Below are 288,358 nucleotides of genomic sequence, written 5' to 3'. Positions count from 1 at the left end.
GCGGGAAACCGGGTGGGGTTTCTCCCTCAATATCCCCCTTTACCTCAGATACATGATGGAAACAATATTGACATAATAGCATTACCCACTTCCCTATCCCCCTGAACCTTTTTTTTCTTTTTTTTCTTCTTTTTCCTTTAACTGTAATCAACTATGTAGATTGTCAACAATACAATAATAAATAAATTAATTAATTAATTAAAAAATTATTAGCATCTCTAGATTTTAGTAAATGACTATATAATCCCATTCACAATCTTAGCAATAGTCATATAGCCTGTCATTCATTTGTAACTACTAGGAGAATGACTCATTAAGCATTTTCCCTATATTTTCTAAACATTAAAGCATCATTTCAGGTGCATTCAAGTAAACATGATTTTGCACTTGGCTGGAATGTCTCAAGTCTCATGAAATTCAGGCTTTTTGTTTTTTCCCACACAACGAGGCTAACATTCTATCTGATGTGGCTTGCTTCACTTGTTAAAGGGAAGCAGAGATCCCACACTGTACCTATGTGATTGAGCTGTAATTCAGAAGAGCTTGTCTGAAAACATTGTGGAGATTCTGTGAATCCATGAAAAATCCAAAACCACTCACAGAGTATCTCTCAGATTCTACATCCAGTTGTGTTAGCAAGACTTTCACAGAGAAATAATCGAAAGAGTTAGGGAAGTATATTATCACTCAACATGTCTTTTTATTGTGCTTAAAATAAATAAAAGGCTGGGCCTGGCATGACAGACTGGTGGCTAAATCCTTGCCTCACAACCACCAGGATCCCATATGGGCACCAGTTCATATCCTGGTTGCTCCAATACCCATCCAGCACCCTGCTTGTGCCTGGGAAAGCAGCCAAGGATAACCCAAAGCCTTGGAACCCTGCACCCACGTGGGAGACCTGAAAGAAGCCCCTAGCTCCTGGCTTGGTATTGGCTCAGCTGCAGCTGTTGCAGCCTCTTGGAGAGTGAACCAGTGGCCAAGAGATCTTTCTTTCTGTTTATCCTTCTCTCCGTAAATCTGACTTTCCAATAAAAATGAAATAAATCTTTAAAAGTTCAAGAAGAGGCGTAGAGCTCAGGGTCTGTGACTTCCTTGTCCCTCTGAAGGTAAAGGAGCATGAGAGAACCACTCCTGCAACATGGACCTACACATCCATTGACCACAGAAGAGGATGGAAATCCTTTTGCCTGGAACTTCCATTTGTTGTGCTCCAGCACAAGTCCCTGGCTTCTGATTTTGTCTTTCCGCATGGGTTCTGTTGTAGTTTGGTGCTGCTTTCAGGGAGAGTTCGTGCACTTCTTGGGACATCTAGGTCGCTGCAGGGCAGAGGGAGCCTGAATAAGACCAGTTTTTTTTTTTTTTTCTAGTTATTTAAACCCTTCTAGTTTGTGCAGCATGGTGGCTGTAAGAGTTCTAAAGCTGATACATAGTTTTAAAATTTTTCCCTTTTTTCTTCATGATTACAGTCATCTCAGTTTGCACTGGTGGTTGGGAGTGTTTTATTTTAGCTTGGTTTTAGAATCAGCACTTGGCTTGGTCCTTCTGGTTGCTGATTTCTTTACACCTTGGAGGTCCTATTTCCCTGTGACCATTTTAGTCCTTTTGGGTTTTCTGCCAGAATCTACTTTCATGGGGTTGAATATTGCTTAGACAGAACAACAGTGGACTCCCACAGAGATTTTTGTCTAGGTAATCACTGCACCTTCTGGTCTATCTGTTTTGCTTTATGATTCATGTTAGGAAATGTGTTTTCTCTAACAGTGTTGATGGGGCACACACATAGATATTCACAAGTTGAGTAATCCCAATCTGAAAACTCAAAAACCTAAAATGCTCTGAAAGTGAAAAATCGGTAGTGACATGCTGCTACAAGTGGAAAATTCTACAGCTGACCTTGCGTGTCGGTCAGTATCAAAATTCACACTGTGAAACTTGTAAAGGCACACAATAAGCCTTAGTGCATAGGTGTATATGAGACAAACAAATATTAGAATCTTATTTCAAGATATATCATTATACACATGCAGATATTCCAAAATTCAACCATAACTTAAATCCAAAATTTCTTGTCCAAGTATTTCAGATAAGGGATATTCAATTTGTATGTATGAACAGATATGTGTGTGTTTGTGGAGTTAGAAAAAGAGAGACTAACTGATAAATATACCTCTCGTGTGCTTAATATAAAAAGGGAACAGAGATGGAAATTTATACCTTGCAAGTGGATCTGGGTTTAAATTTTGACATTTTGTTTTGTGTAATTGACTGGGATGCATTAAACTGCATTGCTTTAATTCATCAACTCCACAAATTGATGACAGTTTGCACGAGAACCTCAAGAACTGTAATAATCATGTGCACTTGGCCCATGGTAGAAGTTCAGTAAGTGTAGACCCCCTGCTATCCCATCTTGCTCTGGCTACTGCGTAGTCAGAATCAGGAACTTTTGTAACCAAGGCCTGCAGTTCATTATGTAACATTTCAAAGTAGGTATGCCATGGTAACTACTTAGGTAAGTATTGCTTAAATCCTTTAAAGAATTGCGTAGTTTAATTATTAGTGAAAACAAAATCCTTGCATTTTCATTATCCCTTGGAAGTAAGCTTCTCTCATATCTAAGTAAAGGGAATAAAATAATAAAACAACTAATATATATAAAGTACTCTTTGTTCCAGGCACTATTTTTAACCTTTACATCTATTAATTTGTTTAATTCTCACCAGAATTCCCATTATGGATATGAAATCTAGAAACACAGAGAAAAAATGAGCTTCCTAAGGTTACAGTGATAGGAGCTGGTGGCACTATGATTCCAGCTGATATTTAATACCAAGGGTCTTTGTCTTTAACAGTTACTTTTCTTAAAGATTTATTTATTTTTATTTGAAAGGTAGAGTTAGAGATGGAAGGAGAAGCAGAGACAGAGAGAGAGAGAGAGAGAGAGAGAGAGAGAGTCTTCCATCATTCCCCAGAGGGCTGATACTACCAGAGCTGGGGCAGTCCAAAGCCAGGAGCCAGGAGTTTCTTCTGGGTTGCACCTGGGTGCAGGCACTCAAGGACTTAGGCCATCTTCTGTTGCTTTCCTAAGCCATTGGCAGGGAGCTGGATCAGAAATGGAGCATCCTGGATTTGAACTGATACCCATTTGGGATGCTGGCTCCACAGACAAAACCTTTACTTTGTACCATAACATTTAATATTTAACATGTCTTCAACATTTAAAAAAAAAAAAGAAAGATCTTTTGTGAATGGAGTAACTTTAATCTTATGAATCACATTTCTAAGTTGTTTCATTTCAGAAATACAAAAACATCTTTATTGATGTCTTTACTGATGTTAGTTCCATGAATAATTCAGTCAGAGTCTGGCAAAAGCTTTTAAAATACATGTTTACATTACATACTTTTTAAATATCTTCCTATACAGATGCCTCAAAAAGTTTGTGGAGAAAAGAATTAAACAATGTTTTATTTCAGTGTTTAAAAAAATTTATTTATTTTGGTGGAATTTTTTGAAATCCACGCATGTAAAAACTCATTAAAAATAAAATAGTTATATGAGCAAATCATTCATAGATTTCAATATTTTGTCCCAAGAAAGTTTATCTGTCACTCCCATTTTTACATGAACTTTTTGAAATACATTTTTTATATTAAATAAAAACATCAAAAAATAAAAGGTCCATCTTTTGAGCAATACCATACAGCTAATGGCTGCTCAGGTGGAAATTGAACCCACACAAACTGTTGTGATTATTAATAAAAGGAAAAAAAAGACATGGTGTCTTCCTCGGATGGACGAAGAACTCAGGAGATATGCCATTCTTTTCATTTATTCCCCCTGCTCGACATGGCTGAGACTTTAGAAAATCAAAATTTGGTGAAGTCATGAATGTGTTGAATCATTTACAAGTTCGAAAGTGTAGCTAATGCGCAGGTGCATACTCCTGATGCAGCAGTAAAGCAATATTCTCAGGAAGGCACATCCTAAGAGCCTACTGAGGTCGCTGTTGGCAAATCTTCTCTGGACCTCGGCAGTACGGATCAAGGTATTCAGTGCCTATGATTTGCAATTTTTTGTGGCGTGGGTTGATGGGATTCGTTTTTGCTCTGAGGGTACCAAGTTAGCTCAGTGGGCTTACGGATGTGAAAACGCTTTATTTAGAACCATTTCTTGTGCTAAGCACACTTAGGAAATTGGCTGGTTTCACTATGCAGCTTGAGTGAAACATAATTGGAAAGCCAAAAAATCACATAGATATTTATGACAGCTTCAGCTTCTGTTATTGTTCAATCGCATCCTGAGGACTCCCGTCCCAGGGATCTCAGTCGTATGCTGCAGTGGCTGCTGCAGAATAAGCTGTTCTGGGTAATACTTTATATCTACTGGCCCATGAGGCAAGTTTAATTCTTTCTGAGCAACCCAAAAATATTTCCCCTAGAGGCTTGTAGCCTGGGCTCTAGTCTGGACAGAACCCGGATATTATATGTCAAAGGAAAGTAAAATATTGGAACCTTACTGAATGAAATCTGAGCTGCTCAATTTGACTTGTTACAAGACATCAGAGAAAGCTGCGTTTGAGCAAGTGCTGAAGGGCAGTCATTAACAGCCAGTGTTCTGGGTGGCATTGTCTGAGCTGAAAACTACCACCATCCTTGACTGATGGAGCACTTGTTCCGTGCTGGGTCATTTACTAAAATTCAGTTTCCTCCTTTGTGAACTATATAATGATGGTATCCACCTTAGAAGACTGTGATAATGTCAGCTGAGACATTATGAGGAATACTTAGTGTGCTGAAATTCTCTATAAAGATTTGCTCTCCAAATTGTATTGTAAGCAAAGTAAAATGAAAATGTGTGGAAGGGAGCAGGTGTCTGGTATTGCAGTTAAGACTCCGGCTGGGACACCCACAATGCATATCAAAGTGATTGAGTTAATGCACATCTCTTGCTCTTGATTCCAACTTTCTGCTACTGATGTCCACACTGACTGGGAAATGGGGAGTCTGGAAATGCTAGGCCAATGTTTTGGCTAAGTGTTCAGGAAGTAACAAAAGCCCCTAGTTCCTTCCTACTACCTTGTATCGATGAGAACTATTGACTAGTCAGTTAACTGTTTTTACAAGTGTATTAAGAAGAAAAGAGATGGGCCTTGTGGTGCCCCAACTCAGGGTTCTGTACCCCTTATTGGTGTCCCTAGGATCATATCTCAGTCCAGATTCCTGTTGCTCTGCACCCTGGAATACAGCAGGTGGTAAGTAGCTCAAGTATTGGGGCCTCTGCCACCCACAAGGCAGACCTGGATAGAGTTCTATCCTCCTGACTTTGGCCTGCCCCTGCCCTGGAGACATGGTGACAATGGGCTTCTAGGGGAATGAGTCATTGGATAGATTCTCTTTCTCTTACAAATACATTTTAAAAGATGAGCATTTTAAAAAAGAAGAAAAAATCCTGAAAATCCATACTTCTCTTAAATGTTTATAGTAATTTAAGTGTGTGAATTGACTTGCCAATATTTTGGTGTAGATCCAAGGCTTCTCTTAAGTATTGGTCTGACTGAGAGTCTTACAACAACAAAAGATATCCTCCTGCATTGATCCATACACTTAATCTATAGTTTCCAGCCTGTGTTTCTTTAAATAGGACAAGAACTAAAAATCTTTGCAAAGCAGGCTGTGGGGAACATTTGACAGATGTTAACAGCACCCTCTTCTCCCAAATAGTTAGATACTGGGCTCTGTGAGAATACAGATCACGTTGTAATGTTATATTTCTCTTCCCTCTCCTCTTCATCACAGACTTTTTTCTGTTTCTTTTTACCCTCTCTCTCACCCTTCCCTTTCCTCTGTTTTTCTGTTTTCCCCTTTGTTCTTCTCTCCGTCTTGTTCTCCCCCGGCCCTCCAGTTTACCATGCCTACTGTAATCTTCAGATATGATGTCCTCATGAAATAAAATAAGAGTGAGTGAAAACTTCCTACTCTAATACATGCTACAGTTAATATTCAATAAAATGTCATATTGTTATTTTATTTATATACTCTTAGTGTTCTGTTTCTACAGGTACAAAGTTCATTAGCATCTGTAAGCCAATATTTAGGCAAGATATTTAGCAAACTGCCATGAATTGAACAACTCTAATGAGCTGATCCAACCCAGCATTTTTCCAACCCTAATACTGATAAGAGTCATCACAAGCTGCGTTAAGTTTTCAGGCCCTTTCTGTTGTGATGATTGTATTTTTATGGTGAAATCGTTATGATTACAGGAAAGAATGGGGTCAGATATTTTAGTTCAAAATTGTTCAGGATTAGAGTTAGAACTAGAGAATGACTTTCTTATGTGCTTTATTTTGCTTTACTTTTACAAATGGGTACCAAGGGAATGAAAGATAAAGGGCAAGAATGGGTGATGTTCTTTTTGCAAACAAGCTGTTCTTGCCAGTGTGCTGTGTGCCTATATTCAGTGTGGCCCCATGTTCTTTGTTTTCACTATTGAGTTGGGGATCTCATCAAGCAATAAGGTAGCATTAGCTCCCATGGATGGGTAATCCTATTATATCTAGCTATAAGAATGCATCTTAGCAAGTACAGACACCGAGATTCCAGCAGAAGGATTGATGAAGCAGCCCATTCCCTGAGGGGTAATGGGTAATGTAATCATTCTCTCCAACCAAGCAAATAAATTAGAAATCTTTATTGCATCACCATGGAGGTGGTTCACATTTTCATTTCTCCCAAAAGTGATACCAACACATTCCAAACTATGGTATCTTAAATTGTATGAATACATTAACTCCTAGTTGTTGAGAAATATTTTCAAGTGAACCAACAGACAAGTATAAAGAAAGTTAATTGATGCTTTAGTGAGATATTTACTCATACGTTTTTTCTTTTACTGCCATGGTCAGATTTCAGAAGCAGATGTCTGGCAGTTTTTTGTTAAAGCCCGTGATTCTTGTCAGAATCCCGGAGTTCAACATTCACCTATGAGTCTTACTGTCCAGCTGCCTGCCAGTGTAGACTGAGAGGCAGCTATGGTGACTCAAGCGGTTTGGCGCCTGCCCTCCATGAAGGAGTAGTAGGCATTTGTGGTGTGAACCTGCAGTTGGAAGTGCATTCTGTCTTCCTCTTTGCCTCTTGTTTGGAAATGTTAAAACTGGGTTTTAGAAGGAAGCTAGTCATCCGTAACTGTTGGTGGCAGGGAAGAGGCAATGTATATTGGTGAATATGATTGTTTTCTCTCTCGCTTTGATAGTTCACTACCATTTTGTGCAACATTTTCTATGTCAATGAAACAGTAGAAGTCTTGAGTATATTCCAGCTACATTTCCTGAGTAATTGATGAAGATGAATACAATTATCTTACTGAAAATGATAGATAAAGTTGGGAGAGGATGCAGGAGCTGCTGTTACTGAGAGGCATGATCAAAATTGCTTGACAAGAAGGGGCCATGAGAAAAAGTGTGTGGAAAAAAATGGAGCAGGATGCTCCAGAAAAATTTGACTCAATTGACATGTGTAGGAAGCAGCAAGGAAGTGTAATTTGAGCATATTCTGAATGATGTTTAATGCTTTGATAAGGGATTAAACTGCAGAAATAGTGTAGGATTTTCAAGGAGCCACTTGATGACATCAATAGATGTGGGTGAATGCCTATGAAAAGGATAAGACAGGACTTCTAATAAAGTGGGAGGCCTCACTTTTGAATAGTGAAAGTGGTAGAAACACGAACAATGAATGAGAAGGCTATACAGACGAGCAGATAGAGCCCCACCCTCAAGCGTACAGCTTAACCAAACTGTCATCTAGCAAGAGCCCAACTGTTTTCCCTGTTTATCATCTCAGCTGCACAGCGGCTCATGCAATTTTAAAGCAAGATGAAATAATAAAATAATGATGAAGCAGATGCACTGTATAAGTGCTCCCTGGGATGAATAAATTATAGGAAGAGCACTGGAGTAGGAAAGAAGGAAAGGGATTCTTGAAAGAGGAGGCTACTGGGATTTTCTCACTGGGTTCAAACAGTCTGCTGAATCAAAGCGAGTAGAGACTTGTGGTCTGGTGACCTGAAGAGCACATTAGGAAACTTATCATATAAAGATGCTGCAAGGAATAGAAAAAGAAATAGCTTTGCTGGTTACACACTGTGTTCCACACAGTGCAGACTTTCTAATCCAACTTGAGCTCCCTAGCCCTTCTCCCAAAGAACAGTTCTGTCATCCCTCTTCGTTATAAACCTTTGATGAATTTCCTCGGTGTCCTCTGGCTGAATGCTGCCTCAGCTGTGTGGCATGCAGACCCAGCCTCTGTTCATCTCTCCAGCCTGATAGCTAATCTCAGCTCAGCGGAGAGGTTTGAGAATTCTGAGGAGCCATACACATGCAACTTCTAATCATCACCCTTCTCCTTTTCATCATCATGTCCCTTTTGGTTAGGCATATGCTACCCATGCTTTCCATGTAGATCTCCGCTGAGACTTTGTTTTCTCATGCAAGTTACACCACTCCAGTTCACATGTATAATGATATTGCCACCAAGCAGGTACTGTACACAGCATTCATCAGATATCGATTTTTACTTCTATCTTGTGATGACATCTCCTTTGCAATGCTATTGTTATTTTGCATTCAGTGTGTTTCTATTCCTGCTCAAATGTGCTTGCCCATGTCTCTATGCTGGTCACAATTGTTCTAAACTATGGAAGTCCTTGAATATAAGTATCTCTACTGCTAGGTCTGCAAAAGAAATCGTAAGCACAATAACTTATGCCTGCTGACACTATCTTCCTGTAGCTGTGATGCTGTTTTGTGCCTAACCTTCATTATAATTCAGACAGGCACCCCTACTATCTCTAACTTCATGTGATATGGGGTAATTAGAGTGACTCTCAAATAGAATCATTTCAGAATTAAATATTCAGAATTTAACTCTGGAGTATACAAGATACTTACCTCCACCACATGAGAAGTTTCCAAAATATTATTTATTACTTAGAGTAGGAATGTTGATACTTAACTTGTTGCAGCCATTTCATAAACAAAAATGCAACTTTCAATCCTAATGGTCCTCTACTTCATGTGTCTTCTTTGTAATAATGATTTGCCTTGAAATAAGATGACCTTTCAACCTAATTTGAAAAAATAATTGAACTCTAGTCAATGCATAGTTGTCTACTGTCTATAAAAGAAGCTCGTGTTTTGACCATAAAGACAACAATAAATAAACTAAGCTGGATGTAAAAGTTAATGATGTGACATGAAACATATTCTGAAATCTTCCTCAGAACCAAGCATCTGGGTCCAGGGCACTTCACCTTAGAGAAACAGGTAGAATCAATTTAGCATTTCCTGCTGAAAAGCTTCTGACTTCAGTGAGTAGCCATCATGCTCTCTGGAGCAGCCATCCTGGGTCAATCGAGACATTTGGCCTCATTAACCACTTAGGACTCATCTTAGGGCATTCTTATTGATAGTCTTCCCCAAGGCTTAATGGGCTTCAAAATGTACTTCGCCCCAATTCCCATTGAGTCTTACCAAGCACTGTGCTTTTACTCAGCAGGTAGCCATTTTGACTGTCAGCTTTGATATTTTTCTCTGCCAGGCAAGTTCATATGGCTGCTCCTCAGTGTCCAGTTAACATTTGCCTGTCACTGTGGGCCAGCTTGTGATTGCTCCTTAGGCCATCTTTGTTTCATCATCCATCAGACACACACAGATCAAATAGTGCTAGTCATTCTGGTTTATCTCTGTCTGACTTCAAGATGACCACGTGTATATTATTTTTAACACAGATGTGCTATTTCAGTGAATGCTGTGATGCTGTTGGTTTGCTTGTGGTCATGCTCTGAAGACATATAACCTTCTGTAGCAGCGAGAGTTTGAGAGCCAAGACAAGATGGCAGGTACCAAGTTGGAAGTTGGTGCTGGTGTGTGGATGTGTGTGGTGTTGAGAGATACTCAGATGAGCTAGAGAAGCAACATGGGGAAGAAAGAAATAAAACGAACATTAAGGTAAGAATAGGTCTATGAAGCATGTCCATGTCTGTAACCCATTCTGCCAACCATCCAACGAACAGTTATTTTTCCAACTCTCATCTTTGTGTTCCCCTACTCTGAATTTTCTAAAAGTCTCCTGTGCCTTCAGCCAAATTTGTAATGATTTCTGTTGACATTCTGAACTGCTCTGCAAAGCCCAGAGCTTTTCGAAAATGATCTATAGTTCTTATTCTTCTACCCTGCACCTTCTGGTTCAAACACATTCAACAATATAGAATCCGTGAGCCCACCACTGACACTCGTGCCTTGCTTTAGCACCCACCTGCTGCCCTCCTTGGCTTTTCCACTTTGCATGCACTCATAAATGCCTAAACAGCATTCAGGATGCAGAACAAGTTCGTCATAATGCTTTGAATGTAGAGCCACTTCAATTCTCTGTTCCAAGACATCCTGAGAATGGATGGCATAATCAGACTGGATATTGTTTACTTAGTGTTTTCAGCTGAAGATTGGTCTTTAATCATTCTTCAAGATTTTGTTGGTTAACAAATATTTTTGAAGATCTTAAAGGCCAAGATTATTTATAGAAAATCACCTCTGTGGATGCTGGTCATTCACTTAGAGGGGATTTACTGAACACTTCCAATTAGCGAGCTAATTCCAGGTCCCTGAATCTTAATAATATGTATTTCCCAAGAAGTAAACAAATCTCTGCATACAAATTAGAATTTTATGAAATATGTGGTTTTATAAATCAAATGGCTTTAGAAAGAATGGCATTCACTTACAACTAATCCATAAGTCTTTTTTTAAGCAGTAAATGAAAACATAGCCTCAATAATTTTAGATGTAATTTCCATACACTTTCTGTTATAGGATATTAAAGATTGATTTCTGCTCCTGATAGCCTCAGAAGTTGTTTCAGAAAGTAAGAGGACAGGGACAAGGAACCTCAGACACAGAATTAATTACATTTACTCTCAGGTTTTCCAGCAGAAACAATATCTATGATTATTAACAAGAAATTGAAATGTCCTCTAAAAGGTGAAATGTTTAATTTTTTTAAAGGAAACATAAAGTGGTACTTTATTTTGAAGATGTTGATCAATAAATGGTCAAGTGTTGGAAATTTACAGTGGCTCACCCCAATACTTACTGCTGAACTTTTTTGCAGAAAAAAAAGGTTGAAGGAAATAGAAATTATATCTTATAATTTGGCCAAATGATATTTAATAAGAAACATGTGGTGAATTTTACAGTGCTGCTTATGAAATGTATGTTCGTAAGAGTGACTATAGTGTCATGGTGTAGCAAATTGGGCTACTGCTTGAGGTCTCCATATAGCAAAACACCTGGCTTCAGTTTGGGTTACTCTGCACTTCTAACGCAGCCTCCTGCTGGTACACCTGTGAGGTCGTAGCTGCTCGTCTAGATAATTTGTTGTCTGCCATATACATGAAATACCTGAATGAAATTCCAGACTCTTTGTTTCAACTAGTTCCAGTCCCATCTATTGCATGCATGTGTGTGTGTGTGCCAGAGAGAGAGAGAGAGAGAGAGAGAGAGAGAGACTGTGTCTTTCAAGGAAATGAAACTTTAAGCAAAATGACTGTAGTTTGATCCAGAGCTTGACTTTGGATTCTCTGCATGCTGGTGGACTCAATTTAGAACAACTCATAGTAGCCACTTCTTGCATTTAACTGTGTTCCCATTTAGAGTATTTAGGATACCCAAAAATGTTTAGCATCATTACTGCTAGTGATGGTCTTCACAGACTGCAAGTCCTTGAGCGTGACAGCTACAGTGTTAGACCTGCACCTGTGTTGATCAGGAGAGGTTACGTTTCAGGGACAAGTAAGTATTCACACAATGCATGCTTGTCATTTTAGGTGGGCTAAGTGAGTCTCCAGGGTGGATTTTGGAAGAGGAGAATATTGAAGTGTCTTATACAGACTTTTCTTTGGCTACAACAACAACAACAACAAAAACACTACTGTCACATTAGAACTCTGGGCTCACTTAACTAGAAGGGAAAAGGGAGATGCAGTAAATGAAGGAAGGAGAGGAAAAGAAAATGTGGATGAGCACTAAATGGATCTACCACAGGCTGTAAGATAAAATAGAATTTGTGTGTTTTACATATTTCTTCATCCGGTTGGCCAACATTTTGCCAAACTAGCGCCAATGAAGGTGGAAATCAGAGACTCACAGGTTGTCCTTCTGAAATTATTTCATAAAGACAATTTCCTTGTTAATTATTTTAGCAACTAGGCTTTATTGCCTATAATAGGAGTCTGCTTGTCTTCTGTGTCGACACAACTCCATTCCAGGCATATAAGCAGAAGGGACAACAGTGGCCTAGAGCAACCCTCAAACCTTGTCGCATCAAATGGCTGACACTTAGAGAAAATATCAAAATCAATGAAGCATGTTCTTAAACATGGCATTGGCCATACATTTTTTGTTTGTTTGTTTGCTTTTCCTCTTTTCACTTTACGTGATCTTAGGGAAATGTAATTCCAGAACCAGTTGGGACCATTCCTGGGGTTGTAAGGATTGCCCTCTTATAGCTCCCAAAACCAATTTAAGCCTTAACAAACAAGATGGTCTCATAGGCACACAAGAGAGGTATCTAGTGATTCCTTTTTGAATGTTATCTCTACCCAAAATAATTCACACACACACACACGTGTTTCTATTAAAGCATATGAGATAAAACATCATCTGTACGTTACAAAGCACAGATCACAGTCCTATTTCTAGTGTAACAGAAGAAACTTCATTGAGACGTTAGAAACCCAAAGAAGGAATCTCTGCGAAAGTGAAGCTGATAACCTTCAGTGCACCGTTGTTCCAAGGCTGACCTTTAGTCTCCAGACTCCTAGAACCATTTGGAGGCCTCATTGTGAATCTGCCACAAAAATTACTCACCTTAGTTATTTTACTAGTGCCCATATTTAATTGTGTTTATTTATTCAGTTATTTGAGAACTTATGTTAAAATGGAACTCATGGCTTGCTTTCCCTTGGCGATCTCTTGGTGTCGTGGTCTCTTTAAAGGCCTGTGTCTACACTCTTCCTATAACTATCGATTTCTTTCCTGTCTCCTCCCTTACTTAGCCCTTTTCCTCCCGTCACCTGGATTATTATTATGTGAGTTATGATTATTTGTTAATATTTTTATCACCTATCCCCCAACCCACACATACTTGTGATAAACTATAAGTTATGGTTTGTCTAGACTTATCAGGTTGAATCTTATAATTTGAGACACAAGGATTTTTCAGCAAGTTCATGGGAAATTTTGTGAATTAAGTCTTACTTTGGCACAAAAGATTTTAAAGCTGTGTAGATTTTCTTCATGATATACATTTTTATGAACCTTTTTGGAATCCCACATATGCATGAATTTCAGCATTTTTTTCACACGCAACTAAACATGTCTTTTATTATACATAGTTTCTGGAGTGCTTTCTTAAGAGCGGGCCAGAAGCGTAAATGGGCACAGCCCATGAGATCAGTAGGCCCTTTCTGACTGTGTGAAGGCTCTTGATCTCTCCATATTGTTATACTACTGTAATAACAATTTCTAACTATAAGAAGGGAAGATGGGTTTACGACGTACCTACAGTGAAGTGTTGAACACTTACATGCAGTTTCTATTTGATTGCTACCCAAACTGATGCAATTGCTGTTGAGGTTCTGCTTACTGATGAGGAAGCCACAGGTCACTTACAAAGACCCTGAGCCATGTGCAAGAGCAATGATTTCTATCTCAAGTGTAGTAGCATGTCCTTTCTCTTTCCCATGTGCAATGATTCCATGCCTAACATCATCTCTAATTGGCACTTCACACGTCTTGAATCTTTCCCTGAAATCATTTCTATAGGGAACTGTATTCATTCCATGCTTTTCTCCCAGGAAAGAATATCTGGTCATGATTATGTGCACACTTTGGATATATAGGAGCACACTGTCCTTGATTGTGTTTAAGCAGTAGGAATATAAATGACTTTCTATTTGTAACTTCTTAAAACTTCATTTATTTCTTTTATTAAAGAGATTTATGTCTATTTCAAAGGTAGTTACAGAGAGAGGGAGACACAGAGAGGTGAACGTTTTCCATGTGATGGTTCACTCCCCAGAAGGCCACAACAGCCATAGCTGAGCCAATCCATAACCAGTAGTGAGGAACTTCTGTGCAGCTGCAGGAGCCAAAGGACCTGATCCATCCTCCTCTGCTTTCACAGGGCGTAAGCAGGGAGCTGGATTGGAAATGAGGCAGCTGAGACACAAACCTTTGCTACTGGCGACACAAGCAGAGGCTTTATCCTACTATGCCACAGCACTGACCCCATAAAATCATTTCTTATGCTTTGTCTGCTTTCTAAATTTTCTGCTATAAGTCTGTATTATCTTATAATCAAAATACATATGAGCATATTTAAATGTATAATCTATTGTATAGATTGCTCCATGTGTAAAAGTAGTTTTCAGAAAATTTCCAGGAAATGCATATACAGCAAAAGCCGTACGTGGGGATTTCTGAGCCAAAATAAGTTTCTTTGAATTGCATTTTCATTCATGTTTTAAAGTATTTCATACATATTTTCTGTGGTTCTGTCTTCTAACCTAGTTATTCATGACTGTTTAGCATCCCATTTAAGTCATGACTGGTCAATAATTTTGTTTCTGATACCCTGATTTAAAATTATGATGAAAAGGGGTAATTGACATTAAAGCATAAATTATAAAATGACATAGAAATAAATCAAAATGCCAACAATATACATGGAAAGGTTATATGTAGTAAGATAAGGATTTCGAACACACGTTATAATGTTTGAAAGCTGAACATAGATACATTGTGTGTCCATACTGTTAACAGCTAAGATGTACTGTAAAAATTGAAAGAAGAAAGACTAGGAAGAAAATCTGTAGACCCTTTAATAACAGTTATTCCTGGGAATACATGTTCTTGTTTTACCTTTGTTAATTTTCCCCATTTTCTCCTACATGCTGCTTAGCTTTGTACTGGGGGACATAAGGACACTTTGTTGAGTAACCATCAATTTTTCATCAGTATTTTATCCTCTTTTTTCCATTTATAAGTCCCCTAAAAGTGGATTGTTTCTGACCCTGTCAGGTCAGGTGTCTGCCATTTTTCTTTCATCCTGAAAGTGACAACTCCACTGGTGTCATTTGGAAAGTACTGCGTTATGTAAGACTTGTGGGAGGGAACCTGGTGAGGCTCTCTCGAAGCCTTTTCTTGCAAGAGGCTTTCCTCTCTAGCTGTCTCAAGTCAGCACCTGCCCCTGCATCCCAAGAAGAGAGACGGCTGCTAAATCACCCTGACAGCTGTCTGTTTGCATTGTGTCATCAGTTCCTGCCTTCGTGGCTGACACAACATTCTTCAATCTTTTATTTGCCTCTCCCAAGTGCAACCATTCTCAGGCAGAATGGAGAATGAGTTTTCTTGGCTCAAAAGAGATTCCTTTGACCTTGAAAATAGCTTCCTAGAATTTCCAAGCAAGATCACTATTATCTTTTTTTTTTTTTAAAGATTTATTCATTTTATTACAGCCAGATATATACAGAGGAGGAGAGACAGAGAGGAAGATCTTCCGTCCGATGATTCACTCCCCAAGTGAGCCACAATGGGCCGGTTCGCGCCGATCTGATGCCGGGAACCAGGAACCTCTTCCAGGTCTCCCACGCGGGTGCAGGGTCCCAATGCATTGGGCCGTCCTCGACTGTTTTCCCAGGCCACAAGCAGGGAGCTGGATGGGAAGTGGAGCTGCCGGGATTAGAACCGGCGCCCATATGGGATCCCGGGGCTTTCAAGGCGAGGACTCTAGCCGCTAGGCCACGCCGCAGGGCCCAATCACTATTATCTTTTAATCGAGGATGGAGCTTCCCAGAAGAAAGGCCAGGTCATGCTTTACTTTGCTTAGTCTGCCTGCTGGAATCCAAATGTCGTCTCTAGCATCTGTCAGGGAAGTAAAATGTGCCTGTTCAGCAGTGAGGAATGATGGGCAAATGTATACTCAGATGTATGCCATAGCTTCAAAATTAATATTTCAGGTGATTATTCAGACCTTGTTCATGCGTAAACATTCAGAATGGAGGAGGCTGAAAGGAATTTATTTTAGATCAGTTAGGAAACAATTCCAGACAAGATGATAAGAATGGGGAAAGGTTGTTAGAAAATAAATAAATAAATAAATAAATGACTTCCTCTTTTCCTGGTTTGTATATTACCTGGAATTAACCAAGCATAAGCTTCCCTCCCCCCACTAAGATTTGATTATTATCTTCTGGGGCTCTTTCTGTTAGAGAGTGCCAGCCCTGAGAGGGCCAGGCACACACCTGCTTCCAGAACTCTAGTCAAATGGAGAAAGCAAGTCCATGAGCCAAGCAAAAAGCCCAGATAATTTGAGAGCGTGTTCCAAGGAGTTTGCACATATTGGCCAGAGCAAGGATAGCCTGCAACTGGCAGATTTAGCTTTGTCGGTGAATTTTACTATTTTAAGTAGAAACCATTAGGACATTCTTTGATCCAGTTTGAATCGTGACACATTGCAAATGAAATGGAGTCCTTAATGGTCGTCCATGACCGTGAGTGGTGAACTTCCGTCCACTATATTCCTCCCTAGCTTAGTTGCTCCCATCAGAGCATTTTAGCTGCTAGCTTACTTACAGACTGAAATGTTCAAAGTTGATTGTGTAACTGCGAGTCCTGATGTAGAATCAAGTCACAAAATCTGGAGCATGTGAGAAAAAAAAGAACGTCCTATATTTTCAATGTCCTATGAATCCCAAGTTAGGAAATATCCAGGAAACAAAGATGTTTAGAATGAATCACTTTATTCTTGCTTAACCTTCAATTGCTATATAATGATATCATGAACACAATTTTACTATGATTGAAATATTTTGTTGAGAATATAGATATGTAAACCAAAGCTGGCTTAAAAAAAAATTGGAATGGCAGAGACTATAAAGTTGAATGAAAGTTTATTTTAAAAGCAAAACAAAACCTCTGAAGAAATCCATGTTTCCAAGGTGATCTAGGTCTTTTCCAGAAAAGCCAAACAACTCACCATCTTCTTTTGCCTACCAAGCAGTTTATCCATGAGTCACAACAAGTTGGTGAATTGTTTGCCTGCTAATTCCCTGTGCCAAAGATGAAAGCTATAAACTAACATTATACCCATTTCTGCTTTGCTAGGTTGTACAAAACAGTCAAACACTGAATGGATAGAATGTTCTAATACCAACCAACTGCAGAGCTTCTGGGGCTTTGACGGCAGGTACCAGGATACTGCCATTTCAAGTCTTACATTAGTTTAGCAGCGTCAATGTATAGGAAGAGGTAGACGACAGAACAAAGCAGACCCTTGGTGGTAGTAAGGTAAGAGTCAAAGAGGGAGCAGGTGCTTGGAAAGCTGATTCAGACAGTCCTTACTATAGCATTGCATTGAGTCTGGCCTGAATGCCAGTGACAAGCTGGGTCTGAATGGGTAATAGCTGCTTTATGTCTTCCCTGCTTTATGAATGGCAAGAGCTTGGCCAAAAAAAAAAAAAAAAATCCACTTGAGCAGCCTGATGGATCAAGAACAACCAATTTTTTTAGCTACACTGGACTGAATTCCTCTCATTTTAGAAAAATCCTTTCTGGTGACGTCTTTTATTTGTCCTACTTCGTTCCTGGAGCAGCACACGCTAAGGAAAATCCAACAGCGTTTTGACTTGGAGTGTGTTTGTGTTTGTTGTCACTGTTGCTGTTGTTTGTTTACTTTGGAAACTTTCCCTTCTGAACTGTTTGCAAAATGCAAGGATAAAGCCAGCTTCACAGATGTGAATTGCTGCTTGGATACTACAAAAATTTATTTTAAAAAGTAGCATAATGTGTGTGTAAGACTGTTTAATATGAGAAAGGATACTGAAGGAAGCAAGAAGTTTTACAAGATGATATGAATCTCACATCTGGAAATGTAACTGAGGACAAAAATCTGTAATTGACATACGCTAAAATAATCCAGGAAACTTAAATAATGCCATGAGAGAACTCTTAGCTTACAAATACAAAAAAATATGTTTTTTTAAATCACCACAATGTGGGGACAACAAACGTTTTTGTTTGCATGAATTCTATTACATAAATTATTTTGTGAAGATACAGCTTCATGCTTTAGAAAACTCATTTTGGGATTCAGACACAGTCAAATCACAACTTAAATTTGAGTGTGTGATTCTATCTCATTCTTGTGCTAAATCTCAATATCATTACGCAATCTCATTGGAGTCCCAATATCCTCTTCTGTAACAATGGGTAAAACACAACTCTAACACATAGGGCAGGTGTGAGGCACAATGAGAACACATACGAATTATCTGGTCCATAAACAGCATCCAGTGTGTTGGCTCATTATGCTGTGTATATTTGGGAACTCGATGTACATTTCCAACACATTTAATCCAGATCCTCATTGTGCTACTGTTGTGTTTCATGATATTTACAAAGAATAAACATTTGTCTCCTAGGCATTTTGTGGCTTATTTGCCATAAGAATATTGACTGTACAACCTTGTGGTATCCTGTCTTCCTAAGAGAAAGTAGATTTGCCTGAGACAATTACAATTCCCTGAAATGTGACTGCACTATGGGGACCCAGAACACACGAGTATTAAAGTATCACTCCAAGACACTGGAAATAGCCGTATGAGAAACTTGTGTTGAATTTGAAAAGATTGTCTAGCCCAGGCCAGTTGCAATGATGTACTCATTATTACTGGTAGAAATAAGGCAGGCACAAAAAGGGAGAAACGGGAGGAGGGAGAGAAAGCAAGAAAGGAGAGAGAGTAGATTGTTTTAGAATCAGATTAAAGAGAGAGGGGCAGAGATACTGAGAGGAGAGAGAGAGAGAGAGAGAGAGAGAGAGAGAGAGAGAGAGCGCTCTTATCTATTGGTTTGTTCCACAAATGGTTACAATAGGCAAGGATCCAGGAATTTAATCTAAGACTCTTACATCGATGTCAGGACCCAAATCCTTGAATCATCACCCTCATTCCCCAGGATGCACAGTAGTGGGAAGCCAGAATCTAGAGTGGAGCAAGAACTGAAACCCAGATACTGTGGTATGGCATACAGGCTCCTCAAGGTCCACCCTTTTCCTCCACTTTACACAAACTTGTATCTGCGTTCCACCTTTCTAAGACATTATGCCTCCGTTATAATCTTTTGACCAATTCACTATTTACTTGAAAATTTGTTCTTGTATGATACTTAGCCTTGAAAATCATGTCCATTTCCACTAGCCCTGAAATAGAAGGGCTTTCTCTGTTCTCTCATTTACCCTTTTGTTTTTTAGGACTCAGATGTGTTTCCTTCCAACCCTTGTCATAGATTATCTCAATGAGGAAACAATATTCACTGGGGCCGGTGTAGCTTTCTAACATTCCATGTGCAACATCAGCATGCCATAATGGAACTGGTTCAAGTCTTAGTTGCTTCATTTCTCATCAACCTCCCTGCTTATGGCCTGAGAAAGCAGTGGAAGATGGATCAGGCTCTTGGGTCCCTGTACCCATGTGCGAGATCTGGAAGAAATTCCTGGTTCCTGCTTTGGATCAGCTCAGCTCCAGCCATTGTGACCATTTAGGAAGTTATTCAGCAGATGGAAGATTCTCTCTCTCTCTCTCTCTCTCTCTCTCTCTCTCTCTCTCCCTCTCCCTACTCCCTCTCTCCCTCTCTCCCTCTCTCCCTCCTCCTTCTCTGTAAATCTGCCTTTCAATTAAAAACATTATCTTATTTTTATTGGAAAGTCAAATAATACAGAGAGGAGGAGAGACAGAGAGGAAGATCTTCCATCTGCTGGTTTACTCCCCAAGTGGCCACAGTGGCAAAAAACTGAACTGATCTGAAGCCAGGATCCAGGAGCTTCTTCTGGGTTTCTCATGTGGAGCCATGCAGGGTCCCAAGCTTTGGGCCATCCTCAACTGCTCTGCCAGGCCACAATCAGGAAGCTGGATGGGAAGCAGGGCTGCCGGGATTAGAACTGGCGCCCAATGGGATCCTGGCACGTGCAATGCAAGTAGTTTAGCCACTAGACTACTGTGCTGGGCCCAAGAGAAGTCTTTAAAAATGAAAAAAGGAAGTAATATTCATGGGTTATTCTTCCCTCATGACAATACATAATATATTTGTTGACTTTTTGAATAGTTTAGTTTGAAAGCATTACAGAGAGAATTACAGAGTTATAGAGAAAGAAGAGAGAGAGAGAGAAAATCTTCTATCTGCTGATTCTCTCCCCAAATGTATGTGATGCTTGGGGATGGACCAGACTGATGCCAGGAGCCAGGCACTTCACCTGGATCTCCAATGCTGGTGACAAGGACTCAAGCACTTTAGCCATTTTCCTCTTCTTTCCTGGGCACATTAAAGGTATCTAGCTCATAAGTGCAGCAGCAAGGACTCCAACATGCACCCTTATTATGGCATGAAGATATTGCAACTGGCCAGTTAGTCCAGTGAGCCACAAAAAGGGCACCTACTTGCTGACTTTCTAAACATGTGCAGATACGTATGTAGGGTGTGTGTGTGTGTGTGTGTGTGTGTGTGTGTGTGAAGCACAGAGCAACCTTTCTAACAAACACGCTAAAAGTGCACAGTTTGATCCATGCATTGGCTTGAATATAAACTTAACATGAGAAAATGAAGTATATAAGGTCCATCATAATGATGCTATCATGGTTTGTCCAGCATCAGAAAGAAATTAAGGATACTTATAATAAGCTGTATTTTCCCTGTAGGGGCACAGCTGGTTAAAGTTGATCAGTTTCAAAACTGATGTACAATGAGACTCATCCATGTTACATTATAGACAGAGAAATACATTGGAAATTTCTGCCTGTGAAAATCAGCTGGAGAAACATACAAGATTTGTGACTCTGGGAGGCTTAGTGTATGGACAGAGTTTGATATGGATGTTTGCACTAGACCAAAGTGTTGCAGAGATTTTTAAAAATTATCTTCTTTGTATCTTTGTATCTTACTATTATTTACATAGTTGAGAATAATGCATGCCTATGTGCACCTCTGATTAGCTTGGGAAGGTCAAGGCATAAAGGAGAGTGGGTGAGACAAATATTTCAGTTATTTTTTTTCTTCTTTTTCCTCCTGTGACTTCTTCCGCCTGCAAGGTGGGGCCCGCCTCTGTGCTTGGAGGCAGTCATTTGATGTCACCTTAGAGATCCCAGTATGGGAAAGAGTGTTCCGAGGATGCTGCTTGAATGGTCCTGATAGCTCTTAGATATTGTTGGCTTCCACTCCATCAGAATTGAGAAGATCTTTCTAAAGTCTGTTGACTAACCAGATCTACTTCAGCATATCCACAGACTTACATACCTGCTGCTTCAATGCCTGACCAGACTTGTTTAACGTGTTCAGCTTTCCATCTTTTGATGAGGCACTCAAAATCCTCTATAGGCCTAGATAAAGCTGGCTGTCACGGCCCTCATGTGCACCTGGCTATATTCTCTATTGCATGGGCATCAGCAACTGAGGAAGCCCAGGCCTAATAATTGTACACTAAGTTCAGAACACATATTTTGTTAATTTCTCTGAGACTGGGGTTGGAGCCCAGCAGTCTAACTGGGGAGTCCCCCAGGAAACCTCACCTGGGAAATCCTCCGATTTGACTCTTGTCAAGGCTAGTGCAGGGTGAGGTTGGTCCCATCACATGTACCAACCAGTCCACATATCACTGGTGCCAAGAAGTGCTATAGCCTAGTCCAGCTCGGCCTGCCCCCAGCCCTGGCTCTCATGTGAATTTATGGGTGTTATAACCTAGCCTGACCCAGATCGCATCACATTCCAGCTCTCACACATGTCCCCAGATAAAGACATCGGTAAAGATCAGAAGAATAGCGAAGATTTATTAACATACAAAGTGAAAGTACATAGGAAGGAGTGCCTGATGGTATCCCCAGCCCCATCTCTTGTGCTCACCAGCAGGAGCTGTAGCCTAGTAGGGAAGTCTTCAAAATTCCTCTACCAGACCTGTTTCCAGCCCTGGATCTTATACATGCTGGTGGGAACTTCAATTCATCTTGGCATGGCCTGCCATCAGTCTCAGCATTTGCCAACAGATGCTGCAGCCTGGCCTTGTCTGACCTGTTAAATGTTCCAGTTCTCTCCAGCATTTCCCAGCTTGGCCCGGCCCCACACCTAGCCCAAATGAATGCCAACGGGTGCCTCAGCCCTCCCTGGCCTGGGCCCACCCACAGCCCCGGCCCTTGCATTCACCAGTGAGATTTGTAGCTTAGCAAAAGGGTCCCCAAGGTTCCCCCACCAGACCTGCTCACAGCCTCAGATCTTGCACATGTGAGCAAGTGATATGGCACAGCCTGCATGGTACACACTTATGTGGGAGACCTAGAAGAAGCTCCTGGACCTTGGTCTGCGACAGGCCCAGTTCCAACCACTGTAACAACCCAGCAAGGGAGCTGGCAAATGAAAGCGCTCTCGCTCTCTCTCTCTCTCTCTCTCTCTCTCTCTCTCTCTTTCTTCCCTCCTCTCTCTCTCTGCAAAATCCACTTCAATCTTTTTGCACCACTAGGAAAGTCTCATCACCATGGAGAAAAGCAGTGTCATATATTGTGTACAGCTCTGAGTGCAGAATTTATGGAGTTTTAGCATAAGGTAACGAGCTGAACCAGTTGGATCCCTGCCCATGACTGTTTGTCCTGCTGTTTCTTACGATCAAACAGCTTCCTCTTGGTGGTTGCAGTAGTCCACAGGGCTTGGACTGGGCAAGACGGGATTGTCTGGTGGCTCCTACATCAGCTCTGACACTGGGTATATTCTTTGTGGAGGGAGTGTGAGTGGGGGCACTAGAAGGTCGGCTCCTGCATTTTTAAAACCAACATTTAGACACACTGGGAGGAAGATATTTTCTTTCCGGGTCTTTTAAGGGTTTGGTGGGAGATGCAGCTGACACTGAAAGAGGGAGGCAAAAATGGCTGGAATGCTGGTGGGTTATAAAGGGGCATGGAAGAAGTCCCCGAACTTGACATGGGCATCTGTAGGCAATGGCTTGTTGCCAACAAAGGTGCACTGTGTACTGCCTTCATAAGGCTCCAGTGTGAGTAGTTCTGGTGACACTTTGCAGGACTGAGTGCATCGAACTTTCCAAACCGGCTTAGTGTTCCACAGCCATGTCCTCAGAGTGTGGTGGCCTAGGTTCTGGCTTAGGCCTCTCCCTGGGACAAGTGGAAGACAATATGGCTTTTCTAAGTATCCATTTCTCAGACATAATGAAAGGTGTGCTGAGGAAGGGTGTCAAAAGATTTCAAATGAGAAGCAAGTCTTTCCAAAGACCTGGAGGAACAGTAGCAGGCATCGGAGCCGAACAGCCAGCACACTGCCCATCAACGCATTTTATAGGAAAAAGAAGATGAAATCAGGTTTAATGCTGGACTATTCAGCACTGACGTGGTCCATGATTACTAGAACAGAAGCAGTACCAGACTGTGTAGAAAGGAATTCGTTCAAATTGTGGAAAACTCTTGGGCAGGTTTCTAATAGGAAGTGTTATGTGTTTTGTAAAAATGGATGAAATTTGTAAATGGTACACAAAAATACATGGACAAATACTTAATAAAATTTTTGAATGTCCCAAAACTGGTGGGAGGAATTTCTATAGAACCCCTAAATAGTGTACTTATAGAACACGCAACAAGCAAATATAATGGGGAGAGGGGCTGAACAACAGTAGAAATTGATGGGGGACCGGCACTGCGGTGCAGCTTAACCAGCTGCCTCATTTCCCATGTATATGGTAAGGCAGAAAAGATGAGCCAGCTCCATGGTCTCCCTGTTATCCATGAGGGAGACCCTGGTGAAGCTCCCTGCTCCTGCATCAGACTTGCCCAGCCCAGTCCTTTGTCACCACTGGAGGAGTGAATTAGCAGACAAAAGGTCTCTGTTTCTTCCCCTGCCCCTGTAACTCTGCCTTCTGAACAAATATCTATTTTTAAAGATTTTTTTTTATTTGAAAGGCAGATTCATAAAGAGAGTAGGAGAGACAGAAACCCTTCATCTGCTGTCTCACTCCCCTAATGGCCACTGCAGCAGGGGCTGAGCCAGTCTGAATCCAGGTGCCTGAAGCTTCCCCTGAATCTCCCAGGTGGTCTCAAGGGCCCAAGGGCCCAAGCCGAACTCTGCTGTTCCCCCTTCCAACAGCACACCAGCAGGGAGCTGGATCAGAAGTGGAACATCTAGGACAGGAACTGGCCCACATGCATGAATGTCAGCTCTGCAGAAGGAAGTCTGGCTCATTATGCCACAGCTCCAGCCCCTCAAGTAACTATTTTAAAAAGAAAAAAATTATATACAACATGCAGAGCAAGGAGTCAACAGTTATGACTCAATTCCTAGGATCTGCAAGGGAAGAGAGGTAGTAGATTTTTTAAATGATATATTTATTTTAATCTGAAACACAAAGTTATAACAGAGAGGGGAGGAGAGGCAGAGTTGATATTCCATCTAATGGTTAATTCCCCAAGTGAATGCAAGAGCTGAAGCTAAGCCAAATGGAAGCCAAAAGCCAGGGGTCTCCCCAGGGTTTCCCACATGGATGCAGGAGCCAAAGGACCAGATCCTCCACTTCCCTCCTAGGCTACAAGCAGGGAGCAAGATCAGAAGTGGAGCAGCCAGGACACAAACTGTCACTCACATAGGATGCCAGCACTGTATGTGAGACTTAGCCTACTACACCAGAGCATCCCCCTCCTGACTCTTAATCTAAGAGTTGCTGAAGGGTGCAGATTCATCACATCTAATGTAGTTACTCTCTCTTGATTATGGCAAGAGGGCTTGCCTATCCTACACTGAGGACTCTGTACATTTTCTTGTTCTCTCTCATAAGCTGGAGAACTTCCACTCAGTGCCAATGGCGATGGCCCCCACATCTTCATCATGACTCTCAAATATCTTTGCCTTTGTATAGGTGTCAGCAACCTAGGTGGTCTAATAATGTAACATATACACTGAGACCAGACCACACATCCATGGGTTCTGGTCCCCAAGTACGGAGATCCTAATGTATCTGAGGCCACCATGAGATGAAAGGACATGCTGACTGATGACACCAACAGCATCCTACAATAGTGGGTGCAGTGGCCTGGCCCAAGAAGGCCCTCCAGGATCTCTGCCTAGAGCATATGCAGCTCCAATTCTCATACACAACAGCGGTTGCTCAGCCTGGCCCAGGAAGGCCACAGTGCTGGCTCTCTCAGTCCCTCTGCATTGCCGCCATCCCCAACCCTGACTCTCTTGTGTACCTATAGGTGTAGCAGAGACCTAGGGCTGTAGCTCTGCCTGCATGTAAAGCCCTCAGTGGTTCCCACCTCAGACCAAGGACTCAGGCAAGTAAGTGGCAATAGTCCGCTCCCTGCCCCCTCCCACTTACAGACTCAACATTAAAGAATAGACAGTTCCTTTGGTACATTGGTATAGTTAACACAAGTTGGTATGAACCAGTCCCAGAATGCCTACCAGCTGTTGCCTGCTTTCCATCCCAGCAGTGGAACACTTGCCCAGGTACAAGTCTACCGAGGCAGCTGGGTACAGCTGAGGATGTGAAGCTTTTACTGTATCACTTTGATGAGCCAAGAATTTCCATTTTTCTCCATAGAGGAGGCTGTCTCCAACAGTATGAAGTGCAGAGAGAGCACCAGTATTATTTTTAAAGATAAAGAATTGCAACATGAAGAATCTCAGTTTTGACAGACCCTGTTGGGAAGTGAGGCAAGCATGATACTTTATAAATGTGGGTATCACAATTAGATTGCATTGGGTGGGTGCCTCTTGATCATCTAATTAGTATGATGCCAGGTGGGCCTGAAAATCATTTCTTGCTTGTAAACCATCTGCTTTGTCATAAAAGTTTCTTTATAAACCATATGCAGACAGATAATTTGTCCTCTTATTCAAAGTCATTTTCTGTGTTCCATTTTTCTTCGTTGTGGACCTGAGTGGTAGTTTAAAAATGTCCACATAATGTGAAATGTCCATCAGAAGAGATGAATAAATGATTGACAAGTAAGAAAAAAAGATCACTGATCAATGTTTATTTTGATTTTCTACACCAGAAAAAAAATTCTGCAACAGAAATCGTAAGAAATTCAGTTTCAAAATGATGAGGCCTTAAGTCACATTGCTTTCTAAACCTTAATTTTTCTATTTAAGAAAAAAAAAAGACTCTCACATTCCATTTCAGAGTGTCTGGGTTCAAATCCCTGTTTTAGTTCTGATTCTAGTTTTCCAATAATGCACAGCCTAAAAGACAGCAGACTGACTGAAATACTTGGATTCCTGCCACCTATGTGGGAGACCCAGGTTGGGTGTCCTTGGTGCTGAGATTTGGCCCAATCAAATCTCCCCTTCTCTTTCAAAATGAATAAATATTTTTAAATGATAGTAATAAAAATGCGTCATTTTGTAAAAAGAAGTGATACGCTCATAAAGGACAATGCAGGACAAACTCAATATTTTAATAAATGCTATGTTATGCATGAGAGTGCTTTTGTAAGCTGTTGGATGTGAAACAAGTAGTATACATTTGGATCCTTGTAGAGGATGCATTTGATCCGTTAGAAAGAGGATTAGATGAGGCAATAAGTAAAACAACAAACAACAAGAAAAAAAAAAACTCGACCATTAGTTACACCTGAAATGCTTATTGTCTAGGTTATTCTTCATATGTTTTGCTGAATACAAGCATAGATGCATGCATGTCTCTTGCAAGTAACTCAGGTAATGACTATAATGATCAAGCATATTTTTCCTTCACCTTCTACTTCATCCCAGAGTGTCAGCACGTATCTGTCACTGAGTTAATCTTACCTTTTACTCGGTCAGAAGTACAGGGTTGTATTTCATCCCCTTGAGATCCCTAAACTCTGGTAAGATATTCATAGTTCAGAAGCAATCAAAAGATCAAGAACATTGCCATCATTTCAAGAATGTGTGTTTAGGGCCCTGTGATCAAGCAAGAGCTTTTGGTTACATGCGCAATTGAATGCTGTTGAAATGGTTCAATACATTCTGATGGGGCATGACATTTTCAACAGCGAGCCACACTCAAAGACAGTGGTATTACCAATCCATTGGTAATAATAGTAGCAGTGTCAACATTAATTGTCATATTTGGAGCACTTCATACATTCCTGAGGGCTTTAAATCATATTATCCAACAGTGGTGCTTATTCCATTTAATCCATCCCAATTGGCAGATATCTAAGTTGAGGATCTATGGTAGAAAACAGCTTGGCATCCATGTTAGCCTGTGACTTTTGAGTGTCTATTGAATTCACATTTTTTTCCTTCTTGTGATGTAACACTTCAGCGTACAGGTATATATGGTTGTCTTCATGCCTAAACATATTAACAGCTGTGGCCCATCAAGTGAGCTACTCTCTCCATAAGATGAGTGTGGAGTCAGAATTTGAATTCAATTCTTCTGGTCATTTGACCATCTGGTTCCTGGCCATGCTGTTTCCTTGGGCCTGATTCTGGGTGTGTATGAAGCAGGAGGTTAAAGAGAATTTCATTAAGCACCTTGCATCTAAGATTCTACCATATATATTCAGTTAGTGGTGTGAGGCTCCAAGATATTCAAAATAATGATTGTGTTTGCATTGAACGTATCTAGATGTTTTGCTTGCCATGGTTCTTTCAAAAATACAGAGAAACAGTGATTCACATAGCACTGGCACTACATTAGGCATTATAAACAAATGGGATGATTTCAGGTACATGGGTGGATGTGTATAGGTTATATGCAGATGCTGTATCACTTTACAGAAACATTTTGAGCATCAGTGCATTCTAATAACTGCAAGTCCTGCAGCAAAATCCCTCATGGACCTCCAGAGACAATAGTACCAGGTGGAAAGAAAGCAGTGCTGTGTTGATGAGAGGACTGCATCACGATTGCTGGCCCATGATGTACTTCATCTTGTAACAGCTAATGAATACTTAATAGATCATCCTGTGGTCTCCAGGGAGGCTCCCTCTTCTCATGCTGACTACAACCTCTGCATTCACTTCATGGAAAGCAGGTCACATGGAAACCATCAGTTGAAGTGTTGGAAGGAAAGGTTTTGAAAACAGTGTCTACAAAGTGTGATATATCTCACCTTTGTAGTTTCCAAGACGTGAGCAGCTCATTTGGAGACTGGAGATAGAAATAATGTCCAAAAATTTTTCCACAGTGGTAAAATGGTCTTTGTGCCCAAATAGTGATACTTCGTGCTTGCAAAAATTTATTTTAGGAATACTAAGCAGATACACACACGTGCAATGATCCATGCTGATATTCTGAATAAGGTGAGGCAGAAGCCCGCCCCTAAGACTTGAAGCATTTCTGAGCAGAATGAGATATAAAAGAATATAGGGAAACTGTGCATTTCAGCCAACACAAGTGTTTCTTTTTCTGATCTCTGCTGTGGAAACTGACAGAACACATGAGTTCTTTGATGATCCAGTAAGTGATGCAGACACACAAGCTGGTATCCTGTGTAAGTGTCAGGAGTTTGCACTGGGGTGGAGGGGGGAAGAGTTTGTATCAGCTGCAGGTTTATCACAAGCAGTTTTAAAAATAACTTCTTAAATCATGGTCAATGGCACACAAGTAAAAAAAAAAATAGAGATAGGTGTTTGGCCTGGGTGTCACTTGGGATGACTGAATCTCATAATACAAAGTCTGGGTCCTGGCTCTGCTGCTAATTCCAACTTCCTAGTGAGGATCACCACAGGACCAGGAGATGCTGGGTCAAGGTGGTTGGATCCCTACTGCCCAAATGGAGACCCAGATTGAGTTCCTAACTCCGATGTTATCTGGCCTAACAGTGATGTAACCGGTATTGGAAGTGTGAACCAGAAGGGCAGTTTCTCGGTCTTTGTAACTTTCAAATGAATGAAATACATCATTTTTTAGTAAAGAAGGAAAAGTACTATAAATGTGAGTAATATATTGTTCAGATTCTACTCTATTTCTGCCACTAAAATCCAGTGAATCCCCCCCATGTCAGTATTTTGACCATTGTTCCTCATATTCATTTATATATTTATTTATGGAAGTAAAAATGAGTACAAAGACAATTGCACATCTGTAAATTTACCATTGAAGGGAACCCAGAAATTTTCTAATTAAGTGTTTCCTCGTGTGCATTTTTAAAATAAATTAGTTCCAAAAGAAATTTTCAGGAGGATTTCCTGATCACATAAGCTGGAGAAATATTTCCTCTTAGATGTTCAACATGCACATTAGCAGATCAAGTACTCCCAGATGCTGTGCAGTTTAAAAGGCTGTTTTAATTGTATTTGGCATGATTGTTTCTATGCTCAGGGACCTTTACTTGGGTAATGACAGTAGAATTCAAGGAGCCAGTGTTCCTACATCACTCTTGGAAGGAGAAAAGAGGGTTTTCATAGTTCATGGTAAGAATACCAGCCAGGCATTAACCAAAGATATTTGTGAGCATGTGTTTTCAGTCTCGTCAGGACCTATGCAGAGCAAACAAGGAAGCTTCATCTAATGAGTACACTCTTGTAGAGTCCCGGTGGACAGTTTTAATGGAGTTTTTAGGAGATTTGATTGTTCATTTTGTGTCTAGATACTTGCTACAACACCAACTACCTTCAAAAAGTCCATGGAAATATGACATTTTAATCTTGGTGTAAAAAGTTTTAAGATCCAAGGATGAATGAATGTTCATTATAAAAAATGTACATTCAATTCAAAAATTCTTACATTCCAAAAAGCTTGTTATTTGAAGATTCATTCATGTATTTGAAAGTCAGATTTACAAAGAGAGAGGGAGAGACAGAGAGACTTTCCTTCTATTGGTTCACTCCCTAAATGGCTGCAGTGGCCAGAGCTGGAGCAGAAGCTTCTTCCAGAGCTCCTGCATGGGTGACACAGGCCCAGGGACTTAGGCCATCTTCTGCTGCTCTCCTGGGTTCATTAACAGAAAGCTAGATTGGAAATGGAGTAACCAGGATGTGAAACAGCAATCATATGGGATGCCAGCAACAAGGTGAAGGCCTAATTCCCTGGGCCACAACACAATTTGCAATATCTATATCTATCTATCTATCTATCTATCTATCTATCTATCCATATATATGCATATATATATATAGATAGATAGATGTATTTGGTTGAAAGAACAGAGAATGTTGCTATCCTATAGTTTACTTCCCAAATATTCATAATGGTGCACAGCCAGGCATGAGCTGGGAGCTGGAAGCTCAATCCAGGTCTCCTAAGTGGGTGGCTGAAGCCTACTCAGTCTCTCCTACTGCCACGTTTGTTTCCCAGGAAGCAAAGAATCAGAAACTGGAGCTGAGAATCAAAGCAAGTACTCCAATGGCCATCTGAATGGCTAGACCAAACTCCTGCCCCTAAACCTATGATTCAATTACATCCCCTCACAATTTTGAAGTATTTCTATGCTATCATAATAGGGACATATTTCTTCGAATATAAACTAGGCTCCTATTTTAAAATTGCTTTAAAAGTGCCATTACTTAACTGTAAGAAATTGTATGAATAAGCTTTCTACCACAAACTAATTCTCTATCCCTCCCTTTACATACTTGAGGGGTTCCCCTGCCTCGCTTTATTTAGTATTGGAAAAAGCCCAATGAAATTTTGACTTCTAACTTTTAAACCTTGCTTTCAAACTCGGTGCTTTTGTGAACATGTTTGGACCTTGACCAGGGGATTATCGATTCTGTGAACTCTTCCTCTCACCCACAGCCCAACACATACACACAGAACTCCTCTGAGTTTCTCTCCTTACCACTGCTGTAGGTGCGGGGAAAGGTAGCACCAAGAGAAAAAGCTAGAATGTGCTGCACAGACTTCTGCATCACTTGGTATGAGTCAGCGCTTCTAAGGAGCAGTTGATGGTTACTCTCACTATGAATCTCCCAGACTGCTTCACATTCCCCCGCCTTCCCACAAGGACAGGAGAGCATTGTTTGCTCTGCAAACATCAAGATTCTGTGCCATTCTTATCTGCTAGTCTAATGATGCTACTGAAGGAGAAATCTGTATTCATTTTGCTCATTTTATTCCATCCAGTGATGGAGATCTGTCATGTCTTTACAGTTTTATATCACAATGATCCTGATATTATTTATGTAAGTTCATTTTTCTTCTATTGACCGCCTACTCTATATTGGCATCTCCGTCATCTTCTAAAGTGCAGCAATTGTTCTTTTTGTTTACTTCCGGAGGTGTTTGTAACTTGTTCCATTGTAAAGAGTTGCACATTCAAAATATTTTAAAATATTCATAATTAGTGGCAGATGCAATTCATAATCCAGTTTTCAAATTATTTCAAATATTCTGTATAAACGAATAAACTCAAACTATCCTACCAACAGGGCAGGTTATATACATACATCTATCACGTGCCTTTCCGTGCAATTCATAGGATGAGAAAAGTAACGCAGGGGGTAGGAAGAAGTTGATAGTAGCGCTCACAAAAAGCCAGAGGACGGACATCACTGGACAGAAAATCCTCATGATACATTTCATAGAGAATCAGATTGGAGGAGAAACAAGTGTAGAAGAAAACAAGCTTCATGCATAACAGAAAACCATAGAAAATTCAAACACTGAGACCATCGTTGAGGTGCAGCTGAGCCCCAGTCCATGATGTGGGCATTCCACATGGCACCCACTTCTCCTCTAGCACCCTGATCCCCACCTAGGAAAGCAGCTGAAGACGGCCCGAGTCCTGTGGCCCTGCCTGCTCCTGTGATTGGTCAGAATGGAGTTCTGGCCTCATGGTTCCAGTATGATCCAACCCCAGCCATTGTGTCCATTTAGGGACTGATTGAACCAATGGAAAGATTTCTTTTTTTTTCTCTAGTCCCTCTATAACTTTACCTTTCAAATAAATAAATAATTCTCAAGACATGCACAGCAAAAGCAGATTCAGTGGCATATCCATTTCATGATCAACAGATACAAGACAACCCAGTGGAGCTAGTGTTTCTCCGGCTTTACAATATAAACATCACTGATTGCTTTTGAATAGCAAGGATCTTGATCAGTCCAGCAATCTGTACTTGAGCAACCCTGCAGTGCTGGTCACTGGTGAGTATGTTTATCCCCGTGCAGCTGACACACTTCAGTATCATTTCTATCTCCTCTATTCCAAGCTGCAGACCCAACATGCATTTTCTCCTTAGCTTACAACCCCACATAATTCTGCTTTCCAAAGGGATTAATCAGTGCTCCTGGGGAGAGCTTACATGGCTGATTTGCTATCTGAAGTAGAACAAAACCAATTTGGAGATAAGCTTTATCCTTACCATCTCCATGAAAGGCAGACAAAAAGAAGACACCTCTATCCAGGGAGAAAATCTAGCCAAATGTTCCACTGCAGGCCAAAGCATTTTTGTTTTGGCGTTTGTATCTCGGAATATCAAGTGTGCCTGCCAATTTCCCACCTCTCGTTCATAGAATTAGAGTGCCTGTTGACAGCAGTTTCGCCAGTATACACAGCCTGAGTCTGGTTTTGCTTCTAGTGTTTTTACCATCCAGCCCAGGGGCAATCATAGAAGCCAATGTAACATATCCTGACATGCTTCAATGTATTAATGAGGCTAAAACAATGTTTAAGATAGATTTATCCTTCCATCTCAGCCTGCTAGTTTGGGGGTCAGCTCTTGGGATCTCTGAATCCAATATCAGGTGCTGACATGAATCCTGGCTACTCCACCTTACATTCAGCTTCCTACTACCCAGGAGGAAACAGAGGGAGGCCTCACGTGATTTTGGCTTCCTGTTAATGTGTACCGTGGAAATCAACTATGATGATTCGAGCATTTTGCATCTTTGATAGGTAAGAAATTTAGATTGAATTTCTGGAAGCTAATATTAGCCTGCGCTGCTGCTGTCATTTGGTGAGTGACCTAGTGGATGGATATGTTTCTCTCTCTGTGTCTCTCTTTCTTTATCCCTGTGTCTTCTAAAACTCAAATACACATAGGATTTTAAAAAAAACATTTCCAGGCCTGGCGTGATAGTGTAGCGGCTAATATGGGCACCGGTTCCAATCCTGGCAGCTCCACTTCCATCCAGCTCCCTGCTTGTGGCCTGGGAAAGCAATCGAGGACATCCTAAAGCTTTGGGACCCTGCACCTGTGTGGGAGACCCAGAAGAAGTTCCTGGCTCCTGGCTTCGGATCAGCACAGCATTGGCCTTTGCGGTCACTTGTGAGTGAATCATCATTCAAAAGATACTGCTCTCTGTCTCTCCTCTCTGTATATCTGACTTTGCAATAAAAATAAATAAATCTTTAGAAAAAAATTTTCCATAGAAACATGAATTTTGAAAGAATATCAAAGACAAATTTGTAACTATTATATCGAGTCATTATTTCCTTGCCAAATTGGAATAATTTCTTTGATAAACATCAACATCAATTTCATCAATCTTACTATGCTTTAAATAAAAGGTTATTGGACAAACTGAAGACTCTTGACTATTTTTTCTCCTTCATGTGTAAGCTTTTTTTTTTTTTTTAAAGATTTTATTGCTATTGGAAAGCCGGATATACAGAGAGGAGGAGAGACAGAGAGGAGGAGAGACAGAGAGGAGGAGAGACAGAGAGGAAGATCTTCCATCCGATGAGTCACTCCCCAAGTGAGCCGCAACAGGCCGGTGCGCGCCGATCTGATGCGCGCCGATCCGATGCCAGGAACCAGGAACCTCTTCTGGGTCTCCCATGCGGGTGCAGGGTCCCAATGCATTGGGCCGTCCTCGACTGCTTTCCCAGGCCACAAGCAGGGAGCTGGATGGGAAGTGGAGCTGCCGGGATTAGAACCGGCGCCCATATGGGATCCCGGGGCGTTCAAGGCGAGGACTTCAGCCGCTAGGCCACGCCGCCGGGCCCCATGTGTAAGCTTTCATGTGACTGTGCATCCTTGGCAAATATTTATATTTTTGTTCACATTAGGGCTGATGCTCAGCAGCCACACATTGTGTTTCTTTATTCAACACAATGTGCCCCTGATCTGTTTAAGGACCTGTAAGTGAGAAGTCATGGTAGAAATGCGATGGTTGAGGAAGAATCCTGAGACAGGTTGGCACAGGGGAAGGGGCCGATACCCAGGGAAACTCCATGAGCGATCCTGATGTGTTCTCCATGCTTCAGTTTCAGTGATCCGAGGGATGGTTCTGAGAAATGAGCCAGTTTGATGTCCTCAAAGGACCATCTCACCTTGGTATTAGAGGAAACACCAAGGAGCCATCAAGGAGACTGCTAATGTGGAACGCAGACAGAATTCCTAATAATGATGATGCATGGAAGTGACCAGCTGTATAGGGAGCTGCAGGGAATACCTGGAGCTTAAATTTCCCACTGTTAGAAAGGGGGCAAAACAAAGTTTTTAGCCCAAGCAACTGTTAAAGCTACTCATAGTGGGAACATTTTTTAAGTGGTTTGTTGTATTTATTTCAAAAGCAGAGTTACGCAGGAATAGGGGGAGACATGGAGTGAGAGGTCTTCCGTCTGATGCTTCATTCCCTAAATGACTGCAATGGCCAAGAAGAGACCAGGCTAAAGCCAACAAACAAGGACTCCTTCTGGGTCTCCAACCTGGATGCAGAGGCTTAAGGTCTTAAGGCAGTCTCTGGTACTTTTTCAGGTGCAATGGCCAGGAGCATATGAGATGCTGGTACTGCACACAGCAATTTGACCAGATACACCACCACATACCTCCTGCTCCCCATCCCCTGCCAAGGACTTCTATTGAAGGAAGAAACCTATGTAAAGAAACAAAACTCTTCCTGCTTCACTGGGCATGATAAATGCTGGAGTTATTCAAAATGATACTGATATAGGGAAGTAATCAACTTCATACTTGCATACTTTTTTATTTAAAAAATCATTTATTTTTACTTGAAGAAAAGCAGATTTACAGAGAGAGAAATGGAGAGTGACAGACAGAGAACTTCTGTCTACTACTAGTTCATGCCCCAAATGGGAGCTGAGCCAATCCAAAGCCAGGAACTTCTTCCCAGTCTCCCATATGGGTGCAAGGGTCCACAGACTTGAACCATCCTCTTCTGCTTTCCCAGGTCAGAAGCAGGCAGCTGGATCAGAAGTAGAGCAGCCGGGATTAGAACTGGTGACTCTACAGGTTGCTAGTACCATAGGCAGAGGATTATCTATCCTGTGATATCACAGCACCAGTTCCGGTTTTTGTTCATTTGTATTGTTATTGTTTAAAGGAAGGATTATTAAAACATTAGGAAACACTATGATTTCGCTATAGGGAAATATCACATTTTGAGAGAGTGAATGTTAAACCTGCACTGTCAAATCTCTTTCAGTTATTGACACCTCTATGGCAACACTGATTACTGCTGTGGAAGAGTTCGACCCTCTTGTCTCTCGATTCTCCCCTGAGAAAGGGAGTCTTATTAATTCTCATCATTTCTCCATAGAATTGCAAAGGGATGATCCCTTGACAAGATGGACTTTCTTTGCCATGCTAAGATGCCTGTGGAGAGAGGCAGCAAGGCAGCTGTGTTCCATGCAGGAAACAGAGAGTATGCATTTGTCCCTCTCTCTTGCATCTCAGTAATATTCCTTTGCTTTAATTGTTGCTATTCCTAATATGTCAAGGGCAATATTTCTGCCTCTGATTTCTAAATACTTATCTCACAGAAAGGTGTGTCTGTGCAGGAGCATTATGAATACCTTTGCATATGAATTTCCTTGCATATGAAATTGGCTAAGGCCATAAGAGGATTATTAAGTTTTTACTTAAAAAATGGTGGATCATCAGTAGATCTTCCATCTGCTGGTTCACTCCCCAAATGGCTGCAATGCCATAAACAGAGTCCATCCAAAGTCAAGATCCAGGAGCTTCCTCTGGATATCCAGTGATGGTGCAGGTGCCCAAGACTTTAAGCCAACTTCTATTGCTTCCGAGGCCATAAGCAGGGAGCTCAATGGCAAGTGAAATAGTTGGGACATGAACCAGTGTCCATAAGGGATGCCAGTACTTGTAAGGCTAGCATTTAGCATCTGCACCATCATGCTCAGGCCTTCTGTGTAGTTTAAATAGTCTAACAGAAAGAAAATTGCGGTATATCAAAAAAAGGTTCTTTTTAAAAAGATTTTCTTACAATTAGAAATTCATACAATTCTTACTTTTTATTTAAAAATATATTCATTTGAAAGATATACAAAGATCAGGACAGACAGAGAAAGATCTACCATCTTATGGTTTATTCTCCAAATGGTGGCAAAGACCAGGGCTGGGCCAGGTTGCAACAGGGAGTCAGGAGCTTTATCAAGGTCTCCCACATGGGTGATATGGGCACAAATCCTTGAGCTGTTTCCCAAGCATTATTACTATGCATCTTGAATCAGAGGTAGAGGAGTCAGGATTTGAACCAGTGTCCATGTGGAATACCTATAGTGCAGGTCAGCTTCATCTGCTGCACTTCATGCTATCACCCTCGTATTTCATTATTAACCCAAGTGTGTCTGCATGATTTCTTTCCCCACCAGCCAGATCAGTAGTGCAATGGCATGGCACAGAGAAAAGTACACCTTTCTTAGTAATTAAGAGCACATTACCTCCGGCAGCTCCACTTCCCATCCAGCTCCCTGCTTGTGGCCTGGGAAAGCAGTCGAGGACGGCCCAATGCATTGGGACCCTGCACCCGCATGGGAGACCCAGAAGAGGTTCCTGGTTCCCGGCATCGGATCGGCGCGCACCGGCCCGTTGCGGCTCACTTGGGGAGTGAATCATCGGATGGAAGATCTTCCTCTCTGTCTCTCCTCCTCTTTGTATATCTGACTTTCCAATAAGAAAATAAAGTGTTTAAAAAAGAATACACAGTCATAAATGTATGAAATAGGTAATACGCTCTTTTTTTTTAAAGATTTATTTTTTTTATTACAAAGTCAGATATACAGAGGAGGAGAGACAGAGAGGAAGATCTTCCATCCAATAATCCACTCCCCAAGTGACTGCAACGGCTAGAGCTGTGTTGATCCAAAGCCAGGAGCTAGGAGACTCTTCCAGGTCTCCCATGTGGGTGCTGGGTCCTAAAGCCTTGGGCCCACCCTCCACTGCTTTCCCAGACCACAAGCAGGGAGCTGGATGGGAAGCAGGGCCACTGGGATTAGAACCGGTGTCCATATGGGATCCTGGTGCGTGCAAGTCAAGAACTTTAGTCGCTAGGCTACTATGCTGGGTCCAATTGTGTATTCTTAAATATCAAAATTGACTATAAAATGCAATCTTTAACTGCAAATGCTTAACCTTGATTATCTTTGAAATTTAAAAAATTTTTTTTTATTTGAAAGAGTTACCGAGAGAAAAGGAGAAATTAAGAGAAACAGAGATCTTGTATCCATTGGTTCATTCTCTAAATGGCCCCAGCGCACACCACTAGTCTGGACCAAAGCTTCTTCAGGTCTCTCACGTGGGTTCAGGGACCTAAGCACTTCGGATATCTTCCTGCTTTCTCAGGCCTTAAAGAGAGCAGGATTGGAAGTGGAGCAGCCAGGACTCGGACCATTGCCAATAGGAAACACTGTCATAGCAGGTGGAGACTTCGCTGGCTATGCCATGGCGCCAGCTTCAACCCTTGATTTTCTGAATAGTAGGCTATGGAAGTTCAGTATCAATTTGCACCTCTCATCATCATCACCATCATTTCATTTTTGAATAGAAAAGCTCTATTTTTGTAGTCAGGTTCAGGGGAAAGGATGAAGGAATATGAATGTTCTGAGTGTGATCTCGGCTTTTGAGTGCAATCTCGGCCACCGTCAACCCTGCTCTGTGAGCAAAAGAGTGTCAGAAAATGCATTTCCTTCCACAGGGATGCATTTTAATCTGGGATTTCTAGCTGTGATTGCTGCAAACTTATTTAATTTTTTTTTCAGCTTCAGTTTTTTTCATTTGGCAGGTAGGAATGGAAATAGAAGTACCGTAGGGCCTAGGCTTAATGTAGCTGTGTTACTAGTACCACTGATTGCAAATGTTTGGGAGATATTAGACATTCTTATTACTTGAAAAGAATTGCATCACATCTTTGTCTTGAAGGATGCACGGTGTCGCCAGAAGATTCAGATGTAATTACACTGAGTTCAGGCTGCTACAACAAAGGATAGTGTGACTAATAAACAGCAGGGTTTGTCTCTCCCAGCTCTAGAAACTAAGAATTTAGACATAGGGTATAGGAAAGGTTTAGTTTCAGTAAGGGTACTTTCTTTTCATTGTTGTGATAATAATTATTCTATTATAATTATATTATTTATACATTATTATTCATATATTATATAAATATGTATTATATATATGTTATTACACATTATTTCTATATTGTTTATATAATTATAATAATAATAATTACTATTATTAGAGAGGCAGAGTTATAGAAAGAAGAGACAGAGATCATCTGTCCACTGGTTCACTCCCCAAATGGCCTCCACACTGGAGCTGAGCTGATCTGAAGCAAGGAGCCAGGATCTTTCTTCGCATCTCCCACGTGTGTACAGGAGCCCAAGAGACTCAGTCATCCTCTTCTGCTTTCCCAGTCCATGAGGATGGAGCTGAATAGGAAATGGAGCAGCCAGGAATAAAACCAGCACCCTTATGGGATGCTTGCACTGCAAATTGCCACAGCACCAGCGCCAAGGGTACTTTTCTAAGTTACAAAGTGCTGCATTCCTTTAGTATCTTCACCTGGCAGAAAGAAAGCAAGCCGATCACTAGCCTCTTGTAAGGACATTCATCTGATGTACGAGGGTCTTACCCTCATGGCTTAACTGCCTTTCAAAGGCTGTCCACTTCCTAACACCATCACAATGATTCAATTCAGCATGTGACTTTATGGGGAGAGCTATTCAGTCTATCCCACTGCCCTCCCTGCTCTTATCCCATCTTCAGAAACCATTCTTATGATTTAGTAGACACTTGTTTCTATAATACAAGCTCATGATTTAGTATCAAGCCCCAAAAGGGATAGAGCGTTTTAAATGTAAAATTTACTTAATTTCACTCTATTCCTATATTTTCCACATAATTATACTTTTATTTTGATTTTTACAACATTGACATTTGATTCTTTGTGGATAGTCTTAGAGATTTGGGCCTTGCCTTCTTAGGTTTATTTACTTGTTTGAAAGAGTGATAAACAAGAAAAAACCAAGACCATTCATCCACTGGTTTAATCCCTCAAATGACCACAGCATCCAGGTTGAGGCCAGGATAGGAGCCAATAAGTATTTCTGGGTCTCCCAAGAGGGTTGCAGGAACCAAAGTCCTTTGGTCATCAGTGGTACTCTCCTCAGTGCATTGGCACAAAGCTAATCAGATGTAAGTGGGCACAGCATAGTAGCCTAGTAGCTAAATCCTCCCCTTGCATGTGCCAGGGTCCCATATGGGTGCTGGTTCATGTCCTGACTGCTCTATCTCCCATCCAGCTCCCTGCTTGTGGCCTGGGAAAGCAGTGGAGGGCGGCCCAAAGCCTTGGGACTCTGCACCCACATGGGAGACCTGGAAGAGTCTCCTGGCTGCTGGCTTTGGATCAACGCAGCTCCGGCCATTGCAGTCACTTGGGGAGTAAACCATTGGATGAAAGATCTTTCTCTCTGTCTCTCCTCCTCTCTGTATATCCGACTTTCCAATAAAAATAAATATTTTTTTAAAAAACAGAAGGAAGAAACTATGACTGGAGCCTGATCATTTGTGGTATTAGGGCATCCAAAACAGGGCTTAACCTGTCGTGCCACAGTGCTTACTTCTGTAAGCATTTTTTTTCAAACAAACATGAACCAATTAAAAATTAGTAAAATACTATAATTAGTTCTAGCTTTAGAAGCATGTGATTTCATATTAGTCAGTTTCTTTTCACTAATTAAATTTCAATAATTCCCTTAAGCAAAATAATTTCAAATTTTGTTTTAATATGATTTAATTTTAAGCATCTATACTCTAGCGATCAAAGCAGTGGGATTTCGCGTAACAGGATAATTTATTTCAGAGGCTGGTTCACCAGTTATTCTTAATAGTCATTTAAATCATATGTAAACACCTTTACCCTCAATAGCAACCATTTTCCTCCATTTTCTTCACCTAATGTTATCAGATTTAGAACAGGTAAGAGCTTTGAGTTTCTATGGCCTCTGGTCCCTTCCTAATGCCTTCCATGGTTGTATGTTCCTATAGTTAAGTGCATCTGGACTTCATTTGGTTTGAACAAAGAAAAGTTGATTTTGTTCAGGTGTCACAGCAGCCAACATCAGCTTTAGTTCTTGTCAGAAGAGTATTGTACGTCCGTTCTAAACCTGTTTTATAGAACTCTACAGGGCAGTCAGCCAGAAATGTTCCTAGCAAGTGTTTGTGCTAACCATAAATGTTCTGGTGTGACTTGACAGAGTGTAACAAAAGAAAAATATATATAAAACCATATTCACAAGCTCAAGCCTTACAAGGTTGGGATTTGATCAAATTACCTAGCATTCACATTTTTCCTCCCCCCCCTCCTTAAAAAACCAGAGATAGGGCCTGGCACGGTGACGAGTGGCTAAAGTCCTCGCCTTGAACGTGCTGGGATCCTATATGGGAGCCAATTCTAATCCCGGCAGCTCCACTTCCCATCAGCTCCCTGATTGTGGCCTGGGAAAGCAGTCAAGGATGGCCCAAAGCCTTTATGACCCTGCACCCTCGTGGGTGACCCAAAATAGCTCCTGGCTTTGGCTTTGGATCAGTGCAGTTCCAGTAGCTGTGGTCACTTGGGGAGTGAACCAGCAGATTGAAGATCTTCCTCTTTTGTCTCTCCTCCTCTCACTACGTATCTAACTTTCCAATAAAAATAAATTAAGTGTTAAAAAAATCACAAATAAACAAAGACTGATCCAACAGTTGTTGGATGTGTCTTTAGGTAATTATATATAATGTCTGGTACAGGATCTGGACACTCGTAGGCACTCGATAAATACGAGTATTCCCTTTTCCTACATTAAATAATGTAGATTATTTTCACGAGCCCTTGCCCTTTCTTATTTACTTCTGATGATTTTTTTTAAAAGTCTAATTACAGAATGGACTAATTATGTTGTAGCCTAAGGAAGTTCTAGAATAGGTCATTAAAGTTGTAGTTGTGGTGTGATTTTTTTTTTGTAAGATGGAAGTCTGGTAATAAATCTCCCAGAAACCTTTTTTTTATGATGTAACATTTTTATTTGAAGCCACGGAACAGAGTGAGAAAGCTAGAGCTTTTCATCTTCAAAAGATTTTATACACTTTAAGTAATTAGGCATCACTCTCCTGTGAACCAGGCCAGGGCAATTAGCCCTGTAGGTAAGGGAGCCAATGGATACTGAGAGGACAAAATCCCTTCCGCTAAGGTCCTGTGCACAGGGTGTGGATGGCAGTGTGTGCCTGTGCCAATGCAGTCAGACGAGCGTGAGCAGGTGGTGCAGGTGGCTTTGAAGAAGTAGTGACTGTTATCAGTAACTCTGAAGCAAAGACTTGCTATTGTATTTTGGTTTTAGTTTACTGGATGAGTGTCAGATCTCTTTTACCTAGAATGGTTGAGGAAAAGGTTTTGTTGCTAATGCTGTGAAAACATGCATGTGTTTGTTGTGTAGATATAGAGATATGTCTTTTTGTGTGCTAGATAGAGTATCATCAGGATACTTCAAAATGTTTGTGGGAAGCAGGAATCAAGTGCATTTTATTGCAAAAACATTTGAGATGCATGCATAGTTTTTTTTTTCAGCATAGGCATTTTTCCTGGGCTTTTTGGAGTGCTCTCATGTAGAGTACATGATCGATTTTGACTCTGTTCCCTATCTCTGAAAGCCACATTGCCTAGGCGCCCTTGACCATTCCCCGGGGAGTGGAGCTGTCCCTGAGAAAGTGCTGGCTGGGAAAGCTTTGCCTTCTGCGTTCTTTGTGCTTCAGTGGACTGCCAGAAGCGGATAGGTTCCTGTTGCATTCCAGTCCAACTGTCAAGAGTTCCTAGCTTGACCCTGTCTTCGTGCATGCATGTTTGTGCCTCGGACTAAGAGTCAAAGTGGTTTTTTGCTGCTGTTAATCTGTTTGTTACCCCTTCATTCCCTGTGTAGCTTCTCGATCGTTCTTCACCTGTGCGATTGTCTTTCTTAAATGTTCTCATTTCAACCGCTTAAGGAAGTTTCTATCTTTAGGTGTATTCAGCCTGGATTTCTAAGTTTATGTAATATTGAATGAGCATATAAACTGAAAGATTAGAATGCCATAAAAATATTATTAAGCCTACAGCCTCCTTAAATAGCATTGTGGTCTCCTTGTAAGCATTTTCTCTTTGATTCAATGATGTCATTAACTCTGAGCAAACCATTATCATTAAGCTCAGTGTCAGTTTTTTCTTTAATTTATCTGTAAAACAAGTGTAAAATGACAGGAACTGCTTTCCTCAAAGGTTGGTTAATAATGCAAAGAGCACTTGAAAAAATACATCACACTGTGAACAGTCAAGAACCATAAAAGATGGAGAAGTAAACAGTCGTTAGTGTTGGTTTAGCTTTGAAGTCAAATCCAAGTTCTGACACATGCTTTTCACATACTGTGGGACACTGAAATTAATTTCTCTCGACTTCAGTCTTATCTATGAAATGGTGAGGTGTCAAGAGGATTATTTTTGTGTAACCTTTGCAAAACTGTCAGTACTTGTATTTTGCATGGAATAGTTTGTCCAAAGAGGTTGGTCTCTTCATTTATTGTTCTACATGATGTAGAAGTCTTTGTAATCATACCTTCTATTCCTTGATTAAACACTTGCAGGACTATCTCTCTCTCTCTCTCTCTCTCTCTCTCTCTCTCTCTCACACACACACACACACACACACACACGAGCAACTAAACCTCTTTCTCTCCCTCTCGTCTCTGTTTCTCTCTCGCTCCCCAACAATATTGCTCTTATTGTGAATCATCATTTCTTTATTGGTTTGAATTGGTTTCCCCACCTGTTGAATTTCCATTTCAGCTTGTCAAACACTCCCTTTAAGCAACAATCCTCTTTATAGTATTTCGAATTTATGATCTATGGATGTGTACGTAATTTTTGTCAATTTTCTTGCGTCAGGTCACCTTTTGCTCTCATTAAAGGACAACAGCACATCCATATCATTGTCTGAAGCAGTATTTCCTAATAAGCCTTCTCTAGTTTGCCCATCTTTATCCATGTTTTTGTGTGTCTTCTAGTATCTGTAGAACATTCAGGCTTGGAGTAAGGTATGTTTTGCTACCAAATCTTGTTCATGCTTTGATAGTACCATGTTGCCAGAAAACAAACAAACAAACAAACAAACAAACAAAAACAATGAAAAACCACAGGGAGTGGGCTATAGAAACAGCAGAACTCAGGCCAGCTAACCTATGTCGACGTTGACCTCTCCTCAAAAGAGCATGTACTTTCTTTAGAAACAGAACAATTTGGCATTAGGGATGGTACGTGGACTTAGGAATAAGTGTTTGCTTTTTGAAGAACCATTGTGAAATGGCAGAAAAAAACGCAGGGTATAGAATCAGACCCTTCGTATCTTGGCCCTTGCTCTGCCTCTTGAGTTCTTTGAGGTCATAAGCAGATCAACGCTCTTCATTTCGTAATTTTCGCTTCCACAAAATGAGATGACCTGGAGGAATACCCTTGATGATTTCTTGTATTCCCACTATTGTATCGGTTTACACAATGTTTGTATTTGGGTCAAATTCTATATGTAAATTTGGATGCCTGTTTTTTGTGTGTCCAAGCTATAATACTATAAGTTTGGTTGGTTTTTTTTATTGAAAACTCTTATGAATTAAAAATACAGAAGTATAAGTGTTCTCACAATGAACTCTAATTGTCTCACCCTGATTCCTCCACACACATCCATCCCCCTGCATATGGCAGCAAGGTTACTAACACATTTGCATTTGGGAAATCCCTGGTTGAATTCACATGCTGTCAATAACATATTAAGCTTCTATTTCTTGGTTTGCCCTCCTTCCTTACCAATGGAACACTGGCTTTTTGCTAATAAATGGGTGTTTAAGTCACTTAACCCAGTTCTCTGCCTCCTCACCTGGCTTCGTCATCACTTAGTTTCCAAAGTTGGACTTAGTGACATATTTAACTATATAGACTAGTATGTTTAAGAAATGGAACTTTCTGTATAAAACGGAGGTTGCTGTAGGCACGTAATTCCCTAGTTTCCCCCTAACAGATTTTCAAACTTACAGTAACTATTATATTTGATTCAGCATCATTTAAACCTACAAGCCTGGGCTTTTTTTTTTTTTTTTTTTTTTTTTAAGGGCAGACCTCACTTTCATCTCAGTATGAGTTGCATGTGGCTTTTAATATGAAATCACTTTCCATTCAGTGCGAAGCTTCCTTCTTGCTGATGAATGTCATACATAATGAAAGATTATATCCATTTATCCCCAGCAGTAAATCATTTATCACACAAGGGAGATATATTATTGTGAATTCTGATCAAAGCTGCCCACTTCCTTTAGCCGGCTGAAATGCTGCACCCTATTACTTGATCATACAATATCTTGGGGGAAAAGCAGGGAAGACTGTGCTATTGAGTGAGGGTTTGCAACTCTAGGGATTTATAAAGTGGCTTCCAAAAAATCATGTATCATGTAGAAGCTTCTATGATCCAGGCATGTGCACTGCAAAAGTCTTTTTTCCCCTTCCTCACTTAATGAAATGAGGAAGCGGTGGGACTTTTTGCAGCTGGCTCTGTGATGTCTGCTGGCAGATTTGTGAATGACACTGTGTGGATGTCCTCCCCGTTTCCCAGAGAGACAAGAAGTATTACCACTTCTTTTTGAAGCCTGCTGCGAGCGGTTTCATCAGTTCCTTTGCTAATGAGCTTCCCTTCTCTTTTATAATGCCAGTCATGAAGACACCTTTTAAATAAGAATTATCCACAGGATTTATTTGCTTTTTCCTCTTGCCAACCTGGGTACTGTTTTGCTTTGGGATTCACCCACACAACCCACGCAGGAAAGCAGGCCGACCTGATGGGTCTCAGGTGTGCTGTGTCTTCTTGGAACAGTGAATTTGAGAAAGGATGTCACGTGCCACCAGAGGATGCTCTGTGTCTGTTGGAGCTTTGATTTTGGATAATCACGGCCATGTGCTGCATAACTATGTTCACTGCTTTTCAAGTTCAATGGCATGCAAGGACCTCAGCCCTGAACTGATCCGGAGCAAAGCGAAAGGCAGGAAGAAGCAGGAAGAAAGGATCCTGTTTTCCTCCTGTCTCACTTGGCCTGCTGCTCAACATATGTTTATGCTGTATTCAGACATTCCACAAACTGGTAGCTTTAGATCTACACTCGACTCTGACCAATGACATTATTCTACATTATTTCATTTGCTTACCGTTAGATTCTGAAAGTTGCCTTTCAGGACCTGGGCCATGTAAGAATTGGACACTGAAACTTATTTACTACCTTTGGGCTCATTATATACCCCAAGTACGAGGTACCTAAGCTTCTTATTTTAAAACAAGACGTTGTAAAATCCATCAGATATATAGTTGCAACAACAACAATAACAAAATATTGGACTTTAAACTGGGTGATGTGTTGTTCATTTTTACTCCCCTGGATTTTCTTCAGCTTTTCCTCCCAAAATGTAAGATACAGGATGTCCAATTGTATGTACCAATTAGCACATATGAAACAGATAAAAAAAAATGTGGTTTTTTTTTAATTTAAAATTTAACTGGACTTTCTTTATTTTATCTGGCACTTCCAATACAAAAGAATTCAGGTTCTGGTCTTTGCTGGCCAGAAGGTATCAGTTTCCCAATCAAATAGTCGCTCTGAGTTGCCCTTTCCTTCTAATGCACCTGAAAGGGAGCAGATCCTAATGCAAGTCCTTGGGTCCCTGCCACGGGATGACTACCCCTGGGTTTTCACTTGGTCCAGTCCCAGCTGTTTGGAGCACTTGGATAAACGAACTGGTGTGTGGCAATTCTCTTTCTCCCTCCCTCTTTCTCTCTTTATCTCTCCCTTTCTATCACTGTGCCTTCCAAATAAATACAATTTTAGCTTTTAAAAAGTGAAAAGAAGGAAGAGAGTGGTCTACATCCTGTGTGTCCAGACACAACAATGCTGACATCTTGATCTCTTACTTGATCTGGAACTGAAAAGATGAGTGTCTTCTGTGTCTAACGTGTTTTATTCTCTCAGCCCAACTTGAGCAGCACAGTAACTTCTGCTCCAACTGGGACATTTAAGCCAATTGATGCTTTAATTCTGAGCAAATCGAGACAAGTGAATCAATCTGCTGATAGTTGGGCCTTCGCTGTCAGAGAAAATCCATGATTGCCTGATTGCTCAATGTCAGTAGCACCGTAAATTGGAACAGTGAGGAAGAATCATGGAGCATAGATGGGACAATGGATCCTACTCTACTATTGCCTGAGAAATATCAAAGTAAATAAGAGGAACTTTCAGTTAACTAGAAAAGTAGAGAAAGAACCCAACCCTTCTCGGACTTTTCTATGAAACTTCCATGATCTACCTAAATTGTCTGATTATTCAATGTATGTGTAAGAAATTAGGGCAGGGCCCTGTGCCATAGTGTAGTGGCTGAAGTCCTTGCATTTGCTGGGATCCCATATCCTGGCAGACCCACTTCCCAACCAGCTCCCTGCATGTGGCCTGGGAAAGCAGTCAAGGATGGCCCATAGCCTTGGAACCCTGCACCTGTGAGAGAAACCCCGAAGTAGCTCCTGGCTCCTGGCTCCTGGCTCCTGGCTCCTAGCTTTGGATCAGCTCAGTTCTGGCTGTTGTGACCACTTGGGGAGTGGATTATTGGATGGAAGATCTTCCACTCTGTCTCTCCTCCTCTCTGTATATCTGACATTCCAATAAAAATAAATTAAATCTTAAAGAAAAAGAAAGAAGGGCAATGCGTATGTATCTGTGTGTGATAAGAAAGAAGGGAGAGAAAGAGAGAGGAAGGAAGGGAGGGAGGGAGGAAGGGGAGAAGGGAGAGAAAGAGACACACACAGTCACACATACATTCATATACATGCGCAGAACTGAAGCTAAATCAAGACTCAGTAACTTCACGTGGAGTTGAGCACCTGATACCTCTGAGAAGTTCATGACAGCCCTCCATCACTCCTCCAAGCAGCAGAGCCAGAGAGCACTGCCAACCACAGGACACGCATCTCCCCCTTGAACACTGGCATCTCACATTTGTCATAATAGATCTTGTATGCACTGAAAATTGGCTGTAGGACATTTAATCAAATTGACATGAAGCAAAATTTCATCCATCTATCCCCCATCTGTCATAATTACCTCTAAGGCCTTCTGTTCTGTATTAGTACCGTTGTTATTTCATAATTTCTTACATGACATTAAAATCATAAAGACCTCCCTGCAAGGGCCACCATATTATTATTTTTTCATTACAGTAAAAGTAGACTTTTTAAAAATTTTCAGATATAATAAAAATGAAAGCCAAATTAACATGGGTTCTTCAGGCCACCGAGCTCTGCGTCCTACATTGAATAACAACTTCCTGCTATGTAATACTTTTAGCTACTGAGGATGAAATAGAGTTCATGAGTAAGTAGGGCAGAAATCTCTATACGGAGGCAAGCTTTCATTCAGGTTGATGTGGGAATGCCTCAATCAGATTCTCCTAGGATGAATTCCTCATAATTGTGAGCTAAATGGCTTGGTGGGAATGGGCTGCTAGCTCCCTTGTGCTGAAGCTGACCGAGGGAATGTTTATTGGCCAGAAGTTCTCAGCACTTTACATGGTTGCAAGCACCTTGTTGGTTAGTAAACACATGTCATGTTTTTTTTTTCTTTTTATCATCTTTTTTCTCTTAACACCCCCCACTAGGAATCATTCACAAAGTAGTCACTGAATAAGTCACACCTCCTTGGGTGGTCCAGTTAATTTCAAGTCCGCACCTGAAATCATGGCATGTGAACAATGAGCAGATGGAGAACAGGCCTCTTTGTATTCTATAATTCAGACTTTGCTACAGAGAACATTTTCACACAAGTCCCTAAAGCTTTCTAGTTGAAACGCCGGGTGAAATGCTGACAACTCTGCCCAAGAAAGAAATGTCATTGGAAGGGACTGACACAATGGTGTGGCAGACAAGTCTTCTGGCAACACTGCCTGCATCCTGTATGGGCTCCAGTTCTGATCCCAGCTGCTTCACTTTCAGTCCAGCTTCCTGCTAAGACCCAGGAAAGCAGCAGAGGATGGCTCAAGGCCTTGGGTCCCTGGGATCACCTGGGAGAAGCAGAGGAAGCTCCTGGTTCCTGCCTCAGGCCAGCCCAGCTCAGGATGTTGTTACCATTTGGGAAGTGAATCCGCAGATGTGGGATCTCTCTGTGTGTCTTTTCTGTTCCCTCTGCGTAATTCTTTTAAGTAAAATAAATAAATCTTAAAAAGAAAAAGGAACATCATTGCAACATCAAGTGACGGTTGCATCAATCATGGAATTTGTAATATATTTGAAACTATTGATGATACTTTGGAAAACTTTTGCGATTTGGTTATTTATACATTGTTTGATCATTAATTTACAATAATCCAGTTCCAAATTCCCCTTTATAGTTGACAGTTCTTTAGGAAGGGTATATTACAGACAGTGTGTAATTTTAATACCAATCAGTTAACTTAAAGATCTTGCTGTCTTAATTAGTGCTCCGTTTAAATAAGACTACTTAATTAAATTCTCAGTTCAGCTAAGAAACCTTACACATTAATCAGTGTCACAATTTTCTTCACAGTCAACCTAGATGTCACTTGCAGTGTTGAGCGGCTGGAGAGAATTCATTCTAACACCATTAATAACTCTTGAGTCAATGAATCCAGGGTGCAGCTCCTTAGCTAGAAAGTTTCGGATCCACTGGGCGCACAGTTGCTATACCGAAAGAGTTCTGCTTTGGAATTCTGGCTGCAACACTTGCCATCTGATTGACACGGAAAGTTATTCTGCCTTGCTGAAATTCATCCTCTGTTTTTGTTTATTTGCCAATGACTTTTTTTTTTCCTCTGGTTTTGAGGATAGGCAGCAATTAAGAACATTCATTATCTTCTGCCCCACATCTCCTCAGTCTCTCCCCAACCCCTCCTTTCCTGTTAGTCATCATCATTTCACTCTCTGTTTCTATAAACTGAACACTTTCAGTTTTAGATTCAACAGAATTGGGGATCGTGCAGTATTTGTACCTAGACCTCTCTCTCGTTTTTTAAATGCATTCATCTGTGTATATTCACTGAGCTTGATTTCAATTGTGGCAATTATGAACAGTGCTGCAATGATCATGGATGTGCATATATATGAAAAAAAATGGATTTCATTTTCTTAGGGAAAAAAGCCCCAAACTAGATTTTGGATCAAATGGTCCTGTTTTTAATTTTCTGTGCAACCTCCATATTGCTTTCCCTGGTGTGTTAGCTCCCTATGAGTGATGTACAGCAGAAATACACAAGTGATTCCAGTTATTGATAATGCCGTGTATGCTGAAGGTTTGCTTCAAGAGTACATATTGTGCTTTTAGCATAAATAAGTTCACGATGTAATGCAAATGTAAATTTGCTTGGCTGAGCCGTTTCATGGTGTCCAGGTATTTCAGAACATCCTGTGGCACACCAAATATGTTTATATTTTGTGGTTATCAATAAAGCGTCACTCAACAACAGATCCAGGAGTGGAAGCTAATCAGTGCTGCAAACAACCTGCTTCTAAAATAGGAAGTTAAAATGCCTGATGACCTTTGCATTTTCCCCAGCAAAGGCCTGACACAGAGGCCAAGGGGCATTGGCAGAACACAGAAAATACTTGGAGACATTGTTTCTTTTTCCAATCAGCATGTGGCAGGCCCTTTAAAATTGGCAGACTTACCTGTTACTGACCGAAATCTGCTTTCTTGTAACACCAACAATGTAATGTCCATTTTCTAGTAAAAAAAAAAAAAAAAAAGGATTTTTTTTTTACATAGTGAGCAAACAAACAACACAGTTTACCTGCCTCCATTTCCCCAGGAAGCTAATTGATTTCTGCAAGTTAGAATTCTATGACTAGAATTGAGGTCTTAAGAATACAGTATCTTCTACATAACATAGGCACAGCCTAGGCATTTTCCAGGCATGAAAGCAAAGAATCACCCTGGCAGGATCCTTCTTATATACTTATTTCTCTTTATAAATTATGTCACCTCTTTGTAAATACAAAGTCAAACATCTCTAGACATGAAAATGACGCAAACAGAGCTCTGTAGCATCTATTAGGTATGTCCATTATTTTTCCTCCTTCTTGGTATCATTACCGTTTTATTTGGGTTGCTACCGAGTAACAAAATTATTGACTAATTTGCTTGAAGTATATTCACAAAAAAGCCAAGGGCAAAAGCCAGAACACACACCCATTGAGAAGGTACATTCTTCATCTAGATGTGCTGGCTGAACTATTGATGTGACAAACACGTCCTTGAGAAAACAGAGCAGGAACCCAGAAGGCAGAAGCTAGTAACAAGACCAAGGTCCTGTAGTGAGTCATGGAGCATGGAGTTGATTGAGAAAGAAGAGAAGGGTATTTATTGTTCTATCAGTAGGACACTTTTGTGGTGTTTGTTTCTGTTTTGTCCTGTTTTGTTTTCCTAAGGGAAGAAGAGGGAGAAATTGAACCATGATGTCATCTGGAGGTTGATTACGATTAAGAGTTCGTCAATGTTCAATCATAGTCACTCATTATTAGCACTAACGTAGCAAAGGAACAGACTCAAAAGAGTAAGCTGGCACATGAAAATTGCAAAAGATGAAAATGACCTGCAGTCATGGGAGGGTTGATGGCTAAGGCCCATGGATTTTGCTGATTTCCTCAGCAAAATCAGCCAATGGCCTGACCACTTGCTTGTTTCTTTTTGAAAATTTGCTGTTTATTTGAGAGAGAGAAGAGACACAGAGAACCCTGTGCACAAGGTTAACATCAAATGCTTGCATCAGTTATCAGCCAGACGGGGCCAGGCCAGAGTCAAGGGCAAGGAAGTCCAGCCAGGAACCCAACTACCTGAGCTATCACTGTGGCCTCCCAGGGAACACATTAACAGGATTCAGGGGCAGGAATTAGGAATAAAGCCTTGGCACCCACTTTTGGGATCTTATGCTCAATGCCCTGAGTGTTTTTGGAAGGTTCTTCCTGATCTGTGGATGGTTTTTGCTCACCGCATCAGGCAAGGCAACACATGTTATATTTTCTTGCGCTCAGTATTAGTCTCTTCTCTAGTGTAAGATTACATTTTTAAAAAGTTTTCCCCCCAAATGAGAGAAGGGATTGCTTGTTATCTCTAGTTAAGGCTGCACATGAGAATGAGGTGAAGACAAAGATCTGAGGCTCAGAAACAAGAATAGCTGCCTTTGAAACGAGGCAGCTGCCCCCCCACCCCCCACCAGGAAGGAAGGGACCAGGCGCCTCTGGAGAAAAGCATGCACTGACTACTGACTTGGGGAACTGGGTTCAGAGAATCTCCTCCATGACCAGGGGCCAATCTCACTTAATCCACACTGTCTCACTGTGTTCACCTCTTCACCCGCTCACCTCCGTTTTGATATTATCGCCTCAGTTATGCATTTCCCAAGAGCCTTTAAAATTTACAAATGAAAAGCAGACATATCAAGAACTCACTGGTTTTTAAATCGGCAAGTCCTTCACCTTCACGAGACAAACACGTAGACTGTTTTAAAGGTTTATTTATTGGACAGGGAGAATAACAGGGAGGGAGAGAAGAGATATCTCTCTCTTTTTTTTCTTTTGAACATATTTTTGCTTGGCTTCATGATATAGTTCCACAGGCTCTGGGGTTGCCTGTGCCCTTCCCCAGGGTCCCTTCCCTCCCCCTCCCCAATTGATTTCCCCTCTAGATTTATAACGGATGTCCTTCAGGAGAGGAGATATATATATATATGTCTTCTATCTACTTGTTCACTATTAAAACACAACAGCCAGGGCTGGACCAAGGCTAAGCCAGGAAATACCTGATTACTATCTTCCCAGATGAATTAGCAACAAACTGGGACAGAAATAGGGTAGCCAGGATTTGAACTCCTACTGATGTGGGTTGTGGGCACCCGTAAGAGGCAATTTGACTTGCTGCACCACCACACCCTCCCCAAAACACCTAGAATATGGACCTTTTTTTTTTTTTTCAAGCAAAATGTCTAGTTGTTGCAAGTTTAGTTTATTTGATGGCTATTTTGCCTTATAAAAGAATTCATTCTCTGTTCCCAATGAGTTATCAACTCAGGCCAAATTTCCTGTCTTCAGCAGACTTCCTGCTCTCTTCTTGTAGAGGCAAAAGTTACCTGGAAAACACCTGAGTAAATATACCAAGTCTTTTTAAAAATTTACTTTATTTTTATTGGAAAGGCAGATTTTTAGAGAGAAGGAGAGACACAGAGAAAGATCTTCTCTCTACTGGCTTACTCCCCAAGTGACCACAACGGCCAAAGCTGAGCTGATCCAAAGCCAGGAGCCAGCAGCTTCTTCGGGGTCAGCCACAGGAGTGCAGGGTCCCAAGGCTTTGAGCCATCCTCAACTGCTTTCTCAGGTCACAAGCATGGAGCTGGATGGGAAGTGGAACAGATATGGCAGGTAGAGCAGAAACTGGCACCTATATTGGATTCCAGCAAATGCAAGGTGAGGATTTAGCTACAGAGCCATTGCTGCAGGGCCCATGTCAACGTTTAAACGACTCCGTGAAGCGAGGGTTTTGAAAGATAAAAAAATTCTGAGACTGGAAAGTGAACAGATTGAACAGAGCTTGTAAAGCGATGCAAAATAGGAAAATTTATAACCAACCTAAGGCAAGATTTGCAGTATAAAAATACATTGATCATTAAAGATGAGATATACACAGTTTAATATTGTTAATTCTGAACAAATGGAAACACCTTATGGTATGTGAATTGTTCCTGTTTCTGTACTTTCACATAAAAAATGATTTTAACAAGCATACAAAAATATTCTCCACAGCCCACAGACAAAAACTAATCGAAAAAGCAATGCAATATTATTTCTAGAAAGATGTGATTGTTTCTAAGAAGGCCCATCAAACTCATTCCATGCCGTAGAAGTGTATTTTACAACCTTCTTCCTTTTTGCTTCTTGTTTTTAATATTCTGGTAAATTCAGTGTGTTTGCGCGGCATTACCTGCTCACAACATTCCTTTTTCACGTTTAGATGAGTCTGAACTTACCAAAGTGATGTACGTGTGCTTTCTAAATGGGAATGTTAGTGTGCAATTCTGAAAACCTGGCACCAATTGGCAAGGAATCCTGTCTTCTTTGCCAAGACAGCAGGGTATGTGCCACACCTGGCCACACACCCTCTGAGGGTTTTCCTAGTGAGAATTGTCCTGCTCTGCCACCATCACACTTTATTATCTTCAGTGCACAGATAGGAAGATGAAAGGCAGGTGCCTGCTATGCAATTTTCCTGATACCCCATGAGGTCTTCACACTTCAGGGTGGGCTCCTGCTCAGGCCAAGTCAGGTTTACATTCAAAAAACTTCAAATCTCTTTTCTTATTGTCTTTTCAACACAAAAATGGGATAATGCATTTGCAGTATGGAAGAACACTTAGAAAGCAAAGCAAAACAAAACAGAAGCCCTTTTCCTTAAAAGCTCCTATCTTCCCAGGATACTATTTTCACATTAAATAAAGATACTAAGAGTGAAGTGCGCTTGAAATCTCCCACATACGCTGGAAATAAAATCTCCAGAAATGCATGCACACGATAAATAGCACAAACAAAGGCTGTAACTCATCATTATGGGAAGGTGGAAATTAAAGCACTGAGTACAGGTAATCCTGAGTCAGGGCAAGTGCACATCAGGGCAGCATTGAGAAAACAGGAGTTTATTTTTCGCAAATGTGTTTTTCTCTTGTCTTTTTTTATTTTTTCCTTTTTTTTCCCCCCATGATAAAACCAGTAAGTTGCCTACTTTATTTCAACTGCAATACATGCCTTGTTTAAACATGATGAAATTGGGTTTCTGCTTCCACAAATTCTTTCAAGTCTTTTGGGAATCTGATGTAGCTATGTAACAGGGTTTTGTCCTCAGGTTACCGGTACAGTTGCCAAATACATTTCCAAGTGCCAGGCTTTACAAGGTGCTTAAGATAGCCTGCCTGATTACCTGAGTTCCAATTTGGCTCGCAATAAAAGCTAGAAAAATCACTGAGGAACTTTTCAGTGTTGCAGTTCGGGCTGTTACAGACCTTATCTAATAGTTGATTAGAGTCAGGAAACAAAGCACACTCTAAGCCGAGATTCCACACCATCCCCAACCTTGTCTCTAGCAGAACGGCTACTTTGAATGCTTTTGCCAATTTCATACGTTTCTAACAGCCAGAGGATTGTTTCTTAAATCTGATTTTTATGCCAGCAGCACAATTTCCTCCTCTGTTAAGTAGGACGGATTCATCCTAGAAGCAACAATGGCTGTTTCCTTGCCTAACTCGAGCATGACAGATTAAGCTTCATGCAGACCAGTAAATGCCATCTCCCTACTCTAACACTGTTCCGAGGTACATGAAGCCAGCCAATGGGCCACTGCCTTCAGGGGCAGCCCAACAGGCCTGATGGAGGGAGCTGCATGCAGGCCAGAGTGGGTACTAGCAGGAATCAGGTGACATGCCTCATTGAGGGTGCTTCCAGGCAAATTCCTCGCCTCCAAATGGGGCCGCTTCAGAATAGCTGTCTTGTCCAATGTTTGGCAGAAAGCAGGCACTTTCCACGTTTGCCGAATAGCAAAGAGAAACATGTGAGCCTAGTAACGGGTGCTTTTCAGATCTTGCCAGATAAAATGCTGTTATTCCTGGCAAAGTGGTGTGGTGACACGGACTTAAAGAGTAGCTAAGGAAAAAAAAAATGGAATTGACAATTAACAGAAGGGTGAATGAACTAAGCAGTAGCCAAAATCAGCAATTGGTCCACTATATGAGAAAATGATTTTTTGACTGGCAAAACGACATTCACAATATGTATTAGACTTCTAGACACTTTTTAGAGGCCTGCGCGTGGCATGAAGAGAAAGAAACTTGCTCCCAGAATTGGGAGGAAAACCATTATTCGGGTAGCTGTGAGGGACAGCTTAAAATGCTATTAAGTTTTTGCTCCTCAGATATCAGATACAGAACTCTGCAGGCATAACTGGGCTCTGTTCATTCTCTTGCCACAGAAATAGAATCTGCCTATTGATGTCAGAAACAGACTGAGCCCAACAGCACAAAGGCATGACTTGTACTGTCCTCACATCTGTGTAATTGGAGGCTATTATACTTGACTCTTTGGCAACTCCATGAGTGTATTTGTCATTTATTCCCTTTCTGCAGGTGCAAAGAAGGCTACCAGGGAGTCCGTTGTGATCAATTTCTGCCGAAAACTGACTCCATCTTATCGGATCCAAGTAGGTCAAGCTTTTTTTTTTTTCCTCCTTCTCTCTCCTGCTGGACGTAGGCAGCCCTTCCCTCTGGCAATGGTTATTAACTCAGCTGAGGCTGTATTTTGCCCCTGTGGCTTTGGGTCTCTGAAAGCTGCTGAAGTCAGAGGCTGATGACAGATGTCCATGTTCAAAGTGTGCTCAATGCTAATACACCCCACTCCTCTGCAGCCATGGGCTGCCTTCCAGTTCCCACATTTACTCTCTGCTATGACCCCCCAGGGGGTCGTCTCCCACCCTGCCAGCTCCAGGACACAAGGAAAACTAGAAAGAAATAACCAACCCTATTATTTATCTAAAAAAGTGTTGTGAAAACTACAGTATCATGTTGGGGTTTGTACTTTGGCTGGTAATTTGTGACAGTGCTAAGCCTTTGAATGTTTGCTTACTGAAGCATGGAAATACATAATCTCACACAAGAACTTTTCAAAAATCTTTGGAAGTCTCAATTTGAGCCAACACAATTTGCATATCAGCATTTTCTGTCCTAAGGACAAATTATTTTTTTCTCCATCATGAAAGAAGTTAATTTGCCACTGAAAAAAAAATATTCCCAGTCATTACTTTAGATTATATATGGAGTCAAAGTAACTTTCCATACTAAATATCCCAAAGCTGGTCAAATGCGAAATTTTTACGCGATCTGTAAATAGTCAGCTCTTCTGACAGCTGCTACAATTGAATCGCTACTAAAGTGAGGGGGGATTTTATTGAATCGGCAGTTTAGTTCAGTGAGGATAATGACAAGCAATTCTAAATCCTAAAGGCAATGCTACGGCTTTCTGAATATGGAAGCGCACGACACAGACTTAAGCAAAATATTCTGCATTGACTAAAACAAAAGTTGCCCTGCCTTTTAGCGTGCGGTGACCATGCGTTGAACAAACCCTGCTACCTTTTCAGAATATCTTTTTTCATTCTGTTCCATCTGCCTTTTCCATGTAAATGGGAAGTGCTTTAAAAAGCCAAAGTTTCTCTGATGTACTCATTTGGTATTGGCTGGGTAAAGTCCTCTGTTCTAGGCAGAAGTGTAACTCCTCTGGAGGAAAGCTCCATGCATGTCCAAAAGCTAGCAGCCAACCCAAGATCTGTGCTTTAGAATGTGGGCAACTCCAATGCTGGTGGCAGGAACCTTTTGTATGTTGTTTTGGTTCAATGTTATCCGCTTCCTAAGCTACTATTGGAAGCGTATCGTTGGAACATCAGGAACTTTGCAAATTGAGACCTTTTCTCTTCTTCCCATCCTTTCTTCCTTCCATTTTTTTTCTCTTCATGTTTATTGTTGCTTTGGCTTCTCTTTTTCTTTTTATTCCTTCCTTGTGTCTTTTCTTTCCCCCTTCCCTCCTTTCCCTCCCTGTCGGTTGTTTGCTCTCTGCCTTTTAGGCTTCCTTCCTCCCCGACTCTATTCTCCTTTTTCCTTCCTTCTTTCATTTTTCTTCAGAGTGTCTATGGAGTGCAGGATACTAGTTAAGGCTTTGCATATGGTACACCATGGCTATAATAATCTCTTTAAACAAACTAATTAAACATTGCTATCCTGTTGAATATCAAGTCTGACACTGCAACAGTTGGCAGTGAGGCTGCCCTACATATTAGGCACTTTCCCATGGGGAAAAGTAAACCCATATTCATAGTGGCCATCCCTGAAAACTTAGGCCTTTGATGCATAAAAATAGTTTATACAGTTTTATTTGTTGTGGTAGCAGCATTTCAATCCTCCATAAATAACCAACAATGGGGTTATGTTTAACAAAATATCATATGGCACGTCTACCATTCTCAGTTAAATATCCATTAAAATGACAGCTGTATGAGATTGTGTTTATTACATAAAATCACAAAATACATTATTTGTATACAAGATTTCAAAAAGGATAGCCCTTTGTCCCAAAGTGTGGTGAAGAAACACAATAAAAATGCTCAAAATGGATTTTCAGTATTCAGGTTGTGGAAATTATATGAAATCCTTTCCTTCCTGCCCTTGTTTTCTGTAAATAGCATATCACAATGTGACAATGAATTATGCCAAATACATTGAAGTGGAAAAATAGGAACTCATGGATTTGTCCCTGATAGAGAGCTTAAATGGGGTGGGGGGCAGGTGTCTCCCACTTTTCTATGCATGTACAAATACACAGCTTGTTGTAGCAGTGCTCTCTGAGCATCTGTGAGTGGCTGGCTGTTGGGTCAACTTGTGTTAATGCAAAGGTGCACACAAAGGTTGCAGAGTCTGAGCACCCCACACAGCATGAGGGAGACACGCATGTAGAAGCATGAACATGGATGGATGTGCTGTTCCGTCTAGCCCTGTGTGACCCTGGCAGCTTGATTTGGCTCCTAAGCATCAAGCTTTCTTTCTGAGCAACTGCAGTAATCCCCCTAGGCATCTATCGTATCAACCCTGGCAAAGAATCAGTATCTGGTAAATGTCAGCTCACCTACCTCGCTCATGATTGTAACTGTGACGCATAGGTATTTAAAGGTTGTATGTACCGTGCTCTGTGCCCTCGAGCGCCCCCTCAATCATGTCACCAATCCCTCACAATCACCGTCTTGCCAGAAGTGGACGGGAAATGGGCCAGATTTCATGGATGAGGACATGAGACTGCAGGGATGCTAAGTAAACTTGCTGAGATCACGAGGCTGTTTAACGCTGGATCCTGACTTGCAAGTGGAGTAAATCTAGACCTCGAGAGCCCCCTGATGCGGGCTCTTTCTTCCCTCCCCTAGAACCTTTCCTCCTCTGGTTATTTTCCACAGGACATTTATCACTCTAAATTTCACTGAATGAAACTCAATGACCTGCGGCAGACATTATTCTAAGGAACAATATTTGCACAATTTTCATATCTTAATGCAGCAACTTGAGCTTCCATGGAGATTTAAATCCCTAATGAAATTTCCTTGTCAAAATTCTTGCTGAAGGATTGTTTAATTTGCTACCCATGATATCTTTGGAATGACTCTGTGCTCAGGAAATAAGCTTCCCTTCAACACCCTCTCTCCATTTTTCATCTTGTGCCCTCCCCCCACTTGCTTCTCTTCTCTTCTCTTCTCCCTCCCTCCCTGTTTTCCTAATGCATGCATGCTGCTTAGGGAATTTCAAATTAACAGGGAGCTAGAAGCCTCTGCTGTTTGCTTCTCTCTCAAGCAGTGGAGAATTTCCAGAAATGTGCATTTTTGTGAAAAAAAAAAACATGAAATCAAACCTCAGATCACATTCATGTACTTGGAGAAATGATGTGTGAATGCCCTTTGGGTAATGTTATCATAAACGTAGGCTGAGTCCCCAGACTCAAAACCTGCGTGTGATACATGTAGCTTTTGATTTGTCCCACAAGTCACATTCAGAAGAATAAGCAGAAACTAGAAGGCCATGAAATGAATCCATTTTGGTGAGGGTCAAGAGGACATGGTGTTATGTGGAGGGGCCAACATCAACATCCGTATCTGCATGATGCCGGCTGCTGTGGGCAGCCCTGTCCATCAATAGCATTTGGCAGCTTCCAGGAAGCCCCGTTCTCTTCTTGAGTGTTTCTAACTCATCGTTTCTGAACAATCTTGCTCTTTTAATGCTATGGTTCGTTGTCCTGTGTTCAGTTCACAATTATGGTAAGGGTTTAGGGTTCTTATCACACCAAACCAAGATTGTTTGGCTCAACTTTCCTGGGGTAATCAAGAGTTCAAAGGATAAATCCAGCATAGCATGTGATTCTAGCTCAAGAGAGAGTATCAGGAAGAAAGATGAACCAGTTCCTGTGGCCCCACATCTGAGTAGTCTGAAAGTCAGCCAACTCATCCAGTGGGGCAGCGTCCCTTCTTTGTATACCAAAAAGCCCTGGGAACACTCCTCCCTTTGGTGTCTGAGGCATCAGGCCTTCTGATCCTAAAGCTTCCATGGCACACTTGAGAATAGCCAGGAAAGTCCACGGTGGAGGCAGGTGCTTAGGCAGGAGTTTGCTATGCAAACACAAGAGGTTTGCTAAAAGAGAATTATAAGGAAGCTAACTTTCAGGAGACCAATGCTCTATACTCTTGCCTATCTTGAATTGTGTAATACATAGAAGCATGTGTGTTCCACATGTCAAAAATTAGATGGGAAGGTATAATGAAAGTACAAGAGTCAAAGAATCTGGTTCTCATTTCACTGCTCTTAGCAGTGAGGCCTTATGCAAATCACAATGTCATGGAGCCTTCATTTCGGTATCAGTGGAAGGATTAGCTGGCCATCCTGGTTACAAGTAGACGCCAACCCTCAGTGAAAAGAGACCTGGCCCTGTACGTTGGAAGTGGGGATCCTGGGCACAGCCAAAATAATGTATTTGTTTATTCTAATGCATTTATTCCTTCTCCCCAAGTAGTAAAGAATATATAGTAATTACGATGTTGTACAACCAAGCAATAATAATAATATTCCAGAGTCTTACTTGGCTCCAGCACTTATAGCAAAACACTGTTAGAGATAAGTGGCTCAGTGGTTTGAGTTGCTGCCTGCAACGGCAACATTCCACATCAGAACACGTGTTTGATTTCTGCCTACTCTGCTTCTGATCAGCTCTCTGGTAATGTGTCAAGGAAGGCAGCCAAAGATGGCCCAGGTGCTTGGAATCTTGAAACCCAGATGGGGGACCCAGATACAGCTTGTAGAATCCTGGCTTACAGCCATTTGGAGTTTCAACCAGTAAATGCAAGATCTCTCTCTCTCTCATTCTTTTTCTCTATATTCCAAATATAAGTAAACCTTTAAACTCAGAACATCAAATACCAGGCAAATTGGAAGTTTCTCTCTCATTATTTCCAATCCTGGGTTCTGTGTTAGGTGAGGGCTCTTGTTTTATGGATAGCTTTTCCCTAGTTTCCTGAAATGATGAAGGAGCCATACATTTCTCTGAAGCCTCTTTTGCAAGGGCATGCATCTCATTCATGAGCACCTCATGACCTAATCACCCCAAAGGCCCCATTACATGAAATTACCACCGTTTTAGGGAGAGGAAAACATTCAGATCACAGCACCCTCCGTCAATAAACTCATAGTTGTAAATTACATTTATTTGACTAGTAGGATTCAAAGGATTTAAGGTCTAGAATAGATTGAAAAGATTTCTTTTTTTTCAAGATCTAACAGATTGGCACTACACACATTGCTTCATCTTAATGAACTCTGGTTTTCTCCTTTCTAAATTACTGTATTAAAAGACTCTAACAGACCCAGCTATTGCTGGGATGAAATAAAATGTTGAGAGCAACATAAATGTTATCTATTATTAACCTGATCCATTTTGCTGTTTTTTTCTACCACCTACACAGAGTATAAGGAACTGAGACAGGTGTTGCCAGAGATTCAAAATGGATGGGACCCATTACCTGACCTCAAATATTTCCAGTTGTATAGGGAAAATAAAAAAAGTACAAACAAGTGCAAAGAAAGACACAAATAAGAGACAGATTAAGCAAATGTTATACAAATGAAAGAGCAGTGATATTTCACATGAGGTAGAATGGGGGATCTAGGTTGTTGAGGAAAGGTTTTCCCCAGAAGGGAGCAATGCATTGAGCATTGAATGTGATGGTTCCAAACTGTTATACAGGCTGCCCCTTCTCAATTTATGGGTCAGTTCTGGGCAGAGAGAGAAGGGCCCTCAATGGAGATGTACAACACAGTTCTGGGAAGGAAACCTTTATTAATCAGATAGAAAAAAGGGCAAGGCTTCAAGAGAAGGCATGCCCTGGTGTGTCGCTGTCCTGCAGCAATGGACTTGGTGCACGGAGCCAATAATAACACACATGGACTCTGGCTAATGGTCGAAAGCATCCGACTTTATACACTGAGGGTCATATGTGATAAGGGAGCAGGTATTGAGCTTATCAACAAAACCCATCAACTCTTTCTATACTTTTGTTTGAAACTCTTTTATGTGTTCCACCAAGGGTTCTCATTCACATGCCGTCCACTCAGATGTTCTCCTACAAATGATATCCGTTTAGCTATCCAAATGGTACCCACTCAGCTGTTTTCATACAAATATTATTCTTTTTTTAAATATTTATTTTTATTGGAAAATCAGATATACAGAGAGGAGAAGAAACAGTGAGAAAGATCTTCTGTCAGATGATTCACTCCCCAAGTGAGCGCAAAGGCTGATGCTATGCCAATGCAAAGCCAGGATTCAGGAACCTCTTCCAGGTTTCCCACACGGATGCACGGTCCCCAGGCTTTGGGCTGTCCTCAACTGTTTTCCCAGGCCACAAGCAGGGAGCTGGATGGGAAGTGGAGCTACCGGGATTAGAACCAGCGCCCATATGGGATCCCAGTGCGTTCAAGGCGAGGACTTTAGCCACTAGGCCACTCCGCCGGGCCCACAAATATTATTCTATCAATGGTAATCCTGTGCTTGATGACCTTCTAAGGTCACAACGTCCATTTACATTACCCCATACTCCTGGAGTGATTCGTCATTTCCAGGCTGGCATCTTTGGGACCACTTCATCATTACTCTGCCCTCCAATAGCCACATAAGCCTAGTTTGCAGAATGGATTTATATATGAGTTTATCACTCCCAATGTTTTATTTATATATATAGCAGTACCTATTTAGGAGATACATTCTTTTTTAAAATTTATTCATTAATTACATTGTATGATGTGACACAATTTCATAGGTACTGGGATTCTCCCCACCCCTCCCCACACCCTCCCCCCATGGTGGATTCCTCCACCTTGTTGCATAACCACAGTTCAAGTTCAGTTGAGATTCCCTCTTTGCAAGCATATACCAAACATAGAGTCCAGCATCTTATAGTCCAGTCAAGTTCAACGGCTTCTTAGGGAGATCCTCTCTGGTCTGAAGGCAGAGCCAGCAGAGTATCATCCTAGTCCATTAAAAGCTCCAACATACCATCAGCAACAATTAACACCGTTATGGAATATTATATATATTTTTAATCTTGAATGAGAAAGAGTAACAGAGAACTACCTGATTTTCACCATAGCCCCATGAATCTCACCTGGTCTGTCAGGTCTCTCTGACTCATGACGTTGCCATACATCTGATTGCTTTTGTCTGTAACTCTACCCATTTCTGTTGTGTTAAAGTTCTATGCCTGCCAGCGTAGTTGCAGAAGCCCACCAATTTTAGAAAGTTCAGAAAAAAATTTTTTGTTTGCAAGAAAGAAAGAGTATTCAATAAACACCAGATGCAGAGATAACCAGTGAGTGCATATAATTTCAAGCTTTTTAATATACTTTTATAAATTCTTTTGCATTTGCTTTTAACAAACATGTTGAAAACATAGCTCATAGATGAGAGGAAGTATGGCAGTCCTTGCCGCCTACAGCTCCTTCCTGGCCTCTGCCTCTCTAGCTCAGTGACAGCCACTTTGTAAGGATTGGATAATCCTGATCAGCGTCTGTTGGGCAGGCCTTATGTTAACTCCTGTCCAGTTCTGAGCACCTCTATATGGGCCCCCAGACCATGTACAGAATGGCTAACACCACTGAATCACGCTGCTCTGGGTGAGCAGGCCAGCCAGATGTCTCACCAGGCTCTCGGAATTAGACTAAATTAGTTATTTAATTTTGCTACATGTGTGCGCTGCTATTTATCAAATGTATTCATGTGTACTTATACAAAGTTATAATCGATCTAAAATTTGTGATCATGGCATAGTTTGAGATCAGAAACCGTGTTTTTAAAACAGAGTTAAAACAATGCCCCAACACAGTTTATTAAATAATCCATGGTGCCCTCACCAATTTTGGTAACCTCATTATATGCTCTGTAATTATGTATGATTGGTATTGTTTGCAAACGTACTGTATATATATATATATATATATATATATATATATATATATATATATATATATATATATATATATATTTGGAGAGAGAGAGAGAGAGAGAGAGAGAGAGAGAGAGAGAGAGAGATAACATGTGAGAGTATTTCCAGAAATTTACAGTTTACATCAGAAGCTTGGTTACATATAATATTTTAGAGTAGCATACTATTTTAACAAGTTACCATTGTATGATTAAAATAAAATTTAGGATTCAAACAGTAGGAGATCTTTACAAAAGCCATATTTCAATTTACTCAATAATCACTAATATTCAAGAAATGAATGCAGAAAGCCCAGAGTTCCACAGATGTATAAACAAGAGATAAAAACAATAATTGTATAAGATTTCTATCTCATACATTTGTTTTACCTCTGAAGCACATGATATATGTTCCTTTGAATTAATAAAAATTTAAAAAACTATGAAAGTATTGCAAATGTTTGCGGCAAGTGAAATTACATCTTTTGATTTCATTTTTATGACTTTTTTAAAGTAACTCACATATGGTATGAATAAGGTGATTTAAAACTTATCATCTAACCCAGCATATTTATAAAATGAAAGGTACATGTTTGAAGGATAAAAATAAATATAAAATTGCACTGATAAAAATATAAAAGCAAATAATATGATCATCCAAATTTATACAGTGTACTTGTGTACGCTTACCTAGAGGCTTAAGACATAACTTAATGGTGATATAATGCAACCTTCTGTTAGATCATACCATTTTGTCTTTGTATTGAATATATTTATAAAAGCGAAAATTTCATTAAATGTTTAAATTTTGTCAACAGGTACAGTTTTGATGATTACATGTAATTGTTAGGCAGTCTTGTGCAGTAGACTAATTTCTTCCATTGAAGTGAGGGAGAAACTGAAAAGAAGATACAGGAATTGATTTGCCTGAACACACACATTTTCTAAGTGCATAACTGACCATTCACTTGCATAAGCTGTGGAAGACTAAAGGTGAAGAAACAATCTTTCCCAGAATTCCATTACGGTTCCTCCCATGGTCCTCTCCTTTTGAGCATGATTACTTTTTTTAAAAGATTCATTTATAATTATTGCAAAGTCAGATATATAGACAGGAGGAGAGACAGAGAGGAAGATCTTTGATCTGATGATTCACTCCCCAGACAGCCCAATGGCTGGAACTGTGCCAATCCGAACTTAGGAGCCCAGAGCCTCTTCCGGGTCTCCCATGTGGGTGCACGGTCCCAAAGCTTTAGGATGTCCTCGACTGCTTTCCCAGGCCACAAACAGGGATCTGGATGGGAAATGGGGCCACTGGGGTTAGAACTGGTGTCCATATGGGATCCCGGAGCATTCAAGGTGAGGACTTCAGCCGCTAGACTACCATGCTGGGTCCCATGATTACTTTTTTATTTTTAAAGGTTTATTTACTTTATTGCAAAGTCAGATATACAGAGAGGAGGAGAGACAGAGAGGAAGATCCTCCATCTGATGATTCACTCCCCAAGTGACCACAACGGCCAGAGTTGAGCCGAACCAGAACCAGGAGCCAGGAACTTCCTCCAGGTCTCCTACGCAGGTGCAGGGTCCCAAGGCTTTGGGCCATCCTCGACTGCTTTCTCAGGCCACAAGAAGGAACTGGATGGGAAGTGGAGCTGCCGGAATTAGAACCAGAGCCCTGGGATCTTGGGCATGTTCAAGGCAAGGACGTTAGCCGCTAGGCCACGCCGCTCGGCCCTCCTTCACTTTATTATTACTTTCGATGTTACTTTTCTGGCTCTTGGGCCACCTGAGAACTGAGATGTCCCCGATGTGTCCCTGTACCGTGGACCAGAGGAAGAAGGGAAAGCAGATTTGGTGTCCTTGAGTTATCCCTTGAAAGTAGCAGCTACAGCCATGGGTGTAGCAGAATACAAAGAGCGGCAGGTTATGGTCCTCAATATGGGCTAAGGGAAGGCCATGTGTGCTCACTTGGTGATCAGATGTCGGTGGTTTGAAAGCCTGCATCTCGTGATTCCCTGAAGGAGAAATCCAGCTGTGCTTTCTTCCCAGTCTTCAGGGTACCTGCTGTTGTGGTTCGTGCTTCCATTGTGAGTTGCTTTGTGCCTGGGCTACCTGCTCAGGGAGCCCTGGAACCCAGGATGGGGATTCAGGTTCCATTCCCCTAGCAATGCCCCAGCCCCAAATTTCTCCATTCTCAGGGATCATAGAAAGCTTCTTGCTATTCAAATTAGGTCAATCATCAATTCAGTTTATTTTTATGTGCTATTTTGCATTGTTTATATTTTGCTTAATATTTGACATATTACATATGAATGAAGATGGAGCCCCCTTCTCAGAGTATATATTAGTGTATTTTCCTTCCAACTTTATAACAATAATTTGCGAAGCCCCCCCAATGGAAAACAATCAAAGGAGACAACTCTTCTATGAATATTTCAATGGCTTTTTCACATTGAAATTTCCCAGTGGAACCCTTTTGAGTAGTATAAGGAAGCATTAAAAGAACAGTGACGGAAAATGTGGCCCACAATACCTAAAGATCAAAGTCAAAGAAACAGTTACCACAAAACCAGTGGGTCCTCTCACCCCGAGAGAGTCTGGGTCATCCAATATACTGTGCTACTTATTCTCATTGCTTTCTTAGCCTCATCTTTATAGTCTGCTTTGGATAAATCCAATACATCCAGTCATATACAACGCATGGCTACACAGTTAGAAACACTCTCTACAAAATGTAGACAAAACAGTAATGATATTCACCTGCATTAATTAGACACCTTGCATTCCATGCCCTGCAGCTTTTACACTTTGGAAGTAAATAGCAGGATTACCTGATTTCTGATTTTTGTTGTTGTTTTTTAATTATGTCAGTACTGGGGTCAACACAGCACTACACACAGAGCTATTTTAATAGAGGACAACAGAGCTGTAATAATGGAAGATGATAGAGCAAGTTCACTCCTGTGTGATTGGCAGGACATGCAAGAGTTTGAGCTCTTACCATCTTGATTTCTAGCTTGAAACTGCACTCTTTGTTTCACGCAGTTTTTGAAAACTGGACACACATATTGGAAATAATCTCTCTTAATGTGGATTATAAAGTGTGAAGGGAGAAGTATAAATGTCATCTGCATTGTTGGCCATAATCAGAGACATGGAGGTACGGATTTTCTCTTAGTACGAAGGCTGTGTTTCTAATTCTAACAGAGGAACTTTCACGGAATGTGGACTTACTACATACCAATGTTGTGCATGGCCCTTGGCTGTACTTCCCATTTATTACTCACTGTAATTATAGTAATTTTGCAGTGGATGAAAGAGAGAGAATTTGATTAGTCCATCACAATAATCAGTCACTGATCCTTTAAATTCTGATCTTTGTATTCTTCAGTTACCCTTTAAAGTGCTATGATATAATTTTGCCAAAAATGAATGTGTTGCATAAGGGGATTTTTTAATTAATTTTTTATGCTTCATAAGAAGTCAGAAGCAAGATATTTTCCATTATTTCCTGGAGTAAGTATCTTCCTTAGGTATCATCGTCAATAGTATGATTAAAAATGCAAGTTTAACTGGTGGAATGTATAGTCACTATGGCTTAGAATTAGACTATTCCATTAAGCAAGACAACCCCAAGTTCATGACCTACCTCTTGACATACAGTAAGCACAGGAGAACTTGTTGCCAGTTCAAACACATTTTTCCATTTTTCACTTAATATGAAGATTAAGTTTTGAGGCATCAGGTTAAGCCACCTATGACAGCCTCCCTGATGGCAGTACTGGTTCAAATCCTGGCTGTTTTGCTCCCAATCTAGTCTCCTGTTAATTCACATGGGAAAACAGTAGAAGATGGCCCAAGTATCACCACTGATGTTGGGCACTAAGATGGAGTTCTTGGCTCCTGACTTCAGCTTGACTCAGCCCTAGCCATTTCAATAGCCATTTGAGAAGTGAGCAGCAAATGAATTCTCTCTCTCTCTCTGATGGTGGCTTTATGTAAATAAAACTTAATTTTAAAAATTTAATTTTTTTTGAGAACTAACGTACTTCCTTCTGAATTTCTGATTTCCTTTATTTTTGATTCTCTACAAGTAAGTCTTGGTTGTTCAGTTTTTCACCTTTTTTTTTTTTTTTAATCTTGAAAACCTCATCCATTAAGTCCATTAAGAGCCATTTCGGAGAAGAATCAACAGAATCTATCTGGCAGATAAACACTTGATATTCACTAGACCTTGTGTCATGATCTTTTCAAATTCCAGTTTTACTTGTTGTTATTATTATTATTTAAGATTTATTTATTTTTATTGGAAAGTTAGAGTTCTAGAGAGAAGGAGAGACAGAAAGATCTTCCACCTGCTGGTTCACTCCCCAAGTGGACACGACTACCAGACCTGAACCAATCCGAAGCCAGGAGCTTGTTCAAGGTCTCCCATGCAGGTGCAGGGTCCCAAGGCTTTGGGCTGTCCTTGACTGCTTTCACAGGCCATAGGCAGGGAACTGGATGGGACGCGGACATGAACCAGTGGTGCCCATATGGGATCCTTGTGCATGTAAGGCAAGGAGTTTAGCTGCTAAGCTACCACACTGTGCCCTTTTCTTGTTGTTTTGTCATCATAGTAAGAGTATGATTACACTTTAAAGAAATTTCCAAATCTCGAGCATAATCCATTCAGTGCTCCAAGAATACATTCCATACTCAAAATTTTGTGTATAATCTGTAAGTGCTGACCCTCAACTGACAGTGAGCAATAAAGAACTTAACGTCCAAACGAATATCTGTGTAGAGTGAAATGACTCAAATACAAGTAATGAATGCTAAGGGCCTATTGTACACCAGGACAGACACATTGCCAGGTCCATTCATATCTTCATAAGTTGCATATATTCTGTGATAATCCTCGTACAAGTACACATGAAAATATTGACTGCTATTCACATTCATTTTGAATTGTAATACTCTAAGTTCTAGATTTGGAAACTGAAGATTTAGTAAAGTATGTAAGATATAGATTGAACAACACAACATACTCTAACAGAGAATGCATTTTTTTTTACCATGGATTACATTGTCCCTTACATATTAATCAGTATAGTTTCAGATGAAATCCTCAGACCATTCCTTAGTTTTTTTGGTATTTGTGTATGTATGTATGTTCCATTATGGAACTTAGTAAGTATGTCGTTGAAAAACAATGTGAGATATTTACAAGGATGGGGACTGAGCTGGATTTGGTTAAAGCTGCACTCCATCGTGCTTCCCTCACGTCACACTTTCAAGTAATTTTCACTAAACCATTGAATGAGGCATTTGTCAAAGTAACTTGTTCCACTAGTTATTGTCTTTATATGTATTTTTAGCTCACATACTTCAAAATTCTCTTCACATTCATGAAATGATGTGACTTTGCTAATTGTTGTGAATAATTAATATTGCAACAATTATGAAAATAATACTTTTTAAATGCATGTCATTTGAAAGATAAGTAATAGATTTATATGGTTTAGTGACAAACACTATAAAGAGTTTTAGAGCAAAATGTCTTCTATTCCTGTCCTCATTGCAATTAGTTCCTCTCAAAGGTAATTAATGCTGTCAGTTTCCTTTCAGCCTTAATAGAGTTACTTTATAAATATACAAATACAGTGAGCAAAAATCCCTTTTCCCTTATTATGTAAGTAAATTACATAATGCATGCTGCTCCATAGCTTAGTTTTCTGTAAATATTTAGCATGACTCTTGATGATCATTTTTATTTTAATGCATAGAATATTCTCATTCTTTTTACAATTACATGCAATTTTATTCATTGCCTATAATTTAACACAATTGCCATCATTGAGCGTATTCCCATAAAACTTCTGTGTTGAAATCTATACCAATGAGATGTGACAGTGTCCTTGCAAAGTGGATCAGTGCCCTTCACTGTCAGAGAGGCCCCAGAGAGCGTCCATGCTTCTTGTACCATGCGAGCTAGAGATTAATCTTGTCAGATACAGTGTTATCTGCTTCATCATTTCTACATTTTAGGGCATTTCACTTTCTAGAGCAAATAAATGTGTGTGTGTGACCAGAAATTAGTGATGATTGTATGGTAATACGTAAGGAATGTGTACAGAAACAAGGCACAGACATAGTCACAAACTGCTGTACTATTAAATATTTGTGGATTCCATAGTTCAAGTTCCAGGTTGATTCAAACAATATTGAAAAATAACACTGTGAGGAGTGATTCGAATATCACCCAGGAGATTGATGAGACCCTGCAGTTTTGAAAACTCGCTTCCTTTGGGTCTCATCCTCCTTGCCCATGGCTCACACTTGCAAATGTTGTGCTGCTCTGGGTAGCCACCAATCTGCTGTAACCACGCAAATTCATCCCCACCAATCCAATGTAACCTCTTGACAAGTGCCTGGCAGTCCGATCCACTAATCCCTCATGGCCCCTTTCCCTAATCCCTGCCCATCGCTGCACCTACCAATCCCCTGTGGTTCTGACAATCATAGCCACCAATCCCTTCGGGCCTGCCCTATCGGCCAATCTTGCACGGTCCTCCTGCACTAACCAAGACCCACACTGAGGGTATATAATGTGCCCTCATGCGTGCCTCCCTCTTACTGCCTCTGTTTCCAGCCTGTGGCCTCTACCCTGGGGAAAGCCTTCTATGGCTCACTGTGTCTGGTATGTTTTGAGCTTGTGGTGGTAAACTTAAACTGAAAAGGACCACTCCGGAAAGAACTAACAAATATCATTACTAGTAAAGCGACATGAAGGAGACCATCTTGATTCTTGTCTACTGTGAAAGAGGGATTTCTACCCAGACAAAGCAGTGAGCAGAACAAGTTTTATTTCAATCAGGAGCCTCCTTCCACAGCAGTTATTGGCAGGAGAGGGAATCTAAGAGAGAAAAACAAACAAACAAAAAACACAGAAGTGTGGATGATGGAGTCCTTGGGTTAGAACAGCAGCTAACAGTCACTAACAAAACTCCACGAGGGCAGGAATTGTGATCCTGTTTACCTTGCTCATGATAAAACAACAAGCTACCAGGAGAGAAAGAGTAACTTTTCTAGTCTCATGACAATCTAAAAACTTGGTAGGGCAGCATCATTATTGCTTTTCTAGTCTTGTGATAAAAATAGAAACCCTGAGAAGTGGGACCCACGCTTTGATCTTGCTAAAGGCAGCTTTGGGGGAGAAGCGTGTATTTTTCACCTCTTAAAGAGACTTCCCCTTTCCATAAACCACTGGGAACTCAACCTACCTGCTAGTGGTCAATACATTTCATAAGCATCTCAGGTAATTCAGTTCTTCCTGTGCTATATATGGTAGGCATAACTCAGAACAATCACTGAGCTATGATCAGACTGGAAAAATAGGAATATGTGTTCTTGCTTAATGTACCCCAGTCCGCATGGTCCACAGGAATCATTCTCCTTTTCCCAAACTCCCACACATTATATTGACATTGTGGTCATTCCTCCTCCATGGATTTTCTGGCTCCACCCACTAATTCTATTGCAGTTTGTAAATTCTCAGAGGATCACCCTGGAAAACACTTGCCAATTACTGGATACCTTGCACTACTTTAGAGTGTTCTGTCTCATTTTGTCTTAGTAACTCTGTACCAGAAACCAATGGGATTGATGACACTGCTTCAGCTTTGCAGGTGAGGTGCTAAATCTCATTGATGGGCAAGTTGGGAAGGCCCTGACTTCATTCCTGGCTCTGTCAGGTAATGGAGAGAAAGAATCTGATGGTCCTGCCTTCCATTGAAAATGGGGAAGAGGAGAGTTCTTTTGACTTAAGGATATTTGTTATAGATTGAAAAGCATATTTATTACGATGAAGAAAACAGTTAATTAGTCGGTTTATTAATCTGAATGTGGACTTTCTTCCACAGAACTTAATCTGATACACCACTCATTTTTTTTCCTTAAGGCCCCAATAAAGGACATAGGTATATTCTCTGTTCCATGTTTTTCTAGTCTTCCAATTTAGTGTTGCACTGAAACAAGAAAACGAGATGAACTATACATGTTCTGTGTAAATCCACATTGCTCCTCTGTGATGCCAGCAGCTTCGGCTTGCTCTTATTGACCAAGATTTCATAAGCATGTTCTTGGACCTTGTGATGGGCACTTAACAGATTTCCTTTTTCTAAAATGGGAACAATATTGTTTGTGTTTAGTCTTCCTGTGAATCCTCTAAGACAGCAGATGGTGGATCAGCTCCCAGGACAAGGTTCTCTGATGATGCAGGATCTAATCCAATCAGCTGGGACCCCAGAACTCATTAGTGCTTACATGCTCTTGTATCCATCATTCTGACCTTCTGCAGCTGCTCTCTGGCATCTGTTGTCTTTTCTACCAAACTCTCCTCTCCTTGACAGAAAATATGGCTACAGCAACCCTCCTGATGAATTCTGTTTTGTGTCAATCATGAATAACTATATTCCAACAGCTTCAGTTCAGGCAGCTCCTTTCCTGTCTTTTTTCTTGACCTTGAATGCCACACATTTTATGATACCGTTGAACTACCATGCCTCTTTACCTGCATGTCCATATCCAACCTCTTCCTGCTATTGGACTTCGCATGATTTTTGTGAATGTGAATAATTCTGAACCTGGTTTGCAAGTCTGTGCTGACCTTTTGTTCATGCAAATAGCACAGTTCTCGTGAACTTGAGAAGAAAATACCCAGTTCTGAATGGAAAATGGATAACTGGACGTGTGTATGCTATTAGTCATCATCTAACCCTAAGGCTCTCCTGCTGTGTGTTAGAAGCCATGGAGGACAGCAAGCCTTGGTATGGTACGAGTTATTTTCACAATATTAGGACATAAGCATGAAGGCCAGTCTAGGCAAGCTAGGCTTAATGGTTACTTTAGTCTAGTTGTTCTTAACCTGGAAAGATTCCGTCTCCCAAGGACACATTTTGGGTTGTCATTTCTTGGCAGGGGGCATGATGCTACTGACATTAAGCGACAGAAAACTAGGGTTAAGCGTCTTGTAACTCAGTGAAGATTCTGAAGATTTCTCTGGGCCACTCTCACAGGGCTGACATTAGGAACACCCTAGTTGGGAAGGAAAGCAATAATACCCAGTAGGTACACATCAGGCGAAGATTTGCAAGCCACTCTGAGCAATTCATATTTCATTTGAATTGTCATGTAAAGGCATCAGAGACAGTTCAGGAAAAGAATGGCATGTGCCATTTTCAGTTTTTTTGGTTTCATTTTCAGTTTTAAAAGATCATCTTAAGTAGGATAAATGTAGAGGGAAGGATGAAGGAAGGTGGGGGATATCTGTCAGCAAAGAATTGTATTGCCTTCAACTAGGCCTTACTGCTAGCTGTGAAAAGAATCATTTTGGTAAGTAAAGTCAGCAGGACTGGACATTGGAATGGATGTGATGAGCAAGAGGGAAACAGAAACAGGACATGATTTCTGGAGCCAGTGTTTGACATACTGGTTAATATGCAAATTTCAATGCCCCATCACAAACCCTAGCTCCATTTCCAATTCCAGTTTCCTGTGAATGTGCATTGTAGGTGGTAGCCGGTTATGGATGCAGCAATTGGGTCCATGCTAGCCATGTGAGAGACCAAGATTGGGTGCCTGGGTGCCTTGCTCCTGACTTGTTTGGTCTAGCCTGGGTTATTGAGGGCCTTGTGGAAATGAACCAGCCAATGAGACTGATTCTCTCTCTCTCTGTGCCTCTTACATACTAAATATATATATATTTCAAAAAGAGATAATTATAAACTAACCGTGAACAAGTGAATGAAAGTTTCAACTTTAGGCTTGAGCAAGATTTGCTCAGGAGTGAGTTCTGTCAAGAGCTCGACTTTAGCAAAGTAAGACGGAGATGAGGACTAGGAGGTTGGACTGCTGGAATGAGGTCAAGGCAGTGCATGCAGACTTGTGAGTCATCAGCACACAAACAGCAGTTACAGCTATGGGAAGGATAGGCTCCTTTACAGAGTATGAAGATGAAAACGAAAGGGGGAAGAGGAGTCCCAGGGCTTCGTGACGTGAAAAAATAGAAGCAAGTCTGAAATAAAGCAGACACGTCAAAAGCAGAGACTGAGATGGAGCAGCGGAAGGGAGATGAGAGAGAGAACAGGACAGTGTGGGCTCATCAAAGGCAGGAACAAGAGGAAGTGATCAGCGCCCTGAACAAAAAGTTGGTGGGAAAGTGGAGTGAAAATGTAAACTGATTTGTGTGCAAAATGTTTTCATAATTCATGCATAGTTGGAAGAATTCCATCATATCAAGGCCAGATGTTTGCTGTTGCTAAAATGTATTTATTTTATCTAAAAAGCCTGAAACCAAGAGCCTGGAACTCCAAATGGGTTCCCCACATGAGTATTAGGGGCCCAAGTATTTGGAACATCTTCTGCTGCGTCTCTCAGGCACATTAGCAGGGAGCTGGGTCAGAAGTGAAGCAGCTGGGACCTGCACTGGCTTTGATACGGGATGCTGTGTGGATAACAAGTGCCTTAACCAGGGAGAGAGCTGGCAAGGGACTCTCTGTTACTTTTCTCCACAAATGCTTGCAAGGCCATGGGCTTGGCTGAGGCTGAAATGAGGATCCAATAACTCAATCCAGTTCTCCCACTTAAGTGGCAGGGACTCAAGTACCTGAGCCGTCACCCTGCACCCAAGTTCTCAATCAGTAGGAAATTGGAGCTGGAGGCAAGACTGCGTACCAAGCACGCTAATATTGGAGAAAGTGTCTTACCCAGCATCGCAGTGAGTGCAACAAACACCGCCGCATTGTTTTTCTTAATGCTTATTTTCTGTTAAATTTTTGATGCCACCTCTATGTGTAGATTTGAAAATTTTTTGCCCCAAGTAAATTTATCTTTTCATTCCATTTTCCATGAAATTTTAAAATACTCCTGTACTGTTGACAAGCAGAGGTTGATTAATGCACCAAGAAAGAAAGTAGATGCATTCAGGAAGCCCCTGTGAAGCATGTGGGATGGAAAATTGGTCTGGAAGTGGGAGAACTGTACCCTGACAGCCAGCCTGCAACCTCAGAGGCACAGTCAGGAATGCAGAATGCCATCAAGCATGTGTAGGGCTGGAAGAAAAGGTCAAAGAGAGGGGTCCCGGGTTCACTAGCAAGGTGCGGTGGGAAGTGGGCATGAAGAAAGTCATATCCCAGGTCCTCATACAGCTCATGCTTGGACGCATTTGAACAATCAAGAGGCAAATTCCAGCAGAAAGAAAGGCTTAGTAAACAGCGCTGGAGGAAGGCATCATTGTTGTCATTCTAGCGGAATGCGAGTGTCTTTTGACTCCTTAACGAGTGAATTCCAATGGAGTTTAGTTCTTGCTGGAATTAGATTTTTGTGCTTTTTTTAAAATGTGTTTTTAGTTGTAGTTTCTGGCTTAACCGATACTGTCTGGTGTCTTTTTTTTTTTTTCCTATAGCTGTCAACCTCTTTCCCCAAAATTTGTTCTTAGTCTTTCTGTATGATAATGGCAGAAACGAAGGCAATGTAGACCCAATGTCCCATGTGAACTGCAATCATTTCACCTCAAATGGTTTGTCATAGACGAGTTGAAACAATGCCACTTGGATTTACTCCAGTAGAGGTGGAAGAGAGATTGCTGAAGGTTTCAAGCCTGACTGTGCTTTTCTGGTTTCATTTGAGGTTGACCCTTTTGCTCCAGAATCCTTCTGAATCCGTGCCTTTCCAAGTGTCTGTAATGCTTAGTGTTGGGCATATAGCCCTGGGTGACACTTTCTTATGAGGAAGTTTGCCAAACTTGTGGCTGGTTGGAAAGCAAGTGTTAAAGAGCATTTAGAACTTCAGTTTCCTGTATTATATATAACCAGGTTAGCGTAGAAAGATAATTCAAAAAGTTTCTGTAAGAATAATAGGAAGAAATAGTTTTATTTTGGTACCATGAATTTTTCATCCATTCACTGTTTTTCTTCATAGTGCTTGTTTTCTGTGACTTTTTGGACGATTCCTTACATACATGGATTCCAAGTCCTTTTTACCAAAATCTATCTTTTAATTTCATGTTCCATGAACGTTTTAAAAAAGATTTATGTATTTTTTACTGGAAAGTCAAATATACAGTGAGGAGGAGAGACAGAGAGGAAGATCTTTTGTCCTATGGTTCACTCCCCAAGTGGCCAAAATGGTCAGAGCTAAGTGGATTGGAATCCAGGAGCCTCTTCCTGGTCTCCCACGTGGGTGCAGGGTCCCAGGCCACAGGCAGGAGCTGGATGGAAAGGGGGCTACTGGGATTAGAACCAGTGCCCCTATGGGATCCCAGTGCTTGCAAGGTGAGAACTTTTAGCTACTAAGCTACCATGTCAGGCCCTCCATGAATTTTTTGAAGCACCCTTCCGTGATGGAGATTTTTATGTAACAAAGTTACTAGAAAGCCAGAAAGATTTCCAATGTGAGGGTTGTTTCGGGGGAAAGAAGACAAATATTTCACTACTTCTGAGCTTTCTCCAAGAAGATATAAACTACGTGAATAAATGTATCACAGTTCATTTCAAGATCTGTAAGACTCAGTTTCTTCTGCATCTTCATTAAAATCTGGAGTGAAAACACCAAATGTCAGAGGACTCAGAGTCTTGGCAGAAAGGAAAATGATCGTTTCTGTTCCCTTCCTGTACCACCCCCCAGTGCAGGTCCACGTCAGGGGTCTGTGGCTTTCCTCTTCCCTTCCAAACTCGTCCTATAGAGGCCAAAGGAATGAAGCAGGGGAGGGCCTTCTAGGTGAGCATGAAACACTAGTGGGACACTGTCTTAAATATTAGGTTTGTATAAAGCACTGGGCAAGTAAGACTGATTCTAGGGAAACAGCTGTCTTACTCTACTGAGGGTTTATAAAAAAAGAAAGTTGAAAAGCAAGATTTTCTGGATGATAGATAATAATCAGAGGCCACCATCACCTCAATCAAACCACAGTATTGTATATTTTTAATTATTTATTTGTTTTCAGATTATTTGAAGGGAAGAGAGATGGGGGGAGAGAGAGAGAGATGGAGGGAGAGAGAGAGAGAGAGAGAGAGAGAGAGATGCCATCCACTGGCTGATTCCCTATATGCCCGTAATAGGTGAGACTGGTCCAAGCTACAAACAGGAGCCAGAACTCCATTTCGCACATCAGTGGCAGGGGCCCAAGTAGTGGATCCATCACCTGCTATTATGAGATGCAGTCAACTCACACGGCATATTCAGTTGTGTTATAATTCCTGCTGTCCCTCCTAATTCCCATGAACATATGTATCCAATAGCAGGAATGGATGAAAACCGAAGATACTGGGTTGCCAAAATAAAGCATGTCAGTCACTCCACAACTTCCGAAAAACACATCGCGATAGGCAAAATAGGAATCCTTCCCTAGAGAGGCAGACAGTCAAGTCCCTGAAGAAAATATTGATGATGCCAGAGGTCGTAGACGAAAAACAAGAAAAATCAGGGGGAAAAAGTAAAAGAAATATTCAAGGAGAGACTTAGCCAAATTAAAAATTAACCTAGGACAGATATTTGGCCTAGAGGCCCAAGTAAGTGGAGAAGCTTGAGCCCCATGTCAGAGTGCCTGGTTTCATACCTGGCTTTGCGTATTAACCCCAGCTAGTTGGTGATGCACACGCTGGGAGACAGTGATGGCTCAGGTAAGTGAACTGAGTTCTGGTTTCCCATGTTGGGTACGTTCCTGTCCTGGGTATTCTAGCCATCAGAAAAGGACCCAGCAGATAGAAGCACTGTTTTCGTTCTCTCTCCTCCAGCCTCTAATTTTCTCTATTTGATCATCAATCAATCAACCATTGTTTGGAGTATGATATTGATAAACATGAGTGGTAGATTCCATACCATGTCATTTTTTACTGAAACTATTTAAAAATTCATCAGAATAAACACAGAGGAAGAGCCAAAAATAATTGATAGTAAGAAAATAACAATTGACACTCCCCGTCTTTCTAGAAGTGCAGATACAATTAGGAAGTAAAGATGGCATTTTCATTTAGTAATAAAATACTACATTATTTAATGTGGAGCTCATTGTCTAGCCATGCGTAAATAAAACAATTAAATCAGTTTTCTCACTTAGGAGAAAATAAATTTTGAAGGATTATAGCTTTGTGTAAGATACAGTGCAAAATTAATATAAGTAGCTTAAATAAGTGAAAACTAATAAGCACTTGCAAACATCCATAGAAAGATGCATTAAATGTATAGTTTATTTTGTTGCCAAGATGTTTGTTTCAGAATAAATGGAAAACATGCATTATTCAAAAACTATGTTGAACTTCAAGATTTATTTTGCACCAAAGCAAGCTCATACTTTTAATTCTGTTTTGCAGTGTATTTTTGAAGAATCCTCTTATATTTGGTGGAAGGGGTGTAGGTACACATGATGCCAATATTGGGACAACAGGGGAGGAAATTGTAAGGCAGGACGTCAAGAATGGAATGGCATGTGTGGTAATCAACATAACATGTAGTGGGGAAATCCTATATTATTATTACCACTATTGTTATTATTTTAAATTTTTATTGAAAAGTCAGATATACAGACGAGAGACGGAGAGGACGATCTCCCATCTGCTGGTTCACTCCCCAAGTGACCACAATGGCCGGAGCTGAGCCGATTTGAAGCCAGGACCCCGGAGCCCCTTCTGGGTATTGCATGCGGATGCAGGGTCTCAATGTTTTGAGCCGTCCTCTACTACTTTCCCAGGCCACAAGCAGGGAGCTGGATGGGGAGTAAGGCATCCAGAATTTGAACCAGTATCTAGAACGGATCCTGGCACGTTTAAGGCGAGCACATTAGTGGCTAGGCTCCTGCACCGGGCCCTAGCAGGGAAATTCTAAACAACAGGATGTGAGTCACTATAAAATTGAAAGTTGTCATCATTCATTGAATGGACACTCTCTCCTGCATGAAGGGATTCTCTTCCAGTACAGGAATTTGGAAAGTTTGTTACAGTTGCCAGGTTCCTTTAATGAAACCTACTGAAAAAAAAAATGGAATCTCTTAGACTGAGATGATTACAATGTAACACGTACAGAAACATTTACTTTCACATAATGTGGAGCAAGATTTGTGTACCCTGAGTGTTTTCCTGGTGGCATGAGTAAATATCATCTATCTGAACATGATTTTTGAATTATTTTGAAATGTCAGCTCTTAACCGACAGAGCAAGTCCTCTCTGAGTAATAAAACTTAATATCAAATTTGATGTCTGCTCAGATTCTGTGTGTACAAAGTTTTCATTTCGGAGTGGATGATGCTGCTTTGCAGAAGTTAGGCACACTTCCTTCCTATCCAATTGCTTTGCTGTGCTTATTTTTTGAATACAAATCTCTTTTTAAATATCCTCTTGATGTATGAGCTTATCGTTGCCATGAAATTACTTCTGAATGCAAAATACTGAAGAAGGCTTTCTAGTTTGCTAAAGATGATTATTTTCATACATTTGTTGATACTTTCTTGATGGGCAATGAACCAGCATTTCCTTTAAAAATGTGACGTCTGAGCATACTAAAAAGTAGGTGACAACATTGGTGACACATTCCAAAGCAAGACAAATATTGTGTGATTCATTTTCCTGTGTTCCTACGTGAGCCTTCTCATTTTTCTTGAAATGCTAACTTGTATCGCACTGAAGCTGAGAAAGGTCAGGGTGAACATTAGCAAAGACAACCACAAAAATTCAGATTGAAAATAAACAAAAACTCCTCTAGCATGTGTTCTTCCATGCAGATCTGCTTCTGTATGACTGACATGCAGTGAACCTTGAACATAGCCCACAGCTGGGCATTTGAGTGGTTAACATGCTGCCTGGGGTTCCCACCTCCTGCTGGAGTGCCTGGGCTCCTGGCCATGTCCTCTGCTTATGGTCCCAGCTTCCTGCAAATGTGAACCCTGCAAGGTAGCTGGGCATTCTAACCATCAAAATGGACAGCAATGCTTATCATCATCTTTGTCAGTTTCTGAGGATTGATGATAAAATATTCTAGATTATTTGTGTCATTTAAAATACAGAGAGTAGAAACAGATCATGTATAAAAATGTGGTTATCATTATCAACCACTCTATTTTTCCCTTTGGATCAATTCTAATTGTTAGTGCCACGAAACAGACTTTATATAATGCTCACATGAACTTTTTTATGTTTTTATTCTTTTTTTCTTTTAATTTCGTTTTATGACACAGTTTCATATGCTCTGGGATTCCCCCAACCCCTCCCGATGCCCTCCCCCCAAGTTGCATTCCTCCGCATGGTTGCAGTGGTACAGTTCAAATCCAGTCATGATTCCTCCGCATGGTTGCAGTGGTACAGTTCAAATCCAGTCATGATTCCTTCATTTCGAGCATGTGCTGTCACACTACAGTATCCTGAATACCTGTGCACAAGTTGAGTTTGCTTATACATTCTAAGTTCTCATTATGTTATATTGCTTGGTACTTTGAGAAATTTCAAAAGAATTTGTTCATCTAGCTTAAATTTCAGGTATGCCCTCTGATGGATTCTGGACTAAATTATGATTATCCTTTTTAAAATAACCATGTAGGGACCAGTGTTGTCCAGCAGGTGCAGCTGTCCTTTGTTCTGCAGGCATCCATCCCATCTGGGAATAGCAATTCGAGTCCTGGATGCTTTGCTTCCAAACCTGCTTTATGCTGATGCACTTGGTAGGGCAGCAGAAATGACCCAATTGTGAGGGATTCTGGAATACACATGGAAAACCTGGATGGAGTTTCAGGCTTCTGTCTTCATTTGGCCCATGCCAACTGCTATATGCATTTGGGGAATGAATCAGCAGATGGAAGATTTTCTTGCTGTTTCACCCTCTCTCTCTGTAATTACCTTTTAAATAAATAAATGATTATTTAGAAATAAAATAGTTACGTGATTTTCTAAATTTATGGTAAAGTGCAAGAGTAATTCCAACTTTGGTGTTATTTGAAAATTAACACTTAAGTTCTAAGTTCTAAGTTTTTCAGAACTTCCAGGTGTGACAGAGAACGCACAGTATGTGTCTTTTTATGCCTGCTTCATTTCATTTAACACTGAGATCTTCCTCCAGAGCATTTTGAGCAAATGTCTGGATTTTATTTTTTAAAATAGCTGAATAATGTTTCACTACATGTGTATATTACATTAAAAAATCCAATTCTTCCACACATAGATGGATTGCACATCTTGACTCTGATCAACAGTATTGGAATAATGTGAGAATACAGTTATCTCTAGCATCTAGGAGAGATGGGAAGAGGAGGGTGTGCAGACGATTGGATACCTACACACAATCAGGTTGAAGTTACAGATTCTGGTCCTGCATAGCATCATAGGGTAACTAGTTAAAGATAATGATTTTCATACTGCAGAAAGAACTGAGGCTACTGGTTGACTCCCCAAATAATTGCAACGACTGGGTCAGACCAAAGGCGGAAAGCCTGAAACCACATCCACATCTCTCACATGGGTGGCAGGTACCCAAGCACCTGGGCCATCCTCTGTTGCCTTCCCAGGCACAGTAGCAGATTATTGAGTCAGGAATAGAGCACCTGGGATTCAAGCCTTCATCTACTTGGGACACTGGTATTGCAGGTGGTGACTTAATTTGCTGCACCTAGACCTCCAAGACCTCAAATATATTCTATCATTATGTAAGATTTACCAAAATTGCTTCTATTTTAGCACTAGTGGTCAGCTGTTATTTTCTGTTGCTTTGTGGAGTGTTTTTTTTTTATTCAGTGGAAATTCTCTATAATTAATTGCAAGTATTTTCATGGTCTACCACTCTTTTAGAATTTGATTATATTAATGGAAAAAAATATCTTTTGTCTTCTTAAGTATAATGCAAGTCAGACACTTCCTAGCACTGTGATATTTGTTTATGATATGCCTGAGTTGCTTTGCTGATTTCAACAAATATTTATGCTTCATAGTGGGATAAGAAGCAGCTGTCTAAGATTTGAAGGCTAAATTTAAAAATCTAAGAAAGTCAGAAGTCTAAACATTACCAGCACAAGTCATGAAGCCTTAGTCTTACTCCTCTCACTTTGTTAAGTATAGAATCATACAGCATTTCCCCCATGCCTGTTTTCTCTCTAAATTGTGTAAGGGCAACCCAATGCAACATTTTCTTTGTGTGTGTGTGTGGACACACTCAGACACATGTGCATGCTGCAGGGTATCGCAAGATTCTGCTGCTGAATTAGTTCTTGTTTACTAGAAGATACAGATTTTGCATTTGTTTCTAGAAGGAAGTGGAACTATTCTGCATCTATAATAAAATATACACATACGTAAAGCATTTATAAACTGTGCTCCTTTAAATAGAGTGAAAGTGAGTCATTATGTTAGTCTTACTTGTTGTATTTACAGTTTTGTATGTACTCGTCCTTTCTGTTCTGTTTTTAATATGAAAATCAAATAGCATGAATGTGCATAGTTTTTAAATGACATTAAATTCTAGACATAAAAGGTTTAAACTTTAATGACTGTCTAACTTAGAAAAGCTTTTCAAACCTCTGTTTTGTTGTTGTTTCTGTTCAAGTACTTTGCAAAAGTAAGAGAGTGTATCAAGCATCGGAGCATAGCATCCAAAACACTATCACTGGTGATGACCCCTCTTCCTGTATTCCTATGAACACGTATTTTGGTAAATGAACACGTATTTTGGTAAATGCCTCAAATGATGGTGATCTTTTAAATGGCCAAGATGAATGGAAACTCGGGTTTGTGTCAATATGACTCTGTCAGGAAATGGTTTAGGTTTATGTGATATGCTCACTGGTTCTAGGAACAGAATATGACAAGGGAAAACTGAATAGCCCTTTGATCAGTGAGGAAAAGAACAAGGAATGTGACTTGGAGCTTGAACATATTATAGGCCAAGCACTATTAGAATAGACTATAGGTCTAGACCAAGACTGTCTACTAACACAGGTTCTAAGTACAGAAGGTAGATATGATATATGGTATGATATGATATGATATGATATGATATGATATGATATGATATGATATGATATGATGCAGAAGGTAGGTAGATATGGTAGAAATACAAGCTGAGTTTAACACTGCCATAGGGATAAGAAGTGACAGGAAGCTTCTCTTCATGGGATTGTCTGGGACAGGAAAGTAGGACTCTACCTTGGGTCCTCTGGGGAAGGAAGGGAAATACCTCCTCTAGAGGGCTCCTTGGTGGAGCCTTTGCTAGACAGAGAACTAGGTGGCTGTTTCCTATACACACCCGATGAGTCCTCTGTCATTATGATGAGAACTCTGCTGAACCTTGAAATCTTGCTTCAGCACAAACACTGAACACCTGCAGATGTGTTGATCCTTGAGTTGATGATCCAGGGCTTTATCTCTGGGATAATGCAAGGCTCTCAGTACATTTAGGAGGGCGTGTTTTAGTATAGCATTTAAGATGTCGATAGATTAACATTTAAGAATCTAGTATATTTGTGTCGTAATTTTGTTAGTGTTCTGATCAAAAAGTGCTAATCTTAGAAAAATAAGAGGGGGATAAAATGATATGCTTTGAATAAACGGACCAACCTCAGTGATATAATTGTATCCTGTGTAAATTGTTCTTTCAAAAGTTTAAAACATTTAATATTGCCAACTATTAAATAGTTTAAGGTTATACATAAAGTAAGGTTGGCCTCCTGATTTATGACTTTCGGAGCCTGAACTTGCACTGTAGACACTGCAGTTACTGAGCCAGATGTCCATCCTGTGATGTGGGAAGGAATTCTACAGCTGTTGGTCAGACCCATTGACAGTGGATCCTTGACACTCCACCAAGTTGACTGACCTTTAAATATATGGCAACTTTTCTTTGCCAAGGTCTGTGTGTCTAAGCGGGTCAATTCTGTGGGGCAGAGACTGTTAGAGTTGAGTGTAGAACAAACAAATGGACTTACTTGTTCGTTCATTCAAAATTAAGACTACTGATTAAATACTAAGTTTGATAAGAAGGTATTCCTGGTTTGATGACTGGCACATCAAATTATCCATCACAATAGCACTTCAGTGAAAACTGAGCTCACGTGATGTTTTTTAAAACTTTTCTTTTTCTCCATATATTCCCCCTCAAATTCCATCTAGTTATTTCCTTGTGCACTGCTCCTGTCTCTGTTCAGAACACTACCCTCTATTATGGGGTTGTTACTATAGTCTCCCATCAAACCTAGTCTTACTAATCATGCTAATCTATAATCCATAGGCAAAAGTACCTGTTTTCAAGTTTACTGATTTCTTTAGATGACATATTCATTCTGCTCCTGAACTTTCACAGTCAATTTTTAAAACTATGGTTATTGTATTTTTCAGATCTATGTTAATTTATATTTTTTATTTCTTCAGGAGATTTTTCACATTTTAATTGGTTTCCGGGATATCTATAGTTGCTGGTTGAAGCACTTTTATGATGACTGTTTCAAAATCTTTGCCACGTAATTCTAACATTTTGTCACTTCAGCACTGCCTTTTTTATTTCCTAAGTTGTGATTTCTTGCCTTTTGGCATGACAAGTGCTTTTTGATTCTATCTGGAAATTTGCCTGTTACGCTGATAAACTAGATTCTAGCTAAATCTCCTTGTTGGTAGGTAATCACGGTGTTTAGATCTCCCAGGTAGATACTAACCTAATTTTGTAGGCTAGTGACAACTTGATTTCGGAGTTTCAGGGCTGCTGTTTTCATCGGCTTTGTTTACCTGACGCTATGCGATCTTTGGCTTATTCACATGATGTCTGCTTTGAAGACCAACAGCTTTCCTGAGCTGCTTCTTGTCTTGCTCCTTTTGGCTTCTTTTGGGAAAGCTGGGGAGCAGCTCTAAGTTCCAGAGGCACAGAGCATTTCTCTTGATCTCTCTTTTTTTTCTGGGGGGGGGCACGGCCGGGGAGGGGGTGGAACTTTCACTTCAACAATGGGACAAAGGGACCGCAGGCTGCTTTTCCCATGGGGGTTATGAACCACCAGAGCTGAATCTGCTGTTGCTCTGGGGGAGGAGCAAGTCCTAAAAGATCCAGAATACAATCCTGGGGTCCTAGGCCAGCCTGGCTTCCTCTCTCCTCTATCTCATGGTCCTGCAGTTGCCTGTCGTATTATTTTGGAAACTGACAGTTGTTTTAGAGAAGGGCGTAATAAGGGATAAGTCTGTCCTGTGTTGTCCAAACGAGAGGTTAAAGGAATCATTCTATGGGACATGTCGCAGGGCATTATTTGCAGTTCTCCAACTGATGTCCATGACTTCTGAAATTAGTTTTTTCAATTAGAATTATTTGCTGCATGTAGTATGGAACACAATTCAAGCGATAATTCATAAAGCTTGTACTTTAGCTTATATCACAGTGAAGTTCAGAGTTTTCAGGGGAGATGACATTCAAGGATCCAATCACGAAATGGGCTTTCAAAGGTTCACGAGATTCTTATTGTGATAAAATTATGCATCAATGGAAAATATTTTGCACTAAAGGAAAAAAAATCTGCTTCTGCAAATGCATAAGAAAGGAGCTGGATCAAAAACAGAGTAACCAGGGCTAGAATTGGTGCTTAATCCACTGCACCACAGCACTAAATAGCTTTTAATTTCATTTTCCATAAAGTTTCTGAATCCTCTTGCGGGAGCAGAATACATCACTAGGCTTGGCTTCTTTGGTTTGCTTTGTCATACTAATGCCTCTCCTTTTTTCCTGGAATGAGCTCCAAATCCAATCCCAAAGTGAAGAACAATCTTTCTACACCTTCACACAGCAAGTAGGAAGTCTACAAGTCCTGGGCTTCCTTTAACAGCTGGAGCTGAGCTGATCTGAATCCAGGAGCTTCCTCTGGGTCTCCCACGTGGGTGCAGGATCCCAAGATTTTGGACCATCCTTAATTGCTTTCCCAGGCCACAAGCAGGGAGTTGAATGGCAAGCGGAGCAACTGGGACATGAACTTGTATCCATATGGAATCCTGGCACATGCAAAGTGAGTACTTTAGCCATTAGACTGCAGCACCAGGCCCTACACACATATTTCTTACGTTCACTTCTTACTTTTTGTATTTCAGGACTCAGTCTCTGTACCAGTCCCTCACACTCCAGGACTCCGAAATGTAATTTTCAGCCCCCTCTTTTTTTTCTACTTCTTCTGGCATTTCACTTCCGATAACCTACACTGCGGTGATGTGTTATTGTAGTTCTATCTTCACTAACTTTTAAGGGAAGAACTGTGTGTCATTCCCAACTTACTCTTCATTTCTCCGTGAGGTGCTTTGGGACTGATCCATTTTAAAGGCCTGTAGATGGCGTTACAATGCTATGAGCATGTCAAGAAAACGGTTAGAGGTTAGAATGCTTTAGTTAAATAGGCAGGAGAGATCTTAGCAGCTGTATCAAATAGGAATTTTCCAAGACTTAAAAGTTGGAGAAGGTCATGTCAGGTAAGAGGTGATTTCACGAGGACAGACAGGAATAAGAGATGTAGCACTTGGGTTGATTTTTTTTCCCTCTGACAATGAAACTGAACAGGTTCCTGTGTCCCTGTGGACATTTTCCATCTGTGCTTTCAGATTCATGCTGAGGTTGCTTCTGCAGTCCTAAGAAATCAGTGCTTTGCAGCTCCCTGGAGTCTACATGGCATTGCCTGGCCTTGTTTGTTACCGCTAGCTTTGTAGCGTGTAGGAATGAAGAATGAGTGTCAATAAATCTGAATGTCAAAACACAAATACAAATGTCAAGACCATTCCACATCACTGGTTGCTTCGAATTCTGAGCCCGACTTGGGCAGCCTTCAATGCCAGGATGGACCTCTTGGGTATGCCCTCATTTGCTTGTGAGAGAACACTTTAGGCATAACAACCCTAGGCATGAGGAAATGACCTTCCTGCTGCCTCATACAGTGGTGAATTAATTCATCTACTTAAAGAAATAGTGTTTTAAATTCCTGTGTGAATACTACGAATATTTTCTCTGAAAATAATATAGAAAGTGGCGCAACCCAAAACTATTTGTTATATGCATTTTACATTTGGTTGTATTGTTTTCATTTTATTTGAAATTAGGGGAGGTAGCATTGCTTGTTGTTGTATGGTTGCTGAGAACAAGAAAAACCCAAATTGTTCCAAAGGAGTAGATGCTTTCAGCTGATTCTATCTTGTGTTATAACTCATGATCTGGCATTAGAAACTGAAATTACATAAAGGTAAGGAATTGTCAATGGTTTCTTAACACTGTGGTACCCAAAGAGAATAATTCTTCCTCGGGATGGAAGAGAACAAAACATGCGTTTTGATCTTATTTAAATCACTGAGTTTGAGAAGGTAGACATATAATTTCTTTTAGTTCTCACTCGTGTATGTATGAACACCCAATAGAAATTAGTGAGATATTAATATTTCAACATATATACTTTGAAATGATGGCAAAGGAATCAACAATTGCAGTTATATGTAAAGCACCTTGCTAATAGTTTACAATAGTCTCCCATCACCCTTTTTCAAGGATCAAAGTGCTGTCTGTCATGATTTCCTTTCTCATTCAGGGTTTAGATGATTGACCACCATAAGTTTTTACACTTATTTACCGCCTTCGTTATCCATCTTTGTTCAGAATGGGGGTATGCACCTGTCTGTTGTTTTCCTTTGCTGTGTGCTGATAATCACTGAGCATCCTTTGCATGTGATGGCCGTTTTTCTCGATATTTTCACCAATTTTATTTTGTATTTTCCTTTGGATGATTTAGTTTTTGTTTACTTATGTTTGTGTCACTTGAAAAGCAGAGAGAGAGAGATCCTCCAACTGCTGGGTCACATCTCAAATGCCCACACTGTTGAAGCTGGTCCAGTCCAAAGCCAGAGAAATGTGGAGCTCCATCCACTTCTTGCTCATGAGTAGCAAAGATACAATCTGTTGATTCCCAAGGTGTGAATTAGCAGGAAGCTGAAACAGAAGCGGAGAAGCCTGGACTTGAACTTGAAAGCTCCATATGTGTTGCTGGTCTCCCCAGTGGCAATCTAGTTGCTGTTTAATTTGGATGTGTTTTCTGTTAATGTCTCTTTGTACTTACCGATTTAGAGTTGGGAAAGGTCATAAGGATAAGCGTTAACAAAAACGAGTTTCCTGGATAAGCCTTTTGTTTTTTCACACCACGTTCAGGGGATTTTCAAAGTACAATTTCTTCCAATATTATTTTTGCCTCGTTTTATCTTCTATTTGCGAGTCCCCCGTTTTGCGTATGTCAGTGTAACTGCTGATATTCGACAGTTTTCTACAGCTCTGTTCCATCTTATTCTTTTTCCTGGTCTTTCATGCTTATAATATGTGTATTTCAGTCATTACACAAGCTAATGACACATTTTCTATCAGTTTCTTGGCAATTTCTGTGTGAATCTTGTTGTTTTAAGACATTGTGCCTATAACCTCATTGAATCATTCAGTCATGGCTTACTGTAGCTCTTTGAACCTACTTATGGTGGCTGACTTCAACTCTTTTTCTGTTTCATCAGATATCTGTGCTCCCTTGGGCTGCTTTGAATTTAGTGCCATGTTCCTCCCTTCCAGCCCTGCCACCCTTTTGAGCCTAATTTCCATTTTTGTATGCATTCCATACAGTATTTTTTTTTTTTTTGGAAAGGTCATCATTTTTGAAACTATTGTGTGGCAACTATGCAAATCCAATTCAGTATTGCCAACAATATATTTTCCTCTTTTTGTTCCTGATAGTCCCTGCTGTTTCCAATAAGGAGTTTATAATGACTTTCCTGGAGTAATAACTAAAACTTTTTGTTTTGTTTTGTTTTGTTTTTTGTGCAGACAATGAAGTCTCCATTATCTTAGTGGTCAGCTAATTTTCAGAGTTCTTCCTTCCTTATCGAAATCTAATCTGTGTGTGTGTGTGTGTGTGTGTGAGAGAGAGGGGGGGGGGGGGAGGGAGAGGGAGAGGGAGAGAGAGAGAGGGAGAGAGAGAGAGAGAGAGAGAGAGAGAGGGAGATGCGCCCCGGAGGGAAGACAAGCCCTGGCACTCCAGCAACCTGCAACTGTGTGACTTCTCACACCTCTTGCTTTTATAGGGCCCAATGCTAGTGAGAGATAAAAGATCTTCTCAGATCTTTCTTTTATTTGTACACACCCATGCATATATCCACAGCATCTCACCCCCTCCCAACATGTTAGACATTTTCACAACCTCATATAGACATTTTATTCCTCATAGTTTCGTTGACAAGCTTCTTGTTTTCCCAACTGATGCTGCTGCCTTGGGCAACAGCAGTGTTTAACAATTACTATTTATTGCTTCAACAAAACAGGAGATAAGGCTTTGTTGAAAAGCTCTAACTTGGGTCAAATAAAACCTAATCCCAAAAGATGGGACTAGTCAAATAGTGGATGATTTTCCAATTTGGAACTTTTGAGGTTTTCCATACTCTTTCTCTCCCTCCCCAGAGCTACTGTGGTGGCTAGAGGTATGTGTTTAAAAGTTTCTAACAAAGTAGGGTAAAGGTGGGGAGGATGGAGAGAAGGGTGAAGTGTTGAAAATGCTAAAAAGTTGGTTGTTCTTACCCAGAGTCTGTCTGTCTTGTTGCTGAGTAAATGACCCTTCCATTTTTTAAAGCCTTTGGCTAATTTCCAGTATTTTGGAAAAGTTTTTTTTATTATTTTTACAAATATCCTCGTTGATTTTTTTTAATGGAGAAATGATTTTTGGAGCCCCTCCCTTTATTTTTTGAAACGTGTCTGTGACAGTGTTAAAATCTTCGTGGAGTTTTAGCGAATTTATCTTTACTGTTCCTACTGGAAATGCAAAGGGCATTCTGGATTTTGTTGTTTTTCCTCCTGGAAGTTTGTCTGCAGCTGTATCCTCAGTGATGACTTGCAGCTTTCTAGGTCTGCATGATTGCAGGTCTGCAACTTTCATCTCCATTTCTATCAGGAACTTTTTCAATGCTTTGTCTTGTTTTACGATTGCATACCACATGAAAAAATTTTAAAGATTTATTTATGATTTTTATTGGAAAGGCAGATATACAAAGAGAAGGAGATACAGAAAGAAAGATCTTTCATCCAGCTTACTTGTCAGGCAGCTGCGACACCCATACTTCTCAAGCAGCTAAAAGAACTGAGCCAATGTGAAGCCAGGCGTCAGGAACTTCTGGGTCTCCCACATGGGTGCAGGGTCCCAAGGCTTTTGACCATCTTTGACTGCTTTCCCAGGCCATAGGCAAGGAACTGGATGGGAAGTGGAGCAGCCAGCGTCCATATGGGATCCTGGCACATGTAAGGTGAGGATGTTAGCTACCGCACTGGGCTCAGCAAGTGAAATTTTAAATATTACCTTCAAACCCACTAACTTCTCTTGTTTTGTAACTAGATTTGTCATGATGATTTTAAAGGCTGTACTTAATTCATCCTTCTAAAATTATAAAATGTTTCATTTTTTTATCATTTGTTTTTGAAAGGGAATTTATTTTGTTCTCTCCTCAAACATTCTGTTGTAGCTGTCTAAACTCCGTTTCCATTTGAAGTGTTTTGGATGGAAGTTCTGATGGTTATGATTTTAGTGTATGATTTTGTCATTTGTTGTGGTATGTGAATTTTCTGGCCCATATTGGATACTGGGATTCATTTGATATTTGGTGTCATTTCCATTTTCCTCTTTGGTTAAGCTCTGTTGCCTGGACTTGTATGACTCACAGTCTATCAGGTATGGTTGCAGTGCAGTTGGCCATGTTTGTGCAAAGGCAATATCAGGACACCAAAGATCTGATCACCTAGTTAGGACACCTCGTGGCTCAGTGCCTCTTTGTTAGTCTCAGCTTTATTAAACGCCCGTGGCTCCCTAGGACCTGAACCTCTGGACAGCACTCCTTAAAAAAAAATGCAAATGTGGAGTCTTTAAGGTACAGCTTTTAGTCCAAATAACATAGGCTCTACTGCAATGAAAACAACCCCAATATCCTAAACTTAAGTTCATTCTCCACTCCTTCTTGATGTTAGAATTCCTGAGTCTTAGTGCTCCTACTTGTTCATTGGTCTTAATTCTGAGATCCAGAAAGATGGAGCTTCCTCTTTGTGTCTCAAGAGCACATAGGGAAACTGGTTACTGATCCATATGCTTCTCCTACAAGGAGTCATACCCTTTTAGCTTAAGTAAGTCATGGGGTCCCACTGAGCAGTAATATCACCATAAGATACCTTTTGCTTCCTGGAGGGTTGATGAATATTTTTACATCATGATGTAATGTACCTAAACCCTATTGTCTCTTATTTATGTTCCCTCCCACGGATCAACCCTCACCTGCCACTTTCTGCTTTGGTTTTACCACGCTTCATGGATGGTGCTTCAGCCGTGAATGCTATACTATGCTTCCCTTCTGTGTACTTTTCTTTTTGAATTTTGCCCAGTGATCTTTTGGGTTTTCTGTTATTTCCTTTGCTCATGATTGTGTGTTTGGAGCAGAGGGCAGTATCTCAAATAATGAATTCAATCAAACTCCACAGCCCTGTGGTTAAATTCCCTCTCTCCCACTGATCACTCTTGAGGAGGGGTGTTTGTTTTAGAACGCAGAGCTAACATCCCCTGAGTCTGATGTGAGGCAGAATCCCTATATTTTCTGAGGCATTGATGTTAATGGACCAGGTAGAATTTCCATATAATCAAAATGCATTCCTTAGCCCGAAATGTTCTCTCATTAGTAAATATAAACTGGTGCTTATTCAGCTAAGCAATGCAATTTTTTTTTGTTTAATAAAAGCCCAATCTGTTCATTTGTTTACTCCCTAAAGGTTAAGGCTTTTGTGACTTAATACAATGCTTAATGAACAGAAGAAAGAATATTAACTGTAGGCTCTGCCCTGTTGACGTGGTCCTAAGAGCTGGACTTGGCTGCAACCCAAATGTGCCCAGCAGAGCCGACCAATTTGCCCTGGAGCTCAAACTTCCCACTCACAAGCTAGATCCTGGACTCAGATAAACAACATTTTGCTGTAGTATCTTGTTTTAGCAGAGGGATCGGCAGAGCTCAGCTGGCATCCCTCAATACCATTCTCTGCCTCGACCACCCTTATCATCACGTGTAGTTTCTTCCTGTAGTGCAGTTGCCTGACATGTGTAATCGTGCCCCTCACCCAGCTGTGTCCTTGCTGCTGGACCAACGGGAAGTGACCGCCAACCTCTCTCTGCTCAAGGTTCACATTGCTGTAGGCAAGCCATCTTGCAGCCCTAGATTGCTTTCTTTTCTATGATTGAGGCTGAGAAAAGGGGAAATAATACTCATACATAAAAATTCAGGAGATGAAAGTCTTCCCATTGGCAAAATAAAGATTTTTCTGCAAGTCAATCTTGTCTGTACTAATTGGCTGTCCATTACTGAAGCTCTTCAAACAAACGCTTGATGATAATTTGGTATAACAAAAGAGGACACATTCTTGGTTTTTGTTTTCATTTTCAGCTGTATTGAGGTATAATAGTTATGTAAATGATTGCACACAATTAAAATATATATATTCTAATAAGTTCAGATGTATGCACATGATTACAATAGTCTCATTACAAACCAAGTGCTACACATATCCATCCAGATCAGGTATTCTTTGTGTGCATCTGAATGTGTTTCTGAGCTAATCGCTTAAAAAAAAAACCTTGTTCTTCTGGATGTTTTCCTTTTAAATTCCATTCTTCACTCAGTAGTTGCTCTTCTGCATATCATCTGTTCTAATCTTCATATTATAAAAAAAATGTATGTTAAGATCCACCTCATTCTCAAGCAAAGTCCTCCTTCCCTTTAATCCTATTTGTCTCTACAATCTGATGTCTCTCCTTTGGTTTACCAATAGATTTCTGTTTACTTGTGTGTTTTCTGTTTTAAACATTTGCCCACTTATTTGAGAAGTAGAAAGAGAGACACAGTCAGAGTTGATTGACTTCAAAAACGCCTGCAGAATCAAGGGCTCATCTAGAGCAGGAGCCAGCAGTGAGCAGGCGTTCAAGGCAGGTCTCCCGAGTGGGGTAGCAGGGACCCGAGAACTTGAGGTGTCATCAGTAATATCTCCCAGAGTCTGCGTTAGCAGAACCTCAGAAGCAGGAGTCATTAGAAGGCATCCTCTTCACAACGGAGCCAAACTCTGATCCTGTATATGTATATTGTTAAAGACATGATAAACAATATGCCCATGAAAGTCTGGCTATTACACCCATAGCTGTAATGAAACTTCTAAGACAGACCTCTGGGTTTGGCAAACTAGGCTCTATCTGTGCTTTTAGGATTGTGTGAGGTTTTGGAACATTCTATATTCATTATAGTTTATCCAATACCAAGACACTGAGAATTCAATTTAAAAATAATAAAGAAAATAGGTTCAGGATGATGCTGCAAAGTGTTTAGGTACCTAACATCATTGTAAGAGCTTTAAAGCAAGGTAGTACCTTGAGATTGCCAGTGAGCTCTTTTTGGAGGCTGGTCAGCCCACCCTTCAACAGTAAACTGAACCATTTCATGGAAGGCGGCCAGGGCTCTCCAGTGAGAACTGAAAGTGTTGGAGCAGTCTGGACCTCGTGGACTCCCAGCGCAGATCAGATGAAACTGCCAGGCAGCGCAAGGACATGCATCAGTGGGAGACCATTGGTGACAACCCAGACTTCTCCAATAGCTCTCACAGAAGAAAGAAAAAGCAATGGGAAAGATACGAATGTGTGTTGGTGGTGGATGGGTGGGTACAGAAGCAGCCTTAGCACAATGCATGTCAATGCATGTGCATTATAAAATTATGTTTCATTGATTGTTTCGCAAGAATGACAGGAGAGGGAGCTCTAGAGCTATAATGCTAGAAAAACTGCCTGGCCTTAACTCTTCCCTCAAAGTACAGAGAAAGTCCCCAAAAGAAAAAAGCAGAGAGAAGCAGAGGAGGAACAGCTTACCAAATATTATTACAAAATGGTATAAGGAAGAGAAACCAGGGCAAGAGTGATGGAGGTGATGAAACGGGTGCCATACAGCTGATTCCTAAGCAAATGAAACCTATGACACATTTAAAAAAAAAAGCGAAATAAAGTAAGACACCAAGAAGCACATATATACATATATGCTAGATTTACCAAAGCTCTGAAAAGAGGCAATTAGAAAAATTAACATTCAAAAACAAGACAAAGTAAAATTAGAAGAAAAGAAGCTTTTCCTTTATTTTTCTCCTCTTTTTAGTAAGCCTTCATTTTTATCCCATTTTGTTGGGCGCTGGTCAGCTAGTGTAGCTCTCCCTCTCTGACTTCCAGGAGACCACCACCCAGGGTCCCCCGAGCTGCTGCTTTGATCGAATCCGAAAGCCTGTCTTCCTGGCTGACAGAAAGGCAGGACGGTTCCCTTGGTTCTCTCTGGCCGCTGCTCTCACCTGATCCTCCCCCACAGCTGCAGCAACTTCAAAGCCTTAGCACATGGGACTGTACCGCCTTCCAAAGGCACCGCTCTGCTCCTGACCTGCCTGTCCCTCTGTGCCCCTCCAGCTGCTCTGGGCTGCATCCCTAGCATCCTTTGTGGAAATGAACTTGTCTAAAGTTGCCGGAACAGTGCCTAAAGCTAGAACCCCCATTTAAAATTTCATGCTTTAGAAAATGGTTTTGCCTTGTCCTTTCTTCCTTTTCCATCCACTCTCTTCCCCTCCCTTCCCTTCCCTCCCTTCCCTCCCCTTCCCCTCCCTTCCCTTCCCTCCCCTTCCCTTCCCTCCCCTTCCCTCCCCTTCCCTCCCCTTCCCTTCCCTTCCCTTCCCTCCCCTTCCCCTCCCTTCCCTTCCCTCCCCTTCCCTTCCCTCCCCTTCCCTCCCCTTCCCTTCCCTTCCCTTCCCTTCCCTTCCCTTCCCTCCCCTTCCCTTCCCTTCCCTCCCCTTCCCTCCCCTTCCCTTCCCTTCCCTTCCCTCCCTTCCCTTCCCTTCCCTTCCTTTCCCTTCCCTGTTGATTTCATTGTTCTGAGGTTGAAAAAATCTTTTCGAGGTAAATTGGCTGACATAGCCAATCTCAATTTGTTCAGATACACATGGGAGCTGGGTCTGGGGTGGACCAGGCATGCCTGGCTATGGCATCCACCAGTAAGAGCTGGAATGGATGTGAGCCAGTTGGGCAAGTCGGCTGTTCCTGCAGAACAGGAGCTGGGCCAAGTCAGACTGTACCAAGGACCCACTGGCATACATGAGATCTGGGAGATGAGCTGATAGAGGAGCTTGTGGAACACCTCGATCAGGATGCGTTCCCTGCAGGTGAGCCCAAGAACCAAGACTGGGAGCAGCCCAGACCAAACCAGGTAACAGTAACAGGTAGCATATGTATGGGTCAGGTCTGGGGGCAGGCCAGGCTAGGCCAGTTCATAGCACCCACTGCCAGATGTGTCCAGAGTACGAGATAAGTCAGATTGTGCCACAACACAAGCTGGGTCACACTAAGGCCAGAACTGGGAGCAGTTCAGTCTAGGCTAGGCTGTAGTACCTGCCAGCCTGAGGTGGAACTGGAGGCAGGCTGGGCAAAGCCAGACTACAACACCCACTGGTGAATGCTGAGATGAGATGAGCCATGCCAAACTGGGCCACAGCCCAAATCAGTGCAATAAGGCTTGGGATGGGGGTGAGCCTAGCAGGGGAGCTGTGGGAGCTCTGACTGTACTGTGGTTCCCGCTGCTGTGCCTGAGGGCAGAGTGTGTGGTAGGCAGGGTTAGGCTGTGCTGCACCATCTGTTGGTATGTGTATGAGATGGGGCTGGAGACAGAACTGACAAGGTGACTGCAGTCACCAGTGTGTAGGCTGATGGGGTGATGGACTGAGCTGCTTCCCACACTGGCTAGCACACATAGGAGTCAAGTTAGGATCCCCTCTGCCAAAATTTCTTTGTAGGCCCTCTGCAACCAGATCTTTGGACTCAGAACTCCAACCACAGTGAAATCGCAAGATCTGTGACAATAATGGTACTGGTGTCTGTGGGAGCTGTGTAAGCATTTCTATCCTGGATCTTCCATCTTTGAAGGCAATCGATTCTTAACCTGCTTTTGTCCTTAGCACCATGGAAGGGAGTAAAATGCTAAGCTACGCCACCAGTAGAAATTGCAGTGGCATCCTTAGTAACATAATCAGGGTTATCTTATTATCTGATTATATAATGATGCAGTGGCATCGTTAGTAAGATAATGCATTCCATTATCTGAAAACATCCCTAAAAGTGTTCAAAGTGTCACTCTTTAGAAGCATGTGGCTGCTTGTTATTCTTTTACGTGTGAGAAAGTCTTCGAGAAATCGTTAGAAATGACTTGTGTCACTTTTTCTCTTGCTCCTAGTACATTGTTCCCTGATAATTTGCACCATCACATAACACACTCAGTTCAATGCTAACCACATGTACAGAACAGTGCAAACTGGGGTAAGGAAGGCAGGGAGGGAGAGAATGGTGGGGAGAGGGATGGGAAGATTGACAGATGTTTTAAGAAGCATTACAAAATTGATGTGCATATAGGTGATGTAAAAAAGACTAAACTGTGGACAGAATTTCACAGAATTATAGTAGTCAAGGAATAATGAAACCTTATCTGCTTACTGGATAAGTGCATGTCGCTCTTACTGCCTGCTGTAACTTGTGCGATACCACTGAGCTAATTTGTAGGATTACCATCCGGATTTTCAGGAGCTCGGCAAGCTGGCCCTCTCAAATACAGAGACCCATTATCATCTTCTGGGGCCTAGTATGTTTCCAATAGTAGATCCTAAATGAGAGGATACTGAGATCGCCACTTTCTAGTTCAAAAGAAATGCCATCATTGAATATTATTTTTAAAATTAATTTATTAGAGAGAGGCAAAAGAGAGAGCTCTTATTTTCTGGTCCACTCCCTCAAAAGGCCATAAAGGCTGGGGCCAGGCCAAAGCCAAAGGCAGACACCAGAAACTCAGTTCTAATCACTTAAATTGATAACAGGGACCCCACCACTTGGGCCATTGCCCACTACCTCCCAGATGCTCATGATTAGGAGAGAAGTCAGGCGGAGAATCAGGGAATGAAGCCCAGGAACTCCAAGGTGGCACCTTGTGCTGAAGTATCTTACATGCTAGGCTGTATGTCCCCCCAACTCCTTGTTGGCTTTTATTATATCAGTTAGTACCTTTAATAGAATGATGCAGTATAACCCAGATTCCTTAGGAACTGGAAACACAGTTATGAAGACTTCTTACAACGTCTATAATTCACCATGTGTCAACTAGGATTTGCTGGCCCATAGAAAAAGAGCCTGCTTTTAATCACAAAATTCAAGTTCTTTCATAATTTGGCACCAACTTTGTGTTTGGTCACAGTCCCCATTCCTGCTTGCTTACTTAATACCCCAATAATGAGAGCTGGTGGGCCTGAACCCAAAGTGCAGGTAGTGGTGATTCACATAGGGGTATGCAGGCAACCTGGAGACACCTAAGTCCCTGGGAGAAATTTGATGCCAGTTGTTATTCATATAAAAATGTATCTTTGAAAGATAGAATGACAGAGGGGAGTTTGAGCAACGGAGAGCAAAGGAGAAGGAGAGACAATCTTCCATTTGCTGGTTAATTTTCCAAGTGGTTGCAACACACAGGGTTGGGTCAAGCTAAAGTCAAGAGCTCAGAACTTCAACAAGCTCTCCATGAATGTTAAGGACCTGAACACTTGGACCAGTTTATGCTGTTTTCCAGGTACATTAGCAAGGTGCTGGATGAAAATTGGAGCAGGTGGGAATCAAACTGACTCTCCAAGATGGATTATATGCATTAACCTATTGTGCTGCAGTGCCAACTCCTCAGTTGCTATGCAGTGAAATTAAACAGGGTTGAAGTGAATTCTGAAGATAAAATCTAGTCAGAGAATCTCCCAATAGTTTTTCAAGCACATGCTGCATGGCAGGGGACAGATAAGTAAAAAGATAAGTAAAGCAAGCAAAACAAGAAGAACAACAACAGAAAAAAAAATAGCCAGTTAATCAAAATTAGAGGTTTCATAAAGGATTATTACACTTAACTGATAGATTTGAATTTCTTGAGATCTCTGATGTCTATAAAATGAATGTGTGATGAGATTTGGGTCTGATATAAAGATATGTTTCTAAAAATTTGAGCTGCATATGGGTGATAGTCTTTTGGAAAATTCCAGCCGTAGGAGAATATATTGTAAAAGAAAGTGGATATACAAGAGGACTTGAAAATATTTCATACTTCATAAATCAGCTTGGAGCTACTCTGCATGATCTAACTACCGTGAAAACAAATATGCTGTGCAAGGTGATGAAATTGGTAAACCCAGACTTAATGAGCTAAAACTAAAAAACCGGTAACTACAGCAGCATCTGCTTGAAATTTTGCCTATTAGCAGGAAGACAAATCTTGATAGTCTGTGATATTTACTGAAATATATTAAGACCAGAGTAGAAACCTATATCCTGCAGATCCTGACTAATGGGGAAGAAAAGGATAAGCCTGGGGCTGCACTGCCCACTAGATGTTTACTTTGTGATTAGATGGGATTGTCACAGTGATGCCCTGATCTCCCACAGATCCTTACATGAATGTGCATTAGAAAATGTTTCAAAAGTACAAAGCAATGAACGGAGACCATAGACATCTTCAATGGGCTCATCCAGTGCTCTCTCTCAGTCTCCCTCTCTCTCAGTCTCTCTCTCCTGTGTGTGTGTGTGTGTGTGTGTGTGTGTGTGTGCCTCTAAAATACATGAAAAATAATTTCAAAACCTTTTTTTAAAATAGGAGGCAAATCAGTAGGAAAGCCAGCAAATGAGAGATTTCAAAATGTGACAAGAGTCACCTGTTTTGAGTTTTGCTTCAGTTAAAGCCAAGCAAAAGCACCAAATCCTGATACTTAGATTTAAACTGAAGTATATGCAACATGGGGGCACACCTTGCTGTGTTAAGATTGGGCTTAACTAAGTAAGAGAGGTTTGAAGAAGCTGGCAAGATGGGAAACATTTACTCCTTTTAAAAGGTCAAAAGCAACAATGTGAAGGTAAACAAGCATATTTTTTCCAATGGGAGAAATCATGTAGCATGTTAAAATGAATGCAACAATGGAATAGAACGGCTGTTTTGGAATATTTCTACTATGCAGAGACTGGTATACTCTGAAAGAGAGAATTGTTCTTCCAATACATGGAAACTTCTGGAGGTATAGATGTTAAATCATTTCAATCTGTAAGTCCAACCAGCACATTTAATCTAAGGAGTTTGCAGAAATTCATCCATGTGTTCGGATTCATATTTATTAACCATTAGAGCATATGCTTGATATAAAATCGAATGTATGTAGGTAGGTGTGTATAGGTATGTATGTTCAAACTTGTAGCTGAAGAAGTTAAACTATCAGCTTCCTCTCATACTGTCAATATAACATTAGAAAACTGTGTTTGTTTTCTGCCTTCAAAACTGAGCTGACACATTCCAGATGGCAGGAAGGCCGTTAACAGATTGCCAAGCCAATGAATTACAGGTGTCAGGCTGCAACATTATGGAAGTGAGGGTTAATCATCATGTCACTGGCATCCATGGAGTTCATAATTTTAGACTTTGTGCAAATAGAAAATTGTAATCTTCAACTGCATTTTGCCAGGTTACTGAGTGGCAGCACAGAGGCACATAAGACAGATCCATGACTGACGGAAAACCTGTTTACCTCAGGAAAACCTGTAGATAGAGTGAACAGAAATTCTTGATAAAGCAATGTTCTGGAGGATAGATTTCCTCAAATGTCCCAGCAGCATCTGTTTTCATTCTGTAATGTTGGTGTGTTGTGACGGAAAGTTCAGATTATCTGTTCCAATAGACACATCCAATTTAACACTCAGCATGATTCATCACCATCCCAAGTGGGATGGTGCTTTGCTTTCACAAGGCTCTTATATACTATAGGGACCAAGGAGTTCTCATTTTCAGAAAATGAGGGAAGAATTGCTTACCCCTCCCCCCCAAAAAAGGAAATTCTACTATTAGATATAGATGTTTGAAAATATATTTTCCAAGCAAGGAAGTAAAGAGGCAGAGACACACATGGCTCACTGACTAGATACTGCAATGGATGGACTGGGCCAAGCCTGAGCTAAGAGCTGGGAGCTTAACCCAGGTCTCCCAAAGGGCTGGCAGAGACTAAATCCAATAGAGGCACTTACTCTAAACTTTTAAAACAAATGTCTTTTACTGTAACACCTTGTTGAAATAAGATGCGTTTAAAGAACTTTGATTTGGTGTTAGGAAAGTGAAAGAGAATAAAGGTCCTTTAAAGCACAAAGATGGAAGAGGCCTTGGTGAGTTGCACATGTCAATAGAATGTTAGATAAATGTAAGTCTCTGAAAGTCAGGCATTGATGCGCAATAACAGCAAGTGGATATGCAAGAGGGTTTGAAAACATTGCTTACTTTACAAATTAGCTTTGAGTTCCTCTGCATGATCTGGTTGCTATGAAAGCAAATATACCATTCAAGGTGATCAAATTAGCAAACCTAGGTTTAATGGACTAAAGCTAAAATATTAGCAATCACAGCAATGACTCAATATCTTGTGTATCATCAAGAAAATAAATCTTGCTAATTTATGGTGTTTACTCAGGTATATTGATGTCAAAACAGAAACCTATGTCCTGCTGCTCTTAGCTACATGAACTGAAGAATTAATGTGGGTAAACAGACATTTATGGAGTATAACACAATCTGTTCACCTCTTTGCTTTGTGATTGGTTTGAAGTTTTGCAATGATATGCCGAGGTACAACAAATATCTGTGTGGCTGTGGTGCAGGAACCATGGTTTAAACAGTATTCAAGAAACCTTCTGAAGCCATGTGACACCTGGAGGATTTGGGACTCAAAGCCCTGTGCATCTTTTAAACCATTCTATCTTCCAGTAATGGCAGGGTGTCAGGTGACTATAAAATAACCAATAGATTTTGATGTTGTACCTGGGAAAATGGGAGAACTTGATATGTGGCTGTGGAGGTCTGTTTAGAAGATTATTTTGGAAATGTATAGTCAATATCTTTGTAAATTGCATATAAACATGTCTATTTATTTGTTTGGAACTCTAAATGACAAAATAGAGAAATCCAATTACGAATCCACCCCCTGGTGAATCAAGGAAGACAACTGTGTCAACAAAACTACTTATTTCATCTTTGCTGAAGAGTCCATTTTTAAAATCAGACATTCCTTCAATAATCTCATTTGTATGTCTTAGACATCTTGTTATACATAATTATTCACCTTAAAGTGTTTCTCTTTTTTTCATTTATGTTTTCTTAAAATTTATGGGTAACTGAATCTCATCAATGTTACAGAAGAGGGTCCAGTGTGGTAGCCTAACCTTGGGACCCTGCACCCACATGGGAGACATGGAAGAGACTCAGGGCTCCTGGCTGCAGATCAGCTCAGCTATGGCCGTTGCGGCCACTTGGGAGTGAATCATTGGACAGAAGATCTTCCTGTCTGTCTCTCCTCCTCTCTGTATATCTGACTTTGCAACAAAAATAAATAAATATTACAAGTCCCCAAATTACAAAAGGTTGCGGTTGAACAAAGGTATGTGACACTTTGCTGCTGTGTTGGTATTGAGGGACTGTCATGGGCTTTTCAAGCCAGACATACCCTTATTCAAGCACAAATGCTAACTGTCAGACCAAATGCTGTATCCCATTTTATTTTCTTCCATTTTGGAAGCCACATTGCCTTTTCACAAAATTGTAGTAAAGACTGAGAAAATGAGTCGAAACATTTTAGCTCAGTAGTTTGAATGTATGAAGTATCCCATATGCTTGGGACCATCACACATGAGACAACTATTTGTCCTCTTCAAAGTCTCAGGTTATAATCTTTTAAAGTGAGGTTTTCCTGAAGAAAATATCCATGAAGTAGCCATAACAGTACAGCCTTCATCCGGGTGACTCTTTTTTTTTTTTAAAAGATTTTATTATTATTGGAAAGCTGCATATACAGAGAGGAGAAGAGACAGAGAGGAAGATCTTCCATCCGATGTTTCACTCCCCAAGTGAGCCGCAACGGCCGGTGCGCGCCGATCCGAAGCCGGGAACCAGGAACCTCTTCCAGGTCTCCCACGTGGGTGCAGGGTTCCAAGGCTTTGGGCCATCCTCGACTGCTTTCCCAGGCCACAAGCAGGGAGCTGGATGTGAAGTGGAGCTGCCGGGATTAGAACCGGCGCCCATATGGGATCCCGGCGTGTTCAAGGCGAGGACTTTAGCTGCTAGGCCACGCTGCCAGGCCCATCCGGGTGACTCTTTTCCAGTCATTCTCATCCTCACTTCCCTCCATGGCTGACTCACTGCCTTTTGGTAGGCTTGGGTTATTAGTTCTAGAGCCCCTGCACTTCTGAATTTCTGCATCATTTGTCAGTTTCTGGGAAGATGCACATTACCAAATGCGCCTTCGTTCCAAAGGGGAGACCACGAGTCTAGGAACATCGAAACATACTGAAGTGGAAACCGGCTCAAATGTCCCAAAGTATCACGTAGCTTCCTGCCATGCAAAATGTGCTGCTTAGTGTTGGATTAATTCACGACGATTGAAGTCGATCAGCTTTCATCAGCTTAGTTTGAACTCACTGTTTTGATTCTGTTAGTGCAGTTCAAAATGAAACGTGCACACAGATCTCTTGGTGATCTTATGAAAATGAAACTGTCAGGAGAACCGTGCTGAGGTTGGAGTTTCCGAACCAGCACGCTGTGCAGTGATGTCAGTAGTCTGTGCTCCGAGTGGCTGTGGTCCCCATGGCCTCGCTGCCTCCATGCGATTAGGTAAGGAGCTGGTGCCTGTTGAGACTGTAGCCTTGACTGGCAGATACCATCAGTTGGTCCTTCTAAATAAGTCCTGTGTTTCCTTTAAAAAAAAAAAAAAAAACCCTGCAGTGATATGTGACTGTGCAAGGAGCAGAGACACTTCCTGTCCAGTGTGAGCATTTAAAACGGTCTCCTCACTTTCGTTCATTTGCTTGAGGTGTTACTTTTCTTTAGTAACCTGTCCATTGCATGGCTTTTCAAAGTCCGGTTCAACCAATCAGAGCCACCGTCAGTCCCTCTTCCTCCACTAAATTTCCGTGATTCCTACTGGACTTAGCACAATCTTGTCTTCCTCTGCTCACATGGCAAATTGCACACACACTCTCAGACACACATCCATGTTTAACAGTTAAACTTGCTTTTGTTCTGGCTTTCTCTTTGTGTTCTTTTTATTCACATGCTAATGTAATATTACTGTAACGTGAGCGGATTCTGTGTAAGTCACAGGCACAAGTCTAAGAAAATAATAAGTTTTTTCCTTCCTCCCGTCCTGTTTTTTCCCCTTCCCTTTTCCCTGCCCCTATATATCACTAAGTTTCTTTCCTTTTTAAATTTTTTAAGATAACCTATTTAGTGGACCATTAAGCCCTTTGATATAATGCATTTGCATTCTTTAATTTGCTTTTTAATTTCATTTGAGGTACGGAGAGAGAGAGAGCGTGAGAAACAAATAGTGTCTATGCACTGATTCACTTCTCCAAATACTGCCAACAGTTGAAGCTTGGCCAGGACAGGAAGTAACAGCCATGAACTTGATCTCTGTTTTCCATGTGGGTTGCATTGCTCAATGGCTCGGGCCATCAGTGCTGCCCTCCAACATCTGCATTGGCAGGAGAACAGAGTCAGGAGCCAGAGCTAGGAGTGGAGCTTAGACACTCTGATATGGGCTGCTAGGCATCCTCACCAGTGTCCTAAGCGTTCACTCCCATTTTACATGCATGATGGCAACAGAGCACAACACAGATATTTCTCATTGAATCCCCAGTGTCTGATGCTGTTTGGGGAGACATTTTATTCTCAATAACTTTCATATATTTGTAGAACAGGGTGGTCAGAAGGAGTCTGGCAGGTCTGGATTTTAGTTTTTGCCTACCCTCCCACCACGAACAATTCAAAGTTAAATAGGTACCCTAGACTTGCTTAACCTCAATATATCTGTAAGTATTAGAAGTCTCCTCTGGGAATTAAATAAGATACATATGTGTCATTTAACCTCAGTGCCTGTGAATACAAATGTGGTGGTTTATTATCAAAGCTAGTATTATGGATTGCCACGTGTCAGATAAAACAAGTACAATGCTTTTGCTTCCATTTCAGCACAAACATATTTTATAGTCCATTAATTATAGGATCACAGCATACCTTTGTTTTTGTTTTTTACAAAGAGCCTTACATTTTCACGAAACAAGTGCTATCTAAACAAGCGAAAAAGAAATACACAAATGCCTCGGTGTTTGGCCCATGAAAGTTGTTCTTGAACTAAGTTTTGAGAAGCTGCCTTTGCGGCTTGTGACATCTGAGCGCATTCAGCATGCTCAAGATCAACCATTTATTATCATAGACACACTTTGCTGTGTCTGGTGTTTGCCTCTGTCACTTTGATTATGCCCAGATGTCCTCAGATCCATTGAGTGGAGGAATTCCCTGAGATGTTTTCCCCCTTTGCAGCAGAGAGAAATGAATTACAAATTGAGGCACATCAAGTGGAGAAGACAGTCACTTTTCATAAAGTTGCCCGCATGGATTACAATTTAAATGCATGATGACTTCTTTCCCAAGAGGATGAAACAGAAATCCTTTATAAAATATCCAGGAAATGTCTCAAGGAATCTAATTAATGGTATTATTAGCTTAAACACAGCAAAAATTATTGAAAAGTTTCGTGTTACTCAGAATATTCTGGAAAATAAATAATGAATATGTTGTATACTATGTTTAATGTATAATGTTTAATGTTTAGCTTTCCAGGGTTTACAGAGAAGATTCAGTTGTTATTTTCAACTATTTATACAGTATTTGGATGAGAGAACTGTGTCACACTATCAGAAGAATCATTTTCCATTGTTGCATGTCAATCCTTAAGCAAGAATCAAGAATTTGAGGGCCTGGTGCTATGGCACACTGGCTAAATCCTTGCCTTGCAAGTGTCAGGACCCCAAATGGTGCCAGTTCGAGTCCTGGCTGTTCCACTTCCCATCCAGCTCCTGAGAAAGCAGCAGTAGAGGATGACCCAAAGCCTTGGGAGCATGCACTGCCTGGGAGACTCAGAAGAGGCTTCCGGCTCGTGGCTTCAGGTCAGCTCAGCTGCAGCCATCGTGGCCACTTTGAGAGTGAACCAGTGAATGGAAAATCTCTCTCTCTCTCTCTCTCTCTCTCTCTCTCTCTCTCTCTCTCTCTCTCTCATTCTCTCTATGTATCTGCCTTTCCAATTAACTAAATAATTCTTTAAAGAAGAAAGGAAAAATTTGAAGTTAAATGCCACAATCTCCTCTTCTCTATTTCTTTCTCCCACTCATTTCCTTCCTTCCTTCCTCCATCTCTTCCTCTCTTTCTTCTTTGCTTTCTTCCTTCCCAAATTCTCTCATTTCACCCCAAACTCTCTCCTTCACTTTTCCCTCTCTATTTTATTCTTTAAAGATTTATTCATATTTATTAAAAGGCAGATTTATAGGCAGGAGGAATAGAAAAATCTCGTATGTGCTAGTTCACTCCCTAAATGTCTGCAATGGACAGAGCTGTGCCAGACCAAAGTTAGGAGCCAGGAGCTAGGTGCAGGGTCCCATGGACTTGAGCCATTCTTCACTGCTTTCCCAGGCAAGAAGCAGGGGCTAGATGGGAAGTAGATCAGCTGGGACATGAACAAGCACCATATAGGATGCCATGCTTGGAGGTGGAACACCATTTTGAGCCATTGCACTGGTCCCTCCCTCTCTATTTCTGTTCTTTCTCCTTCTCCTCATCTTTCTCCTTCAGTTTAAACTAAAGTGAAAATCCTTCTGATGAATTACTTGATTAAATGTTTCCAAGGTCTGTAGCTTTCAAGGAATGCAGCTTAACTTTGGAATAGGCCCTCACTATGTAAGAAACAGCATTGCCTGCCTTGTGACTTAGAACAAACACTTTTCCTCCTGGCTGCATTTTATTGTTTATGGATGAAGAATTGTGATTTTTGCATCATTCAGGATTGAATGCACTCTCAAAAGCGCTGTTGCAAAAAGCATTTATATGATCTTCAGGGACCTAAGGAGATCTTTCTCTGTGTTACTATCTATCTGGAGAAAGGTGCATAATAACAAATGGGTACCCAAGTAAATGCACAGCAGAACTCACCGTCTGGGAAATAAACATGAAAATCACCTTAAGCTACCATCCTCACTACCTGTTAGAATCACTTTTGTAAACATATTGAAACGCAACATATGTATTGAGAAGAGAATTATACTGTTTGTTGGGATTGCAAGTTAAATTATTGCATGGAATTTCCTCAAATAACTAGAATTAGAAATGTCCTATGGTACTGTAATCCCATGTCTGGATTTATAGCTAAACATTAAAACTGATACGTTGAAAGAATATATAAGCCTCAGTGTTTATTCACAATATCCAACATTGGGAACCAATCTCAGTGTCTAGCAACAGACGAGTGGACAAAGAAAATATGTATGCATTCATAATGAAATATTATTAATCCCACAAAGCAAGGACATGTTGCCCTCTGTCACAGCATTGGTGAACTGAGGAATGTTACGGTTGTGAAATGAGACAAGCAAAGGAAGACAAATGCCAAATGGCTTTATTTTTATCTGAAATCAAAAAGAGTAGAGCTCATGGAAGTAGATTTTAGAATCTGATGTGAAGGAATGGATAATTATTTGCCCAATGGGCAGAAGCTTTTTGATAAAAAAGTATCCATTTCACAATGTGCTGCACAGCAGATAGAAAATAATATACTGTGCATTTTAAAATAACTTGGGTGGAATTTTAGCTGTTCCGCCATTAAGAGCAATGGGTAAATGAGATGAGGTGTTAGACATCTTAGTGATATTTATTTCATCATTGTATGTGTGCATTATTGTATCACATAATACCGTGTTAATATACACAATTATAATTTATCAGTAAGTTAGATTGACACATTTTAGAGTATATGAAACTTTTAATGAATATTTTTTAAATACCCTGGTTGAAAACATTGATAATACCATAAAGTACCACCTTAAACCATCACACCTAGGCATCTTCCACTGTCACATTCCTTAGCTATGTCTCCTAATGCCATCCTACCTGTCTTACTCCTCACTCACTTGCCTATTTTCTAGCTATTTATCTTTGTATCTGTTGCCATTTATACATTTCTCACAAATTCTAATAAAGTTTCTAGGTTGTTTTTTTTTTTAAATAAGTACTTGTCTCCAACTTTATGTAAGTGAAATCATACCCATTTAGGCTTATTTTTTTTCAAGATTTATTTATGTATGTATTTAAAAGAGTCAGAGAGAGAGAAAAAGAGAGAGAGAGATTGGCTGAGAGAGCTAGTATCCGTGGGTCACATCTCAGATGGCCACAGGGCCAGGGCCTCACCGGGCTGGAGCCAGAAGCTTCTTTCAAGTCTCTCCTTTGAGTGGCAGTGGCCTGAGCACTTGGACTATCTTCTATCGCTTTTTCCACACCATGAGCAGGAAACCAGATCAGAAATGGAGCAGAGGGGCCGGCAGGTAGCAACTTTACCCATTTTGTCACAACACCAGCCTGTGTTTCGTAGTCAACATTGCTTCACGTGTCCCCAATTATCCAGACTTGACATAGTTCCATTATAAAAGTATTGATTTGGTTACACACCCTTGAGCTTTGAGACTGAGATGCTCCGACTATGATGAACTTGATTTACTATGCTATTGTGAAGAATGTTACATGTGTGTCCGTGGGTGACTGAGTTTCTCTGGAGTACATAACTGGAAATGGTTGGCTAATTTGAGGAATATGTGTTTCAGTAAGCAAACCACGTGGCAGTGCTGACCAATATGGTCATAGCAGTTGAGATTTCAGTAGCTTCGGATGCTCAACAACAGATGGTCTTCTGAACATCTCAACTTTACCACTTGGCTGCTTTGAATGTGATCTGCATTTTCCTCTCTATATTTTCTTTTGTGTTACAGATATTTGGACTTCCTGTTTCTTTTTGGAGTGTCTTTTCAAGTCCATTGACATTTAACTCTTTTGTTACCAGCCTTATCTCTAATGGTTATCTGCTGTATATGCTTACATCTTAATATGTGTTTGGAGAATTTCTTTCAAGCCTATGATTTTGTGCTTTCAATGATTTATGTTGCTTTTCGATGAGCAGAAGCTAGTGCTAGACTGCAATATAAATTTTACCTACTTCTGGGCTCAGTGCAGTAGCCTAGCCACTAAAGTCCTTGCTTTGCGGGTGCCAGAATCCCATATGGGCACCAGTTCATAGCCCGGCAGCCCTACTTCCCATGCAGCTCCCTGCTTGTGGCCTGGGAAAGTAGTCAAGGACGGCCCAAAACCTTGGGACTCTGCACCTGTGTGGGAGACCCAGAAGAAGCTCCTGGCTCCTGGCCACTTCGGGAATGAATCAACAGATGGAAGATCTTCCTCTCTGTCTCTCCTCTTTGTATATCTGACCGTTCAATAAAAATAAAATACATCTTAATTTTTTAACCTACTTCATTTTTACTATTTGCTTTTTGTTGTCCTTCAGAGTAACTGTGTGTTTTAAGCAGACTCCTTTAAGAAATTCTGCCCTACTACAAATTTCTGAATGTGTGTATTACCTTCAAGCAGTTTTCTGGAATTGCCTTCTTCATTTAAACCTTTAATCTACCTTAAATTAAATTTTCTTGTAGAACGAGTTGTATCAGTCATGTCTAATTAGGAAATAGATATCCCATCAGTATTTCTGAAATAATTTAATATGAAGAATTGTTAACCACATGTAAAATTAACAGGTAATTGGAAAGGCAAAACAAGCAAGGTTTTGAGTTATCACAATGATAGCAAGCATAGTAGGCATCTGTCCCACAAATGTCTTGCTCTGTTCCTGGGGGAACAGAGAGTTTGATCTTAGCAGTATTTATTAGTTTACAGGAAGGGGTTCCCACTCTGAAACTCGGGCATCTGGGGAGAAAGGAGCTGTCTCACTGATTCTGAAAATCTCTGGTTTGGCTAAGTGTCTGAGGGTGATGCAATAAGATTCTCAGATTGTTAGGAAAACCAAAATTAAGACTGGACGGAATGTTGACTATTGGGAAGGAACTGGTCTATATGACGGCCACACCCTGCAATGTTCAAAGGAAAAGACAGCAGGCCATAGGCCAATAAGAACCCACAATTTTGAGCTGGTTCAACTTGCTGAACTTCTCCCTTATCTTGATGAGATCATTGTGTTGCTGTTTGTAGTATCCCAGCCAAGACCCCTATACATTTGGCATTTTATTAGAAAGGCTGATATAAAGAGAGAAGGAGAGACAGAGAAAGATATTCTATTCACAGGTTCACTCAGTAAGTGGCTTCAATGGCCAAAGCTGAGCTGATCGGAAGCTGGGAACCAGGAACCTCTTCAGGACCTCCCATGCGAGTGCAGGGTCCTAAGGCCATCCTGTATTGCTTTTCCAGGCCACAAGCAAGGAAATAGATAGGAAGTGGCACAGCTGGGATTCAAACCGGTGCCCATATAGTATCCAAGGCAAGGATTTATCCAGTGGGCTATCGAGCAAACCGGTGCCCATATAGTATCCAAGGCAAGGATTTATCCACTGGGCTATCGAGTGTGCCCACATTTTGCATTTGAAGAGTGAAGCCAGTCCGAAGGCTCACGTCACTTGCTCCACCATTGTTTCTGAGCAGACTTCTGCAATGTCTGTATTCATCTGTGTTGGAGTGTGATTGTTTCTGTAGTCCTGTGAACACGGAAGGTTTGATGAGAACCTGATAAAAGAACACAAGTGAAAACCAAAGTTGCTTGACTGTATCTTTGATTCTATTCAATTTTTATTTTTTTAAGGCAGCTGATATATTTGTGTTAATATCTTACTCTTTTAATAGATGCAGTTTCCTCCCTCATGTTTGCTGTATGATTTCATTTTAATGGAAGTGAAATGTTTCGAAGATGTTTTAGTGAGGTTTTGCTCAAGGTAAATTCCATACTTGAATTGTTTGTCCTGATATGGTTTTATTTGCTTAGTTCTTCAAAGATATTTTCATTAGATAGAGGATTCCAGCCAGTGAAAAAAGTCAAGGGCTTAACTTGATCCTTTCTCCAACACAGTATATCGTTTCCCATTCACTTCTGCTCTCCATTATTGCTGTTAGTCGACTAACCGCTCTATGTAATCTTGCTGTGAACTAGTTTTGGTATTTTCTTTATTATTTTTTTTCACTAGCAATGGATTTCATTAACTGCGTGCTTGGAAATTTTTGATGTCTGAATCTGTCATTATTTCATCATTTCTGAAATTTCTCACTCATGTCTTCAAATATGGTTCCCATTTTTTTTGTTTCAGTTTCTTTTGGAAACTGAATGCATGTTCTATCAACTTTATCATCCATGATCTTTATATGTGATTTTTTTCATTTCCTATGTGTTACTTTTACTTCTGCTATATAATAAATCCTGTTGTACTATAACTCTCTTAAGCTAACTGATCTGGTATCAATTCTATCATTTTTTACTCTTGATATTTTTGCAGATTTATTTTTTTATTACAAAGTCAGGTTTACAGAGAGGAGCAGAGACAGAGAGGAAGATCTTCTGTCTATTGATTCACTCCCCAAGTGGCCACAACAGTTGGAGCTGTGCCAATCCAAAGCCAGGACCCTGAAGCCTCTTCTGGGTCTCCCACGTGGGTGCAGGGTCCTAAGGCTTTGGGCTGTCCTTGACTGCTTTCTCAGGCCACAAGCAGGGAGCTGGATGGGAAGTGGGGCTGCCAGGCTATGAACCGGTGCCCATATGGGATCCTGGAGCATGCAAGGCGAGAACCTTAGCTACTAGGCTACCTCACTGGGCTCATGCTTGAATTTTTTATTAAAGCAATTATCATTTTTTTTCTCAGTTTTTCACCAATGCATGTTACATGCAAATGTCTTTTGGATTGCCTCATCACCCTATTAAAAACAGTAATCTTCATTAAAAACTATGCCCAACACAAGAAAGGATATCATTTTGGCCATTTCTGATTCACAACAGTTGATTTTCTTATCTACTTTTGTTTCAATTGCTGCTGCTAATATTCCTTGAAAATTAAATGTGCAAAACTTTTGAGGTTTGTTCTTCTGACAATATTATTATGTATCATAATTAAAATGCGTATTATAATAGAATGTATTAGTGTTTGGAATGCTAACTTTCTAGAAGTCTAATATTTTGTGTATTATGATTCCTTAGACTACTGAAATGAATTTGAGCTACCTAAAGCATTTAAGGTTATGACCTTCCAAGGATTTTTCTTTTGTGTTGCACTAATCAAAACCGTTACAGATTTTTCTTACCATTTCTTGAACATGGGGAATGATAATTACTATTTGGTTTTGTTTTGGGGGTTAGCCTGTTGAGCATATTTACAACTTTTTAAAGGATAGTATTTTTTTAAGATATCCTTTTAAATTTTCTGAGTTTGTCTTCCTTTTGTCTGGAAGACAGCGAGCTCTTCGGTCATTTGCCTTCCCAAATGCTGACGACAGCAGAGGTGGGATGCATGAAGCGAGGAGCCCATAACCCCATCAGGGCTTCCCTTATGAATGACAGGACCCAAGCACCAAGCCATTACTTGCTCCCTGCTGATGGATGCATTAGCAGGGAGCTGAACTCAGAAGCAGAGCTAAGACTGGAGCACCATTTTGATACAGCAGGTATCTTCAGCACTTTACCAATTGCCTGTCCCCAAAGTCTGGGATTTTTGTAAAGAGACCGCAGCTTGGCTGTACCTAGAGCTTCAGAGCCAAAGTGGGAGAGAGGGGCGAAGAAGGGCAGAAGTGGCTTCTGTGATGTGTTCACTACTTTGTTAAAGTGTACCAAGATACTGGGTTCATAAATCTTTCTCACCATCTCTGCTCCTCTGTGTTTCAAAGAAAAATTTTAAAATGCATTTCACTTAATTTGTTACTAATAATGTGTCCTAATATTTGCACTGAAAACATTGGTTTTAATTGCAAACCTCACAATATTTTCATATGTTATGGCTCCTCCTTTGTTCAAGATCTTTACTGTTGTATTTTTGACAAGTGAATTATTTTTAGCTGGCAAGTCTTTTTAACAAACAGCCTTTATAGTGAGAGGAAAAACATTCTTGCACAGAAAAGTATTTTGTGAAACTGTATTTTTGCAGGATGTTTAGATAAATACCCTCCTTCCAAACAGGAAATGGATATGGGAAGGATTTTGTTTCTTTGTTTGATTGCCTTCTGCGGTTTTCTTCCTTGGACTTTGGCTTTGGAGGACCATTCCTTAGTTACGTGGAAATTCAACATATATTTAAAATCCCTTACTTTGGTAAAGATGATGGCATTCTAAGTGCAACTAGTGAAGGTATAACAAATTTAAACTACTCAGAAAGCCCTAATGTCATTGTCTTTGAGAACAAGATTATGCAGTACTGTGCAGAAACAAGTTAAGACCTCATTGACGTTAGTTCTTTGTAAAGCTTGATGTGGATTTTCACAATTTTCAGTCTGTGTGATAGCTTGCACTGACCAGCAAGGTAGTCCACTTTCAATGGACTGGACTTCCTTGAGTTTCAAGCCCTAGTGGTCCACTGTTACGTTCTGGGGGTGTGAACAACATCCTATTCAAACCAACATTTGGCTCGTTTGGTAGACAAGAGATATGCTCTTTGTTAGCGATGTCATTGATGTTGAATATAACATTAAACTATGCCTGAATGGTAAATGCTCAAGATGCTCATGACCTACACCAAGTAACTTCAGTTGCATTCCTCGCTATAACTCAGGACAGCCCTGGGTTGCTTTCTTAGCTCCAGACTCTGACCTCAGTTCAGCCCCCACTGTTGTGGGCATTTGGGGAATGGAATTATGGGTAGAAGCTGTTAACTCTCTGGGATTTCTCTGCCTCATTTTTTCCCCCTCCCTAACACCTCTCTATTAAAAACAACAAAATCGCTTTCAAATTTTAAAACTAAAGCTGTACTCTGGTTCTGTTCTATTGCTGGAGAAGGGCTGATTTGTTTCCATAGAGATTGAGTAGATCCTACCCTAATATATGTTAACGGGCCTCCCAGGAAAGTACTGACTGTGCCTTACAAGCAGACATGGGTGCTACAGAGGTTTGAGTCCCTCTGAGAGCTCACTGCCACCTATTCTTGTAGACCTGACCCATGAAGACAAGTATGTCCATGTGTCATGATAATGACTGAGGTCTAAAATTGTATCAGGTGGTCTGCATACTTTTGGAGAAGACAACAATGAATATCTTTTACTTATTTCCGTTACAGTCATTTATATGCTTTTTAAAAACATTTTACCAGTTTTATAACAATACATACTAAAAATAGAAATCCTGATGTCATTCTCACATCACAAATTAGTAGAGAATACACGGGACAATAGAGAAGGACCTAGACTTCTCAGCAACCTATTACTGTTGCAAGAAATGAGTCAAGGGATGTCTCCACTGCACCCAATTGTGTTGTTTACCATTTCTGAGATGCCTTTTGGAGTTGCTGTGTGTCACTAGTACATAAATCCAGAGTGGCTAAGCAGGAGGAGCAGTGAAACTGACAGCCAGGCACCTAGAGACAGGTAATGTGAATGCAATCTGGGAAGCACTCAGAGCCAGTCCGTGGCTCCTCTTCAGTTGGGTTCGTGTTTCTGAAAGAGCTTGTTGTCCTCAGGTTCAGTACATCAGGGTAGAGATTCTCCAAGAGAAATGCCTCGTGTAGACATTATCATGCCTGCTTGGCATGTACATAGGCTAATCATGTCATTTTCACAGTATGTCTGCTTGCTTTCTACTTGAACTTGAGAGAATCCCAAGCCATGTTAACCTAAACACCTCCCCCCCTTTCCTCAAATTTGAATACATTATGACTCTGCAACATTACTTGCTGCCAAAGCTCTAACTGATTGTTGGACAAAAATGTTGTAGCAGAGAGTCCCTTTCCAATATGAGTTTTAGCCTCTTACCTTCCCAGATATGTTTGCAGCATTTCTCCACGTATTTCTCTCCCTTGGATCATGTGTTGTTTCTAAATGAGACATCTGTCAAAGTACATCAAAGGAAAAATGTCATAATGATGAAATGACATCCAATTTTTGGACTTAATTTAGGTGACATCTTGACCTACTTATTTTCATGACACTTGTGATAGAATAATTGCATCTTTTATCACATCGATTGGAACAAATAAAGCTTCAAGGACTAAGTAAAGGGATTTGACAGTCATAGGATGCCTATCTGCCTTAATGTAGCAACATTTATCTCATGAATGTTATTATCCATGAACCCCAACACAAGGCTGAGCGGGCTCCAGGAGTCCAACTTACATATCTGTGTAGAAGAGGGTTAGCATTTGGACATGATTCTGTAGGACTGTAATGTTTTCTCTTTTCATGGAGCTTAAAGTGTGATCCAAGGCCTGGAACACCACATCACCTGGGAGCTTGTTAGATTCAGAGGCTAGAATGCCACCCAAACTAAACTGTACCTTTATTTTAATAAGAACCCCTTTGAGGAATACTGATTTATACAACAACCTCTCAAAAACACAGATTTCTTGCTCCCCATCTTTTTTTTAACCTCATTCCTTATAAAGGAGTACAAAAAAACAATAATGTGGCCCACTTTAAAATAGATTTATTTCTTGCTTCTTCCCAAAAATCCCTCCAATTTTTGATACAATCATCCAGGGTCTCATAGGAATATTCATTCTACTTGATTTCTTTTTTCTGTTTTACTTCAATACTTCCCTTTCGCAGAAAATTCCTCTCCATCATCTGACTACACGTGTAATGCTTTTTTCTCCGGCAGGTTGACTGCCTGAGTTAGAGGGAGGTGCCTGAGTTGCTGTGTTTATATTATGGCAGAGAAGTATTTATGGCTACTTCACAGATTCTGCAAATAATTCTGCTTCATCTTTCATGTCTGTTGAGTAAGGCTCTTCACATATGCCTTGAGCATATACTTGTGCATAAGTGCTTGTTTTGTTTTTTAAATTTATTCATTAATTGCATTGTATTATGTGATACAGTTTCATAGATACTTGGGTTCTCCCCACCCCTCCCCACACCCTCCCCCCATGGTGGGTTCCTCCACCTTGTTGCATAACCACAGTTCAAGTTTAGTTGAGATTCCCTCTTTGCAAGCATATACTAAACATCGAGTCCAGCATCTTATTGTCCAGTCGAGTTCATCGGCTTTTTAGGGACACCCTGTCTGGTCTGAAGGCAGAACCAGCAGAGTATCATCCCGATCAATTAAAAGCTCCAACATACCATCAGCGACAATTAACTTCGTTGTGGAATTAATTGACATAGTATTGAGTAATCATTATGTTAAAAACAAATGCGAGTTCTTAACCACATTCTGTAGTCACCTCATTGACATTTCAATTGTTAAAAAGCATGGTATTCAGGGAGGTCCTTTAACGAAGCAGCTAAGGTACTACATGGGATGCCTTTAACCCCATGCCAGGTAGACTGAAATTTGAGTCCAGGCTTCCAGTTTCCAGTTCCAGTAAACATAGACCCTAGGAGGCAGGCAGTGATGGCTCAAATACTTGGGTCCTTGATACCCTGTTTGAGACCTGACTGAGTTTCTGACTCCCAACCTCAGCCATGCCTAACCCTAACTTTCGAGAAGATTTAGGAAATGAAGCAACAGATTTGTTACAGAGTTATTTTATTTATTTTTATTGCAAAATCAGATATACAGAGAGGAGGAGGGACAGAGAGGAAGGTCTGCCATCTGCTGATTCACTCCCCAAGCGACCACAATGACCGGAGCTGTGCGGATCTGAAGCCAGGAGCCCGGAGCCTCTTCCAGGTCTCCCAGGCAGGTGCAGGCTTTGGGCTGCCCTCAATTACTTTTCCAGGTCACAAACAGGGAGCTGGAGGGGAAGCAGGGTCACCAGGATTAGAACCAGCGCCCATATGGGATCCCAGTGCGTTTCAGGTGAGGACTTCAGCCACTAGGCTACCGCGATGGGCTCTCTTTTGTTTCTTCCCATCTGTATTTCCTCATTTCTCTCTGTTCCTTGGTTTTTCTATGTGTTTATCCCTCTTCCTACCAAATAAAAACAAGTAAATAAGTAAATAATAGTTAAATGAATATGTAAATGTATAAGTAAAAGCACACAATTCAAGTGGTCATTTTAAATAAGAATTGGAAATTATCTTTGCATTATTATTCTGTTTTCCAAAAAGATGGACTTATTTTTTTGTTTATTGCAGAGAGAAAGAGAGAAATATTGCTCTCCCATTTACTGGCTCATTTTCCAGAGGGTGGCAGTCCTCAGGAGGTCTAGGGCAGCTAAAGCCAAGAGCTAAGAATTGTACTCTAGTCTCTCACATGAGTGGTTGGAGCCAACCAAGTTGGGCTATCTGCTGCTACCTTTTCAGGTGCATTAGTAGGATTTACAAAGAGCTCCAGAAACTCAATGACAAAAAATAAACAACCCTGTGAAGATACAGATGAAGGAAACAGACATTTTCCAAAAGAACAATAGATGGCTAATAGACATACAAAAAACACTCAGGCTCCCTAGCTATTAGGAAAATACAGATAAAAGCTACATTGAAATTCCATTTCACTCCAGTGAGATTGGCCTGCATTCAGAAATCTAACATCTGCTGGCATGGATGTGGGGAGAAATGAACTCTACTCCACTACTGGTGGGAATGTAGGCTAGTGCAACTACTATGGGAATCAGTATAGAGAGTGCTAAAACAACTGGAAATTTATCTACTACATACCCGAGCTATCTCACTCCTGGAAATATATCTTAAGGAAATGGAATCTGCCAATAAGAAAGTGACCTATAACCCTATGTTTATAGTAGCACAATGCACAATAACAAAGACATGGAAACAGCTCAGATGCCCACCAAACGAAGAATGGATAAAGAAACTGAGGTGCATCGACTTCATGGCATACTACTCTGCCATTAAAAAGAATGAAATTCTACTATTTGCAACAAAATGGTCCCAACTGGAGACCATTATCCTCAGTGAAATAAGCCAATCCCAGAAGGACACATATCATATATTGCCTCAGATATAAGGCAACCTTTATGCAAAATACAAGATCAATAGCCCTTCCAATACTCAATATGAGGAAAATGATGGAGGAATAGGGAATGGAAGGGGGAATCCCTGTGTCTATGAAACCATATCATGAAAATAATCATAAAAATACAACAGATAAAAATGAAAACAAAGCAAAATACAAAAGAAATGCACAAGAAGCCATTTAAACATCTCTTTTCCCCATGCGTAATATTCCAAGTATATTTCATAGTTGTCATGTGCAATCATTGTGCTAACAATTGTTGCCTGCAATACTCAATTTTGCTTGTACATAAGAAGGAGAACTAAAAATGATGAATCTCATTTTACCTTACTTGGTGAAGTGAAGAGTGTTTTCAATACATATCCACCTTCTTTCTTTATGATTCACTTACATTGGAAAGGTAAAGTGAGAGAGAGAAAGCAAGCAAGAGAATCTTCTTTTCTCTGGGTTACTGCTCAGATGGTTACATCAGCCAGAAATGGAGCAGGCCAAAGGCAGGAGAAGTCCAGCTCTCCATCTGGGTCTCCCCTAGGAGAGGAAAGAATGCAAGTGCTTGCACCATCACCCACCGCCTCCATGGTGCATTACCAGGTAGCTGAATTGGATGTGTGTATGGGGTAGGCAGAACTCAAACTAGATGATGATTTTACCCATTGTGCTGCATGCAGTGCTCACTTTCAGTAAATAAATATTTTATTTGGACAAAGAACATAGACTTCATCTACTCAGGTGAAGTGTATCACCTCTGGGCTCTGGGACTGAACACTCTCCAGCGACAGACAGCATTCACGAGCTTCTGCACACGTCTCCTTGTAGGTTTTGTATTATACTGTAAAATCTTACCTAGAATATTGAATGTATATCTTGGTAATTTGAAAATACTCAGTTTCCCATTTATGGGGTATCCATGATAATTAACATGGATATACAAATTTAACTTTCGTGGCTTTTTTTTTCTGTTTTAGCCTCATGATGGCTACTTATTATTTCTAATTTTTGACTTTTTATTGTCAGTGCTGCGAGAACATTTTTATGAAAGACAATTTCATGTTTTTTTTTAAAAGATTTATTGTTATTGGAAAGCCGGATATACAGAGAGGAGGAGAGACAGAGAGGAAGATCTTCCATCCGATGTTTCACTCCCCAAGTGAGCCTCAACGGGCCGGTGCGTGCCGATCCGATGCCGGGAACCAGGAACCTCTTCCAGGTCTCCCATGTGGGTGCAGTGTCCCAAAGCTTTGGGCCGTCCTCGAGTGCTTTCCCAGGCCACAAGCAGGGAGCTGTATGGGAAGTAGGGCTGCCGGGATTAGAACTGGCGCCCATATGGGATCCCGGGGCTTTCAAGGTGAGGACTTTTACCCGCTAGGCCACGCCGCCGGGCCCAATTTCATGTTTTTTTAAAGATTTATTTTTATTGCAAAGTCAGATAAACAGAGAGGAGGAGATACAGAGAGGAAGATCTTTGGTCCAATGGTTCACTCCCCAAGTGACCACAATGGCTGGTGCTGAGCCGATCTGAAGGCAGGAGCCAGGAACTTCCTCCAGGTCTCCCACGCTGGTGCAGGGGTGCAGGGTCCCAAAGCTTTGGGCCATGCTTTACTGCTTTCCCAGGCCACAAGCAGGGAGCTGGATGGGAAGCGGGGCTGCTTGGATTAGAACTGATGCCCACATGGGATTTCGGTGCTTTCAAGGTGATGACTTAAACCTCTAGGCCACCGTGCTGGGTCAATTTCATGTTTGATTTAATTGTGTAAGATCATAGTCAATGTTTTCCCAAGTGTCTATCTTTTTTTTTTTTTTTTTACTTATTTACGGCTGAATCAATACAATCAGTTTCTCTTGACTTTTATCAATAAATACTCTTGAAAAATTGGGAGTGGCTAATGTAGTGGGTTTTAAATAGAATTTCAATAATCCAATTATTTCACTGGGTTTTCCTCTTTTACTTTATTGATTTTAATATTTCTTTTTCTGTGAAATGTTCAGTCAAGATTTTGGAGTGTATCACTACACTTTCTGTGTTCTGGATGCTATTCCCTTTGTCAGTTATGTGCATTGAAAATTAGCTTGGTAGTTTATGGTTCAGCTTATTGATTTTGATAAGCTAAGTTCTTAATTTACCTGTGGTTCCAGATATCAGCCTGTCCTTATTGTTTGTGTACTAAGAGATGTAATTGCAGCTTGAGATCATACATGTATCCTTTTCTGTTTTCTTTGAGAAGTCCTGTGTAACTGCTGTTTAGATTACTCTTCAAATCCATTTTAAAATGCCTTTTGTAAGTGGGCGGTAGACATCCAGTACTATTTCTTCTGCTGATGTTTTTGAAGATATTTTTGCCAAGATTTTGTACAAGGTCCATTTTTGCTTTAGGGTGCACTTAATTAATCAGCAGTAGTAACGAAGTTATTGTAATGATTCATGTAAATGATACTGGGGTCTTAATTAGAATAAAAAGAGTAAAAAGGATGAGAAACTACAATTTTTAGGGTCATCTACAAACAAGACTTGGAATCTACCTTTAATTCATATGTAGTAGCATTTTGGTCATTCATATTTCATGAATTTTCAGAATAGAGCAGATTGATGCCCTACTGTGGAGTGTTGTCCTTGAGTGGGCTTAACTTGCAGTGGTGCTCTTTCTCGAGTCATTTCTCACTTCTTTCAATCTCTGCTGAAATTCAGTTGTGTATTGAGGACTCCTTTGAGTAACCTTGTAAAACAGCTTCATCTTTCTTCTGAACTTGCGCATCAGACAGCCACACACACACACACACACACACCCATCCTCTGTAAGCGAAGGTATAGTCTCTTGCTATGATCTACAGTGCTGTACATAGTATAGCATTGTGTTTTCAGGGTTTTATTTAATGAGGCTGTCTCTATAAACACAGTGGGGGGAGGAGCTTCATCTCTCTTCACTAACATAAAATCAGAGCCATGTCAGTATCTTATCACACATTCATTGAGTACATCAATGAACAAAGCATACTTGTAGGTCAATGAGACGCCTTCTTTTTTTCTAGATTTATTTATTTTTGTTGCAAAGTCAGATACACAGAGAGGAGGAGAGACAAAGAGTAAGATCTTTTGTCCAATGGCTCACTCCCCAAGCTGCCGCAATGGCTGGAGCTGAGCAGATTCGAAGCCAGGAGCCAGGAGCTTCTTCCAGGTCTCCCACGCAGATGCAGGGTTCCAAAGCTTTGGGCCGTCCTCAATTGCTTTTCCAGGTCACAAGCAGGAAGCTGGATGGGAAGTGAGGAGATGCCATCTCTGTTTAAGATGGGGGGTATGTTCACTTTCTAAGGCATTTCAAATTTCAGCCAGTTTGCTTTGCTTACAGTGGTGAAATTCTAAGAAGGTAGAAATAAACTTTGGGATTTAGAGCCATTTTTTTTTTCCTACCCTACAGTACCATACTATGGATAGAACGATTGAAAAGCACTATGATAGACCAATTGTAAATCATTAAATTGGACTTGTATATTCCTGGATGAGTCCATCCATCATTTTTATTCCATATTGAACATAAAAGCAAAGGAGTCCAAATTAATTAAACCAGTAGAGATAAAACAAAACTGTTAACATTCTTTGACCTGCGTCTCTACATCTGCTGAGGCAAGATTTTCCTGTGCTAGCCACTTTTTTCTTGGCCATTTATCTCCCCTCATCAGCACTCCTCAACTGCACTCACTTGGAAGGTCTGTTATATTGCTTTATTTATCTCCATGCACACTTTAGGGAAGACTCTATATTAGTAACTTAAACAACCACCTAGAACACTTTATGAACTGGATCCCACAGGCTTTGGTGAGCCCAGAGCTGGACCAGTGCATTTTCCCTAATGCACACCTTAAAAACGGAAACATAAAGAGATGTCACCTAGCCTGTGTTGGCATCTGCTCTGCTAATTCAACTGACAGATAATCTCCAACAAAAAAAATGATATTGCATAGCTTTTTTATACCAGCAGTTTGCAAATGTTCACGTGTAGGTGCGTTATCTGGGGATTTTGATTCTGATTCACTAGCTCTGGTTTGAGGTCTAACGATGTTCTTTTTTCACAAGCTCCCCAATTGATGCTGATACTTCCAGGACCCGAACCATCCTTGGAGAAACAAGGCAGCCAGAATTCCTTGTTTTGCTCTTTTCTTTAATACAAAATTGCTAGAATAAACTGAATAACTCAGAAGCCTGTGTTTGGAAAAATCATCTGCTTTGAAACGCAGTCATGTACTACATATTAATGTTTTAGTTGATGATGGGATGCATGTGTAGAATGATGGTCGTATAACACTGTATTTCCTAATAAGGTTGCACCTGTCTTCATTTGCTTAAATACAAGCTAGGGTGCTGGCATCGAGAACATCACTTACAAATACGTTTCTCAGCACATGCATCTGTCAGTAAGCAATGTGTTCCATATATTAGGTGGATTAAGAACATTTCTAAATTAGGATATTTTCCATTTGTGGTGGCCCTGCAGAAATCAAATTCCATTGTACCACAAAAGTTCAATCAGGAGGATGGGAACAGACCACAGCTGACAACTAATTATGTAATGGAAGAAAATCCTCCAGAACTATCTAGATCCTGCAGTGCTTGAAGGTTCATCATTTGCAGCTAAAATTGTGCACCAGAATCCAATGTGTAGTCACCCCCGGTCAACTTTCCAAGCCTCAAAACAAAAATAAGGATTTTCATGCTGCAAGGTTAAAGTAAATCAAAAACAGAAACAAAACAAAACAAAAAACTATTTCCTTTCAGAGAAGCCAAACCAGACTAGAGACATGTTAATCCTGAGGGCTAAGACATTTATTTAAATTTTTTGTCCCTTTATTTGCATTATCCCGGTTTACGTTTTAAAAAGTATTTATTCACTAAGCTGATTGTTTTTATTTACCCTCATTCACTTCCTTTCCGTTGCCTCCCAGTTACAATTATATTGCAAACTTCTGTGAAGGGGCCCATAAAGATCACTTACACATCCAGTTTACACAATTCATATTGTGGTGATGATTTCCAAACTGAACTGTAACTTTATAAAGATTTATTTCATTTTTTTATTGGAAAGACAAATACATAGAGATAAGGAGATACTGACAGAAAGATTTTTTATTCGCTGGTTCACTCCCCAAATACCGCAACAACCACAGCTGAGCTGATCTGGAGTCAGGAGACTCTTCTGGGTATCACACATGGGTGTAGTCTCTCAAGGCTTTGGGGCAGTCCTCGACTGCTCTTCCAGGCCACAAGCAGGGAGCTGGATGGGAAGTGGAGCAGTCTCGATATGAACCAGCACCCACATGGGATCCTGGCAGGTGCAAGACAAGGACCTAGCCACTATGCTATTGCACCAGGCCCTGGGCTGTAATTTTTAAAGCAGTTTTGTAGGTAGGAACCCAAAGAAGAGCACGAAATGGGATGTACACACATATAAATCATGATGAAAGATCAGAGCTTGCGAGGGAAGTGAGTGTGACAGCTGGCCTGGTAGATGACCCGAAGCCAAGCACAGAAGATGACAGGAGGGCTTTGAAGAAATAATTCACGCACTGTAAGGATGGCGTGGTTTCATTGTTGGAAATGTTCTTCCTTTCCCTGCCAGATCACCCCGTCTTCCGTACAGGTTCATCAGCATCTCTGATGTAACTGAATGGTATCAAATCAAAGAAATTGCTGCCACTGAAACAATCAAATGGTTTTCAATCATATTGATACATAGCTTTACAAACAAGACTTTTTAATTGACCACTATTTGTTCACAACATTGATTTAACTTGGATAAGCACTAGCTGCTGTGGATTCTAAATACAGTAAAAATCTAGGATAGTAAATGAAATGATCATTCATTTATATTATACAACTGAAAAGTGTTTAAAGATTTGTTTGATATTAATTTTATAAACAGTATAAGTTACTATAATTACTAAAATGTAGCAATGCATATTCTCAAACTCAGAGGCTACAAGGGACTTAAGAAGGTATGAGGCAAGATGCAGGCTTATGAAATGGGAGATTCTTTGATCCTTGTGTTAAATATTTTAGCCCTCCTAGAGTACCCTGGACATAGCAAGCATTGGTCTCCTGCTTATACATAAGGAAACACTTCATACTATAAATCCAAAGAGAGAATCGTCAGACTTTTTGCATCGAAAAGCAATCTTGTATTTTGATTTTCTTTCTTTTTTTTAAAAGATTTATTCATTTTATTACAGCCAGATATACACAGAGGAGGAGAGACAGAGAGGAAGATCTTCCATCCAATGTTTCACTCCCCAAGTGAGCCTCAACGGGCCGATGCACGCCGATCCGAAGCCGGGAACCAGGAACCTCTTCCAGGTCTCCCATGTGGGTGCAGTGTCCCAATGCATTGGGCCGTCCTCAACTGCTTTCCCAGGCCACAAGCAGGGAGCTGGATGGGAAGTGGAGCTGCCGGGATTAGAACTGGCGCCCATATGGAATCCCAGGGCTTTCAAGGTGAGGACTTTAGCAGCTAGGCCACACCGCCGGGCCCTTGATTTTCAATTTACATTTCTTGATAACTGAAGTTAGTACACATATATATATATTATATTTTCTTTCTCTCAAAAAAGGTTTCTTTGTTTAGCTGTGTATTTATTTGGAAATGAGAGAGAGAGAAAGAGAGAGAAAGGTAGCAGTGTGTGGGGGGTAGGGGGGCAGAGCTGTTCTGCACCTCTGCATCTGCTGGTTCACTCCCTAAATGTTCACAGTAGCCAGAGCTGGGCCAGGCTGAATACAGGAAGCAGGAATTTCATCTAGATCTCTTGTGTGAGTTGCAGGACCACCATCCATGGATTTCTCAGGCTCATTTAGCAGACAGATGGATGGGCAGTGGAGCAGCGGGATTCGCACTGATGTCTTACATAGGATGCTGGTGTCATGTGAGGCAGCTTTGCCTGCTCTACTGCAGCACTAGCTCTTGTAGATGATTTTTAAGGAGCTACAATGGTTCCTAAAGGAAGCCGACCATGCCTTTCCCAGAGTTCCTCTTGCATTCTCCACCTGTTTGTTTCTTCCCCTGTGTCCTCAGCTGGTGTTGTGAGCTTCTGGGCTCCAACTCAATTGTCTTAGGAATCTCAACTTTCCTCTTACTATGACCTGTGAATGCATGCGATACCTTGTTTCAGTCTGTGCTCTCCCACATCAGCTCTGAGAGTGTTTCATTATACATGTCCAACTATCTATTTTTGTAGATGATAATTCTCCTCCTAAAAAGTCACAAAGTGCTTTGCTGAATAAAAAATGTATGTTTCTATGCAGTGAAAGAAATTACCTTGCCTTTTGTCTTCAAAGGTTCTCGCCCTTTTGATACTGATGAAAAAATCAACCCATATCTGAGTCTTGCATTGTCTTTTTCTAGGTCTGTCTTTATTTCAGCATCTCTACCAATGACTCACCAAAAAATAACTTCCTAGATGACAGAGGTTATGAGAATTGTATGCTTCCTGGGTCTACCTTTAACCTCTTTTCTACTCCAGCTTTATTCTACACTAGAGGCTCCAAAACTAAAATTACCCTTAATCACTGAGAAAGCTGAACCTCCCAAACATTAAAAGTTAGTGGGTCCCTGAGCCAGATAAAATCTCACCAAGGTCAGGAATTTAAGCAAAGGCTTAAATCCCTGGTAAGATAGACTTTTTCTGTATTATAAACTTGAAAAATAAATGATCACTTCATCTAATACATCTTACCTTTCTCAGATTTGTGTTGCTAGTTTCATGACATTTATCTAATTGGTTCTTTTTATTTTTCATGTAGATGTCCAGATACACCTGGACTTTAAACTTGTCCTTAGTAATAAGAAGTATTAACCAGTTGGAAAGAGTCAGTCTTAGTAAGGATAGGACACAAGGAGTTTAATGGACAAGCCACTGAGATAACTGTTCTACAGGGAACTGCAAACCTGGAGATTCCTTCCCCTGAACAGAGGTTGGAACCCCTCCTCTCTTCCCTCTGTATAGCAGTACTAATCACACACTGCTCTGTGCACATGCAGCCTGCTGGTATTAGCAAGATAAAACTGGGTTAGCAGGCAAAACATGATTAGTGAGACACCTGTGGAAGAGGGCGGTTCACCTCCCAGGAGAGGTCTGAGCCTGAAGCTCTATGGAAAGGAAATGAGAAGGAATGAGGAGCTCCAGTGTTTTTTCCTTGAGAGATATCAATCTAAACTTCTCACAGAATCCTTCGCAGGAAAGATCTGGATGTTGAGGCCAGAAATCAAGGCACAACTCTTGACTTAAAACCCTCTTTCAGACTTAAACTGTGTGTATATGCTATATTTTATAGGGAATCATTCTTTTCATATAAAGCTCTGAATTAAAGGTGTCTCCCAGCCATTTCTCTTTCTCTATCCTTCGAATACATAGTTACATAAATAACAGTGCTTCCAAATCCCTCAACGGTTGCTTTATATAAATTCTTAGGTTAGCTAGATCACTCTTGGAATTGTCATCAACATTCTGATTCCATTAAACGGGGGCTACAGAGCAGCTTCAACTCTCTCCCAGCCTGTTTCTCACCCTGCTCTGCCCTGAGCCACCTGCCATTTAGAAAATCAGATTGCTCTTATGCCTGCTTAGTGCTGTAAATGTTATTTGATGGTTCATACAGATTTATTTGAAATTCAAATTTTGCTTTGGAAAGAGACAATTATTGACCTGTTCTAACCACATGCCATTTACTTTGAGAAAAGTAGATATATTTCAATGATTTGTTGAATTCTAAGTAATCATGATAAAGCAGTTATAAAAGTTTTAAAAGAAATAATTGAGAAATGCTTTATAATTGAGTTGATTGAAATTACCAAGTTTTTAAGCCTAGCTTTGTCCTAAGCCAACAGTAATATGTTTTCATTATTAATGAAACATTTAGTCCCATTAAAATTAACTGGCTATTACTCTTTCTCTGACCCAGCAAATGGGTTTCATATTCACTGAAACTTATTGTAAGATTTTTTCAAAGCCAAAGCTATAATTAAATAAGTAAATAAGAGAAAAAGAAAAAGCCAGAACTATGTAAACCATGCCAGGATAAGGCCTTCTGAGAAACACATAAAAACCTCAATCACCCTGGGTGATATGGTGTAAAGTCTGTGGCTAGCATGCCTCATATGAATATCACCTATTTATTTACTTGTTTATCAAGTATGTATCAAGTATTGACCTTAAGAAAGTCATGAAAGTTAAGCACAATTTTCCAACATTGTAACTTTGTGCCAAGGATTCTATTTCCTTTGATTCATTGTTACCATTAAGGACAACATGAGAGAAATAATATCTATTACAATATATAATAGTGTAATATTTACTGTAAACTATAATGATACACATTTAAAGTTCTTAAGAGTATTCATTAGGGTGATATAATAAGAGTGGTCTGACAACAACACAGGAAATATTTTAAACCCTGAAAACAACTATAATGTGTGTGTGTGTGTGTGCGCACACGCACACCGGTTATGCGACACATTTTATTCAGAGTCCAATGATGAGTTTCATGGAAAGAAAATGGTTGTGTAAGACCCTGTTAGGAGCTTTCTGTGCATAGCTGCTAGTGCAGTGGCACAGGGCACAGGGCAGACAATACTTCACAGCATTGAAAGGGGACTCTAACCGGTGGGGTCCCATACTATGATAGGCATAGGAGGAATTTTTTTTTTGTCTCTCTTTTTTTTTTATTAATTTCATTTTTGTATTCATTGATTACATTGTATTATGTGATACAGTTTCAGAATTTGTAAATGGAATCACCCAGGGATGGAGAAGGGGTGGACTCAGGGTAGGTGGCTGTGTTTTGGCAGGACTTTGTAGAGAGCTATGAGTGGGACTGAGCTTTGAAAGGTAGACAATCTTGGCGACTAAACATGGGCCAGTTCCAGGAAAGTACCCAGTACATCAGTGTAATTAGAACATGGTTTTGAGACTAATTAAGTGGTGGTATAAAGGTAACAAGCAACTAAAATTGAGGTGTGTTTCAATAGTGGAAAGAAGAACAGAATGTTACTTCTTTAAATAGTTGACACCATAGCATGCCTGACTCTGCATTGTTATGAGATTTAGATGAAATAAATATATGAAAAATTTGAGCATGTTTTTAATCCTACTTTTTTAGCTTTTCATTTCCGTGCAATTCTAAATTTACTGGAGTTAGGCAAAGAGTTCCCATATACTCCCATACTCAGATTCCTCTATTATTGAAATTTTATATCACAGTTAAACCACACCCAAGTTTCCTTATAGTTTTTGATCCAAAATCCATCTCTCCCTCTCAACCTCTAGTAATAAATATTATGTGTTTGTATTTTGAGCCCCCATGTGAAGTACGCGTCACAATTGTCTTTCTGAGTCCAAATATTTCATTTAACATGTTGTCTTTCAGTTTCTTAACACAGTTTATCTATTCTCTTTCATTCTCTGTGTATTTGAAAGAGAATTCTAGACTTTAACATGGAAATGTCCTGTGCCTATTTCTTTGCACAGTTGTCAAGTTTAGATTTTCTTATAGTTGTGTTATTTATCAGTCTGAACACTGAAATTATTGTTCACAGAACTTTTCTAAAAGGACATTTTACATATATATAAAATATATATTATATTTAAATTATAATGTATATATTTAAATATATTATATTTAAATATATTATATATTATATTTAAATGTATTTTATATATATATATATATATATATGCTTTGTTAAACATCAAATTTCCCTTTACTCCATTGAAGTTGCTTCTTCATTTAAAGCAAAGATTCCTGAAAGATCCAAATGGTATCACTAACATCCCCTACAGAAGATTCCACCATTTCTGTACCCTTCACTCTCTATTGGCTTAACGTCTCCTGGCTATAAGATGAACTATTTCAGAATGTTTATTGTTCCAGATTTGAGTTCATTTTGTAAGTCATTCAGGACATCAACAACCAGTATGTGTTTCCCTCTGCTAAATAAAAGGTGACCTTTCTTTTAATCTGTGGTTTCTCATTAGCAAATAGATTAAATGATAGTGTAAGTAGAGTCTTCCCTTGCTTCCGTTTAGCTTTCTGTTGTTGCTCTGTTCCAGTCCTCTGCAGTTACGAGGTCAAAAACAGCTTTTCAGAGCATGTGAAGAAGAATGGAAATAACTTTTGTGATGCTTTCAAAGACTGAAATCTTCAAAATGACTCTGAGTCTATTGTCTAATTTGAGCCGCAGCATTCATTTCCTATTCTTTTTCCATCCATCCCATAACCTCATTTTATTTCAAGCACATCACAGCGGGATGAGACCAAAGCTCAAATGAGCAAAGGGGGTCCTGAGGGGTAATGGAGACTGGCACAGAGCCTCCACGACCTGCTGTACTGCCAGTCCTGTTACATCCTCATCTAACCTGCAGTGTCATCCCAATCGCTTGCACAGCCCCATTGCCCTGAAGATAAGGGCAAGACCTCATTCCCTCTCCATTGCTCACCAGGAAGGTTTTCAGAAGTAGTTTCTCTACTGATGATTTATGTTTCCAGTTCTTCCTCTGTTACACTTCTAATCATCATCTTACTTCTGCTTTAAAAATATCAGAGCTGATCCCTTAATTATGAAGCCCTGTCACCAGAAAGGCAAAGGATGAGAGCATGCTCTGGTAAAGGAAGTGTTTCCCACAATTCAGTTCAGAGAAAAAGAGAGATCAGAATCCTAGGACCCCTTGAAGACTTACTGCAAGAGTTTTGAGGAAATGTCCTAGAAATGTATAGCCTTAGATTGCTTACCAGGTGGATACTTTCAAGCCATCCTTACAGAAGGTACAATAAGATCTGTAAGTCTGAGAAGCCTGGGTGAGAATTGCATTACTGCACTTGATGTCTGCAGACATCTGGGAAAGTCATTTAACTCCCCCAACTAAATTTTTCTGTTGTAAGGTGGAAATGTTAGCAGCATGTTAGCTGGAATGTAACAAAATACACAAAAAAGCTGACACCCAGGTTTAGTAGATCCTTCTGCTTTCCTCTTTGATCTACATGGGGTCTTCCAGAGGCAGTAAAAGAAGCTGTCTACCTCCTTTCATCCTCTGCTGCATACCAGTTAGGCTTGCCAAATAGCCATTCATTCCGGAATTATAGTGGTGGACAGTTTCTTCGTTTCTTTCCGTGAAGACAGTGTCTGTAGAAACTTGTGTCAGTAGAAACTTGTCAGATCAAAACTTAGGTTTTAGTTTCTTTGAAACACAATCGTGCCAGTAGAAGTATCCATATTTCTCAGACTAGTGCAATCTGGAGTAACTCTGTGCAGCCACCATGGCATGCCAGGAGGAGGTTCTCAAAGGAAGATCTACTCTAGTGTAGCAACACTAAGAGGCTACACATCAGCATCACAGTCCAGAAATCTGCATCCCAACAGACTCCAGGCACAGGGAAGTTGAGGAGGGCATGTGTGAAGCATATGTGAGGTCGGACATCCAGACTCAGGACCAGGGAAAACTTGGATGATGCATGGACAAGCCTGTGTCAGGGATCAATAGTTCCATGAGTTGCATCACAGCAAGGATGGATCTGTGAGCCAAGAGCTCCCCAAAGATCAAAACACATCCTGCTGCCACTGTGCCCTGGATTCTGCCCAACTTGGCTTTCTGGGGACTCTCTGAGATCAGAATTCATCCCACATCATCAGCTCATGCAGTGGTGGCCGGCGAGATTTCTGGACGTGACTTTTGAAGGGCTGAGGCTAGCTATTAAGCCCTGGAAATTATGGGTGTACATTGTGGGTAACATTGGGCATGATGAGCGGCCAATGCTTCTCCAAGAAAAGTCATCTAACATGCTCAGCTTGGACTTGCACAATTCAGTTCCAGCTAGCCTTCCGACTTCATGTGCCATATAACATGGGGTCCTGGCACAGAGAAGCTGGACAACGGGGCCCAGATCAGTCTTTTCTGGTAACCCAATTGCTTTCACATAAACAACAGCCGCACCTCCCATGAGGATGAGCTGTCTCTCTTTCTCTTTCTTCTCTTTCTCTCGCTTTATTTTTTTCAAGATTTACTTATTTTTATTGAAAAGGCAGATCAAATTTACAAAGAGAAGGAGAGACAGAGAAAAAGATCTTTCATCTGCTGATCCACTCCCCAAATGGTTGCAGCAGCCGGAGCGAAGTTGGAGCTAAGCGGGAGCTGAGCTGAAGCAAAGCCAGGAAGCCAGGAGCTTCTTCCAGGTCTCCCACGTGGGTGCAGGGTCCCAAGGCTTTGCACCATCTTTCTCTGCTTTCCTAGGTCATAAACAATGAGCTGCATGGAAAGTGGAGCTGCCAGTACACAAACCAACACCCACATGTAATCCTGGTACTTGCAAGGTGATTTAGCCATTGAGCCATAGCACTGGGCCCAAAGTCTCTCTTATTCTTTTTATTTTTTAAAATTAATTTTTTAAAAGACTTGCATCTTTTTATTGGAAAGTCAGTTTTACAGAGACAAGGAAGACAGAGAGACATATCTTCCATCCTCTGGTTCACTCCCCATGTGGTCACAACAGCCAGAGCTGAGCTGATCTGAAGCTAGGATCAAGTCATTTCTTTCGGGTTTCCCATGGGGGTTAAGGGTCTCAACACGTTGGGTCACACTCCACTGTTTTCCCAGGTCACAAGCAGTGAGTTGGATGGGAAGTGGAGCAGCCAGGACAAGAACTGGCACCCATATGGAATCCTGGAACATGCAAGGCAAGGAGTTAGCCACCAGGCTATAGCACCAGATCCTCTTTCTTATTCTAAGTCCCCAGGCTCCATGATAGTGATATGAAGTTTAATGAGCTCCTTTGTGCTCTCAAGAATGACAGAATAATTGGACAAGTTAAAGGCCCAACAGTGGACAGAGAGCTGACTCAGTTTCGCACCAGCACCTGCAGCACCAGTAGTCAATGTGGGATGTTACAGCACTCACTTTGGTCCAGCTTCACCACAGCTCAGTTGCTCTTATGTCCAGTTATTCTTCTTTCTTTAATTTACATATAATTAGCTTGTCATAGTGCTTCCCTTTAACACATAAACTCTGATGATTTTTAGCACAACGCTATGTAAAAAAAATTGTGGAAAGATAAAATTAAAGTGAAGGCTTACTTTGATAGCAAATCTCAAAATTCATTATAGATTTCTTATAATAAAATTTTCCATATGCTGAAGTAAAATTATTGAGCTAGTGGTCAATTTACATTTAACATTTGAATCACAAACTGGTTTCCTAAATGCCGGCACCATCCGTTGTTTGTTTGTTTGTTTTTTTATTCTGACAATGTATGTAAAGGTGTAATTTTTCCATCCTCTTGTCTATACCTGCTACTTGGAAAACTCAGTGGAAAAAATAAAAGATAAGTATGTTTTGTGGCAAAAATACAGCTTTACAATTGTGAAATGTTTTTCCCTGTTATATGCATTTTCCATTAACTTTTTGAGAAACCTTCCTAAGTATGTTTTCCACTCCAGAGAGTGTGGTGAGTGAAAAGAGGTGCCAAAATATAGTTTTGATTTGCATGTTCCTAATAGTAATAATATTGGGCATCGCTTTGAGTGCTTATTGGCCATTTGTATATCCTCCACAGAGAAATATTTATCCAAAAATATTCCTTTAAAAACCAAGATTTGTGGAATCTGGCACCAAAGAGTAGGCACGAAAATAAGCCTTTGTGATGGGGCAGAAGGTCAGGTTGACATTCCTGGTCTGAGTTCCAGTTTGAGCCCTGGCTGCGCTGATTCCAATTTAGCTCCCTGCTAACATGCTTGATAAAACAGTGGATGATGGTTCAGGTGCTTGGTAAACTACAGCCCACATGACAGCAAGAGAGGGGCAGACACAGCAGTCTCCCATCAGCTGGGTCACTCCTCAAATGTCCACTATTGCCATGGCCACCATAGCCATGGCTGGACCAGGCGAAAGACAGGAGCCAGGAACTCCATGCACAGACCCAAGTGCATGGTCCATCTCCCCCTGCCTTCTGATCACTGATTCATGTTTTAATTGGGACTTTTTTTATTTTTCAGTCATAAGAATTCTTTGTGTAGTCTACAGAAACATTTTGTATCCTTCTGTAGGTTGTCTTTTGACTTGTTTTATCATGCTCTTTGAAGTAAAACATTGTGCTTCTGTTTTTTGTTTTGTTTTTGTATAAGAAATCATTACCTAATCCAAGGTCTTGAAATCTTCATTAAAGATTTATTAATTTTTATTGGAAAGTCAGATATACAGAAAGGAGGAGAAGCAGAGAGGAAGATCTTCCATCTGTTGATTCACTCCCCAAGTGGCCACAAAGGCCAGAGCTGAGCTGGTCCAAACCCAGGAGCCAGGAGCCAGTAGCCAGGAGCTTCTTCCCGGTCTCCCACGTGGGTGCAGGATCCCAAGGTTTTGGGCCATCTTGGACTGCTTTCCCAGACCACAAGCAGGGAGCTGGATGGAAAGTGGAGCAGCTGGGAGTACAAACTGTTGCCATATGGGATCCTGGTGCTTGCAAGGTGAGAATTTAGCCAGTAGGCTATTGCAGTGGGCCCAAGGTGTTAAAATTTGACTCAAATGTTTTTTCCCCTCAGGATTTTCTGGTTTTTGGATTTATGGTTTATTTATTTATTTATTTATTTTATTTATTTATTTATTTATTTATTTTTTATCATTGATCCCTTTTGAGTGGATTGTTTCAATCCTTTAAGGTATCTTTTCTAAATGCATGCCCCAACAGCTAAAACCTTGAGAGCTTTATTTCAAAAGTCTGGTTCCTGGCATCGGATTGGCGCGCACCGGCCCGTTGCGGCTCACTTGGGGAGTGAAACACCGGACGGAAGATCTTCCTCTCTGTCTCTCCTCCTCTCTGTATATCCGGCTTTCCAATAATAATAAAATCTTTAAAAAAAAAAAGTCTATTGCTTAGGAATTCAATGACTCGTAGAATGGTAGGTACAAGATGGTGAGTGGTAGAAGTGGCAGAAGCTTGGCGGCTGGTGATGGGAGACAGGATCGTAGCAAGCAATGCTTCCAGATCAGAAACAGGATTGTGTATATCCATGTTATTCATTTGGGTTTTAGAAGCTAATTTCCGCTGTGCTCAAAAACCTATGTGCCTTTCAATCTTTCTATGACCAAAGCACAGCAAATTAATATGTAAAATATGCAACTGGATCAAATTGCATATCCATAATACATAGGTATGAGAAGGATTATATCTATCCTATAATCAATTATTATTGTGCAACATATACCAATTATAACCTATTATAAGTGGTATAAACATGGTCATGTTTGGTCCAGGCTGCCAAAATGCTTGTTTTGTACTCTAGTGAGTGAGATGGAGTAGATTTCTGCATATTTATTTTCACTTATTAACAAAGGAAATCCAGTTATTACACTTAGCATATATTATGTGGTCTAGCTGCTTGCAGCTTGATTGTCATTTGGAAGGTATTTTACTGCATTATATTGAATCAAAGAGTAAAGCCTTGTGTTCAAGAGGTACAAAAGAAAAAGGGAGACAAATCAACAACTTGCTGGAATTGAATATTTTTGCATTGATATATTTAAATTAAAGTGGTAATTAGTCATTACATGCTTTTATAGCCATGAAGAACTCATAATCTCGATGGCAATGATACTATAATCAGCTAATCTGTGTTCTCATTCTCTATAGAAAAAGGTTTCATGTCAGGGAAGGGGAGGAGGGTTCCTGGACCTGGGACTGTAAAGGAATTCACGGTGAGACCCCATCTGACTAGTCCTAGACTCAGGCCTTGAAAGGAGCCTGCATGACTGAGAATCACAAAATGCCTGCGTGTCTGTGAAGACACTGCTGAGTGAGGGCTGAGGAGAGAGGGGCCTGCAGTTTCTTCTTTTGGAAACAGCACTATACAGAAGTGCCCTGCCTCTGGCTCCTTCGCAGATGTTAAACCCTCAGGAACCAGAGAGAAGCTTTCACTCAACAAGGACCAGTCCAAGAACGCTCCGCATCAATCATGTCCCTATGCAGGGCAGCGTGGGTGTCTGGCTCTTCTTGGTAGAATCACCCCAGGAAGAGGTCATTAAGATCTCACAGGCGTTGCAGGAATGAAAGGAAATCTTCGCTCTGAGGCAGAATGAAGATCTTTTATTTCAGGGCTGCCGAATACCTTATCTGTGATAATCCTGCTACATTTGATGTTTTGAAAGACTTAACAACCAAATCTCAAAATAGCTTTCATAAATCAAGTTGACCTTGCCCTGAAACCAAAACAATAGTTAATTCACTTGAAGCAAGAGACATAATAGGTTCAAACAGCGAAATATCTCCCAGAGTCAATATAAACAAGATAAATCAAAAAACCAATGCTGTTCATACTTTTATATTGAAAGTAATTTATGGCAGCCCTTTTTATCATTGAATTTAAATAAATCCTTGTGAACGGAATATTTGACCAACAGTGACACCAAGCAATGAAAATTACTATTAATTTTTTTCATATGCTTTCCTTGAGTTTTTCTTTGTTTTTCACTTGGGTTTCTTTTTTGTTAAAAAAAGATTTATTTTTATTTGGCAGCATTACATAAAAAAGAAGACTTGTGGGGAAGAGACAGAGAAACAGAGCAATCTCTGATGCACTGGCTCACCCTCTCAGTGGTCCAAAGCCAGAACCCAGGAGCTTCTCCTGTTTTTCCCACATGGATACCGGAGCCCAAACACTTGGGCTGCTTTCCTAGGCCATTAGCAGGGAGCTGGATCAGAGGCAGAGCAGCCAGGAACTGAACCAGTGCTACGTGGGTTTCTTAAAGGGCGTTTTCGATTCCATTATGCCAGATGAAGGCTTTCTCTGCCTCTGTGAAGGAGTGTTTCCTAACAACATTCCTTGGAATTCTGTGCCCCTTGTGTAAGCAAGTCTGGCTGTCTTGTTCATGAACCATCCTTAGACTGAACAAAGATGAGTGCCTCAGGTGATGTACATAGTCACAAGAGGCTTGAGCCCAGCCAGTGATGGTCAGAGAGAGCGCTTGGCATCCATGTTTGGTTAGGAAAACCAAGTCCTTTGATTGGGATATTTGATGCTCAAAATGCATCCAGAAACAAGGGAGATATGTATAGTCACTGATGTTTCCTGACACTGCTTGCTATACTCCCCACCTCAACACAAGCTAAGAGAAGGACATAGCAAAAACACATCTGGGATGTCTGGACCATGCCAAGTCCATTTTAATGACATGGAAATAGACCAAAGTGAGCCCCTTTTCCCAGGCTCTGTGGCGGATAGAGTGGCATATGTTACTTTCCTTCTTGAGTGTTATTTTTATTTGTCTTTGCGAACACATAGTTCTTTTTGGCTTCCAGGACCCGGAACAAACATGACACTATCATAACTCTTGCAATTACAAAAATGGAAATATTCCCCTATGTGTTACGACTGCTGAATTTTACCATTATTCACTTTTTAAATCGCGAAGACTCCCCCCCCCCACTTGACAGAAAAGTGAAGTCTTCAAATGATGAAACTTTATATCAGGCTACAAAATAAAATGGTGAGCAGCTAACTTAGAGGAAAGCAGTTGCAAAATCTGTCTGGGAAACAAATAAAATTCAATTGGACACCAGTGTAACCCAGGATCGTCCCTGTCTCTTACGATGATGGCCCTGTGGCTGCTTTGCTGAGCATTTGATGGGAAATGGATGCATCAGTCCTGAAAAACGTGACATGGAATACATAAACAATTCCTCCTGTAGATGAAAAATTGCCCTGAGGTGTAATTGCAGAGAAATGAGTTTTCTTTCCTTTTTCTTTTTTTGTGAACTTGATAAGGCTTTTCCCCCCTCTTATGTTTGAGAATTTGAGCCACAGTTCTAAGTCCTGAGTATATGATTATTATATCCTTGTTAATGGGATTTCAGAGTCAATTTCCTTCCTCCCTCTGTATCTGTAAAGTCTGGTGTGGTTTTCCCTATTCTCTGCTCTAGTGACTAAGGCAGCATTGAGGGAAGCACAGTGCAGAGGCTGAGTGGAGTGTTGGAGTCTGTCCTCCTGGGTTCCCATGTGTCGTGTTGTGAAGTTGAACATGCGGTTGAACTTCTTGGAGTTGCCATTATCTAATCCATCAGCCAGGTCTGCAGTAGTCAGAAGGTTTTAGCTTTTAAAACATTTGGGACTTGTGTGATCCAAGGGAAGCCAGTGAATCCCCAGTTGGGGGAAGGACATAAGTGTAGTCTAGAAAAGGTTCTCCACAACAACACCAGGTGTTGTGTTGGCTCCTAAGAAAAGCAAGGCAACTGCAGTCAGATGAAGACGAACCTTCAAGCAGGGTAGGGGAGTTCAGGGGTGATGTGATAAGGAGTTAAGGAGCCATCAGTGGTATTTAAACTGGGGTTGAAAAGCTAACAAACAGGACCCAGCGTGATAGCCTAATGGCTGAAGTTCTCACCTTGCATGCACCAGGATTCCACATGGGTGCTGGTTTGTAACCTGGCTGCTCCACTTTGCATCCAACTCCCTGCCTGTGGCCTGGGAAAGCAGTGGAGGATGGCCCAAATCCTTGGGATCCTGCACCCACGTGGGAGACCTAGAAGAAGCTCCTGGTTCCTGGGCTCGGATCAGCTCAGCTCCGGCCATTGCGGACACATGGGGAGTGAACCAGCCGATGGAAGATCTTTCTCTCTGTTTTTCCTTTCTGTAAACCTGCTTCTCCAATACAAATAAAAAAAATCTTTAAAATAAGAAAGAAAGCTAAGAAACAAGCTGTTGGAAGACAGATCTGGCAAAAGAGGGATCAGGCTTGTGTGGAAGCTGAAGAAGAATACTTCCAGACACCTTGTCTTTTCTCTGTTTGTGTAATTATAACAGCTGTCGCTAACAACTTTGGCAGAACAGAGTACTTTTTAAATTATTAAATTACCCTAATCTCAAAGCTAATCAGGACTGACATTTTGCTCACATGTCTACAAGGTTACTACAAGGATGTAGGTGATTGCCGTTTCCCAAGCCATGAGAGCAGACACGGTAGCACATGTGGCCTCAGGAGAAACTCGACAGTTTTGTTATATCATTAGAAGAACTGAGTTCTTGATGATCTCCTAGTTATTTTTCATTCAGATAAAAAAATCACATTAGCATGGTGCTTTCCCATGTGTATCTCATGATACTTTTTTAAGTTTCAGATGAGGCAGAAATGAGAATCTCACTTCTTTAGAGTCATGAATCATGTTTACATATTAGGCACCCAGAATAGGCCTAATCCATTTCACTGTGTTTCAGCATTCAGATATCCAAGGTGGGCATGTTGCCTCCTATGGGAGGGCCAGTTCAATCTCTGGCTCCTCTGATTCTGATCTGGTTTCCTGCTCCTGTACCTCAGGATGCAAGTACCCAGGTGCCTGCCATGCACATGGGAGTCTTCGGTTGGATTCTTGGCTTCTGGCTTTGGGCTGCCCTAATACTTGTTATTGGAGGCATTTCTAGAATGAATGAATTCATAAAAGAGCTCTCTCTCATTTTCCTCTCTCTCTCTCTCTCTCTCTCTCTCTCCCTCTCTCTCTATATTCTCCATTTTCTTTGCCTTTCAAATAAATAAATCTAGAAGAAAATGCTCATTTATGCACATTTAACTTACCCCTTTCTGAAAATTACACTACTATCCAATGAAATTACAAGAAGAATTGCCCTAAACAATAGAGAAAGGTACTTGGTCTAGGATACTTTCCTTTAACCCAGAGAGCTAGTAAAGTAGTTGTATTTCTAGGACAGCCCCTACGTATTCACTTATGGTGGGAAGTCCAGATGATCTAAGTATGTTTGTGAACTGTTTCTTAAAATTTAGATGCCCTGCAACATGATAAGGTGGAAGTGGAAAACTTGGGAGTTAGTTCTGAGTTAATAGTCTATCCTGATCATAGGTTGGAGAGCCAGTGTTTTCCTCAAAACAGTCTCCTTACTTACAGTAATATAGACCTGTATGTAGTCATGAACCTCCAGAAAGACTACACATACAATAAATACTAGCTCTCATTAGAGGCAATAGTTTGGTCTGGACTGTACATGTGGCTGGTTGTCTGTTGTTTCCATAAATATTAAAGTAATTCTTACCAGATCTTTCAATGGACTGGAAGAGATCCGTTTAGGCAAACTGCTGGGTTGAGGTTGGATCCCCAAAGCTATTGGTATATTTAATATTAGGGCACAGGAAGAATCAAAACAAGGCCAGCAGGTTCAAATCCTCAGCTGTGCTCAGATCTGGTGATGCAAAAAGTGGGAGGGAGGGTTGTTGAGTGGGGTAGAGCAGGTGTCTGGGTTAATTCTGCCTGCTCACGTGTTCTGTGTGACTGAAAGAGTTGTAAAACAAACTGATTTGAATGTTTTTATGTTAGTCATAGAATCCACTACTAATTGCTTTATGTGTCATGAAAGATGCACATTTGTGTCTTATCTGGTCTCTGAGAATGTTGATATTTGCGAAACTGTCTCTAAGACATGGTTGATTAATCTAACTAACCCTTGAGATGAATTGGTCTCTGAGTCAGCAGGACCTTGAAGGGATTAGACTCAAGCAGTATGTCTTCACTAGCCAAGACAGGTATGTCCAAGCAGCTCTGAGCCGTAGAATTCAATATTTTAGGGAAGCAAGATGGCTACTTAACTGATAGGTAAGAAGCCTATATCTGGGACTGTTCACTGGAAAGGACAAACAAAAGCCCGCCTCCCTCTGAAATGAACCCACTGTACAGATCATTGTCCAGACAGGGACTCAGACTCAGCAGAGATCACATCTTCTGGAGCCGTGCCTTCTCAGGCTACCATGTGTAACACATTAAGAAATCAATAGCATATTGAAAGATTCTGTCTTAGAAGTGATGTGTTTAAAGTCTTGCAGATACATCCAGGGCTAGACTCAACCTTGATGCTCAAATGTCCCACTCATCCCCCGTACTGCTTATTCACCCTGGGATGACATGGTGTACTTTAATAAAGGAGGTTCTGGCATTTATGGGTTTTTGTTTTTCACCTGTTGTCAAGGAAGGCCTGCTTCCTAGGTCCTGCTTGATATTCTTTATTTTTTCAGTTTCCCATGCGTGACTGTTTGGGGACATGTAAAGATAGTAATTCTACCAAAAATATGACCAGACCTTTGTCTTCAGTCTACTTCCAGCTCCCGCCTGGTCTCAGGGAGCTAGTCTGCAGATACACACTTCCTCAGCCTCCAGTTCCTAACTGAAATAATTTCAGCTCACTTCTCCTTAATCCTAATTCCTGCCCATCTCAAGAACCTGTTGACCTTGAATCCTATCATGTATTCACTATCTGTTACGTGGCATCATGCTCCCGTGCTGGGAGTGTTAATTGGCACCATCTTTCTGGAAATGAGGTGGACAATATATAGAAAGGTTTATGGCAATACCAAAGGAGTTTCTACCCATGATTCACTAAGCTGCATGCTGGGAAATGGAAATGTGGTCAAAGATTTATATCAAGGGCATAATAACTTTCCATCGTTATTTATTATAGCAGCTCTTTTTGAGAATGTGCAGCAAGAGAGGATTATTTATATAAATAACCACACCACGCATTATGAAGTACTATTCTGCCACAATGAACGTGTGCATTTGGAAAATATACGGAGTGATATGAGAATGTACTAAAGGCATAAACTAAGGACAATGCAAAAAGGAAAATGGATGCACCAGATTATGCCCATTGCATTTTATGAACTTCGTAGACCTCATTAACTGCAGATGCAAAGACGTCACATCAAAGTCTGCAATCAGGGACTCTACAGCCTACTCATAAAACAAATACAAACCTATACTCAACACCAACTCCCCATGCATCATTTCCCCTTTCCTGGGCCTCTTTGTTAAGGCTCTTCCAACTGAACTTGCTGTTGCTGATTTTCATCGGTAACTGCATTACTTGGACCACAAAGGTACAGAGGTGCCATTGTATAGAGGTTAAAATTTAGAGAATAGAAGAAACTTAAAAACAAGGAGAAGAAGAGTGAGAGAAAACAGAAAAAGAACACAACAAAAAATCTTGGGCTGGCATAACAAACTAATCCTCCACCTGCAGGGCCAGCATGCTTTATGGTCACCAGCTCATGTTCTGGCTTGTCCACTTTTGATCCAGCTCCCTGCAAATGACCTAGAAAGGCAGTGAGGATGGCTCAAGTCCTTGGACCCCTGCACCCACATAGGAGACCCAGAGGAATTTCCTGGCTCTTGGTTTTGGATCAGTTCAGCTCCGGACACTGCAGTCATTTCAGGAGTGAACCAGCTAATGAATGATTTCCTTCTCTCTCTTCCCCTTCTTCCCTCTGTGACTGTGTCATTCAAGTAAAACTAAATAAATCGCAGAAAAGCCCTAAGTAACAGAAAACCCCAAAGAATACAGTTCAGAAATGAGCAAAGAGTCTGAATAGAGAGCTCTCAACTTAAGAAGACAAATGGCCAACAAATTATTGAGGGGGTAAAAACAAAACCAAAATACCAAACCAAATCAAAACAAAAACCCTCAACGCTACTATTTCTTAGGCAAATGTAAATTAAAAGCATAGTGAAATGTCACCTAACTTTAATGGGAATGACTGTTATCAAGAACACAAAAAATGAAGTTAGGTGTTTAGCCTGGCAATTCAGCTGCCCATTTCCCACACTGAAGGGCCTGGGTTCCAATTTTTCGCTCCAGGTCTTTATTTCAACTTCTTATTAATCCAGACGCTGAAGGACAATGGGTGTTGGCTCAGGTAATTCAGTCACTGCCACCAACGTGGGAGATATGAATTGTACTAAGTTTCTAGCTGGGTCAATTATGGGTATTTACAGAGTAAACAGGCAGATGGGAAATTCTCTCTGTCTCCTCACCACATCTCGCTTCCCCACCCATCCGCCTTTTTCTCTCTGCTTCTCAAGCAAGCAAATAATTTCATTAGAAAAAGTGGAAAGCTAACAAATGCTGGTGAAAAAAGGAGACACTTACACATGGTTAATGAGGATGTCATTTACTACAGCCATTCAGAATAATAGTATTGAATTTCATAAAAAAATCCTAGGTTATCGTATGATCCAGGTATCCTAAATCTGGCTATGTAGCCAAAGGAACTGAAATTATCATGTGAAAGAGATGCCCGCATTTCCATTTCCATTTTCATTGCAGCAGTATCCACAACATCCAACATAGGGAATCAATTTGGGAATGGATTCATCAATTAACAGTATTCAGTCATCAAAAGAATGAAATTTTAGCATTTGCAGCAACATGGTCAGAACTGGACTCCCAGGTTATCATGCTAAGTATGATAAGCAACACACAGAAATTACAATGCTTCAGGTACCTTCTCAAATGTAGAAATTTAAATTACTGGAGGATGGAAAGGTGGATGGAAGGGGATCTGAGAGAGTTGTGTAGCCAGTACCAGTCAGGTGAAAACACAGCCAGGTGGAAGGGATGGGTTTGGTGTTCCTCTGATGAAGGAGGTGATTCCAGTTCATGATTATGTGTAAAGAACTGGATGAAAAACTGGAGGAGGAAAGCTCATGGGCTGCAAGCATGGCAAAGAATGAAGAGTAGAATATTCACTGTTTGGTTTTAGTATCAATACGGTACACACATGTTGTGCTATTGTACTATACACAAGCGTAGAAGTAGTACACATTCATTAAAACATTTTAATAATTAAAAAATCAGAGATTCCCTTAATTCTAAGATTTTCCCTTATCTCTGTTGTCAATTAGTATGATTTTACCCCTGATGTCAGGCAGCAGTCTAAGTCCCAAAGTTGTAAGTTATAGAAACTGCGAGAATGGAAGCTTAGTTCAATTAGTGTGTTTAGACGCAGAACCATTAGCAATTGATGAGAAACAAATTATGTCTTTAGGTTGAAGCCTCTATGATTGAATGTTGGTGGCATTATAAGAAGACAGTGACAGACTGAGATGGATAAAGGTTTAGACATGTATGTTCCCAGTCTCTTACAATGAGATGTTCAGTGCCACCTCAAGACTCTGCCAGCCAGAAGGCCAGTGCCAGATAGGACCCCATGATCTTGTATCTTTCGATCTGTGAGCCAAAATAGATGTCTCTTCTTTATAAAAGAGTTTGTGTAAGGTATTACACTATAGTAAATACAAGCTGACTAATGTAATCTTGAAGTCAGAACAACAAACTCATGTAACTAGAATGGATAGACATTTATTAGGCATTCCATCCATGTTAACCAGTAATTCTCAGATCTTACCACTTCGTCTTTTGAATATAGAGCATCAATAGAGCTAGTAGTATTGTGCTCAATTATTTTAAGCCTTGAGTGTTATTTTGCTTTCACAGACACCAGATAGGGTGTTTTAGTCCTGACTCAGATCCTTACCTGGGTAGGTATTATTCCCTGACATGCCACTAACTTTGCTACCCTGTCTATATCTGTAAATATCACAGTTTTGAACTGTGTTCCATCTACCCATCTGTTTGCACTTCTCTGGGGCCAGGATCTTGCCTGACAACCCATCAGTTGCCTAGTAACATTCTACTTGCTGGAACTTGTATTGCCCCTGCCCACTTGGGTTTTCTCCCACTATCCTCGGTCCTTATAGCACTATTCACAACATCCAACATATGAAATTAACGAGGGAATGGCCAAGTCTCCAATCCCCTTCCCACCACAGCAGGTCTCCCAGTCAACTGATATACCCCTCTGGTTAACCTGGCATGACTGAGAAAAACATCTTGAAAATTCTCAAAATAAAGCATGGTACAGTGCACATTTTTTTTTTAGCAGTACACACATTTTAAGTTTTCTTCACAGAATATTCCATTTCTGATCTTTGATCTATAACAATTTTCCCAAATTAATTTATTTGGAGATACCAAAGAGCTGAAATTTGAGTGTATTTTTTTTAAGATAAAGAAGTGAAAAGAGAGGAAATATAGCTGATTTAATATTCTTGTCTTTCAGTCTGCTTCACACTGGAGAATGGAGGTGAAGCAAGGTTATAGAAAATAATAAAGCCAATTACTTTATCTATTCCTTTGTATGATATACTGCATCTCCTTTTTTTTTCTTCAAAAAAAAAAAAAGTACAGATCAAATTGGTCGTTCTGCAGCCCTGGGTATACCATGACCTGATTGTCCATTATGATTACAGCTTTGGATATTTGCTCTTGCGAAGGGTGAAAGCCATACTATTCTGAAGCTAAATCCTTGAATTTCAGGTGGTGAATCTTCTGCTAGTACTGGATCTTGACTTTTCCTGAACATTTTTAAAGATTTATTTATTTTTATTGCAAAGACAGATATACAAAGAGGAGGAGAGTCAGAGAGGAAGATCTTCCATCCAATGATTCATTTCCCAAGTGACTGCAATGGCCGGTGCTGCACCGATCCGAAGCTAGGAGCCAGGAACTTCCCTTAGGTCTCCCACACGGGTGCAGGGTCCCAAGGCTTTGGGCCATCCTCGACTGCTTTCTTGGGCCACAAGCAGGGAGCTGGATGGGAAGTGGAGCTGCCGGGATTAGAACCGGAGACCATATGGGATCCCAGAGCGTTCAAAGTGAGGACTTTAGGCGCTAAGCCATCACGCCGGGCCCTTTCCTAAAATCTTAACTCATGGATTTCTTCATCTATCCTTAACCCTGTCCTAGAACACATTCCGATTTAGACTTGCAGGAGAAAGATTAGCTAATAACTCATGAGACTGAAAGTGAGCCCTCTTCACCCAGCATCAGCCTGGTGTTTCACCAATCCCATTCCAAGAATGTTCCCATTGAGGCACCTGCTATGCTTATGACACCACACTCAGTAAATGTCACAGGTGGAGAAAAACCCAAGTTGCAAATAAAGAAGAAAAGCCATGACACAAGACAGGGTCACAGAGTGTAATAAAAATGAAAAATTAAAATGGACAAAAGAAATATTACAAACAGCCCCATCTTCTTGGGATTAAATCATCTTCTCTCACCTTAATATAATCACCTGTTCAAACAGCTGCTGTGCTCTTCTGGTCAGATGCCTTTTCTCACTTCTCACGTCTCTGATTTTCCTGTGGCTCAATACTTCGTTGAAGGAGGTAAGCAGCATGGTTGGGAGATGAAAATATTGTTTTCCTCCTAAGTGACCCTGCTATGGCATCCTTGTGATTGACTTGGTCAGTGTTCCTCAGACCCTGGGCAGAGAAGACTCCTACGTTTGAAAACACACTTGGAGCCACTCATAGTTCTCAATTAGAGGTCCTTGCTGGCCAGCTTCCGTTGTGATGTCCGTCTTCAGCGAGATCCTTCTCCAGGGGTGTTCAAAGTGATGCGTCCTTTGCATTGCTGAGAAGGATTTCCAGCAGGAGAAGGTGGCTGCTGTCTTTGTTGATCTGAAAATACAGAATTATCTCATCCCTTGCATTCTCATCTGTTTTGCTGACAGCAGTAACAGAAACAGCATTTCACGCCCTCTTGTATCAGATCAAGATGTGGTCTCTGTGTAAGTTTATGTGAAGATATTCTGCAAACTCCTCTCGGTTCCCTGCACTTTGATGCACTCCTGGTTTCATAATGACGATGCTTCAATGCAGCTAGAGACACCTGGGTAGGTGCATAGTTATGTGAACAGAATCAGCACGTTCCAAGATCACAGTCACCAAATTTATGGTTGCTGTATTATATTTCCATTTCATACACACATCCATATACTTTTTAAAAAAACCATTGTTTTTGCACTGAGTATATTGGAATATTAGGATTTGAAGATTCTCAAGGGAAATAGGATGAGGAGATTAAAAAGTGAGGAGAGGCTGAGATGGAACCAAAATGCCTGGATTAATAAGCCTTGGAATGATTAAGCATTTTTATCAGCATCAGAGATCCATGAGGATCTTGTGTCACACCCTCATTGTTTTATTTATTTGAAAGGTACAGTGATAGAGAAAGATAGGGCCATCCTTTGCTCCTTTCACAGGCACATTACCAGGGAACTTGATCAGAAGTGGCACACTGTAATGTGTAATGCCAGGGTTGCAAACCACTCCCTCATTTTATTCTTCAGTAAACCAAGCAGTACCAGAGCAGATTTTATGATCCATCTGCTCATTTAGGAGGTTGCCCTGTTTTCATCAGCCTATGAGCTGCTTTGCAGAATGAAGATCTCTAAAAAGATTTTCCTTGCCAAGAATTCTTAGGATGTGTTATAACACAGTGGGTAAGCCATCACTTACGATTCTCATCTATCTTATCACAGTGTTAATAGGAATCTTGGCAATTCAAATATTTCTTTCCTCTCATGCCCCTGGCAAAGCAGCAGATGATGGACAAGTTCTGGAGTTGCTCCTGGGTTTGACCTGGCACAATCCTGGATGCTGCAGGTATAGGGAAGTAAGCCTATAGATGGAACATTCAATAACAAAATCACACTTCTAAGCAATAACACAACAACTTAGCGTAATACATTTTGTTTCTATCATTGCTAATGTTTAGCCTATAACCCACTTACTGTAGTTGTAATGAATTTTCAGACATTCTTTTTGAATTGACTTTTAATTCTGCTGTAATTCATACATAGAAATAAAAACATGAAGGATTGTGAAACTATTACTTAAGAAGAAGCAAATAATTATGAAACAAAGGGAAACAAAGATGATGAAAGTAGGATGAAAATGTTTGAACAATAATCATAACTTTAGAGGCTGAAAAATGAAGTATGTTCAGAAGAGTGGAGAGAACTGGTAAAACAGAAACTACGTGAGTGGGTCTGTCCTATTACAGTGACACAGGAGCTGTTGCTTAGTGCAGGGGTTACGTCCACCTCCAGCAGCACAGTGCCTCGTGAGAGTCTCATCTGCAGTCTGACGCAGCTTCTTGCTAGTGTGCACCCAGGGAGAGAGCAGATGATTGTCAGTTTCTTTGCTTTTCTGCCACCCATGTGAGAGGCATGTGCTGGTCTCCTGGTTGGTGGCTTTGGCCTGACCTAGACCTAAGTGTTACAAACATATGGGGAGTAGACCAGAAGATTGAAGATATTTCCTCTCTCTCTCTCTCTCTCTCTCTCGGAATTCTTGGTGTCTTTGGGCTATGATGCTTATGAATCATCCAGAAACAGTGGTACAGGTTTTCAGGATATGTGAAAACTGGCTTATTTTTTTTTAAGGAACATGACATGGCAGATGGACCCAATAGAACACTTCTTATCATGGGACATAAGCCTAATTGGAAAGATTTGGAATGTTTACTCACTGTTGTTAGGTGCCGATTGGCCTAAGAATAAGCTTGCATTTCATTTTTTAAACAAGAGAACTTAAAGCAGGATTTTAAAAGTAAATAAACATGTACACAGAGGTGCTTTTGTTGATATATAGAGGGAAGAAAGTAAGAGAAGTGGTTTTATAGATGACACGGTAAAGAGCAGTAATGCACAGATCTAGGAAACACTCCCTAAAGACACGGGAATGTCCATGTCTGCGTACTTACATCCTTGATAATGGTTTCCTGCTGGAAATTCTGCAGACATAGAAATGAGAGAATCTTTTAAAAAGATTTATTTATTTATGAGGAAAGATTTGCAAAGAGAGAGAGAGAGAAAGAGAGAGAGAGAGACGGAGAGCGAGATCTTCTTTCAGCTGGCTCACTCTCCAGATGACCGCAAGGGCAAGCCCTAGGCCAGGCCAAAGCCAGGGGTCGGAAGTTTTATCTGGGTCTCCCACAGGAGTGGCAGGGACCCAAGGACCTGGGTCATTTTCCATTGCTTTCCCTAAGCCATTAACAGGGAACTGGATGAGAAGTGGAGCAGCCAGGGCATGAACCAATGAGGCTGGCATCTCAGACAGAGGCATTTCCAGCTATGCCACGAGGCCAGCCCCCAGATAAAAGATGCTTTGTATCACTCAAACGGCAATCCCTCACTATATCTCAAAGAATACTATCCTTTTTCTAAAAATAGGAAGGAGTTATCTTTTTTCCTTTTGAATGCTTTATTATGTTTTTATTTGAAAGGCAAATTTACAGAGACCAAAACAGACACAAATATCTCCTAGCCATTGCTTCACACTCCAAATGGCCAGAGCTGAGTCAATCTGAAGCCAGAAACCAGGAGCCTCTTCTGTGTCTCCCACACGGGTGCAGGGTCCCAAGACTTTGGGCCGTTCTCGACTGCTTTCCCAGGCCACAAGCAGGGAGCTGGATGGGAAATGGAGCAGCCGTGACATGAACCTATGCCCATGTGGAATATCTGTGCTTGCAAAGTGAGGGCTAGCCAATTAAGCCATGACATCAGGCCCAGGAGATGACATCTTGATGCATATTGAGTAACAAGTGCTTGTTGGGTTGGAGCTACAGACCCATGCCAACATTCAAATAGGGTGTTTTCAAGCATCATCTAGTGTTGTGTCGATACTAGATATGCATCTTTTTCAGATACAAGGTTTATCTTTAAATAACAATGCCTGCTTTTTAAGATGACAGATTTTTCATGCAACACAAATTTAGAGAAGCTAGAGTGAGGTAGGAAATTAAGATGCCATTATGGAACTGATAATTCATTTATTCTTCATAAAAGCCATCTGAAAAGAAATTGCTATTAAAGCTGATAAAGATAATATCTGTGGATATATACTTTATTAAGACAAAACTACCAGGTGTGTTTAATTTCCGTTTTAAATATGTGTATTTCCCTTCACAGTCCACATTTCTACTTTATGGGTGAGTGTATCCAAACGAAAAATATAGTAGGATTTTCATTAACAAGTGTGTGAAATCCAAGTTATAATTAGTGAAACTTATAATATAATTTCCAAGGAGCTTATATTTTTCCCAAAAGAGAGACAAGAATTATCTTAATTTTCACCTTGTAACAAATCCTTGTTCATTATGGAAATATTTTTTCCTATAATGACATTTTATTAAAGCTTAGAATTGAACACCATATGCTGAATTCTATTAAAGATAAACCACAAGATAGATACATACACTTTAAACAACTTTAATACAATTTTTGTTTAGAATCTCAATATGTGTTCCTTGTGTAAAATTTGAAAAATCAAAGTGTAATAAACCATACAGGCCCCGCTACCAGGAGCCAAGGAACAGCTGTTTTTGTCCCATCCCTTTTTCTCTTGTTTGTGTGCATAAAGGTATGACTGGTTTTTTTTTTCCAAAAACCTTTTATACACAGCTTTAATTTATACACATTTTAATTGCATCTTTAAATTACAAATTTGCTTCATTGTTTTTACAAAATCTTATATAAATTAGGATTTAATGTTAGCCAAAGGCATATATGCATATGAAAATGTGTACATATATGTAAAAAGACAAAATAATTGTTATTCCCAACTTCTATAACTCAGTAATAAATATGTTAAAATTTATGAACAGCCTTCTAAACACTACTGTGCTTATGTAGATGTAACAGATATATATGTATCTGTGAAAAATACTGAACATGTGGACCCTGTGAAGTAGCCTAGAGGTTGAAGTCCTCGCCTTGCATGAGCTAGGATCCCATATGGGTGACGATTTGTGTCCCAGTTGCTTCACTTCCCTTCCAGCTCCCTGCTTGTGACCTGAGAAAACAGTACAGGACGGCCCAAAGCCTTGTGACCCTGCACCTACGTGGGAGACCTGGAGAAGCTCCAGGCTCATGGCTTCAGTTCCCAGCTCTTTGTAGCCACTTGGGAAGAGAGTCAGTGGATAGAAGATCTTTCTCTCTCTCGTTATTTCTGTAAATCTGACTTTCCAGTAAAAATAAATAAATCTTTAAAAAGATATATTGAGCATATATATGATAAGAATCTTTTTACTCTTTTTAATATTTGTAACTTTTTCTCCAACAGTAAAAAAATAAATGACTCATTATCTGTATCATATTATATTTGAAGAATCCAGAATTGGTAACCTATTTGCATAAAAAACAAATTTGCTAATGGAAGTATAATATTTATGCACCCCAAGGGCATGAAAAAATTTTGTGTCAGGGTAACTCCAGGAAACCGGTAAACGTAATACAAGATGAAGCTGACCCCAGTTACCTCATTTCTTCACTTGCTGCAGGTCATGTCCATGAGGTTGCCTTTTCCCTGCAGCTCGTCTGGATGAACTCTTAGGTCACAGTCTACCCACACCCTACCTGGACCATCTTTCTTTCTATGCTCCCCATAGCACATGCCATATTACAAAATGCATATTTCCATATCTATGTGTGTTTAAGTTTTGGTATCTCTAAAATGCTGGCCATTTTACAATCTATACCATAAGTTTAATTACATCAACACATACAAGCAACAGGGTGTAAGACCTAATAAAACACTCTATATGGTGTATTTATTGTCTTTCTGTCTCCTCCAATTGAAATGTAAATCACAAAGTCAAAGTTATTAAAGAGGGCATAAGTCATATGAGAAAATAGCCTCTAAGTTTCAGTGAATTATCAGGACATGGGCTTAATTTTCTTTTGGATCTTCACCAAGTGTTCTGCTATATACTGCGCCTTAACAGCCCCCATTGTGTCTTCAACCTCTAGGCACCTTAAGATGGTGAAGGCTGTGAAATTTCAGGAACAAGACTGAAACGAATGTCTGTCACTTCTGGTACATTTTTCTGTGTTAATTATTAATTGCTACAGTGTGGTAGGTTGTGTTCTGTTTTCAAAAGATGCTTTTGGGGCTGGAATTGTGGCATAGTAAGTTTAGCCACCATCTCCAACGCAGGCATCTGACATGAGTCCTGGCCACTCCACTTTTAATGCAGTTTCCTGCTAATGTACCTGAGAAAGCAGCAGTGGAGGGTCCAACAGGGAGAGCTTGGTGGACTTCCAGGAGTCTAGCTTTGACCTGACTCTAACATGTGAGTGTGTAGTTGGAAAACACACTCTCTCTCTCTCTCTCTCTCTCTCTCCCTTTGCCCCCCACACCTGATTCTCTTTCAAATAACAATTAAATCAGTAAGTAAATAAATAAACTTTTAAAGAAATATGTTTTGAAGTCCTTATTCCTAGTCCTTGTACCTTTGATCACAACCTTAACTCGCAACACTCTAGATACAATCAAGTTAAGATCATATAGGATTACAGTGGACCCTGTGTTCAATCATTGTTGCCTCCCCAAGGCTAGAGAGGGTTGAAGGCACAGAGGACAGAAAAAAGGTCTAAGTGATGATGGATGGAAAAAAAAGAGAGCTCACTTGCCACAAACCACAGAGCACCAGCAGCATGCCAGCAGCAACCAGGCACTAGCAGGGGCAGCGGGGCAGGCTGCGGAGGGACCTACTGTGGCACAGCAGGGTTAAATTGCTCCTTATCAAGCAGGGATTTGATATCCCAGTACCTTACCTGCTCAGGTATCTGCAGATTTGTTTGTGACCCAGCTTCCAGGTGGTGCACCTGGGAAGTCATCTATAGACGATCAAGCAACCCAGAGGGAGATGAGGATGGGACTGAACTGATCCCCGCCTTTGGCTTGCTACAGAGCCAGCTGTTGTGTCCATTTGAGGAGTGAGCCACCAGCTGCAAGAACTATCTTTGTCCCTCTTCCTGTCTGTATGTCCCTCTCCATTCTAAATTAAGTAAATAAATTGTTTATTTTGTTGTTGTTAAGAAAAATAAAAGCAAGAGGGAATTCTGTCTTGGATTCTTGGGTCAGCCAACACCTTCATTTATAACTTCTGGCTTCCAGAAACCTGAAAGATAATTTCTGTTTTAACTTGCTAAATTTGGTATTTGTTATTGCTGCCTTAGGAAGTTAATACTCTGTTCCTGGTACACAGAATGACATCAGGGTTCTGCAGATAATTAGAAGCAGTTGAAAATGATACATAGTGGAGGTTAATGTATCTCTAAATACATGCATGCATACTGATATGTGTGTAATTTACAATGATTTATACTAAAATCATATATTATCTCTATGATTGTATTCTTTTGTATTTTTAGAGAGGAGAGTTTTAGTGAATTGGCTCAGTGAAGCTGTGGGAGCTGACAAGCCCAAGTTCATAAGGCAGACCAAAGGATGAGAAATTCAGACAGGAATTGACCAGGCATTCTTGAGGCAGATATTTTTTTCTCCTCCAGGACATCTCATTTTTGCTCTTAAGTCTCTCAACCAAGGGTAGCTTGAGGGCTTCCACACTCTCTGGAATCATTTCTTCCTACTTAGAATCTGATGATGGTACATGTTAACTATATCAACCAAATGCCTTCCCAGCAACACCTGGAAGGTGTTTGATGGATGGTATTTGAGGCATTGGGTAGCATAGACTAAGTTAACAGAGGAAAGCAACATTCACATATGGAAAACTGAATGTTTTTGCTACTTCACACAAGATTTTTCCTATCTCTCATCATGATTTATGTGGTGTCTCTTGGCAGAATGGAGAGGAGTACTCACCTCCACAGGATCACAGAACATACTGAGAAAGCACTTAGGAACACACACACAGAATCTGTTAAGAAATTCCTCAGTGTTAATCTGCCCCTTCCAAGAATTGATCAGAGCTCAGTGATATGACTGTGCCTATCTGTGAGGATGAATTGGAAATGGGGTACCGCCATGTGAAATTGTTTAGATGAACACACAGTCTTGTCTTGCTCGTGTAGTGATGCTTTTCCCTGCTTGGTTCACTGACACAGTCTGAGCATCTGCAAGAGTTTAAACCATCAGGCTTTAAAACATACTGGTTGAGTTAGTAATTGCTATAGGTTCAGTATTTGTTGCATCCCATTTAACTGCCATTGCAACAATAATAGGAGATAGGGTTTTCAAGGGGATTCTTAACCGTAAGGGTTTCACCCATGTACATGAAATTACTGTGTCACCAATAGTGAGTTTGATCCCTTCTTGTTCTCTATTGCCCTCTATTTGCCTTTTTTCCATGGGACAAAGATAAAAGAAGGCGTTCTTCAAATTCCCAGCCTTCAAATCTGAAAAACTATACATTTTTGTTAGTTTTAATCACCCACGCTCTAACTAAAAAGGTTTGATACAAACATAATTATAATGGAAATCTCCATCATATCATTTGTTATGGTGAACATCATACGTAACTAAAAATTAAGGTGAGGTTAGAATGTTTTAGTGAAGTAGAATAAATCACAGGCAGTTGTGGAGATTACAAAAGCTAACTAGCTAGCTAGTTTGAGCAAGTCTTTACATGGGCCCCATTTGTTTAAAAAACATGTCCAAAACTCTTTTTTGTGAAGTCCCATTATGCACAGGATGGACTATGTTTGGGCCCAATTGATACAGTGCTGCATCCAAATACAGTACAGCTGTACAAGAACTCTTTGATTAACCAGAGACTACATGTATGACACTGCTCCTCTAAGACTGTAGTGGAGCAAATTCCTGTTGCTGAGTGATGTCATAACTGTCATTATGTCATATTGCAATGCGTTGTTCATGTGTTTCAGCATTGCCAGTCATCTAAAAGCATAGCACAAATGTACAGATTCCATAATGCTGAATAATAATAAGTGATGCTATTAATGGTTTATATACTCAGTATGCTATACTGCTTAATGTTAATTTAGCATATACTTCCATATGGTAGCTCTCAACCCATCTTAGATAGGCCATTCAGGAGATGTCCCGAAGAAAGCATGATTGTGTAGATGAATGGAAGCTCTTTTTTATTGTCCTTGAAGATGTTCCAGTGGAACAACATGTAAGAGGAAAGACCCAACTACATGTAGATCTCAGCTAATGTGTGTGTTTGTATTTAAATAAAGAACATTGGTAAAGATTCACTTATTTGAATGTTTGGATTATAAAGAAAGGAAGAGGCTAAAGAGAAACAGAGCAACCATCTTCTGGTTCACTCCCTGTGTGTTTGCAATGGCCAGGTGTGTGACAGGTAGACCCAACAGCCTAGAACTCCTGTTGAATTGCCCATGTGGGTGGAAGAGACCAAAGTACTTAGGGTATCAATTGCTGTTTTCCCAAGCCCATTAGCAGGGGGCTGGCTAGGAAATGGAGCATTCAGTACTTGAACAAACACTCGTATGTGATGTCACAGCTGGTGGTTTTATCCATTGCATCACAGCACCAGCTCCTCACAATGAAACTGGCAAAATTTTAACAGGAAAAATGAAAGAAAAAGATATAAGGAAGAACATTTGTGTACAATGCGTTTATTTTTTTTTTTGTTAAACGTTATCTGTAAAAGAATAAAACATTGATTTTTAATTGAGAGGAAAAGAAAGAAAGAAAGATAGGGAAGGATCTTGCATTTCTGCTTCACTCCTCAACTAACTGGACTGGTCCAAGTCAGTCAGAAGCACGGAAGTGTCATCCATGTGGGAGACTCACATGGAATTCTAGACTTCTGGCTTTAGGCTGACCCAGCCCTAGCCGTTGTGGCCATTTGTGACGTGAACAAGTAAATGGATGATCTCTGCCTTTCTGTCTCTCCTCCTCTCTCCGCAGCTCTTGCCTTTTAATTAAACGGAAAAAAAAAAACCTTTTTTTAGACAGCATAGCTAGAACACCAATTGAGACATCTTTTTCAAATAAAGGAGTTTCTCCCAAGGAGCAACAGTCAGTGTTGATGTAACAGCCTCTGTTTGTCACCATGGAAATGTAAAGGCTTCAACTATTACAGGATTGTTGAAAGTGCTGGGCAAGACAGTGGGCATGTTTCACATAGACCTGGGCTTACTGGGTGATCAATATATGCTATGTTTTGTTCGTATCTGAGAATAAAGCCAAATGGATGAAGCCACATCATTGCTCTCCCTATCCAAAACACGGATGGTAGTCCATTGAGATTTTGCTACTCAATGAACACCTCCTTGATGAAGCCAAATTATTTCCTTTCTCACACATGTATTATGATTGGAAAACAGGAATTGCTGATCAACAAAACAAATTGTGATACTAGAAGAAAATGTCAATGTATGCTTATGCATGTGAGTGACAAAGGGAATTAAAAGCCTGCCTGGGAAAGCAAAATGGTGGCATTCATGTTGAATTTTCCTCATTAAAGTATCTGATAGAAGGACAGAAATTGGAGAAAATAGATAAACTAGAATAGGGAAGGGGGAGACAACACGAGAAAAATAAATAGCTACAGTATTTGTCGTAGGCCTTTATGATAACAGAAAAGCTGACTGAAACACTAGAAGTATTTTGCAAATAAAAACAAAAAAAGTCATGACTGCAATGGAATGAAGTTCTGTTTTATCCACCTTGACTATTTTAGTGAAAGCCAGTTACGAAGAGTTCTGAGAAGGAATGTTAATGCAGCCCTACACTTAATTTACCATAAATAATGTGCACATATATTCTGTACACACAAACATTGAAAATTTGGTATATCTCCAACTTAGAATGCATATACATAACCTCTGAAATTGATTATTCAAGGACAACTCTTGGACTTTACATTTTTTTTTTAGCATATACTGCAGCTGATTCTTTTCCACAGTAGGAAAAGACTCTCTGATTGTCCTATACTTCATCATTACCCCCAGAGAGATGAATTTCCTTCCAGCATTTTCATCTTGCTCCCTGGGCGGGATTATAGATGGAAAGTGACTTACAGAATTGAAAATTGCCTTTTTAGTCATGCAGCAGATTCCCCCATGATGTATATGAACACTCTGTACTGTGCAGGAGGTATATGTGACTTGTACCTACCAACAGCTGTAGCTACAAGAGAAGAAAAGAAAGAGGAGGGTACCTGGGCAGAAGGGCCAGAGTAAAAGAGACTTGAAGGCCCCCCGAAAGGGAAAATACAGTCCACAATTGTAGGAGCATATTCAATTTCCGCCTTGTGAAATTTGGGGAATTACAGCAGCAGATGGTGTTGCTTCCCTCCAAAGAGCTATTAAATTTCATTTAAAAAAAATCTTCATTTGTATGGAACAAACAGAGATCACTTTGAGGGATTCCTGAGTAGAGACTATTCTTCATTACCAAGTGGAATTTGAATAGGAAATCTGTTTAATGCTAATCTGTGAAGAAGAGCTAACATTGCGAAGGTAGAAAAATCTCTGTTGGCCTTCTACTTTCTGCAAACCAGCAGAACTTGAAGATGGTGAAAATTAGGTTAACGTTATGTGTATACATACGTGTATGTGTACACAATATTAAGATGGCAAGAAAATACATTCTTGTAAGAAAAATCGCATAGAATGAAACAATGATTATTTTTTTAGTGGAGCAGGTTTCATGTGTTTTGTAGATAGTTCTAAGAGTATATACTTCTCCCTGTACCCTTCATCCCTCATTCTCACCCTCTTTTCTCCTTCCTTTTTGTTTTTCAAAAATTTTTACAGTGATGTACTTTAAATTTACTTTATAATCACAAGTTTTACCCTGCACTAAAGAAAAAATTCAGCAAGCAATAAGTAGAAACACCACTGTTCCTATAGAGTATAGACATGGTGTATAAACAATAATCCAATCTCAAAATCAGGTCAATTTTGCTCTTATAGATTTGTCAAAAATTATTTTTGCTCATACACATTGTATGTTTGCACTCTATGTATCACTTACCACCAATCATGGCAAGCAAATGATATTCATTTGGGGGTGGAGGTGGATTATTCACTAAGCATACTGGTCTCCAAGAGATACAATTGCGTTCTTACTTTTTTTTTTTTAAGATTTATTTTATTTTTATTACAAAGTCAGATATACTGAGAGGAGGAGAGATAGAGAGGAAGTGGAGCTGCTGGGATTAGAACCAGCAGCCATATGGGATCAAGGCAAGGACCTTAGCCACTAGGCCACGCTGCCGAGCCCCGTTCTTACTTTTTTTAACAGCTGAGTAGTATTTCACTTCCTTTAGGCAGTCTTCAGCTGGTGGTATCTGGGTAGATTCCCTATCTGAGCTAATGGGAATTGAACCGTTGTTTAATATTGTTAGTACTGACAACTGTTTTATATTATGATTTCACTTTATTTTTTGAATTCCAAGGAGTTGAGTGGCTGGGTGATACAGTAGATTTACTTTCATATTTTTTGAGGAATATCGATATTGTCTGTTTTACATAGTGGTTTTACTAGTTTACATTCCTATGAACACTTTATTAGTACGTGGTCTTTAGAGAAAGGATGCCTCAGAGAAAAGATGTCTTCATGTTATTGTGTAATAAAGTTACCATAAATAAATTCTGCAAGGACTTTTTTTCAAGTTCTTGATCCAAACTTGATCAAACAGAACACACCAAATGATTGTCTAATATAAGCAAGAAATTGCCAATGCATTTTACCAACTAAGATTGCGCTCCACTGCAAGCACAATCAAATCCAATGAAACAGTGATTTGAACAAGCCAATCTTTTGTTACTCTGAAGCAACACCTGCCAGGAAATCTGTGTGGTTGAGTTTGGGGTTGAATGGGGGGAGCAGCAAGAGTGTGGTGCAAGTTCATAGATGATTCGCTTTCGATTTTGATTATAGCTTTGGCTTATGCTGTTAAAGTACCAGGGAAGCCAAGACAGGGATATTGTGCAAAGGAATATGTCGCCTGATTTGTCTGGACACTGTACAGGATGAGACTAAATGGGATGCAAAGATGGAAGCAGAGAAACCATAGCAGAACCATCCAGGTGGAGGAGGTCAATAACTTGAGCTAGCTTGGTGGCAGATGACACGGCACAGCTGAATGAAAGGCAAGGCTGTTAGGCAAAGAGCTGGAGATCTGTCTCAGGACCCACTCACAGGGCAGCACAGGGCACTGAATGTCAGTGCCAGGGGATAAATGAAGTTGGCATATAAGTAGAGGACAATTTGACTTGGTGGCTTCAGGCATTAATCTGTAATAATCAGGTTATAATCATGCAGTTCACTCCTCTTACTTAGATTTTTGACAATTGTTGCTGGACTACAGCAAATATTACCTATGGCTTTGAATATTTTGTTTAGCATTTACCATCAATCCATCAACAAGAAGAGAAGGGAAGCTAACTTCAAACTGATGTAATGCTTAATTAATCAAGTGGATTAATAATACATAGCAAGAGTTATGGAACAGTTTGCTCCAAGAGCTTGAAACCTTTCTCACCCACACAATTGGTTTAAATGTCTTTATAACTATTTGTTTTCACTATTTTGTGAAGTAACTATACAAATTATCTTACCTTATTTTCCAGTGTTCTCAAGAGCAAGAAATACTAATTTTCATTGAATTCAATAAGATTCTGTCCAGTTTTGAAACACAGTAATCTAATTAACCAGCTTCGTAAATTTGTAATAATTAAAAAGGTCAATCTGCAAGACATAGAATGCATAAATAGAACACGTCACTGATGCTGGATTCAAAGAACTTGAAATCTATCTCTTGAATTTGAATTCAGTTTAGTTACAAATTTTAATGTTTATTTAAAAACAGGAAATCGATCTCTATGTGCCTGAGTTTTCCCTCTGAAATGGGAAGAAAAATAACATCTATGTCCTAATGCTGTTGCTAGTTTTAAATGTTTTAAGTCACAAAGTAAATCAAATGTCTGCTTAGGGGAAGATGTCAAAACCCATTTTACATATTTTGTGTGTCAAATTCTGTTTCACTGCACTATAGACAATATTATTGCCTTGCTTATCTAACTCCAGTTTTTTGGGTTTGCATGAAAGTTTTGGAAAGAAACATGGGAGAACCAAGGCATATGTAGGGTTGGAACTGGATTAGGTGTTAGGTCTTAAGTGGATTGGATCTTCTAGGTCCTAGCCTATTCTGATAGCAGGTGCAGAGCTGTCCTAATCCTCATCTTGTTTTCAGTTCACAAAGGTCATTGTTGCTTCTTATGACTTTTTTGACTTCATAGCACTTGGTGTCAAGCACCTAGTGACTCTTCCCACCAGATGTATTATGCAAAATAGGTCCATATGCAGCTTCCCAACCTGGCACATCTGGGGCCCATATCTCTGGGACTCCTAGGCATTCCATCCTCTGATGCACAGCTAACATTGGGGGAGCTAAGGACATGAGCCACACTGGGGTTTTTCTGCCTCCACCGGCCTTATTTTGTAAGCTTCAAACAGGCATCCCTGTTTGGGAACCCAAATGTTGAATTTCTGCTTCTAATCTAACTGGAAAAGGAGACAGGGAGAGAAATGCCTAGCTTGGCAGCAGCAGCAGCCACCAAGCTATTTATTCCTAAAGGCTTCCTCCCAGGAATTTTGAATGTCTTCCATTTCTTCTATTCACCTAAAAATATTTTAACATAATAATCTACAGCAGGGTACTAGCTATTTGTATAAAATATCAACTTTAATATGCTATAACTTGATTTCTTTGGGGCTAATGATTCAATATCTCAAAACGTTTTCTCTATGTTCATTGTTAAGACCTTCCTTCCCTGAGACAATGGAAGAGAAGGACCCTGGATAGAGGGAAGTGCTTGCTGCAGATTTATACTAAGTAAAATGTTGGGTATTGACTTTTTCTTTGGTTATTCAAATGCTCTGTCTGGACCAAGAACTTTCTTGGTATCTGTGGTATAAAAAGAAGTTAAGCATAGTTGTTTCATTAGATTAAACCTAGCAAGTTGGGAACTATAGACCAGTGGGGAAAAAACTTGTCATAATTATGGTGGAGTGTAAAGAAACAGTAATAAATACAAAAGAGTTCACACAAAACCCTGTGTGGAAAATGCTATGCCTCTTGGTGTTGATTTTACTTGAAGTTAGTCTTTATAAGTGAATTAATTTCCCAGAACAGCATTTGTGCAGGGTTGAGCATCTACATTGGAGGGTACAGTCTGGGATTGAACCATTACCGTTTCACTGGCATGGCACACTAGACAAAGTAGAAATTTTCTGTGAGTGATGTCAATGTAGTTTAAAGGAAAAAAATCCTTTCCATCTTTAACCGATTGGCTGACATCCATGAAGCTTTATTCTTACCTATAAATTACCAGGACCCCATAATGCTGAGAGAGGTCACCTTACACAAACTGTCCAGTGGAGTAGTAGTAGTTTCAAGAAAGACTGCTATTGACTCTCCCTGCTAATTTGCCTTTCCAATATGTGCATGATGTAAAATCAGAATTTTATAAATTCATCCATGCTTAGCTGCTTACATCTGCATACCATTTTGGAAAGGTTATCACTGATAGGATACCAGCAGAATGGTTTTTTGCACTCACATATCATGAAAAAAAAATACATATATATAAAGAAAGGTTTCAAGTTTGTAGAAGCTGGTGGTGGGAGGATGAGGATAGAATCTCAAATTGCCTGGATTCCACTGGGTTCCCAACTAATTCTTGGATAACTGTTTCTCTCATTGTTTTAATAGGGAAGCTTCTTTTGTTTTTACCTGAACTATCAAGAGTAACCCAGGTACATTGGGGAAGGTCATTAATGGGAGAAAGTCCTGCCAGTTTAATTTCCATTTCTTCATTTCTACGAAATAAAGAAGGCTTGCATCAGTCCTTAGGTTATTCACTAATGGGTTTAGGAAGCAGGCAGCAAGAGAAAAATTGTTCTTTGCATTTAAATGAGAGACAAATAACGCTGTCAGGTGATTATGCATTTAAGGGGAACGTATCATCCTTTGCTACATTTTCAGTCTGCAAAAGAAATAAATTAATCCATTAGTGAGTCCAAATGCATCTTCTATTGTGTTCATTATCAAGTATTCTCAGGTGCTCAGGGAATTGTAAGTATAAATTAATGTGACTTTAAAGCTTGCTAACAGAGATATACATCATAAGGATCATAAACTATGAAACTATTCCCATACCAGTGCTTTTTGTAAGAAAAAAATTAAATATGAAATTAAATCATTCCCAATATTAAAATGTATGTTATTTTGCCAGAAGGAATCAATAAAACATAACCAACAGTAAAACAAAAAAAAAAGCAGAATTGCCACATTTCCTTCTCATTTGCCTGACTTCACGTAGAGCACAATACCACACGTGTGAATATGCTAATTTCAACAAGGAAACAGATTACTTGATTCATGCTCATTGTGCCCCTGTATGTGTGTTCAGTCAACAGAAGCATTTTGAGCAGTTACTCCCTGCTAGACAGGGTGCATATGCCAGAGGAGGTGAGATGGCCAGACACATGGCCATAGAATTCAAAGCACATCATGGAGAGGACTGCTCTTGGAGCAGTGTGTGAGCCAGAGCAGGAAGGATGAGCAGGAGGGAACAGCTCTGCTGGAGCTCTCCCAAAGTTTGGTGCTTTGAAGTGCTTACATCTGTGTCACAGATGCAACAGAGTGGGTGATGTGGAAAGGAGGGGGACCAGCAGAAGAGTACAGGTCAGAATCGTCACTAAAGATAAAGAGGTTTGGAGACTTTCTCTAAAACTCTGTGGGGCTCAGTACTTCTTCTTAAAGTCATTAAAGAAAAAATCCTGATTGAGAATTGACCTGTAGGATGGTTGAGTTTCAGTGAGGTAAAACAGAAAAACACAGGAACATACCTTCCTCACCACCCTCCTGCCAGTGCTTCCTAATTCATTGGGGGATAAATTATATAGTTTCAAATATACAGTCGTGTGTGTGTGTGTGTACATTTATTTATTAGGAGCGCTCAGGCAATTTGGAAAGTTATGCTATCATATATGTGTCTGAGTAACTACTCAGCATAAACTTGAGATATTAGTCTACAAGCATGATTCATTTTAAGAAAATCTTACAACATTCATGCAATTATAAAGAATAGTGGCTTTATGAAAAAACAAAAATGATTTAATAGATGCCAGCAGAGTGGCCTAGTGGCTAATCTCCTTGCCTTGAACTTGCCGGGATTCTACATGGTCACCGGTTCTAATCCCGGCAGCCCTGCTTCCCATCCAGTTTCCTGCTTGTGTGATGGGAAAGCACTCAAGGACGCCCAAAGCCTTGGCACCCTGCACCCACATGGGAGACCTGGAGGAAGTTCCTGGCTTCTGGCTTCGGATCAGTGTAGTACTGACCGTTGCAGTCACTTGGAAAGTGAATCATCGGAAGGAAGATCTTTCTCTCTGTCTGTCCTCCTCTCTGCATATCTGACATTCCAATAAAAATAAATAAATCTTTTTGTTAAAAAAAAAATTTGATAAACATTTCCTGGTCATCTGCCATTTGAAAGAATCTCAGGGACCTGAAGAAAGGCAGGGAGATCACAGGTCACCTAATTAGCTGTGAGACAGGTATGTGATTGCCTGCTGTAACTCAAAGCAGAAAAATCATCCTCACTAAAAGCTTCAACAGATAACGTTACAGCAGGAAATCAGAGGTGCATGTGGGATACATTAGGCCCTGTGAAACGGGAGGCATCGAAAGCTTGGCAGTGTATGGACAGACACTCAAGGACAGTACGTGGCTGGAATCAAAGCGTGATGTGCGTGCCAATAGGGACTACTCAGGCAAGAACTGACAAAACAACACGGTTGGTGAGGTGGGGGAAAGAAGGTCTTGTTGTTGTTCGCCTACTATAGAATTCACTTCGGGAAAATGTTAGATAACCAACTACGTTCTTCATTGGAAGAATGATTTGTGCTATAATGTTCTTTTTGCTTGTTTGTGTTTCCCACACAAGTAAATATCTTTGCACAAAGCAAGATATTTAAGTGGCCAACCAAGCCCAGTAGATATTAACAATGGATAAGCCAGACCTTCAGAAGCCACAGTGGCTAACTACTAAACATGAGCCCAATTTGAACAGTAGTTAGCATAACAAAAGAAAGAAGAAGGTGTTGAGTCCTACACCATTGCTTGATGATATCAGTCACCATTTAAGAATAAACCACATGTGTGTGAGTCTCAGTTCCTGCAAATGTTCTTGAGTCCTGCCATTAAGAGTACTTTGTTCTAGTTATGGCTTCAGGCTGTCATCCCTGAATTATTAAGAATAATTATTAAGAATATTATTAAGAATAATAATTCAGAGTCTTCTCTACTTTCTTGCCATGGACTTTCTCGCTCTCTCTCTTTTTTTTTTGTATTCAGTTATGAGATTTGAAATCAGACCACATCATAACATTTAACTTCTCTGGATGATTCTCTTTGCTGGCTGGTTTAGGACCAGAAATCGTCTTCCCAACACCATCCCTGTGTTGTATCTCTGGTTCCCCCTGTCTGGCAAATAGGAAGACAAGGGTCTATTTTCTGAAGCTGTTGTCTATGTTAAGAAGGTATGGATGACTTGTTTTTCACTCCATAACTACTGTAGGTTAGGAACACCGTTGAAGTGTGTCCATCATATTCTGAATTAATATTCACTATTAAGATGTTGGCACTCTGAATGTAAGTAGTTCAGTGATACTATAAGGGGTTGATGTTGAAAAGTTAGAATAAAAAATGACCATGGGAGGAATAAGGGCACAGTAGATTGAGCCACTTTGGGGGACAATTATATCTCAAATTGGAGTGACTGGTTTGAGTCTGGACACTTTGTGCTTTTTCTCCAGCTTCCTACTAATGCGTCTTGGAGGCATCAAATGATGGTTCAAATGCTTGGGTTCCTGCCACCCACATGGGAAACTCAAGTTTGAGTTCCTGAATGCATGGTATTAGTCTGGTCTACTCTGGCTATTATGGGGATTTCGGGAGTGAATCAACAATTGAAATGCCACTCTCTTTCTCTCAGTCTCTCTCCTCTGCCATTCCCTCTGTCACTCTGCTTTTCACATAAATATTCCAAAAACAATAAAATGACTTATTCAAGAATCCGTTTTTAAAATTTGACTTTGTGGAGTACAAGCTCATCTTGACTTTATGCAACTGAAATATAATGGCACAGTGCCCATTGCTGCCTGCTTTCCTCCTTAGATGCTAACGGACATTCTTATTTAGGACATGAGGGGAGGGTGTGGAATAGTGGTATCTGTGTTCAGAGGAATCAGCAACACAGTAGATTTTCTTTGGAAAGAAAAAATAAAGAGGTTAGGTACCATAACAAGGCCTGTGGAGAGAATGAGGCTGTGCACTTTTCTGGAATAGTGCATTTTTCTTCTCCATGATTGATGGCCTGTCTGGTATGAGGCTGGTCTCAGTAATAATGTCACAGCCTACTCGCCGTGGCAGAAGAAGCTGTCAGCTGTGATGTGGTGGAGTCGAGTGGGGACTGCGATTTTAGAGCTTTGGCTGCGAACAGTCTTCTGAGTTGGCACATATAGTACAGGACAATATTGTGTAAAATTTACTGCTAGTTTTTATTTTGCAGGTGTAGAAGGAAGACTAGAAACAAGAAGATCATAGAACTTAGCAGAAACTACTACTTTTTGGAGGTATTCAAAAAGTTGAGTTATTTTTTATCGATACGAGTTTTTATTTTTCAGATTTAATTCATAGTCACATATAAATTTTAAAGCAAATATGTATGTGACAGAAATGAAATGATAGCTTTAAGGAGGTAGTATAATTTAGTGAAGGGACCGTGCAGTTGAGAAGCAGACTTGCAAGCATAGCCTGGCAATTAGGCCAGATAGGTTTAGAGTAGGATCTACTGATCATCTTGCTTTCCCTCCAGGACAAATGCTCTGGGCACGTGGAAAGAGACTCTCCTGCTGCACCCATTAGGGGTGTAGTGTGCTCACACTGTTGACAGTTCCCCTAGCCTAAGATCTGAAACATTTGTGTTTGGCTGCTACCTTGCTCTCACATTCTCCTCTTGGCTTCCAAGTGTCCTTCCTGCTAATGACACAGCTAGATGTCTTGGTAAGGCTGTAATCAACTCTTCTGAGTCCTTAATCATTTTCAAAGGAACTTTCTCAGTAAATCCCAGGTATCAATGTTCAGAATGAAGCAACTATAGCTGTGGCCATTCCAAGTCCTTGCTCTCCTCCTAACACAAAAACTAAAAGAGCAACAACAACAAAAACCATAGTTTGCCCCAGGGTTTCCTAATTTGCCTGTCTTGCTGTCATAAACAGGGTCAAGCGTGACAGTGTCTTAACATATGACATCTTACACCTTGTCCATAATCTTGCGTGGTTGGAAGAATACATGGTCTCACTGCTGAGGCAGAAAATCAGTTTATAATGATTTTAGAAGCTACTTGATTTTAGAAGCTACTCAAGATTGGCGCACTCTGGTGCAATGGGCTGGTAAATACTCCAAACCCAAGTTACCATCTTCATAAACCCAATAATGTCTTCTCTGATGAAATGGGTCACCTCTTCCTGTCATGTCACTCTTAAAAAGTCATTTGACAGGGATCTGTGGATGGAACCTGCAGAGTTACAGATTTAAGTTCAATTACCATAATGAACCATTCTTAACTGTCATGTGGTTTGTCCCCCTGGACACACATGGCATGCATTTTCCAGAGTGGGTGTCACAGATAACAGTTCCACAGGTGGCCCATAATGACGTGGTTGTTCCCATGAAGTTGTGCAACGTTACCATTTGAGTTACCAGCAGGAGGGTCTGCACACACCCAAGGGGACTATGACCAGTTCTCCCAGTGAAACAACTTACTGGGCTTTAAATCAGTTTTCTAAACCTTCACATCAGTGTTTTGCATCACGTTGAGTGCTATTCTATGATCAAACAGAAGTCACCTAGTTGAGTTGCTATCACACAGGACTGACACTCAATCCTGGCATTCCTGGGGCTTTGTGCCAGCACTGGCTTGAAGGGAGTTACTCATCCTAGGACGGATAACAGCTGTTCCCATTGCACTCTGAGACTAGAGTCAAGTTAAGGATAGGGTTTGCTTGAACTGCTCACTTTGGGTTCACGGGGCAGCAGCACATCTTTCTGTCAGCCTATAAATAAGAATTGTCTGAGTTGCCCATGAGTTCTGTTGTAAAACTTAGTGATGGTAGTTAGCAACGGTTCACTGAATCCTTGAAAATGGCTCACCATATATGTTAAGTACTTTCAGGAAAACCAAGTTAAATTTCACCCTTCCAAGAGGTATGCATCAAAACATCATACTACTTCATGAATACATTTTTTCAACTGAGGGGAAGGGAACAAAAGGAAAACATAGCCTTCATTTTCCAGGATTTTGTGACTTTCTAGGATATTTGCTTTGTCTCCCTAGTCAGTTATCTGTTTGACATATCTTCAGAGAACTTTTTATATGCTACTTGATTTGCATAAACACAAATAACTAGCCAGCTTGGTGAGGAAGAAATTTTCTTAGTAAACAATGAAGACATATCAGTGATTTGCAGTTTGATTTCTTAGGAATAGGGAACCATTGGATCCCTTTACATTCATCCTATTTGTATTAGACTAGACACTTTCTCAATTAAGTAGAGGCTGCTAGGCTAAAGTAATGCTACTTGTACGGTGCCAGAAGATGCTTGGAAACACTTGGTTCTCTTAGGTGGATTAAATCATTCCTCCCGGGCCCGGCAGCGTGGCCTAGCGGCTAAAAGTCCTCGCCTTGAAAGCCCCGGGATCCCATATGGGCGCCGGTTCTAATCCCGGCAGCTCCACTTCCCATCCAGCTCCCTGCTTGTGGCCTGGGAAAGCAGTCGAGGATGGCCTAAACCTTTGGGACCCTGCGCCTGCGTGGGAGACCTGGAAGAGGTTCCTGGTCCTGGCATTGGATTGGCGCACACCGGCCCGTTGCGGCTCACTTGGGGAGTGAAACATCGGATGGAAGATCTTCCTCTCTGTCTCTGCTCCTCTCTGTATATCCGGCTTTCCAATAATAATAAAATCTTTAAAAAAAAATCATTCCTCCCTAAAGATCTCATTAGCTGATGATCAGTCTTCCCTGCACTAGAAGGCTGTTAGTGCAACTGTGGGACCCAGGGTTGGGCTGCTAGGTTCAGGCGTGTTCCCAGCACTTCCTGGCAATGAGTTTCAGGTTGTTGGTTCCCCCTCTCTGTGTCTCACTTCCTTTCCTGTAAAAGGAACACAATACTGATCTGCGCATGGCTGTGACAACATACTTAGAGCCAAAAAAAAAAAAAAAAACATACTTAGAGCCATTCCAGGTACACCGAATGTGCTCAACACGCATGGGTCACCACCAAAAACATGAATATCCCGAAGAATCCTAAATAAGTCCAACTAATAAAATGTACACCCTGGTCCATGACATAGGAAGAAAGCAACTGTTTTTGCTGATATGTATCTCTGCATCTGCCCTTGACACCCACACAGCACGGTTTGTTGAGTGCATGAATAAATGAATGATTAATTGATGCAATCTCTTCATTTCCCTCTTGATGCTTTCCTGCAGGTTTGGATTGTCCCAGGCAGGTTGTTTGCTTTGAGATACGGCCCTTAAAGTATTATGAGAAATATTGGGATTTATGTTCTGTGTCCAACTCGTCTGACTAAATTCATTGGTTTCTTCTCATCTGTGCATCAGGGTTTTCATGGATCCTTCTGTGTGGACCAAAGATCATCAGGGTCTCCAAATCTGGAAGAAAGATTGCAATGTTTATCATTTTAGTAAATTGTGTGTGTGTGTTTGAGAGAGAAGGTTTCCAAATAAAATTTAACTTTTAATGTGTATGTTTAGAGGCAGCAGTTCCCATGAATAAGCCAACATAAAACTCAGTTCACCAAAGTTTCCCTCTAAAATCTGAGAATTAAAAAAAATCCAGGTAACATTTTTTACTTGGCTTAGGAGTATTTCTGAATATTGCCGCTCAGATCATAATATGTAACTTTTCTGCCATGTAAGAGAAGAAAGACTTTGTTCTCCTCAGAACTTTTACTCACACCGATTAGTGTTCAAGTAATTTTCACATTCTAATTTCTTTCTCTGATATTGATGATGAATTCATTGGGTTTGGAGATCAGAATAATCTCCAAATTCTCAGACATGCTCCTACCTTAGCATAACTGATGGTTTCTCAAGGCCCGGCTCTCCCCACAGTGTCACATAGCCGCAGAGTCAGAGGCCACTGGCATTCTCATTGCCTGGTCATGCCATTAAACATCTGTGGCCCACTGGGTGATGTCCCTTGCTCTCTGATATCTACACTGCTTTCTTTTCTGCCTGCATTTTCTTTCCTGCCTGTATATAAATACAATATTAAAACATATTTATTCATTTTTCTTGGAAAGGCAAATTTACAGAAAGACAGAAAGATTTTCCATCTGCTGGTTGACTCCCCAAGTAGCTGCCATAGCTAGAGCTGAGCCGGTCCGAATGCAGGACCCATGAGCCAGGAACCAGGAGCTTCTTTCGATCTCCGACATGGGTGCAGGTTCCCAAGGACTTGATTCATCCTCTAACATTTCCCCCACAACACAAGCACAGAGCTTAATGGGAACTGGAGCTGCTGGGACAAGAACCGGCACCCAAATGGGATGCCCACACCGTGGGTTCTTATATGTAAATATTTTTGATTCTTTTTGCTTGTTTTCCTTCCATGTAGTCTCCTAATAGGTTATCTTCACCAAATCCTTATTTTCAGGACCACAAATGTAGTCTCACCACAGTGTCCTTGGTGCACACAGTTGTGAAGCTTCCTATTTGCACTGGAACACAATTATCGGGCTTGCCAGCTTTTCTGCAAACCTCATTCTTTTGTGTCGCACATTCATTCTCTCCCAGGTGTTTGGGTCTCTGGCTGCTGAAGCCAAAGCACATCTTCTACTATTCCATTATAACACTTATTACCACGAATGACCAGGGCTTTCTCTGTGTGGCCTCCCACTGATATTTGACTATGTGAGAGAATCCTGTCTGTTCATGAAGTGTGTCAGGCATCTCACACTACACACACTGAAACAGAACAAAGGGTACCAGGGAAAGAAAGGAACGCATCTATTTTTATGTACATATGGCAGGCATCTTTCTTTACAGATGGAGACATTTCTCAATGAAAGTCATAATCACTTAAACTGAATTGTTCATAGACAAATTGATTTGATAGAAACAAAGCAGGTTAACGGCTGCCAAGTGCTGTGGATGGGGTTAGGAAGTGGGGAACAGAGAGCTGAATGAATTGGAATATTGAGTATCTGACTTAGGTGATGGAAAGTGTTGGCAGAAAGTTAAACTTGTAACTGTTCCTGAAGGATTATGTTACTGTAATAAATTGGGGTAAAATAGTGGGAGGGGAAAAAAGAAGGGAAATGCGGGAAATCTCTATACCTACAAAACTGTATCATGAAAAATAAAAATAACAAAAAAATTTTTAGAAAGAAATGCCAGGGTGCTTCTTGGGCAACATGAATGCAGTGAGCACTGTTGAGTCACATGCTTAAAAATGGCTAAGAAGGCAAATGTTGTGGTATGTTTTTAAACTAATTTTTTGAAGTCAATATTTTACACACCAGAAAACAGCCAAAGTTGTGTGATGCTTATTTTCTAAAAGGAAAAGCTACATTGACAAATGGAGAACTCGTAGAAAGGAGTTTAGCAATCTGTCTTGGTTACAAACTAAATCATAGTAATACTTATTTTTAAAGGCTCATTATCAGGTTAATATTCTTGCAACTGGAAACATCATTATGTAGTGCAATGAGTACAAAAAGTGAATCTGTAGAAGAAAGCACTAGTTAAAGCGATGAGCCCTGAGGCTGCCTGGTGCAGTCCCTCACTCTGCTGATTACCTGGTCAAGATGGGTAAAAGTTCAGAGAGAATCTGTGTGTGCCCCAAGGCTGCCTCCGATTTCTCATTCTGTGTAGAGTGTTCATCTCACTGAAGCACAGTTGGAAAAAAGCACATGGAATTCCAAAGTGAGTTTATGTTGAATAAAATGTTTTGCTCCTTAAGATCTTGGATTCTACAAATAACATTCTTATCAAATTATTTTGTCTACATGATTAATCTTTTACTTCTGATTTTGTTCTTTGATAAATTTACTCTTAGCATATTTCACAATTTGTGCAGTATTATTCCATTCAAAATTTCAGGAGCAGGCATGTATCCTTATGGTTAAATTCTTTATTTCCCATATGTAAGTGCTTGGGTTCCATACCCAGGTCTGGCTGGAGACTGGCTTTTTGGCCAATGTAGATCCTGGGAGGCACTGGTAGCTCAAGTAATTGGGTTCCTGGCACCATTGTGACAGACTTGAATTGAGTTCTTGAACCCCAGTTTTGGCTTTTAGCCAATTCGACCAATAACAGTCATTTGAGGGTCAGCCTGAAGATGGGATCTCTGTCTCCCGGCCTTTGAAGAAATAACTTTGTTTTTAATCCAAGTTCTATTTAACGCTTTGGGGAAAGACTGATTTACATTCAAAGCACTCCTGTTATTGGTAATCTATACATTATGATTCTCAAGCAGGTGTGTGTGTATGTGTGTCTGTATCTGTGTGTGTGTATAAGTAGTTAAAATAGAGAAACATCCTTCATAATGGTGAACTGTCTTAGAAACATTGGTGTGCATGTGCTAATATTTTTTCTAACCTTTTTCTTTGCTTCTTTCTGTCTCCCTTCTTCCCATGCTGACTTCGATGTAGCAGACCACTTGGGGATTGAATTCATGGGTAAGAATAAAATACTTGCTCCTTAAATATCCTGAAAAAAAAACCACATTTTAAACTGTGCATAATTCTCCCCTTCCTCACCTGATTATAAATGAGATGTCTCATTAACAGATTATATCAATGGCAAAAATAAATTTTTAGTCCATTTTTTCCTAACTGATGGCTCAAATGAAAGACTTAACTGCATTTTGGGAAAGGCAATTTAATCTCAAATGCAGAATCATACAGAAGTTGAATTTGGCTCTTAGGTTATAGTATTTTCTCTAATTCTTAATTGTCTTATCTGTAAAATAAGGATAGTAATAAGATACTTTCTATTTTGTTGCACATAGAACTTTCTTAGCACAATGTCACAAAACAGCAAGCAGTAAATGATTTAAAAAAATAATGAAAATGTCAGTTTTTATTCCTGTCCACTTTGATCCTTTTCTACTGGCATTAAGACCACTTTGTATACATTTTACTAATCCCCATTCATTTGGATATTGGATGTTAAGCATTTCCATTTATGAAATCAAAATATTTCTTTGAAAAGTACATGCAGCTAAAAATGTGTTTTTAATAGGTTAGAATGCCTTCCGTGGGCATTATTTTTACACTTACAGATTATTCTATTAACAATTAGAAATGATTTTTTTGAGTATTTTCTTCCAAGTTAGCTTCAGCACTCAAAATTCATTTCTAAAATAAGTCTTTTAAACAAAACAGGAAAAAAAAATCTGAAGTTCAAATAGAGCCGAGCAGAGTATAATGAATTCAGATGGAATTTTGATCTTTGCAATTTCCCTGAACTCTAATGCCCAAACATTTTTTTCATTGTTGTTCTCCTACTGTGATTTTTTCTCTTTCATGATGTAGATGTGATGAACATGTAGCTGAATATTTGCTTCAAATATTAATATCTTAATTGTGTTTTTGAGGAGGGTTTAAAACAGTTCATGGAAATGGATATTATGTATGGTCATACATGGATTTAGTATTTCTTGTACCAGGATAAGCCTTATTTATGGTTAAAAGATGTATTTTAGAAAATAAGTGATAGAAAGGAAAAGTAGAGAAAAAGAATTCTTCTGTTTATGTGTTTATTTCCAATTACCTGCAGTAGCTGGAGCTGGACCAAGCTGAAGCCATTAACTAAGAGCTACATCCTTGTCTCCCACGTGGGTGGCAGGAATGCAGAAGAAGCATATAACAATGTACCCTATGACATAGTAGGCAAACCAATGATAATCGGGTGATAATATTTACTGAGATTCTACGTTTCTTAAGAACTAGCCAAGACAACATGATGTTACCTTAGATTAGTCTATTGGCAGACTATATGGGAAACATTGATGCATATTTAGGAATGGGTATTAACACAACCAGTACTTGAGAAGAATTATTGTTGAAGGCTGCAAGGTGATTGATTGCAAGATTATGATATGAATATTTAGATAAGAAATAGGCCACTTAGTGAGGAAGACTGTGGTTCAAAGAATGGATTTATTGCAAGTGTTTACAAGATTAACTGTGTTTGGGATACCTTTGGCGTATATATTAGCACACATTAGATATTCAGGTCCTAGATATTTAGAACTATCTAAATCCATGCATGATCATTCATAAGTTTGTGATTGTATTACTGGAAATTTGAGACTAGGGACTAATGATTGCATCTTCACATTGAAATAGTTTTCCCTGTTGTGTGATATTATTCACTAGTGCTCCATTATCTGGGTATTACATCATAGAAAATGCAGACAGCTCCATTCCTGCAGGTCAGGTTTGAGGTTTTACTAGATAAATGTTAGGGACACTGAGCAGAGCAATGAAATGCAGGGCATTAATCAAATGAAGCACCCTGGAATGTAAGGTAGCTATGAAAGGAAGTGAGTAAAAGATAACTGTTTCAGTGAAATCAATTAATAGTCACTGTGACTGATTATCGTCTGGTTGATAATTATTTTGAAGTGGGAATGTTAAAAAATGGATAGTAATTTTCCAAGTATGCCTATAAGGGCAGAGGAAGAAATTATTTGAAATCACACATCAAAAGGCATGTTTTGAACAGGTAATAGATTGTCTAAGTCAATATTTGCTACTGATGATGATGCTTGGGTTAAAAGAGACAGAAAAAATATTTACCGTGTGCCAAAGCTTCCAATAAATGAGATGGATTGTGCTGGAATCTAGTAAGTGAAAATGAAGTGGTTATTATACATAGATGTGAGTCCTGCTAGCTACATAAAAAAATGGAGCCCCCAGAATTATAATGGCTCAAACCCAGTAGCAGTTTATCTTCTGCTACTCTTTTTTTCTTGTCTAAAGTGGATCTACATATCCAGTAAATAACTGGTCTCCATCTGAGTAGTGGCTCAGAGATGCAAACTGTTCATCTCCGCATCACCTGTATTTCTTTGCCATCAGCATCTCAGTTGAAGATGTAAAAACAGATGCTAGATATATATCCCTTGCTTAAAAGATTTACATTCTTACTTGATTCACATTCTGTCTGTTATATATACAATGCATAAACAGATTTTCCTGCAAGAGAGGCTGGGAAATAAAGCCCTGGTATAGAGACAAAAAAAAAAAAAACTAGGGCATGCATTGTTAGTCATCACTGCCATGATGCAAATAGAATAACGTTTAGAGGAACAGGATTTCTCATAGGCTGGCAGATCCCCAACTTTAAGAAAGAGAAAATAAAAACAGCTTTTCAAAAAAGTAAGGGGAATTAGACATTTCTGGCAAGATTTGGGCTCCAGTTAAAACAGGGGGAATAAACGAAATTAGAAAAAATGACAATGCAGATGCACTGTTGGCTTTTGTGAACGTGCTTTTTTAGGAAAACAAGTGGAGAACTTGGTTGCTGGAGGAAGAGTGCGAGTAGGCATCTGACTTATGGGCCAGGAAGAGTGCAAGTAGGCATCTGGCTGATGGGCCACAAATACAGACAAGTTATTTTTGCTCTCATTTACTAAGGAATTACTAAGGAATGGCATCAAGGTGTAAGCACCAGCAGTCATTGTGGAGTAGGTGAGTCCTGGGCCTCATGGGGCTAGGGAAGTTTGACTAATGGAGATTTCAGACATAGAGAACCGAAGCTTTGTATGTTGGTTATCAAAATGCTCACAATTGCAGGAAATGCCAAGTAGCTGTTGGCAGGGCTGGGATTGTGTCAGATATCCCATAGTGATATAGTCATAATTATGGCAGTCTATCCATTGTAACTATTGAAGAAAACTGGCCAGGGTTTTGGCATGATAGCCTAGTGGCAAAATCCCTTCCTTGCAGCTGCTGGGATCCTATATTGGTGCCACTTTGTATTCTGGCTGCAACACTCCCCATCCAGCTCCTTGCCTGTAGCCTGGAAAAGCAGTGGAGGATAGCCCAAAGCCTTAGGACCCTGCACCCACGTGGGAGACCCAGAATAAGCTCTTGGCTCCTGGCTTTGGATCAGCTCATCTGTGGCCATTATGGCCACTTAGGGAGTGAACTAGCAGACAGATCTTTCTGTCTGTATCTCCTTCTCTCTGTATATCTGTCTTTCCAATAAAACAACAACAATAATAATAATAACAAAAGAGAGAAGTAGACCAGTTTTCATCTAGTTGTACCTTGCATGACAATTTCTAACGGCACTGGTCACTTAAAGTGAAATTCAAATCACATGCTTCAAAAATCCCACTATTTCTTCAATATACATGTTTAACACCCATGATATTCCAGGTGCATAAGATATTGAAAATGAAGTTATGTGATCCACATCTACCAATGTCCAAAAGCCTTCAGATGAAAAACAAAGTTAGTTGTTAGTGAAATGATACGAGCAGTGCTATAAATGTCGTTGGCAAGGTGCAAAAAAAGAGATGACCCAATCAAATGAACCTGGAAATTCAGGGATAGTTTCCCCAAAGAGGAGATACTTAAATTGAGCAGCAGACAAAACCGATAGGCTGTACTGATGACACAGGGCAAATTTATGCTGGCCCCATGCTGCTTCTAGGGAAAACTTTGCTTTTTCTATCTCTCTCTGGGTCCATACGCTCCCTAGAGTCACCATTTTGGAAATGCAGAGACTATTAACTTTAGAAAAAAAGACAATTAGCCAAAATCTTTTTTTCTGAATTGATTTATTCACTTGAAGGAACAACTATTCTATCAAACAAAACATGCCAAACCTAACTGTCGGCATTCAAAAGGATTTTTCCTTATTGATATTCATGATTTTTTAAAATGGTGCTTCTGGGATTGATACCATGGAAATTTTAACAATAAACAGTGATCTAGTATATGGTGTCAGTTAAAAATTACTTAATTGACATAAGTAGGGCAGAGCTTTAGAAATGCATGCAGATACGGAGCTATGTTTACAGAAATTGAAACTAACAAGCTGATATGAAACCACTAAATTAAATTTAAAAAGTCTCTTAATTTCATGACTTATGCTCATTCACACATGAGTAAAAATAGATATGTTTAGGGACAGATGCTTTTCAAGTTCCCCCACCATGTAACTAGATCAAAAGAGAATGAACAAATTATTTTGTAAGCACAAGTAATCATTGTGTTCTATGAGAAATCTGACCAATCATTCAAATAAGACAGTTGGCCAAAGGGCATGTCAGAACAGGCATGTGTAGAAGGCATGTCGATCTTGAAGAAGGATTTGTCACTTGAGACATATCCAACTGCCATGTCAGCTGATCAATCACTGAATCTACCTCCTTATGTCCATTTGAGCTTTTTGTTAGGCAGTCATTTCCTGACAATGTAGTTGATGCTGTAGGAATCAAAGATCTGTGTAGCAGAGCAGGTGCAATGCTATTTGAAAACATATTAGCACAAGGAGTGCTCACAATTATGTGAGTTATCTTTCATGCAAATTTTGTTCATTGTCATCTGGAAAAATAAAAATGCTTACATTGTTTTTCGGACAGCGAAATATATTTATGCAAACTTTGAATGAGCAGAGGCTGGATATTTTCTAAATAAATAAGAGATTTAAGGAGCTTAGGGCAATCAAATTCTTAACTAAAATCTTCAAAAGTAATTCTGATAATAGGTGTGTTTTTCAAGTTAGAAAAATAGAAACAGAGTTTTTCATGAAGTACAGAACAGTCTATTCTTAAAAGAGTAGATGTAGGTTCACAATTTATACAGTTGTTACTTGAAACTTCACCGTGTACGAAAGGACTTCACAAAGATAATGAAAAATGAAATGAAAATCTGTCTATTTTGGTTCAAAAAAGCTTTTGAGATTGATGTATAGTTTTTTTTTTCAGAAACTGCGTTTTATCTGAAATTTTCGAAAACTATAAGCTTTTTATCTCAGATAAAAACTCACTTTTGTGTATCTCAGTGCATAGTGAGGATAATCTTTGGGGAAATAATCAGTGTTTACTTCTTTGTAGATGATAAGAAGTGCCGATGTCTTCCCTGTTTATTGTAATGAATCGGTGTCGTTTTCTAAAAGACTGACAGTCGTACGTGTTAGTAAATGGATTCATGTGTGTGTTATAAGTTGTGATTTGACATCGGAGATACGGAAGTGAAGACCTTGTCCACTTGCACAGAAATCTTGTCATTAGGCTTATTTCAATGTATACTGTTTCATTCATTTGAATGTGTCATGTATTTTCAAAATAATGATTGGTAGATAAATGTGTCAGTTGAGAAGCGTTGCAATTAAGAGTATTCTTTTGGTTGCACTCACATATCTCTTGACGGTTAAACAGGTTGAGATGTGTCAGAATAGTAAAAGGGAGTATGATTGCATGATAGTTGTCACAAAAAAATGCATGACCTATACAATTCTCAAAATAAGAGGATACGAGTTAAGAGCTCTTGATATCATCATCTTATATGTGACAGAATGAGATTTAATTAACCAAAATATCCAAAGATGATCAAGAAAATAACAGAGAATCTGAACTCAATTCTGTCTGTGGGTGACTTCCTGCTACGGTGTCACACAGCAGACATTGCATGGTTACTGCAAAAAGTTGTAATCTCAAGTATTTGAAATGTCAAAGTAATTGTGTAATGATACCCTCAAACTTTCATAGTTAATATTTTCTAGGCTATAGGAATATTTTCAAATAATTAGCATTATCTTAGCTATAATAAAATGAACTATGAATAAGATACAGCTGCACATGTTCAATCTGAATGATAACAGATGTTACAAAATATTCTTTGACTATCACCTTCTTTCATGTGGGATAATCTATAAAAGTTATACTGTATTGGGAAGTTTTATTGTTGGGTAAAGAGAATTGAGTGAAATCAGTTGGTGGCCCCACCTTTAATGCTGTTGGATTATGATCTTAAACATCTGTGTCCTGTAATAAGAGGCATTGTCCAAATGGAATGGTGAGTTGAAAAATTTCTCCATGGACTTATATACAAAACACTCACACTCTCTTATATTCCCATTTGTTTATCTTGACAGAAATATAACCACTCTGTCTCACTCAACCCCATAATATGTTTAATCATAGTCATCACTACAAGTTAGTTTTCATCATAACACCCTCATGGTCTTTTTTTGTTTGTTTCCCTAATAAAGATTCAGTTGGTTATGGCATTGGTCACTGATGTCCCAAAGACCCCTCTAGCATAGTATATTTCCTATAAGCATAATATTTTCCCTTAATGATTAATACTAATCACAAGCACATATTAGTGTCTCAAATGGTTACAAGTAACTCTCTAAAAAAACTACTTATAACTACTCAAATAAATTAAACTCTGAGAAAAAAATCCAGGTAGACTTAGAAGATTCCAGTGAGCTTTTCCAGAGGATTGGCTGTAGCCAACGAATATAACAACTAATTTTTATCTTTAGATACACTAATGATGATGTTCCTGAAGAAGAAAACAAACATCTTTATAAACACATATATAAGCAAGTTTCCAGAGTCAATTACTCCATTTCACATCCTGAAGAAACTGTTTTGAACTACTGTGGAAAGTAGCAGCATTCATCGAAAGCTAACATAAATCAGTAGATTTTTGCTAACTTACTATAATGACATTTTTGCAAAGCTGCTAAACAACTGCATTGGAAGTTTCTAAGCAGGGAGTGGATATAGGGATTGCAGTGGAATCTAGGACAAATGATTACGAATGTTTTGTGGAGTCTAGTAAAACATGAGTTTATCCATTTAGAAATACATGGATGTGGGGCAACGAGTTCTGTTTTAAGAATAAAGACCAGGAATGAGCAGTTTCTAATTGTTTTATGACAACATTTTTATGAATGTCATAAATAAAGACATGGGTTAAACCCTCGTCAAATTACTGAACTTTTTCAGTAGTGATACTTCTTCGTTGGATAGAGAAAATGAAGATCAAACAGAATTGATTGTATTTTGATATCATCAAAATGAAGTCAAAATAATACAAATCTTAGTATCAAGTTGATTGCATACACCTGCCAAAAATCCACAATGTCTATGAAGGGTGAGCATTTAGCTTAGTTGTTGAGATATACAGATGAGGGAGTTCCACAGTGGAGTACTTCAGACCGATTCCAAGTTGCTACTCTTGACTCCAACTTGCTGCTGATGCAGGTGCTGGGAGACCCTGGTGATGGCCCAAGTGATTTCTGTCATGCATGTGAGACAATGAGTTTGACTCCTTGGATCTCAGCTTTAGTCTGGCACAACAGAATTGGGCACCGTGGGCATTTGGAGAGCAAATAAGCAGATAGGAATTCAATGTGTCTTCTGGTGTATATTTCTCAGCATCTCGAATGAATATTGTTTTAATGGGATTGATAGTAAGTCCAAAAGATCTGAAATATGCTAGAAGGAAGAGGAAGAGGAGGAGGAGGAGAAAGAAGAGAAGAAGAAGAAGAAAATAATAGTGGTGTTCATATAGTCATTCCAATACTCTTATATCCATTATTTATATTCACTACTCTTTGGCAAACACCAGGAAGATTTAGGTATGTTTCACATATGTGCATATAAATAGGGCTTACATTTACATACATATGAGAAATAGCAGGTTTGATAGCTGTATAGACTTTGTTATACATAGCACTTGAAAGAGTTCTTGGGAAAATGGATTTAAAAGGTAAGTTCATTTGGGTAGAAGACATTACAAAATTCATGCAGGTTTTTTTTTCTTCATAATATGCATTTCTCACAGTGACAAAGAGGAGTTCACATTTGCTCATTTACTTTCCAAATGCCTGAAGTTGCTCTGCCAGAGTTAGAACACAGATCCAGACACACAGTCCAGGTCTCTACACAGGAGGCAAGAGTATCATGACTTCACCCGTCCCCACTGTCTTCCAGGTTCTCCAATGACAGAAAGCTGGGGTCAGGAAGTGCAGGCAGGAATCAAATTCACACATTTCCATGTGAGATACAAGTGCACTAACCACTAAGTTGATCACCACCAACTACTAAATATGAACTTTCGAAGAGTCCTCATACTGCCGTCATTGGGACTGTCAGAAAGAGGGCTATGACATGGAGTATTTTCTAAAGCAGTATTCCGAAGAAGCATGTTTTGTAGAACTACAATCAACACATGGGAAGGAGTATCTTCATCTCAGGAGAACAACTGAGGCCAATAATGTTCCTGTATTTGGGAGATGAAGAAAAAAATGTGAAGGAAAGAAAAAGGGAAGCATAAAGAGAATTCACACATAAAGAAAATTCACAAATATGAGTAAAACAGGCAGGGATTTTGAGAAATAGCAATAGGGCACCAATAGCTGAATATACGCAATCCACATAGAGCATGATGGATCCAGAGGTTAAACGGTAATGGCTCTATCTGCTGCTTGAAAGAAAAACTGTTATCTTGTTATGCAAGAAAGTACTCTGAGGTTTTCAGTAAGGAAGCCATCAGATGCCCCCTTAAGAACCTTTCTCTGTCAACTGCTGTGTAGTTGGTATGGAGGCCTTGTGTGCACAATCCCAGCTAATCCTGTGGTCAAGATTTAACTTCAAATGTTTGCCAAATTCCAGCTTTTCAAGCAACATTATAAACATGAATTTCCAGATGATTTTGGTCAGACGCAAAGAAAGAAACAAGGACAGAATGGCCGAGGAAGCAGCAGTAGGAGTTGGAATGGAAAGAGCTGCTACAAAGTAGCAGCTTGTGCTAGAGCTGGTCTTTAAGGGAAGGACACAATCTCTGTTGGTAGAAGTGGAAACATCCTAAGGAAAAGTAACAAAGTTAGCAAGACAGCTCTTATCAGCAAAGGAAGTCATATTATAATTTAGTCTAAAACACATCTATGAGGATGCCTCAAAAGTTCATTGGCCCAATCCTAAAATATGCAAAACAATACACAGGAAGGGGATTCTCTTAAAATCCCTCTATGGGGCCAGTATGGCACTCATAAAGAGTTTGGTGATGTTGCAGAATATTAAATCAGTGAACAAATATCAATACCAGCTGTATTAACAAATAATGTCATGGCTAAGAAAGAACCTGTAAGAATTTTCACAATGGTTACAAACAAAATTGAATAGCTAGGAGTAAATCTACATAATAAGGTTTACACAATGTTACATAAAGGAATAGAAGACACGAAAAAGTAGAAAAATCCTCCATGTTTGTAGATCGGAATAATTAATATCATCAATTAATAGCAAAGTATTCAAACCAATTTACAGACTCAATGAAAACTTATTCAAAAGCCCAAGGACATTCTTCTTGAGTCTAAAACAAAGATGACTCAATAATTCAAACAGAAGCACAAGAGACTTTAAGTAGCTAAAGCAATCTTAAACAATGCAATCCAAGTCAAAGACATCACAGTGCCAGACTTCAAGATTTGTTACAGGGAATTGTAATCAAAACAGCCTAGTATTTGGCATGAAAATTGGACCAATTCCATTGGGCCAATGGAACAGAATCAAAAACCGAGCAATTAATCCACTTATCTATAACCAATTAATGCTTGACAAATGAGCTAAAATCTCTCTCCTCAGAAAAGGCAATTTCTTCTACAAAGGATGTTAGGAAAATTTGATCTCCACATGCAGAATATGGAACCAAACCTTTCACAAAATTCCATTTGCAATAAAACCTGTTCCTATAAATTGTCATGCTACTTATATATAACAGGGAAATACTGCAATGTATTGACACAGGTGAGGATTTCTTGGATAAGATTCAAAAACATAGGAAATAAAAGCAAAAACAGAATAGGATCATATCAAGTTCAGAAGCATCTACGCAGCCAAGAAATACTCAAGAAAGTAAAGGGGCAATTGACAGAATAAGCAAAAATATCTGTAAACTATGCCTCTTATTCAGGATTAATAACTCAAATGTATAGGGAGCTCAAGCAACCAACAAGAACAAAATGGACAATCTAGTTAAGAAATTGGCAAAGGATACAAATAGGCATTTTTCAAAGGATTTAATTCAAATAGCTAACAAATACATGAAAAGATAATCAGGATAACTAGCCATCAGAGAAATACAAATAAAAAGAAAGATGGGTTTTCAACTCAACCCTGTCAGAATGGCTAATACTAGCCAACCCAGGATATGGAAAAGAAGATACCCTAATTACTGTTGGTGAGATTGTAAACTAGTACAATCAAGTTGGAAGACATTATAGCGATTCCTCAGAAATCTGAAAATACATCTACCATATAACTCAGCCATCCCACTTCTGAGAATATACCCAAGGGAAATGAGATAATCATAACAAATGTTTTTCTGTACTCCCGTGTTTATAGCAGCTCAATTCACATCACTAAAATATGGAATCAGTATGCGGTCTATCAAATGATGACCAGATAAATAAAGTGATATTTATGGGATAGTACACAGCCGGAAAAGAATGACCATCCCACCCACTATTTTTTTTGCAACAAAATGGATGCATAGTGAAAAATTCAGATAAAAAAGACAAACATATTTTCTCTGATTTATGGCAGAGTGTATAAACAACACCTAATGTATTTTGACATCTTATAGTTTGATTATTCTGTACAACCCATGTATACCTGAAAAACATTGGTCTTCCTACATTTTCCTTGTAGGACTCTATATTTAGAGGAGAATTAAGTCTGTGATTGTATAGTAAATTTAAAGTTATTGCAAGGAAGAAAGAAAGAAGAATGAAAGAAAGAAAACAAGAAGGAAAGAGCAATAAAGGAAAGGAAGGAAGGAAGGGAGGGAGGAAGGGAGAAAGAAAAGGGAAAGAAAGTAAATTATAATTATATTCTGAGAATTATCTCTATGAAATATATGAAATTGGTTGTTTCATATTAGTATAGAAAATCTCAAAGTGTATAAAATAGAATTGTAATAGCTTACTTTGGTGCAAAAATTTGAATTCATGTACAAGTTTTACAATATGAATTTCCATGAATTTTTGATTGTCCACTCAGAAATTTTTATTAGAACATAAACAAAACTTCATTCACCTGAACTTAAAAAAAGGATTTGTTTTTCTTTCTTTTTGAAGGACTTAAAGCAAAATCTGTCTACTATAAACTACTATGTCAAGTTCTCCATGAGGCTCCATCTGCTTTTTGAAATAATTGCTTCTGGCACATCATTTATATCTTTGTTCCTCTATCCATATTAAGGCATTTCTACTAGCTGTTTCCCTATTACAAACTATCTAATATGTTTTCACTTGATTGGTTCTTTCTGATCATAAATTTGATTAAGATTCACTTCTTAAGAGACTGTCTAGCTGTGTAGGTTTTTTTGTACCTTCTTGTATCAAATTTTCTAGCCTCTTATGATTCCTCTATTACATTTATCTCTATGCTGTTGAATTATTTGTTTACTTTTTCTCATTAATCTCTCTAAAAAATAAGTTCTGTGATACCAGAACTTCTTCAGTGTTGTATCTCTAACCCAATGCTTACCGCAAGAGCTCACTGTGTCATAACCCCCTTTTAAAATGATGTATTTTTCTTATTTCTTTGAAAGAGACAGTTACACAAGGTCTTCCATCTGCTGGTTCATTCCCCAATTTACCAGACCAAATTCAGGAACCAGGAGCTTTTTCCGGGTCTCTAATGTGCGTGCAGGGATCCAAACACTTGGGCCATTTTTCTCTGCTTTCCCAGGCACATTAGCATAGAGCTGGGTATGTGGTGAAGCAGCTGGGACACAAACCGTGATCTATATAGGATGCCAGCACTGAAGACATTGGAATTCTACTTTTAAGTTGAATTTAGATGTGTATGATTTTCTTAACTCCTCATTTACTTCAAAGCATCCATGAAACAGAAGTCCATGAGCTTTAGGTGTACATTTATTGCCATTCAATCACCAATATTATTTATAGAAATGTTCTATTTAGCCAGTGGTGCATTAAAAATTGTATTACTCTCATGGAGATTTGTTAAAGTTCTGGCTTCCAGTTCACTTAGAATTGCTGAATATCAATGTGGTGTGTAATCATATTTCAAATGTCTGGGTATAGTTGAAGGAATTAAGGTAAACATTGGCTATTTTTTGAAACTGTCTGCCTGGATTTGATGTTCTTAATGGAATTTTAACCATTTTCATTTTTGTGGGAATCTTGGAGCAGATTGTGATGTGATAAGAAGACATTGCACTGAAAATCCCTTTGTTGACAGATTTTGGAGATATTTATTTGTTGTGAGAAATAAAAAGAAACAAGTAGGCCAATTATTACATCATAATGGGTGGGTATTTTTACTGCAGTTTTCTCAGGAATCTGAAGTTAGTGTTGTAGAAAGTGACCATAATCTGAATGGATGATTTTTTTTTTTAATCTGGAAAGAATTGATCATGTATGTATTTACATTATGGTATTTTATTTTTGAGAGTTATGCAGAGAGAGTGCACACAAGAAGAGAGACAGGAATAAAACAAATTTTAAAAAAAGAAAAGCAAACATACGTAGAACTCCCTTCTGTTGGTTTTTCCTACCCACTCGTTCACTCCCCAAATTTCTACTGCTTTCCCATCTCTCACAATAGAATTAATTCCTGCAAGCTTTGTCAATAAAAGAGGCTTTGGTGCGACAAATTCTTATCACAACACAGTCTTCTCTTTCAGTAGCCATCCAAATTGTGAGTGCATAGGACCCTACATCCTGGGCACTGGGAACTTAGTACAGGTTTCTCATGTGGACAGCACCAGATTACCTGAGCCATCATTGTTGCCTTCCACGGTCTTCATCGATTCTTTAGGTGCAGTCAGGAGCTGGAAACTGAGTGCCAAACTCAGGCATTCCAACATGAGATTAGTGTGTCCGAACTAGCATTGTAACCACCAGGCCAATATTCATTTTAGCATCTTGTGGGGATACCAGATTTGGCATAGCGTCTGGTGTGTATCAAGGAAACAATCCTTAACTTTCCTGTGTGTCAGTGAGGCTGCCATGAATGAGGAAGAAAGGCATGGGAATGTGCAACTTAAAAAAAAAATCATCTTTCTCAAACCCTAATAGGGCACTTTTTTTTCATTTTTCCAAATAAGAGCACTAGAAGTAAAAGAAATATGTCAGCTGATAAATAGCAAAGATGTCTCATTAAACCATATCAAAATGTCTGCAATCCCGACATCTTGTTCTTCCCCATCAGCAAAATAGAAAATGATGTCCTTTCTCCAAATACAGCTATTCTCCTATCTTTCTTGGCCTGTGCTAGGGGCAGAAATGTGTTCAATTAGGACCCCAGCTGCAAAGGATGCATCATGGATAGGCTTGTTAGATTAAGCAAATGCAAGACACCCACTTAAATTTGCATTTCAGATACATGGGAAGTGATTGTTTATGTTGCCTGTGTTTTGCATATTAATGAGATATAGCTCTATCAAAATCCACTTGTTTATAAGAAATTAATTCAATGTTTGTGCATTTTGTATGGCAATCCTATCTAAAAGACCATGAGCACGGTAAACTGTGACTTCACTCCATGATCCATTTCTGGCTCACACCGCAGTCCCTGTGAAGACTGAATTAGAATTAATGCACAGAATGCCAAATGATAACCAGAAGACAAACAGAATTAATAGGACAATAAACAAGAGGAGATTAGGGTAAGAGTGCGCCATGATCACAAAGGGGAGTTCTGCTTGTTGCATGATAAAAACTAGGCAAAAATAGCACTCTGTTTTCCTCCAAATGATCTGTCAGCAGCTATGGTTGTTTAACAAGGCAAATGTTATCTGTAAGCTCATTGGTTCGGAGCAGGCTGGGTTTCACTGTCAGAGCAATTTATGAAGTGTTTAAATCCAAGTTCTTATTTGAGTGAAACAGCTCACTACCTTCAATATGGGTGCTTCAAATAACAAACAGTAGTATGCTAACTCTGTTTGTTAGCTTTGGAGAAAGAAAGTAGCATTTAGCTTACCAGAAGATGCAGTTCAAAGCTATATTAATGAAGTTATAACAGCTGTGCCTTTAGCTGTTCTCCACCCATTTATTTCCCCATTACATTCATGTCGTTAACTTCACTCATAAACATCCTTTTATGAGAAAGTGAGGGCTTTCATTCCTACCCAAAGAATTCACAATGTCTGTTTTCTAGAGTTATATTGTAAAATCACAGAAATGATTCAGTGAATCTACCTTTCCATAGCTGTGAGAAAAAGTTATGCTTTAGGATTTACATCAGGTAATAGAAATTTATATATTTTGCAGTGGGCGATGTGGTGTAGCAAGTTAAACTTATTACGATGCTGGCATATCATATGGGCATCTTGTTGAGTTCAAGCTGCTCCATTTTTCATCCAACTCCCTGGTAATGTACCCAGGAAAGCAGCAGATGATGGTCCAAGTGCTTGGTACCCTGTACTCAAATCAGAGACCCGGAAGAAGATCTAGGCTCCTGATTTTGGCTGAGCCCAGACCCTGTCATTGTGTCTATTTGTGGAGGAGACTAGCAGATAGAAGATTGTCTGTCTTCTCTCTGTAATGCTATATTTCGAATAAGTAAAAAAAAAAAAAAAAAAAAAAAAAAAAACCTTTCCCCAAAAAGCAAAAGAACAATTTGCATATGTTGATACTAGAGGAATCTTCAGCAAATCTTCACTTCCTATGTGATGTGAGATGTGGACTATCTGTGTCTATTTTTTCATTCAGTTACCCATCTATCATCTATATCAATCTGGTTGCCAATCTGCCCATCTATCAACTACTGATCCACTATGTATGCATGCATTTTCCATCTATCCATCCATCCTAAATCCATATGTATAGACCAATACTTAAATCTAAAGTCTCATTAATGTGAAGAATGATAACACAATAAATCCTCTATATATTTAATGCCACATTAATCCCACAAACTATGTCCTTCATTTCTTCATTACCTGCTGTGTTACACTGTGTGTGTATGGTTTGTTTACTGGCTATTCTGAGCATGCGCTTATGTAAACCCTTCAAAGACAGAGTGAAACATCAGTAAGTTTTAGGAGTCCCCATTAGTTCTTCTTCTGGCCTGTATATTATTGGTTCTTGCTTGTCTTCTGGGAGTATCTTTGGGAAGATATGATTGAGAGGGGCCATGGTTCCTCTGGATGTTGGAATCAAATCTTTCACCCATTTTATCCCAGAAAAATCATTTTTGATGGCTATATAGAAATTGTATGTGGTGTCATTTCCAGAGTCTCCAGAGCCCTGATGTTTGAGAAAACTATCTTTTCCCTTGATCATTCCGTTAGACACTATATAGAAAGATTTCAAATGTGGAACAGCCAAATACCACATGATTCTGAGCTCAACCTGACTCTTCTCTCTAACCTCATCTCCTGTTCTCCTGTCATTTCAACTGTCACGATGATGTTCTGCTCTCTTAAACACTACAGCCTTTCCTTCTGTCTTTTCTATTCCAGTACCATTCCATGTCACACCATCAAGACATACTACCCTTTCTTAACGTATTTGTCTGTTGTTACAGTTTTTCTGGATTATGATATCATGGTGGCTTATGTCTCTATTATCAAAATACTATCTCTTATAAGAGGCACAAAGGCCATTCTTATTTTAGTAAAGTGTCAGATGAAAATTGGAAACTCAATATCTAGATTAAGTATAGGTGACAGTGAGATGCCTTATATATAATTTCTTAAACACAGTTAATATGCTAGTGTTTTTATTTGCAGATATGTGAGTACTATATAAACAGTCATGCTACTGGCATAGACCCACAGAACAGAATACACAAACTAGAAATGAAGTTAATCCACATAAATACAACCAAATAATTTTTGACTGAAAAAATAAATTTTGAGTGAAAAATATATGATTGGAAAATAATATTTATCAACATATGTGTATAAATATGAAGTTAGATTCCTGCATCTACTACACATTAAAATCAACTCATGATGTGTCAAAAGCCTTAAACAGAAGACCTAGAGCATGAAATTTACAGATGAAAACGTAGGAGAACCACTTTGAAAGAATGTTGTGGACACTAATTAGTATAAATAAGACGCCCCAAATCACTAGAAATCAAAGCAAAACCTGGCGAATGTGATTGAATCAAATGTAAAGGCTTCTGCACAGAACAGGAATCAGCCACAGATTTAAAAAGAAAGGGAGAAAATATTTACAAGCTCTTACATAACATAAGCTTGTAAGAAGCTCAAATAACTCAACAACTGACTCATCCAATCCAGTTAACAAACAAGCAAAGAATCTGCATATTTATTCCTCAAAAGATAGATTACCAATGGCTAAAAAATATCTTCTGAAAGTCCTGAAAGCCTGTGGTCCCCAGGGATATTTAAATCAATGTCGCAGTGAGGTATCACCCTGCTCTTGTTAGGATGGCTCTTTTCTAAATGATTAAATGCTGATAGGACTGTGGGCAATGGGAAACTCTAATGTAGATGAGTATAGCCATGGCAGAAACCAATATGAAGATTTCCTTAAAAAGTAGAAACAGAATCTTCAGAGAATCCAGCAGTCTCAGTGCTGGAATTCAAAAGACAATCATTATGTTCAACAGGTACCTGATTCCCCGTGTTCATCACGACACTTGTTCATCATAGCTGGATGTGCAATCAACCAAGGTGTCTCTTATCAGATGAATGTATAAAAAGTGTGTGGTTATACACATGAGGGCACTCTATTCAGCCATAAAAAAAAATCCTTCTGTCATTTGTAGCAAAACAGAGGTATATATGTAGTGTTAAGTGAAAGAACCCTGACCCAAAAGACACATATGATTCTTTCTTATGTGGAAGCTAAACATAAACACTCAATCTGAATACAGTATGCAAATTACTAAAGGATGGGAGGGGTGGGGATGGGGGGGTAAGGAGAATCTAGAGGACAGGAACAAAATCAGCATTAGGGTGAAGTTCCTTGGTATGACACGGCATTGTTGGGTGATTACAGTTCTCTGTAGCTGCTGGTAAATGTGTACAAGCACAGCAGGGATACTGGGTATTCCAATCTTAAAGTTATGACAAGGAGACGGGACATTACTATGACCAAGATCTGATCCATACACCCTGTAGGCATGTACACTATGTAGGCAATGCTGCACTGCAATCAATAAATATGTTCAAGTATTGCTAACAAAATTAAAATATAATCAGCTGGAAGATAAATTTATCTATATAGAATGTACTACAGAAGAATTTATCCATTTTTCCTTTATAAAGTTTTTGTTTATTTTCACCTAATTTGCCTAGCCAAAAGAGGGAGATCTTACTCACTGCTCAAATGACCACGGTGACTAACATCGGGCCAAGTTGAAGCCAGGAGCCTAAACTCTATTCCATGTTTTCTACATAGTTTATGGGATCCCAAATATTTGACCTGTTGCTACTATCTTCGAGCATATATGTTAGCTAGAAGCAGGATCAGAAGCAAAACCACGGTTGCAATCAGATATTCTGAAGTAAACACTTATGCTTGCATTTTTCTTATTCAATAGCAAAACACTTAGTATGCAACTGTAAAAGGACATGTTTGAATTCTTATTAAACTCAAACATTACATAGTATAGGATTTTTTTCAATAATTATGTAATCCAGTTACTATTTCTATAAACAAATAATACATGAGATATCCCAAACTTTATAAAAGTGCATATGACTCAGATTTGTGCACATATCTGAAGATTTTTGCACCAATATAAATGTATCTTTTTTCTTCTTTAACATTTGAAATTTTGTTCATTTGAAAGACAGATGGATAGAGATATCTCTTTCACTTTTTCATTTTCCAAGTGTCCACAAAGGCTGGGACTGACCCAAGCCAAAGCCAGAAGCCAGGAACTAAATCATTTCTCATATGAATGGTAGAAATGCAACTACTTATGCTGTCATCATTGTCTCCTAGGATGCAGAGTAACAGAAAGCTGAAGTCAGGAACACAGCGGGGACTCAGGCCCACTCACTCCAACATACAATGAGGTGCCTAAGGTATATCTTAATTGCAGCACCAGACACCTTTGGCACCACTACACTGCTTTTCATTCCCTGTTATATGAGCTTCTTGAACTGCTTTTGCATTTTAAAGATTTTATTTATTTATTTATTCACTTGAGACAAAAGAGAGAGAAGCGAGAGAGAGATTGCTCTTGTCCACAACACTTGGGGTTATTACAAGTTATAGCCAGGAGCCAAAAACTGAACCTATGTGTCTTGTGAAAGTAGCAGGAACCCAAATACTTGGGACATCATCATCATCTGCTGTCTCTCTAGGTTCAAAAAACCAGACATTTTGATATGAGGTGTGGGTGACCGAAGTGACATTGTAAGATCTGAGACATTAGTTGATTTAACCTATTTTTTTAAGTTATTTTATATGGTGGACAATTGGTTCTCTGTATAGTATGGGACTTGCCCTATGCCTTTTTAATTACTGGTATGAGTACATTGATCTCCCAAGGTTTCAGTTTTCTTGTCTGTAAGACAAAGATATTAATAGAACATATAGTGTTGGCACCATGAGTTAGTAGGTTACCTTCGAACTGTAGCACCAGCATCACATAGGGTTCCAGTTCAAGTCCCAGCTGCTCCACTCCCAAGCCAGCACCCTGCTAATGTGCGTGGGAGCAACAGAAGAGAATGATGTATGTCCTTGGGCCCATGCATGCATGTGAGAGACTTCGAAAAAGCTCCTGGCTCTTGGCTTTGGACCAGCCCAACTCTGGCCATTGCAACCATTTAGGAAATGAAGCAGAAAATAGAAGGCTCCTACCCTCACCTCTCTCTCTCTCTCTCTGTCTCTCTCATTTCTTCTGCTTTTCTTTTGTAATTGATCATTCCAACAAAAATTCTTTAAATAGTAATACATATTTCTACACATGAATTGTTAAAATTTTTGTCTTCAGTCTGCCTGTATCTTGGTCTCTACTCCTTTATTTAATGACCTGAATAGTATTTCATGGTCTATCCCTAATTCTTATTTCCTTAGTACTACTTGATATAAGATTTCAAGACTTATCTGAGATTTCTTGTAGAAAAAAAAAGTGTTCCTTACATAGTTATGAATATTTTGTACAGAATATTATCAGCAAAATTATCCTTGAATGACTTCGGGTGAGCTGGTCGAGGGCTGTCATTCAGCTTCTTCTGCTTACATAATAGATTTATAATGATTTAATTCATAGAAATATGATTTTGCCTATGTCTTCTCCTTTTCATTTTTGTTTTAAGACAGTTTCTGTCATGCAGAGGAAATGCACAGAAATTTTGATTGATGCCATGATAACTTGACCCCTTTTGGCCAGATTTTACTTCAGATAAATATGCTGACAATGAGGTCATAGCGATATGTATATAGATGCTCTTTAATATTTATCATTTGCTATAAAAATAGAATCACATTTTCAGAACTGCAATTGCTGACTTCAAAATCTTTCTGTGGCTGGTTGATACACAGAAATGTCTTAAAATTGGTTGAGTCAAACTTACTCAAAAACTTTTCTGGTATAATTTATGAGGAATATATTGCCATGTGTTCATTTTGCAGCATAGAACTCACTGAATATTTTTAAGCAGAATTTTGACAAAAGGATGCCAATAAGTGATGTTCTGACAGCCTAGTGAGAAGCACAGTAGGAGTTGTCCTGTTATCAAGTGAAGGTTTCTCTGAGGGCTACTGCATGTTTCTGCCAGGTGACAGTGATCCTATGATATTGGCAAGGGTTGCTGACGTATGCTTATTATCATAGGAGGTACATTCTGTTCTCTACTTACCATACATAAAGCAGTTGGAGATGCATAGTATTATTTGTAAACATGTTATGAATGCATTGTCACTTCTGATCATTTATAAAAAGCTACTTCATTATGTAAAACTTATATTTAGGGAAGTGAGACTGAAGTGATTATATTTGAACCAAAACGAAAAATTGAGGATAAATTACATATTGTAGTCCCATTGAAATATAATCAGAATCATTCAGATTTTGAAGAAATAGGGCATTGTAGGGCATCTTTTGAGGACATTTTCTTGGGTATTAATTGGAAATGAATCCCCCTTTTAAACTTTAAAAATGGATAAGATAAAATTCAGTTTGAATTCTATCACATAGGAATGCTAACTCATGTGTATGATGAGCATCTATTATTGAAAATACTATAAATACTTTCGTATCCCACATTTTCTATCCAAGGTATTTTTTCTCATAAAATAAAGATTATTCCATTACCCTGGCTACAACATTGTTTCATAAAAAAGTACATTATTTTTTGCCTTCCTATTGTCTATGTTCTTTTCATCTGCCATATATTCCCCTTACGCATTTATCATTTAAAAGTTTTCTTTCTCTGACTTTCATGGAGTGAGTTCAACTCTCACCAGCCATGCCTTTAATAGAACTAAGAGTACAAAAGCCATTAAACGGGAAATGTAGAGTGTATTTAGAAATTCCGAATCTTCCTTTACAGTGCAAGTTAGATCAATATGTTGTTGCTTGATATTAAGTTAGATCAACATCAAATCAATGTTATTGATCAATATCAAATTGAGTCAGTATTGAGGATTTTTCAACTAAATAAAAATTTTCTTTTTTCAATTATTATTATTATTATTTTCATTATCGTTTTATGATATAGTTCCATAGGCCCTGGGACTTTCCTTAATCCCTCTCCAAGTCCCCCTCCCCTCCCTGAATCCCCCTATATTATTGCTGTAGCATAGTTCTTTATAAACAATCATATGTCTGTCATTGCTGGCATGGACAATGGCAAAGAGTCCAACATCCTATTGTCAAGATATAGTTAACAGTTTCATTGGGATTCCATCTTTGTCTGGAAGTAGAGATGCATACTGCATTGTATCCTCACATCTGGATATGATAGTCTCCATTACACAGTTACTATACATCTCCTTAAATGAATAGCCACAATATAAAATCAACAACAGGAAGAAAAATAGAAATTGACAATGCCATGAAGTTAAATTACATGCTACTGGAAATGATAGTCTCCATTACATAGTTACTGTACATCCCCTTAAATGAAAAGTCACTAAACATAATCAACAACAGCAAGAAAAAAAGTTAAATAACATGCTACTGAATGACTAACATGTCACTGAAGAAATGAAAATCAAGAATCTTGAAGAAAATGATGCTTCTGTATGATGTATGAGTCATTGAAGAATTTAATGAGAAGAAAGTGTTTTGAAGAGATGAAACTAACAAAAAAAATCAAAATCCATGAGCTATAGTTTCCACTGATCTTTGTTGGTGAGATATGTCTCCTATAGGCAATAAATAGATGGTTTTTGTTTTTTTTTTTTAATCCAATATATTTATCTGACATTTGATTGATAAGTTTAAGCCATTTACATTCAGAGTTAATATGAATGGGTGATAATTTGGCCCTCTCATTTTACCAATGGCTTCTTCATTGATTTAATATTCTGTTATTTTACTGGAATGTTCTTCACATTTGCCTTTGGTTATGATGGGCGCTATTCCTCTTCTCTGTCAAAAGGACATATTTAAGTATTCTGGGCTGACAATTTTTGCTTTTGGAATCTGGAGTATGTCGCTCCATTCTCTTCCAGCCTGCAGAGTTTCCTGTGAGAGATCAGCTGTGAGTTTATTGGGATTCCTTTATATGTCAATTGATTTTTTTTTCACATGCACATTTAAGGATATTTTCTTTACGTTTGATTGAAGAGAGCTTGATGATCATGTTGCATGGTGAAAATCACTTTGGGTTAACCCTGTTGGGAGTTCTATGCCCTTCCTGGATGTTGTTTCCCAAGTTTCTCTAGATTAGAGAAATTTGTTCCCTTATCATTTCATTAAATACACTTTTAAATCCAGCTTTTCTTGCTGAACCTTCTGGGACTTCCAAAACTCTTATATGTGGTCTTTTAATAATGTCTTTTAGTTCTTGAATACTTTTTTCTGTATCCCCCATTTTCTTAATGTCTTCCTCAGTTAACTCTCAGGTTGACAAAGCTTTTGCTCCTTTTCAAGGGAGACTTCAGTAATACTCATTGTGCCTCTGTCTCTTCTTTTGCTCTTGGTCATTGTACTTCTGGTTACAAGATTCTTCTTCTTGGAGCAGGTTTCTATGCTGTGTCATCCACAGGTCTACAATTCAATTTTACTTATTATGGTTGGCACACAATTCTTTGTTTGCTGTCAGTTGTGCCACCCCCTCCAGTGAGTTCCAGGTCTGGGTTCTTATGTTAGACTTTTACTATGGTTTCCAAAGCCCTAGCTCCTGGCTCACCACTCTCTACCACCTGTGATAATATGCTGAGGCTGCACCATTGTCTGTATAACCTTTCTCCCACTTCTGGTTGGAGTAGGTTCCAGGATTAGGGAGACACCAGGAGTCCTATATAACTGGGTTGTTGGTTATTGGTGGTACTGATCTTACTGAAACCTGTTGACCATTAGGTCTGGTGAACACACAGATTTATTTGACCTGTATGATGCCAGAGTCAATATTATTTTCTCTTTAGGACCAATGCAATGCACTGAGCTCAATGAGTTCACTCCCAGCTCAGCACATGTGCAGCAAACTGTTGTCTCTACAGTCTTAAAGCATTTGCTACACTGTACAAAATGGTACCTGATGTGCCACTACTGGAATTCTTGATCTGCTGGCCATCAGGTTTGAGGGTTACCCAGGCCTATCTTATGTAGTACATGTAGGAGGCCACGTTGTTGCAGTTCACTGAGCCAGAAATTAATTCACTCCCAGCTCAGTGCATGCACAGTCCTGTCCCAAAGCCTTTGGTCTCCCTACATAAAATGGCACCTGATTTGGTTCCATGGGTGGACTGTACTGTGAAATCTACCTGTTCCTGCAGTCTGTCTGGGATCTGCTGCTCTGTTTATGCCCCTGGTCACCCCTGGTCAAATCAAACAGACCAGTAGGATGGGCAGTTTTTTTTTTTTTCTGTCTGGGTTCACCTCCTGAGGTCCTGGTGAGCCCCCTTCCCACCAAGCTACTAGTGCAGTTCAGATTACCGCTTGCTGGGGTGTCAGTCACCACAGAACAATATTGTTGTGTCTGGTGCTTTCCTGTGTCTGTCAGCCTCCAGGTGCCCCTCTGCTGTCATTCTGTTCTCTCCTATTTCCTGGAATGTGCCCTCTCTGTTTCACAAAGGCTAACATTTCTCTGACTGTTAATACATATCCTTACACTATTCTGCCATTTTGATTGTAATGAAAACTTAAATGTATCATCTGACCTCTATAACTAAATTACTGCACTGGGAAAATAATGGTACCAATCCACTTGGGGATTTGAGGCTTAGTCTTGTCAACACCACCCATTTGCTTGGGATATTTCTGTAGTTACAGAATAATAGCAGAACACAGGTAGAAGGGACCTTTCAGAGCATTGAGCATAAAGTCTGTCTTGTATTTATGTGGACTGAGGCCCATACACATTAAAACATTTTCTTACCTTTATTCAAGTAGACGATAAGCTAGGCTTTGACTGCAAGCATTTATTGGCTATCTGCTTATGAATTCAGGACTGTCATTTTCACTCTGACTGCTTTTGCTTTCTAAGTGGCAGTCCAGTTAGGTCCCTTCGATTCTTTAACCTGTTGTTATTCACAGATAGATTAGACAGATAGACTCCTTCTTCTGTGGGGATCTTGTGTCATTAGCCTTCATGATTCATGACACCCTGGTAAAATCATTCTAATTCTGAAAAATGCGTCAGCCTTGAAACAGTTTTTAGCCTCCAGAAATGTCTTAGAAAATGGCTTGCAGTCTGATTGTTTTGATCTGTCTGAATATATGGTGCAGCAAATGGGAATTGTCATTCTCTCCTGGCTCTCTGTAGTACATAACATTACATAATTATGCTGCCCTCTTGTGCTGCGCAGCCCAAAGTTGAGGGCATGCTAGATTCTTTTTCATTGAGATGAAAGACTAGAATTCCATAATTACATCGATGTCATTAGTTGCCCAAGTATTATTCCTTCTCACCCTGGACATGTTATTTGACTCATACCTAGATGACATTTGCAGTTCTTTCATGTTGAAAAACAAAACTAAACTAAATTTTTAAAATACGGTTCCAAGAGTCTATTGAAAATGAGAGAATTTGACTCTCAAGTTTTTCAATCCTTGTAGTACAAAGGACATTTTGGAATTAGCATTCATAATTCAGCTTCAACTAAACGCATCATTTTACAATGTCCTCTCAGGTAATTACAAAAAATGTGCATGAAAACAGGACACCTATAAATCACAGGTACATTCATCTAAGTGTGTTTGCTGTAGTTTACATTTGTAGCTAAGTTGGTAAAGCCAAGCTTGCCACTTCAAAATAGACAATGAAAGTCACTAGTATTTTTATAACAGCCACAGTGCCCTGTGGTTTGGAAGACTGTCCACACACTGATGTCTTTGCTGATGGAAATATTGCCATCGTTTTTCAAACAAAGAACTAGATTGCATCAGGTAATCTGAATCAATAAACAACCCTTGTTTGTTGATTCTGTGAGGATTTAATCCACGTAATCACACACCATATCCAAATAATTTGTGGCAGGGACAGAAATTGAACTTACTGTTTTCCTAGCTGGCAATCCACTTATTTTAAATATATAGAAATAGATATAGATATTTAATTGTTGAGTTGTTTTAAATAAGATACGTTTTATACTTGCTTAAGCTAAAACTTAATTTACAGGTATGAATTCCTGATTTTTAAAGATAAAACATATTTTGATACCAAATAGAAGCCATTTACAGGAACTTGTTTGTATCACTCTTATTTTCCCTGGATAAATAGATCCAGATAACCATAAATTATAATAAGGTATTCATGGGTACGAGACAATTAAACTTGGAGGTAAATCCAATTTTATGCTATAACAAAGCATTTTGCTGTTTCTTAATGATACTTAAATTTATACATTAAATAAAAATTAAAAGCAAGTAAATGGGGCCCAGCTTGATGGCTCAGTGGCTAAAGTTTTGCCTTGCAAGCACCAGGATCCCATATGAATATCAGTTCATGTCCCAACTGCTCCACTTCACATATAGCTCACTGCTTGTGGCCTGAGAAAGCAGTCAAGGGGGGCCCAAAGCCTTGGGACCCTGCACCTGTGTGGGTGACCTAGAAGAAGGTTTTGGCTCCTGGTTTTGGATGACTCATCTCCAGCCATTGCAGACACTTGGGGAGTGAACCAGCAGACAGAAGATCTTTCTCACTGTCTCTCCCTCTCTCTGTATGTCAGCCTTTCAAATACAAATAAATAAATCTCTTTTAAAAAAACAAATAAATAACTTCACAGATACATAAAGGAATTCCATTATGAAATGTACTAAGAATATTCTGTTAAAGGAACTTAATGTTTGGCCTTTATTACAAAAAAAATCTTCTTAATTATTGCTACAAGAATGGGCTTTTTGAAACCCTAAGGAGGAATGAAATGTGCAGAATTCTCAATTTCTTATCAGAAAAAATATTTTACTGGGAAATGTTAACTTCTATAGTTCAAGTAGACACTGTGATTCACCTGGGCAACATGGTCATTTAATCACTTAGCAAAAGTGCCTGAGTACCAATTCTACATTAATCATTGCACAGGTATTGGAGATGCACAATGAATAAAACAAAACAAGATTCATGCCCTTGTTGAGCTAATGTTCTGGCAGGGTAAACTGAGCAGAAGCAAAACAAAGAGTGCTCAGGTGGTTGAATATGATGAATATTAAGGAAGGAGAAAAAACTTCAAGAGTGTCACCACAGGCAGTTGACTTTTTAAATAGGAAACACAGGAAGATTTCACGGAGAAAATAGTGTTTGAACAAAGCCCAATGCAACGAGTGTTACAGATAACTTTGGGGAAGAGTTTTCTAGACAGAATAAAGCTCAAATTCAAGAACAGTATATCCATTGTGATGGTTGGAGAATGAGTAAGAGGAAGAATTCTAGGTATGGAGTCAGAGAAATTATGGGGACACCAAACAGGTTGGTCCTTTTGGGTTCTGTTAAAGAATTGTGGTTAAAAAATAAAGATGAGCACCTGCAGGTTTTTTGACCACTTCGATGACAAGTTTATGTTATGGTTGATTCAAAATATTCAGGTGTGGCCAAAGGGGGGTAATACAACAAAGTAGGAACCTAGTGCCAGGTTTTATAGGACATACAATGGAAAAACAACATTCCCACATCACAACGGGGAAACTCTATTCAGATTCTGTGTCTGTATTACAGCAGGAGCCTGCTGCAATGGTTGAAAGATCAGGTTCAGATTTCAGAGAGAAATGAAGGACAGTTCCAGAACCTTGGACTCCATCAATACAAAGACAATTGCCAATTACCTCATGAGGAAGACCAAGAAGCATGGGGAGGAAAGTTTGAATAGTAAGACATACTTCCAGGCATAATCATTTTGAGTTGCTTTTCAAGCATTCATGTGCAGGAGTTGAGTTGGCAGGTGGAATACTCCAAGGTCGAATTTTTACATAAATAGAAGACAAGGGAATTTCAAAGTTAGGACAATGTACATTTTATACACTAACATCCTACTGCCACACTTATGGCAAAAGCAAGCAGAAAAGAATAGTGGGTGGGGGAACAGAGCAATTTGCCCCAGCCCTAACACAGTTCTTCTTTCAATGGCTTCAAAAGTACAATTATGTGTAAAATAGCCTTTGTGCTAGGTGGGGGGCCAGCATTCCTAGGCAGGAAATTTTCTTAAGAATCGTACTGATGAACAGCACTCCCTTGTCAGCATCAATTAAGACAGCCTGAAAGGCTTGTTGCTGTTCTGTAGGTCTTCTCTTTTGAAAAAGATAGCTTGTGACATCACTGCCAGGGTGAGAGTCTACTGTTGTATGACTGGTGACAGCCAGCCAGGAAAGCCAATACTCTAAGTGAATTTAATCGACTGTTCTCCTGTTAGTTTAGTTGCTATGGAAACCTTATTAGAAAATATAGAGAATATTGCCTTCTGGGCAGAGTCTTTTTTTTTTCTAAACAACTTTAGTGATTTTTATGTGTAGGAAAAAAATGAGTTATTTTATTTAATCGTGAACATGAAGAGTATGTTCAGAAAATGTAACAAACATAAATGTGAAGCGTAAGCAGTTGATGCAAAACAAAAACTCATGCAACTAGTGATAGGTAAGAGAAGAATAGTTTTCGGTTATTTAGAAACCATCGAACCCTTACTAATTACAACACTTGCATGACTTCAAATAGATTGTAATTTATTTGTCCACTCTGTTGATCACAAATCTTTGCTTAGTTTCTAGCTTTAGTATGTGTGAAATTACTGTGTTGAACATTTCAGTAACCATCTTTTTATAAATACACACTCATTCTAATTCATTATTGTTAGTCCATACTAAATGCTTAAGTTAGCCTATCATATATTAACAAATCATTTTTGTTGGGGTGGTTTTGTTTGGGCGTTTGTTTGCTCAAAGAAGAAGTTCAACCAGCTTACACCGCACTCGAATTGTGCAAGAATTGCTCTTACTTCAGGTTCTCTGTCGTAGCTGACATGTTTCATACCTCAATATTTTGCCATTCTAATGTGCGATTGTATCTTATTTGTCTTTCCCAATGGGTAGAACATCCTCATGTTTGTTTCACACTAGAATGATTTGTTTTTGCAGTATCTGTTAGGTCTCTCACTCAATTTCCAATGGATTTTGTTACTTATTTCATAGAGCAATTTTTTTAAATAATTGCTTAATTTTCAGATGTATGCCTGTGTGTTTCTGAGAGACTAAAACAATCATTATACAATGGAGTTTCAAAAGGTTATGGAAACATTGAATTAAAAATAAATTTAATTTGAAGGAAAACATTTTGAAATCCATGGTTATGATGGTGTCCTGGCGATTGTTGGTCATTTGAATTTCCATATGAATTTTTGAATCAGCTAGTTGTTTTTAAAAAGAAACAAAAAGATGGACTTATTCCAATTTTCATTTAGATTACATTAAAGCTTAAAGTAAGTTTGAAAAGATTTGGTAAATTTTTAAAAGTTTATTTATTTATTTGGAAGGCAGAGACTTTTTTTATGTTTTATTTTTTTATTACAAAGTCAGATATACAGAGAGGAGGAGAGACAGAGAGGAAGATCTTCCATTCGATGATTCACTCCCCAAGTGAGCTGCAATAGCAGGTGCTGCGCCGATCTGAAGCCGGGAACCAGGAACCTCTTCCAGGTCTCCCACGTGGGTGCAGGGTCCCAAAGCTTGGGCCGTCCTCAACTGCTTTCCCAGGCCACAAGCAGGGAGCTGGATGGGAAGTGGAGCTGCCGGGATTAGAACCGGCGCCCATATGGGATCCCGGGGCGTTCAAGGCGAGGACTTTAGCCGCTAGGCCATGCCGCCGGGCCTGAAAGGCAGAGATTTTAAAAAACGGAGAGGTAGAGGCAGAAAGAGAAATATTCCATCTGCTGCTTCACTACCCACATGGCCACAGCCGCCAGAGCTAGACCAGGCTAACGTCAGGAGCCAGGGGATTCCTGTGGGTCTCCCTCATGAGCAAATGCTGAGGCATTTGCACCATCCTCTGCTGCTTTCCCAAGCACAGTAACAGGGAGCTGGATCATGAGTGGGGCAGCCGGGCAGAAACCAGTGCCCATTTGGGATTCTGGCTAGGTAGGAAGCAGCTTATCCCACACTGCCACATCACTGGCCCCTTGATACATTTTTTAAAATTAAATAATCTCATCTATGGCATTGCCTCATATTTATTTAGGTTTTCAGCCAAATGTTTATAGATTTCTACCTAGGAGTCTTGCAGATCAGTACTAGATTTACCCTTGACACACAGGATTTTTTTATGCTGATGAAATGATAGCACGTTTCACAGAGGAGAGACAGAGAGGAAGAGCTTCTATCCACTGATGTACTTTCCAAGTGACTGCAACTGCTGGTGCTGCGCCAATCTGAAGACAGGAGCCAGGAGCTTCCTCCAGGTCTCCCATGCGGGGGCAGGGTCTCAAGGCTTTGAGCCGTGCTTGACTGCCTTTCCAGGCCACAAGCAGGGAGCTGGATGGGTAGTGGGGCTGCCGGGATTAGAACTGGCATCTATGAGGGATCACAGTGCATGAAGGTGAGGACTTTTAGCTACTAGGCTACCATGCTAGGCCCCATTATAGCACATTTTCTTTTCCATTTCTTACTGGTGTTGCTTTGGAAAATATTGAGGCCTTTTATACATGTATTATTTATATACAATTTATGTCTAGCAACCTTGCTGTATGTACTTGTTACTTATAATAACTTATCCATGCATGGGCCTGGCGCAGTGGCCTAACAGCTAAAGTCCTTGCCTTGAACATGCCAGGATCCCATATGGGTGCGGCAAAAACCTTAAGCTGTAAGTGAATAATTGTGTTTATTGTGTGAAAGGGCTATGGAAAAAGAAACATTGGAGAGTTCTGAGTATTTGCTTCTGAATTTTAAATTAAACTTGGGTTAAACAGCTTTTGAGAAACAGATAGATGCTCTTAAGCCATAAACTCATGCCTGAGAGAATGATATAATTTGTGATACAAGTAAATTTGAATGTTAAATGACCCATGATAGCTAAATGTCCAGATGAAGAGTAGAATGTATCACTCCATCAGAGAATTTACAGCAGTACATAAAACACTCATCTGGAATATGCCCTAGCAAGCCCCAGCCTTCTTCTTACTTACTTCTTTATTTCTTAATCAGTGATGTTTTCAAGCAACTAAGATGTCTTGCAGTGTAAGGTCATGTTAGTGATGTGTCAGTCTCTAATTTTGAAGACTACAATGATTTAAAGAAGATAAATGATATTCTAATGATTCTAAGGCCATGACATGTTCAATTAGTACTTAGTCCAAAAGACATATGGTATTGATCTTATATCCCAGAAACCGGGATCTCTTCCTTTAGGACTTCTGGCCTATGCAATCATTCAGCCTTCTCAGAGGGATTCCATGAAAATCTTGTGGATAAATATCCTCTCTGTTGTCCATTTTGGGAGCCATTTTGCCAAAGTCCTGCTTCGAATAGAGCCAAAGCCCAGATATTTCTGGTGCTGAGTATCCTCTTGATGCAACTCCTCAGAAATAGATCAATACACACACCTGTAGGAACGCAAGTTCAAATCAGCTCGAACATCAAGCGTGCTGGCCCATACACATGCATGCCATACCCTGGCAAGATGGAAATAAGTTGAGAAGAGAACAGTCAAACTTTGGGCCCAGGCTTCCATTTGTACTCCTACGTTATTTTGAAGGCCAGAACAGGGCCAGTGCCATGGTGCTAGCCTCCACCTGGGTGCTAGTTCCAGTCCCAGCTGCTCCACTTCCAATCCAGCTTCCAGTTAATGGCCTGAGGGAACAGTGGAGGATGGATCAGAGTCTTATTCCCCTGCCCCTATGTGGGAGACTGGGAAGAAGCTCTTGGCTCCTGGCTTCCGAGTAGTCCAACTCTTGCCATTGAGACTATTTAAAGCATGAATCACATAATGGAAGAATAGAAGGTTCTTTGTCTCTCTGTAATTCTGACTTTCAAGTGAAATAAATAGATTTAAAAAAACAAACCTGAAGATTAGAAGGTATTCTTTCAGCAGGTTTGACACAATGAATCATTGGCAGGTGATCTCCCAGTTGGCCTTTGTTTCATTGATTTACACAGGATCAGAGATTGGAACAGTCAGTAAGGGAAACAAGTCGCTTGCACATAAGGAACATGCATAGGTTCCTTCTAATACCTGTCTGGAAGTTCTTTGAATACCAACCATAGATGAGCAGGGTTCATATGCAGGCCACTCAAGGCCCTTCCACCTTTGTGATTTACACATAGTATAGATAGTGTCTGTAATACTTTAAATAAAATAATGGAGCTAACGACTGTGCTCACAGTAGGAGCCCAGTTATGTAAGCAAAACCAAAATTCTCAATGACCCGGGAGAAGATATTTGGGAGGAAAATATATCAATACTTACGCAGTGCATTTCCTTTGGGACCATGTAGGGTCAATGTGGATGATAATTACTGTCCTTGCCTTAGAATCAATAGCTTTGCCAGCACACATTCAGAGCATGAAAAGAGTATTTAAGAACGAAAAACAGCCACTCTTACAGCATATGTAACCATTCAGAAAGTAGCGTGATACAGTCCAAAAACCAGGTTGATTATTGACAACAATTAACCATTCAAAGTGCAGAGATGTGTGTGGAATTGCTTTTTTTAGAAAAAAAAAAAAGAGTGACTTTTGGTTAGTTTTCAGAGTGTCTTCAAAAAGCATAGATGTCAGAGCCCAGGAGACTGGGCACTGCTCTCAGGATGGACAGGGTCGAAGGAAAGGCAGAAGTGACAGGAACAGTAGAGAAAATTAAAGTTAATCACTAAGTATGTGCAAGATGGCTTGATTACTTCTCCAGGGCGATTTCTAGTGATCAAAATGACAATACACATTTTAATAGGGTTATTATCATTGTATGTGTACAGCACTTCAGCGTTGACAAATATTTTTTTTCTCAAATGTAATCCTATTTAGAATATTACTATAAGTATCATAAATGTCTTAAGGAGTATACAATTTCAGGATATATGATGTAATCCTTTGGAAACGGAGCATGGGCTTATTTTTAACTAACATTATATGAACAGCAATAAACCCTAATTCCCAGATAAATATTAGTGAAATTACTATTGAGAAGATAATAAGTAGTACTTAACAAGATGGCAGATATTCAGCTAAGTCTTTTACGGACATTAACCATCTTTCTTTTCATCACAATGATCTTATGGGGGTGGCTTAATTATCTCTCACTTTAAAAATAAAGAAAATGAGACCCGAAGAATTTATATAGTTTGACTGCAATCAGTCGATTAGAAGTGAAAGAGTTGTCATACTCTAGAGGCTAAAGCGCTTGTTCGGCTGGAATTACATGAGGTTACAACTATTTTGAAGAGCTGATTAGTTTAAAGGACTATTTTTTTTTTAATAATGCATTTTGGCTTGTTTTGTTTGCGATTTGATTGGTCTTGGTGACCAGGCAAACATTAAATGAGACTTGAGGTCTCAAAGTCTAAAACTCTTTAGTCTCAAATTTTATCTGATGAAGGGACATTCAGTGGTTACCAATATTGAAAAACCAGTTAGTTGGTTTAAATATTTCCACTGATAAACCATCAGAACTGCCTGGGGGCAAGCATCGTGCTGCCTCTCTGAGATGACCTTGAGCACAAGGCTCTGAATGCTCTCGTACAGGCAGTGCTGTCACTTCTAGTACAAATGATCTTAGAATTTCATAAGAAAACACATTTATTGGTCTTAATTTCTCTTTCTATAAAGATTCATGTTTATTTTCTATTTAAAACACAGATTCCGACAAAGGAGAAACAGAGAGAAAGATCTTTTATCTGGTGATTCACTCCCCAAATGGCTGTAAAGGCCGGAGCTGTGCCAATCTGAAACCATGAGCCTGGAGCCTCCTTTAGGTCTCCCATGCAGGTGTAGGGTCCCAGGGCAGGGAGCTGGATGGGAAGCGGGGCCACCGGAGTTAGAACCGGGTCCGTATGTGATCCCGGCACATGCAAGATGAGGATTTATTCAGTAGTCTACCGTTCAGGGCTCTTGTGTGTGGCTTTTATCAGCCAGTGATCAACATTTTCCAGCCCCTCAGAGGTAGACAGCTAGAAATGTAGTTTGATAGGAAGTCAGAAGGATGGAAGACACACACAGACACACACACACACACACACACTTCTCAAAAGATGCTGGAAACTTTTATACACCAATCAAAGGCCCAGAGACCTCTTGATTCTCAGAGTCTGCTGCTGGCTGCACCACCCCTTCCTCTCCGCTTCCACTGACCTCCAGGCATTCTCCTCTGGAAAAATAATGAGCCCTATAATGATCTCCTGGAGCTGATGGCCACACAACAGCAGCAGGTGGCACCCATGGAAAGGTGAAGCTTTCTTAAGCACCAGCAGTGAATTAAAGACAGTGGGATAAGGTCAAGCAGAGCAGCAGATGGCTCAAATTACACGTGAAAGTCAGTTGTAAATGTGAAGGAACTTGGCTGGTTACACACATACACTTTTAAGTGAGTCAGGTACTTAGCATCAATCCTCCCAGTATGCAAGATAGGATTTCTTAGTTTAGTAAACAGCATGTCTAGTGACTGTCAAAAGGCAGGTTAAGGTTTTGATGTCAGTATACTATTTGCCTGTGTGGTTTAGCAATACATATCTAAATTAGTCTCACACATTTTCTATCGTTGGGTAGGCTTACATCCCCTACCATCCCTACTGAGTAAGTGCTGGTGAACATTATCTGTCTAATCACATTACTTCTCTGTAACTTTAGCCTTTAAAATTTGGGTGGGATTAAATGGGAAACCTTCTGTATTGAAATAAAGGAATGGTTTATGAATGATATACATTACATTATATTTTACGTATTGCATAGTATGCATCAAATGTATTTCTTATTCAACAGAAACCACAAATACTCAACAGGCTTGGGTTATATTAAAATCAGACTGATTTAAGCAACAGAATATTTAAATAATTTATGATAAATTAGTACCTCTTTTATTCCATTAAGTTTTCTTAATAGCTTCCTGACAGATGGGATCAACATTATATAGTCCTGATTAATAAAAGATTTATAAAAAATGTGAGCTGACTTCAGAAGAGGAAAGGCCTCAATAAAATCCACCATGCTTCAACTGTTGAAATGGGACTTAATTAAATGCTCCAGAAAATTGAGAAATCAGAATACGGTCTCAAATTTACAAAATGTGGTTTTACAGAAGGAAATGTCCTAAAATCTTTTTTATGCAACTGTACAGTAGTAAGCAGGTGTTCTTACAAACCTTGAACAAAATAGTAAGAGTGTATACCCTGGTGACTGGAAAGCAAAGCAAACAGCCGAGCATCCCTGTGGCGTTAGAGCCAAGCCCAGGTAGACTATGTCCAGAGAAAAGACTCCTCATTATAGTCACAGTTGCTGTTTGCGATGGGATTGAAAACATATTTTGACTGCAGATGAGTTTCCGTGTAGTGTAGCTTATACTTTTCTCTGCAATGCAATGTAAGAAATCATTATTCATATTATTCTTGCCTTGACATTCCAGGTTAAGGCACCATAAAGCCATCCCTCATTCCCTTGACCTTTTTATCCTGTGTGTATGATCATCTCCATGGAAGGAGAAAGCACCAGAACAAACACTTTTCCAATTTCAGTGCTTCAGTTACATTGCTGAATCTTTGGTTACATGGTCATTCTGTGCACTTCATTTTTCATGAAAATTAAAGCCGCCCATTTAAGGATATGGAAATACTTGAATTTGCCTGACCAACATTGCTTAATTTCTTACACAGAAATAGGAGAAAGCATATTAAAGAAATGCTTGGAAGGTAACCTGAGAGCTAAGCCCATTCATGCTGTTGAACTCATTTCTTATGGCTTCAAAGTTCCATCTGGTCATTTGTCTAGGTGAAACAGTTTGTCAAATGCTCTAAGCCTGTATGTCAGTGAAGACTGAGTCTGCGAGTGTGTCTTTATGCCTTTGGCTCATATCAAGGAATCAAGAAAAATTTCTTCCGAGTGATTACCCATACTGGTCTCCTACATGTCACAGTACATCTTGACCTGAAGGGAAGATGCACTGAGACCTGCCAAGTACTGGCCATGAAAAGCTGTAATTCATCATGTTAAATAGCAAAGTCAAGCAACTGGTGATTTATGGCTGCAAATTATTATGTTGTTCATTAGTGGAAATTATTATGTGACCTGAAATAAATGGTAATCAAAGGGCTAAAATGAGAACACCTACACTTGCTGCTTGCTGTTCACCTGCAAACCTTTCTGCCTGCTTCATTTGCAAGACAAAGAAGTCTGAAGGAAGCCAGGTTGAGTGTGTTGTGGCAAGATGGGTCTCTGGCCATGCTGAGCTGCGGCTATGGCTCCCATCACAAAGACCTAAGCCCTCAGAGGCTCTCTGTTCCCAATGAGATAAGACAGTTGCATTTGGACATTCTCCCAGAATGTTCAGAATATTTTCAGACAGATGCTATGACAGTCAGGAGAACATTGAAACCAACGGTGCCAACATGGCAAGAATGTGACAGTCTCTGAGTGAGTACAAATTCCTTTGGCCTCAAGTCTACCAAGACCACACAGGGGGCCTCAGCTGGAAACTAAGGCTCCATGGGGAGACTTGAGTTTGCTTGTTAACATCCTGGCAGAAAATCGTGATTTTACCTTCATTGTTCATGCCACAATGAACATATATGAAGTATGAGCTTCAAGGCAGGTGATACCCATTTCAATTTTGTAGCAATTGCTTGCTTATAAGAGACAACCTGTCATGCCAATAAAGGATCCTTGATTTTGACTCTGGCTAGAATTGTACATAGGCAGTCTAAACAAGAATATTGACAGCAACTTTACTGGTGCATTTCTTTATAATTCCATGGTTGCTCAACTGGGGATGTGAATTGCAAGCTTTACATTCCCACCAATATCTTTTTCATTTCTTCAGCGACACATTAGTCATTCAGTAGCATGTTATTTAACTTCATGGTGTTGTTAATTTCTTTTTTTGTTCCTGTTGTTGATTATGTTTTGTGGCTTTTCATTTAAGTGGACATATAGTAACTGTGTAACGGAGACTGTCATTTCCAGTAGCATGTAATTTAACTTCATGGCATTGTCAATTTCTATTTTTCTTCCTGTTGTTGATTTTATATTGTGGGTTTTCATTTAAGGGGCTGTATAGTAACTGTGTAATGGAGGCTATCATATCCAGATGTGAGGATACAATGCAGTATGCAACTCTACTTCCAGACAAAGATGGACTCCCAATGAAACTATTAACTCTATCTTTACAATAGGATGCTGGACTCTCTGCCATTGTCCATGCCAGCAATGATGGACATATGACCATGTTAGAAGAACTATACTGTTGCAATGATATAGAGGAACTCAGTGAGGGGGGAGGGAGTTGAGGAGGGGATAAGGGAAATCCCAGGGTCTATGGAACTGTAGCATAAAAAGATAATAATAAAAGGAAATAAAATTAAAAACAAAAAAAAAAAGAGTGAACAAGTCAGCAAGATCTTCACCCTTCCTGGGAAGATGGGCAGTTCAAAATATCTATTACCAGGTGCAGGTATTGTGGGGCAGGAGTTGAAGTCACCACATGAGACCCAGCCCATATTCAAGTACCAGCTCAAATTCTGGCTCCACTTGTGACAGAGTTTCCTGCTAATGTGTATCAAGAGGCACCAGAAGAGGGAGTAAGTACTTGGACCTTGGCAACCCATAGGGGAGACCCGTATGACATCCAAGCACCTCCTTGATCTGGCCCAACCCTGATAATTGCTAGTATTTGGATAATAACCCAACAGATGGAAGTGGTATCTCTATCGCACACCCCCACCCTGACTCTATCTTTGAAGCAAATAAAATATAAGTAAATATTCCAATATCCAGAAATTGAAGCAGAATTAAATCATTTACAGAAGTCATTGCTATTCGCTCTTTCTCTTTTTCTTTCTCTCTTTCTTTCAAATATTTATTTACTTTTAATGGAAAGGATGACTTTCAAAGAGGAGAAACAGAGAAAGGTTTTCCATCTGCTAGTTCATTACCCACAAGGCCCCAGTGACCGGAGATGAGCTGATCCAAAGCCAGAACCCAGGAGATTCTTCCGGGTCTTCCATACAGGTGCAGGGTCCCAAGGACCTGGGCCATCTTCCACTGCTTTTCCAGGCCATAAATAAATAGCTGGATAGGAAGTGGAGCAGCTGGAACATGAACCCCCTCTCACCCATATGGGATCCTGGAGCACATGGGCTATAGGTTTATCAATAGTATTGATTAAAAAAATAGCCAGACTTTGTCTCCATTACCTTTCTTTATTAATTTTCTGCTTTTACTTTTTATCTATGATGTCAATTTAATTTTTTTCCTTTCTTCTACTCACTTTGGATATCTTTTTAAAAATAGATTTCTAAGATACAATTTAGTTTATTTTTAGAAGTTTTCCTTTTTTAATAGACTCATGTATTTTTATTGGAAAGTCAGATCTACAGAGAGACGGAGAGACAGAGAGAAAGACCTTTCCACTGGTTCACTCCCCAAGTAGCACAATGGTCAAAGCTGAGCCTATCTAAAGCCAAGAGCCAAGAACTTCTTCTGAGTCTCCCATGTGGGTGCAGGGTCCCAAGACCTTGGGTCATCTTTGGCTGCTTTCCCAGGGCATTAACAGGGAGCTGGATGAGAAAGGGAGCAACTGGGACATCAACTGGCACCCAAAGGAGATCTTGGTGCATACAAGGCTAGGACTTTAACCACTAGGCTACCATTCTGGACCCGAGAAATTTTCTTGTTTATAAACAATACACTTAATACTACGGATTTTTCAAACGTGATTTTTGGTATATTGCATAGATTTTGATAATTTTGTTTTAGTTAATGTTTTTTAAATCTCATTTGGTTCTTTTTTCACCTGTGCATTGGAAGTATGTTGCAAAATCTGCAAATACATTTAGATTGTCTGCTTTGTTTGTCTTATTGAGTCATAGTTTAATTTCCTTCTGGTGACAACATGCTTTCTGTGATTTCTGTTCTTTAAAATGTGTTCAGATGTGTTCTGTGATACAAAATGTGATCCATCTTGGAAAGTATTTTATGTGGAATTGAGGAGAATGTGTGTTCTACTGTACTTAAATTGACTCTCCCGTAGCTCTCCATGAGATCCAAGGAGTTCACAGGGCTGTTGGTGCAGTGGTGCCCTTGCTGAGGGTCTGTCTGCTGGAGCTATCAGCTATGGATGCAGAGGTGTTGAAATCTCTAAATAAAATAATGAACCTAACAGTTTCTTCCTGTTTTGTTAGTTTGTTCCTCACAGAGTTTCACATTGTTTGCTAAGTGGCTGCATCTTAAAGTTTGCTATGTTTTCTTGGACAATTGCCCTTTTATTATTGTGCAGTTCCCCACTGAATCCTGATAAATGTCTTTGTCCAAAGTTAGCTTTGTCCAAAATTAACACTTGCGTCATCTTTTTTGTAATATTGTTAGCATAGCCTATATCTTACTCTAACCTTTTACATTTAGGGTATCTGCGTTTTTATGGTTAGAATAAATTTCTTGTAGACAACATGTATTTACATCTTTTTATTAAACCCAGTTCACCAGTTTCCTTTCATTCATACTCAGGGAATTTTGACATATTTGGATCCATATTTACTAATCAGTAACTATTATCTATTCACTCATTGTCTCATTATGTCTCTTATTTATATTTTCTTCTTTTCCTTTTACCTTCCTTTTCACCCATTTTGTATTCTGATTTGTTTCTTATATGATAGTTTTTTATTTCCTTTCTTCACATTCCCTTGACAAATTCTGTTAGTACTTCCCTTAACGTGCAAAGCACATTTACAGCAAACTTCACTTTCAAATACACTTGCCTGATCTTGTGTGCTGTGAGTCACGCAACAAAGCATTTCCCATCCTTTGTAACTTTACTGTAGTTCATTTTACACAGGCATATTCCATAATTAATCAACACAGGATTTTTTTTAAAGTCAACACATTCTTGTTACTATTTTTTGAGTAAAGGACTTTCTGTCAGTTCAGTTAAGAGGAAGAGAAACAGCAGTGAGGACTGACATTGCAGTACAGTGTATTAAGCCGCTGCCTTTGAAACCAACATATCAAATCAGATCATCATTCCAGTCCCAGTTGTTCTGCATTCTGCAGTTGATGGCCCAAAAGCTTGGATCTCTGACACCCATGTGGTTCTCCAGACCAGGATGAAGTTCTGGACTCTCAGCTGCAGCCCAGGCCAGCCCCAGAAGCGATGGCCATTTGGGGAATAAATTAGAAGATAGAAGATCTCTTCTGTTCCCCCATTACTATGGCTTTCAAATACGTAAGAAAAGTAGGATTGATGCTTAAAACTCTGCTTAGAATTTCTGCACCACCTAGCAGAGCGTTCAAGCCCTGGTTCTGTTTTCAACTCCAGCTTCCTGTTAGTGCATAGCCTAGAAACAAGAGCTAATGGCTAAAGGATCTACATATTCTCCACCTAAGAAACCTGGGTTAGGATCTTGGTTACTGGCTTCGACCTGGCCCAACCTTGTCAATTGCAGATGTTTGGGGAGTGAATCGGTGGATAGAGAACTCTGTCTCTCCCCGTTTGCCTTCCCTTCCTCCCTGTCTTTTTCAAGTAAGTAAAAGAATAAGACATGCAAGTATTTCCTTTCATTTCACTTCTTTGTGTACCATTCTTCATTTCTCTTTGACGATCTGAGATTATAACTTATGTAATTGCCCTTCTTTTTGATGAGTTACTTTAACATATCTTTTGTGTGAGGAAGCATTGCTGCTTTACTTTTGCGTGATAAATTTCACTGGGTATAGACTTCAGAAGTTTTTTTTTTGTTTTTAATATTTCCTCCTCTGTCTTGCTTTTGTGATTCCTGTAGAGTTCATGTAATTCTTGCACCTGGTCCTCTATAAAGAATTTCCCATTTTCCTAGTTTCTTTTCAAGATTTTCTTTCTTTGATTTTGTGCAGACTGGATGTGGCATACTTCTATATTAAACTGCTTGCCTTTCAAGTACATTAACTTTGTAGAATTGTTGCCATTATTACTTCACTGTAATTTCTAAATCATTCTTTTTTCCAATGGTATTCTTCTAATATATCTTGCCTCTATATATGTATATATAATGTCAATTGCCTCTCAATGCTTAGAAACTGTTCCATTTTTTTCCCATTGATTTGTGTTTTCCTGGTTGATTGGAAAAGTTTATATTGACAGATGTTTACACTCACTGATTCTTCCCTGGAGCTTGTCAGTCTGACTGATGGGACAATCAGAATCATTTCTCCTCTCTATTTCAGCATCACTGCTTTTCTATCCTACAATCCCTCCCTCTCTGCCGGTAGTACCCATCTGTTATTGTGTACTGTAGTATATCCCTTGGCATAATATCCATTTATTTTTGGATCTTCATCTGATAATTCTAAGATTTTTCCATATTGATTAGAACGATGTATCGCCTCAGGTTAGATTTTTCCTTCCTTTTTAGCATACCTTGTGTTGTTTATCTCAAGCTGGATGTATTAGGCAAAAGAAATGGAAGAAAATACATTTTAGTGTGAGGTGTTATGATTATTTGGCTAAGGGGCAGGCTGTGTTGAACGTGAATTCTAGCTGTAGTTGTCAGAGGTAAACTATCTTGTAGCACAATTGTTTTGCTCCCATCTGTTGTCTGTGGGCTTCCCTTAGAGTTTGCTGCTGAAATAGCTTCTGAAATATGTATTTCCTTTATTTTTATTCTGTTATTGTACAGAGCCCTGTCTGCTTACAAGGAGGTATAGATAGAAAGAATTCTATTCTGTAATTTTACGCTGAGGACCTAGTGTCTTGGCAAACTGAAGCCCTTACGTGGTGTTTTTTTCTTAAGAATTTAGTGTGGTGCAAATTTTTTCATACTTACAAAAATATGACAACTGATTAAACTTCAAAGAAAAATCTTTTCCAGTGGAATTTCATCTAACCTGACAGATTCATATGTAAAAATGCTATGTGAAAAATACTTTAAAAGTTAATGTGTGAGGTATTTAAAAAGATTTTTATTTATTTTTATTGGAAAGTCAGATATACAGAGAGAAGGCAAGACAGAGAAAAAGATCTTTTGTCTGCTGATGCACTCTCCAAGTGGATGCAATGGCCGCAACTAAACTGATCTGAAGCCAGGACCCAGGAGCCTCTTCCAGATCTCCCACACAGGTTTGGGGTCCCAAGGCTTCTACTGCTTTCCCAGGCCATGAGCAGGGAGCTGTATGGGAAGCAAGGCCGCCTGGATACGAACTGGCACCAATATGGGATCCTAGTGCGTGCAAGGCAAGGACTTCAGCCACTAGGCTACTGTGCCGGGCCGTGAAGTAGTTATTAATCATGATCTACACCTTGAATGATATTCATTAAACCATAAAAGTATCAATGATAATTTCATCATGAACATTGGGAATTGTCAACATCACTCATTATACCTCTATGATCTTATATGTTGGAAAACATTTGTCCTGTTGTTCCGAAAGAATTTTGTGATTAAAAATAGTTGTAAAATTGTACTATTTTTGATTCCTTGAGCAATGTTCTTTCAAGCTCTAGATTGCTCTAGTTTCTTCTTTTTATTCTGGTTTTCTTCTACTTTCTTTTTTGTGTTAGTTTATTGAAGAGGCAAAGAGATGGAGACAAGAGCGAGAGCTTCTATCTACTGGTTCCCTTCTCCAAAGACAATGATGAGTATGGCTGAGACAGTGTGATGACAGATTGAGAAGCCTAATTCCTGATACTCACATAGGTGACAGGGACCCAATTGCTTGCCACCTGCTTGTCATCTGCTGCCACCCAGAGGGCCTACTATCTGGGATCTGGAGTTCGGAGAAGAACTGGAATTCAAATCTAGGCCTTCCCATATGGAATGCAACCTTACTGGCAAAATTTACTTTCTTTTCAAGAAGGATGAAGTTCGAAAAATACATATGTGGTTGATCTTGCTTATTCTTGTACAAAGACTTACAATAGAATAGAGAACACCCTGGTTTTTGTTACTGTTTGTTTGTTTTAGTAATTAAAACATAAAAAGTCTGGCAGTACTGTGGCAAAGGCCCAATATTTTGAGGGCCTGGTGCAGGAGCTAGTGGCTAAAGTCCTCAGCTTGCATGCACCAGGATCCCATATGAGTGACAGCTCATGTCCTGGCTGCTCCACTTCCCATTCAGCTCCCAGTGGCCTGGGATAGCAGTTGAGGAAGGCCAAAGCCTTGGGACCCTGCACCTGCATGGGAGATCTGGAGGAAGCACTTGGCTCCTGGCTTCAAATCAGCTCAGCTCTGGCCATTGCAATTACTTGGGGAATAAACCAGTTGATGGGAGATCTTTCTGTTTCTCCTTTTCTCTGTAAATCTGACTTTGCAATAAAAAATAAATAGGTCTTAAAAAAAGAAGAAGACTAACGTTGAATGATACTCCTTTCCAGTAAGGAAAAATGCTCTTTCCACTTAAGAGACACAAGTAAAACAGCTGTATAGCAATCATGATTATACAGTGCAGGTATCCTGACACCATGCATAACATGCCTGTTAATTTACAGCAGTTCATGGTGCTATGGTAAACTGTCTCCCGGAGTTCAAGTTGGACTTTGCCCTGCATCAGGGTCCCTTCTGCATGTCAAGCACACTGAAGAGGTGTCAGTTTCTCCCCAGCAGTGATACTTAGGTCTTCCCTAGGGAATGTTATCACATTGCTGAATTAGTTGAGCTTCAAAAGACTTTGGCAGTCAGGAATTTGATAAGGTAGGAGAGAATTAAATGTGGACATGCTATTAGCCCACTGGAGGAGAACTAAAATAATTACAATGCCATGTCTAATTCTGTAATCATGTACCAGAATGATGGAATGAGCTCACAGAATTCTTTTCTAGCTCAACCATGGTCTGAGAAACTCTTCTGAGAGAAGACATCTTGACCAAAACAGATCCCACTGACTATGAACAAGGCTTCCCAAGGAGTCACAGGGATGAAAATGTGGTTCCTACTAGGGAAGGCAACACTGACTCCCCAACCAGGCTCTCCAGGAGGGTGATTTCTCATTCTGGTAGAGCCTGCTTTATATCACCACTGACTCATCTATTTCCCAGTTAACTTGCAACAAGCCCCATACTCCTAAAAAATGGACCCTCTGACAATAACTTTCCTACCATTTGGGTACCCAACCCTTTTCTCCTTTGCCATTTCATCAACTCCTCTGAGAGTCCCGGAGCTTGGTCTTCGTTGTGTGTGCTTGAAATTATGGCTGAGCCATGTTGCTGGTATTTTTTTATAACATTGTGAATATCCTCTGTAAGGTCTGAAGTAATTTTAATATCCTTTTCTCTTGCTGCCTAAAAGCCTTAGAGCTGGGAACTGGATTCTAAAACTCAAAGCACAACATGAAAGAAGTACAGTCTTGGATTGAATCTGACACGAACACATCTGTGTCAACTTGGCCTGAAATGGGATTAGCCTAGCATCCCAATATTGGATTGAAATTAAAGAACACAAAAATGTATTTTTGTCTGAGGTTTTTTTAAATGATCTAGCCAAGTAAGAAGGTGAATAGTAACATCCCCCACCACTACCACAGTATGTTCTAGTCACCAATGGCAGAGTTTAAAATAAGTGGCTGAACCATTTAACTTGGCAGGATTACAAAGTCAAGAGTGGGTTGCATCAATATTTAACATTCCATTTCCATAATTTTTAGGCAGCAGCTGTCCACAGAGCCATGTGTTGCAAGTGAAGAATATGGAAAGAGCAGAGGTTCTGAACTTGGGCAGCTCTAAGTTTGAATCCCAGTTCACTACCCCCCTTGCCAGAGGATGATCAGCAAGTAATTCTAATCTCTAGAGTCTTATTGCTCTTTGAAAATGTGCAACAGATTCTCCAGCCACAAGGTGATTTTGAAGGGCAAATAAAATATAAAATACAGACCACTTAGGGCAGCGTCTGACTCGTGAGTATTGCTCCAAGAAGTACATTTTCTTCTCCTTTAATACTACTCAGGATACTCGCAGTTGCTTGGAGTTCTAAATAATGCTGCGATCTTGACCCCTGATTGGGGGGAGTCTTGGGGCACTGAGATTTTTGTGATGCAACTGGAGATGATGTCTTTATGAGTTTGGCTCTGCTATCTTGCTGGTTTCTTAAACACAAAGGTACATTCTGTGATGATGTAAGCCTTGATCTCAGTAAATGAAGGAATTCTGGCAAGATCTCAAATGATTTCACCTATGAAGTTGTATAATACCTGTGCAACTTTTCTTGACTGTTCTGAATCTTCCTTGTATTTTTTAAAAGATTTATTTGTTTTTATTGGAAAGGCGGAACAAAAGATTTACAGAGAGAAAGAAAGATTTTCCTTTCGGTGGTTCACTCCCCAAATGGCTGTAATGGCGGTTGTTGAGCTGATCTGAAGCCACGAACCTTTTCTGGGTCTCCCATGTAGATACAGAGTCCCAGGGCTTAGCTATCTTCCACTGCTTTCCTAGACTATAAGCAAGGAGGTAGATCGAAAATGGAGCAGCCAGGACACTAACTGGTGCCCATATGGGATGCCTTTGCTTGGAGATGTAGGAATAGCCAGTTGAGTTGTTGTGCAAGACCCTGAGGATTCATTTTATAGGTGAACAAGCACAGTGACACAAGTCTGCTGGACTGTTGTGAAAATGAATGGAGCAGTATCACTTAAGTGTTTATATAATACTAAGTGCATAGTCCATTCCTGGAAAGTGAACCTTCACTTCTGCACCTCCAAATGCTATCCAAAGTCCACCATGGCTGTATGAACACTATGTGGTTCATGCATTAAGGGAATTTCATAGCTTGCTCTTAGAGATACTACCTAGCAAACTCTTGAAGATGCCGAGTTTTCACTTCAGGATGACCAACGCTTTCACCTTACGATGTCATGGCCCTTAGGAAACTCACATTTATCCTTCTATTATCACTTCAAAATTCTAGAGAATCCTTTCCATAATGGGATTATAGTAAAATGATCTCTGACTGGAACAAGGAAAGCTGAATTCTGGGAGTTGAAAACCCTAGTCTCTCAGACAATACTGTTTTTGATGAACAGAAGCAATCAGATTTGACACATAAACAGTGTCCTTTTTAAGGTGAAACTGAATAGCCCATGTTTTCTCTAGCAGTTTTCCCTGTCCTAGGGTTTTTGAATCATTGCTTTGAGCAAGCATGGTGCCTTGTAGGCAATGGCAGGACTCCAATCTTTCTCTGAACAAACCTAACATAGAAAGTGTGTGTGTGTGTGTGTGTGTGTGTGTGTGTGTGTGTGTGTGTGTGTTGATATTCTGTTAAAACTAAGACATACTGCATCGACATTTACAAAGCTAAATCTATTACTGGCATGATAAACCAGCCCGGTCTTTGAGGCACATGTTATTTATGCTTTGCATTTGATAGATGTGTGTGTCTGTCTGATATAAACCCCTGTTCTGGCAGTTGGCACCTGCTGCAAAGCAGCAAATCAGTATCTTTGTAAGACCACTTATGGTTTGGTCATCTGACTACCTATAAACGTTCTTTTGACCTTTTGTACTGCGTAGGGAATAAAGAGTATTTTGAAAACACAAGAGGGATAATTTTATCTGAGCTGCCCATCCATATATGTAACACCAAACATCCTCTTCCCATTTGCATATCTCATAAAATCTTGCCCTTAGTATATAGGAAAGAAAAGATTTGAACTACATGTCCATATTGAAGCCCTTATTCCAAGACACATATAGGAATCGTCACTGTATTTCATGGCTGATGCTGTCACAGTCCTGAAAAATAATTGCACTGAAATGTCTATACTTTTCAAACATAGTGAAGAATGTCATAATTTATGTTAATACTCATTCCAGCACATATGACTGCACTTTCACTATCTGAGAATCTCTTGAAAGTTTGCTCAGCTAGAAATGAATTTGAATTTGGTGAAATTTTGGAGTTGATCAAATGAAGACACAAATTTCTGCAGTGCCTGTCTTGAGGTAGCAAGAATGGGAAAAAAGAAGATTCAAAACTAGTGGTACCGGCATCCTATATGAGTTCCTATGTAGGGCTGTTTCTCTTCATATCTGCTTTCTGCTTATGGCCTGAGGAAGCAACAGAGGATGGCCCACGTCCTTATGTTCCTGCACCCTTGAAGGAAACCTGGAACAACTCCAGATTCCTGGCTTTCGATCAGCTCAGCTTTGGCTTTTTGCAATCATTTGGGAGAGTAAACCTGCAGGTGGAAGTGCACACCCTCTTTATCTCTTTCTCTTTCTTCTCTGTTACTCTCACTTACAGTAAAGATTTTGTTAAAAGCTTAAAAAAATAGAATGTGGGGCCTAGTGTGGTAGCCTAGTGGCTAAACTTTTTGCCTTGCATGAGCCAGGTTTGAATATGGGCACTGGTTCTAATCCCAGCAGTTTCGCTTCACATTCAGCTCCCTGCTTCTGGCTTGGGAAAGCAGTTGAGGACAGCCCAAAGCTTTGGGACTCTGCACCCACATGAGTGACCTGGAACAGACTCTTGGCTCCTGGCCTCGGATCGGCACAGTCCCAGCCTTTGTGACCGCTTGGGAAATGAATCATTGGAAGGAAGATCTTCCACTCCGTCTCTCCTCCTCTCTGTATATCCGAATTTGCAATTAAAATAAATAAATCTTTAAAAATAGAATGCATAACTCCTAGACTTACATACAGTCTAAAAAACTATGCACTCCCATCCCCCTTTAGACAGACACACACACACACTCACAAACACACTTTCAGGAATCTTATCAGATTGTATGGGAAAGATGCTGGTAAATATGCTGGTTAAGTTTGCAGACCAGAAGCACTGGCACACTGAAAGACTGGAATTCAACACAAAATTGAAGCTACAGGAAATAGGCACTTTATAAGGAAGAACAGTGCTGAGGGGAAGGCCAAAATCAAGAGACCACTGGATCCTGTAAATAAGCAAAACATTAAATATAGCCCAGTGTGTTTTCAGATGGCCATATATCTTCACACAAAATCTATTTATGCATTTCTCATTACATGCTAAACTATGTCTGGCTTTCAACACAAAATTACAAGACAAGAGCTGCCAAAAGGAATTAAAAACATGCTCTAAAGACAGAGCATGCGTCAGAACCGAACTCGAATATGACACAAAAGTTGAAACTGTCAGTCAGGCGATGTAAAAATAACAGTGTCTAAAATGTTAAAGATCTAAAGAAAAACATAGACAGCACGCAAAAACAGATGGGGGGCACAGACAGCAAAACGGAAACTGAAAAAATCACAAGGAAATGCTAGAAATTAAAACATTATAACAGAATGAAAGAATGCCATAGATGGTCTTGGCAGCAGATTTGCCATGACCAAGACAAGACAGGATCCCTGAGCTTCGACACAGATTAATCAAAACTCCCAACTGAAATGTGGAATGATAAGACATAAGAACAGGACATTAATATATGGTGGCACAGGTCAAAAGGTGACAAGCAAAGATAGTTGGAACTAATGGAAGAAAATAGCCAGGAACATGGAATTAAAAAGAGAAAAATGATGCAGAGAACTTACCAAAAGGAATGATACTTACTCATCATACCTAATTTATGATTCTCACTGCCGTATGGAAAAAGTAAAAGCAACAACAGTAAAAATATTGCTGGTTGCCGGTTTCTGAGGCATGAACAAATGGATGAACAGTTGGGCTCAAAAGTCTCCAAGGCAATGTAACTATGCTGTGCTGTAATACTGAAACAAAACACACTTCACCCTACACACAGTGACATCTCATGTGGGTGCTGGTGTATGTCCCTGCTGCAGTGCTTTCCATCCAGTGCCATGTTTATGGTCCGGGAAAGCAACAGAATCAAGTTTCTGGGTCTCTGCACTCACAGGGAAGACCCCAAAGGAGTTCTTGGCTCTTGGCTTCAGATTGGCTCAGTTTTGACCATTGTGGCCATTTGGGGAGTGAACCAGTGGATGGAAGGTCCTTCTCTTTGTCTCTCCTCCCTTCTGTAAATCTGCCTTTCCAAAAAAATTTAAATATTTTTAAATAAAAGAAACAAAATCCTAGACATTTATCAAAATCCATAGAGCTTCTTAGCATATAAATTGTATGTGAATTAAAAAAAATCTGAAGAATCTCAGAATGTAAGGAAGAATTGAAATGCATCACAAATGTATAAAGTGATCTCACCAAAGGAGGTGAGGATTAAATTGCTAAGTGAAGTAAGTTTGACAGCAGAACCCATAAAACTAAGGTTAAAGTAGCTACATAGAAATATTATACACTACTTATTAAGCTTTATTTTTTTTGTCTTGCTGTAGTATGGGCTGATGATTCTGAAAAATTATTGTACCTGTTAATTTCAGGTTACTTCAAAAATTGTTGAAAAAATGAAATTAAAAGGCAAGTTTATTTTATTACAAACTTTTCTGAAATCCATGGATTTAATGATCTGTTTTAAAAGATCAGGGAGAGTGCACATTACATATATGCGTCAATTAAAAATTGGTTGCACCAAAATAAACTTATATTTAATATCATGTTTTATTGAATTTTAACATCTTATAACAGAATAGTTTTAAATTGACAAGGCGAAGTTGTGAGGTTGTAACACAAAGTGTTCTCACTTACTCCTCACTTCATTTCCGCTATTAACATCTCATGTTAGTAGATTTGTCACAATTAATGAACCACATCCAGCACGCCCTATTTTGCAATATCCAAACGCCTTTTATCCCCCTCACACCTCACAGCCTCTAGCAATATTACATTTTTATGTGTGAATATTGCATTTTTAAATTTATGGTCTTGCTTTTTTTGAATTTTAAATTTTCGTATGAATATTGTCTATATGATTGAGAGGAATGTATGCCCATGTAGGCCTCTGTTTAGGATGCGGATGTTCAGGAACGGAGCAAGGTGGGTAGGACAAATATTACCTTTTTTAAATTTTCCATCTGTGTCTGTAGGGGAGGAGAGGGAGGGGGTTGCTTCTTGTGGTCAAACTACAACAGCACTCAGGGATGGGAGATGGTAATTTGATAATGGTTTAGAGACCCAGATATGGGGAAGAATGTTCCAAGTGTGTCATTTGAGTATTTTTGATAGATCTGAGAATTTTTTGGGTTCAGTGTTCCAGGGTGGAGAAAAACTTTCTTCAAGATCTATTGGTTGACAAAGTCCACCTTAGTGTGTCCACACATCCAGGAATAAGCTTGGGCAGAAGAGTGGTCCAACCTATTCTGCTTTCCCTCCTCAGACAAGGCACTCGATGTTCCCTGCTGCCTAGATGAGCTGGCTGTGATGTCTCCTCTGTGTATCTGGGCGTGTTGTCCACTACACAACCATCAGGATCTAAAGAAGCCCAGTCCCAACACACACACACACTCACAGGTCAGACCACACATCCTGTGATTTTCCTTTTGTTGCCTGGGTTAGGAAGTCCTCCAAAAAATCTCCTCTGGAGTGACTAAGACTTGACTCGTGTGTGCCAGGAATTGCAGGGTCAGGTTCGGTGTGTCATCTAAACTAGCCAATGCACATACCAATGGATGCAGCTGCCTGGTCAGTTCTGCCCCGGCCTATACCTCACACAAAATAATGGGTGTTTTGGCCAGCCCATCCCTGCCAGCCTGCCACAAATCTGGTCCTCACATACACCTGATTATCAGTAGGTACCACAGCCTAGTAGGGGTGATCCCTAAAATCCCCCACCAGGCCCATTCCAGTCCTGGTTTTTGTGCCTGCCAACCTCTGCTGCAGCCTAGCCCAGCCCAACCCACACCCCATTCAGCTTTCATGCACACTTACAGATACTGCAGCTTAGCTCAGCCTGACCTGCTCCTGGACCAAGCCCTCACATATGCCAGTAGATGACACTGGCTTGTCCAGCCTGACTCATGCCCAGCCCTGGTTCTTGTGCTCACCAGTGGAAGGTACAGCCTAGCAGGGGATTGCTCGCAGTTCCCCTGCCAGGCAGGCTTCCAGTCCTGGATTTTGCAGCTTCCAGAAGCTACTTCAGTCAAGCTTTACATGACTTACATCCAGTCCTGGCACTTGCCATCTGGTGTTGTAGCCTAGCCCAGCTGGCCCACATTCATCTGACCCTCGTGTGTGCCAGAGGGCATGACAGCCTAGTCTAACCTAACCAACCCCAAGTTCCACATCTCATGCCCACCCATTGGAAGCAGCAGTCCTGCAAGGTATTTCTGGAGGTTCCCCCCCTAAACCCACTCCCGGGCTTAGCAATCTGGGCAGGAGCATACAGCTGCTCCATTGTTGGGAACAGGCATGATAGGGGAACTTGGGAAATTTACCTGGTAGGCTGCAACTCCTGCTGGTGAGCATGAGAGCTGGGACTGGGAGTGGTTCATGCTGGGCCAGTCCACAGCACACAGTGGTCCAAATGAGAGCCAGGATGGGGTGCTAGCCAGGTCCAGTTGGATTGCAACACCCACCAGTTCACATGACGGCTGGTGCTGGGAGTGGGCCAGGCTGGGCTAAGCTGCTATACTTGCTGCTGAGGGCTGATACTGAAGGCAGGCCATCTCAGGTTGGGCTGTAGCACCCTCTGGCATGTGCAAAAGTCATCCCTCCCTGCACCCACGTGGGAGACCCAGAAGAGGTTCCTGGTTCCCGGCTTTGGATCAGCGCGCACCGGCCGTTGCGGCTCACTTGGGGAGTGAATCATCGGATGGAAGATCTTCCTCTCTGTCTCTCCTCCTCTCTGTATATCTGACTTTGTAATGAAATAAATAAATCTTTAAAAAAAAAAAGTCATTCCTCCCTTGTTAAACATGCCTTTATTTGCTCCTACTCCAATGTCTCCAAACTCCCCTCCAGGGCAATCTACAGCCCCCATCCTTGGAGCCAGGGTGGCATGTCCCAGTCCAGCGTTCCCTGCCTTCCCCTCATATCCGGAAAAAAAAAAGAATAAACAACTATACTGGCATAATGGTATAGTTAACACAAATTTGTATTAACCGTGGCCGGAATGGCTGCCAGCTACTGGCTGGTTTTTTTTTCTTCTCCCCAGCAGTGTAACGCTTCCCTAGGAACAAGACAGCCTAAAACCTGGGCAGTTTCCTGTAGCTGGGGCTACATTTTTCATGTTATTTTAGTTGACACCTAAGTTATCCATACTGCTTCCAGGATATCATGAAGTTTTGATATATGTTTGCCCTGTATATATTCAGTTCCAGGTAAGGAAATCTATGCATTCAAAAATTTATATTATTCCTTCTTGGGGGAAAACTTTCAGAATCTTGCAGTTTGTAAAAAAAAATCATATGTGAAGAAAATTCAGCAACCAGCACTCAGCCAATTCATATATGAACATCACTTACTCCCTCTTCCTTTGTATCTCCAGTGAAAGGAATCATTGAAGTTTTAAAGAATGAGGCTAAGTCAAGGTCAAACAACATTGCGGATGTTTAGAATTCTACTGAAGTTTTAAGTGAGATGTCTGTTGAAGAATGATAAAATGGCCTGGAAATGGCAGCTACTTTTGAAGTTCTTTGGTTCAGAGACATGGAAATATCTTCTAATCTATAGACTTCAGTGCAAGCAAAAAGGTTTTTCAACATTCATGCCCTTGTAAATTTACTATTTTGTTGTATATAGATGGTATGGGCACTTGCTGTGCATGAGCACATATCAGCAGTCTGATGGATAACGGAATTAAAGGATGAGTTTATTTTGGTACCAAAGTTCTTGAGATCCATTCATAGTGTTTTCATAATATGAATTTTCCATGGACTTGTATAGGTGATTTCAAAACATTTTGTGGGCCCGGCAGCGTGGCCTAGTGGCTAAAGTTATTGCCTTGAACGCTCCCGGGATCCCATATGGGTGCCGGTTCTAATCCCGGCAGCTCCACTTCCCATCCAGCTCCCTGCTTGTGGCCTGGGAAAGCAGTCGAGGATGGCCCAAAGCTTTGGGACCCTGCACCCGTGTGAGAGACCTGGAGGAGGTTCCTGGCTCCTGGCTTCGGATCGGCACAGCACCAGCCGTTGTGGCCACTTGGGGAGTGAATCATTGGACAGAAGATATTTCTGTCTCTCCTCCTCTCTGTATATCTGACTTTGTAATAAAAATAAATACATCTTTTAAAAAAAGAATAAATAAAGTGGGAAGATTTAAAAAAAAACATTTTGCACCAAAATACATTTTTTACTCCATTTTCTGTAAGCTTTTTTGGAACCTCCACCAGTAACCAGGCCATGTAACTGCATAATTTAGCTTTTCCTTTGAAATCATTTTCATGATTTTTTTTATTCTGCATCACTGTCATCTTGTTGGGTCATATACTGGGTGGGTTCAATGCTTTCTGAAAACATGTCGTGAGGTTATGATATTGTGCTGATGTGGCAGAGCCATTAAAACCATCTGAACTTGCCAGATATTGAAGGGATTCCAATCCATTCTTGTGATGCCTGTAGGGCTGCGACTAGTTCTCTGACGCGACTCCTCCTTTTCTACAGCATCTTGTGACACCAGACCAATTCTGTGCACTGTTAGCAGATAAATTTCTCATTTGTGAAGGGGTTATAAGTTCTGTGTGCCAAGGTCCTGTCAGGAATGTGGGTCTTTCACTCAGTGTGATGAACACATGGTTTAGATCCACCTACAAGGGCAGAGCTCACACAGGTCTGCAAAGAGTGCACATTCTGAATGAGTTGACCATAGATAAATGTGATTTCACTTAGTACTTCACATACTGGGGAGATATGAATGACAAGTAGTCTGGACGTCACAATAGTGATCATATACATGCCATGGAGAGTAGCAGTTGCTACTAAATAACAACATTCATATGTCCCACAGCTGCCTTAAAATCAACTTGTGCCAACACCATTTCTCTTGGTAAATGACACCACCCTCCTTCCATTTACTCGAACTGCAGTCACAGAAGTTATTTTTGACTCTCCTTTCTCACTCTCATCTCATTTGCAGTTTCCAAATCCAGTTGATTCAAGTGCTCTCAGGCAACCTTCAAAGTATTCACATTAGTTCACACCCTTTGTCATTCAAGTAGACAGGGAATGTCTTTTCCGAAATACAATTCCTATAATAGGTTATTGATGTTGACTCTAGACAATCTCTTTGAGCCATTCTCCACCAAATAATTAAAGTGGCAAGGTTACCTCCTACAACCCCCCCAAGTCATGTCTCTTGTGTGTCCAGTGTGTTGAGTTGGTTTGTTTCTTTAGCATAGCATGTTCTTTTTCCCACTGTGAGCTTTGTAGATATTATTCCCTATGTCTAGAACATGCTACTATTCTACCGACATTCTTCCAACTAGCCTTTCATCTTTCATCTTCTGGCAAATAGATGAGAGAGAGAGAGTAGTGAAAGATGAGCAAGTACTTGGATACCCTGTGACCCGTAGAAGACCCAGACAAAGCTTCATTTCCTGGCTTTGGGCTGGTGCATACCCAGCTGTTACAGCCATTGGTGGAATTAACCATTAGACAGAAAATTCTTTCATCCTTCTTTCTGTCTCTTCCTTTCAATTGAATGACTACATCTTTAAAAAATCCAGTTTGGCAAATCATAGATCATTTCCTCCTTCTGGTTTTGTAATGAAGAGTTTAAGTATTGTCAATGTCTTTATTTGAACTCAGAGCATCTTGGAAGGTAGGATTAAGCCTCATGAAATCACTGCTCTTCAGGTTGGTGGATCCAAGTTGTCTGTGACGTCACATACACCCCAGGTTTTAGAGAGAGAAATTTTGGCTTTGAGTGATCCCGGAAATTCGTATGAATGGTTTCTCTGTGTGTTTAGAACAAAAATCTTCCGTAAGCATAAGATTACAGGAGGCTGAATGTGTTCCTTATACCATCAGAGCAAAGAGGGAAGAGAAGTATTCTTTTCTAAAGTGATTACCCATTACCTGTCAGAAAAAAAATATGTTGGGAACATGGTATCCATCATTTGTGTGCTCAAAAAGCCCTACACACAAGACCTAAGCCTCGTTGTTTTATAGAGCCCTGAAATTAGTGAAAAGAAAACACTGACTCAAAATTGGTGTGACACAGGGAGGGTAGTGTAGACGAGACAAGTCCAGAGGTGTCTGATCCAAAGAGAGAATATCTAGAATGGCACAGTGCACCAGCTGGCATTGGGGGGTGGTACCTGGCAAAGGCAGATTTAGTGTAGCCAAGGAATTAACATTATTCTCATGATTACTTCAGTGATTACTTTAATAATTTACCTTCCCCCCAAAATGGAGACACTGTTCCAATTCTTATTTTCCAACTAATGACATAGTTATTTTTAACTCATTGAAGTGTTTTGTGTATATTCTGGATATCCGGAGATTTTGCATATAAAATGTCAAGTAGTCACTATGTAGCCTTTGGTCACTTTGTGGCAGCTACTCAGTTCTGCTATCGTAGCACGAAACCAGCCAGAGTTGACACGTTAATGAGGAGGAATGACCGCTGTTCCAGTGAAACCTGATTTGCAGAATCAGCTGTGTTTGGCCAAGTGTCGGGACTTTGCTACCTCTGAGCGGTCCGGTGCGTGCGTGCCCTGCTGTGCTCCCACTCACTCTTGCCTCACACTCATTCTGTGCATGTGCATGTCCTGGCTGCTTACCCTGCAGAGTGCACTAGCCGGGAGGATGTCTTATATCACTATATTGCAAGACTCTTGTTTCAAGGGACAAATATGAATTGTCAAAAGAAGAACTGATGCTTTAGAATCATCAACAAATGTATGCGTCTGGAGGAAATTTCCAGCATTATAAAATGCAATGTTTTTCCCTAGAAATGATGAGAATGGCACTTCTGTCACACAAAGCATGCATATCTGCTTAGGCATAGACGTTTTGCTGAAAATCAGAATTATAATATTCTCCTCTACCAATCCTGTAAGATCCTCGAATGATACTTGTTGGGGTAGTGGGAGTGGGAAGGCCAAAATAAATTCTGCCTTGGCAACTGTCTTACTGTTGTCATTCTTTCCTAAAATGCTGTTTCTCCAGCTACTCTTTCTTAACCAGGCTGTCACGTCCATGTCCGGGGGGATGCTAATACCGTTTTACCTTTCATAAAGCAAATATTAAAACAATCTCACGAATGAGCTTTCTTTTTCCAAAATGTTACATATGTGAACAGTGCTCAGGGGCTGGTTTGCTTGGGCAGATTGTATCCCAACTGTGAACCATTTGTTCTCAAACACCTCACAATTGTTCTTTCTTTACAAGTTTGTCTTTATTGGGAACTCTGCCCTTTTTACCTCTCCTAAGTGACCAACTCATATTTGACTTCACCAAAAATGAATCTTGGTCGTGAATGAGGTCAAGGGAGATGCTGTTGTATTTCAGTTCATATAAATCCCCTGCTTCTGACAGACTTAACTGTGGCGGCAGCAAGCATTTCAGTATTTATGCATATTTCTTCCATGGAGAGATGAACTTCCCTGTGATTTTAGATTCGTCAATATTGGTGGATTCATTCTGTGGGCTTTTTCCCAAGCTAATAACATATGTGGATAGGAAGTGATATTGAGAGGGAGAAAAGAGAATAAAGCTTGTCTTTTTATTCCTTCAGCACTGTCCTTAGCACCTGCATGCCTGAGTTTCTTTCAAACGTCTTCATTTGTAACAACTTCCTGCTAGCATTCTGGCGATATTTGTGATGTAAAATTGATAACAACATCGCAAGCCAACTGTGACTTGCAACAGTAGCAGATTTTGAAGAGAAGTGTTTAATTAACAGAAATTAGAAGCAAGGCCTCCCAGTTAACAGTAAACACCAGGGACATGGAGAATGCCAAGGTGATCTCAGTCTGCTGCGACTTGGCTCTCTAGATCTGAACAAGCCGGATGATAGAGTGGGGTATCTCTGTATTGCGTCTCCTCTCATGAGAGGAAGCTGGTTTTGTCTGTTGTGCACAAACCTAGAAATACACAATCTTCATTTCGCAGTTGCCTTCGTTGTGCCAGCCAGTTCAGAGTTTAATCTGAGTGCTTCTGCTGCGTTGTACATTTTCTCAGAATTTCCACCCGCCCCACCCCCTAGAGAATCAGAGTTAGAGAGTCAGCAAAACTTATAGGAGAACTTTCAGATAAAAGTAAAGGTGAGTTTCCTCAGGAGTGATAACAACACAGTGTGGTAATTGATGCAATTGAGGTTATCTGGAAATGAATACCAGGAAAACACCACCCAACGGAGTTAAGGGGAATGGGTGATAAGGGCAAGTTTCCTTTTTCCAGAACCCTTATCTAATGAGCTGCTAGCTTGAGAATAGGATGAAAGAGAAAGGTGAAGGCTTTCAAACAGAAGTAACAACTGTGGGTCTCCTAGAGGTGAGTGGCAGCTAGAGACCCCAGGGCAAGCAGTGAACACAGAGACTGGGAGGCAGTGGTTAGGAGAAAATATCCCAGGTGAATATGGTCCAGGCCGTGAATGACGAGTACCCTGCACTTGGCACTTCCACTGCTGAGTTCTCGCCCTCCTCCTGTGATTGCAATGCCATCCAATGGTTGCTCAGAGTAAAACTTTAGGAGCCCACCCTGATCCAATTCCCCTCATCCCATACCTCTACTATCCCCAGGTTAGCAATCTTTCATGTATATATTCATCCCTCTTTTATTTGATAAAAGTGAACGTAGGTTTTAGATACTTGCCCTTTAGTGATTTTGATGGAATACATGTTCATGGAGGAAGTAATGAAGCGAGACGTAGTTGAACTTTGCAAGGAGACACAGCTGGGTGGGTTTTCTGGTTATACCTTTGACCTTCACTCCGTACAACCTTGTGAAAGTCTTGGGAGCTCTCAAGCCTGAGACTGGACTGGACTGGAGGAATTGAACTGTGTGCCCCTCAGAGTGCCTGCCACGGGACCCGTAAATATTTAAATAGTGGAAGTTGCTGTCTCCTCATTTTCTTTTTCCTCTTCTTCTTCTTCTTTTTAAATGATTTATTTATTTGAAAGAGTTTACGCAGAGAGAGGGAGGACAGAAAAAGAGCTTCTGCCTGCTGGTTCACTCCCCAGATGGCTGCAGTGGTCAGAGCGAGATAGTTAAAAGGTAGGAACCAGCAGCTTCTTTTGAATTTCCCAAATGAGTACAAGCACTTGAGCCATCCTCTGCTGCTTTGCTTTCCTAAGCACATTAGCAGGAAGCTAGACCAGAACTCGAACCATCATCAATATGGATACAGGTGTTGCAGGTGGAAGCTTTATTCACATTACCACCTCCTGGCCCCTGCCTCCTCACTTTCAATCCTGGTTTCCATGTGTCTCTTAATAATTATCTTACAGCATTTTTTTAAAGTATGTACTTATTTATTTAAAGGCAACGCAACAGAGACAGATAAGGTGAAACAGAAATTTGAAACACCTTCTCTGCTGGCTCATACTCCAGATGACCATGATGGGCAGTGGTAGGCAAGGCTATGACTGGGAGCCAAGAACTTTGTTCAGGTTTCACACATAGGTGACAGGGCTCCTGGTAATTCAGCCATTTCTCATTCATCTCAATGAGGCAACTGTGACAGTCCAGATAAGAGAAAATGGCGGGGCCCGGCGGCTTGGCCCAGCGGCTAAAGTCCTCGCCTTGAAAGTCCCGGGATCCCATATGGGTGCTGGTTCTAATCCCGGCAGCTCCACTTCCCATCCAGCTCCCTGCTAGTGGCCTGGGAAAGCAGTCGAGGACGGCCCAATGCATTGGGACACTGCACCCGCGTGGGAGACCTGGAAGAGGTTCCAGGTTCCTGGCATCGGATCGGATTGGCGCGCATCGGCCGTTGCGGCTCACTTGGGGAGTGAATCATCAGATGGAAGATCTTCCTCTCTGTCTCTCCTCCTCTGTGTATATCTGGCTGTAATAAAATGAATAAATCTTTAAAAAAAAAAAAAGGAGAGAGAAAATGGCGACAGCAAGGCTGGGTCTTCTGAAACACTTCTGGGACATGTCCATAACCTGACCTTTGCCATAACCTTGGGTTCTTGGAAAGTTCCAAAAGAGAAGTGAGAGTGCTTATCTCATTCTAGGATGAGATCCGGCTTTTCTTTTACAGTAAGCTGACTGACCCAAATTATTTTCTGGAAATAAGATTGGAAGGTCTTGTTTGCCTGGTTCTGTTGTTCACTGCTAGCTGGGATGTGACTCTTACTGATTGGCGGTTTAAAGTGCATGATGCTTAAACTGGACATCTGTGTTCCATACCACTACAGTCATTGGTATTGTGTATTAATGTGAGCTTGGTTGACTGATGGATTTGCATCATGTAGCAGTGTTCTCTTAGTTGATTCGATGAGCATTGCTTAAGAGCCCCTGAACATGGCTGATCATGGCTGATCACGTGTGAAGGAATGGGACAGTCCACCAGTTGGTGCCAGCTGGTGAATAGACTCCCGATCCTCCAGAGTCCGACACCTACTTATTTCTGGGATAGATTTGGTCAACTTGAAGTATCAAACAATCAAATATGTTTACATAAACATGAATCAGACATTGGGTATAATTTGAATAGTCTCCCTGCAGGCCATTTGTGTCCTAAAAGTAACTTGAGTTGAAATACTTTCATTGGTTCTATCTTCTGTATTCACACAAGTTTAACTCATGAATGTTAGCTGTTTTCGCCATGAACCCGACACCAGACACAGCAAGTGAGCCACAGGAGAGGTCCTTTACTCTGGTGAGGGAGGTAGCTGCAGGGCAGAGAGAAAGCAGGAGCAAAGAGAAAACAAAGGGGGAAAACACCTTTACAGCCTAGCGGTGGGTGTGGGGATTGTAGGGCCAGGAATTGACAGATGCGGCTCTAGGTGTGAACCAGGGATACATGCCACAGGGGATTGGTGGAACAGGGTGTCATGTGTGGGGCTCATAAAGTGCAGGGATTGGCAGAGAGTACAGTTTGAACTAAAGGTCAGGCAAAGCTTACTTAGGCAAGTGGGCTTTAAGGGGACCAAGACTTAGGGGAATCTGTAGTAGTGCTGAGTAAGCAGTTATTCAAGGTATTTAAGGTGGCACTGGGTCCAGGACGGCGGGGTCAGGGATCAGTCTTCTGGCCACCCTTGTAGCTGCTCCTTACAAGGAATGTGTCTAAAAACAAAGAAAGTTGAATAAGCTTTTTTAAAGCTAGACCGAGATGTCACTTACTTTTGTTCTTCCCATAAATTCAAATCAAATATGTCAACAACTCTCCTAATATTGTGGTTTCTGTACCACCAGTAGATCTATTTTGATACAATGTGCTTTGTAGTTATGATCATTTATTTGTGGGAGAAATACAACTTGTCAATCCCGTGCATGTCAGGCATACCAGTGAGAAGACCCAAGGCTTTTCATTTTTTCATAATGTGTCTTATTGCATTCGCTTATCTATAGTCTGCCAGAGCAGTAATGTTGGGGAAAGAAGAGAAAGAGATAAAGGGATTTTTATAAAGAAGGTCATTTTTTTTTTGGTGGGGAGGACAAGGAAAGAAAATGAAAATACTGATTGAAAATAAATATGTTTATGAATTTATATTGTCTCTGTTAAATATTACCCAATGGATAATGTACATTTGAGACAATTTACATGGAAATAAGCTAAAAGAAAATTTTCAACAGCAGTATTTCATTATGAGGTAGTTCTTTTACATTGGCAAAATATTTTAAGACGTGTCCATCCTTATTCAACTGCAATGGGAAATAGAATTAGCTGTATCCTCAGCAAGTATTATCTTCCTTTTTCATTTCATAATACATCTAACATGTACTCATTTTGTACAACTCTAACGTCAGGTCAGTAAGGGACATGACATCCAGCTCCTGAACACTCTCTGTGGATGTCAGGGAAAGACACAGCGTGGTAGGAAAAAAACACAAAATGAAGAGGAGGAATTGGAGAACTTTGTTTTGAGCTGTTATGGGTTAGTAGCTGTTTTAGCCCACTAGGGCTCTCTCATAACAAAGTCCCACAAATGGGCAGCTTCTACGTGGCATTGTGTTCTTATAATGCTGAGAACTGGAGTCCAAGCTGTCAGCAGGTGGGTTCCTTCTGCAAAGGAGGGTCTGCTCCTTACCTCCCTCCGACTTGTGCTGATTTCCTGGTGTTGTGTGTTGGGTGCATTTCCCTGAAATCTGCCTTCATCTTTCCTGCTTGTGCATAAGTGTGTGTACCAATGCACACATGTATCCACCTATATAACTCTACCTGCCTCTCTGATTTTTGTGTCTAAATGTCCCTTTTGGATAAGGATGCAATGATACTGAGTAAGTGTCTGGGCCCTTCATCTTAATTCCAGCATCTGCAAACACCCTATGGTAGTCCAATTTACTACCTACCTATAATACAGTATCTTAAACTGAGCAATTTATGAACAGCAGAAACTTATTCATCATGGCTCAGGAGGCTGGAAATTCCTAGATCAAGTGGCCAGTGGGCTGTATATCTAGTAAAGGTTCAGTCTGTGGGGTAGCATAAGCCTTCTCACTACATCCTCACATGGTAGAAGGGTCAGGCAAATGTCTTCAAGCCTCTTTAGCAAAAGTCCTAATTGCATTCATGGGAATAGCACCATACTGACATCTTCACTTCCCAACCTCTTAATGCTTTTCTACTGAGCCAGATTTTACCATATGCATTTCAAGGGGGTACCAATGAACCGGCCACAACCTACTCTAGACCCATTCCATGCCATATTCTTATGTACCAAGATCAATGCCTGAAGAACTTTAGCATGCAGTGATCCAATCAGTCACACTGGGAACTTCTGCAGGAAGGCAAGGGGAGAGGGCACCCAGGTGGAAGTAACATGGGACTGATGACAGTGTGCTTAAGTGCTATTCTAGAACCTAGGGTTCTGGAACTTGGGTTCACGTCCTGCTCATGATCTTCCCTTAATCGGTCACTAACAGGAAACCACTGTGAGACCAAATTGGGCTTCATTCCATGTGGAGTCAATGGGTAGATGGTTATTAGTTGTTTGATCAGGGTCTGGCGTTTCTATAAAGTCTCTTAGAATGGAATCTAGCATTAGGATGTTAATTGTAGCAGTGATCTTTCAGTTGTAAGTGTTGTGATCTGGACTTTGGTCTAACACATATGCCTCTCCCTTGGTTAAGTTAATTAATCTTGAATAAGGCGCTACCTTGCAGTCATCAATTTGGAAACGGAACTGCAAGCTAAAGGAGATAAATCAGGGCTTGATAGGTTCCACATCAAAGTCATCAGGGATTAGGGCTCAAGGTCTGCAAGTCCTGGTCATCTCGGTTCCTCTGTGCTTGGAAGCTTCAATGTATCAAGTTCTGGAAACTGATTCTGTTCTCCTGGAATTATCACCACATCGGTTGCCAGGGCCCCACTCCACCAGTGTGTGCATGACCTCATTAATCTCATCAGTAAGATCCTCTGCATTTGCCTCCATGATCCTTTTTATCTCAATGAAATAATCCTTTAATGCATTTATCAGGTTGCTGAATGTTTTGTACATTTGTGCCTTCCAGTTTAGAAAAGTGGTAAACCTCAGTTTTTAACCTAAATATTATTTGCTTTCACTCCCTTTCCTTATCAAGGTTCGTTTGCAATTTCGTATAAGCTCCTAGTATTTTAATTTATCCCCAGAATTTACTGATTTTTAAGTACAAAATTCAGAAGGCCTTCTTTTATACAACTCATTAATACTGGAGTAAATCCACTGATATTTAATCCAGTTAAAATGAGGACAAAAGAGTCAGAGTCCAGTGATCAGGCAGACACTGACCCTCACAGATTATGCAGTTGAATTGATGGATAGAAATAAATGCTAGAATTAAGCAGAGATCAATGCTGGAGTGGAGACTAATTTCACAAATGATGGGTACATTAATGAATCTTGTTCTGTTATGATGACTTTCGATTTCCTATGTAGATTCTCAGCCACAGGTCCTCCGACAGTGAATATCGGGTAAGGAAAAGCCTCAACAGCGTGGTTAGGTTGACTTTGCTTTGTACGAACTGTCTGAGTAATCACACTTTCATATGGAGTGTACAGTTGCATAAAGGGAGAGGTGTTAATTACTGCACCTGACTTTAGTACATCTGTGTGTGTGTATGTGTATAATCCAACCTCACATTACTTGAAGACAGCAGACTTATCCAAATCACCTTGAGTTTATTGTGTGACTGCCATAATTAGAACAGTGCGAATGAATGGTATCAAGCAACAATAGAATTTTGGAACCCTGTATCAGAGCTGATATGGAAGCTGCTCTGAGAACATTTCCTTACCAGTGCAAGGGATATGGTCCCCATGGTTGTCCGGCCTCCATCCACAGTGTGGAGATTCCCAGAGGGGAGCAGTGTAATGGCACTGCCACTGTTTTATCTTCAGGCTTCACTGTTTAAAATGGGGACAAAAGAGTCAGAGTCCAACGATCAGGCAGACACTGACATTATTTTTCTATAGAATACAGCTTTAAATAGATGCGTAGGTAGATTTCTAGAATTCTAACAGTGGTCACAAGTTGTGTCATGCATCAGGATCTGAACCGTGGCTGTCTCACTAAGCAGACACCACCCATGTCGATGGATTTCGCAAGAGTTCTGTGTCTCCAGAAATAAGGAGCATATTTTCCTTCTGAAAGGAATGTGTGCAGGAGTCTGAGACTGAGCTCATACTGCAAGCAAGGTGGCTTGCATTACAAGCTCCAAGACAGTTGGACAGGAATTTCACATCCACTAGTTGAAAAACGCAATCACCAAGAATCAAAGTGCAATTCTTCATGAGTCAAAACAATGATGCCTTCCCTAGGGGAGGGCATTGGACCTGGTGTTTGAGATGCAAGAGGACCTGGTTAAGATGTTGGAATGCCTAAGTTAGATTTCCAGGTCTCGCTCCTGGCTTGAGTTTCCTGCTAAAGGAGCCTGAGGGAGTTTTGCTGACAGCTCAGGTAATGACCTTAGACAGTTGGGGAATGAACCAGCATGTGGGAATTCTCTCCTCTCACACTTCCTCTTTCCCTCCCTCCATCTTGAATAAAGTCCAGTCCTTTAATACAAATCTTAGAGCACAGACCAAGAGGCCCAAACTCAGCAAATCACTGATTTGCTAAGACTTGATTTGCTGCTTTTAAATAATATCAAGGCACTTTCTGAATGTGACACTGGTTTCAAAAGAACAGAGTCAATTATTTGGCATGTACTTTTCTGGGCATTATTCATGCCCACCTGTTTAATCTCCATATGAGTACCAGGCATGTGAAGACATTCATCCATTTATTAGTGAGGACGATCAATGAGAGAGAGAAAGCATGGCAGCACTGGGACTGAAATAAAGGTACACACAATACAGCCCACTGCAACACACACGCAATACAGTCTCACACACACTCATACACAGAAACACACACACACACACACACACACACACACACACACACACACTGCTCTCTGACTGATGTGGACCCAGGGAAAGGGGAAGTCTTTGGCTAAATGATCTATCAGAAAGACTTCCTACAGTGTTCTTATGTTAACTTCTTACAGTAAGTTTGCCTTGTCCAGTTTCATCCATTTATAATGTGCAATGTGTACATAGAAACACAGGTGAGTGGGGCTTGTTTATGACAGAAAAGGAATATACACAAGGGAGGAGCTGTGAAACAGGGAGGGTGTACTTTACTGATTCTTATTTAACCATAGATCATTCCTCGCACCCTTAAAAATGATGTCATTTTAAAAACAAAATGCAAGAACGTTGATACCGCACAGAATAACATTAATAGATGCCATTTATTAGATGGAATCAAATTAAGTTGACAATAATAGGTGAGGGTGGCATTGTACACAACATGTTAAATCTGTCTCTTGGGGTATTTGCATCCTGCCTCTGAGAGTTAGTTCGAGTTCCAGGTGCTCTGCCTCTGATCCAGCTTCCTGCTAATGCTCCTATGAACGTAACAGAAGGCGGTCCGTGTTCTTGGCCCCTACCATCTACATGGAAGGTCAGAATGACTCCAACCTTCAGCCTGGCTCACCCACTTTACCCCTTCTAATTCTACCCTCCTTGCTGCAACACATACACATCGCACGGGTGGGGAAAAGCACCTTCATGTCACATTCCCATGGAATCCTTCAGTGACCTCCTGGCGTGTTCACAAGACACTCATTGTCCACCATGTCCCCATTTCCTCCGGTTGCTTGGCTAAGCAGCTCATCTTTTAGAACTGTGGACTCTGTTGTTTTTCTCTTTTAACACAGGGATTTTGCTCATTGCTTTATCTTGATTTTGCTATCCTCTTTTCTATTCCCTAACTTGAATCTAAGCTTGTTCTGTATTTCTGTCCCTTGATACTGGCATATATTAACGGTCCATGTGCCTTTGAAGTATCCCACACCTCCTTGTTATAACTTTATTACCATCAGCATTTCGTATTTTCCTGGGATAATGTTTAAATCAAGGATATCTATCGTAGTGGGTTATTAGGTCATGATGGAAAGCCCTGTATTGTGTTTTTTCTTTTTTGGTTCCTTACCATCAAATATGGTGTCTAAACATAGTGGAAACCCAAAGGTATTGATTTTAAAGAATGGATGAACATTATGCCATTTGTTCCAATAGGATGCAAATTTAGAAGATATGTTCGCTTAATTTCTTCTAGATGCTCTTGGTTTATGGAAAATACGCCAATGATGTTACTCCTGGGATGTGTATGGTTAAGAGTCAGTAGTGTCACTGTTTGAAAACAGGCACAAGGGCGGCAGCACACAGGCCTGCACTGAAGGGTGGAACCGGAAGGGAGAGAAAGCCTGTGTCACACACTTAGCAAACCCGTATTGCCTTGTGGGAGGATCTAGAATATTTCCCTATGGCTTCTCCATAGCTTATGGTTATTTCTCTTATTTGTAACTCAGAGAAGCAACTTTAAATTTTTTTGGTAATGTTTTGTAATATCCTTCCTGGTAAAGCTCTCCTCTTAGGCAGCATCAAGAAAAATTTAGCATGTTTCCTCTCCTCGCCTGTAACTGTTCTTTGGAGGAAGTACTGATTGAGCAGGTTCTCTCTGTTAAGCATGACACTAGTCATATGTGGGAAATCAGATATGATTTATAATGTCCTTATACAACGACATTAGTATTTCCATTTCCTCGATTGAAAGCACAGGACCAAGAGGTTCAACATTTTGGCAAAGTCTTACCACTTAAAATGGCAAAATTGCAGCTGTGACTTAACTCCCTTTGATTCCATTTCTTTTTAAATTTTGAGTTGTATAATTGCTTGGAATGGCATTTCACTGGCTCATAAGCAAAACTCACTGGATTTTTTTCTTCCCTCATTTTATTAAGCTCCACTTGTCCTACATGACAATAAAAATAATGCACCTTTCATGGCAAGGTCTTGATAAATAATTAATGAACCAAATAAACTAAAATGTTTGAAAGCATAAGTACATTTCTCTTCTTGCATGCAATGTTTGATAGTTTTGTCCATTGTGCAAGTATATTTTATTTGTATAATATCTGAGACTCAAAGAACACAATTTACGTGGAGCAAGAGCTGGAATACATTGAATTACTTGGTATATATAATTGATATATATATAATGTACCAAAGAACTATTATTTATTATAATTCTACCATCAATATTAGTGTTTCTGTCAAATGAGGTCAGGTAATACATACTGAAGTCAGTCATGGTAAAACTGATCACAGTTTAAGTGATATCCAAAATGATGTTCTCGGGCTGTTGTGGTAAGCTGGTTCCAGGTTAGCACTCCAGGAGACAAACTCACTGACTTCGTGCCTGCACCCAGGTCTGTAAGTTCACGTACTGTCTGTGTTGTTTTAATGATCCAGTAATTGATGATGGATCCATCAACATTTACTCTTGATTTACACTCGGAATAGATTTTCTTGTTTTACATTTTTCCAGACTTCTTCTAACTAGGTTTAAATAAGAAGAAACATACCACATAGGTTTCACCTGACAGTCAATCAGTTTGATGGGTTTTATTTCTCTGTTTGAATGGATATTAGCATCTGTCAAAAAAGATTTTGTAAATCTGTTCATCAGGAAAACCAGGGTAGGGGTTCAATATCATAGACAAATGCTGTTTTTTTTATTACAGTCATCAACAGTTCACAACAGTTATGTGAAATTAAATGCTCAGGAGTTGGCAGAACTATTTATGTTTCCTAGTTCAACTGGAGCTTTTAATGAGCTTACAAATATGAGGGTAGAAAAATGACATTTTTTTTCAGATGACAGTATGCTCAAACAAGGTCTTGTTAACTACATTTTGTATCTCTTTAATTTGAATTGTTCCAAATTTAAAATGTAGACCCAGATTTAAAATGTAGACCCAGATTTTCTGCATTCCCATGACCACATAATGGCCATGTCTACTACTGTTTCCTGATAGGCAAGCCTACATAAAGATATGTAAAATGAGTGCAGAGCTTAAAAGGAGAGAGAATCAAGTAGAGTTCTGCTGAAACTTGTATTCTCTGTAGAACTGTCTTTAAGAAGAGAATACAGTGCAAAATCTCATAAGCGATAAGCTCTAGAATCCAGGCTCTGCAACATTGTGAATTTGTTGAATTTGGCATGCTTCTACAAAACAAATGATGAGACAATTCAAATGGCTGCATTGAAAGAGGAACTTTGCAAGTCAAGGGGCTCGTTTCACCTGGGTGCTTTCAAGGTCTTTGAGAAGCACCCCAGATGTCACAGTATAGAGATCCCAAAGTAGATTTTAAAAACAGGATACATAGTCCTCCATAGTTATATTCATATTTATGCCTGTGTGTACATGTATATGCCTATATGATTTTAATGTGTTTTTAAGTTCATAGTGTTGCTTGATAGAGAGGAGTTTATGGAAGCATAATTGCATTAGAAACTAAAAAAAGAAAGGTCTATTTCATATTTTGTAGATTCTTTGTATTTTCTCTATATTCCATGTCCCACCAACAGATTAATATTTTTATGACACCTTAAAAATGTGCCTATCCACCCATCAAACTAATATCTTAGTGGAGATAATAGATGTATCTATAACTCCCCAAAGTCTGTTCATTGCGATGGATATTGTGTTGTAGCAGGTTAAGTCATTGCTCAGCATACCAGCATTCCTTTTAGTATGCCTAGTTCCAGTCTTATAGGCCATGTTCTATCTGCAAATGCCCGCATCCCATATGGGCACCAGTTTGTGTCCTGGATGTTTTATTTCCCAGCCAGCCCCCTTCTTATGGCCTGGAGTTTCAGTAGAGTATGACCCAAAGCTTTGGGACCCTATACCCGTGTGTGAGACCCAGAAGAAGCTTCTGGCTCCTGGCTTTGGATTGGCTCTGCTCTGTTTTTCTTTTCCTTCTTTTTTTTTTTTTTTTTTTTTTTGGCCCTTTGGGGTGTGAACAAGTAGATGGATGATCTTTCTCTCTGTCTCTCCTACTCTCTGGAAATTTGCCTTTCCAACAAAAATAAATAACTCTTAAGAAAAAGTCTCCCATGCTCTGCTTCAGATCCAGCTTTCTGCCCTGGGAGGCAACAGATAAAGATCACCTGAATACTTGGCTCCCTGATATCCATGATGGAAACCAGGAAGAAGTTCCTGTCTCCTGGCTTCAGCCCTGTTTATCTTGTCAATTTCTGGCTATTGCAGACTTTGGAATGTAAATAAGTGGTTTTAAGATTTGCCTTTTTTTTAAGATTTATTTTCAATTTTGTTGGAAAGGCAGATTTTTAGAGAGAAGGAGAGATGGAGAAAGATTTTCTGTCCTCTGAGTCACGCTCCAAGTGGCTTTAACAACCAGAGATGAGCCAATCCAAAACTAGGACTTCAGAAGTTTCTCCTGTTCTCCCATGTTGGTGTGGGGTCCCAAGGCTCTGGGCTGATTTTCTAACTAAATTTCATTTAAATGAAGATTTGGACTTGGGTGGTCCAAGATGAATATCATGACATTAGCAAGAAAACTGTGCATGTTTTGTATTCACAATAAGCTTCCTGTACCAGTAATTCTCAAGGAGAAAGTGGGTGGAATCTGTCCTTAGACAGCTCTCAAGCATACTATAATATGGCTACAGAAATTTCAAAACCATGGTCCATGAGAAAGAGGTGCAATCGCGTACACACACACACACACGTGGGCAGGGGGCAGAGAAACATGAACAGATGCTGTTAATTTTGTATCTTTGTTATAGAGTAAGTTCCTTTACACTAGCTGATGTTTTTTTCTTATAACATGTATAGAAAATCTGAACATCTGGAGGATGTCATGTGAGATGACTGAGGACGCTCAGGATGTCGTGAAGAAAGTGGGAGGTGGGCTGAGAAGATGAAAGTGATCATGGGACTGTTACTGTCCATGTCTACTGAGGCCCATCTGCCAAACTGGGCAATCGTCTCTCCCAGTTCTAGACTGTTCAAGGTAGAAATGTGAAGAAGACTCTTCCTAGGATCCTTATGTGGTTATTTTGTTGAATAGATAAAAAAAAAAAAGGAGTGAGCTGACAGGAGAAGGAAGGAAGTGAGTGATCCTAACCAGAGAGCATGCTCTTGTGCTGGGATGCAGGAAGAAAGTTCTTAATGAGATGCAAGAACCGATTCATAAGAAAACATTTAGAAAAGGAGCAGGGAGGGCCAGTGCTGGTGGCTGAGAAGTGAAATGTTTGGTTTCAACTTAAGGTCATATTTTTGTGTGCGTGCGATGACAGTCTACAAGATACAACCTTGTCAAGTCACAAAGTGGGTTATATTCATGTGCATATTTATAACATTTTCTACGAATGAAGTTAGACACTGCAGTAGGAAAACCAAATCAAAATTAGTAAACATAGGGCAATTGGTATCACAAAAACTGAATTGTGAGGCACCACTCACTCAGGCGACTTGTGATTATTTATCCAGCTGATTGATTTGGGCCCGACCACAATTTCAAATCATATGTACCCAGTACATCCTAAAGTAACGTAATGTCTTCTGACAGTAAAATTTATAACCACAAGTGTCCTGAAATAATAGAATATCATTGTTGTAATATCTGTGTATGTGATACATATGTATGACTGCTTAATTGTGAAGAATCAAACGTAGTAACAAGTAACTTTATCTTCTTCAAATAAGTTGAATCCTAACAATTTCCTCATGTTCTCTCCTCTTCACAACAGGAGCAAAATCATTGGCCTTGAAAGACTCCTATTGAAGCACCCCCTGAGATTGTTACTGTTCTACCCGCTGTACCATCCATTCTAATTCTGTTTTTCAAATCCGCAGAGAGTGAAGATGTTTATCAACGGCAGGTGCTATCAATCTCATGCATCATCTTTGGAATTGTCATCGTGGGTATGTTCTGTGCTGCATTCTACTGCAAAAGCAAGTAAGACCATTTCTCTCGCGTTGACTTGTTAGAGGATGTGCTTTGTATTTTCTGTCTCTGATACAAGCAGAGGGAGCTTTCACAATAGGCCAACCTACCGTGCAAAGATGAGTTGGAATGATTTGTAGACTTTTGTGGTTGCACTCATACATGCTTTTTGCCTCTGTGTATCTGTGTGTGTGGTTTATCTTTGATGTACACAATAATTACTCCTCTTACTGATCAGGACACTCTGTGTTCTTCATATCAGTTAATAACTCACCTCTAAGAAGGGCTCAATGTGTGCCTGTCCCTAGGTCACTAAATCTTCTCAACAATTACTGTGCAGCTAAAGAGTATCAACCATTGCGTAGCGTTTCTGATTGTGTTGAAGCAGTGTTCATACAGTTTTATCCACTATTCCTACAGGTTTTACTAGATGTGAAAATGATGCCAAGCAAAATGTAGGTTAGTTCATCAGTTGCCATGCACATCTGAAAAATGCCCTCAAATTTCACTGGCCAACAATTACTGGACCTTTCATAGATGAAAATTCTTGCTTTTTGACTTACATTCACCTGTGAGGCGACATCACAAAGTTCATGGGAAAGATTTGGTATGAAAAAAAAAAAAAACACACGAATTCAGACATATTTGTACAAAAATAAACTTATCTTTTAGTTGAATTCTCCACAGTTTTTGAACTGCTGTGTATAATCCTGTGTGTGTTATTGTTGGTGCTTCCCAGATAAACCCTGAGGTATTTTATTTATGTAAATGATGTAACCTTCACTTAAAACAAGAAATGCAAATAAAAATATAGCACCTCCTTGTTTTCTAAGGCCTTAGGAAGTTGGCACAGATATTGCCCCTACAGCGTTCGGAGGAGCACTGTTTGTTAACACTCACCATTTTCCCCTCCAGGTCTTGGGGGCTGGATATCTACAATGTGAAGGTTGAGTACAGATGTCTAAGAGGGGTCACACCCAGCAGGAGGGGAGAAAGGTCTCCCCTAAAGATCTGTCTATAAAAAATAAATTGGTGATTTAACAATCAGCAAATTGCCATGAGAATGCGGTTAATCACTTATTTTTAGAATATAATTTGTAGTTGTGCCTCCTTTAAGTGAAAGACTAATTGGAGTAATTATAGGAAGGAGAACAGTTGCCTAACTAGAGGCTTCCTTCTTCAGGGTGTCCATCTCTGGACAGGAAAGTCACCCTGGGACCAACATCTCAGGGGCCTCAGTGAGGTGTCTAGATGGTTAATAATGACACACAGTGTAGACAAACACTGGGGGTGGGGTAGGGACTTGGAGAACCAAGTTGTCCACTTAAGACACATTTATTGAAAACACATAAATATAGAAATAATGCAAATTATAACAAAATACAAAACCTTTTCACATGGAGTCATAATTCTCATCATAGAATCAGAGTGTATTTCTTCCATTTAATATAATATCCAGGCATGCTTATTTATCTAGTTACTTATTTTTTTTTCCTGAGAAGATTGTAACATCTGTCACTAACCACCCAAAATCTGCGTGGCTGAGAATAATACAAGTTTTTTTTTTAATGGCACCCTAATATAGGTTTCTCTTGTGAATTCCTAGATTTCTATTTCCCATTTCCAAACCTTGCGAAAAACAGAGTGGATTGATTCTGCTCTCACGTCTCCTAACTTTCACGCACATGATGAAGTTGTATGACACGAAATATATATGTTTTCTATTTGGAAGTGCTCAGTCATTCCATAGTCTCAGGTCTGTCACTGATGTCCACATAAGTTTAGTTGAACTTCTGTCCAGCATGCTGGGATGTGCTGATTTGCCCAGACATTGGGCTTTCCCCAAAGCTCTTGTTATCTTGGTCATTTCTGCGTTGGTTGCAATAATCTTGGAGAAGTCACCACTTTCATATTTTCACTATTATTTCTTCCTTTGGCATGTTCTGACCTCACTGGATAAAATATTGAAATAAATAGAGCATCTGCTGAAAGCTTGAAGGTAGATAGCCTGATGAGGCAGACATGAGGAACACTTGCTTGAAATCAGATGATTTTGTGTCAGTTAATTGGGCCTATTGACTGTAAAAGACAGAGTAAAAGAATTCGAATAGGTATGTTCCTACAGAAAGAGCTAGAAATATTAATTGAACTTATTGGGTCTGGTTGGTAACATTTGGCATGGAAACTATAGAGCTTTTTAGGTTTTCTCTTTACTTTCAACTGATAAAATAAGGAGAATGGGGCTGACTATAAGATTTTTTGGTGGGTTTTGGAAATGCAAGACATGATTATGTCTTGATCCATTAGAATTGGAGAGGAGATATTACAGAAGATAGAGTATATATGCGTCATTATGACATCTGGGAAGAGAGAGGGTGAAAGAAAGAACAGGTGTAACTTGTAAAATGGAGTTATGGTGCAACCTACTCTGAGTGTAGGCAGCCACCCTCTGAAGTACGAGTTACTCAATCATGGTATAGCATGCAGATGACCTCTGATGGGAATTCTGATACTCTGCAGTGGAGATCTTAGTCTCTCAGGTGCCTGCAGCCAGATGTACAAAGTTAGCCTTCTCCATCCCAGGTTTCTTCTGACATTGTCCAGCTCCAATAACAGGTCAGGGCCAGGCCCTGAAGACCCAGACCTTTGTGTGAGCCTAGCAGGGCAAGATTACATTAGCCTCAGCACTATGTGGGTTTGCTAAGGCCAGTTCTGAAATGGCCTCACAGCCCAGCCTCTCCTCTGCTCACAGTTGCTTCATTCCCTGTCCTTCCCTTGCTCTGGTATTGCTCTGGTATTGCTCACAAGAGCCCAACCAGAGAATGCCTTGTGTGTGGCCTCTATCTCAGTGTATGCTTCCTCCACAATCCAGTCTGTAACACTCCAAGCACTCCCTAACAGACTACTCTGTCATGCCTCACTTCCATCTACAACACCTGTGTTTGGGATTTCCCAAAGTGATGGGTCTCACAGGAGAGCAAATGATCTTACTATCACAATCAAGCCCTCACCTCTGTTCCCCTTTGCTCAGGAAAACAAGGAAACTGGCAGCAAGTTCATGCTTGTGAGAGAGGAGGGATAAGACAGTGGAAGAGTCAGGCTCAGGAAAAAAGAAAAACCACTTAACTTGGGTCTAGATTTGAGTGAAAGGAGAGCCAACAGAATACAGGTTGCAAGGCAATTTAGGAAATGTAGTCAGGAATGAGGAAAGTTCTTTTAGAAGTTTATTCTTCCCAAACCTCCAGTGCCTGCTCATCTCCCTGCTTGCTTTTTTTTTTTAGTCATTAATTACATTGTATTACATGACACAATTTCATAGGTACTGGGATTCTCCCCCCTTCACCCCAAACCCTTCCCCCATGGTGAATTCCTTCAACATGATGCATAACCACAGCTCAGGTTCCGTTGGGATTCCCTAATTACAAGCTCACACCATACAGAGTCCAGCATCCCACTGTCCAGTCAAATTCAACGGCCTCTTAGGGAGGCCCTCTCAGGTTTGAAGGCAGAGCCAGCAGAGCGTCACCTCGATCAATTAGAAGATCCAACATATCATCAGCAACAGTCCAGGTATGATGAGGTTGGTGCAGAGTCCACTGATTGACATAGTCTATCTTAGAGTTTCCCCTTGTCCAGTTTTCTGCTGCAAGCATATAGCTGAGGTGGTTGATTGATCTACTCCATCTTCCATCTTTTCTTGGTTAATGTTTTGATTCCTCCATTTTGTTCAGGGGAATCCCCGAAGAAACTTTGAGGTGTTCCCAGTCCAGGCTCCTACATGTACTACTAGTAAGCATAGTGCCCGCCACAGTCCATCACTCCGATCAGCTTGTGGTTGTAACCCCTGGGTTGGATCTATTCTGAGCCCCGACTTCCATTGGAACCAATGAGTATTGCAGCTCTCCCCGGCTCTGCCCATCACACACTCGTCCCTCACCTAAACCAGTGGGAGGTGTGCTGGTTGGGTGCTGCATTCCCTACTGGCACAGGCAATTTCACATTGGCATTTTGTGTTTTGTACTGTTTTTTTTATCGCAACCAAACCTGGCCAGGCCCCCACACAGTTCCAGCGCTCGGACTTGCCAGTGGTTGACGTGAACTGACTCAGCCTGGTCTGCCCCAACCCGAGCCAAATGTATGCCAGTGGGTCACTTTCCAAAGCCTCTTCTGGGTTGTTTACCTCCATGCTTCCTGCATTTATTTGTAGGGTCAGTGTCCTGTCAGAGGAACTGTTCAGATTCCTCCATCCGACCCCTTCCTGGTGTCAGGCTTCATGCATACCAGCAGGTCCTTCGGCCAGCACCGCTCTTCAACCCATTCTGGTTCCTGCTGTTGAGAGTTTCAGCCCAACCACGGCTCGTCCATACCCACATATATCTCATATATGGCTCAGTTGGGGTTGAAACCTAGCTGAGCCCGTCCCACATCTATCCTGGTCCTCCGGAGCACCAAACTGTGTTGCGGTCTAATCCGGTACGGTGCGTCAAGTCCGAATCGATATTTGTGCCAAGGGATTACAACTGTGACCCGACCAGAACTCAGCCCCCTTCCAGTTCCTGCGCCCCTTAGTGGTAAGCTCCACCCAGCCAAGGCCTCCCCCAAGCTCCCCAACCAGGCCTGTTCCCAGCCAGTGTTAAGTATGCCAGAGGTTGCTCTGGGTCAGCCCAGCGCACCCCATAGACTGTCATGCCTCCTGCATAGACTCCACTGGCCCTTCTAAACCGTCCAATGGGGTCAGAGTTTCCAGGGGATTGGTCCACGCATACCTGACACATTCTAGCCCCGAGTATGGTTCTTGAATGCCAGTCAATGTCATAGTCCTGCCTTCTGTGACCCCTCTGCTGATCCCTCATCCTATCAGGTAATGGGGTACCCTGCTGGACAAGCCCAGAATTTTGCCTTTTGAATGAACTGGTGTTGGCAATCTGCACTATAAAGTAACTACAGGTTCTTCAGAGGAAGATTTACTGCCATTGAGAATCTTAAGGACTAATACACACTCTCAGAGAACTGTGGGTTCAGCATGCAACGACTCATGTAGCATATCAAAGAAACCAAATTCCAGAACTTCCTTGCCGGGCGGCCAGCAGGCACAGCCTGGCGCCAAATGGCGCACTGGCCGCCTGAGAGCCTCTCACCCCATGTATGTACGTATGTGGTGGTAAGCTTGGCTGTGCTAGGCTGGAATCGTGGCGGGGGACCTGAGCCCTCCGGGCAGCATGGCTGCCCAGGGGTTGAGCCGCTCAGGCTCCGCCCAGATCCTCCTAGCTCCTCCCCCGCTCCAGCCGCATGGCGCGCTGAGGCGTTCCAGATCCGCTTCTCAGAGTCCCGGGACAAACCCCCCCCCCCACTCCCAAAAGAGGGCCATCAAACCAGGACCCCGGCAAACCAGGAAGCCGCCCGAGAGCCGCTCACCCCATGTATGTACGTACGTGGTGGTATCCCTGCTTGCTTTTTGAATGAAGCCCTGATAGGTCTTTCCATTTCTTTGTGGCTCACTGTGCTTCGTAAAATGCTCACATGACAGACTTATTTAGATTATAGATTAGCTGTCAGAATGTAGGTAGATTATTACAGCTGGATTAAAGCAACTAAGCATGGTGGAGACAAAAATATCTCCCCAGTTAAGTGAAAAGATGAACTAAATATTTCAGGAAACAGAGAAACTTTCTCTGGCGTTGGAATTTCAAAGAGGGTGATGAGGCCCCGAGCGACCACTGCCCAGCAGGAAACGTGGCTGACTTGCCAATGAGAGATGTAGTTGGGTCATTGATCTCCTTCTGATCAATGTTCTCCTTCCTCTGCAACGAGCCTGTGACATAGTGAAAAGGAGCAGAAATGGAAACCTTGTATGTGCTCATACATTGGTTGTCACAGGAAGAACATTGACAGATGAAGAAGCCAAAGCTGAGAGGTGTGTAGGAAATCATAGGGATGGCCGGACTCACCGAGGCAGAGCCGGGATTTGAATCTTATTTTTCCGTGATAGCGGAAGTCCAGGCTTTGAGAGTGTGGCCTACCTGGAGAAGTACATTGTAGGGCCTGGACATCGTTCATGGCTCATCCTGCCTGAGCAATTTGGAGGGAGAGGCAAGCTTCAAGGGGGATGATTGCACAGAGCCATTTCTGGGTACCCATTCTTGGGCTGAAGGAGCACCACTCTGAAGGCCCTGGAGGGAATGAGTGTGAAGAAAATGACACGTTCCATCCTTTTGGTATGGACTCTGAATGACCCTAATAAGAGCCACTGTACGTGGGCAAGCAGAAACCCACAGAAACCTTAGCCTTCCTGTTTAGATCCTGTGGGAATCTCTACAGAGTGCCTTAGCTGATCCAAAAGGCAGTTGAGAATGTCCATTGTGCATCCTGGTTAAGTCGGCTGCAATCGAAGCTCTACCTCCTCCTTACTGTATGCACCTGAACAATGATTTACCTCTCTTGTGCCTCAGTTTTCTCATCTACTAAATGGGTGTCCTCTCACTTTAGCACAGAGAATTAGTATGAAGCAAAAATGAGTTGAAACCTATAAAGCCCTGAAAACGATGCATGGCTATTACCATTGTTATTGTTAGATCTATAAATGTTAACTATTTTTAAAAAACGTTTTGGCTGCTAATAGCAATAGATAACCTATTTCTAAACAGTGAGTGAACATGTTTGCATGTTGTAGTTGAACAAACTTTGACAATCAGCTACACATGTTTGAATTGTACAAATGTAAGTAGAAATATGCAAGTATGTTCTAAGTGCTAACTTCAGAGTTTACCTCTGGTAAGTTCTCCATATCATCTCCAATCCTTTGCATCTCCACATCATGTGCCCATCCTAATTCAGCCTTCTGGGTCAAGACTTTCTTGGATGCATGAAGTCCAGGACATTGCCCTGTGGTTCTGCCTGCCTTTGGAGCATCATTGAGTGGGAATCCTTAGACGATGATGGATAATGCCAGGTTCCTTTGAAATTGGAAACATTCTTGCTGGGGTTGAAAATGAGAGAAGGATTCTGTTTGTTAACCCAGTTTTTCTAACAAATGACAACTACAGATGTCAAACATGAATGACTTTCAGGAAAGGGGACATGATAAATCTTCATGCAAATATTTACGCATGTGTTCAATTGTACCTTCAGGAAACAAGCTAAGCAAATCCAAGAGCAGCTGAAAGAGCCACCAAATGGTAAAAACTACAGTCTCAAAGAATCCAGCACAGTGTCAAAGTCAGAGAGCCTGATGAAAAGCCACGTGCAGCTGCAAAATGTAAGTGCCAGTCCATTCCATTCCTCTTCCATTGTAGCACTCCGAGGCAGGGACATCCAGGATCTAACTAGGGTATATTTTGGCACTTTGTAGTTCCGTGCTTACATCATCCTACTTATCTATGTGTTTGTGTGTATATTTGCATCTGTTTGTTTTTGCATATATATTGGATGAAACAAAGGACAGTTAAATCTCCCTGCTCCTGTTTGCAATCTGTAATGTAAATTAATCTTTGATAGTAATGCAAACTTCAGCTGTTAGTCCTAGCACTGGGCGAGGGATAGTATTTGACACCAGGGATATAATACTCCCTAATCTGTGGCAATTAAGAAATGCAAATGCTACAAGAACCCAAGGGAGGGTGCACCTAAAAGGCTGATGAGGCAGCAGGGGTTGGGGAAGAGGAGGCTGAGAGGAGAGGGGAGAAAGCTTGGGCGGATGTGGAGTCAGGGGCAGTCTCCCAAACAGACTGTAACTTGGATGGGATTTTGAAGGACTTGAAAGGTTCATGTGAGAGTCAAAAGGCTAAGAGTGAAAGGCAAGAACAAAGATTAAACCCACGGAGTGCCAAAAGCGCATGGTATTAGGTTCAGGCAACTCTGAGCTCTTGGTGCGGGAAGAGTCAGGGCTGAGACCTGGGAGATGACGGACAGGGTCACAGATTCACCCATTTTAACCCTAGGCTTGGACTCCAGAAATGAAGTTAAATGAAAATTCTTTTCCTCCTCCATCTGTTTGTCAAGCTGCTTTTTTCTTGATTTTAAAAAATGTATTTATTTAAATGTATTGATAAAGGGAACGAATTTCATCTATTTCATCCATAGAGTTTGTGCTGTTACATAGGTATCTGCTGTTCACTGAGATATATCACAAAACACCAAATTAAACACAACAGAACACTGTCTAATACATGCAGAAATATTCCTCTTGCCCCCACATGAATGTGCTTTCAGATTCTAAAGCACAAAACGAAGACACATGGGCCACGCTATAAACATAGTATTTGGGTATAATAGGCAATCACCCAGGACATATTCATATCCTTCCAAATGCTTCAATTGCCAAGAATTTATACATCATTTTGTGATTCTGAGAAATCATTCTCCAAAGTCACCATTATGATGCACATAACAGCTGTACTTAGATGGTTTAATGTGGAATTCACAAATCAGAATTGCTTCCCAGCTAAGTTTTGTTAAACTTTTATTCATTGCAATGTGCAGATTGTTCTTTTCAGAAACAGGAAAAAAAAAAGCTTTTGCTAATGATTTCTAATGAGTATAATTCCATCATTCGCTGACCACCACCGTGCTGGGGAGTTTTGATTCCTTAGCAACTGCTCCCGTCAAACCTAAACACAGCACACTCCAGTGAAAGTGAGGAGGACAGATTTTACAATCAGTGACACACTCTTGCCTTTGAGATAGGAAGGCCATTGTGGCATTGAGCTTCCAAGTGCACAGAGGGGCGTGATGGAGCCTTTAAAAGAGAATGCAGGATCAGAGGAGGGCAACTGTCATTCTGGGCAGAGTCAAAGAAGAGAAAATTACAAAGAGGTGGTCCAAAGTAAATGTCTTTAGACTGGTAATGTGTCTGTTAGCTGGCAGGTATGAAAGTTAGGAGTCTAGCTTCCTGCGGAGAACTTGGAAGAAACAACTGCATTTCACAGGAATGAGTCTCAGGATCTTGAGAAAGACACTGCTGGGGGTAGCCACTGTGTGCTCCTAGCTGTGGGACAGAGACTATCTTCAGCTGTTGGCCAGAGCAAACCTTCAGTTCTTTGTGTCTTGTATTTTCATTTTCAGGCAGGCATTCCAAGGAAGGGTAGGGTCATACTTTGGACACAGCCCTTTAGCTATTCAGAACAATGTGAGCATTTGTGCAAGCCTTTTGGTTGGAAAATGGGGAATCAGATGAATGAAATCATTTGTGCTGAAGGTTAGCAGATGATTTTTTTTTTAGGTCAAGGGAAAGTGTTTCTAAATGAGGATGAGGTCTCAGGGAAGCTTGTCAAAAAATTTAGGTCAGCATGGGTGTTGTGATCCAGTGAGTTAGGCCCTTCTGTGGGGTGCCCATTCTCGAATCAAGTGTCAGTTTAATCCTGGACCCACTGCCTTTGATCCAGCGTCCTGCAGGTGTATTCGGGAAGGTATCAGACGAAAAACCACCTGCTTGAATCATGCGATCCACATGCGAAACTAAAGAAGATTAATGAGTTCCTGACTTCTGCTTAGCCACTTCCAGGCATGGTCAGCAGGGATGCTGTGATCCTGAGCCACTTCCAGGTGTAGTGGACATTTGGGGAGTGAACCAGCAAACAAAAGACTTTCTCTCTTTCTCTGTCTCTCCTTCTCTCTCTCCCCAATACAAACACCCATGAGCGCATGCGTGCCTGCACACACACACACACACACACACACACACACAATTATGTATGCCTCTCAAATAAAGACAAATAAAATTGTAATATAAAAACAGTGTTCAGCCAGACAAAGAATATTAGTTCCCATGCATCCACAGGGCTGGAAGACACTGGGGCAGAGCGATTGTTCTTATCTAGGACTTGATATATAACAGTTTTACAGCTGCCATAGATTTTACCTTTGCCCTAAGATCCATGAAGTGACCATTTTGCAGTTTTCTCGTTTGACCTTTCCTTAGCAGACGTCCTGATTCTTCCTCATTATTCGTTCGCCAATGTCAAGCTAGTCACACATACACTGTTCCCAAACATTGCTTCCTGTGAGTGATCAAGACTGAAATGATAAGAAAGTCATCATTACTGGAAAGACTTTGGACACAGTTGATTTTATTTCTTCTCCTTCTTTACTTCTCTCCTGCATGCCTCTCCCCAGTGTTTTGTTTATCGGCACAGGGCAGCGAGCGGGGGTGTTTCCTGAAGTCCAAGGTTGGATGTATCATTGCTGTCTTTATATTTTCATCTCCCCCCTCTTTTTTTTCACAAAGGAGATACGAGAAAAAGAAATAAAGTCTTTCTAGTTTTCTAGGTTCCCACTGGAGCTTTGTGGCAAAAGACACATTTACAAGAGAAAAACTAACAGCAAGTCCATTAACTAGTGCACCATATTTTTTTTCCTGAAGATGTATTTACTTGAAAAAGCTACTCAGAGACAGGTCACTCACCAGATGGCTGCAACATTCAGCACTGTTGCCAGGGCGGAGCCAGGAGCTCGTAGGCTTATTATAGATTCTAAGAGAAGTAGGAGCCAAACAAACATTTGAGTCATCTTCACTGCTCATTCCAAGACATTAGCAGGGAGCTGAATTAGAAGTGGAGTAGCTGGGGCACAAGCCAGCTCCCAAATGGGATGTGGCTTAACCTGTTAGGCCACAACACCTGCCTACTGAGACACACATAGAACCCAGAAATGAGTAACAGACAGGGTTATTGAAAACATAGATATATACAAAGGCACTTTCAAAAAGTGGATGGAAAAATATTTTGAAAATAAATTTGGGGACTTGTGATATAGTAGGTTAAACTTAAACCTACAAAAAACCAGGATTCCATATTGACACCAATTTGTGCCCTGACTGCTCTACTTCCAACTTAGCTCCTAGCTCATGCACCTGGGAAAGCAGTGGAGGGTGACCCAAATGCTGGGTCCCTGCACCCATGTGGGAGACTCAGAGGAAGCATCTGGCTTCTAACTTTAGTCTGCCCCAACTCTGGCCGTTGTGGCCGTGTGGGGAGCGAACCAGTGGATGTAAGATCTCATTCTGTTTATCTCTCTGTTCTGAAACCTGGAGTATGGGGTTTTATCTAATGATTAAGCGCCAGGGTATGATGGCCTATTCCAGTTCCTAAACCTGTTTCTTTTTAATGTTGGGAAAGGGAAACAATGGTAACTGATCAAGTGATGATGTTGCAGACAGCAGTGTGGCAAAGTGAGTGAAGCCACCACCTGTAATGCTTATATCCCGTATGAACAGTGCTTTGAGTCCAGGCTGCTCCAGTTCCACTCCAACAACCTTGTAACCTTGTCTGGGGACAACAGAATGTGACCGTTGTACTTGGAACACAGGCATCATGTGGAAGACCTGGATGGAATTTCAGGCCTTTCAGCCATTTAGGGGGTGAGCCAGTAGATGGAAAAGTTTTCTCTTTCCTTTTCTGTCTTCTTCGCCTACACACACACACACACTCTCTCTCTCTCTCTCTCTCTCTCTCTCTCTCTCTCATTCTGTCATTCAAACAAATCCATTTACAATTAAATGGATTTCTGCCTCTTTCTTGAGGCAGCCTAGCCCAGCCTACAGCGCTTGCGCGCATTATAGCAATAAGCCGAAGATGGGAGATTGCTCTCTCTCTCTCTGTTCCTTTCTTCCCTCTCTCCCTCTCTATTTCTCTCTCCTTCCCCCATCTCTCCCAAATAAATAAATAAAAAATGTTAAAAGGCTTTGACATCAGTGCGTAGAAGGAATTTCAAAAAGCTCAGGAAAGTTTGCATATTATGAAAAAAGCTTTGTTTTTATTTCATTTTTCTATCCCCTTACAAAAGGAATTGTAACCTTCTGGGTGTGGGAGATGAGTTTAAAAAGTCCCGTGGAATAATGTGATCAACAGGATTGAGTAACAAAGTTGACTGTACTGATGTAAGTGCCTTCTCTCTTAATGAAAGCTGTGAAAAGTCGTCTTCTTCCTGCTACAGGGAAAGAAATTATAAACGAAAGGTATTTAAGGATCCTGAGAGGGACAAGCATTGTGGCACAGGGAGTGAAACCTCCACTGGTAGTACCTGCATCCCGTAGAGGTGCTGGTTTGAATCTCATGACTTCTTCCAGTCCATCTCCCTGCTAATTTCTTGGGAAAAGTAGCAAAGAAAGACCCAAATCCATATCCCGCTGAACCAATGTGAGATTCAGAAGGCAACACTGACTCCTGGCTTCTGTCTAGCCTGGTTATTATAGGTGTGAACCAGTGGATGAAAAACATCTCTCTCTCTCTCTCTCTCTGCCTCTTGCTTACTTTCTATAATTCTGCCTTTCAAATAAATAAAATAAACCTTAAGAGAGAAAAACAAGATCCCGAGAAGCACAAAGTGCATTGAAGAGATACATGGAAAAATGCATTTAAAAATAAATAAAAAGGTAAGTTTATTTTTATGCACAACTTGAGATCCACGCATAATGTTTCATCATATTCGCTTCTCTCAACTTGGTGGAGATGCCTCCCATGCATTACCAGGTTGGCCTCAGGGTGCTGTGTGAATAGTTTCGTTTAATAAGACAAGTAGGAATAAATAGAACGCTTTCACAAAGGCATTTATCAGTTTCAGCACTTAGAAGGCAATATGGGTCTCTAATAGTTTGTCATACCTTTGTCAACTTTTTTTGGTAGTTTAATAATAGGAAATGATATTTGTTTTTAAGTTTGCACTCCTCTATTTGAGAGTACAGTATAATCTCTAGTCATATATTTCTATTCAGATTTCCTCTTTGGTAAATTATGCGTTGATACCCTGTGCTCACAATTTTATTATAGGAAGCAAATATCAATTTGACTGCAATTCTCCATGCTGTAGGTTTAGAGAAAAAATTGCAACGAAGAATAGATATTAATAATCCATAAAAATGAACTGAACATTCTAACACTATTTGCTTTGCTTCATGCTATCCTAGAGAGGTATAAAGAGAAGCATTTAAGACATCTTTGCAATTAAAAGCAGGCAAGACAATTATTCTTTGGGAAAGTAGCAGTCTGGTGTGGCTGAGACCTTTTGAGATCCATCAAAATGCAAGGTCAGGTGTTTGACCTAGCAGTAAAAACTACAACACAATGCTTGGGTCTCACATCTCAAGATGTGGATTTGACTCCTCACTCTGACTTGTGCAGAATATGGAGGCAATAGAAATGACTCAAGCAAGTGGGTCCCTGCCGTCAGCCCAGCCCAGCAGTCCTGGGGTGTGGTCCCCTCCGCCAGCCCAGCCCAGCAGTCCTGCGTTGTGGTCCCTTCGGCCAGTCCAGCCCAGCAGTCCTGCGTTGTGGTCCCCTCCACCAGCCCAGCCCAGCAGTCCTGCGTTGTGGTCCCCTCCACCAGCCCAGCCCAGCAGTCCTGGGGTGTGGTCCCCTCGGCCAGCCCAGCCCAGCAGTCCTGCATTGTGCTGCCCTCCACCAGCCCAGCCCAGCAGTCCTGCGTTGTGGTCCCCTCTGCCGGCACAGCAATCCTGGGTTGCATTTCCATCTCCTAGCTTCTACCTGGACTAGCCCAGCTGTTATGGGCATTGGAGTTGGGGTGGGGTGTCTGGTGACCAGAGGGTGAAAGCACTCTCCTGCTCTCTTTCTTTTCTTCTCTCCCCCCTCCTCTCTCTCTCTCAAATCACTTTACTTATTTTACTTATTTACTCTCTCTATATATAAATGTATATTTATATATAGAAACAGCCTTTGAGGCCTACCTTGTGGTTTACCTGGCTAAGCTACTGCCTGTGACACCAGCATCCCCTGAGTGTCAGTTAGATTTCTTGCTGCTTCACTTCTGATCCAGCATCTATTAATATGCCTGGAGAGGCAGCAGCAGAGTTTTTGAATACCTTTGCCCCTGGCATTCACATGGGAGACCTGCATGGAATGCCATGCACCTGGTTTCTGCTTGGTGCAGCCCAGCTCGTTGCAGATAGAAGATCTCTCCCAATCTCTTTCTCTTGTTCTGTAGTTTTGCCTTTCCTATAATTAAATACAGTAAAAAAAAAAACCCTAAATGTATCAAAGAAAAGCTGGGGAAGATTTGTCCTTTACAGATTTACAGTGTTTCCTTCTGCCAAGAGCTTTGAGGAAATGTCATTGTAAATTATGATGATAAAAATATAGAATGGTTTAGATGAGCATTCGGAGTAGTGGTTAAGGCACTGCTTGTCTGCCTTTCTGCTGTGTGATGCTGCTTGGATCTGAGTCCTGGCTTCACTTCAGATGCTTAGCTTCCTGTTCACACACACCCTGGGAAATAGCAGATGACGGATCTGGTACTTGGGTCCCTGCCTCCTATGAGGAAGATGTGTCACGTGTCATATCCAAGCTCCTGTCTTTAGCCTGCTCCAGCCCCAGCCATTGTGGACAGGTAGGGAGCAAGCCAGCCGATGGGAGCTCTTTCTGTTTCTGCTTTATTTCTTTGCATCTCACATAACATTTTAAATTTTTTTTTTAAAAAAATATGACTAAAATAGTAATACCAGCTTCAACAAATGCAAGTATGCTTAGGATACTTATGTAGGTTCTTCAAAGGGTTTGCAAAAAATGAAATGAAAAGATAAACATATTTTGTTAATACATTTTGAAAATCTGTGCTTTTCCAGAATTTTAAAGACACTCCTCAAATGCATGAATTTGAACATCCTGGGAAGCCAAAACAAGCTTATCTTTTAATTGCATTTTCCACAAGCCTTTTTGAAGTTACTTTTTACATGGTTTCAAACTATACAACGTAAACATTGTTTTACTTAGTCTTAAAAACAAAGAATTTATATCTATGTATGCAAATTGGAAAACTTGCAAAGTTACGTTTTAAAAGTTTTATTCGGCTATTTTTATTTGAAAAGCACACTGAAAGCCAGAGAAATATGGATCTTTCATCTGTTGAGTTACTCCCCAATTGAAGCCAGGCACTAGGACCTCAGTCCATCTGGGGCCCAAGGACTCTAGCCGCTTCCTGATGCCTCCCAGGATGCATACCAGGTAGAAACTACATAGAAAAGAAAAGGCGACACTCCAGTTCAGGCACTCTGATACAGCTAGTTGGTATCCCAAGCAGTTTCTTAACCATCAAAACACCTGCTGTTTGCAGCGTTACTTCTGTTGGATACTGAGTAAATAGATAATGCTCTATCTTTTGCGATTGTCTGGAACACTTTAGCTGTTATAACTAGGAGGCAGAATGCTACAGAATTCCAGTGGATAGAGGCGAGGTCTACTGATATGCATTCTAGAACACACAACAACCTTGTCAAACAAAATGTCCTCCCCAAAATGTCAAAAGTGATGAGAGATCTAGTGTCTATGCTTAAGCTGCAAATGTGACCACTGGGAAATTCAGAACCCCTAATTCCATTACTAAGCTTGTTGCTAAAGACATTTATTTCTAGGGTGACAGGTTATCCCAAGTGCTGTCATCCTTGGAAGGGAAATGTCCAGCTCTCTGAACCTGTCTGATAAATCTTTGTTTTTTCTTAAAGCCCAGATTAAGTACTTGGACTTCTTGGCAAAATGCACTGTTTAACAACAAGATACCCTGATTATGCTTGACTTAGATGCCCCACTGCAGTGGAGAGTCCTAGTATTGCTTTAGATACATCTAGGTGCCTCTGGCCATTTACCAACCAATTATCTGTGACTTAGACAGATGAAGGAGCTCATTTACAATGTCCCCAAGGATGAAAGTGCTCAGGATTGAATTATCATCTCCAAGACCATCCAAGAAACAGAAGAGAATTCTTAACCTGACTCAGGGACCATAAAGAGAAGTCATCAAAAGAGATGACTTTTTTTTAAGAGAGTCTTTCGTTCTCTCTTAAAATTAAAAGAAACTATACAGAGTCAGTTATATAACATTCCTGCTTTGCCAAAGATCCATCTTAAGAAAGATAGATTTGGATCCTGTATGATGACCTAGTGTCAAAATCCTCACCTTACCTGCTCCAGCATCCCACGTGAGAGTCAGTTCTTGTCCCAGCTGCTCCCCTTCCCATCCAGCTCCCTGCTTGTGAACTAGGAAACCAGCCGAGGACGGCCCATGTCCTTGGGACCCTGCACCCACAAAGGAGACCCAGAAGAGGATCCTGGCTCCTGGCTTTGGATCAGCTCAGCTTCAGCCATTGCAGCCACTTGGAGGGTGAACTGGCAAACATAAGATCTTCCTGTCTCTCCTTCTCTCTGTAAATCTGCATCTACAGTAAAAATTTAAAAATATATTAAAACAAGAAATGTTTATAGGATTCCTTGAGCAACAAGAAAGATTCACAGCTAATGTGTGCACAACAAAGGAAAGCAGAGTTTAATGTCTTCCATTGTCTTCACAGTTTCCAGAGAATTAATTGCTTATTTGTCTATTCTGAACACTACAGAATGTTGCTATGTGTTAGGTACTGCATGGGAAGCTTAAATTGCATCAAATTGTCCATATTGGGTGATGGAGGAAAAAAAAAATCAGCTATTTGTAGTATTAATTAAGGCTCATTTTAATAGTTCTGGTCTAAACCAAGATTTCTTGCTTTAAGCACCAGTTTATAACTTGTTGGTTCAGTGTGTATTCTTGCATCTATTTGTTCAGAGAGTAAGTGATTAGTAAGCATTGAACTATACCTAGTAATGATCAAGGCTACAATGATGTTTGAGATTGTTGATATTCCCTACTTTCAGGGAGCTTACTGCTTACTGTAAGCAATAGGTAATAAGCGGGCCCGGCGGCGTGGCCTAGCGGCTAAAGTCCTCGCCTTGGGAGCCCCGGGATCCTATATGGGCGCCGGTTCTAATCCCGGCAGCTCCACTTCCCATCCAGCTCCCTGCTTGTGGCCTGGGAAAGCAGTTGAGGACGGCCCAAAGCTTTGGGACACTGCACCCGCGTGGGAGACCCGGAAGAGGTTCCAGGTTCCCGGCATCGGATCGGCGCGCACCGGCCCGTTGCGGCTCACTTGGGGAGTGAATCATCGGACGGAAGATCTTCCTCTCTGTCTCTCCTCCTCTGTGTATATCTGGCTGTAATAAAATGAATAAATCTTTAAAAAAAAATAGGTAATAAGCAAGTAATCCCATAAAGGAATGAGAACTCTCCTGTGTGCCAAGGCCTATGACCAGGCATGGACTGTGCCGCCTGAGATTTCAGAAAGCAGATTGAGGAGTCAGTATGACAACAGAAACAGCAAAAACCTTCCTGAGAAGAGGCAGCAGAATGTACTCCGCTCACCTAATGAAATAGACACCTGGCTGTGGGCTGTGGGTTGCAGGGGGCTGGGATACTTAACGCTACTCACATCGGGAGAGTCTCCAGTTAAATTATTTTGCCTTGGAGGAAATACGCTCATTTGAGAGAACTGCATAATTTTTCCTGCTCTTTTGCATGATACAAACATCTCCAAAAAATGGTCAAGTTGTTTTGAACCATTTGCATTTGCCAGGCAGATGAAATCTCTTTGGAAAGCCATGCCATAACTATTCAGTTCTCCCATCCTCTGGGCTCATAAGTCAGACCAGTGGTCGGGAACTTTTTGACACAAAGATGGGCTGGAAACAACACAAAGAGGCAGAGGTTTCCCTGCACTTAAAGGTCTCCTCCCTCTTGCCTCTATTGCCTGGGGTTGCTGTCCAGGTGATTATTAGCCCTGTCAACACTGCTATTCCAAATTGAACCACTTTCATTTAACCTTCTGACTCCTGCGGCGTGCATGTGGCAGTCCTGGAAACAGCAATGCCATGCATCCCCTGGCAACGTGTTCCTGTTTCATTTGATGGGTCTATTGATTTCAGTACACCATCAACAAGGTGTTAGGGGCAAGTAGGTGAGGGAGCAAGAAACGCTAGAGAATCCCAGCACCTGGAAAGGTGGGCTTCCGGGACAATGTTAACCAAGACTTATGGGGGTGCTGTTTCAAAGGAAATCACTTAAACCCAGGCTGAGGAGACCAGGAATGGACTGTGACTTCTCCCTACCCGTTACTCACTTGACAATCTGCACATTACTCCACTTGAGATCCTAAAACACCCAGGATCTACACAAAAACACCCAGGATCTATGTCTGGCCTTTGGAATCCACAGCCAAACTTTTAAAATTTAGAAGGGTGTGGAGAGCTCAGCTGTTTGGAGAACTTGAACCTCATGAGGGGTGTACTCTGCTGGTAACAACACGCAGGTCTTCACTCCTCCCCAGGACGCAACTACACACAAACAAAACCTAAAACCAAAAAAAAAAAAAAAAAAAAAAAAAGGGAAAAGCAATTTGAAAGGCAGATAGAGGGGTCTCTCACTCACCAGATCACTTCCCAGGAAGATCTGGATCTGGGCCAGGCTGAAACAAGGATCCAGAAGCTCTCCCGTGTAGCTAGCAGGCTCAGCTCCTTGTCCGGCATCACCTGCTGCCTCCAAGGGCAATCACTAGTGGAAAGTTGGAATGTGGAGTTTAGCTAGAACCCAAAACTCTCCTGGCTCTGATAGGGATTGTAATAATGCTCTCAGCATAGAGCTTCAATATCCAATGGTAGCTGAAAAGGGGATGATGACAACTGACCATTTTGCAAAGTAGGGTCTGCGCCTTCAGAGCCTCCAGCTGAGCTACCCAGGAAACTAGGGGAAGTGGATTTCAATCTCTCTCTCTCTCTCTCCCTCTCTTCCTCTCCCTCCTTCTCTCCTCCCCTGTGCATGTGTGTACACATGTTGATATTTTGCTTTTTAAAATAAATCTTCATGTTTTTAAGTCTATTTTACACTGGCACATTTTTGGTTTACAGAAAGCTTGAGAAGATGTTACAGGGAGTTCTTACATACTCCGTACTCAATTTCTCCTATGATGCACATTGCACAGAAGCCTGCGGGTACACGTATTGTTAAAGTTAGTGAATCAATACCGATGATAGTGTATTCCGGCATCCTGTTTTCACCCGAAGGCTCTCTCTCTTCCAAACCCATCCAAAGTACCATAACGATAACCGTTCCCTTAGACTCTGGCTGGGAGTTTGTCAGATTCTCTTTCATTTTGTGACCTTGAAAGCTTTGTGTAGTAGCAGACAAGTGTTTAGTTTGATGCACGTCTACTGGGAATTGATGTTTTCCTGATGATTCTATTAGGATTGTGGGATTTTTCAGACAAAAAGTCCCATGTCCCATTTTTTTGTCACATCGTGTTAGGAGTACACACCATTCATACGATTTGTGATGTTTACCGTTGCCGCATGTCTGAGATGGTATTTGTCAGGTTTCTAAACCGTTAACTCTTCTCACGGGCTAGCATGTGGTGCAGTAAATTAAGGTGTCATCTGCAATGCTAGCATGCCTTATCTGAGAGCTTGTTCAAGACCTAGCTGTTTCACTTCCAAACCAACTCCCTGAAAATGTGCCTAGGAAAGCAGCAGATATACCAAGTACTTCATCTCCTGCCATCCATGGGGAAGACCTGGACCAAGTTCCCGGCTCCTTCCCTAAGTCTGTCCATTGTGGCCGTTCAGGAAATGAACCGATGGATTGAAAATCTCTTTTCCTTTTACTCCTTCCCTTTGTGTCACTCTTCCTTTCAAATAAATAAATTAGATCTTGAAAAAGAGTTAATGAGTTCCTCTTGCATAGAACAGTTTTAAGAAGAAGGTGACAGTGTGTTAGTCTGTCCCCTCCTGATGGCGGGTCATCCACATTTCATTGAGAGGAATACCACTGCAAAGGGGTTGCTTCTTCTCTCCCACTTCTGTTTTAATCTTCCCCTCATTTATGTGTATCATTACGAACCCATGAAAATGCATTGTGTACTTGACTCTAAGTGACTCGAGTCAAATATTACTGATTGTTGATGACGCTTTTTCAGCTTTGGTCACTGATGGGCCTTCTGAGTTTATCCGAGTCATTTTGGTGAGGTTTCCTTGTGTTGGAAGGAAGGGCATGGGGAGGTAGATTGTTTTACAAGATTCCTCAGATTTACCCTGTCTGCTATCCCAGTTCTAAGGTGAGCTGTTTCTCTCCAGAGCCCTGGCTCCTTTTGTTGGGTAATGCTGCTGGAAACAAGACCTGGAGCTTGAGAGCTCATTGCTTCTAGGTCGCCTCCGCAGACAGAGCAAACATCTCTCACAAACACACGCACACACACATTCATAATTATATATTTTTTATAAATCCATCCACACCTATATTGGGATAAATATGAGTTCCTGCTGATGTCACCCCCAACTCTGATCAGTTATCACATAGATCATTTGAGCTGTCTTCTTTGCTCATCTGTAAATTCCTATCCCATTAGTGAAAAGCAGGGCTCCCACTACCTAACTTCCCGTGTACTTGTCAAGTCCCAGATGCGTATGTGAGAGTATCTGGATTGTTACACATGGTATATTCAGATGTTGTACAAGTCTGACAAGAAGACAGGTGCTCACATACAACGCTTCTGCCCTTAAACTTTCATCCTCCATTTATTTCCAAAGATGCTGAGGACAGCACTCCCTCCCCACCCCGGCTCCCGTGAGTTTGTGAAATAGTTAGATTTTCTTCTCCGAGCCTATATCCCTTTCTGACATTCCTGGGCCTCTTAAAAAATATTTATTTGCTAATAGTTGTGTTTCTCCAATAAACAGCATTCCATGAAGCTTGCCTGTTCGCCCTTGTGTGAATTTTGGTAGTTGTGTCTCTCAAGAAATTGCTCCATGTCAACGGAGTTATCAAATTTAATGACAAAGAGTCACTCGGGGGGTTCTGTTATTGTTCTTTTACATCCATGGGATCAGCTGTGATGACCTCTCCTTCCCATGTGTGACTGGAAATTCAATTGTTTACTCAATTTTTGTTCTGAGTTAGTGTGACTAGAGATTCATCAACATTATAGGTCTTTTCAAAGAATCAGCTTTTTTTAGCTGTTGATTTCTCTGTTCGTTTTCAGTCTCTGGCTTCACCTTGATTATTTTTTATTACCTCTATTTTGTTTGCTTTAGAGTAACATTGTTCTTCATGTAGTAGCTTCCTAAGCTGCAAACTAAGTAACCTAAGGTTACTGATTATAGAACTTTTCCCTCTTTTTTTCAATATGTAAATTTAATTGTATAAATGCACTGCTCATAGCTGCTATCCTTACCTTTCACAAATTTTGGTAAGTTGTATTTTAATTTTAGATAGTTAAAAGTATGACTCAATATCAGTTGAGACTTCTTTATTCTCTCTTGGATCTATAATCATGAGTTTCAATCTCCAAATACTTTGAGACTGTTCCAAATCTCTTACTGTTATAGTGAAGCCAAAGAACATACACTCTGTGATTCCTATTTGTCTTTAATTTCATAATGTATGGTTTATAATCAACAGATGGCATTTTTTCTTGGCTAATATCCCATGTAATCCTGAGATGCAAGTGTATTCTATTATTTTGGAAGATAATTTTCCAACTGTTTATCAGATTAACTTGATGGAAAGTACTGTTTAGATCAACTATTATCTTTCCAAATTTATCCCCCTAAGAATCTATGAATTGCTCATAGATGGGTGTTGAACTTCTCAAATATTTTGACAGACATTTTTTCCTATTTCTCTTTGTGGTTTTATTAAGTTCTATCTTTTTGATGCTTAGTTGTTAGGTATGTAAATGTCAATCATTGTTATATCTTCTTGGAGAATTGACTTCTTTATTATCAGATAAATCATGTTTTTAATCCTTTTTTCTCTCTAATACCTGTTTTACTAAAAATGAATGCAGTAACTTCAGTTTTATATATATTATTGCTGGCACAATGCATCTTTTGATACCCCCATTATTTTCATTCTCTGTGTTTATATTAAAATTTGTTTCCTAACTGTGCAAATTGGTTGACTTTTCCTTCTTTTCATCCATGTTGAAAGCTTCTGGCTTTCCGTTTGTGTTCAAATCCTTCGTGTTTCCTGATGCATTTATCCTACATTGGTGTTTCGGTGTTCTGCAAGTATTCTATGCCTACAGTGCATTGTCTCTGATTAATTATTAAATTTTTGGTCACTATTCAAACTGTTCTTTGTTTCATTCTTGAATTATGCATCTGTTACACCTTCTGAAATCGTCCTGAAATTAGTATTCATGGTTCTCTTTCTTCCTTTTTTTTCCTTTTTTTCGGTCTATTGATGCAGTTGGTTTATGATGTGCATTCGTCATTTTAGTTACAATGTGCTTATTTGTAATATGTACCTTTGATTTCTTTCTTAGAGGTTTCTTCTCTCTGCTTACAGCAACAATGTTCTTAGATACTGCCCACATTTTAGTTTAGAAATTATAGCATATTTTAATCATTATTTTAAATCCCCTGTCTTATCATTCTTACATTCATTCTTATGCTTAATTGTCTCTTCAGATTGCAGGTATTTTTCAGTATACCTTATGATATTTTATCGGAAGTTAAAGATAATATGTTGAATAATAGGAAACACAGTAAATAGGGCTTTGGCATAAAGTGTCTGAAAATACATGAATTTCTGTCAGATGTTTGTTATAGCTTTAAATGATAGTTTTCAAGTTCTGGAATGCTTTTGTTTACTTAGTTGGTTTTGGAATTTTTACTAGTTTGCTCTCATTTCGTGCTAAGAACTTCTTAAACAGGATCTGTTAACAGACAAACAAAACCAACAATAGAATCTGTCCCTTGCAACTCTTCCTGGCCTGTATTCAGTCCTATTCTAGTGCTAGCTCAATGTGGTATTAAGGGATGGGGGAGGAAATGGATACCTGTTAACATTCTGATTACCTTTAATCCCTTATTGGATATGTATCCCTGGGTTGTGCCTTTCACAAGTGTTTGTCTTCACATCTGTTTGTCTTCTTACGGGAAGCACAATGGCTCCTGTGAGCTGGAGTTGGGAAAACGGCATTCTTTTGTGTGAGATTAAGACTCTGCTAAAGTCTTGCACATTGGCAAATACACACTTGTGGAGGGGACTCTGTGTATATTGCAAAATGGTATTTTCCACCTTTCTCTGGCAGAAAACACGAGATGATGTGTTGTGTGGCTGTGTCTGACTGTAGGAACTTGGTGCACTTCTAAGGCGGTAAAAATCTGAGCATGGTTTGCAATACGTAGGCCTAACTGGTAACACAGGACATAATGGGAGTATTTCCGTCATATTGGATCTTTATTACTTGGAGTTGTTGAAAGTAATCATTTTCCCCCAAATTATCTCCTTATCTCCAAGTATTCTTTTTGAGTGTGTGTGTGCTGTTCATTTACTCCCTTTAAAAAATGACCAGCTTCTATCAACTTGTGCTGTAGAAGGCTGATTCTTCCTGAAGTAGTGATCACTACTGCCACTGTGTGGCTGTTTTTGGAAGTGCTGATAAAGAAAATCACTGCGGTGCTTTGATCTTAAAGGTAGATAACATCATGTACTTTTTCTTTGGTGCACCATGACATTTATTCTAGTTTCCTTTGCTTTAAACACCTGTACATCTCTCCAAGAATAAAATATGATTGATATTTAATTGTTTAATTGTGTATTAATTAATTCAAAAGGGAGGGAAGCTCAGAGAGAGATTGAGTTCCTATCCACTGGCTTTCCTTCCTAGTGGTTACAACAGCTGGGTAGGCGAAGCCAGGAGCTGGGAAATTCAGTCCAGGTCTCCCACCTGGAGGCGCAGACACCCAAGCACTTGAGCTGTCATTTGTTGTCCCATGTCTGTTTTACCTGGAAGCCACAATGTGAACCTGGGCACTCTGCTGTGGCCTGAAAGCATTCCATCTAGAATTTCAACCTCTGCATCAAATATCCACCCCTATTTTGTTTGTAAAAAAATCCCAGTGGGGGCCTGGCACGGTAGCCCAGCGGCTAAAGTCCTCGCCTTGAACGCGCCAAGATCCCATATGGGCACCGGTTCTAATCCCGGCAGCTCCCCTTCCCATCCAGCTCCCTGCTTGTGGCCTGGGAAAGCAGTCGAGGATGGCTCAAGGCCTTGGGAACTCCACACCCACGTGGGAGACCCAGAAGAGATTCCACAGCTCTAGCCTTTGCGGTCGCTTGGGGAGCAAATCAACGGGCAGATCTTCCTCTCTCTGCTCCTCTTTGTATACCTGATTTTGCAATTAAAAATAAGTAAATCTTTAAAATAAAAAAAGTCTGAGTGGATGCATGAAAAACATGTACATACATGCACAAAACATATGTGCTTCTTGGGGTCAGGGATGTGGTGTAAGGAATAGAGCTGCCAATTGCAAAATCAGTGTCTTAAACGGGTGCCAGTTTGTGTCCCTGCTGCTCCACTTGCCATTTCGCTCCTCACTGAATTCCCTGAAAAGCAGCAGAGGGTGACACAGGTGCCTGGGATCCCGCACCCATATGGAATATCCAGAAGAAGCTCCTAGCTCCTGGCTTCAGCATGACTCCAACCCTTTTGTTGTGGCCATCTGGAAGTGAACTAGCAAATCAAAGATATCTCTGTCCACCTGTCTTCTATTTCTGCAAATCTTCCTTTCAAAGAAGTTTTGAAATTTTGTTCTGTTTATCCACATACATAATACACATGCATGTGTTTATATAAACACAAAGCAAAATATGCATCAGAGGGCCTTCAAAAATTTCATAGAAAGGTTGTTATAAAAAAAACGATTTTTTATGGAGTTTTATAATTTTGCACTGAAACAAGCTTTCATTTTGTTTCTCTGGGAGATTTTGAAGTAGACACACACACACACACACACACACACACACATTCAATCCTGACATTTTTATGCAGTATTTGTTGCGTTTTCCTGGGGCACGCAGATGCAACCACAGGCTTACTTTTTGATTGGTTGCTTTCATTCTTTTGCACATTCTCCTTTAATTTTCCGTGAAATTTTTTGTGGATAGGATTGCTTTTCATTTCTTTCCAATAGATTTCTGTGCACTCTTTAAACCTTAAGAACAGTATTGAATGACATCTGAGTAGCCAATATTTTCCAATTTTTTCATTATGTTTTGAGTTTTTTTTTAATTAATCATGTTTGCTGCTTACCACATTAAGTTGGAAGCTAATCAAGTTTAGCTTTAGTTCTTTATGGTTTCTAAGCGTTTAATCCCAATCGGAAATTTCTCTCTTAAGATTACAATTAACTTTACCCTCATAGTTACATAGATGTATTAATATAGTCTTACAGAGTTTTTATTAAATAAATCATTCATTAATGATCATCAAATCCAAAACGTGGAATAAAATCTATCTAATCTATATGAATTCTGCTGATTTCTGAAATCTGCTGTGGTTCACTCAGTTTTTTGTTCATTCTATTTTTTGTTGTTTGAAATCAGAGTTGCAGAGAGAACTATTTACAGAGAGAGCAAGCGAGCAAGAGGTTTCTTCCCAGTCTTTCAGAGCGGTCACAGAGGCACAGCACTTGAGCCATTCTCTGCCACCCTTTTCTAAACGATTAGCAGGGATCTGCACGGGAGGTGCAGCAGCCAGGACTTTAATCAGCTCCCATACAGAGTGCCAAAGGCAGAAGCTTTACCTGTTACCTCAACAAGGCCAGCCCCTTATTTTTATTTTTAAATCATATTTGTTTATTTGAGATGCAAAGGGAGGAAGAGAGAGAGAGATGAAGAGAACTACTGTATGTTGCATCTATGTTGGTTCATGTTTTTTTTTTTAAGATTTATTTATTTTTAATGCAAAGTCAGATTTACAGAGAGAATGAGAGACAGAAAGATATCCTGTCTGCTGGTTCACTCCCCAAGTGGCCTCAACGGCTGGAGTTGAGCTGACCCAAAGCCAAGAGCCAGGAGCTTCTTTCAGGTCTCCCACACAGGTGCAGGCTTCTAAGGCTTTTGGCCATTTTCTACTGCTTTCCCAGGCCAAAAGCAGGGAGCTGCTGCCATATGAACTTGCTCACAAAGGGGATCCCAGTGCGTTCTAGGCTGGGATTTAGTCACTAGGCTATTGTGCCAGAGCCTGATTCATTTTCAATGTGCTTGCAATGATTGGGACTAGGCCCAAATCAAGAGTTAGGAACAATCTGGAGCTCCCACGTCGGTGGTAGGAACCCAGTTACTGCAATTGCTTCACTGCCTCGCCTACCCTCCTCCCATCCATAGTGTCAGGAAGCTGGACTTTGAGCCCAAGTGACAAGTCAGCCTTAAAATTCTGCTTTGGAACACAGGCCTCTTAGCTGCTAGGTTAAAAACCAGCTTCCTACCTTAAGTTTGATATGGTTAAATCACCAAAACTTATTGCTTTATATTTTTTGCGGTTTATTGAGAATTTTTTCATACATAATTTTCTTGTGTTTACTATATATTGCATGCATGTGACTCCTTCATTAACCTTTTATTTCATGAGCTAAGGTATACAACAAATTTCTTTCATGAGTTAAAAATCACTCTAGCACGTTTACTCTTGCGTCTTACATTTCCCTCTGACTTGAAACTCTGCGTCTATTCCTGTAACACGCACTTGAGATTCTCATTATCGTTGCGGATTTTCATGTAGTGCTGGTAGTTCTACTTTGTAATTTTAAAGCTATGTTGTTAGGTAGATTAAAAGGCATAACTGTTTATCACTTAGTGGGTTGTTCCTTCTGTTGACAGAAAACATCCATCTTGTCTCTTTTAAGATGTATTTTATACAGAATTATGTTTTATTTGCTATGGATGTTATAAGCTTTCTTCCCCTGTAATTCTTAGAATGTACCTTTAACTCTAGTCACTTGATCTTTTTCTCTATAATTTTCAAATGAGCTCTTTCAGATGGCAGATGACTGGGTTTTCTGAGTTAATATGTGGATATCTGTCATTTTGTTGTTAAATAGAATCATCCACAGGTATCATAATCACTTATGATCTCACATATACCCTTTTATACTTCTTTTCAACTTACCATGTTGTATTGTTACAACCCTCCATTATTAGTTTTGCTGAATAAAAGTTATCTTTATACTTCCTGTTCCATGTTTTCCACTTATTTCTTATACTCCAATGACGTTTTTCATACACATGCAAATGTTTTTCCATCATTATCTAAAATCAATCAGCATTAACCTTCTATGATAGCCTTATCAGCCACAACTAGTGTAAAAAATCATTAGTAAAAATCCATCCATCCTAAAACAAAACTATCAGATCCCATGAGATCTTTTATTCAGTTGTAGAGATGCATTCTGTCCATTTTCTTTGGTTCCTGGTTCTCTGGGCTCCATCACATCCTTCGTTTGTGAGATTGCAAGTGTATGTTTGTTTACCTTAGCTTTGTTTTGCATTCTCAACAGAGGCAGTCTTGGATTAGAGTGAACACTCCCAAAGAAACCGTTAAATGTGATTGACAATGGGATGTTGGATTCTCTGCCATCGTCCCTACCTGCAGTGTAGGGATACGCTTAAATAGCAAAATGATGGACATGTGTGTGTTTATGAAGGATTATGCTATTGTGATGATATGGGGAAAATTAGTGAGGGAGGGGGATTTTGGGAGGAGGAGGGGAAACCCCAGAACCTATAGAACTACATTGTAAAACAATGATGATGATGATGATGATGGTACAGTTTTTAAAATCCATCCATCCCTCAATGATTTACTCTAGCCAAAGCGGAAACCCAGAGTTAGGAGCTGTAAAGAAGTAGTGCTCATGTGTTACTCTTGTTGGACACTATAATCACCTGGTAGCAGGCTGCCAGGGAGAAGCCATGGCGCAGTGGGCAGGTATTCTGAGTCAGTGTCCCACAGTGAAGTCCTTCCATTAGTGTCTATTCAGCTGCTACCAAGAGTAACCCAGCTGTTAATTCATTTTGTTTGTCGTAGAATTCACATGCAATAAAACAGGCTGCCAATACTTTTTGGCTGTTAGGCACAGTGTGCAGTCAACGCAGAATCAAATGAGAAAACAGACCCAGGATTCTGAAGTGAAGAGCCCTTCTGGAATGGGCCTGACATCACCAAGCAGGTCGGGGTGAGGTTATGGGCCACCCCGTGCCTGTGACAAACAGGATACCAATGATGTCTTTCTGCTTTTTCTGATTGGGTGCCTAGGAGGAACTGACAGCTCAGCAATTTTCAGTGCCCAACTGTTGTGTTGTCTCATATTCCTTTTCTCCTCCACCAATGAATCCTCCAACTCAACCCTGTGCATGTTGTTTCCTTCAGTACTCGAAGGCAGAAAGGCATCCTGTGACTGCGTTGGAGAAGATGATGGAATCGAGTTTCACTGGTCCCCAGTCCTTTCCCGAGGTCCCTTCTGCTGACAGAGGAAGCCAGTCTGCCAAACACCACAGGTACAGGTAGCTAACCATGGTAGTGGCGGGCCAGTTCATACCATGGTACGCTCCACAACGCATGCCAAGATGTTCACTCGTGCTAGTCCTGTGAGTCATGGCGGAGGGGTTTAACAGGTGATCAGAGTTGCTGTTCTCCCTTGCAGGCCTTATTGGAAGGCGGGAGAAGTGATTAGGAATCCCTAGCTTTAACTAAAGACACAGACCAGTGAATAAAACAATTGTTTTCTGGAAAACTATTAAAACCGTGGCATTTCCCCCTGGCCTCCGTTTCCATCATCTGCAAAGTTCATGATTCATTCTTCCCTGGGCAGCTGATGGGGCACGCTCCATTTCTCTCAACCTGGCTTCCATAAAAGCCTACCTCGCAGGGAGAAAGAGTCTGGAAAGTCTCCTTAGTTCTCTAAGATCTTCTGTTATCAACAAGGTGGCCCTCTTTTGCACACTAACCACAGAAAGTGCCTTCCAGCTGGCCCGAGAAAGTAAAATAATAAAGATTTTGATTCATTTGATGTCTCTCCAAAGTGGAACATGTACTGTATCATCCTTTAGTTGAGACTTTAGTGTTTTATATGTAAGAGATCTGTAATTCCAGGAAATGATGAAGTTTGGGACTAATACTGGAAAACAACACATGTTTAGGTATGTTCAAATGTATACATTCAATTTTCCTAATATATTTTTGAAGATTTATTTTATTTTTACCAGAAAGTCAAATATACAGAGAGGATGAGAGACAGAGAGGAAAAATCTTCTGTCCGGTGATTCACTCCTCAAGTGGCCGCAACAGCCAGAGCTGTGCCGATCTGAAGCCAGGAGCTAGGAGCCTCTACTGAATCTCCCACACGGGTGCAGGGTTCCAATGCATTGGGCCATCCTCAACTGCTTTCCTAGGCCACAAGCAGGGAGCTGGATGGGAAGTGGAGCTGCCAGGATTAGAACCGGCGCCCATGTGGGATCCCGGGCGTTCAAGGCAAGGACTTAGGCCCCTAGTCTACTGCTCCAGGCCCAATTTTCCTAAGATTTAAGCATCATTCTCTTAGTGAGTGGTGTTGAAAATGAAAATATGTAATAAAAAACAGACGGTTTTGTATGAAAGATAAGAAATAATAAGTGTGCTTAGCAAGGAGGACACCCGCTCTTCACTTCCGTTTTCATTGCAAACACTTTGAGGTTTACCAAGTCAGATACATGTGTTATGTAAGAAAGCTACTTCTTCTCTTGTCATTTGATGCATTGCATGGAAAAGACTTCATTCTTCCTGGCCACGTTTATTTTGAGATTTCAAATTGCTCAACACTGATGGTCAACTCTTGATGGTGATTTTTATTCTCATTCAGTGAGAACAGAGACTTAGACACCGAAGGCTTGCTAATATTTTTAATGATTTGACTATGTTCCAGTCAGGCTTGAACTATGTTTGGATCCAGGAGAATGCTTTAGCTATTAGATGCAAGTTTTGGTTGTGGCAATTGTTGCATTTACTGAATGTTTCCTAGTGAAAACATCATTTCATTTGACTGGACCTAATTGGAGAAACAAGTCCAAAATTACCCACCTTTTAGAAGATGGATTGATTTCTCCAAAACAGTATTTTCCCCTGCTGATTATCACACATATTAAAGTAGTATTCCACCCAGCTCAATAAAATAATTCAATATTATGTTACTCTAAAACTATAACATGCAGTGGAAAAAATAAAACACAGCGTCTGATACATCTGAGCTGTAATACTCTTGCTCCCAGTCCTTGTTCATTTCTATGTTCATTACTGTGGATTCCTGAAGTCACTGCAGATTAATTGAGTATATCTTTAGGAGACCTTCCTTTTTCTTCTGTTCATTGACATTGCAATATCCCTTGGCATTCAGCAGTTGATTGATAAACTGGTTTTAGCACTTTGTAAATTATAGTTTCAAATATCATGGTTTTTGGTTTGTAAAACATGCAATAATAGCCTTAAATGTTTTCAGGATTGATAACCCACTCACTGATTTATAATTCCTGTCGACTGCTCCATAACTTTCTGAATGCCATAGGGTTACAATGGTTGAGTAGTTGATTGATCAGTAGGTACAGAAATGTTTTATACGATGGGACAGTTCTTCAAACAGGTAGACTCTGTTGTTCCGACATTTTGTCAAGCCAAGAATAATTAATATATTTTTGTGTGCTGCAAATATGATTCATTTGGACAAACGCTTTATGATATAGCACTATTAATTCAAAGGTGTCATTTCTATAGTTTATCCCCCTACATGCGTTCACGCCCCACCCCAATTTCCGCCCTTAAAAGCAGAAGTCTACAATAGCATATTATCGTTGTTGAATTTTCTTTGATAATATATCTCACTTAGAGAAAGCACATAGTTAGGTTTTTCTGCAGTGAAAGAAATCCCAACCCTTCAATGAACAGGAAAAAGCTAGTTCTCTGTGTTTCCACTTGAGACAGAGCTACTAGGCTACTGATTGTGCTGGGTACCTACTGTGTGCCACTGTCATGCTAGATGCTATGCACTCTTTTTCCTTTTATTTAAACCTTCAAAATAGGAAGACTTAAATAAAATCTCAGAAAAGGATAATTAAAAGCTGTATATTTTGGGCCCGGTAGCCTAGTGGCTAAAGTCCTTGCCTTGCATGGGCCAAGATCCCATATGGGCCCTGGTTTTAATGCTGGCAGCCCCACTTCCCATCCAGCTCCCTAAAGCAATTGAGGACAGCCCAAAGCCTTGGGAACCTGCACCAGTGTGGGAGACTCCTGGTTCCTGGCTTTGGATTGGTAAACCTCTGGCCATTGTGACCACTTGGGGACTCATCAGACAGAAGATCTTCCTCTCTGTATTTCCTCCTCTCTGTAAATCTGACTTCAAATAAAAAATAAATAAACCTTTAAAGACAAGGTGCGTATTTTGATGCAAAAATGTTGGTGACAGATCTCTTCAGATGAATTTTTCAGAAGGCTCCTCCTGCTTAGTTAAGCAAAACACTAAATCTCCCCTTAGCCCCTCTGTCCAGTCCCCCCTGTTTCTTTGCCCTTCCCTGTGCCCCAGGAGGGCTGCAGGACCCCTTGTCCTCTGGCTTCTGTTGATTTAAAGGGAGACACAGATAAGAGACAGAAGAGACCCTAGCACTATGCACCTTCCTCCCTGGTTCTTGACCACAGAGCTTGCCAAGTGGCCATCTCTTATTGATTTGATTTTTCCTCCATTTTCACCAAGGCTCCGTGTCCTGTTTCTTTCAGCTAGAGGCTTAAAAACATTTCCCACTGTTGCTACACCTGAGTATCCCTTACAGCATCATGTCTCTCACAGCCCTACACTTTTCTCTTAGACACTGACTACAACTGTGTAAATGGTCAAATCTCCTCAAGTGACACAATTGAAAGGGCTGCTTGTTTCCCTGTGGAATTCTGGAACAAACGCCTTTCCCAGAATTGCACGCATTGCAACCTACTGACCTGAGACTTAGGGCCACATGCACCTGATGACAGCATTGTCCCCTGAAGACTCTGTCTTTGCCACTGGATGCTGGATAGAAGTAGTCGTAGGAATCTCTTAATTCTTAGGGACTCTAGTTCTTTGATTTAATATCACGTAGGGGGTACCCCTTTTTAAGGTCAATGGTTCATGCCACTCCTGCCTTTTGCTGTTTGATGGCATCTACAGACAGGAATATTTGGGAATTTCAATGTGCATATACATCAAATTAAATGTATAATCAGCTGTTTGTTCAAAATTTTTTTTCTCAAATTTGATGAAAATCTGGAGCAGTTAGCCAGGAATTTAACACATGTGTTAAAAAGAAAATGACTATTCAAGTGAGGTATTTTTTAGTTAGTCTGTCACTTACAAGTGAAAATGTTTTCACATAGCCCTCTGCTTCCTATGTTTAGATTTTATATGCAATAATAAGGCCAATTTTATCTCTATCAGAGAAAGAGAGAGGTGAGATCCTACAGCTTGACTAATGGGGATGAAAGTAACAGCTTAAGAAATTCTGAAGCTCACCTTTTACCTTTTGCTGGAAATTTAGGTCAACCCAATTAAAATAAGAAGCAATAAAGATAGGAGCTTCTGTTTGTCAGGGTCTCCAAGAGTAAACAGCCCCCCTCATAACAGCTCTTGGCCCAGAGCTTTGGGGATTTGGCTTGATGGTGTTTGAGTAGTTTGAGAGACCACCTGTGAGTTGATTGCTATGATGGTTTTTGGTTTGTTTCCTGTCGAACTTTCCCCAGAAGGAGTCTCTCCTCATGCTGCAGCCCAGGGCCAAGGAGTGGGATGCTCCACAGGAATGCCTTCAGAAGGACCCCGCCTTCTCCCCGCAGGAGGCTGGGCGGGATGATGGGACCAGCGTATCAACAGCTAGAGGAATCAAGGATCCCAGACCAGGATACAATCCCTTGTCAAGGGTAGGTCTTCAAAGCAATGGGACTTATGGAGGATGTTATACCGATGCTATCACTTTCAACTGAATTATATTTTTCTTGAGGTTTTATTCACTGATTTCTTTATTGATTGGCTTTTTAAGGTTGCTACTCTATTTCCCCAAAGACAAACCATCTCAAAATAACAGTTATAAACAAATGTGTTTTAGGGACAGTTAGACTGAAAAAAACAAATATAACACTAGGAGGAAAGCAAGTATAGCTATTTAGGTAATATGTTATTACATCTGTTCTAAAACAACTGGGAAGTCATCTTTTATAAAAATAATAGTAGAGATGACTTAAGAAGATTAAAATGTTCCTTCATATACCAGTAGTTTTAAGGAACAGTACTTAATTCTCTCATTAGTACTATAAACAATGCCCTAAAGAACTAGCTATAACATTTAGACAGTTTCTGCTTCCATTCTGCATTTCTGAATGTGGATTTTAGCTCAATATTAAGAGCTTATTGTCACAGTAGAACATATTGAACTCATGGATGACCTTGGGACTTGAGGGGGTGCCACAAGTTACATTACAAAAGTTGTCCTGCCACCCCAATGCATTGAGCCCCACAAGGCTCACTACATGGTGACTCGAGTACTGGTTGGTTTTTGTCCAGCATGCATTTAGTTGACCTAGTGCTGTCTATCAAATGCCAAAGCCCTTGCTTAAACTGACTGGAGCTCAAGTCCCATCTTTGTTCCTTTTTTCTTGCATATGAACTTGAGAAAATCTTACCATGTGAGCTTATGTTTTCTTTTTTTTTTTAAGATTTATTATTATTGGAAAGCCGGATATACAGAGTAGAGAAGAGACAGAGAGGAAGATCTTCCATCCGATGTTTCACTCCCCAAGTGAGCCGCAACGGCCAATGTGCGCCGATCCAAAGCCGGGAAACTGGAACCTCTTCTGGGTCTCCCACGCGGGTGCAGGGTCCCAAGGCTTTGGGCCGTCCTCAACTGCTTTCCCAGGCCACAAGCAGGGAGCTGGATGGGAAGTGGAGCTGCCGGGATTAGAACCGGCGCCCATATGGGATCCCAGCGCGTTCAAGGCGAGGACTTTAGCTGCTAGGCCACTGCGCCGGGCCCAAGCTTATGTTTTCTTATTTACAAGTGGAGAATAATAGCAGTCCCCTGAGGATGACCAGAAAAACTTTAAATATAATGTCACATGTACAGAGTTTGCACCTGACTACAAATAATCAAAGAGGTAGGACTTAGTACTTATAACCATGGAAATAATGGTGTCATAATGTCATTATAATGGCATCATTAATTTAAAGAGCCATGCATCCAGGTTTTTATTCCAGAAATTCCAATCAGTTTCTTCACCCACATCAGGTAATGGCGGCCTATAGTTTTTATCTTTCTGAATGAACAAGGTCAGATTGCTATGCTGCTCCAGCCTTGGTTATTTTTCCAGATTGTCTGTCAAACTAAAGAACAAAGCAGGTGGGAGGTCTCATGTAGAACTTTACCTTTTCTTTTTTTCTTCTGGCCCCTGGGTAAACTGCACACTGTCTGACAAAGCTTGGCAACAGATTTCTTTAAGACTAGAAGATAGGACATAAATAGCCTGCAGCCAGCTTTTGTAATTTTGAAGTAATTCCAAATGGACTGTAAAATGCATTTGATACAGATTTAGGGCGACAGTTGCAAATTCAAAGTAACAGCCAAGTTGTCCAAAATGTATAATGCAAGTCAAAAGCACTTAGTATTGTTCTTGGCCGTATTTCTGGCTTACATTTAACCAATAATTATAACTAATCATGTTTTGTAATTACTTTTCTTTTAAATCACTGATGATATGGCATTAACTTTGGACAAATGTCAGCATGAGAAGAATTAAAGGAAAATGAACTTTGGAGATCTTTTGGCAGGAGAGAAAATCCATCCTGTGCTGCTCTCCTTTCTGCGGGGAATTGCTGTGTCCATCATTACACTATGGGGTCAGGTGTCAAGCCAGGCATACAGGTGTCCTCAGGGGCTCAGGGATTCCCACTGCATATTCAGGCAATACTTCAAGTATGGCCTCCTGGGGGGACTCAGATGGAATGTTGGAATGGTGGTAGCTTTGTTCTGGTTTAGTCACCATTGGGTTGGGGACACTCTCTGTGGCTGGCTGGCCACATATATGCTCCTGTGTGTGATATGCACCCGATGTTGATAAATGGTGACTCTAAGTAGAAGTCACCATTTGTTCATCCCAGGGAGCAATCCCACTCTCAGTTCTTGAAAAACAGCTATTTTCCACTCCCCGGGGACTGACTGTCTCTTTGGACTAGGAAAGGGATTAGTAATAGAATTTCACAACTAAGGGCCCTCCTCAAATCTGGCCCTAGCCAGGAGGGGAAGTGAATGAATTTGTAAGATCCATCAGCCATCTGCTGCTTATTTGCTAGGTACGTGGGCACGGTCTGCTAGTTAAGTTCCTAGTGTGTGGCTTTTCTGCTTGGCACAAAGTGCAGCCAAGCTTGGACCCAGCACCTGTCTTAATGTCATCTGGGAAGAACTGAAGTAGAAAGGAGATTCTTGAGCAAACCTGGCCTGTGTCAACCACAGTAACAATTCAGAAATCTTTGAACTGGGTCATGTCAGGCAAATCAAGGTAATGCATCCTATGATGAATATAAAAATGGGATCACAACAGTTAGTTTCACATTTTAACCACAGACAGGATATGAAATGTGATGAGTATTTATCATATCTAGATAATACCAGTGTGTACTTCACATTGGATAGTCTTTGGATGTTTTATAGATAATCACATTAAGGACAGTGACATTTGCATAACTAGCCCCAAATAATTTGGATAGTTCCATGGAAAGAACCCAAGATTGAACCTTGGCCTTTCTGACTGAATAAACCACTACAATAGGAGTGTTTAAATGGAAGCTCTAGTTGTATGCTTCCAGAAGGAAAATTGAATTTCTGCAATTTATTTCATTCCTCCTAATGCCATATATCCTAGGAACTAAGTCTTACACAAGGAAGCACACGCAGCTTCCTTGATGATCAGATTACTGGAACTAAGTAACTGATTGTTGGGATCTTTCTTCTTCTAAAAGACTTGTTGACTTACATAGACACAGGCAAATGCATTTATGATTTCTTCCTAGAAGGATGAGATAAAAAGGCAGTTCCAACAAGGTCATGATCAATGAATGACTAATTCATGGACTGGACAAGTGAAAGGGTCATTGAGTCATGGGACACAAAACTAGGAATCACATTTTGGAATTCAGTTCCACTTAAAATTCTGCTCAAATCCCAGGACTGAGGCCCTCAAAGATGTTTACATTTTGCTCTAACCTTGCTTTACAGGTAGCGTTCTGATGCAGGTGTTAAGAATATTTTCCTATCCCCATACCTCTCAACAGTAGTCTACCTGATGTTATAGTTTGATGATATAGAACACAGTCTTATCCTGGCTGTGTTTCTTGGCTCTGTTTCAATGGTAAATCTGTTCAGTATATTTTCTGTCTCTTTGTACACATTAGCAATGTTAAGAGAACAGGGCCTAGCTCTAAATAAAAAAGCAAGAACCTTCAACTTGCCTCCTTTGTTCTTGTTGAAATTGATTCATTGATCAGAACCTTTTGAAAACCAGAAACCCATCAGATTTTCAGTCACTTAACACAAGAGAGAAAGGTGTACAGTTCCCCGAAGAGTGATCTTATGTGTGGTTTACATACTTTTTGGGAGTAAAATTATGCCACATTAAAGAAGCATTCATGTTTACCTTGGGGTGGCCGTGTGTTAGCATCCTCTGGTTTTCATCGTATTGGTTATAACTCCTTTTTCTGCCACTTATTAAAGGTTAAGTTTAGGGCAAGTCACTTGAGTGTGCCATAGGGTAGTTTAGTCATCCATTACAAGATTAGAATAATATATAAGCCACAAGTTTAAAGAAAAACTAAGGAGGTAATAGAAGATGAAAATGCTTTGTAGAACTATTCTGCAATTGCTAACTCTACTACTATGCTTGAAAGTGGGTATTAATTAGAATGGAAGGGAACATGCATATTCAAGATTTGTTTTTGTCTTCCCATGTTAATAAGATCAAGGTTTATTGATTGCCAACTCTGTGCTAGACATGGCAAAAGTAAATGAAATTCCAAAGACCACAGTCTGTTCTCTTTTTGGTCTGGTGGAGTGGCAGACCTGAAAATTATCCAATAACAATTTTTTATGAGAAAAATGTATAGTTAGCATGCGTCTCAATTTAAGATTGAAATTGAAATTATTCTCTACACAGAGAAATACAAGTGTAATTTGCATTATAAAGTAAACCAGGAAGTAATATTTATTGTGTTGAGATTAGATCTGTTTTATATTGTGGTTTTTAAAATTTAAAATTTAAACTTTTACTGTACAATTAGATAGGGAATTGGATTTCCTTACCCCCTCCCCAAATTTCCAACCTACTACTGATTTTTCCCCATATTATTACAGTAGTATAGTCCTTCATAAGCAGTCATAATTCCATCAGTGTGTTATCTAAGTCTTTCCTGACATTGCTGGTATGGAACGTGCCAGATATGTTCAGTGAGAGACAAACAATGAGAACTAAAGGAAATTTTTAAGTTCCAAAACCACGTATCCATTCATCTGTAATGGATCTGTATGAGTTTGCAGCACTGAAAAGCTCAAAGGAGGAAAAAAAATCACAAGCCCTAAACTATCAAGGAGAAGAGCCAGAGGCTGCCATTTCCAAAGCACTTGGAGGGGCATTTTGACATCCTTGTCAACCCATTGCCATGCACCCATGAACTGCCTTTCTGAGCTCCAGAAATGATGTCAGCAAAGCTAATAGGCTGAAGAAACCCAACTGCACTTATTTCTTCCCCCTTCCCCGGATGCAGAGAAATCATATGCTTCCCATCCCTCTCTCTAGCCAGGCCATCTGCCAGACAGCCCATGCGTAGGAGGCAAAGTGCCATTGGCACTTGAATTTGTGCCCCCTGAAATTCAATGTGAACCAGAAATGCATAGAAATGCAATGTCTTGGTGCTTATCCTTGGGCATCCCTATTGCCTTCAAGTAGGGTGGCCCCAAAGAAGTCTACTGGACTATGTTGTGGCTGAGAGGGTGGTCGAGTTGATGGAATAATGCCATTATGGGTTTCCTGTTTGTCACTACGGAAAGGCCACACTTACCTGCTCAATCCCCATTTACTTTGTATTCTAGGATAGAGGTCAGGAAGACTATATCCCACCTGCCTTTACAGCTGTGGTGTGTTGAAAGACCCCTGGACTTAAAGTAAGAAGATCTGGGTTTGAGTCTCAGTCTGTCACTTATTTTCTGTGTGACCTTGGGCAAGTCACTTGACCTATCTGAGCTTCAGTTTACTTCTCTGTGTAACTGGGAGCGTATTATCCGTCTCATGGGGTTGCTGTGAGAATTCAGTGAGCTGCTGCATGTGGTGCTTTGTGGATTGAGTATTACCCTCGAGAGGCACAGCAGGAAGCAGATTGTGTAACTTCTTTTTTTTTTTCTTTTTCAGGTATTCATCCAATGGTTTAAAAACCCAACAAAATGCATCAATAAATATGCAACTGCCTTCAAGAGAAACAAACCCCTATTTTAATAGCTTGGATCAAAAGGACCTGCTGGGATATCCGTCTACAAGGGCCAGTTCTGTGCCCATCATCCCTTCAGTGGGTCTAGAAGAAACCTGCATGCAAATGCCAGGGATTTCTGAAGTCAAAAGCATCAAATGGTGCAAAAACTCTTTCTCTGCTGACATTGTCAATGTGAGTATCCCAGTCAGCGATTGTCTTATAGCAGAACAACAGGAAGTGAAAATATTGCTAGAAACTGTCCAAGAGCAGATCCGAATTCTGACTGATGCCAGACGGTTGGAAGACTATGAACTGGCCAGCGTAGAGACGGAGGACAGTGCAAGTGAAAACACAGCCTTTCTCCCCCTGAGTCCCACGGCCAAATCAGAACGAGAGGCACAATTTGTCTTAAGAAACGAAATACAAAGAGACTCTGCATTGACCAAGTGACTTGAGAATCTGTGCATTCTATGCTTTGCTCAACAGGAAAGAGAGGAAAGTAAATACAAAATTATTTATATGCATTAATTTAAGAGCATCTACTTAGAAGAAACCAAATAGTCTATCGCCCTCATATCATAGTGTTTTTTAACAAAATATTTTTTTAAGGGGAAAGAAATGTTTCAGGAGGGATAAAGCTTCCGCTAAAGCTTTTGGGTAGAATTCTGAATCCCGTTTCAGTTAGTCCCAACACGGTCCTCCTCTTTGGCTCTTAGAAGATGTGGGCAATCGACTCCCTCAGTCCCACAGTGCCACTGTGCTTCTTCACCAGAAAGCCCTGGCAGTTAGTCTAGTTCCTAGAGATGAGCTGAAGCCTGAGGGTGGATGTGCCAGTGAGCAGGTGGCGTTTGCTATTTGGCTCACCCATCCCAGCCCCTGACTTTCTCTTGAACCCTACGGCCTCATCCCAGGTTTTGTCATGTCAAAAAATGTAGTGTTTTGTATTTGATTTTTTGAAGAATGGTACCAAGACTGAAATGGAAAACAGGAGAGAGAAGGAGTAATTGAGGCAATCTTAACTACGTGTTTGCCCTCTTCCTCTGAAATGCGAAAGCGCAGAATCTCAGAGGAAGGTACAAAAAATACTATAGAGAAAGAGAAAAAAATCCAATCACAATGTTGTACCACTAAAATCATGCTAATAGAGAATTTTTCCCCCTTTGGAATTGTTTAAAGGTTCTGAAGGCATGTTTCCAGTGTGTGTGTGTGTGTGTGTGTGTGTGTGAGCTTACATACACTGCATGCACATGTGTTCATTGTACACATGTGTGTGCCTGTGTGTGTGTTTATTAAGCTCACTCAAATTTGTTCTGAAACATCAGGGAATCTAATATTTAAAAAATGTCCCTTCTAAATCTGTTCCCTTTAATTTTTCCCATTAAACATGAAGTTCACTTAGTAAGTTCCTAAGTCATGGTCACTTGCATGGTGGGGTTCCATAAAACTCTTGATAATGTCAAGCCCATTTTCTGATGTGAACACTTGTAAGAAGAACAACTATTGATTCTTTAAAGAAAATCAGTCTCCCAAAGCAAATTAAGTTTGTTTGGAACCATGCCTCCTTAAAATATTTACACAAGCCAAATATCCAATTGACCATTTCATTTCCCACGCATTTGTTTCACACCAAGTCTACTATGTGTGGACCAAGGCATTGGCTTCTGTGGTTAATACGGAAAGAATAAATTGCTGAAATCACAAAGCCCAGACTGTTCAGTTCACAAGAAGCCCCCAAAAGAACAGCAAGTGATGTTGTATGTTCATTTGGAATAAAGCAATATTTTTACCACTGAGGTGAACTGAACGCTTTCCTGAAGATTTAACTGTCTGCTTTATTTTCCTTTACCTTCACGGGGCATTAAGGAAACCAGTGTTCACATGCCCAGTCTTTTTTCAATTATCAGTGGTGTTGAGTTGTCATGTTTACATTGTTTTAATAAAAAGGCACAGTATTTGAAAGCATACAAAAGATTTCTTTTCCTGCAGTTTGGGGAAATGCTGGTTAAAATTTCTCTATTAAAAAAAAAACCTCCTATTCCATGGAATAGGAATACAAATATTTCTGAATCAAACAATGAATATCTACAATTCTTATTTCGGGTTATGTTATTATTGTTGAAAATATATTTCAAACTGCTCTTAAAGAACATTCAATAATAATAGACATAATGCCATCTAGGGACAAGAAAGGACTCTATATGTTTATCACAACTGTTTAGTCGAAATTCAAGGTCTTAAATACTGAAAATATCTATGGTGGAAATGCATTTTATATTTGCCAGAAGGTTGCGTGATGTTTATTAGTTGTCCCCTAATGGTTCTGTTAGAAACTTGAATAGATGATTCTATATTTTAATGTGCTCATGACTTAAGTTCTCAGTTTAAAGTATTATATCTTTTGGAAGATTTTTGGCAAAGGGTCCTGATGAACAAGTGTATAAAACCCCAGCAAAGGAGTATCCAATATGTTATTGTGTAGAAATTTGTGACAATTATCGAGTAAATGAAAGGCCCCCAAAGCTGTTGAAGTCCATCTTGTTCATGCTTGTTTTTTTTCTATAAAAAATATTACCTGTCGCTGATCTAAAGGATCCACCAAAAAATCACCTATTCAAGAGGGCGTAAACTGTGTAACTCCCCACACTCACCTTCATATATTATTTGCAGTGAAACCAAGAAGATTGTCAGCGAAATTTAAGTTTGCATTCAGCCTCTTACTTTAAAAAAATGAAGCAGAACCATGTATTATATGATTATAACTCTCCTCCCTGTACATTCTAATGAGCATGTGTATCAGGCATACCCCGTGGAGGTCTGATGTAAAGCAGAGATACATAGCTACTTCCTTAATAATTAGTAGAAGAGACTGAATCCTCCATAAAGAACAAATGTGAATGGTTACGTTCAGTGGTCATTTGTCTCCTTTTGTGAAAAGTGTCCAAGCTGAAAATGCACATGCTCGGGCACCAGCTGACAAGTCTGATGGCATCCAGGCTTTCAAGACTAATCAGACGTGACAAACACCTGGAGCCACTGCACTTTGTCCTTTCAGCTCAGGTGCCTGCAGGAAGTGCTTATTGCTATGAGACGCCTTTGATTTTGCTTCATTTTCCTTGTCTTTATTATGTGAGTAGCTACTTGGAGATTTGTAATTAAGTAGACTCCTTAGTCATTACTTATTGGAAAATGAATGTCATCCATTATTTTTTACTTTAAATAATTTTTGATATGTCTCTTTTTTATAAAGTGTATGCTATTCTAAGTTGCCAGTGACTACTGTGAAATGTTTTTTTTCCAAAAAATATATGATGAGTCTTCCTGCACATAAGAAACAATAGAAATGATGCTGGAAACATCAGACTTTGCTTACCCAGTTCCCTATGTCCATTAAGTGCTCTAAGTTTTACGCTCCAACTCAGAATCTACTTGGCTATGAATTAAGGACTAAAATTTTGTAAATGTATCACATCTATAATGGTTTACATTATTTCTAAGTAGTAACAGCAAGATCCTCTTGAGGAGGAAGAATGTTGTTTATGGAACTCCACAAAATAATGTGTTTGGATCATCAGAATCTATCAAACCGACCAAAAAAGAGAATGGATGGGTCAAACCAACTTGAAGAAAATGCCCACTGGCTTTTGAATAAAATGTCCATCGTTTCTCAGCCTTTTGGCTAAGATAAAATGTAGTGTCTGAATGGAATATCCACTACCATTTGAGTGGGGGCCCTTGGTGACAACGACTAAAGCTTTCAGTCACCGTGTTTCCAACAGAAGATGTTGGATATAGGCAGCAGTGATCTGCAACCCTCCTGCAGTATGGTGCTATGGCAACCCATGACTCCCTATGTGTGTGTATTGGTGCAGGGAGAAATGGTGACCCCTTTGAATCCATGCCCATAAACCAGGAAATAGCACCCTGAGATAAGTGCTATGCAACATTTCTCAGATGAGTCTGCAGTATCCCTAGGAACACAGCAAGGAGGGGTGGGCTTTTTATTTGATCTTTTGGTATCTGGGAAACATTTTATATATGAAGAATACTTTTTTATTATTATTCAACTGTATAGATTGGATACACTGTTTGCAATGGGTAGCATGTTTACACTGTGTTTGAATCCTAATCTTTAGAAATTCAGCCCTCATTCTAGTAAGACCAGCATAAAGTTCTCAGTTTCACATGAATAATAATATGCCCTGGGAAATGAAGCCTTTAAGCTTTAAGCTTTATCTCTTCTTTTGCATTCTTTCTTTCCTTTTGAAAGAATTAGTGAGGATAAAGGAAGAAATGTGTTCCTTAATATCCACATTGTTTTCTTTCAACAATCTGTTTCCAACTATGACCACACCCACACATGCATGCACATATATGCACATAATAAAATCTGGATGTTTGGTTGTTTGAAAAGCTTCATTTTGCTTTGATTAAAACACAACAAAGTGACTGCCTCGTGGAATCCCTATGAAATCAAAGCATTTAGACACGAGCCAACTTGACAACTTTTCAACTATACAGGCCTTTCTTCTTCCTTCTTTTTCTGAGGTAAGCAGACATAACCTTGCAGCTCACAGTATCCTGAAATAAAAATGTTTACTAGATTATCACTTAGCAATGAAAATCACATGAGTAGAAGTGATTTCTGTCTACAATGTGCAGTGATCTCAAATCTGTTTTTTACTAGTGCAGAGGTCTCCTCGAGGTGCTAGTGTCTTTGCTTTCTGGTGCCCACTGAACTCTGAAGTGAGGACAACGTAGGGGCATGTGAGTGTTTGGTGAGGGACACGTGCTGACACTGCACCTGCAGTGACAAGGATGGCAGAGGTGATCAGACACAGTTAGGCTTGTAAGACTTTGATTGTCATGAATACCTATTTTGATTGCATGCGTATTGTTGCCTATGAAAGAATTCATTGTGTGATAGCAAACAATCTCTTGTTGTTGGACATGAATTGGAGAAGTCTTTATGCTGAAAGTCTTTGTGAAAGCTAATTTCTCAATCTATAAAACTAACTCTGTGACCTTATCTGGCAAATAAGGTGGATGGTCTAACCACTCATCGATTTCCTTTCCAAATTAAATACATTGTTAACCAGTCATTTTTCCCTAGACTATACCTGGTCACTTGATATATATTAATGACTGCAAGTCTGTTTCATTGAGCCTCAAACATAATTGGAAGCCGTGTCTCAATCTAAGCGAAAATTGACGTTTATGGAGAAATAGTCAAAGTTGATGTGCAGTCATTGTTAAAGAGAAAAAGAAGGGCTGACCAAGAAAATCAAAGATCTCAGTTTGTCCCAGATTATTTTCTTGAAAGACGACTCTGAACATGTATTAAAAGATGCGCAAGGGGCTCTGTGGTTAAAGAATGAGGCCTTGGAGATGTTTTCACAAAGAGACAGTTGATGCACTCTCACTGGACACACAGAAGAAGAAATGTATGACATTTTCAGCTATTTACATCTCTAGCCTTTTAATATTAACCATCCAACTCATAGTGAATAAACTCTAAGGAGACACTTGAGATTGTGGTTGAAAACAATCCTATCTTGGGCGGGTAGCACTGAAAACCTAGGGCTTACTTGCTTATTTCATTTTGGTTGTGATTGCAGTATTTCGCAAGTTGATATTCCTGTGTTTTTCCAATAGCATTCTGACTGGAAATGACTATTCCATATATATTTTGTCTCGGTCAAGATCCTGAAGTCTGATTTTCTTCAATCTTCAATAAAACAATGTGAAGTCTTAAAATACTTGAATCAAAGACAGCACGTTTTGAATTGTGACGTGTTTTTGAAGTTATAAGACTTCTATGAGTGATTTACAAAGTTGAATTAGGAACAATGGTACTGTATTACTTGTTTGGAGCCATTTAGGCATTTGATGCACACAACCTTATTTCCCTCAACATTGATACTATCTTGAAAAATATACTTCATTTTTTTTAGTTAAAAAATTGCGCTCCATGCATACAGCACATAGTTCACACATTGTGTTACAGTGACATGGGTGCCTTGGGTTCAGATTCCTTTCATAGTAAATGCGTACAGCAAGAAAGTAGAGTGGTTGTTGTTTGCCTTTGTTCTTCATAGCCTGCTTTTGATTTTTGCCTTCATAGGTAAATGGATGGAGGATAGGCACATTTATTCAAATCTAAACAAATGAGAAGAAAATGAAAAAAAACTGGCTTTACTTTTCATTATACTGTGTGGCTACTGTGTATATTGAAAGATAATTGGAAGGAACTGTCTTCTCTTTTTTTCAAGTATGCAGTTGTATACATTAAATCTGAATACAAATGAAATTCTTGATAACTCATACAGGTTTACAGTCCATTTGATCATATACTAAAGAATACAAGATACAGAAGAGAATATTTGCATATTGATCAATGCATAATATTTCCAATATGATTGCTAGATATATTTGTTATAAACTCTCACATATTTGTTTTCATTTCATTTTAAGGTTGAGACAGGTAGAGATAACCAGTCTGCTCCACAGATGCCTGCCATTGCCAGGACTTGGCCAGGACATTAAGGAGTCTGAAACTCAATCCAAGTCTGCCATGTGGGTGGTATAGACCAATGACAGGGACCATTGCCTCCCTGGGTGTGTATTAGCAGGAAGCTGGAAATACAAGTATAGTTCCTATGTATACTATTCTTTTTAAAAGATTTATTTAATTTTTTTTATCTGAAAGAATACACAGAGGGGAGGCGAGACAGAGAGGAAGATTTTCTGTCTGTTTATTCACTCCTCATGTGGCCTCAATGGCCAGAGCTGCATGATTTGAAGCCAGGAGCCTCTTTCAGGTCTCTCATGTGGGTGCAGGGTCCCAAGGCTTTGGGCCATCCTCTACTGCTTTCCCAGGCCACAAGCAGGGAGCTGGATGGGAAGCGGGACCACTGGGACTAGAACTGGCACAAATATGGGATCCTGGTGCGTGCAAGATGAGGACGGTAGCCACGCTGCTGGGCCCCTCTACATATACCTAACTAACTCCCTCCAAATGCCATTTTTATGCTATTTACGGAGAATCCTTGTCTTGTGCCTCTGATAAGACAAGTGTTTCAAGGGGTGCGTTTCTTTCATCCTCTTCCAATCCCTGGAGACACGAAGACCATGGGGCATGTGTCTTGCAGCATCCCAGTGAGGATTAATTGCAGTTTGACTATGTTTTGTTTGGGGAGAGATGCATCACATTGCTTGTTGAAAACTGAGACATGGATGTAACAATGGAACTTCCTCTTGATTTTGTTGAGCACTTTTTCATCTGTGGGGGAAATCCTTGGCTCCCACTTTCCTAGACCGTCTCTGCAGCCCCTGCTAAAACCAGCCACTAGATTCCCTTACAGTGTGTTCTGACTGCTTGAACCTCTGTCTAACTTTCCTTTTACTCAATAGGGAATTTTCATCTGAAACCAGAGTGTAATGTGATTTTTGTAGAAGACATAAATGACTTTCTTCATTTGAGTGGTTCTAGTGCAGGGATAAACTAGGAACCTTTCAAATATGAATGATAATAAAGTTCATGACTTTAGCCACTGTCTTTTTAAAGCCAGATTTCCGCTTGGTCCTGTTAATTTGCTTTACATTGTTAAAAGGGTTTTCAACAACACCATTTTCCATTTCTTAAAGACAAAATCATCTATTTATGTAAAAGGACAAAATAATGAACACAACCAAGTGATTACTCTCTAAGCAATGAACAAAAAGCAAACCAGTATTAAATAATGTTTGTAAAGTCTTCAAATAATATCAAAAATCAAACCTAAGGTGAAAAATATTGTAAGAAAATATTAGTCAAGCAGTTTATAAAACAGTTCTTTTCCACATAACTGTTTTCTGAAAATTAAGCTTTTCTAATAAATATTTTATTCTTTTGGGTGCTTTTATAAACTGGGAATTAATTTGACCTGTTGAACTCACACACGTTTAAATATATATATTCACTTTTGCCATGTCTGCCTACTTGAAACAAAGTTTATGAAAATCCATATTTAGCATGAAAAATAATAGAGACAGAAAGAAAGGTATATAAAAGGAATCACCTTGCTTTCTTGCTGTTTCACTAAAGGCTGCTACCTTTTAGACTAGAGGGGAGACACGAAAAATCATTTTTAAAACTAAAGTGTATGACATGAATACAAAGAGTAGAATCTTGACTTCATCCACATGATCGAGATGGTCAAAACAAAGAAACAAAACATAGAGTTTGAGAAATTAGTCACTCCTAAAACGTCAATAAATGGTTGCTTGTCCAGCAGATTTCAGTTGAAAAAAATAGAAGGAATTCAAGTTACGCTGAGTCCTTTTTGCAATGTAAAAAAGACACATGGAAGCTGTGAATATTTCCAAGGCAAACCGTTGGAATGACTTTCTTTTTCACTTTGTCTTTCTATTATAAGAATAATGCTATGAATTTATGAAAAAAGAAGAAAATAACCAGCAATTTGATTATGTTAAGAACACAGTAAGTTGTGCCTTTGTATATGTTCTTTTCATTTTCCCCATATGTGAACTTTTATGGCACTGTCTTCTTACACTTTGTGTTATAATTTAGCAAATACATGTCATGTTTTGTGACAATGCATTGCAAATATTTAAAGACTACATAAATTCCAGTCTATTCCTGTTATGATTTATTTAGATATTCCAAGATTATTTATCTTGATTCCAATGGCTTCCAGCTTATTCATAATCATAAGTAAATCAACAATTAATATGTATTCTTTTTCTTTCTTTTGGAAGGAAACCACAGGTCTATGAATGAATTTTATAGGTTCATATGTAAGCACTTAAAATTGTAAGTACTGCTTGTGTGTAGGTTAGTATGTATATATGCTTTTTGGGGGAGGAGGGAATTCATAACTAAAAATTACATCAGGTTTGTAAAAAAAAGATCTGTGAACCTCAGTGTTGAAGAGTAGTTTTTAAAAGTCATTTCCTGGTTACACAGTAAAGAAATGGTGTGCTGTGTCCATGTGTGTGCCCACTTTGAAAAGTCATTTTAGATGTTATTCAATTGTTTTATGGGAGTGACTGCTATGAAATTTAACATCACTTTAGCTTATTGTTTAATTTTAATAGCAATATAACACGTTTTAGTTTTTAAAATGTAATTGATTCGGGGTTACCAGATATACATTTTAGGGAAGCTTTATTTTATTTTCTAATTTAAAAATACATGTTTACAAATAAAATATGTAAGAAGAAAAATAAATGTCATTGACAGGAGATAATCCCTAATAATTTCTTAGCATATTTCCTTCCATTTTTGGTTGGCTTACTATAGACTTGTTATATGTCATTAACAGAATTGGGATTACCTAGCATTTTAAAATTGCATTCTGTTTTGTAATTTTACAAGATATCATGATAATTTCTTTCATTAGTAAACTATATTTGCACATGTTTCATGTCTACACAAGTTTCATGACTACATGCCATTATGTTGGATGAAACTAATCAAGCTTTCAAAGGGCTTTTTAAACATTTATGACAGAATCTACATGTATGCCTCAATGTGTTCATGCAAAAAAGAATTAAAAGATGTTTATTTTGTCACAAAAGAAATTTTTTAAATCCATGAAGGTTTTTTCTCATAACATAGATGTTCCATAAACTTTAAAAAAGTGTGTACTTAATTTTTTATTCATAAAGCATTGTTACAGAGAGGAAATGAGATCTTCCTTTGCATGTTCAGTCCCCAAATGCCACCAACAGCCACAGTGGGCTGGACTGAATTCAAGAACCTGAGACTCCATTCGGGTCTCCTACCTGGGTGACAGGAGCCCATGTTCTCGGGCCGTCCTCTCTGAATGTGCACCTGTTTCTGCACATCAGCAGAGAGCTGGAGCAGCCATGCTCAAAACCGTGCTCCAACACGAAATGCCGACACTGATGGTGGCAGCTTAGCTTGATTGCACAATCCTGTCCCCTCTCATGCAATGTTTTCGAGACTTCTTGTACACACGGATTTCACAAATTTTTTTTGAAAAAACAAACTGTTTAATTCCAAACCTTCGACAGCACCCAAGTATTATTCTATTGATTTTCAAATACTTACGACTTTGGTTTGTTTCAATATTTAACATGATGTTTCACAAACATACATAAATAGTTTATTGGCATGAGTATCTTTCTACATCTATTTCTACATCTAGATAGATGTAGATCTAGATGTTGTTTCTGGAACATAATATTTGACTGATGTGAAGTGTTAGAGGAACCGCTGCTCGGCTGGCTAAGTTGAAAGTCCCCATTCCATGCACAAATAACCGAATATTAATGAAGAAGGAAGAGGAGACTATGCCTTAGCTTTCGCGTCTGGAAGTAGTGACATTTCAAAACCTTTATAAATAAAACCGTTTGAAAGAGCTGAGACCATTCATAACACCTGAGATTTCACAAATATTAGCTTATTTAATTGCTTGATTTTCATAGTAACTCCACGAAGGAAGTCTTTATATTGTTAAAGTAAGAAAATCAAGTCTCATGCCAGTTAAGAGACTTGCCAAGATTACAGCCTTAACTTTTATATTTTCCTACTCTGTGAAGGATTTCTGGGGCTGATGGTTTAAATGTCCACAACAAGGTGCAGTTCTAGACTATGTGCTTGTTGATCAAACCCAGAGGTTGGACATAGTAAGTGTTAGACAGGAGGAAAGTCCGTAGAATCAATGACTGGGACTGGATGCAACCAATTGCGTGGGTTGTTTGAAAGTCTCAGATTGTTGCAACTAGATTGCATCACTGCCAGGAAGAAGGTTGTGGCTGTAACTACTGTTTCCATCATGGAAAGAATGGGTACAGTGGTGCCAACCTGCCAAAGCTTGCCAAGTGTTGTACTGTGTGTGATTGCACTTCTTTGTGGAATCACTTTACATTGCCAAATCCAAATCCGTGAGATGTGATTATACACTGATATTAATTATCCCTCAAGCCCACACTGGAAAACAAGATTGTGTGTGCATCCACATGATGGCCAACAGAAGAAATGAGGAAGATTTGTACACTTACGACCTTGAGAAATCTAAATACAGATAAAGCAGAGACCGTAAGATATAGAATCATTTGTACGCATAAGTGAAGGTCAGACATAGAAATTTAAATATGCAGAGGTCATGATTCCATTAAAAATGAACTCGTTCTAGTGTTTCACCTTTGGAATCATTTGCTACCTTTATCAGAAATTGGATAAAAGCTAAGGTGTGTGATGACAAAAATAGAAATCACAGTATAAGGAAGAAAGTCAGGAATTTTTTTTTTTTTAATTCAGAGCAAAGGCTAGCACAGTGGTGTAGCAAGCTCATCCTCCACCTGTAGCACTAGAATCCCACAGGGTCACTGGTCCGTGTCCCAATTGCTTCACTTCCAATCCAGCTCTCTGCTTTTGGCCTCTGAAGGCAACAGAGGGTTGCCCAAGTGCTTGGGCCCCTGCGGCTATATGGGAGACTCAGAAGAATCTCCTGGGTTCTGGCTTCAGATTAGCTAAGCTTTGTCCATTGCATCCATTTAGGGAAATCCACCTGTGGATAGATTTTTCTCTCACTTGCTATCTCTCCTTCTGTCTCTGTAACTCTGCCTATCAAATTCAATAAAAATTGAGAGTCAGTGGGAGTTCCTGTCCTCTAGTTCAGTTTTCAAATGTCCACAGTGACTGAGGGCCTAAGCAGAAAGCTGAGAACTCAGTCCACGTGTCACATGTGGGTGGCAGGATCGCTCCTGCTGGCCACTTCACCCCTGCCTTCCAGAGGCCACAATGGCTGGAAGCTGGAATCTGGACCAGAATGTGTAACTGAACCCTGTCACTCCAATGTGAGGACACAGGTGTGCTCGCAGGCATCACAACCACTAGGCTGAATGCCCTCTTCAAGGACAAACCTGTTTTAAAAGGGAAGGAACAAATCATAGAAATAACATTTGACAGAATCATTTTAAACGAGGAAAATTGTCATTATAAAATGTAGTTCAATATTATTGAAGTTAAAATGAGGTAACTAATTTCCTGCTTCTCCTCCAAGGACAGAATACTCATTTTAGGATGCTAAAATGAGGGGCCGGCAGGGTAGCTCACTGGGGCCAGCCCACCTGCAGTGGTGGTATCTCATACAGGTAGAGGTCCAGCTGCTTCACTTTCCATCCAGCTCCCTGCTAATGTGCCTAAACCCATGCGGAATACCAGAATGGAGCTCTTGGCTGTGACCATTTGGAGAGTGAACCAGCAGCTGGAATATCTCTCTTTCT

At 40.2% G+C, this 288,358-nt stretch overlaps 1 protein-coding gene across 1 annotated transcript; it reads left to right on the top strand.

Moving 5' to 3' along the window:
• The first annotated feature begins 55,498 nt into the window (after nt 1-55,498).
• NRG3 (neuregulin 3) lies at nt 55,499-277,234 on the top strand. The gene is made up of 8 exons (XM_058671601.1): nt 55,499-55,567; nt 168,712-168,735; nt 237,878-237,980; nt 245,097-245,223; nt 265,984-266,111; nt 270,346-270,519; nt 275,730-275,801; nt 276,046-277,234. The coding sequence occupies exons 2-8, from the start codon at nt 168,732-168,734 to the stop codon at nt 276,551-276,553; spliced, it is 1,116 nt and encodes a 371-aa protein (XP_058527584.1). The 5' UTR covers nt 55,499-55,567; nt 168,712-168,731; the 3' UTR covers nt 276,554-277,234.
• Nucleotides 277,235-288,358: the final 11,124 nt, after the last annotated feature.

The sequence above is a fragment of the Ochotona princeps genome, chromosome 13 (genome assembly GCF_030435755.1).
Source record: "Ochotona princeps isolate mOchPri1 chromosome 13, mOchPri1.hap1, whole genome shotgun sequence".
Taxonomy (NCBI): domain Eukaryota; kingdom Metazoa; phylum Chordata; class Mammalia; order Lagomorpha; family Ochotonidae; genus Ochotona; species Ochotona princeps.
The sequence above is the reverse complement of the archived record's forward strand: the minus strand, read 5'-3'. Positions and strand labels throughout refer to the sequence as shown.

Excerpts from the sequence above, each read along its gene's own strand:
- NRG3 (XM_058671601.1), top strand. Across the intron at positions 237,981-245,096 it reads GCATTCTACTGCAAAAGCAA|GAAACAAGCTAAGCAAATCC; the intron begins GTAAGACCATTT and ends TTGTACCTTCAG. Across the intron at positions 270,520-275,729 it reads GATACAATCCCTTGTCAAGG|GATAGAGGTCAGGAAGACTA; the intron begins GTAGGTCTTCAA and ends TTTGTATTCTAG.